Source organism: Larimichthys crocea, chromosome XVI (assembly GCF_000972845.2).
Source record: "Larimichthys crocea isolate SSNF chromosome XVI, L_crocea_2.0, whole genome shotgun sequence".
In the NCBI taxonomy this organism is placed as follows: Eukaryota; Metazoa; Chordata; class Actinopteri; family Sciaenidae; genus Larimichthys; species Larimichthys crocea.
In genome coordinates, this window is record NC_040026.1 from 10344669 (window position 1) to 10629254 (window position 284586).

General features: G+C 41.8%; 21 protein-coding genes and 1 long non-coding RNA gene across 36 annotated transcripts in view; 12 read left to right on the forward strand and 10 right to left on the reverse strand.

The window, feature by feature from the left end:
• The first annotated feature begins 591 nt into the window (after positions 1–591).
• On the forward strand, positions 592–5048 carry LOC113747916 (uncharacterized). The gene is made up of 4 exons (XR_003463991.1): positions 592–789; positions 1530–1582; positions 1748–1858; positions 4071–5048. It is a non-coding gene; the product is annotated as an uncharacterized LOC113747916 (long non-coding RNA).
• Positions 5049–5501: 453 nt separating this feature from the next.
• On the forward strand, positions 5502–16364 carry fam20a (FAM20A golgi associated secretory pathway pseudokinase). The gene is made up of 11 exons (XM_010736304.3): positions 5502–7184; positions 8854–9047; positions 9316–9366; positions 10738–10816; positions 11240–11332; positions 13306–13421; positions 14122–14302; positions 14942–15051; positions 15162–15243; positions 15329–15388; positions 15485–16364. Exons 1-11 carry the CDS (start codon positions 6814–6816, stop codon positions 15753–15755), a joined length of 1608 nt encoding a protein of 535 aa, XP_010734606.3. The 5' UTR covers positions 5502–6813; the 3' UTR covers positions 15756–16364.
• A 1102-nt stretch (positions 16365–17466) lies between these two features.
• prkar1ab (protein kinase, cAMP-dependent, regulatory, type I, alpha (tissue specific extinguisher 1) b) lies at positions 17467–25655 on the reverse strand. The gene is made up of 11 exons (XM_010736305.3): positions 25498–25655; positions 23646–23861; positions 22284–22451; positions 22069–22160; positions 21909–21970; positions 21762–21808; positions 21491–21649; positions 21339–21399; positions 21007–21128; positions 20359–20440; positions 17467–20092 (listed from the first exon to the last, which is right to left on the reverse strand). The coding sequence occupies exons 2-11, from the start codon at positions 23817–23819 to the stop codon at positions 19920–19922; spliced, it is 1140 nt and encodes a 379-aa protein (XP_010734607.2). The 5' UTR covers positions 23820–23861; positions 25498–25655; the 3' UTR covers positions 17467–19919.
• Positions 25656–27351: 1696 nt separating this feature from the next.
• LOC104923262 (WD repeat domain phosphoinositide-interacting protein 1) lies at positions 27352–36148 on the forward strand. Its single transcript, XM_010736306.3, has 12 exons — positions 27352–27787; positions 29052–29134; positions 29687–29856; positions 29963–30059; positions 30721–30818; positions 30986–31078; positions 31156–31226; positions 32056–32163; positions 32535–32699; positions 32797–32904; positions 33351–33490; positions 33987–36148. The coding sequence occupies exons 1-12, from the start codon at positions 27711–27713 to the stop codon at positions 34106–34108; spliced, it is 1332 nt and encodes a 443-aa protein (XP_010734608.1). The 5' UTR covers positions 27352–27710; the 3' UTR covers positions 34109–36148.
• A 100-nt stretch (positions 36149–36248) lies between these two features.
• On the reverse strand, positions 36249–46105 carry arsg (arylsulfatase G). Its single transcript, XM_010736310.3, has 11 exons — positions 46003–46105; positions 43651–43890; positions 43293–43528; positions 41429–41543; positions 40913–41059; positions 38767–38981; positions 38590–38670; positions 38365–38473; positions 37494–37614; positions 37293–37383; positions 36249–36832 (listed from the first exon to the last, which is right to left on the reverse strand). Exons 2-11 carry the CDS (start codon positions 43875–43877, stop codon positions 36552–36554), a joined length of 1623 nt encoding a protein of 540 aa, XP_010734612.3. The 5' UTR covers positions 43878–43890; positions 46003–46105; the 3' UTR covers positions 36249–36551.
• LOC109139247 (monocarboxylate transporter 7) lies at positions 45563–54811 on the forward strand. The gene is given in 7 exon segments (XM_019262023.2): positions 45563–45891; positions 48065–48305; positions 48429–48572; positions 48690–48818; positions 49665–50660; positions 52179–52357; positions 52359–54811. Coding segments are annotated over 6 exon segments (1764 nt in total). The 5' UTR covers positions 45563–45891; positions 48065–48067; the 3' UTR covers positions 52437–54811.
• A 690-nt stretch (positions 54812–55501) lies between these two features.
• Positions 55502–59522, reverse strand: amz2 (archaelysin family metallopeptidase 2). Of its 3 annotated transcripts, none has more exons than XM_027289211.1 (8): positions 59370–59522; positions 57973–58261; positions 57426–57599; positions 57172–57300; positions 56419–56582; positions 56087–56263; positions 55895–56013; positions 55502–55853 (listed from the first exon to the last, which is right to left on the reverse strand). In XM_027289211.1, the coding sequence occupies exons 2-8, from the start codon at positions 58259–58261 to the stop codon at positions 55823–55825; spliced, it is 1083 nt and encodes a 360-aa protein (XP_027145012.1). In that variant the 5' UTR covers positions 59370–59522; the 3' UTR covers positions 55502–55822. The 3 variants fall into 3 exon arrangements, with proteins under 3 accessions (XP_027145012.1, XP_027145014.1, XP_027145013.1); XM_027289213.1 differs by having other exon boundaries at positions 59356–59522; XM_027289212.1 differs by lacking the exon at positions 59370–59522 and adding an exon at positions 58376–58740.
• A 136-nt stretch (positions 59523–59658) lies between these two features.
• On the forward strand, positions 59659–62503 carry si:dkey-21c1.1 (protein FAM104A-like). The gene is made up of 3 exons (XM_010736312.3): positions 59659–60415; positions 60829–60934; positions 61226–62503. Exons 1-3 carry the CDS (start codon positions 60399–60401, stop codon positions 61484–61486), a joined length of 384 nt encoding a protein of 127 aa, XP_010734614.1. The 5' UTR covers positions 59659–60398; the 3' UTR covers positions 61487–62503.
• Positions 61529–68269, reverse strand: tepsin (TEPSIN adaptor related protein complex 4 accessory protein). Of its 2 annotated transcripts, none has more exons than XM_010736325.3 (13): positions 68119–68269; positions 67610–67682; positions 66393–66484; positions 66188–66281; positions 66025–66092; positions 65853–65934; positions 65560–65631; positions 65254–65442; positions 64965–65151; positions 64768–64881; positions 64581–64659; positions 64352–64486; positions 61529–64243 (listed from the first exon to the last, which is right to left on the reverse strand). In XM_010736325.3, exons 1-13 carry the CDS (start codon positions 68155–68157, stop codon positions 63584–63586), a joined length of 1884 nt encoding a protein of 627 aa, XP_010734627.3. In that variant the 5' UTR covers positions 68158–68269; the 3' UTR covers positions 61529–63583. The 2 variants fall into 2 exon arrangements, with proteins under 2 accessions (XP_010734627.3, XP_019117794.2); XM_019262249.2 differs by having other exon boundaries at positions 65254–65445.
• Positions 68270–68420: 151 nt separating this feature from the next.
• Positions 68421–69626, forward strand: ndufaf8 (NADH:ubiquinone oxidoreductase complex assembly factor 8). Its single transcript, XM_019261710.2, has 3 exons — positions 68421–68643; positions 69167–69277; positions 69371–69626. Exons 1-3 carry the CDS (start codon positions 68563–68565, stop codon positions 69389–69391), a joined length of 213 nt encoding a protein of 70 aa, XP_019117255.1. The 5' UTR covers positions 68421–68562; the 3' UTR covers positions 69392–69626.
• A 942-nt stretch (positions 69627–70568) lies between these two features.
• On the reverse strand, positions 70569–88760 carry slc38a10 (solute carrier family 38 member 10). 3 transcript variants are annotated; one of them, XM_027289330.1, is made up of 18 exons: positions 88527–88760; positions 88082–88350; positions 86767–86884; positions 86488–86533; positions 86242–86335; positions 85904–86047; positions 82572–82696; positions 79192–79294; positions 78615–78797; positions 77882–77993; positions 76564–76670; positions 76321–76471; positions 74609–74776; positions 74120–74521; positions 73935–74024; positions 73473–73493; positions 72948–73088; positions 70569–72851 (listed from the first exon to the last, which is right to left on the reverse strand). In XM_027289330.1, exons 2-18 carry the CDS (start codon positions 88169–88171, stop codon positions 71578–71580), a joined length of 3369 nt encoding a protein of 1122 aa, XP_027145131.1. In that variant the 5' UTR covers positions 88172–88350; positions 88527–88760; the 3' UTR covers positions 70569–71577. The 3 variants fall into 3 exon arrangements, with proteins under 3 accessions (XP_027145131.1, XP_027145130.1, XP_027145132.1); XM_027289329.1 differs by lacking the exon at positions 82572–82696 and adding an exon at positions 83519–83643; XM_027289331.1 differs by lacking the exons at positions 73473–73493; positions 82572–82696 and adding an exon at positions 83519–83643 and having other exon boundaries at positions 88527–88758.
• On the forward strand, positions 88093–179968 carry bahcc1b (BAH domain and coiled-coil containing 1b). 7 transcript variants are annotated; one of them, XM_027289325.1, is made up of 29 exons: positions 88093–88203; positions 111116–111624; positions 128121–128452; positions 147808–147966; positions 152351–152458; positions 152790–154826; positions 155340–155451; positions 156008–156201; positions 156463–156603; positions 157728–157915; positions 158496–158880; positions 159783–160736; positions 163695–163861; positions 164766–164902; positions 165182–165286; positions 167688–167766; positions 167913–168099; positions 168185–168352; positions 169616–169786; positions 170227–170474; positions 172414–172588; positions 172821–172938; positions 173507–173582; positions 173701–173809; positions 173905–174021; positions 174108–174245; positions 174828–176263; positions 177080–177316; positions 177880–179968. In XM_027289325.1, the coding sequence occupies exons 3-29, from the start codon at positions 128281–128283 to the stop codon at positions 178087–178089; spliced, it is 8328 nt and encodes a 2775-aa protein (XP_027145126.1). In that variant the 5' UTR covers positions 88093–88203; positions 111116–111624; positions 128121–128280; the 3' UTR covers positions 178090–179968. The 7 variants fall into 7 exon arrangements, with proteins under 7 accessions (XP_027145126.1, XP_027145129.1, XP_027145128.1 ...); XM_027289328.1 differs by lacking the exons at positions 88093–88203; positions 111116–111624 and adding an exon at positions 115867–116362; XM_027289327.1 differs by lacking the exons at positions 88093–88203; positions 111116–111624 and adding an exon at positions 115867–116279.
• Positions 179969–204209: 24241 nt separating this feature from the next.
• Positions 204210–205792, reverse strand: LOC113747913 (uncharacterized). Its single transcript, XM_027289781.1, has 3 exons — positions 205735–205792; positions 205310–205393; positions 204210–205228 (listed from the first exon to the last, which is right to left on the reverse strand). The coding sequence occupies exons 2-3, from the start codon at positions 205371–205373 to the stop codon at positions 204210–204212; spliced, it is 1083 nt and encodes a 360-aa protein (XP_027145582.1). The 5' UTR covers positions 205374–205393; positions 205735–205792.
• Positions 205793–222347: 16555 nt separating this feature from the next.
• On the forward strand, positions 222348–232266 carry fscn2b (fascin actin-bundling protein 2b, retinal). 2 transcript variants are annotated; one of them, XM_010729694.3, is made up of 7 exons: positions 222348–222496; positions 222838–222936; positions 223090–223816; positions 230568–230724; positions 231287–231408; positions 231516–231683; positions 231837–232266. In XM_010729694.3, exons 2-7 carry the CDS (start codon positions 222844–222846, stop codon positions 232040–232042), a joined length of 1473 nt encoding a protein of 490 aa, XP_010727996.1. In that variant the 5' UTR covers positions 222348–222496; positions 222838–222843; the 3' UTR covers positions 232043–232266. The 2 variants fall into 2 exon arrangements, with proteins under 2 accessions (XP_010727996.1, XP_027145019.1); XM_027289218.1 differs by lacking the exon at positions 222348–222496 and having other exon boundaries at positions 222835–222936.
• A 2792-nt stretch (positions 232267–235058) lies between these two features.
• Positions 235059–241013, reverse strand: faap100 (FA core complex associated protein 100). Its single transcript, XM_019272069.2, has 8 exons — positions 240858–241013; positions 240644–240762; positions 239676–240562; positions 238659–238815; positions 237620–238550; positions 237425–237547; positions 237003–237089; positions 235059–236748 (listed from the first exon to the last, which is right to left on the reverse strand). The coding sequence occupies exons 1-8, from the start codon at positions 241011–241013 to the stop codon at positions 236617–236619; spliced, it is 2592 nt and encodes an 863-aa protein (XP_019127614.2). The 3' UTR covers positions 235059–236616.
• Positions 241014–241259: 246 nt separating this feature from the next.
• birc5a (baculoviral IAP repeat containing 5a) lies at positions 241260–245476 on the forward strand. The gene is made up of 4 exons (XM_010729692.3): positions 241260–241667; positions 243638–243747; positions 244857–244974; positions 245192–245476. Exons 1-4 carry the CDS (start codon positions 241560–241562, stop codon positions 245282–245284), a joined length of 429 nt encoding a protein of 142 aa, XP_010727994.3. The 5' UTR covers positions 241260–241559; the 3' UTR covers positions 245285–245476.
• Positions 245477–245989: 513 nt separating this feature from the next.
• tmem235b (transmembrane protein 235b) lies at positions 245990–254148 on the forward strand. Its single transcript, XM_019272075.2, has 5 exons — positions 245990–246247; positions 246327–246505; positions 246590–246670; positions 246771–246908; positions 253369–254148. Exons 1-5 carry the CDS (start codon positions 246225–246227, stop codon positions 253596–253598), a joined length of 651 nt encoding a protein of 216 aa, XP_019127620.1. The 5' UTR covers positions 245990–246224; the 3' UTR covers positions 253599–254148.
• Positions 254149–255178: 1030 nt separating this feature from the next.
• On the reverse strand, positions 255179–265377 carry mosmo (modulator of smoothened). 2 transcript variants are annotated; one of them, XM_019272070.2, is made up of 4 exons: positions 264571–265377; positions 264407–264466; positions 257653–257865; positions 255179–256522 (listed from the first exon to the last, which is right to left on the reverse strand). In XM_019272070.2, the coding sequence occupies exons 1-4, from the start codon at positions 264587–264589 to the stop codon at positions 256338–256340; spliced, it is 477 nt and encodes a 158-aa protein (XP_019127615.1). In that variant the 5' UTR covers positions 264590–265377; the 3' UTR covers positions 255179–256337. The 2 variants fall into 2 exon arrangements, with proteins under 2 accessions (XP_019127615.1, XP_010727993.1); XM_010729691.3 differs by having other exon boundaries at positions 264407–265375.
• An 847-nt stretch (positions 265378–266224) lies between these two features.
• uqcrc2b (ubiquinol-cytochrome c reductase core protein 2b) lies at positions 266225–271250 on the reverse strand. 2 transcript variants are annotated; one of them, XM_010729689.3, is made up of 14 exons: positions 271123–271250; positions 269979–270065; positions 269451–269600; positions 269274–269338; positions 269126–269182; positions 268724–268848; positions 268175–268272; positions 268035–268092; positions 267772–267867; positions 267453–267652; positions 267239–267319; positions 267024–267100; positions 266700–266853; positions 266225–266387 (listed from the first exon to the last, which is right to left on the reverse strand). In XM_010729689.3, the coding sequence occupies exons 1-14, from the start codon at positions 271153–271155 to the stop codon at positions 266304–266306; spliced, it is 1365 nt and encodes a 454-aa protein (XP_010727991.1). In that variant the 5' UTR covers positions 271156–271250; the 3' UTR covers positions 266225–266303. The 2 variants fall into 2 exon arrangements, with proteins under 2 accessions (XP_010727991.1, XP_010727989.2); XM_010729687.3 differs by lacking the exon at positions 269979–270065 and adding an exon at positions 269842–269943 and having other exon boundaries at positions 271123–271230.
• A 1064-nt stretch (positions 271251–272314) lies between these two features.
• On the forward strand, positions 272315–273812 carry LOC104918064 (small nuclear ribonucleoprotein 13). The gene is made up of 3 exons (XM_010729686.3): positions 272315–272539; positions 272711–272831; positions 273370–273812. The coding sequence occupies exons 1-3, from the start codon at positions 272537–272539 to the stop codon at positions 273630–273632; spliced, it is 387 nt and encodes a 128-aa protein (XP_010727988.1). The 5' UTR covers positions 272315–272536; the 3' UTR covers positions 273633–273812.
• A 1208-nt stretch (positions 273813–275020) lies between these two features.
• Positions 275021–279247, forward strand: crym (crystallin, mu). Its single transcript, XM_019272092.2, has 8 exons — positions 275021–275288; positions 275382–275532; positions 275702–275764; positions 275869–275970; positions 277180–277363; positions 277571–277692; positions 277813–277897; positions 278010–279247. The coding sequence occupies exons 1-8, from the start codon at positions 275122–275124 to the stop codon at positions 278111–278113; spliced, it is 978 nt and encodes a 325-aa protein (XP_019127637.1). The 5' UTR covers positions 275021–275121; the 3' UTR covers positions 278114–279247.
• Positions 279248–279628: 381 nt separating this feature from the next.
• The window catches only part of LOC104918062 (Rac family small GTPase 1), a 6118-nt gene continuing 1160 nt past the window's right edge, over positions 279629–284586 (reverse strand). The window contains exons 2-6 of the mRNA XM_010729684.3: positions 283731–283802; positions 283446–283563; positions 282928–282990; positions 282044–282203; positions 279629–281207 (exon numbers count right to left, since the gene is read on the reverse strand). Of these exons, the coding sequence (XP_010727986.1) occupies positions 281077–281207; positions 282044–282203; positions 282928–282990; positions 283446–283563; positions 283731–283802 (544 nt within the window). The 3' untranslated portion in view covers positions 279629–281076. The remainder of the gene's footprint in view (positions 281208–282043; positions 282204–282927; positions 282991–283445; positions 283564–283730; positions 283803–284586) is intronic.

Genomic DNA, 284586 nt, shown 5'->3' on the forward strand with positions numbered 1-284586 from the left:
TCATTGCATTAGCATTAATCTCAAAGTGCTCTCAGTAATACATCCTCATAGATCTGTAGGTGATTTTGTTTTGGCTATTTATTGCCCACTATTTAACCAAGCAGTAAATACTGCATACTATTACATATTTTAATGATGAATAAACATCCCAGATTTCAACACAGAGGCTGCCAAACATGAACTTTTAAGCTCTCTGTAGTCTAATTTTATCACAAATGCATGTCTAATCAGTATAAAATTGTTCTGCGGGCTCTTATTAGCTTGAACATCCATGTAGTTGAGATCTTGCATATGCTGAAATTATAATTAGTCAGTTTTAATTTATATAAAGCAGTCCCACATGCTCACACACACACACACACACACACACACACACACACACAGAAGTAGCACACAGAGTACTCAAGTGCAGGCCAACCGCACCACAGAAATGGAGAGCAGCTACAGTTCTGGTTTAAATCAAATCTAACAACACGCACACACACACAGGATCAGACTCTATGACAAAATATCATCCAATAGATCACTAATCTTAGTCCTATCCGGTTCAGTGACGTGAACAGCATTGGGAAACCTGTCTAATCTAATATAAACAGCGTTGTGTTTGTACAAGTGAATCCCCCTCGGCAAAGATCTTTTCTGACATCCAAAGGAAGACACAAAAGGAGCTGACAGGAGGCCTGGAGGAGAGGACTAAAAGTGACGACATGGAGCTCAGCGGGGTCAAAAGTGAAGTACCTGACCCGACCAATGGGGGTCTAACTTCACAGGAGGAACGTCAGTCTGAAGGTAACCATTCAGTGCAAACAGGTGTTTTGAAGTACTGCACACACAGCCACATACACCCACACACACACACACACACACACACACACGCACACACACACACCCACACACACAGCCTCTCCCTGACCCAGGCCATCTCCAGTCACATTTGGCCGTGCATCGGGAATGTCCCTTTCAGAAATTACCACTTTCATCAGAATCCCACTACACACGTGCATTTGTAAGTGTGTGTGTGTGTGTGTGTGTGTGGCTGTCGCTGCAGATACTCATGAAAAGGAGTATACGTGCAGGTCAGGATGGCCTTCCAAGCTAATTAAACCTGATACTCTGATTAAATCATGGCCAATTTCACTACGTTATGAAGAGAAGAGTCAGAGCATTCTTCACATTCTCCTCCCCTGAAGTCTGGAGCTCAGCTCAGGAACATTTGGGCAATGTTCTGCTCCAGAGACGCAAGCCAGATAAAAAAAAAATTAAAATAAAAAAATTAAAGTGCACAAATGCTCAAGGTTTTTGTGTGTATGCGTGTGTATGTGTGTGTGTGTGTGCATATATCTGCAAGACATTTCCTACACTTTCCTTTCACTCTCTGCCTGCTCAGAACTTGCCAAAATAAGCGATTAGCTGTGCTTTCTCAGCAACCACACCCAGGCAGACACAGTTATGTACACACACACACACACACACACACACACACACACACACATATATTAACTGAAGTTGTCTCTTGTCATCCACTTTAGCTTCGTCTTCCAGCCCACAAGAGAATGACCATGAGCAACCTCAGCAACCCATGGTAAACACAATCAGCAGCTGATGAGTGTAAACACACACACACACACACACACACTTGTCATTCTCATCTCAATTGTTTTCTTTCCTTTCCTCCACAAATCCAACCATGATTTGTGTGTGTGTGTGTGTGTGTGTGTGTGTGTGTGTGTGTGTGTGTGTGTGTCAGTATCTGTGTGAGGACTTTTGCCAGACAGTAGCTTCGTCTGTTTGATGACATCTGCCACAGCAATCACTGCTGATTGGATGATTTCACCCCCATCAGACTCTGGTCCTGCAGGTGAGTTTCTGTACTGACTACTGGATCCTTTCCCCTTATTGCTGGATTGATGAATACCCGCTTTTTGTGATCTGTTGGTACCCGTTTTCCCATAGCACTGCTGTTCTATGAAAGAACATACCAACTAATCAAATTTAAACACACAGTTTGACATTTCGGGAAATGTGCTGATTTGCTATCTCGCCAGCAGGTGAAATAAATATGAAGCTGTAAGCGAGCAGCCTATTAGCTTAGCTTAGCACAAAGACTGGAAACAGATGGAAACAGGTAGCCAGGCTCTGTCCAAAGCTAACAAAATCCACCTACTAGGAACCTCTAAATCTCACTAATCAACATGTAATTTACTATTTGTTTAATCTGTGCAAAAAATCAAGTGTAAAAATGTTTGTGGTTTTACGAGGGGTTATGAGATAGACAAAAGATTTTCTTGGCAAAAACCAGGAGACTTCCCAGAATCTTGTCGTCACTGTGACGTTGTTCTTCTAACAGTGAAAAGACCCGAGTGGATTTTGTTACCATTGGACAGATCCAGGCTATTTGTTTCCAGTTGTTATGATAAACTAAGGGCGTTTTCCAAAACTCCTGCCTTAAAATATATTTTTAGCTACACATGTTTCTCTTGTATTTGTGAAACAGCAGCTTAACATTTCCCTGATTGTTAAAGTTTGGTTTTTATTTATATCAAGCAGTGTGAAATTTCCTGACATTTGAGTCACCTCAAGGCGACTGACCCTGTAGTGTCATCACATGTAAATCGCACAAGTAGTGACTCAGCGCCCTTTGTGTCTTTGTGCTAACCTAACTAAACTCCACCTTCAACATGAATGGACAGATTTGGCAGTGGTTATGACCTTGTTTTCCAAAATGTCAAACTATTCCTTTAGCTATTTGATCTGTAGAGTCGAAATAAAGCAAAAATCGGATCTGTCTACCTGTCACAGGTAGATGGCCTATTTAAAATAACATTTTCTACCAGCATGAAGGATGTCGACTTAAAGGTCCAGTGTGAACAATTTAGGGGGCTCTATTTAAAGAGTACGACAAAAAAGTGAATATAATATGCATAAACCTAGTGCAGAACCACCTGTACAATGAGCCTTTCATATCTACAGACACAGTGGGTCCTCTCTTCCACCATGTCCACCGAGTTGAACTGCCATGTTTGTACTGCAGCCTAGAATAGACAAACTAAACACTGGCTCTAGATAGAGCCTTTCACATTTTAAAAATATTTTGTGGCCACCATAGTCTCATTTAAATGCTGGAATTGAGGGAGTTAGACCCTAGCTGTATTGTTTCAATCTGTAACATCATGTTAGTGCTAATATAGAGCTACATTTTAACATTTTCCATAGTTCCAGCTCTTTGCTGCTGCAATGTCTGATTCTCCCCTGAACGACCAATAAACTTTATTCCATCAGCTGTCCACCTACAGTAGTCATTTTGCCTGGCTGCTGTGCTCTGCCGACTTCTAGACGGTGCCATTTTTATTTTCGATGTGTTATGTAAATACTCTATAGTGTTTGTTGTCGTCTGTGGTAGTCTAGGTTTGTAGACATTCAGTAGTGGCCAGCAGAAAAGTATGGGTCAGCACATGTGACTATAAAAGGCTCGATCAATCCTAGAGGAATGTGAGGGCACAGTTCCACCTCCTTCGTCCCAGAGCTGTGGCTGTAACGCGCCATGGTCAGCCTGAAGAAACGTTAAAAAAAATGTGATTGATGGGAAGGGATAATGAAAGAGGGATGAAAAGTAGAAGAGAGGAATACTTTATTTTAGGAACATCTGATGGGAAAAAAAACTGATTTCTCTCATTTGAGTGTTTGCATGCACGTCTTTCCCACTTTCCTCTTAACTGCTTTAAATCTTTCTCTTCATCTCTTCCTCTGTTGAGCTTCTTCATCCTCTTTCTGTCTTATGCTCCCAGCTGCGTCCTCATCCTTTTATATTGTGAGATGCGCTGCCACACCGCATTTGTGGCCTAGATACGGAAGAGGCTTTTCCTGTAGCTGCCGATTCATGTGGAGTGATTGTTGAGAGGTCAGAAATAAAGTTAAAAAGACCTCCGTGTATACACCTCTCTGTTTTAACTGTTTGTCGAAGGGGGAATGTCAGAAATGCCTCGATTATGTTGCTCTGATATTATTTTATGAACCTGAAGCTGTTCTTCATTTTACTCTTTTTTAAATATATATATATATTCTTTTTCCAGGAGACGTCTCCTTCACTACGGATTTACCCACAGTCCTCTGGGTGCAGAATCAGAGCAAAAAAGTGAGCCACCTACCTGTTCAGTCAGATATACACTAAGATGCAGATGAATGTTTTTCTGCCAAGTCATGTTGAAACTGTAAATTGAATATGTCTCTTTAAATGTCACATGAATGCTGTTACCTTCGGACAGAGCCAAGCTAGTTGTTTCCCCCTGTTTCCAGTATTTATGCTAAGCTAAGGGTTTTAAAATCATTTTTAGCCGTGCATGTTTCCCTTGTGTTTGTGAAACAGCAGCTTCACATTACCTGACTGTTGCAGCCCTGATATTTGAAACATCTGGGTCATACAGACATCTAAGTCATCTTTATTTGAACACAACCCTGTTGTAGCCCTGATATTTGAAACATCTGGGTCATACAGATATCTAAGTCATCTTTATTTGAACACATATCCACCCTGCACTTATCATCGCAGGTCTGCTGAATTGCACAAATTGCTGACACAAGCCTCAATGTCCTATTTTGCCTCGCTTTTTTTTTCCCCCCATATTTGATTTTTGCACTTCGTCACATGTGCTCATCCTTACAAACCGGGTTATTTTAAGCACCCGTCTGGATGTTTTAGCGGGGGAGGAAAGCGAGAGTTTGTGTCTCAGGGATAAATACAAACAGACACAGCTGGGACAAACAGGGTAAGTCATCTAGTCTGCACTTTTGCCCCCTCAGGCATCTAAAGTCAACACAGCATTACTGAATTCCACCAAGTGTGTTGTTATATATCTGCGTTGTCAAGAGTAAGTGATTACATTTTAACCAAAAGTATGTATTTTTTATGCTACGGAATAAAAACTACATGGCATATTTATAGATTTCTCAGTTTGTTGTCTCTGAGAGTCTACAGTGGGATCTTTAATTGTGGGATTTTTTGCAAGAGACTGTGTACAAGCAACAGAAACTTAAAATGGAAACCGAATTCAGTTGAGAAAATCTGCTCACCTAAAAGAAGATATTTTTTACAGCATGCATTTGGGTCAAAAAAACAACAAAAGCGTCTCTTTTTTGTTTTCATAGCTGTGGTCTTTGAAAAAAAATCCTTATAGGACACAGTCATGCCCACTCAGCCTGTGCATGTGTGTGTGTTTGCATGTGTGTTTGTATGTGCACGTGCGTGTGTGTGTGTGTGTGTGTGTGTGTGTAGATACAAAACAGGACCTCTTCTACAATCCAGCAAAGTGTCAGGTTAAAGCCTTTTACTGATTTCCAACATCAGACTGCTTTCAGCCTATTTTCTCTTCATAGTATATAAAACACCCTGGAGAACAACTCCCAGACATTAATGCGTAGTTTCACCAGACTTCCACACACACCAACACACACACACACACACACACACACACCCAAACAGACGACAGATGTTCCAAAATACCACAGTAACAACATTGCAGTTGCAGCCTGGGAAATGCCCTGTGAGATCTTCATCGCTCCGGTATGAATATGCTCAGGGCTTCTAGAGACGAGACAGGCAACAAGCCGCAATCGTAATTTATACGCTGTGTCTTTTCATAGGAATAAGAGAGGGAGAGAGTGAAGAAAAGGTGGCCTGTGAACAAGGGGAGGTGTTATTTTTCCCTGCGTGTTTCCTCATTTGAAGTTGTGCAAGAACTACTTTTTTTTTTTTGGGTGGGGGGGTTTGCCTTTTGTGAACTTATGTCTTTTTGTAGATCAGCATGACAGGGAGAAAGCGAGGGATCCATGTGTGGGAACTGCAGGAGGAAGGAAAGTGCAGCTGGGAATTTTCGCCTGGAGCGAAACAGGCTGGAGGTTTGTGGCGAAATAAGGCAGAGACAGAGAGAAGAAAGGAAAAGAGAAGGAGAGAGAGAGAGGTTGAGAAAGATGACAGAGGAGAAAAGAGGTTTAAAGCAGGGATGACGAAGCGTGGGATGGCAGGAGAAGAGAAGATTTGATGAGATGGAGGAGGCGTAAAAGTGGACTTTACTTAATGAGGTGGAGCGAGGAGGAGACTCGAAGATGACAGAAGTGAATCTTGTCTCCACGCCTTCTTGGGGAAAAAAAAGGATGTCAAGGCGAGTTTCACACACACACACACACACACACACACACACAGACACACACACACGCACACACAAACACCTGTAAATCTACACTCACGATCTTCCTGCCAATCGTCTCCCTTTTGCTTTAACCCTCCGAGAGACTGTCTGTGTGCGTTTTCTCCACCCTCATCTCACTCTCTCTCTCTCTCTCAATCGACCAACCTGTCATTTAATGACTGTGTACATACCTGCACACACACGTACACACCCACAGTGTACACACACACACACACGCACACTGTCCCTCTCCGTCACACACACATTCTCGCGCTCTCGTCCTCAGAGCAGCAGGTCCCTGGAAGCAGCCAAACTGTCAGTGACTGTTGCAAACACATGCTCACTCTCAGCTCGGCTCTCTCTTCAGTTGCTGCCAAGGAAGGAGGAGGAGGAGGAAGAGGAGAAGGAGGAGGAGGAGGAGGAAAAGAAGTGAGGCTGGAAAGAACAGACTGAAACACACAGAGAAAAGAAAGAGAGAGACTTGGACCAGCCTCTCACTGCTTACCTCTCGCCTCTGCCTGGCTGACTGTGTGAGAGACTGGTGGCAGCTGACAAGTGATGCCTTGCACTCTCCGGAGCAGCACATAGACAGGACTTCCTTCAGCTTCAGCGTCTTCCTCTCTCTGTGACAATGATGAGGAGAGACCGTCTCTTCTTGGCCGCGACCCTCACAGCCATCTTCTCCGCTGACCTCTACTTTATCCTGCTGCCAAAGCTGCGGAGCATGGGTCAAGGATCGGGGCACTTTTGCTCATGCGGTCCCAACAATCTCACCCTTCCCAGACATGGTGGTCTCGCCACCCCACAGCTCTCCAACTGGACTTCTCTGCCACCCCTGTATGATACCACATCCGAACCCATAGATGGAGGTTCAAAGCTGGGGAGGCTGTTTGCTCACCCTTTGTACAACATCCAGATCCCTGCACTGGGGCCGGAGGAGAGGCTGCTGCATGCAGAGCAGCTGATGGAGTACTACAGGAGGAAGGTGTCACGCTGGGAAAGGTCAGTTTGTGGTGTCATTTTTTAATTTAGACTTTAAAAATCACATTCATTGCTTAATTTGTCTGCAGTGCAGTTGATTTTGCAATAGCTGAGAAATAACTGAATGTGACTTTTGCCAGTGTTACTCAACTTTATTGTGAAAGAACTTCATTTTGGCTCAAAGATCTCACTGTGAAAGCACATGTCAGGGTTTGACTGTGGTCAAGGGGCAGGGTCACTGACATTGCGGCCAAAACCCACAGCAGATGCACACAAACACACACATTTGTTGATGATAACAGATGTACACCCACATGCACACGTCAGGATGTGTAGACAATTCTGTGCGTCATAAAAACCTAAACGCTGAGTGGGTTGGTGGCAGAAAAACCATCACAAACATGTCATTCTGAGAGCTCGCGTCTGAACCGCTCTCTTTAAGGTAAACAAGGATTTAGAGCCACTAAAGCCCATCTTAATCTGTGGGAGCCGTTGCTGTCTTGGCTCTTGAGGCTGTCTGTCTGTTCCGACACAGTGCACTCCCTCTGAGAGATACAGACTTTGGACTCTTATGGTGGAAAATAAGAAGAAATATGAGCAATGGATCTCCTCTCTCTGCTGCCTTGTAAAGAAAACCCCAAAACAATGGATAGCCCAAAGGCTTGTTTAAGACTTGCAAAATCTTGCAACAGCATCTCAGCACTGCAACAAACACACATAGGAGAGCTTTGAGACTGCGGCTGCTCAAATGAACAGTTATATTTCCTTGATCCTTGATGCTAATTTAGTTCTAGTTATTTTCCTAGTCAACCTTTTTATTTGTCTGTTTTGTGTGTTCTTCCCAGAAAATGTTGTAACAAAATACCTCGAAAACAACGTCCCCTTCCTCTTTGCTATCTCTCATGTGACTCTAAACTCTGTGGTGTGTGTGCTCTGCACTTGTCTAATTTCCTGATTACCCTGATATGTCACTTCAGTTCGCTGGGTGTGTGATGGCTCAGGAAAAAAACTTGTATTTATAGTCCCTTCCTTTATTATCACAGCTCTTTATCCAGACCATGATGGACTGTGTTTGGGCTGGTACCCACTCTGCGTGGTCAGCTCTGGCGATGTGGTGTCCCCTCTCACCACAGACTTATTTGTTCTGGTCTTAGATTATAGGATAGCAGGGAAGAGAGGAGGCGGTGGAAATTCAGAATTTTGTTACAATAAACAACAAAGAACCTATAAGGTAACTGATGAAACGGGGCTACATGGGGGAAATTATTAAATAAAAAAAGGTATGAACAGAATGAAACTTGTGAATTGACTGCAGAACGTCTGAATCCTCATGTAGTTCCTCACTTCCTCTTCTGTTTTAAACACATTCTTGCGAGACCCACTGTGAGGAAAACCTGTTGAATCCACTTTGCCATGGATTTCTGGCACCGTGTACCGCTCCAAATCTGTAGCCTTTCCAAAATAAAATACTGCCTTTACAAAATGTTGTTAGAAGTGATGCCCAAGCAGTAGATCTTTTTTTAAAAGCTTGGCAATCCAGGTTTAGCAACACCACAGCCAGATCCTTGGCCTCTTTCAGTCGGATACTTCATTGTTGTTTATGTAACATGGCGTTCAAATTGTATGAGAACACTTTGCATATCCCAACTGTTTCCTACGGTTAACCTCTATTGGGCCTCTCACTCCTCAGACATATGAAACTCTACAGTGAGGCAGCGGCTGTGTCCAACATCACTGTGACTGAACACAAAGTGACCTTTGACCCAGACGCCAGCTGGCTGAAGTTCCACCTGGGAATTAGTCGCTATGCTCTGTACTCCCGCGATGACCTTGCTGTCCCACAACTCCTCAAGGAGATGCAGAGCATGACGGTCATCGGTGCAGGTGATGGATGGATGAATGGATAGATGGATGGGTGTTAAAACATCTGTATGACAGCATCAGATTAATGGTAATTTCTTGACGTAATTTGGAATAAAAACCTTGTAAGTAAAGTCAAAATTGAAACCAGGCCATACAACAATTATAGAAGCAAATATTCTGGCTACATGGCTACCAAGTCCTTTTGGTTATGAATTATTGATGTTATAATGCCATATTTAACACCTTTAATGTGCCAAATGATGAGCTAACAAGACTTTATCTCTTACAGATTACACTCAAGATGAAAAGGCCCTGAAAGGAGCTTGTGATTGCACCCAAGGTATAGTCTATACACCACTGAATTATGAACTATAAATATCTGTTGGGTTTTGATGTTCTTCATCTCATGTTGTGTCGCTCTATATTTTGTGTACAGTGTGCAGCATGGGGCAGCATGATTGTTTCGATCTCTGACTAGCCCCTTTGTTTCTCTCTTTTTGTTCCCGTCTTTCCCCCCCTGTGCTCAGCGGTACACTGCTGCCTTTGTGATAGCGAGGATTTTGTTTTCATTTGGCGCCAAATTTCAGATTTGCCTGTCTGTATGAGACACTTGCTTTGGGGCAAAAAAAAAAGGCGTTTGTTAGCGTTCAAAGGCAGAGCTCCTAATTAAATGTTTGATGTCAGAATGCTCTGAGGGAAGCCAGTGTTTAAACCTACACAACAGCCTCCACCTACACCATTATTTCTGACTGTACCTCCGAGCAGCACGCAAACTAGAACTGCAAATGCATGGATAAGCATAAGTGAAAATCCTTTTAAAAATACTTTTATTAGATGTTATTGTAGCAAGAAACTAGCAGATATGGTGGATGGAGTAGTGATGCAGCTAACTCTTGGTTAAATGGCTAACAAATGCATGTGTAAAGCCAGTGGTATACCGGCAGAAATATGCACGTGAAAGCTAATTTGGATGGCAAAAACTGCTCTAATTTTTCAGTATTTTCCGACATTTGCTCGTTTTATATTTCACAGCGAACAATGTACACTGCTCTCTCGCTTTCTTTTGTCCTGCCTATGCCTCACCAGCACAGTGAACTGGCTGACCACGCAAACATCATTCACTGCCAAGAAGAAATGCAACAAAACAATCCATCCCTCGAGTTTAAATTTAACCTCTAAAGACTTTCTCATTATTTCAGTAACCAAAGACAGTGTTCATCAGCCACTGGCGGCTGTTTTCCCAGTTTGGTCCCCATTTCATTCATTTCAGAAAGAAATTAGCGTTTGTAAACCTTTAAATGATTGTTAACTATTAATAACCCCAGAGTTTCACAGAGATCAGCAGGCGGGAGGCGTGTGTGTGGTTAGTCTGGCCTACTGCTGTGACATAATATACAGCCAGACAGAGAGAGAGAGGAACGCAAGTGTGCTGAAAGAGCAGAGTGCAAGCTGTGTGACCAACCCCCAATTACTTTATCACAGGGAACAGGCAGATCTAGAAAATGTTACTGTTTGAACGGCCTCTGGGGCTTTAAGTTAGAAAAACACTGACTGAGTTAATGCTTAATATTGACTTTTGTCAAACTGAAAAGTTTAAACAAGGCAAACTAGTCATTTTCTACATTATAGTTTGATAATCAATCTCCATTAGTGTATGTAACATCACCTGACCACCATAATGTGTCTTTGTGTTTCTGTCTCGCCGCTCTAGTTGTAAAACCCAGTGGACATCACCTGAAACTGGCCCTGAAGATGCAAAACTTTGCTAAAGCCATGTTCAAACCAATGAGGTGAGTATTGAAACCACATTCAATGAGTGCCTGGTGCATATCATACATGTCATTTGATGGAAAAACATGTTGTTGTCTATGAAATCTCCATGAAAGGTTAGCTTACATAAAATAATATTACAGGACATTATCTCACAGCATGTTCTGTGTCAATTTATGTCATCTAGTATCTGTTAAAGTGAGAGTATTTGTTGATTATATACTACAAACTATTGTAACTGACAGATTGATCCATGTGTGTGTGCATGCTGTCTAACTGTCTATCTGTGGACTTTGTCATTGTTACACACCACCAACATGGGGCCGAAAAGCCAACAGTGGACATTTTATAGATCCCTTGTTGGATATGCTTTCAGTCATGCTAAAATTATGTCTAAAAACACTCTGGTAATGTGGGCATGTATGTGTGTTTGTGTGCATCAGGCAGCAGAGGGACGAGGAGACTCCAGAAGACTTCTTCTACTTTGTTGATTTCCAGAGACACAACGCAGAGATTGCTGCCTTTCACCTGGACAGGTGCAGCCCTCACTCTTCACTCATAATGCTCTTCATCATTTAATTGTTTTTCCTGTTTTACTGTCATCTCTGTTACACTCTGTTTATTTTAAGTGGTCGCTCAGTGAATTTATGTGGCAGTGCAGCTTGGGGTTATTTTAGTTTTTGTTGCACATCTGTCATTTTATTGCTTCTAGTTATGGTTCTGGTGCACACTGAAGTGCTGCAAATGTTTTTCTTTGGGCCCTTTATTTTAAAGGAACAATCTGTGAAGCAAATATAGAACTATAAACAAGTAAAGAAACAGTACAAATAAATAGTTAATATGGTTCCAGTGTCCAATAATTGTGTTGTATAACATGCTTATATATTAAATTATGACTAGTTGTAGGGATGTAGGGTGTAGTATGGATGGCAATGTTGGTCCACTTTGGTCCAGATTGAAATACCTCAACAACTATTGGATAGACTGCCATGAAATTTTGCAGAAACGTTCATAGTCCTCAGAGGATGAATCCTACTGATGTTGGCTTTTCCTTTTATTTCACTATGAGGTCAATATTTGTGGTTTTGAGTGAAAAAATCTCAACAACTATTGAATGGACTGCCATGAAATTTAGTTCAAACGTCGGATTAATTAACTTTGCCAACTTCTTTTGAAAATCATAATCAAGATCTGCAAAACTAATAACATTCCCATGATCCATTAGCCAATGTTAGCATGCTAATATGCCAAACTTAAATGATAAACATAGTAAATATTGTACCTGCTTTGCGTCAGCATGTTAGTATTGTCATTGTCAGCATGTTAGCAAGCTGATGCTAGCATTAACTCAAAGCACCACTATGCCTACATCAAGTACAGCCTCTAAGTCCCACTAGCCGTAAATCCTTAACCTAGTTGAAATTTATATGTCTTACAGGAGTAATGATGAAATTAGACAGTAATCTTAACGAAGCAGAGGCAACATTCTTGTCGTAGCATACCACTGTTGAACAGACACAAAATGCAATCATTTAAAAAAAATCTCCCAACAAATAGATGTAAATTAAAAATGTCTCTTGGTGCCAAACAAATAAAGCATGCAGCCTACACAAAGATTGCAACATGTTTGTCCTGCCCAGGATTTCAAAACTAGCTGATCAGCATAAACCACAGACTAAAGACAGACAGACACACACACACACACACACACACACACACACACACACACATCTTTGTGTAATTGCACATTAGCTGAGGTGAGGTGATTCACTCTCATCTGAGCTAGACGGTATCATTAGGAAGCCACATAGACACACTGAGAAGTCATCATTTCACCACCCCAAAAAACTGAAAACAACAGGAGTGGCACAGCAACAACTCAATCATTCACTATAATTCCACTCAGTTGTTTATTATCCTGCATCTGCTCAATATGCCAAATATTTATTAGGCTTCAAAATGTAAGAATCATCAAGAACAGTTTCTATCACCAAACACAAAAAAGACTAAGATCATGGCTTTGGGTTTTTTAATTTATGGCAGTGTGTTTCTAATCTGTGGCAGTGTGTTGTCTCTCTCTGTTGTGTCTGCGTTGGCTGCCAGAAGCCCTTATCATTATTGTTAGCAATCAGCAGTTGGGGAATGCCCACAATTTGACATTCAGCTTCACACACTGGTTGTTGTTTGATTACTGTTTGTGAGACATGACTGAAATATGGCCCTCAGTGGAAGCATAAGCTCTTGATAGTGTATATGAACGCACCCAGCTAAATTATGCAGCATGGAGACTGACAATAGGGTTCATTCATTGATACGAATCAGCAAAAAATAAACCGCAGGCTCATGTGAAAAGAGGTGAGGACACAGAGATAAGCGGGATCACATTACATTTACATTGAATTTATACGAGCGTGAACTGCATGAACTGTAAACCTTTCCTTACACATGAAACTGAGAATGATGTTATCTAAAGGGGGTTTCTTCTTAATCTCATCTACCTGTTTGTCAGGATCCTGGACTTCCGGAGGGTCCCGCCGGTGGCTGGAAGGCTGGTGAACGTCACAGGAGAAATCCTCCAAGTTACCCACAATGAAGACCTTCGAGCTGTCTTCTTCACCTCGCCAGGTGAAGAACAAGCAGGCCTCTTTTAAGGCCTTACATTTTCGGGAACACACTATTTTCCTTTTTTTTTTTTAAACAAGCGTTAAAGGCAGGGATAAACCAGGCAGTAAACTCTGTGGTTAGGAAATGCAGAATGCGGAAGAAGCATCTTACATTTTGTACGTTTGTGTATGGATTAAACCAAATATAATATGTTCCTCTTCTTTAGAGATGCTGGTAGACGGAATTTTTGAACCTTCAGACTGAGTCATGATGGCTGTTTCATCCTGTTTCCTGTTTTGATGCTAAAGCTAAGCATCTCCTGGCTGTAACCACTAGCCTCATAATTACGGACTGACATGAAAGTAGTATCGAGCAAGAAAGCTTTCCAAAGAGTTGAACTGTGTGTGTCCTGTAGCGTGTTCTTGCTTCTTTTGGTTTTCTTTTTTGCTCATTGAAGCTGTTCTCACCTCAGCAACAAGGTGACCTGTTTATTTTCTACCTGCCTTCTAGTCACACTTTCATACCTAAAGTATGTCCCTGTATCTTTGCAAACAGCACATATCAGTATGAACCCTATCTGTGAGTTATTTTGGTTCTGGTTTGATGTTTTTCTGGCTGTGACAGAGTTGGCGGGAAAGGCAGAGCTGATCAAAAACCATGTAATTGCATGTGAGCAGGAAACTCATTTTGTATTCCACCATTTTGCTCTGCTTCCCTACAGCAAACAACACATGTTTCTTTGCCAAGTGCCTATATGTGTGTAAGACGGAGTATGCGGTGTGCGGTAACCCCAATTTGCTCGAAGGCTCCCTGTCTGCCTACTTACCCGGCCTCAGCATCGCTCCCCGCATCTCCATCCCCAACCCCTGGATCCGCTCCTACACCTTCACTGGACGAGAAGAGTAAGATCTCAGACCTCTGTACACTATTACAACACTTTTTAAATTGTTGTGTTGTGTGGCTCAGTGGGAAGTTATACTACTGTCATGACTTATTTACCGCCATGTCTTTTACTGACTATAATCCGACTGCGGTCGAGACTGTTGGTGGCCTGCAGTCAGAATCTAGTGTTTTCAAAATGAAATAAAAGACCAGATTTCCCATAAATCCTGCTGATGCTGGATCAAATTGGATGTTTACCTCTTTGATCAAAGGCTTTTGCAATCAAGGATAAAAGAGGGTAAAATTTTACCCTCTCTTTCTTCGCTACACACATCTGCTATTTTTATAATCTATGAAGTCACTTTGCTCCAGACCTCCTGTTTTGTGCCATAGATCTCCTGAACGGGTTTTCTCGTGAAATCCACCTCAGTGACACAGCATGAAATGCAGTATAGAGGCTGAGAGAAGTTCAGCTTTTAAACGATGCTGTTTAAAAGGGTTATATCATTATAAAAACAGTGGTATCTTGAACATTACATTACAGTTTGACAAATATTGCAAGTGTGCCGGTGGTTGTAAGTGAACTGATGGGTGATTTTAGACACTTTGTGTTAATAAGTTCCTGGGTCAGAACTTTTGAATGATGTCTGTTTTTAAAGGTGGGAGGTGAATCCCTTCTTCTGTGACACCATAAAGCAGCTGTATCCCTATAACTCAGGAAACAGGCTCCTCAACATCATAGACATGTCCATCTTCGACTTCCTCATAGGTATTTTATTCCATTACCTACTACTATTATTTACTACTTACACAAGCACTAGAACTTTTACTTCCAGACAGTGTCTATATATTTTATGAGTATTTGGTCCTTTGTTTCAGGCAACATGGACAGGCACCACTACGAGATTTTTACCAAATTTGGGGACGAGGGATTCCTCCTCCACTTGGACAATGCCAGAGGGTGAGATAAAAACACAGAACGTTGAATGTTATTGTTGTGATATTATGCTTTGTGGTTTAATTTCCTTATCACATCTTGTGCTCAGGTTTGGGAAGCACTCTCAAGATGAGATGTCCATCCTGGCTCCACTGTCTCAGTGTTGCATGTAAGTGTAGCGTTATAGAGGGCCGTTTGTGGTTTTATGATGGTGAGCTAGTGTCAGTTTGGGAGGAAAATGACTTTCTCTTCTCACCTTTCTCAGGATAAAGCGCTCCACACTGTTGCGGCTCCAGCTCCTGACCCGACCGGAGTACAGGCTCAGCGACGTGATGAAGGAGTCCCTGGAGGGAGACCCTTTACAGCCAATCCTCACAGAGCCCCATCTCTTAGCACTGGACCGAAGGTTACAGAAGGTCCTCCGGGTGGTCCAGCGGTGTGTCCGGAGGCTGGGCGAGGACGAGGTGATCACCAAGGACTTTATCAAATCCACAGTGAAACCTCAGACTGCCACAGATATGGGAAAGGTCAGGTAACAGGAGGACTTAAAGGGCCGTCGCTCCTCCTCAAAGAAAAGTAGTAAGACTTCATGATGAAGCGCAAACAACGCTCAGATGGTTTCGATTTAAGGAACAAGCCATAAATGGAAGACGCTGTGAAATCTTCAAGAGGGGTTTGTCAACGAAAGAAAGGATTCTTATTTGTGGAGGTTCAGAACATGAATCACTGCAGGCCTCAAATTCCTATCACAGAGGGAGTCTTGCCTTTATTTCTTTTTGTTTCTCTCTTGGTCATAAATTCCCCCAAGGGTGCATTTTATGACCGGGCTTACACCTACACCTTCAGGGTGAATTTGGGGTTAGTACACTTAAATTAAGACCTTTTAAGGAACAATTAAAGATCATTTTGATGTGGAAAATGAATTAGGAGAGTAAAAAAAGGCAGCAACCGTATCAGGGAATATTTCATTGATACATGAAGCCATAATTAATATTCAAAAGGAGAGAGCTGTGATGCACTGGATCAGTTGTTTATCATATTAATGCTGGTGAATATTGTGATTATGGAAAAAAAAAAAAAAGATTTGTGTCCGTGTGATGTCATAATTATAAAATAAAGTGATTTTATGGTGGTGCAAGTTTAAAGGTCATCACCTGCAAGACAGTGTTTAAGTGTGTGTCTGAGTGAGAAAAGTGCTACCTATTAAACAGCCATTTAGTTTACTCCACCCCGTCTTCCAGACTTGTAATCCGTCTGTCTCATGAGAGTGTAACAGCTTTATGATGTGACTGTCAACTAAAAACAGACCGAGACAGAGACATAATTAACCTGAAGCAAGTGAGAAGTATATATCCTATAATAGTACTGTAACATTTCTGAGCTAAGCCATCTTTCATCACTTTAATCTGCGAATGTGTTTTCCTCTCCGAACAAGTCTGAGCTATGGCCTTTTGCTATTTGCTTTGTTCTTACCCAACAAACCTGATACGTTCCAGCTCTTTGTCTGATGTAAAGTGAGACGGATAACCACAAAAATTTTTAAGAGTTTGCGAGCAGTGCCAAATAAAGTCAAGTAACATCAGCCTGACAAAGCAGACGGGGAAGGCTGATAAGCGGCAAAGATCATAAGATGTTTTCTTCACCACAGGTAAATCCCTTCATACCCCAGCATTTAAACAGTTTATATTCATTAAAAGACAGCAACAGGAAAAAACATTTAAAACCACAGTTTGAAATAAAGAGTGACAGATTAGGAAATGAACGAACAAAGTGAACCTTTCCAGCTCCAAAATAACTAACAGCAACAATTTTAAATCACGAATGATGGCTCTTCTCAGAGCCAAGTACTGTTGTTAATAATTAAGTTTAAAACTTTTGCTCATTATTTTAAAAATAACTGCACAGAAAAATGACCTAAGTTGTAATAAGTCATAAATAAATCTCTTAAAAAGGAAAAAAATGTATTATGTATTGTAAAAATCCACAAAAGAGGAATGAGAAAAAGTAAACACTTGATGAGGGTATATATTCAAACATAACAGATATTTCTGTAGGTTTTGGTGCAGGGATGATTATTCTGAGGCTTTTCAGAGCAACAACGTGTCTCCCTCTGGTGGACAGATGTCATGTTACGTCCGACTTCAAAGTACAGAGCACATAATTTAAACTAGTTAAATAAAAAAAAGCAAAGTTACAGTAACAGAAGACTTTACATCATTAACAAAAGGAACCTGAGACAACACTGAATCATTTTTACTTTTTTATTGCTTAAACTGCCATCTGGAACAATCTATACCAAAAGGATAAACATCTTTGCACATACAGGAGGTCAAACTGAATACAGGGTAGAATAGAAAAAGAATGGTCCTCTGATCGCCTGCAGCTCTCTGTGCTGCAGGCCTAACAAACTCACTGAAGGTCGGGCTAGCAGGAGTGACTGACTACTACTGTAAGCCCAGGTTAGGTAAGCTAAGGCAAACCGGGACGATTGCAGTGTGGTTAAAAACATTTTGGACTAAAACCAATGGTGCTGCTATTTACATGAAAACAATATTTCAACAAAGTCAAACCCCTCGCCTCTAATGGAGTCATTTCCTGCAGATGAGGATGAATAGGAGGTGTTGTCGATGGACACAAATCCACATGATCCACGAGGATAACCTCAGGGTTAGGACGGGGGGTGGGACAGATGAAGAACAGATGATCATTTAAAAACAGTAAAGAAAAATACACTCATGTCCATGTAACAAAAACTCTTCTCACTAACCTGACTACCCTGCAACCGGCACCAAAATCAAATCTTTTTTTTTTTTTTGACGTACAGACACACGTCACGATTCGAGGCGGGGTGCTCCGAATGAGACACAAAAGAAACAGACACATGACTGGTTCTATGTCATTTCTGGTAACAGACAGTGAGGCAGGAATGAAGAGTTAAGCCTATAATCCAGAAGTCAACATCGTGTGATTTGGTAAAGATCTTTAAAAAACAGAAGAAAAGAAAAAGAGAAAAATAAAGACAGTAAAGTCGTAACATTTTATGCCATCTAAATAGTCATGAAGCAGTTAAGCTAGGGAGTAACAAACCAAATATTTGACAAAGTTCCTGCTTCTGCACGCAGCTGCAGGGCACACTTTTTAAAACGCGTGCTTCCATTCATACCGGATCACTGGGTGCCTAAAAACATCATGCCAAGTAAGCATAGAGAACAGATCACAAGCTACTCTGATGAAAAGACAGCCACCTTTTCAATAGGCAATAAGCAAATGACACTAGTTTTAAATAAATATCTGCTCACTCTGCTGTCAGCTCACCTGTGATGCTTTGATACATAAATACTTCAGATGTCCTGAAATCCATAAACCACCGGGTTTTCTTTCTTTTTTCTTTTTTTTTCTTTTTTTCTCAAGACTTCACTTCAATAAACCTGTAATTTGATCTATTTTAAAAAAAGGTTGAACCCATGACGTTTTACACAATACAATTACATACTGTTTTGTCAGTTGACAAGAAGAAGCATTTATTTACTTTGTGGCACTGGACACCTAAAATAGAATTTATGGAAAAATAAGTGTTTACAAAAGACAGTTAAACGTATTTTTTTTTTTAAGATCACCATCACTCCAAACCATAAGTTTATCATTTAATCAATAATAATATAACTATGATCATTTTAACTATACTATGATAACATTTTGATTACAAACCATAGCAGAAGAGTGACCAAGTTATTTGGTATATACTAAAAAAATTGAATACTGAAATACACTTAATACTCTTGTTTTTTTTTCCTTTCTTTTTTTTTCCTCAGAGTAGTCAAGGCAGTTCTTGTATGGTCGTTCTACCGATTAAAGAGGACAATAAGGGTAATAACCACTTCCTGTTTGGAGCTCCAAGGGAACAGAACACGCACTGCATTTCCACGGCTATGCATCTTTGCGCTGTGACAATAATCAAACATTTGGCACTAGCCTGGTAGCTGCACAATAAAATAAAAACCTTAAGTTGTACAAGCTCTCTCAAACGAAGCAGAAGAGACCCGTCGTTGTCTCATCATACTGATCAAAAAGGTAACCAAAAACAACAAATGGAGCACAACCATCGTACAGCTGAAACCTAAAAACATCGGAACAATATTCAATGCAGTCGTTTTCTTCCTGCCTTCTACGGTTTCTAGATTCTGCTCTACGCTGTATATCTAATCAGGCTAACTGAGGTCACAAAGGAAGTTCTTTAACGGGGGAAGGAGCAGTCCTCTTTTCACTTCAAACTACAACATAAATCTGTTACAAATTCACCAAAAAGCGCCATGTAAAGGTTGATTGTCCTGTCTTGTCAGTCCCTAATGTCTTTCAAATCTCCCAACAATCCCGCATTGTGTTTAAGTCTAAAAAGAAAGCGTAACCAGCAAATACATAGATAAACATAGGTAACATGTGATGTAACTGTGCCTACAAGGTAGCGTACAGCAGCTGGTACAAGCGCTGGTGAATGGCTGAAAGTCACCTCTGCGTGATGGGCAGTAACAACAAAATGATCTGTGTGTGTGTAAAAACAAAAATGGGAGAAAAGCCAACAGAAAGAAGAAGAAAGTGACAAAAAGCAAATTGCATTGGTGGACCCTGGGTCTAAAAGGAGAAAAAGAGGGGAAAGGGTGAAGAGGAGAGGAAGGAGTGGGGGGGAGGAGAGAGACGCCTCTTCAGACAGACAGCGAGACAAAGCTGTTGTACTGTTGGATGTTACGTTTGAGAATGTCTGAACAGGGACCCAGGACGCGCTCAAAGCGAGGCCGGTCCAGCTTGACGCACTTCAGGGGGCCGCGGGCGACCACAGTGGCAGCGCGGGGACGGTTCATCAGCAGAGCGATCTCACCTAAAAGAACACACACACAGATAAATGCACACACACTTTATAACTATAAAAGACAAAAACAAACATCAACCCTTCACTAACATCGAAACAATAATGCATGCAAAGCAACTTTGGAGATATTCTGAGTACAATTTATTAAAAAAAGGAAATCCAAAATATTTTAAAAAGCATATATATGCGTTTAATGGCACTACAATAGTAGGACAAAATAATATTAATTATTAAATGAGATAAAAGTGCTGCTGTGACGATGCTTTAGTTCTTACCAAAGTAGTCAGATGGTCCTAACCGGCCCACTTCCACAAACTCTTCATTCTCTGAACGACGCTGCAACACAGCTGCAGAACCCTGAGAGACACACACACACACACACACAGACACAGACAGGTCAGGTTTACCTTGTTCATCTCTAGACTTTAGTAACGTTAACACTTGTATCAGAGAAAAATAGACACAGAAAAAATAAACACAGATTTTGAAGTGACTTGTCACACCGACTTAAAAGTCAATTGATAAATTCTTGATAACTTTGTGCATGGGGCGAATACTCCGACTGAGCTAACCGACACCATAATAATATTTTATTTTAAACATAACACTTTGATCAAATTAAGGGTGCATATAATGATTATTTTTAACAAATCAATCAGTTCTGGATCAAATACATGTTTAGGGTGAGACAACATTTTCACATCACCACCAGAGGGCGTGTATGTGTGGGTAACAAGGTGTAATAGCAGAAAGTAAGTCACAGGTGGAACAGCTCCCGGACTGTTTGATGTCACTATTCGATTATAGAACTGATTAAATAACAACTAGTGTAAAACACATGACAAATATTTAAAGTTCAAAAGTTAAAACTCTGGTATTGTGACCCACATAGTGTGCATTTGAGAGAGAGAGTTAGTATTTACCTCTAAGATGATGAAGAACTCATCTCCAGGCTCTCCCTGCACTACAATCTTCTGTCCGTCCTCAAACTGGACGGGCTCCAAGGCATCAGCGACTGTCAGGCGCTCCCATTTGTCAAGAGACTCTGAGGAGGGAGAACACAGAAGAAAAGATTCAGCTGAGCTGACGGACATTTCAGAAAATAAAAATGCTGAACACGTTATTGGTTTTCTTTTTAGAAGAGATATTTTTAAATGCTCCTTCGGGTTATTTTAATCACAACACCAAACACACGCAATGTGCTCGCTCCTCCTCTATTTTTAGGTTTTGATTTATTAAAAAAAAATGAACCCACCTAAAATGGACACTTTCCTGAGGAATTCCTCATACATCTTTCTCTTTCTCAAAGTGCTTCCCTGAAGAGAAAATATTTGTATTAGTCAAACTGAAAACAGAATATACACAAACAAGCAGTAGCCCCACGGATATAGTAATACGTCTCCTCACCATAAGTATTCTCCTGTAGCTGTCTCTGTCGATGCCCCACAGCTTCACATTGGTCTTGGCTCTAACTGTGGCTGCCCTCGGGGTGCCGTATATCAGGGCCAGCTCTCCGAAACTGCCTCCTTCCCCAATGCTGGTCACCCATTCATTGTTCACATACACCTGTCAGATGAGGAGGCGAGAAACCGAGCTGTTAAAAGTCAATCTGCATAGCATTGTGATATTTTTCTTCGTGGTTTAATGTCTTTCTAAATGACAAAGATCGGACACTCACATCCATCTCCCCTTGGTCGATAACATAGAAGTTGTCACCTTCGTCACCTGGGTGCACACAACAATCCTGTTAGCGTCACACAAAGGCGTGCTATGATTTGGATAAATGTGGTTTTTTTAGCTAAACTCTGAAAATATGTAATCCTACCCTGCAGAATGACTGTTTCACCAGCGATGTAGGTGACTGGAAACATTGCATCAAATATGTCACTGAAGAAAAACAGATGCGTGAGTTGATGAGCTGAACACGGTTACACAATGATAAAAAAAAAAAAGATAAAAACAACACAGCGTTTAAAGGCAGGTACCTCCTCTCATTGTCGTCCAGGTGTGAGAAGAGCACGTTCTTTTCAATAGCTTTGGCCAAGGCTGCCATCGTCTTGTAGTCTTTTGGAATGACCTTTAAAAAAAAAAAAACATGTTATGTGTTGAGACTTTTTCACTATCTTGAGTCTGTGAACTTTGATAGCATCAGAATGGTGATGCAGAAGTGTTGCAACACGCTTTGCGGCTGCTCGTCTACCTTTCTGACATATGAGGCTGCGTCCTCCTCTGTGTAGACCTCTGCGCTGAAGGCTCCTCTCCGCCGGCGACCCTTTACCACGGGGTTCATGGGTGGAGACACCTCTTCATCACGTGAGTCTGAACGGGAACTGGCCTTTTGCTGGTTCTGAATTTGCTTGGCCTCCTCCTGAACGGGAGGCAGGGGATGGAGTTAGCCAACAAGGTTTACAACTGCTGTTCAAAGTTACAGAGCTCTCTCTGCAACAAATCACTTATATACATATACAGACACATATAAAACACAACATGCAATAAAAGAAAACCAAGAGATATAAATTTAAAATTCAAACAGCATTCCAGCAAGTGATAAAAGCAGTCCTAAAACTGAAAAGTCTGAAGGTCCTCTTTTAAATTATCCAGGACTTTTTTGCAGCCGACAGGCTACAAATATGTATATAAAAGCGATTGCCAGCCAAAGTTCTCAGTTCTGTAGTTTACTGTCAAATGAAAATACATAAAAGAAATCAGATAAATAAACTAGATAGAACTAATAGAAAATTCAGTCAATTACACTGAATCAAAAAGGTAGCTAGTTATGAGTTTATCTTTCTGGTTCTATAGATTATACAAACAGTAGTAGTAGTTGAGATAAAGGTAGACAGTACGGCACGTTAAACAGTAGATAAACGTTTGCAAATAATTCACAGTAGTAGTAAGATGGAATTTTGTTTACTGCATGTGCAGTTTATGCTTAAATTCAATTCAACAAATTGTTGGAATCAAAGGTCGCTAACTTTGCCTTACTAGTTTTTTATATTTAGTAAATGTAGCATCCGGTTTTGAGCCTGGCTTCTGCAAGCCTGTTCCACAAGTGTTCATAAACACTTGGGAAGTCCTAAAAATATCTACAAAGCATGTGTATAGTGTATACAAAAATCCTGCAATCTAGAGATTTGCGCACCACGCACAGCTGCAGCAAAACAAAGCACAGAAACATCGAGGTCAGCATGACAGTTAGAAAGCTAATTAAATTGCTTTTTAATGTTACAAATATTTTTTAGCTATCTGTCTTTAGACAAACTCAAAAACAATCCAAAAAATAAATAAATAAAAAACTTTCAGAAGCCCAAAACATGAGCATCATAAGGAAACTTATTGAGAATATCAATAGGAATACAGAGCGCTTCAGGCTAAATGGCTGATAAACTGCTCCACCTGACATCCTCTGTGTCAATAATGTGCTGATGTTTTTTGCCTGAGAAACAAATATTAAATAATATAAATGCAAAAATGTATATAAATATAGCTGATGGGAGCTGGTTTATAAGACAGTAACATGCTAGGCTTTAAATAAAGAAAACCGAAACACACACACACAAACCTTCTCCAGCCTCTCGAAGTATTCCCTGAGGAAGGCCATAGGCCTGTCTGGCCTGGAGGTGCACAGCTGGACAATGCAATCCTTCAGCAGCTGTTGAATGTTGTGTTTCTGCACGTACTGCTCACACTCCCTCAGGCTCCGCTCCTCCTCGCTGCTCGTACTTCCCGATGCCATGACGACAACCGCAACCCTGCTCTGTGACCTCTAACCTTTGTACTAGAGTACACAGAGTGGACAAGCAACGGGAGAAAAATAAATAAATAAATAAAGAAAGAAGCATAGTTTCAGATCATCGCTGCACATCATGGATTCACTGGACGGCCAGAGATAAAACACGACAGTCGAGAGGGTGTCTGTGTGTCGTGATGAGGAATGGACGGACAGAAAACGTGAGAATGTGAGAAAAATAGAGGCAGAGTGAGAAGGCACTGAGAGGTGGGGTGTTGTTTTGGCGCTGTGGAGCCTGAGTGCTCCTGAGTGTCAGGAGTGAAAACCGGTCATATGATGTGATCACACATATCTGACCACAGACAACAAACTACGACATGTCTGTCTTGGGTTACTTGGGTCTGCCTTGATACTGAAAACAATCTAAGTTTTTCAGCAGCCTGAATGAATCCCTCTATCAGAGATACACACACACAGGGCCTAATGTTAGAGCGACGAAGGCCTGTGAATCAATCCACTGTGAAAACACACCAAACCATACAAGCAAATGCACTTGCTTAGGGTTTCAACATTTCAGGTCACAATGCTGCCGCCGCCGCCGCCGCCGAGCAAAATAGCCTGACAGATCCCAGATCATGTGATCAGCCTCTGTGATATAAGCTTCTTCAGATAGCTCCGAGCTTCATCTAGCTTGTGTAGCCTAAAACAGGAAGGCCTCTTAAAAAAAAAAAAAAACTGCTGTAACCAACATGTGCATTTCAGATAAGTAGATGGTTTGATCGTGTCTCGTGGAGGCCGATGCATCCTGTCCCCTGCAAGTGTATCATGCATGTGCATCGGTATAATAGGATTCAGATCATTTCTAATCTGACAGGGCCCAGGGGGAGATTACAAGCCATGTTATCAAAGATGAGGCTGGCAACTCATGGTGGAAACTTGGCAGACTTGTTTTTGATCTAAACCACAGAAATAACTAAGTGATAAATGACACTGTTTTCAAGTGCTGAGACTATAAACAACAACAAGGCTCGTCAGCCTTACACTATCAAGTAAATCTTATTTAATCTGAAGTATCTGAGGTAGTGTCAGTATACAATTAACACGTTAATTCCCTAATTCAGTTACTAAGCTGCAGCACCACCTCTGCTGTCTACTAAGAAGCGGGCTGTCAATTAAATTAGAGAAAACACTGCGATGCACATAATGACCTTGCTGAACAAGTGGCAACACAGTATGCATCGGAATAACACATTTAACAGTTAGTTGGTTTTTACAAATCGGGGTGAGTGTTGTCGCCTTTCGAGGCTGTGTGAGGCGAATGCCCTGCCTGTAACACCGTCTAGGTCAGGAAGGCTTCATGAGGAGGCTGACGGCTGCAGCCAAGTAAGTTACAGCGAGCGGGCTAATGCTGTAACACCGCCCGCGTTACATTATAACAACCAGCAGACACCGAATACAAACGAGTAACAGCTGTTTTACACTTCTGTTTGGACGTGTCTGGCCTACGCTGTGTGGCAGAGTGTGTCTGGTTTGATGCCTAGCTGGCTAGCTCCGTGCAAAGGCAAAGCTCTCCTCCAAATGACGCCATCTTGAGTTCTATCATAAACAAACGAGAGACGGAGGAAACAAATTTCACCTATCCAGAGGTCATATGATACACGGGCTAGAAAACGCGAATACTCACAAGAAACTGTAAATTCCTGCCGAGCCCTTCGATAGAGACTCGGGATGGATGATATTTCTCAAAGCGTACCGTTACCAGATCCTCCTCGCTTCGATTTTTTTTCCCCGAGCCCTGGACCGCTGCCCCACCGGATACGGCTGAGAACCAATCAACGGCCGCTACTGACGTCAATTCTCCTCGTTCTGACATGTGAGCCCGTAACCCCTGGCAACCTTAAAGGAGACCGCACGGAAACCGTGACGTCAAGGAAATAGTTTAGAAATGAAAAAAAAAAAAATCGATTTATATCACATTAAAAAATGAGCCTGATAACGGGAATCTCTTTATGTTGTGTCTTTATTTAGATGAAGGGAAAAATTTTGGTTTTTCACTGCAGTGTGCACGGACTTCTTTTGATTTCCAACATTTATTAGTACTCTCGGGGACATTGGGGAATCTTTGAAGAGTCAGATGTGGGCTCCCCGGGTAAATAAACTTTCATAGGAATATTTAGAAGAAGTACAGAGGTCACTGTTTTTTTCTGCAGGAGAATGTGAAGAAACAACTTATATAAGTTACGTAAATAAAAGTAGTAATACCAGAAAGTAAAATTATTAAACTACAAGCACATGTACTCATTAAGCAGAGGCTCCTGTGAGTATTACATTATTATTTATTACATTATAACTGATGTATTAATGTTTAAGTAGCATTTCAATGGTTTAGCTGGTCAAAACACAGCTAATCTACATCCTTTTGTGTAGTATAATCTTTCATAAAGCATCATATTTGAAAAGACGGTCATGTGTAAAACTATAAAAAATCCCTATGAAATGTAGTGGAGTATAAAGTACCATAAAACGGAAATACTAGAAGGTTTAGTGTGTACGAGTTTGTGGCATCTAGTGGTGAGAATGCAAACTGAAAAAAACTGAATATCCCTCACCTCACCCTCTCATCTCAAGTGTGTCAGAGTAACTATGATGGTGGGAAACAATGCAAAGGCCCCTATCTAGAGCCAGTGTTTAGTTCTGGGCAACTGTAAAAACAAGGCAATTCAACATGGCCGACTCTACGTCCTTCTGTAGATTCTAAGGTAATGAAAATGCAACAATTTTCAGGTGATTATGAAATGCTAATTATGAATACTACGGTATATTCTATTTATGCCAATAAATTATCCCGAATCTTACATACTGGACCTGTAAGCAACTACAAGTACCTCACAATATTATTAACTTGTTAATGTAAAAAGTACAAATAAAAGAAAATGTACTTAATATTTATACTGTCAATGTAAAAGAAGACTACTTGAGATCCTAATCTTGACCGGAAAACTGAAAACACTAACTGAAAAAGATACAAAAGTTGTCCCAGGCCTGTTTGTTAATGAATATATTACATTTTTAATGAAAAAATGTTTCCCTATTAAACATCTGCCTCTTTGTTTAAAAATGTAAGCTATGCAAACATGTCAAATAATAAATAATAATAACACATAATAAGTAAAATTACCTACGCTAAAAAACAAACAACACAATATTCCTATGTTAAAATGTGATCAAATGATTCAATGATCATTATGGCTTTCTTTGGTGGGTTGTTGGTGTAAAGCTGTTATACAGTCTATGATCGCTGCACTGACGGGCAGATTAAAAAAAAAAAAGCTTGATGCGTCTTTTATCCAATGAAATCATCAAAACATTTCCTCGTGACGAGACAGAAAGTGTAATTGGCCAATCAACCGTTTTTTCACCTAAATAGGCGGCTCTCATTGGACTGACATCCGTGCTGTCAAGTGAAGTGGAGGCTTTAAGCAGCTCGACCAATAGAAACGCCGGAGCGAAGGATTCGACAATGTTACCGCCAGCCAATCACGATGCACCTCAGAGTGACGCATCCACCCATCAGCTGTTTTTGTTTTGCTGTGTGGCTATTGGAAGTTAATAACATAATAACAACAGTGTCGACTGAGTAAAGTGAAAGAGCTCATTGAGGAGGTGTTATATCGTTGATCTGTTGATCCTGATCAGAGTCGGGATAGTTCCCACGGTGTGTGTGATGTGTGCCATCTGAGCCCAGCCTGCCCGGACATTCTTCTCCCCTGAAGAGTGTGAGCGTGGCGCTTGGAGTCGGGAAGCAAAGGAGGGGAAGCGGGTTCCGACGGGGATTGACCCGAGCCCAAAGGCCTCCGACCTCGGCCAGCGAGAGGAGAGAGGGATTTGGCCGCTCGGATGGAGTCCCAGGACGCGCCGGACGGCCCCGAAGTGCACCGAGGCTTCATATGTGCCTCGTTTAACCAGGACACCACGTAAGCGACCTGCGGGTTGGGCCCAGTATGAACTCAATCTCCTTGATGCACCTGACTGTTGCATAATTGTTTTCAGTCGTAGTTTGCACACTAGTAATAATGACAGCTATCACACAGTTGTGTGTGCGGGCGTCCAAAATGAAACTACAGGCGTCTGTATGCTTCATTAAAACTTCCAGATTAGTCCCTGTCAGCTGAAAGTGAAGTAGGCCACTGTGTTAATCTTCAAGGCCTGTTGCACATTAAACTAGTCAGTTAGTAAGTAACCAAACTTCTGGTCATTGTGTAACAAATGATGTATATTCTCAGATTATAGAAAAGTAATTGTAGCAGATTTACAAACAGACATTCCTGTGTTATTTTTACCTGTCACACATCTGTTGCAAATCTTAGGGATTATTAGAGGGTAAACTACAACATCCAGCAGGACTCACTGACTTTTTCAGTTACAGGTGTGTCGGCTAACATAAACATCTCCTGTGTGTCTGATTGTAAAACCAAGCAGGTGGTCAAACAGTCTTCTTATCTCTTTGTCTTCATGTCTTTTTTTTTAAACTACACCCATGATAAGATAAGATGAGATTCTTTCTGGTAAAATCAATGGATTTCAACGGAAGCTGTGTAATGATGTGTATTGTCCAAACAAGATAAGATAGTCTAAGACATCGTGTCACATAAGGCTACCACTGCCTCCTCATGCTATTATTACAGCTTGGCCAATGAGGGTTCAGTTATCAGTAGTAGTGTAAAGAAGTCATTTATATGATGTAAGTCTATGATTATCACAGTAATTTCCTTGATGGAAACTCATAGAGCCATGTACTGTAGAATCCTTTACACAGATTGTCCTCAGTAGTACTAGCAATTGTACGCGTGTGTGCATGGCTAATCCTGTTCTTTTCAATAGCAAGCTATTCCTTTTAACCAAATCCATTCACTAATCTGCAGCAATAACAAATCAACAACAATAAAACGCTTTTCTGAGATTATTTTACAACAATAGTGGACTTTATCTACTAAAAATGTTGACAGAAAATGTTATAATGATGTGTGTGTGTGTGTGTGTGTGTGTGTGTGTGTGTGTGTGTGAATAGAGCCAATATAATGCATCAGATATGCGGAACTGTTTCAGGATAATCTTTTTGAAATCATTGTTATTTCAATCTGTAATTACATGTTATTAAAGTATTTTAAACTGTAACATGGTGGTGGATGTGGCTGGTACAGTAAGATGTGTGTGTATTTGTGTGTGTTGTTATTAAAGGTCTCTGTCAGTGGGCACCAAGACTGGCTACCGGCTCTTCTCAGTCACTGCTGTGGACAAACTAGACTGTATACATGAGGGAGGTAAGAGGGACTTTGTACTTGTACACTCTCCTCTGCAGTAGAGTTCAAAGGAAGAGGAAGTACATAACGTCTCATGACAGCTCCCCTGTTACAGCCATATCTAAATTTACAAAAATGCAGTCATGCATACGGTAAATGCGCTGAGAAACAGCAGCATCCCCTTCCTGGGGTAATATAAGTGACACAGGTCTACGCAGTGTTATTTGAGTTGTGATCAGGATCAACTTGAACTTACAACAGCTCTGACCAGCCACAACATGTTTGCTTTGGTGCTTACAGAGTAAACACAGGAACGCTCATTTTTCTAATCCTCAAATAGCAGCAGAGAAAGAGAAAGTTTCAAGTTAGTTTGAGGAAGTCTGAGCTCAATCATGTTATCTCTGTCTGGGAGCTGACAGTCTCCCTGATAGCTGTAAGGACATAGTTTTCTTTATCTAGAGTGTGGGAAATTGTAGAAGATACTGTATTTGCTCTTATAAATATAATATACCGCTGATGTGAAGCATTGTACCTTCTGCTTGCTAAAACATGCAATCCAATCTTTTATCCCAGTGGAGTGTCCAGATGTGTATATAGTGGAGCGGCTGTTCTCCAGCAGTCTGGTGGTGGTGGTCAGTCTGTCCATGCCACGGCGAATGAACGTCTACCATTTCAAGAAAGGCACAGAGATTTGTAACTACAGCTACTCCAACAACATCCTCTCCGTCAGGCTCAACAGACAGGTGAGAACAGGAAGCAGATCTTTTCATACCTGTAGTCCTCAAAGTTCTTGCTTCTGGTTTGTGCTATTGGATGTTATGTTACTGAAACTCTGTACTGTTACCTCAGCGGCTGGTGGTGTGTCTGGAGGAGTCAATCTACATCCACAATATCAAAGACATGAAACTACTCAAGACCCTGCTCAACACACCCATCAACCCCTCAGGTATACTCAAGCTAGACCATATAAACAGTGTGTACATCGAGTCTGATGAAAATCCTTTTAAATGACTTCACTTTAAAGTGACAATGTGCAACTTTTGTTGAACACCCATCACAAACTGTAACAGTAATATAAGCAGAGAAGAGTCATGAAGTCAAACAGACTCAGTAATCTCAGTTTAGTTGAACAATAGCTATCTAAAGTTTGCTAAAATTAGACACAGAAACTATTGGTCATACCAGACAAACAGAGGCCGCAGGAGCGAAACCATTGTCTGTACGGGATTGAGCAAGAGTGTGTTTTTTTGCTTATGAACTCAGCTTTCCATTGGAGAATGTATTATTTCTTCTTTCATGTTGTTTTAAGCTATGTACCAGGGTATCACTATCAATATAGTTTTCACTATATCAGTGCATGCTCAAAATGCAAGTACTCAGTACATAGTGCACTACAAATAGTGTGTTTTATATATCATTTTTACTGGTTTCTTATTTACTTTACTTTTAGCAGGTTACATTACAAGTTTCCATTGGTCCAGTAGGATGATACTAGACAAATAATAGACCAAGAAACAAAAAAAACACATATGTAGGTAGAGTGAAAAGAAACAGTCCAGCAAATGTAACAGGAAAAGAAATACAATATACTCTGTGCTATCTTCCAGGTCTCTGCGCTCTCTCTGTCAACCACAGTAACTCCTACCTGGCGTACCCCGGCAGTGCCACCATCGGAGAAATCACCGTCTACGACGCCAACAACCTGGTGAGGCTGCATTAAGCTCTACTCATTATACTGCATTAAACTTACTCTAAATATAGTAACAAAGGACACATTGCTGCTGTTGTCATGTTTCTTAAAAAACCGTCATGGGGACAAGCAGCCCAGTGTTGGTGCTGATGTCATTAGAAAGCACTTGTTTGCCCCTTTAGAGCACTCTGACGCTGATCCAAGCTCATGACAGTCCCCTGGCAGCCCTCACCTTCAATGCCTCTGGCACCAAATTGGCCAGCGCATCAGAGAAGGTGAGTTGAATCATTTTTTTTCCCCATGCTTGTGTTTTATCATCCACCGGCCTGTCTGACCACATTCCCCTTTACAGGGAACCGTTATCAGAGTCTTCAGCATTCCTGAAGGACAGAGACTGTTTGAATTCCGCAGAGGGATGAAGAGGTCAGCACATCGTTTTTTGTTTTTTTTTTAATCAAAAAAGTATTAGCAAGCAAACTGTGAACAGACAGTCGAGGAAATGAGTCATGGTGGTGCTTAGTTTAAACAAAGGGTTCGTGACTAGAAGGTAAGAAGTTCAAATGTTACTCAACAGTTAGTGTTTACATGAGTAAGACACTTGCTACTTAGTAGCCAGTGGTAGTTGGTCGTTGTTGCACTGTGCAGCCTCCAGTGTCAGTGACCGAGAATCTGTGATTAAGACCGCAGTGTGAGCAGCTAAACAAGTGGAAACACTAGACTCAGACAGACTGGACAGGCTGTTTTCATGCACCAGGTTTTAGCATTCACAATGCGACGCTAGACTAAAAAAGTGGCCACATTTGGGCTAATTATTTCTAAAACATCAATTTTTATATATATATATATATATATATATATATATATAATATATTATATAATATATTCTATATATATATATAATATAGCTACTAATTAAATAAACTTACTTCATACTTATTAACTTAATTAACCTATTAAACACACATCCTGACCTGCTAAGAGTACCTCTGCCGGCTTCAAACCGAAGTGTCTAGTGTTTCCTTTGTCCCGTTAAGTTAAAAGTATAGACGTCCATTACGTGCACAAGGTTGTGTGTGACACGCTCCTAGGACGTATGTCAAAATAGCATTGGGGCCAACGTTATTATTCAAAATAGCATTATGGGCTCACGTTAATCTATATATATATATATATATATCAGCTTTTGTTTTCTGTAAAAATGTACACATAATCCTGACTTTTCTGTCTGTCTGTGTGTGTTTATGTATGTCAGATATGTCAGCATCAGCTCATTGTCCTTCAGCGCAGACGCCCAGTTCCTGTGTGCCTCTAGTAACACAGAGACGGTCCATATCTTTAAACTGGAGCAGCACAGCCCCAGGTAAACACACTCGCACACACACAGTTTCTACTTGATTAATTGAACCAGTGGTTTGTTTTCTATAGATCAAATAATTAATGCATTGACTTGCTGGACACAATGTGCTGATCATTATGTATTGCTGATGTAGCACTGTTGGTACTTAAATCCTGATTAAACTAAACCATTATTTTTTGTCAAAAGCCACTTTAAAATGTTTTCCTGTTGAGGATTAACAGTGCATGACATTTATTTTGCATAGGCTTGTTTCTGAAGCAAATCAAGTGACTTTTCTGAACATTGCATGGTTCAAACAATGAGCAGCACCCTCTGCTGGTCCAAATGTCTCTTGTAATGATTTATTAACTTGTTAATAACTTGTTTCCTACCAGTCAAGATGAGGAGTCTCCTACATGGTCAGCATATGTGGGCAAAATGTTCACAGCAGCCAGCACCTACTTGCCCGCGCAGGTGTCCGACATGATGCATCAGGACAGAGCCTTCGCCACTGTACGACTCAACATGTTCGGCCTGAAGAACATCTGCGCCCTCGCTACGTAAGGGAGGGAGACAGGAGAGGGATGTGTTTTTAGGTAGAGGGGCGTATTTATGTTCAGGTTTATTCACATCTTGTGCGTTGTTGTATTTTGTCAGGATTCAGAAGCTCCCTCGCCTGCTGGTGGCGTCCTCAGACGGGTATCTCTACATTTATAATGTGGATCCACAGGATGGAGGCGAGTGCGTCCTGGTCCAAAAACACAGGTGTGTGTGTGTGGGTTTCTTAGTGGGCTGTATCATGCATAAAGATCTGCATGTAAACTTATAAAGATAAATTTAGTTTGGTAGGTGCCCCAAAAACAAATATGTTTGAATTACAAAACTTTTAAAGTGAGTTGGGGAAGAAATTTTGAGATTTTGAAGGAATAATAATACTGGCACTAAAACAAAACCATTGAGCTGAAGATTTAACATTTGAAAAATAAAATACTAAAAGTACAGTAAAAACAAGTATTTTAAAGAGAAATAAAGTTTTCACGGTTTCACTGAGGGGTGGGTCTCATTCAAATTACTTTAAATCATTGTTTAATCTTTAATATTTCACTCTTTCAGGATTGCAGCTTTGAAATGTAACAATGGTCCATGTTTGTTTTATCACAGTGAACTTGGCATTACAATAAGTTAAGTCTTTGTCTGCTCTGTTCGTGCAGGCTGTTTGACTTCAACGAGGAGGTTGAACAGAGTGAAGAGGACAAACCAGCGGAGGATGTCTCTCCCCAACCAGCCAGCCAATCATACGCGGCTACTGTGGCTCTCCCTTCAACCCCTCCCTCCTCCACCACTCTCATGGGTACAGTATTCCTAATCATAAACTGATTAAAAGCTTAACTGGAAAGCTTTTTGACATTATTCTAGCTTGTATAATATATGTATGACATTTCAATCCCTTCTTTCATGGAGCTCTTTTGTTTAAAGTTAAAACATTCATATATTCATATATCATCTTTAAACTTGTCTTATCTCAGAAAGGGTTTCATCAAAATCGTCTGAAATGAATCATATGAGGCAGATGTGATATAAATAGCATCAATGCTTGAATAATTTACTTAAAGTTTCTTTGAAAAAGCATAATATAACGCTATAATTGCTCTGTGTCTTTAAGTAATAGTTAAAAATAGTTACAGGATATCACAAGCATACAGAGTGTATTTAAAAAATGCCTCTGTTCGAGGCAAATTAGGATGAACAAAAACACATTGTAATCATACGTTAAAAAACAAAACAGTTCTCAGTGGATGAGGATTGCCGTCAGCTCTAATGGAGTTCAAAAACTTATTTTTTACCAGGTTACTCTGAGGATGGAGGAGCCCAGAAGGGTGAGGTGATCCCAGAGCACGAGTTTGCAGAGGGCCCAGTCTGCCTGGATGACGAGAACGAGTTCCCTCCAGTCAGCAACCAGAGTAACTGACCAACCTCCCCGCAAATGAAGCAACCAAACCCTGCATAACAATCAGACTTACTTGTTTCAAGCAGGGAAGGTGGACGAAAATATTTCTGTATTCGAGACCTTGTGGCAGCCCCTTCCCCCTTCCACATGTACCCCTGCTGGCCTAGGGTCAAATCTTGCCAGAATGTTACTTCCTGGTGTTTCTGCGTCCCTCTAACGTTTTGTAAGGAATTAAAAAAACAACAACACTAAAACAGAGTGGAAGGCCCACTCTTCATCATCATCAACAACATCTTAAACTCTTTTCTCAGTGGTTCTCAACCTTTAAGTGGTATTCACTTCAAATCGGACATAGCAACAGCTAACGGTTTGTGCGGCAGTGTAGGACCTTATGTTTTATAATACCAAACTTCTTGGTATCACTATTTTGCAGCATAGACAGTGAGCCAGACACAGACATTGAAGCTGGGAACACGAAATAAACCAAATGAGGACACAACTGGAAGAACAACTGAATTCTACATAGATAGCGCCTGATTTCAGTGATACTTCAAGCTGTCTGTAGAACAAACCGGTCAATCACCGGATTGGCAACTGTAGCATGACATCAAGTTGCCTTTCTTCAAATATTGATTGTGTTTAAACTCCTCTGCTGCAGGTCACTGCGATTTTTTTCAGCATACTATGTGGCCCCAACTTCCACAGCTGACTACCTCCGTTCAAATGAATGGGAGGACTGGAAATTTTGCCACATCACATACATGAAACATAATTTCGTCATATTACTGAGGTAACTGGGCCTGTTCGACCCAGAGTATAAAGTCTATAGTATATAGTGTTTAAGAGATGACATCGCTGAGAGCTTTTTCCTGTCTCTCATTCCATGTTGCGTGCCACACTATGTATTATTTCTAATTTGATTTCATTCTTCACTACCATTTGAGAACCTGGAAACTACCCACAGGTTGAGAACCACTGGTCTAAGTGTCCCACTGTTAACTCCCATATTACGCCATTAACAAACAGTGTTAATCATTTTTTAAAATACTGACTGTGCACAGCAAGAAACCCTGACAACACAGTAACATTATTATTGCACAATATTATCATGGTAGCAACGAGAAGAGCAAGAAGACTGAATATACAAATGTGGTAGAGGAGACAACAGGCAGGCCTCGCCTGCAGCTGGGCCAGATTCACAAAAATGCTTCTAAGAGAGATGCTAAGACGTTACCTGACAGGTAATTTTAGCGGCTTCCAAACAAGTCAAGTGCCATCAGACAATGATATCATAAAATTAGTCAAATCTCTTGTGTCTCATGTCCTATTTTCACTTATAAGTCTGAGGAATTAACATCTGAAAACATATAATAAGGGCATTTTTGTCAATCAGGCCTCAAGAATCTGGAGGAGCTTATCAACGGGCATTAAATGTGTCACACCTCAGGAAAGAGGAGCAATAGTTCCCTCAAGGAAAAGTTGTAAGTGTGATACACTATTTAAATCATGATACATGCAGTAAGTATTATATGACTTGCAGATGCAGCTGTCATTACTAATTATGGTAGCGATAGATGAGACTAAAAAACCTGCGGAGTCACAAATGTAACCCGATGATATTTGTGGAGTCGGCTCTGTGGGAGGAGCGGTCAGCAGCTGAATGTGAAATGCTTGGTAGCGAGCTATGATGAAGTTACAGGTCCTTGAATTTCAGTGATATCCTGAAGACATTTTTATTTACTACATGATGCTGAATTCAGTATGTTAACATGGAAGTCAGTCATTTTTACTTTGTTGTATTAAATATTCTTTTTCGCAAAATGTTTTAAGTATTACACATCAAACGCATAGAATTACCATGCGTAAATATATTTGAGGATTTTTACTGTGTGTATGACGTGTATATATAACATTTATATATAGTACTGTTGTAATAAGTAACATGGTAATACTATTTGATTTGCCAAAAGGTGGCACTGTTAGGACACCCTTACACTGCATTGAGCTGTTCGATACTGGACATTTACATCAGAGACTCATTAAAGCTGAGAAGTGATTCAACCTTTGCATGGTGTAGTTTTGATTTCTAAACATTTAAAAGCTGTTAAATCTTTCATATTTTAGAGGTTTGTCCCACAAAACTTCAACTGTTCAGCCAACATTCAAACTTTCACATGTTGAATTACACTTTATTGATTGAGAAATTGTAGTACATCTTCACTAAATTACTGACCTCACAATTCCCACTGGTCAAAGTTCAGCCACCTGCCCCTCTTTGCTCTCTCTGTTTGTTTGCACGTCTCCTGCTGCATCTGGACATTGAACCTCCCAAACAACACGTTCTACAAACAGCTGAGCACATTTTAAAAAAGGAGATATTTGTCTTCACGTCTGTTTGCTTAGATCTCTGTGGTTATCTTTGAGTTTTTTTCTGTGGGTGTTTGTCTGTGTGATTTCCCCACTCTCAGCCTAGCGGGTGGCAGCGGCAAACAGCATGTCTGGGGTCACAGCAGGGCGCTGCTGATTTGTCTGTGGTGTAGTCTGCCGCGGACACAGACTTGTCAGTGGCGATGTCCCATAACAACTCCTCCCTCCAACGGGCAATCTTCTCCTGTACTGCCTGGTATTCAGGTGTCTGGACCTCCAGGGGTGTTTCCTCAGTCTGATCACACTCCAGATCAAATATTAGCGGCGGGTTGTGAAGTTGCTGCCTTCCTGTTGCACCACCACAGGGCTCAGCTCCACCTGCAAAGGAAACAAATACGTGTTGTCCTTTTTACATATTTCTTTTGTTTCACCAATACTGAAATGGTTAAACTTTTATTTTGTAATACTATGAATACTACAGAATAAGAACATTTTCCTTTTTTTGTGAGTTCCTTTATGTGCTAAATGATGTGGACTGTGGTTACTTGTTAAAAAAGGGTTAAACAAATATGAAATCTGTGTGCAAGTAAACAAAGTTACATGGAATAAAATGTAGCCTTTTAAGTTATTCTCAGAAAACACATCTGTACAACAACAGGCCACCAGATTGGTACCACCATGTTGACATAATATCATCCACCATGGGGGCATCATTATCATCACTTGTTAGAGAAGCAAGATTTGTTATTTTGCTGTTAAACAGTTAAAATTACAGTAATAACATTACATTTCTGTATGTAGCGTGAGTGTAGACACATGATCTGTATTTGACCCGTACCCGTGATGTAGAAAGCTTTGTGTTTCCCTGTTCGAACTGTTTCCAGGTCACCAAATGTCCCTGCAGCACCGCTGTTAGGGTGGAACAGGACCTACAAGAAAGAAGAGAAGAAATATGTCTGTAACATGAGCCTAATGCACAATGTCCACTGACAATACAGATGAAGATATTTTAAGTAGGACCACACAAACTAGTTAGTACCTCATGACCACTCCGTTCACCATGTAGGAAGATATTTGTGGCGTCAATGCCATCATAACGTCTGTCTATGGGGGGAGTTACACCTGCCAGGGAGAGAAGTGTAGGGAAGATGTCCATACCACTGCAAGAGGGCAAGAAGAAGAGAAGAGAGGATTGTTTTTCTGCAATATGTTCATTTTTGTTTTGGTGCTTTTTTCAGATTTGATTATGTTAAGATAGTGGTATTTGTGATAGTTTTGCAGGTATTTGATCATAAACCAAAGCATTTGTCCTGAGGGATGGATGATCAAATTTCATGGCAATCAACCCAACAGTTTTTCACAGCTGAATGCCAGCCTCATGGTGGCGCAACAGGAACGGTCAGGGGATCACCATAGTCATTCGATTTTATTGTCTGGGAATCATGAATGTCTGTACAAAATATTGTGGTGAACTGAATAATAGATATTTCATTGGAAAAGTGAAAACCTTGACCTGCTGTTGAAGCTAAATGGAGAGTCAGGAAATCACCAAAGTGATAAGATTCATCCTCTGAGGACCATGAATATCTCTATCAAATGTAACATGAATCTATCCAACAGTTGTCTAGATATTTCAGTTAAATCTAAAAGTATTGCAGTATTTATTAAGATAGTCTACTTTAAGTAGAACATTAACCAATCAACTGACAACATTTCCATCCTTTAAGCATGGCTTAAAATGTCTCTGAATGCCTTGTCCTGCCCAGTTAACTGGGCCTATGCCACATTAAACAGAGCTGGACCAATAATTTCGAGGTATGCTCACATAGTGTCTGTAAAGTAAACACTGGATCTATTTTAGTATTTGAAGGGTTAAAATAAGTCTCTGATTAGTGCTAAAATGGTTGTACCTGAGTAGGGCAGAGCTTGTGGTGTTTGCAGAGATCCTCCCGGGCCAATAAGCCACTGTTGGCACCCTGTGACCTCCCTCCCAGGTTGTTCGCTTAGCCGAGCCTCCACCTAATGCACAGACAAAAGATGACTTTAGGAATATGAAGATTCACAGCAATTAATGTATCACTAACATGTAAATCACTTTCATTAAAGCATCCATGGAAGGTGTTTATTTTTCCTACCTCTGCTGGTCTGCCACTTTCCCTTGAAAGGTCCGACACTTCCTGCATACTGGCACTTCTGCTCCCAAGGACCGTTGTCACCTAAACACACGTACATAGGACTGATTACAGCTCTTCTATGATAACGATTACGCTGATAGTGTGGAAGAAGAGATGTAGCCCATGCAGCTGACTAACCGGTGAACCAGATTAGAGTATTGTCTTTGTCTGTGTCATCAGAAGTGCTCTTTACCACCCCCACCAGGTCGTCCATCTCTCGCAGGCTGGCGGTGTACACTTTGCCGTCATCTGGGCGACTAGTGGTGGCTGAAGTATCTGGAGGGAGTGGAGGAGCCAGGGGAACATGCATATGAGCCAAAGCTATGTAGAGGAGATAGGGCTGTCCTCGCTCCCTGATGAAACAATCAAGACCACTTATACTGACAAATGCTTGTTTGGATCAACAATTGCAGATTTATGCCTATGCAGGAGTCTAGTATCCAATCACATTCTGGTTTCCATGTCCACTTGTGGTCAAGCATAGAAAAAACAAACTATGAAGAGAAAGAAACATGAACGTCTGATAAAGATTTAAACATAATTGTAACTGTATTGTAGGTTTATAGGCTTGCTACCATGCAGTACTGGCAACTATGACTTAATATTTACATTTTTAGGTATAACTACTTTCTGCAGTATTTTTATGGATTTAAGGTTATACACTGCTGAAAAAGTAGCAGTGCATAACTTTAAATCCTTTACACTCATGTCGAAAACAAAGTGTTGCATTCACAGGGTATGACTGCGCACACTGCGGCATGTTTCCTACTTTACAGTCCATGTTGACATTTCCTTTTTGTAGGAATGTGGACTTTCCGACTTTTGTGACGTATATGGCATTAGTCACTTTAAATTACTTCACTGAAAGAAAGCTTGCATACTCTTGTGTTGACAGCACATGACTAACAACCCGCTGTACTCGTTCACATGACCCCGTACGATAGCATGAAGGCATGTTGCTTTTCACAGACAGCTGCAAACAGCAGGGTACCGCCTTCTCCTATCCCTCCAGACAGAGACATTCTGTACTGTACTACCACCAGCATTCTCACCGCCACGGAGGCAAATTTACAAAGCTCCTATGGTCTGTTTGGAATATATACAAACACTGCAGTTACAGTGAATATACCTATTTGTATCTGGATGATACAACCTAGTTAAACACCACAAAATATAGCAGAATTAATAGCTCAGCACAAAAGAGACACAAAAAAAACAAGCCTCATAAAGGTAGTACTTGAAGTGCTATTGTGTTATATTACATTATACTGGGCTGGCAGGTCATCCTGTTAAGCTGACCCAGGATTAGGTCAGTAACTATTTTGCTTTACAGAATCCAGCTGGCATTATGTTATCTTTTTGGTGTCAAGAAATATAAATACAACTCCATTAAGGTCCAAACCCATAAAAACAGATAAAAATGAGACAAAACAGACAAAACTACTGGTTGCAAATGTTTCTGATTTACCTGATCTTCCATCCTCATGTTCTATGGCCCACAGAAACAACAGACCAAACTATAATTTCCTGTTGTGGTGTACAAGGTAATAGAGTATGAACTGAGCATGGAGGATGCTGGCCTTGACTTTTACTTAAAGTATCATAGCCTTCAAAGTAAAGTTGTTTTCTACCATGATTGGGTTACCAAAGTCTGACTTGACTTTGGAGACAAAAGCGCAAAACAGACTTTTTGAGAAATTTCACAGTGTGTTTGAGTGAGTGTTTCATCCTCCTATTGACAAAAACATTGTACTTCATCAGCCGTCACTTTGGGGGGCTCAAGTTTCACCTTACCCTACACACTGTCCGTGAAGAGAGAGACAGAGAGACTTGGCTCAAACACAGTTTGCATACTGTGAGGCTCAATAAAAGCTATGCTATTCATTCACATCATATGTACACTGCAGCAGCATGTCTATATCTAATATCCCATGTTTCTGTCAAAATGATTAACAGCTATATCAAGTATGTTGTTTTTTTAATCTCCTATGAAGACAATGAATCGATGCAACCATGTTATTTTAAATGTTATTATATGTATATTTGTTAGCACTATGATACTGTATATTCTCAGTTATATGATGACATTAGAGCATCACCCTCTTCATTTTTGGACCTCTGGCTATTTTATGCACACACACATATAGACACACACATCCCTATTATATTTCCACTACTACTGTAGTGTAACATATATGAAAATGCTTTGTTGCTTAAGGCACAGAAACAACCTGATATGATATTTTTAATGTACTTTTATTGTACGTTTGCAGCTGTATAGTACCTTGCATTTTGGATGATCCTGGTTGCAGCAGACTTGTATTGTTCCGTTAGTGTCCACAGGTCAAGTGGCTGCTCCACAATGCTGCTGTTTTCAATCAGAGGAAGTCCCACTTTGGAGTAACACTCTCCATGTACACCCCTCTTTAGCCTAGATCATGAGAACAATAGAACATAAGGACATAATAAATGTGATGTGTCTGTGGCAGTCAAATGTTTACAGGGTGAGGAGTAGTTAGGGAGGTGCAGGGATCAGAAAGAAAGTAGTCAATACTTTTTTACCATACCCATTGCTCTAGCTCTCACTAAGCAGGTCAAGTAGCAGAGTCTGTGGTTGAACTGGTTTGATGAGCATCATCCCAGGTTTTACTTCGATAACAAACTTCTGTTTTGAGATTACTTTAAATTTTTTGCATGATCTTGTAAAGTCAAGACATCAGCAACACAAACGTTGTTTGTCATTGTGGGCAGGGAGTGTAATGTTTGTATAAATTTAGTTAGTAGAAACACAGAGCCACACCTGATTACTTGAGGTCCAGATGAGTCACAGGGAGGACACTGTGGCAAATTGTATCCAGGAATGTCAGTACAGCCCATGTCATTACTGTATGGAATACCGAAGTAGTAGTCAAACCCTGTCAAAGACACAATAAACATTGTGCAAATATTCATAAACACAGCTGCCTCTGTACAGCAGACAAAAACGCACAATGTTTTGACTGTGCCATAAACCAAAATAAAGAAAAACACATACATTGTTATGAACAAAAAAAGATTTCTTGACGATTAATATAGAATATTTTATCAATATAACAATACAAAATTGGGCATGGAATCGCTTGGAAAGAGTAGTTGGACAAATGAATAACTTATAAGTAAGAATGAAACAAGACAGTTAAGTAGACTTTAAGACCTTCAACTACACTCAAGTACAGATTATAAATGTCTCAACTGTTCTTCAGCTTGGTTCAAGGTTTGCCAGGCTGATCTCACAAATGTGAAACCATTGATAATGTGGTGTTTATTTTTGGTCTGGTTCAAAATGATTTTATCATAAAAATACCTCTGTGTCGAACAACACTGTAATCTAACTGACACGAGTTTTCACACCAAAGCTCATAAACAAGTTTTTGTGTGCTTGTATTAGTATAAAAGCTAACATGTCCACTTATTAATTAGCAAACTGCCATTGTAAAGCAGCATTTAAGGCAAATATCTTTACTGAGAAGACAGAATGTGTGCAGTGAGCTCTCACAACTATCAGTTATGCCCAACGGCGCAAGCACAGCCACTTGGGAACCCTATCTCTGTGGTAGTGTGCAAGCGCCTTTTTCCTTTCTACCAGTTGTTAATCTCTTTCGCTATATATATATATGAACCGGAAATCCTCTAAACACAAGGCCAAGTACAGCATATTGGTCGAAAGCTTGGCCAAAAGCGTGGATCACCTGTTGGTATCTTGCTGCACAGCTTACAAATGTATTGAAATTCACAGGCTGAGGGTGTTTGAGGTGAGGTGGAGTGGGAAACTTCCAGTGAGGGGGGTAGCTGGTGGGTTAGTGGTAGTCGGGGGTGAGTGTTGAGTCAGCTGCAGGCTAAAAGTCAGGAGCGAGTCTGTCATCTCCCAAGACACAGCTGCAGGAACTTTTGTTGTGTATAGTCTGTTCCCTGCAGCGGCACCAATGGATTCGCTCACACACTCAATAGCGCTGGAATGGCCTAGAAAAACGAACGCCACAACACTGACCTGGGAAGATACAGTGCTGCACAATAGAAAAAGTATGTGTGCTATCTCATATCTCATTGTTTTAAGCAGCATATACAAATATTTTTGCATTTTTCTAAAGTTTGAAACTGCATACATGTTCTTGTGTATTAGTATTTTACTGATAGCACTGCTGCCATTTTGGATAACCTCAAGGCTCAGCTGTACCCTTTAAGTAGTTTTAAATTTTGTTCAGTAGGAGTAGTGTATACATACTTTATACAACCCATATACCTTCTGTTCTTATTTGCATTTTACTCTTCTGTAAATTATCCTATTATAGCTCATGGCTGCAGAAGCTTTATTTCAGATATGTTGGGCATTTTCTGCTTTATTGGACATTGAAAGATGGATAGGAAATCGAGGGAAGAGAGAGAGCATGACATGGCAACACAGGTTGCTGTAATAAGGACTTTAGCCTTGATATATGGGGCACACGCTCTAGAAGGTTATTTTTATTAATAGGATTTCTCAAATGTTCATACCCCAAATCCTCTTTATTGATTCTCAATTTAGGCACTGAAAAGGTGAAGAATGAATTCAACCAGAACTTACACACCTCTTTGGATATTCCTGCCTGATCTGTGGCTGTTTGTTACAAAAACAAGCTCCCACTTACCTCTGTTAGTTGGACTGTATGGTCCATTGTGGCCGAGATGCCATTTCCCAATCATGGCTGTGTAATAACCCGCTTTCTGTAGTAGCTGGGGCAAGGTGACTTCAGACAGAGGCAGACCGGCTACAGAGCCCACAGCAAAGTTATGAGTTACCCCGTTTCTTAGGCCATAGCGACCCGTCAGGATGGCAGCACGGGATGGTGAACAGGTTGAGGCAGGAGAATGGAAGTCTGTCAATCTGGAAAAAGTATTTTAAAGAAAAATTACAGTTTACCATGAAACTCAAACATCATTTTAAATGTTTTAATACCTTAACAGCCATAACAGATCAGGTATCAAATAAATTAATAAATGATCTACCTTAGTCCTTGCTCAGCCATCAGGTTTAGGTAAGGGGTGTTGTTTGCCTTCTTGTCAGGCTGGTTAACATCCAGGTCTCCCCAGCCTATATCATCTGCCAGTATGACTATGAAATTGGGCTTCTTATTGGGCTTATCAACATGGGCTCCATGTTGAGACACCGTGTGGAGAAGTACACCACACAACAGCATCCCAGAGAGAAGGAACAGAGAGAAACCGGGCTCCATTTTGGGTCAAAATCTGTAAAAAGTTCCACACGTTTCATTTAAGCCTTATCTAGCACTATGATTTAAACCATAAGGAACACAACATACTAGCACGTGAACATGTGACAGTGAGTGAAGGAGTGTGAAAAGTGTTTAGCCAAAATGTGAAACAGTAATCTGTAGTCAAACAACATTATTCTAGGAAGGAAATTATAAAGTAAATATCTTATTATTGGACTTGTCTCTTGAGCAACTTTGACCATGTCTACATCGTGATAACTGGATGATCGGGTCATAACATCTCTGAAACTGCAACTCTTGTGGGGTGCTCCGAGTCTGCAGTGGTCAAGTGGTTCAAGGAAGGAAAAGCAGCAAACCAGCAACAAGGTCATGGGTGGCCAAGGCTCATTGATGCACATGGAGAGGGAAGACTGGTCGATCTGACACACTACTGTAGCTCAGATTTCTGAACAAGTTAATGTTGGTTCTGATAGAAATGTGTCTGAATACACAGTGCATCGCAGTTTGTTTAATATGGGCCTGTGTAGCCACAGACCAGTCAGGGTGCCCATGCTAAATCTGCCAACAATGGGCACATAAGCATCAGATCTACACTACAGAGCAATGAAAAAGGTGGCTGATGAATCATGTTTTCTTTCACATCACATAGATGGCCAGGTGCGTGTGGGTTGCACCAGGATACACTATGGGAAGAAGACAAGCCAGCATTCATGTGGATGTTATTTTGACACATATTGGCTACCTGTGAAAGAAATATGGTGTCTGTGATCACAGAGAAATGCATCAATTCATATTCTCCCAATACCATTCTTTCTTGAGGGTAAGTAAACATATCACCTAACAGTGTCCGATTGCATGTTCTCACAAGTCAAACTGCCTCACTAAGTAAACACATTGTCAAAGTAAAAAAATGCGGGTAGGAATCTCTAATGAGGCCCCGTGATTGGTTCTGCCTTTCTTCCCTCATGCCAGTTCATCAAGCTAGACTTGTAGGTCAGCCTGTTGTGTAACAGATAAAAATCTGAGTTGGATATAAAAATAAAGGAGGAGGAGACGTCCTAAATGAAGTAACCTCAGTACAGTCAAAACAGAGAGGCAACTGTGGCAACTTTAAATTTAAAAAAACAGGTTTCCCTACCACTTTGTCAAGTGTAAATATTAAAATAATAGCTGCATTTATAGTTACAGATGAAACATAGCAAGAAGATGGTCACATCAGAGAGACATTCCAAGGAAAAAAAAAATTTAGTTAAAGTTTCAGGTCAGGTTTAACACGTGGTCAACAATACAATATAATGTGTTGGACAAAAGGAACCGGTCAGCTCAGCATTAAGAGCACTAAACTGTGTAACAGCACTATAAAAGAATAAAAATAAGCTAAAGAATAAAATACAAAATATACCAAAATAGAAGGGACACATATGAGAAATATAAAATACACTAAAACAGAACATGAAACCAATATATGTAAGTAAAAGTAAGTAAGTAAGTATGAAAAAAATATATGCAAGTGTTCTAATGAAAAGACAAAACATGAGGTAAGGTCACAAATAAACTATAATGTGGATTGTTTAATGATATGACCACTATCTGACTGAAAGTTTTCAAGCCTTAACAACATTCAAACATACAAACTACTTCTCCCTTTAGCACCACACACACACACACAGAGGTCATGAACTCAGACCTCTGCTAAACAGCTCTGCCCCCCGCAGTCAAAGGCTGGCTGCGGGGGGAACGAAACGTGGGGCAAGAACTGGCTGTAACCAGATCTCTAAAACCGCTCTTATACCCCCCTTTGCTGGAGGGAGGGGTAAATTCATGAATGCGAGCTGAGTGTCAGACGGCGCGCGTGTATGTGTGTGTCAGTGTCTCCACGTGTGAGTGTCTGTGAACATATGCACGTGAGAGTATGTTAAAGATAAGTGTTTAAACCGACGTGCCGCGCGACATTTGGTCGACGGTCGAGCGAAGAAGGACGGACTGTTTCTGCCGGATAAGTACGGACACACAGGTGAGACGGACTGCTTAAATGTAACTCAGTCTATCATATAAACGACGTTTCCTTTGGTGAACGAACTGTAAATAAATGTACGGTTCAAACCGGCGACGTACGAGTACTTACAAAGCGTGTGCTGCTGTTATTAAAGTCACATTGCCCGCAGACAGACGGACCGCATAAGCCGCCGCTCCGCTCACTACGTTGCGTCAGCCGCATGAGGATGGACCATATGGCTCCGGCTACTCAACACTCCCCACCCCCTGTTAATGAGCAAATAAAGATGGGGGAATCATCCTGTTAGAAAACTCTTTAAAAAGTTGCTTATCGTGGCAACACAATCAAACAAAACGACTCCTGTATATGTTTAGTAATGATTATAAACATTTAAAGTGTATGGGGGCAGACCATGTAACAAAGCAGACAGTGATTTGCAACTAAATAGCTGTAACTAATGACATTTAGATAAATAATATTGATGTGAACATGCTAAAGGTATTTCCTTCCATAACACTTTGTTTCTGCTTGTTAACTCACACCAGAGACAAAACGTCTGTGTCAGTAAGTCCTTTAAATTTCTCAATTTTATCAGGTGCAAACTCATCAACATGTTGAGACTAAGCAACGGAGATATGATGGACATTGAATACTGCCAGTACACAATCTGGATTTACTTTCATTTTCTTTGAAGAAAAACAAACAAACATTACATCTACATTTACATATTTCAAGTGGAGCGTGTTCATTCTTGACGTCGGAAGTAGTTTGACATTACAACCTGAACTCAAGGTTTACTAAATAACCTTTTATTTGATAAACTTTATTTTAAATAAATATATATTTTAGGTATGGGTGTTTATTTCATTCATTTATTTTTTACACACACACGTTTGCACACACCTTCTCTTTCTACACACACACATACACGCACACACACAAGCAGCCCTGTGGGTACTAGTCGTATTGGTGCACAAGTGGTGCACTAACCGTAAAAAAAGGCTATTTTCATTCCAGCTCAAGATCTAATACATTGGCTGCCATAGCTGTAATCGGTATATGATAATATTCGTAATATAACAACATATAATATACGGAGTCTGCCTCACAAATACAATATCAGACAGGTTCCTACTAAATACTCATGGATCTGTCCAGGTGCAGCCATTATGTTTGTGTTTGGAATAATATTGGTGAGCATGATGATTATGTATCATTCTTTTAAAATGAATCTAAAATGAAGATATCTCACGTTAATGCTCAGTTTAGCCAAAGTCATGGCCAAAAGACTTTTTCATTAATAATTAATTAGGCCCAACCTTGTGCTAAGAGGGGCTGAGCTTAAAACCACTGCTGCTGTTTCCTCCTTACAATCTTTGGTCACATCTCTTTCAGTGTTTGTATATTAAACCGTAGCCTGGCAGAGATGCCGAGAACCACGTTATTTAACAAGGCAAGCTGCTAAACATAAAGAATACGGAGCATCTTATCTACTAGCCTACCGGTCAGCATTGTTCAGGTCATTTAAATAACTAGCAGGTTTAAGCAGCAGGTTTATCACATCTAACCTCTGATGAGAAGAGGAGCAGCTCAAAGCCTTCACATGCAAAGTAAGTCCGCTGATGCTTAGTATTTATTACTAGCCAATGTTTGAGTTGCAGTGACGCTTATCAACTCGACAAAAGTTGTCGATAATGCGGTTTAAGATGATAAATATCTCTGTATGTTTCTGGTACTCACTGCAGGTAGTTGCACAAGTTAAAGGTCCAGTGTGTAAGAGTTAGGTAGCTCTATTTACACAATATGGCGGAAGTGGAATATAATATTCATAGTTTCAAAGGCACCAGAAAATAATAATTTTTGTTACCTGAGAATGAGCCTTTTATATCTACAGGTGCAGAGTCCTCCATGTTGCACTGCCATGTTTCTATAGTAGACCAGGATCTGCAAACTAAACACTGGCTCGAGATACGGTCTTTTACATTTTTTACTTGTTTTGTGGCAACCTTAGTTTCCTCCTCACACTAGGAGGGAGAGATAAGGTGACGGGGTTCCAACTAAATCACTACCCTTTAATAGATTCATGACTGCTTAATTTTTTTCCTGCCATATTTTTTCATTAAAGTTTTGTTTTTTGATTTATTTTGTAAATTGCTGACTACTGTGCCATTCCCTAAAACCCTTTTTACAGGCCATGGCACTGTGTGGAGTCAAGGGGACACGTTTCTTGGGACCCAATGTGTACCCAGAGGCTCCTGATGGAGGCTGGGGATGGGTGGTGGCTGTTGCCTTCTTTTTGGTGGAGGTTTTCACGTATGGTACCATCAAGAGCTTTGGCATCTTCCTCCAGGACCTAATGAAGGAGTTTGGGGAGACCAACAGTCGTGTCTCCTGGATTGTTTCCATCTGCGTGTTTGTCATGACCTTTAATGGTGGGTACGGTTAATGAAACACTGCAGAACCAAATAAAGTACAGACTATAGATTGAAGTCAGAATGAACTTTATTGTACCACAGTGTACACTAAACAACAGTTTGTTCTTCATGGGTCCTCAGGTCCTCTCTCCTCTGTGTTGACTAACCGCTTTGGGTTCCAACTTGTTGTTATGGTTGGAGGATTACTCATTTCCGTGGGTACCATTGCCACCAGCTTTACCAGCTCCATCAATCAAATATACATCACCTATGGAATAATTGCAGGTTTTGAATTTTTCCCTTATTTACCACTTTGAACATCACATGCTATTATTCTCTGAATTTGTCTTTAAGCGGCTTGTCTAACTGAGCTAGAGTTTAAGGATTTTTTCCGCTATGCAGGTCTTGGCTACTGTCTGACCTTCCTGCCCACTGTGACCATCCTTTCCCATTACTTTAACCGTCGGCGGTCTCTGGTCACCGCTGTGGCTTCCACTGGAGAGTCCCTGTCCATGTTTGCCCTGGCACCAGGTAAGTGTAAGAGCTTCCACTGATGTTTCATGCAAACATTTGGAGAAGACAGTAGGATTTGAGAAGATTTGTGGGGGTATGAAAACCATGTGGTGAATGTATTTTACTGCATTGCATTACTCTTTCTTTGCATTTCTCTTTCTCTTTATTTTTGCAATTTTCTGCTTTGAGCTTCTCAAACGTGAATATTTTCTATATTTTTGGGTTGTGAACAAAACAAGACATTTGAGGGTAACACCTTGAGCTTTAGGAACAGTCATCAATATTCGTATTCCCAATATTCTGACATTTTATGGCCAAAACAATTAGTCGATTCATTGAGAAAGGGAAAGGGAAATAATCATTAGTTGTGTCTCTATTATAACTCTGGGTCCCTGAAATCTTTATGCACTCTCTCATGAGAATGGTTTCAGACTGTACATATTGAAGGATGATAAGACCTTGGATGTCTCAATACCTTGAGATATGCTTGTTTTGCATAACTGGTTCTGGTGTTTAGATAAGATACAAACAATGTGTTGTGTAGAACTAGACTCTTGAAGTCCTCGTCAAGTCCTCGTCAAACAAAAGATTTACTCCTGTTTGTGTAATCTCTGACAAACACAACACTGCCCACCTGTTCTAGTTAATTATTTAGCCTAGACATCTGTTTTTAAATATTCAAGAAAATAGTGGGAACCAATGGGGTTGGGCTTTGTATATTTTCATTGGACTTGACAATAATGTCAACAGATGTCCATGTCCACAGCTCTCTGTATACAAGTCAGGTCTTGAACACCCCACATTTAATACCACATATGCAGTTTTATTAATGAAGACTCACTAAATACCCCTCTTACCCCTCAGCCTTTTCTGCACTGAGGGACCATATTGGCTGGCGACACACCATGGCAGTGATAGGAGCTTTGCAAAGCATCATCATCATCTGTGGTGTTATGCTCCGGCCAATCGTTATCAAACCCAGAGTGACCTATGAGACAGAGACTGACAGACTGTCTCCAAAGGAACTGGAAGCCCTCAGCACACAAGAGAAAGAAGAGGGCACAAACCCAGAGGACTCTCTGGCAGACAATACCTCACACACACAAAATACCTCCCACAGTCTGGACAATGAGCTAACCAGAGGCTCTGTGAGCACTGGAGACTCTGGTGTCCAGTCTCTAAAGGACAGCAGTCCAGAAGAAAATACTTTACTGGATAAAGATGCAAGATTAGAGACAGAACAGGCACATGTGAACAGTATAGCAGAGATGATAGAGTCTGAAACAGACAAGGAAAAGAACAAAGATGTGGAGAAACCAGTGATAAAAGATGAGGAAATTAAATCAAATGCTGAAAACCAATCGACAAAGAACTCCAAACTTTTAGATTTCTCCATCCTCAAAGACTGCAGTTTTATTCTCTATTCAATGTTTGGACTGTTCGCCACGCTCGGCTTCTTCGCCCCTCAACTCTACATTATCGAGCTGAGTGTCAGTCGAGGCGTAAAGCGGGACCGTGCCACCTATATGCTGTCCACCATGGCTGTGGCTGAAATCTTAGGCCGATTCTCCATTGGGTGGATCCTGACACGTAAGCAGTTCATAAAGAGGAAGCTGCTTGTGCTTCTGGCATGTGTGATTACAATGACAGTGGATCTGGTGGGTTTTACTGTGGTTACCGAGTTCTATGGCCTTGCAGTGTGCTGCGCTTTGTATGGGTTCTTTATGGGAACCCTAGCGTGCACCCACATCCCCATGCTGGCTGAGGATGATGTGGTGGGAATAGAGAGGATGTCTTCAGCTGCTGGTGTCTATGTGTTCATACAGAGCTTTGCTGGGCTGGCTGGACCCCCACTTGGAGGTAAGAGTTCTTGCTATGGCTTAACTTTACTACAGCTTTTATCTTCTTAACAGGGATTATTTAAATATGATGTTTGACTATACGCTGGTACAATGTACATACTGTAAAATCTGAAAGAATGGACTGAAATACAGAGAGCTAGACAGGAAGAAATAATTGCAGACCATGACATAGAGCAGGGGTCTTCAACCTTTTTTAGCCCAAGGACCCCTTGGACGAGAGACAGAAACAGAAACAGAACAGGGACCCCCCAGATGTAATTAATTTTTAAAAATGTATCACATTTTAAGCCTGGCCTGTAATAACCTTTTATATTTTCTTTATTCATCTTTTATTTCACCTTATTAACTGTGACAAATTTATCTATTCTGCTTCAAAGAATGAACTGCTATGTTCAGCCTCCAACCTTCCCTTACCTTTTTCTTCTTTTCTCATAGCAGCTGGTCATGTTATGTTAGTATAATTTATCATTTTTGTGATATTTTTTAATTCTCACAAATTATTTGGGTGAAAATTGTCAATTATTTTGACAAAAAAATGGTGGACCCCCTGCAGTAAAGGGAAGTAGACAAAAGTTCTGACATGAAAGTAGAGCAAAGCACTGCTGTGGACAGGGTCATGTATTTCTAAAAGGCCCATCTGAAAAAAATCAATATCTGTAAGCGTACGCTGTAGTAAACATATTCTCAAATCTATGATGTAATACGACCTGCACAATGCAGTTGGGCTTAGGCGTAGCCGAAATGGAAATGACTGACTGATGGCAAGGTAAAGTGGTGAGAATATGCTCACTATAACCTACACTTACAAAGATATTGATTTTGTTTTTTTTAATACGGTCCTTTTAAAAACACATGACAATCCCTTGCCCTACTTACATGCCAGGACTTGTGTCTCTTTACGAGCTGGGAGTGCACTGACCGCTGTATACTTTATGTAACATACTGACTGTGCATAAGTACCCCACTTTCCAAAAAGAAAATTACATAACTGCTGCTTTAAATATGCATCAATAGATTGAATGTACTGTACTGTGTTGTGACATAAAACCCAATGTATAGAATAGTCTGTGAGATTTTAGTAGTAGAAGAAGGCTTTTTAGTGGAATAGCTGTAAGCTTTAAAAGACTACTGAATCTTTTTTTATAGTGCACACTAAAATTGAGATACTAACACAAAGAATGGTCAGATTTAATGCAGCAGATGCGGAAAGATATCCTGACTAGAACCTAGAAATATTGGATCCTACCTTTCCCATAATACAACTTGGCAGCATCTTTCATTAAACCCCTTCGCTTTTGTAAATGTCTTCACACCATCAGTTTGTATGCACATTTTATAGCATAAATGTGAGAGAAAGTCTTCAAAGCTGAGACTGATGATATCACTATGACTTCATCATGGTTATTTTCACAGCCTCTGACAGAGCAGGTAGTGCAGGTATGAAGTGATTTTGTGTTGTTGAAGTGTTGTTCTTGTGTTCCTTTAATGCTTCCTTTTAATCCTGCTCTATCCTCAGGCGTGCTGGTGGACGTGACTGAGAACTACGGATCAGCCTTCTACTCCTGTGCGGTCGGCATGGCACTAAGTGCCCTGTTCCTGGGTTTGGTAAAACCTGCTAAGAGAGGATTACTCTGCAGGAGGAGGAACTCAAAACACCCTGAAGACAAAGATAAAAGAAAAGCAGACTCAGAGGAAACAGAGTGCAGCACCTAAACCGGTCCACGGTGAGGCAGAGGCAGTAGAAGATGTTCGGGAAGTCATACGTTTTGCTTGAGCTTATAACATGAGATAATGGTAATAAAAGGGTCAAGCCATATAAGGGTAAAAGGGTCAAGCCATATGAGGGTAAAAGACTATGTAAACACTACTGCAGGCAAGTACTATATACAGTGCTGTGAAAAAGTATTTGCCCCTTCCCGATTTCTTTGTTTTTTACATATTTGTCACACTCAAATGTTTCAGATCGTCAGACAAATTTTAATATTAGACAGAGATAACCCAAGTAAATAAAAATTACATTTTTAAATGAGGATTTAAATTCTTAAGAGAAAAAGGCTATCCAAACCTACCTGGGCCTATGTGAAAAAGTAATTGCCCCTCATTTTAAAATCATGAATTTACTGTGATTAACCACATTTTTTGGAAAGCCGAGTTCAATTTCACTACCCATACCCAGGCCTGATTACTGCCAGACCTGTTGAATCAAGAAATCACTAAAATAGAATCTGTCTAACAAAGTGAAGTAGGCTAAAATATCTCAGAAAGTAACACATCATGCCACGATGAAGAAACTCAAGAACAGATAAGAAATTGATATTTGTAAGTTTGAAAAGCATTACAAAGCCATTTATAAGGCTTTGGGACTCCAGCGAACTACCCTGAGAGCCATTATCCACAAATGGAGAAAACTTGGAACAGTGGTGAACCTTCCCAGGAGTGGCCACCCTACCAAAATTACTTGTCATGCATCGACACAACAGAACCCAGAACAACATCTAACACAAAGGCTTGTCTCACATTTTCCAAAAAATGTCTTGATGATCTCTGAAGGTTAGGTAGGTTTGGAGCTTTTTTCCCTTAATAAATCATCATTTAAACTGCATTTCTTATTTACTTGGGTTATCTTTGTCTAATATTAAAATTTGTTTGATAATCTGAAACATTTAAGTGTGACAAATATGCAAAAAACTAAGAAATCAGGAAGAGCACAGCACGGTACAACTGTCGTGTATACAATGAGGAGAAAGACCAATGTTTAATGTTTGTGATTCGCCATTGTAAGACTGGGCTATGAGAGCAATCTTGAAAGCATTTAGATCACAGTATGTATGTAGCAATTGTGCCTTACATAATTTATGTACCAAACAGTGTTTTTCTATAAGTCAGTATTGTTACAATTAAAGAGTACACTATAGTGAACTTTTGGTATAGTCTTACTTTAAAGCAGGGGTGTCAAACTCATTTTAACCAATGGGTCACATCATTTGATCTAAAGTAGGCCGGACCAATGCAACCATTGCACGATAACTTAATATAATATAATAATATAATATAATATTACCTCAAATAAAATAAAATCAATTGATTTAAACAATTCAATTGATTTAATTTGATTAATAAATAATACATCCACATTTTTCCCTACATCGTGAAAACATTTACAATTGAGATGTGCAATTACAACAACATCTCTGTGTTTTGGGTCATCAAGAAGTAAAATAGTATCTTGTCAACATCTAGAAATTCTTGTAATTTTCCATACACGTCCACTCGTGTAGTAATCCTGGCACCACAACAACTGAAGTGGAAGCTACTGAGGAAGATTTATCCCCTACCTTATGAACCAAATTAAAAATGTTGGCAGTGTAGGAGTAGGTATAGTAGTAGGATTTCAATACTGTTTTACTGATAGAGATTCTTTTACACTGATGCTGCTGATTGACAACAATTTGCACAACATTTTTAAATATAACTACAATAGTATAGTATAATAAGTATTCATAGTTTGTAGAACTGTAGTCTGGTCATAAAAAACCTCTGAAGCTGCATTTTACAGGAAATAGGCTACGGGCTGTTAAACTTGCTCTAATCCTTAAAACTAGCACCTCTTTGCCTTCACTGGTGCCTCAATATTAAATGTCAGAATGTCACTTAAGTGTTTGTGTGTGAATCTAGAATGCAGTTTTGTTTTTACTGATACTTGATGATTAAAAACAAAAACAAAAGTAAGTAATGCACTTTACACACTTTTTAAAGTCATCAACCCTTTGGTGGGTCAGTCCTGGCCTGCAGGTTGTATGTTTGACACCTTAGCTTTAAAGGATGATGATGTGACATATGGCTAGAAATGAACCATGAGTCAGTTTTAGATATTCCGTCAAAAACATGTGACGCTAATACTTGATGAACTAATTAGCTGCTGGTCAATACCATAATGCTAGCCAGAAAAGATGTGGCTCTAGTTGCATGAACAATAAATTGCACAGATTCTGTAACACTTGTTATAGAAAATACATTAAGCTCAGGAGATAACATATGTGATTGAAAGTGTTTATTTTTAGATGTTGCACTGTTATGTAATATGAGATTCCAAACTATTTTTTAAATGAAAATGTGTTCAATTGCAATAAAGTAACCGTGTGATTTGAACCTCTCAATCAGACATAGTGGGGTTTTTCTGTATAGAATTGTACTCCCACTTTACATTTAAATATATTTTTTATACATACTGCAGCTTTCTTTCAGATTAAAAATCTGAACTAATTTTGCCTGGAAACACAAAGAAACACACAAAGGTCTGAGCTGCTCATATGACATATTAAATCTATACAACTCAACATAAACAACCACTCAAAAATTTGGAATCACCGACTATATTGATGTTTTTCCTTTTAATAATGGCATAGATAAAACAGTATAATTCAGACACCAAATTTAAACTTACAAAGGAGAATACAGTTTTAACCATTTTTCCCAAAAATATCTTTAGATTTTTAGCTTAAAAGTGCCAGCTTAGCTTAAGTGACCCTTGATCATTACTGAACCATAACAGCGCTACTGAGCTCTAAATATTTTGGGCCCTCTGCAGTCTAGTGGTTGGACTGAACAGGATTAAACTGATTAGTCAGTTTACAGTATGTTCAACTCAGATTCTGTGAGCTGTCAGCTCTGACAGTACTAATCCTGAACCAAACTTCTATTTAATGTTTTAAGAAAAGCTTTGCAAAAGCAACACATCTGTTAATAAAAAAAAGTTTGTTACAGGTGTTTTTGTGCACTTTACACTTACACTTAACCTGTTCCTATTTAAATCCACACATATAAGCTTCCATTTTTTTGTTTACCAATGACTGGTGATTATTTAACTGTTGCTCAAAGGGATCTTTATCCCTATCTGTCCTTTAAGTTGTCAGTTTGGTTGAACCATTGTACAGCATTTTGTTCTCCATGTACAAAATTTGTATAATTTGTTTGCAAGCCCTTCACACAAAATAACATCTATTTGTAAAATTACTTTCTAAGAACTAAAAGTTTGAAAAAACGTTCCAAAATATCGAGTAGTAGGCAGAAGAAAGCTAGTTCTGCATGGATTATATGAAAAGATCAGAGCTTATGCGTTTATTTCCCAATCTCAACCTGATTTATGAACAAGTACTATAGTTAATCTTTTCCTCCTAGTATGTTGAGGCACCTGTGGATAGTTAATCTTTTCCTCCTAGTATGTTGAGGCACCTGTGGAGCCATAGTCCGGATGTGTGAAAGGCTTCAGTTGGTTTGGTAAACTGACAAGCAGAGGCCTCTTCTGGTCTGGCTGTTTGACTCTGGTCCTCCTCCATCCAGTGCAGTAAGGCCTGTTGAACAGAGATCAACATTCATTTGAAGGAAAAATATAAATTCTCTCCCCTTTTACCCCAGGCTTCTTACCTTGTATCTTTCGGCTATTTTGAAGCCGATTGCGACCTGTAGCTTGCGAAGACAGATGGGACAGAAATCCAGGGGCCTACGATCAGACTCCTCCAGGTGGTTGGACCCCTGCATGACGCAGTTCAACCACTGGCAATGCTTTATTCCAAACATATGGCCAATCTCATGGGTCATTGTCTGGAAAGAAATATTCCCCATTAGTGTTTTCTGATAAGCAGTACTGTGTGTGTTTTTATCAGCAGTACTGATAAAACTAAAGGAACTTTCACAAAACCACTCAAAGGTTCATAGTACCAAAAGTGAACGAGTGGGAGAGAATGTTTGTTATAAACCTTGCAGGATCGAAGCAGCAGAGTGCTAGTGATGGGGGGTGTGTAATATCCATCAAACACAGAGTAGTCCCCCTGCTTTGGCCGAAGCGATTTCTTCAGCCTCCCAGCATAATTTCTGCTGTAGAAGTTGTCATCATACCTGGCAAAACTGAAAACACCCATTCCTGCAAACACAAATTAATAAACAACTTGAAGGTATGAAAAACAAAAGCACTCCTGGATTGTATCTGAATCAGTTTAGCACCATCTAGTGGCATCTCAACCACATTACATCATCAGACAGCATTATTAGATAGATAGATAGATAGATAGATAGATAGATAGATAGATAGATAGATAGATAGATAGATAGATAGATAGATAGATAGATAGATAGATCAATTACTGTTGCTATATATATTGATTCTCTTTTGTTTGTCCTGCATGTGTTATGTATTTTAACAGCAGATTTATAGTATGTTGAAGCAAAGTGGAGATCATTACATGTGTTGGCATCTATGTTTAATAATTACATAATAAGAAGCAAACTAACCGACTAGGGCATATTAGACCAAAAAAGTAAAATTACTGTTTTGGCTTTGATAGACGTACTTTGAAGGTATGCACACACCACAAAGGATTACAATGCAGCTTGGTTTCATTTCTGCTGTCTTTAGCGCTTTTACTCAGTACTGGACCATTATAGTTGTCCCCATCCCATCACATGTGGGAAAATAGGTTTTTAAAAATACCTATGTTACTCTTAAATCTTACCCATGCTTAGAGAAGCTTGTCCAAAGACAAAGTTCCAGGATTCTTTTGGATAGAGGTCAATCATTGTGATTCCAACAATACAAAAAGCATCTTTTGGTTTCCTGTTTCCCAGGAAACGTAGCAGGTCACCTACATTTTAAGAAAACACAAAAATAACAAAGCAATCACAATCACAGCGCACAGTCCATTGGAGATCAATGCATTTTTTTAACCTCACCTGCAGATAATATACAATGAAGGCCTCAGAATCTTACCAGTGAGGATCTGAAGGTTGTGTGAGTTACTGTTAACCCTGAAAGAGCACCCTGTTTCAGCCACAGTAACTGCTGGCAGAAACTTGACAGAAAGCCCATAGAAGAAGGCCTGGCAGTATTCTCTAAGCCACTCTACATACTGGTCTGTCTGGGCTCCCACCTCCCCAAAGGAACCTACAAGAAACAGAATTAAGGCCAGCCAGGTACATAACATGCAACATTTTGTGTCCAAAAAACACCTTATAACATACTGTACATGCCTTGTCCATATGAATAAAAATGTAACTTAAATGTTGTTTCTTGCATGTCTCATTATTGGTCATTCAGTAACATCACGTTTATTTTAAGAGATCATGGATCATATATTATTATACTGATATTCAGAAATAGCAATTATGCACATTCTTACATGTTCTCTCCTTTAAAAAATGTCCATCTTATCAGGGCTAATGCTGTGAGAACATTTTCACAAATACACCCACACACTTGACAAGGACTGAGGAATATAGAGGCTCTAGCCGCACTACACACACACAAATATAATCACCTATGGTTTGAATATAAATTGTACTGTGGCTCGCATCTGGGGTCTTGCGGAAAGGATCTCTGTAGAAACTCTCAAAGTCTTGAGGCTCCTCAGGATGAGCAGGGATCCAGTCCGAGTCCGAATGTACTGTGATGGGCTGGAAAAGGGAACCTGGTTTCCCTGGCTGGAATCCTTCCTCCAGAAGATTCCTTTCTTCTTTTGTGTACTTGCTGTAAAGTTTAGCCAAGTCCTGACACTTGGAGACTAAAGCTGTTTGCAGCGTCTCCACAGAGTGCTGGATCACCTTCATCTGATGGACAAAAAATATAATATGCTATATTAAATAATACTCTCTATGCTATATATTGGATATAAATGTTTAAAGGACTAGTGTGTAGGATTTAGTTGCATCTCATCTCCTCACCTCACTTTTGCCTTTCTAGCATGAAGGAGAAACAAGGCCCCATATAGCGCTAGTGCTTAGTTTGTCTGTTCTGAACTATTGTAGAAATATTATGTTTAAACATGGCTCCACAGAAGAGGACTCACTCCCACTATAGATATAAAGGGCTCATTTTAAAGTGACAAAACCAAAAGTTTCTTATTTCCAGGTGATTATAATGAAAACATAGTTGTGCATAATATATTCCATGACTGCCATATTTTGAAAAAGCCCCCCCTGCAGCTCAACAAACTGGTCAAGAGGGCCAGCTCTATCCTATCTATCATTAACACCTCCTCTCAGCCCCTGAGGAGACCTTAAACAGCTCCTTCAGCAACAGACTGCTACTCCCACCAAGTAAGAAGGAGCACTACCACAGGTCCTTCATTCCAACAGCCTCTTCAACACCAGCATGACTTCATGACTATTTCTATGTACTTCTTATTTATGAGTAATTTCTAATCCACCTTGTGTATATGAGCTGCTGTGACAAGTGATCATTAGTCTATCTTATCTTAAATCTAACACACTGGACCTTTAAAGTTTTATAACATAATAGACTTCAGCACAGTGAGAGTATGCAAAATAGACCCCTAGAAATTAGATATATTTGTTTGCTAAATTGCAGTTTAAAGACATGTTCAGAGGATGATGCAGGTGCACACATAGTGTGTAAGTAGGGCTAAAATTCAGGATTTATGCATTTCAGTTACATAGAAAACGTCCATCCATTTGAATTACATAGTTTCAATATAAATCAACTAGTAAAGTAATAAGATCGATGTAACAGTAACTAATAAACTCAATCTGCTTCCACTGCACACTAGTGTAGTTGTATATGAATAAAGCCAATCTTATTACTTGCTTCACATTAAGTTTGTTAGTTAATTCGTATTCAAATGGATGGACATTTTCTATGTAACTGAAATGCACAAGTGCACGATATATTTATTTGAGTGTACATTTTGAAACCTGCCTGTAGAGACTCTCTGTCGCTCTTATTTCACATTCAGTCTCAGCATAAACACGCTGCGACGCTTCTGTTAGACGACACTCTATCAAAAACCGTCTTGTACGACAATATTTCTAAACTTGCAATAAAAGTGCGACAATAATAATACTACTAATAATACTAATAATACTACTACTACTACTACTACTACTACTACTACTACTAATAATAATAATAATAATAATAATAATAATAATAATAATAAAATAATTTCGCCTTGTGTTGACAAGCAGTCCACCACGACGTTAACACCGGAAGCCGGTCGTTTCCTGGTGACGTCAGGTAAACAGAGGGGCGGAGCTCTTCACTCGAGGCGACGTTGACGACGAGAGAAGAAGACGAGCTCGTCACCAAACGACCGGAGCGTGTCGGCTATCCTACCTCGGACAACATTAACATTTAATGTATTTCTTTTAAAAACTTTACTAATTTAGTCTCTCACGGTCGGTCTGGACTGCTGTCAAGTACGGACAACAGTTAACCCACAGTTAACGGCAAGTGGACGGAGGACGAAAGCGGAAGAACTTTCCCTTTAGCATTAGTTAGCTGAAGTAGTTAGCCTGACAAGTAGCTCCTGTAGCGGACTAGCTCGCTAAACCTCCTGGCTGTCATGCCCGGCATCACTCGAGATTTCACTGCGTAAACGAGAGTATCTTATCGTTAGCTCTGTTAGCTTTTCAGACAGCACTTTGTACCAGCAGCCGAGGCGGCGTAGGCAGGGCGGACTGCACTTGGAGCAGTGACAGCTGAAGGTTTTGTGCTTTTTCCCTACGGGCGACCTGTCGTCTCATACATCCTCTTTTTATTCCCCCCCCCCGATCAGATGAGATGAGATGAGAGGGAGCTTGTCGTACTGAGTGTCTGCGAAATGATCGTGGAGCTGTAACACAGCCAAAGCTTTTAATATATCTCAATCCGGCTCTTAAGGGAGTGTCAAGCTTTCTCTTTGCCAAAAAAAAAAAAAAAAGAAGGACGTCCGTCAAGACTGCAGACATGCTGACTGACAGCAGGTAAGACACATTTATGTACCCTCGTTACACGCAGGATTGCATTCAGTAAGCGTCTCATATTGCAGCAATCAAAAAAAAAACAAGATGATATGCTGGACTATTCAATCTGACAATGCAGTATCAACTGTTTAATCTGTATGTAGACCTCAGTGAAGGTATGTTAATCAATGTGTTCTCATAACGGGAGTGCCACATGTCTGATCATGTAACTGTTGCTATTTTTGGTTCCTCTTTATGTTTTCTCTTTCTCATACTCTACCTTTCTCCGCCCAATCTCTCTCTCTCTCTCTCTCTCTCTCTCTTCCTGTGCCTGCATCGTTTATGTCACACTATCTCATTTCACTTTTATGTTCACTCTACTGTCTGTTTTATCTTTTTTTTTCTTTCTTTCCCCACATTGCTGTTTTGCACAGGAAACGACACCGTAGCTGTGACAGTGAGGAGGACCAACAGCTGAGTTCTCAGGCCAAGAGGTCAGGAGGGGGTCCCAGCTTGCTTGTATCGGATTTGGACTCGGAGGTGAGGCTGATTTTAATGTTTACGTTCACCACAGAGAGGTTAAATGTGATTGTGGGATTGAAATCTTCTGCTCAAGTTATTTATCCTGTATCTTTGAAATGATTTAAAAGGCTGTCAACATTTATAGACCGAGTAAGCAACCTGGCATCATGCTTATAAATAACGTGACTCTGCATTGCACATGCATTGCACCACTCTCAGGAAAAGCTCCGAATGTTTTATTTAAAGCCCTCTGCATTCATCCATGAAACCACACTTCTGAGTCCATCTCTGTATTCTCTCTATTTGCAGTCTTCCAGCAATGACAGCAGTAACGGGATCAGTAGTCCGGAGAGAGCAATAGTGGTCAGCACCAGGCCGTGCATACACAGCCAGAACAACCACACCACACAGTACTCGCTCAGCCCAAAGCCTGAAGACTCTGCTAGCTCCTTGCAGCATGGTTTCCATGGCGACAGCAGCAGCAGCGTCTCCTATGACTACATCAACAGAGTCCTGAGGGAGGCGCACTTTAGTAGTCTGCAGACCAGAGGGCGTCCTGGCTCAACATGACCATGACCTCTGACCCCTCTCCTGACCTTTTTGTTCCTCGCCCATCAGTGCTGACACCGCTTGGCACGGTGGCTCCTCCTTGAAAGCCTCCAGCGACACACTCGGGTCAGGGGAGGGGAAAGGGGATGACGTGTGGGGAGGTTTACAGATTTTGGGCACAAAGGCTCGTCCCCACCTCACCATATACCATTTGTCAAGACCATAAGCACATCCGCCTTTCCATGGCCCTGCCACTGTGGTTTTCTGTGCAGTATTGATGTGTACATGTGTCTGTGTGTGTGTGTGTATGTGTGTATGCAGCGCGCGCGTGTGTACGTGTACGCACCCTATGCACTTTATAAAGAGTTATCATTCTCTTTACATGCGTGCGTTGATGCGTGGACATTTTTCATTGGTGCTAATCACAAGAAAAGTGTGATGATCCAAAGTGCTTGCAAAACTAAATAAAGCTAAGCACTTTACTCAATAACTCCTCATTTTGTTTACTCTCGAGTGGGGAGGTCAGTCGCATGTTTGCATCCGTGGAGTGGGGAGTTGTAGTGATCCCATTCACAAAGAGGCCAATGGATTTGTTTTCTCTCACCAAAGTTTAGTGTAGTTGCAGTTATTTTACTATCTAAATGAATCCATAATGTTTTGGTGTGGCAGGTCACTGGGTTCAAGGTAATGGAACATGCATTCCTCATGAGCCTCACCACCAAAATCCAACCTCAGATTAGACCCTGGCTAATTATAGAGCTGTGAGAGCACTGGAGTCTGCAGCTCGGGCAGAGGCACACTCACCACAGTGTTTCCAACAGCCTCAAGAAACAGCTCTCAGTTTGTAACCATGCGTTTACTTCTTTAACATTTTACACATCATGTGTGTTGTAAGCCTGTCAGCCATACTTGGTTTTTGTATGGTTTAATATGACCAGCACACTGTGTTGCAAATAAAATGAGAGCTGTGAAAGTGATTCATATTTTATGTAATTTTCCAAATCATTTGACATTGAAATAAAGCGTTGCTGAAAGTCATGTCACTGGTGCCACTTCAACTACTGTGTAAATACAAGACTCGTTTATGTAGTAGTTGGTGCTGTAGCAAAAAGTACAGCATGTTTTATTGTTCTCCAGCATGTGCAACAGCATAGCTTGTGTTCACTGAAACAAAATACATCAGTAGTGTTCATTGTACGCATCGGTAGGCTGGATTACCGTCTGGGCTTGTAGTTTGTGCTACATTCCAAAGTCTTCAACACCACGGTACAGAATGTAATCGAAATAATGGTGAGATAATGAAGGTAATCTGTTTTTTATTTGGTTACACGAGCAACCGTTCGTGAAGTCACAGATATTTGCGTTATGCTGATTGCAGATGTTTTATCACACGTTGATTATACACACAGAATATGACGATTATGAATTCTTCCGTTAGTTCTCCAAACAGTTTTTTTTAATCATAGACATGCACTCTACAAACACTCTCATTGGTCTGTTTTCATCGATACGGAGTAGACTTAATAAATAATTTGTAAACTAACACTCAGATAACATTTACTGTACATTGACATAATAGTTTAGTACCAAAAAATATGGAAGACAACTCTCATTTGTAGGTTTATGAGTCCTTAAGAAAAAAAAAAGCAACAGTAGTGCAAATTACAGATTGAGGGGTTCTTCCCTCGGAGGTGTAGGGCGTGCTGCAGAGGCGTCAGAGTTGTTTCAGTTAGCTAAAAGGGAATCCTGAGAAAGCAACTGTCAATAATCTGTAATTCAAGACAACCATTCTTGGTAAAACACTTCAGAAATTAGGCCAACAAACGGAAAAACAGCTCACAGACCAGCCCTCACGTGGGAGAGTCGAGAGGTTTCACGTACCATCGGTGGATTGCACTCGTCTATGATCTTGGGCTCTTTGCCCAGTCTGCTCATTGAATGCTTCTAAAGGAGGCACCATACACACGAGAACATAAAACCCAAACATGATGTGAATCTTCTGTCTATATAGTGTCTAGTTATAACCTTACAGGTGATATTTGTTTATAAAAATTAAATAGATTTTCTGAAAGGATATACATGATGACATCATTGGTTTAACTCTAACAGTTCCAGCTGTCAAAAGTTGAGAAATGAGAAGGCCGACACTGGTTGGCTGCTGTCAGATGCAACTGATTTGCAAATCGAAGGAGCATCATCACTGGTTTTACTGGTTTGACCAATACTGTTATGCACGGCTGGATTCTCCCTTAGGCCGTCGTCCGTCGTGTCTGTCTCCGTTTGGGACGTGTCTCTTTCACACAGGGGCCTCCCTTTGGTCACCAGCTCCATACCGCTGAACAGGGACAGTCTGCTCAGACAGGGATGGAGCTCAGCTGGCGGAGAAGAGCACCCGTCTGTGTTAACATCCGATTCTTCAGCCACCAATTCAGCCTCGGCGGTCCTGACTGGCTCCACCTGGTTTTGCGGTAACTCCTGCTGAGTGGGAGACGGTTTCTCCTCATCGCTGTCATTCAACAGCTCCCCTGAGGAGTCGCTCTGGGCCAAGGCCTGATCAGAAGTGGATGATGGGTGATTTTGTGGTTGTGTGACGCCTGTGGATGAGATGTCAGGCTGATAATGGTTGAGGCTGGTGTCAGCAGAATGGGTCGGTAGTAACGGGTCTGAGTATGTAGATGTGGGAAGCTGATTAGCTATTGCCTGTTGGCTGCTGTTTACTGAATCCTGCCTGGGAGCTTGTGGAGATCCACCCATCAGAGCCTCAAACTGTCTCAGGATCTGGTGAAGGTAGATAAGAACACAAACATACACCCTCGTTTAGAGGATTATCTAGCTCGGTCCTATCAGGTTTCGCCATGCGTAGCTTTCTCTTTATGTCTCTCTTACCTTGGTGGCTTTGTTGGCCACAGGTCCCGGGGCCCCATCGCTCAGCTGACGAAGCCTTCGTTGTGTAGCTCCAAACATTTGTTCCAGAGAGAGGAGGTCAGAGGTCAGGAGGCATGACACAGCACACAGTGCCCGCTGCAGGATTGGATGAAAACATAGATATGTATGTTAAGGGTTGCACAGTATTATAAAGAAAACGTGGATCTTAGTGAATCATAAACATTGTTACCATCTTAACAGTGTTTGAGGGATCTTGAAGCTTGCTTGAGAGCAACTCCAGCACGACCTCACAGTTGAGAATGGAGCACCTGAGAGATTAAACAAGAAATCAGAAATCAGGCCACAAAAGAATTCACAAATATATTTGATAAAGGGGGAATTCTTCAATACAGCAGTCTGATTTTAGATGTACTGACTCTTTGATGAAGTGCTGACTCTCCTCTCTAGACAGGAAAACTTTAGACCCTTCAGTCAGTCGGCTGATGAGTGCCATCTCCTGGCCACAGTCCCCCAACTGCAAGGCTTCCACCCTGGACACCAAACAGTGTATGAGTGTATGACGTGGAGAAAGTGAGATAAGTGGGGTTCACCTTGTGCTAAAGCAGCCACTCACCGTTCTGATAGGTCCCCACTGCTCTCTCTACTGGCCCCTGATTGGCTCCCGGTACCGGCTGACTTGTTGTCCACAGAGGCCCTGCTGTTAGCCGCGATATCCTGAGAGGAATTGTGAGAGGAGCTGTTGCCACTGTCAGTCTCTTCCCAGCCACCTCCTACCTGCCCTGGGCAGCGCTGGGTCAACGCTGTGATGAAGACCACCAAGTGTCAAAGTGAGCATTGTAACACCGAGCCTTCTATTTTAGAAACATAAGCCCATGTTTCCAATCACACCAGCTATATCTCACCCTTTGGCCTACGAGCAGGCAGGTTATATGCACACGCAGGCACCGCGACCTCTATGGGCGCGGACGGCGCAACTACGGCCCGGTAATGGTTGTCATGGAGACGGATGCCCTGGTGTTCAGTTGGGGGTAGGACAGCACTGGCCACTACCTCTGCAGCTTTCTGGATTTTATCCAGCAGTGAGTCACTGCCTACTGGGAGGCACAGGTAGAGACATAGAATTACAGAAATATACACACAGGATAATCTTAATTGGATTTATGTGCAGTAAATGTGTGTGTGTGTGCGTGTAGTGGTGTGTCACTCACCTGTCCCCTGCTTCCCTGGACTGTATCCAAAGCCCTGCATTCCTGACCTGTGGGAAGTTCCTGAGCCCATACCTGGACAGAAAGACAGCTATTGTGCTCAGTTCACAAAACACAAAAGGACCTTATGTAACCGTAAAATTCATTAAGCTCCTTACAGACACTCACGCTCTCTCTGATATGTCAGATGACAGCAGAGCTCCACATCTATAACCCCAGTGCTATGTGACAGTGTAATTATTGATGCGTGTGGACTATGGTCCTTATCTTTATTAAATGAAGTGCTTGTTACTCACCCATTGTTGGGGGGGCCAGGTTGAGCGGGGAGACGCCTCTTTTGATCAAAATTGTATCTGTGAAAAGCAACCTGGCCACTTCCTGCAAACAGAAGGAGCATTAATTAAGTGTGTTTGCCTAGCGGTTATAGGTTATATGACAAATTATTAAATATATGCAATGGCGTCTCACCTGTGCTGTATTTCTAACTTTCTGGTACAACGCTGTGCCATGGATAGGATCAGGAGGGCCGCTATAAACTTCATAAAACAAAAGAGACCAACAGCAAGTGAATATTCAGGTGACGGAGAGTGGGATGAGAGAGTGAAACGTAGCTAAAAGCACAATGTCTAACCTGATGCTTGCTGGATGAAGGTGGAGTTCCTTCGAAGCTCTGTGAGAAAATGGTTCGAGCCATGGCCGCAAAGATGGACAAAGATCTTCAGTACCTGAAACAGCAGATGCATGAACGGAGCTTTGAGTTAAACTCAAAAGAACATAGCTGATATTTAAAAACATAATCATTTATATAGAAACTTCAATAAAAACACTGTTCCTACCTTGAGTTTGACATTACAGGACTCCACCTGCAGCCTCTCCAGGAGATACTCTAACAAACACTGACCGCAACCTGAAGACTCATGGGAGATTTCTACAGTGTGACGATGGTTAAGGAGAAGATGAGACAAGATAGACTTTATTGATCCCACGCTGGGAAAAATTCACTTGTTACAGCAGCTCAAAATATACAAGGTGGAGAAGAAGAACACTTAATAGGTGCACCCTGGTGGCTCAAATGGTGTATTGGTACAAAAAGCTGAGTCCTTCCTGCAGCAACCCGGTTTCAACTCCGACCTGTGGTCCTTTGCTCTGGGTCATTCCCCGTCTTTCTCCCTGCTTTCTGGTCTGTCTTCAGCTGTCAGCTCTCACAACATGTCTATTAGCAAAGTGTAGCAGACCAAGTAAAAACAATACACATCATTAAAAAAGCTGATCTGTCACTGAGTTTTGCTATGTTACACATCACTGAGCAATACACTGGAACCTTTTGAGACACAATTTCAAAGTAAACCCTTACATCTCCTCTTAATAAGCTTTAAACTGATTATAGATTATTGATGACATTTTGAACCGTACAGCAGCTACAAGCTAAGTCAATTTCTTTGCATGTGTCATGTGAGCCGCAGATCACATGTATATAATCTGTAGTTAAACCTTTGCAAATGGTCCAGAATGCCGCAGCGCGACTGGTTTTCAATCAACCTAAAAGGTCACATGTCACCCCGCTCTTCAGCGACCTGCACTGGCTGCCTGTAGCTGCCAGAATTAAACACAAAGCTCTGACGCTAGCCTACAAAACCACCTCAGGATCTGCCCCTGCCTATCTCAGCGTCTTACTAAAGGCTCACGTCCCGACCAGGGCGTTACGCTCCGCTCATACAAACCGTCTAGTTGTACCCTCGCCTCTCGCAAAGCGAGGTCACTCTAAACTCTTCTCTGTGGTCGTCCCCAAATGGTGGAATGACCTACCAACGGCTACTAGAACAGCAACATCCTTTTCGACCTTTAAAAAACTTGTAAAAACCTTTCTGTTTAGAGAATGCTTCCCTGCCTAACAAAACTAACAAAAACTAACAACTACTCTGTGCTCCTTTACACCTTTCTCAGCTTATGTCCTCCTCTGTAAGTCGCTTTGGATAAAAGCGTCTGCTAAATGTAATGTAATGTAATGTAATGTAGTTAGTTAGTAGTGGAGCTGCTGGCTGTCAAAGGATACTTCCGATCTCTTGGAAAAGGTAGCCAGGACAGGGGTTTTCATCATCTGCTGTAGCCTTCATCAGAGTCGGGACCTTTAGTTGGTGAGAAACACAGTGTTAAAATAAAGCATATTTCTAAATGACAAGGTCAAAGGTGACAGTGAGAGCCCACAAACCATGTGATCATAACCCACCCTGTGTAAACATATGACAGAAACACAAAGCTGGCATGAATCCAGAGTCTTGATACGAGCTTAATACCAACCAAACAGGCAGTTATACAAGTGTTATATATCCATCTGCTGCTTTTAGACTTCTACTAAACAAGCTGTGACGTCAGCTGACACATGCCATGACATGTAATCAGCTACCAGGTGTGTTTCTGTTAGCTAGCAGGCTGCTAGCAGTGGCTAGTGGTGGCACAAGTTAACTGCTTCAAACAGACACGTACACAGTACGCCGTGTCCGCCACGGTCTGCTCAGCTGTCAACAGTTTTCACAACTATTCATGAGTTTAAACATGACTTACTTTCTGAAGAAAAGCCAGTCGTTCCATGAATGTTGCCATGATTTAGCAGTCCTGGCTGCGGGTTACTCATCTTCCTCCTGTGGGTACGAGGGGAAGGCGGGGGCTCGAGGTGACAGCTGGCCAATCACGGAACGAGCAAGCAGCGATCCTGACGTCTTATTGGTGTTCTGGTCGCGCCTGTGGGACGAAAACTAGCCAATCAAATCCAGGGAAGCGAGAGCTGACTTTTTGATTGACAGGGAAGCGAGCGAATCACATTGCTGAATACGCTGCCCTACGTTTCCTTGATGACAGACAGGGTCAGCAATATGGCGTTGTCCACGGGTGACAGAGATGCTTCGTCTGCCGCTTGATGTTTATTTTTATATTTAACACGTTTAACAAAGTGTGACACAGCGTGAGTTATCACCTGAAGGAGCTCTGTTAAACGCCTGCACAGCAGACATGTCTGGGTCAAATGTTTGGAGTCGCAGTCGAGAGAAGATGAGACTTTTCCCTGAACTGTTTGCTCAGTGTTCAGGAGAGGTGAGCACGGATAAAGAAGCATGTAAACATACCATAACAACCTCTGATCGCCATCATTCAGCTGGTAAACATTTATTATGCAGCTCATTAATCCTGCACTCACATTTATTAATGTTATGGTGCTGTGACAAGTGGATTTCCACTGTGAGATCAATAAAGTTGATCTTATTTATATACTTACTATTTATACAGAGTGCAGGTTACAACAACATACCAGTTATGAAATTATGAGGCTCTTGGTTTTATGTATGTATGTTTTAAATTTGATTGAATGTTTATCAGTATATTCAGGCTAGGGTTTAGCTTTTGGTGTCATTATTCAATACAGGATTGTTTGCACATTAAAACACAGTGATATGAATATGATGAAAATAAATAGATTAACAGGATAAAGGTTGTAGAATTAGTAAAAAAAAAAACAACAGCTTGTGATTTACTCAGTCACCCACTATTCTGGATGAATGGTTAAAGATACATATATTAATATTTTCCCTTGTCTAACATCATCTTCTGTGTGGTTCAGGCAGCAGTGTATGGGAAGTGTGTGGCAGCTACCACAACAGGCAGACAGGAGCTGAAGAAGGACCTGTGTGCCAAGGAATTTGAAGCACTGAAGACCTGCTTCATAAATGCAGTAAGTGACAAAGTCAGCAATCCTCCTTCTGGTCTTATCTTGTGGTGATGGATAGTGATCCTTTAAAGGTTGTTTTTTTATTTTTTATTACAGGCCAAGAAAAAAGCCAGATGAATGGAAACCGTCCCGGCTTTGTTGGAGTGGGCCGACCTCAACTGTCAAACTGTTCAGTGCTGTGGGAGAAGACATGAAGTGTTGACTTGTAGCACTGGAAGCTCATTATTTATCTTGATGATAAGTTGGAACTGTAAATGAACTGAATGTCTCGTCTTTTTTTTGTATGTCTTTTTGAAATGGAGCCATGTAGTACTCATACAGATTTCTGTAATATAAAGTGGTGACTAAAACATGCTGATATTATCTGTCCTTATTCTCTGTACATAGACCAACAGTACATAGCAAAATGTACAGAAATACAATGCACATAGAAAAATAGCATCTTGTACAAAGGAAAGATCCAGCGTGTGTCAAAGTGCTAACAGATTCCCCAGCCTGAGCCTGATTCTGGGTAACGACATGAGGCTGCTCAGCGTCAGAGGCTTGCTGAAGGTGAGCTCTTATATGTCAAGAAGTCTCCTCTGTTGCTCTTCCTGCTCCTTGATCACCTGCAGTAGCACGGCATGGTCGAGCTGGACTTCTACATGGCAAAGATGTTGAATTAAAATAGGTCAAGATATAGGTTGTAGCCTTAAACGTAAACGGGAATGGGCAGCTATAGACAAACTATTTTAGGAGGCAAGGTGAGTGGGTTTCTACACTGGCACATAATTTAGTTATATGGTAAAAATGCAAATTAATATACATACTGTACATGTATGTAAATATCTATTAACTGATAAAAGGCTCAGTCCGTAGAACATTATGTGTATACACACCTGCCAGTTGTTTCTGGTGCTTGTGTTGCTCTTCTATGACAGCCAATAGTTTCTCGTGCTGGTCAGGAAGTCTCCTCTGTTGCTCTTGCTGCTCCTTGATCACCTGCAGCAGCACGGCATGGTCGAATTGGACTTCTACATGGCAAAGATGTTGAATTAAAATAGGTCAAGAAGCTTAGTTAGGCTGATGTGGGGCCAGTTATGGAGGTAAGAGATGACCAAGTACTGTCTCACTGATCTATTCAAACACACACCTCAGACACAAACAAACTATTTTAGGGGGCAAGGTGAGTGGGTTTCTACACCGGCACATAATTTAGTTAAGATAAAAACACATTATTATACATACTGTACATTTATTTAAATATCTATTAACTGATAAAAGGTCCAGTGAGTGAACGACAGACCAACACCCATGGACGTCATAGAGATGTTTTTATTTATTCTTATTAGCAAAATGTACAGAAATACAATGCACATAGAAAAATAGTCATAAAAATAGCATCTTGTACAAAGCAAAAGGTCCAGCATGTGTCAAAGTGCTAACGGATTGAGGAATTTTCTGAAAAGTTGGATTACTAAGAAAGACTACAAACATATTTTCCTTCCAATGTCGTTAACGCAATCTATATTTTCTCATAATTACTGTAATGTTTACAGTAAGGGGTCCAGCGGAAAGAAAAAAAGACCACAAACTGAAACTGAGAACAGCCGCATTGTTTTTGTTTTGACAAAATATCACTGCTGCAGCATACGGATTGGAAGGCACTGATAAAACAACGAGGAGATGGAATGATTAGTAACTAGCCATGGATGAAGCCGCTTCACCGTGTGTAGTTTATGAAATAGTTAGGCTACACTCAATACCTCGTAGCTCCGGCGTGAGGTTGTATTCAGGTACTTTCACTTGAAAGTATAGCGAAACACAACACTTACACCAAGGCGCCTGAAACCACATCACATGAAACATTGATCGCACAACAAATATATTTACATCTTAAAATAACACAGAGAAAAACAAATTGACCAGTACTTTTAACACAAAATGAGCACAGGAGGTACGATAAAGCACACATCCCACGGAGAGGCACACTCCACAAAACGGGTGGATGAAATGCAGCTAAGGTGACTCAAATACAAACATATAACAATATATTCACCCTGTCTTAACACTCCATAAAATGGTATTTGCATAGGTTTATATACAGTACATTTCAACAATAACTCTCCTCTTAAAGACAAAAATAAGTTAATATTTACATACACTTTGCTCTTTGATAAAGACTTTTGGTTATAACACAGTATTAGGAAAGAGAAAATGTTCCTCTTTGTCCATAACATTTCTGAAGGCAAGAAAGAATGTAAGGCAACGTTATCACGGTCCACAGTATTAGAAGTCGTCTGCAGGTGTGTGTCTGATGTGTGTTATTTCGCTCTCTCGTCCTCCGAGGCCTGTTTAATCTGCCGTGAGTGCACCATCGCCCCAGCCAGCAGCTGCTCCTCCAGGGCGACATGCAGGTCGGAGCCCCCCAGCTCCAGCAGAGGCTCCAGCCCCGGCACCCTCCTGGGTCCCCCGTTCTCCTCTGGAGGCCCTCCAGCCTCTCCGGGTCCCAGTGCCCTGCGCCTCCGCCTTAGATCCATCTCTCCTTGGTCCCTGACTTTCTCCGGGGAGCCCTGGGGGTGAGCCTCGGCTTTGACGGCCTCGTCTCTCACACCTTCTCTGGGGTCCGCCTGAGCAACAGCTTTCTCTTTGAGGTCTCGTCCTCCATTCTTCAAAGGTTCGAGGTCTTCTCTCTCACCCCCCTGCGCAGCTTTTGCAGCATTTCTGACTTCTCTGTCTCGCTCCAGCTGGGCCAACCTCTCACGAGTCTCCTCCAAATTCTTCTCTTTCCTTGCTCTCTCAACTATTTCATTGTCTGCCTGTTTCTCTTCTGCAGCTTTCTCCTGTGCGAGTCTCTCTTTTTCCAGCTCCTCTTCTCTGGCCAGCTTCTCTCTTCTCTCCCTTTCCAGTCGCTCTTTTTCCACCCTTGCCTGCACTTCTTTCTCTATCCTCTCTCTCTCCAACTTCTCTTGTCTCTCCCTCTCCAGTCGCTCTTTTTCCACCCTTGCCTGCACTTCTTTCTCTATCTTTTCTTTCTCTATCTTTTCTTTCTCTAGTCTTGCTAACTCCTGTTCTCTGGCCACCTTTTCCTTCTTCTCCCTCTCAAGCTCTTCCAGTCTTGCTTGGACCTCTTTCTTTATCTGTTCTTTTTTCTGATTTTCTTTGTCGCTGTCCAGGCCTCTTTCTTCACCATTAGGCTGAGCTACCTGATCATTTTGTGCTGCAACCTGGTGGTCGTCGGGTCTTTTCTTTCCCAGTGGCACTCCCCTCGCCCCCAGCTCACTCTGCCTATGGGATTCTGCTACAGCTGCACCGTGGACATCTTCCTTGTAAGCTGCTTGAACAGCTACTTTAGGAGCCTCGACCTTAGCAATATTATCCCCAGCCTGAGCCTGATTCTGGGCAACGGCATGAGGCTCAGCTACTCCACCCTGTGGAGCTCCAGCTCCAGCTCCAGCCCCAGCCCCAACTCCAACTCCAACCCCAGCTCCAGCTCCGACTCCCTCCTTGGGCTGCTCCTTGGGCTGCTCCTTGGGCTTTGCTGCGCCACCTTCCTGTTCCTGGTTGCTTTTCTCTGGCTCACCTTCTCCAGCAGCCCCTTTCAGTTAGAAACACTTAGTCACATTTCTTTCTCAAGTTGAACATTACCACCAAGTGTCATGTCATGTGTGTAGAACATTATGTGTATACGCACCCGCCGGTTGTTTCTGGTGGATTTCCTTGTGTTGCTCTTCTATGACAGCCAGTAGTTTCTCCTGCTGGTCAAGAAGTCTCTTCTGTTGCTCTTGCTGCTCCTTGATCACCTGCAGCAGCACAGCGTGGTCGAGCTGGCCTTCTACATGGCAAAGATGTTGAATTAAAATAAGTCACAACCTTATCAAGTCAGGAAGCTTAGTTAGGCTGATGTGAGGACAGTTATCTAGGTGAGAGGGGAGGGAAAAGACTAAGTACTGTCTAACTGGTCTATTCAAAACACATATCTCTAAGGTTGTAGCTTTAAACATGAACGGGAATGGGCAGCTGTAGACACAAACAAACTATGTTAGGGGGCAAGGTGAGTGGGTTTCTACACTGGCACATTATTTAGTTATAGGATAAAAACACAAATTAATATACATACTGTACATTTATGTAAATATCTATTAACTTAATCGGCCCAGTGAGTGAACGACAGAGCGACAGACGGAGATAAAGAGAAGAGGCAAGAGGGAATTCATACCTGCAACCAGCTTTTTTATCACTGTGATAGGAGTCCGGAAGAGAAGGAAAGAAAGAAATAAAAGAGGGTAAAAATGGAGGAGAGAGAGAGAGAGAGGGCAAAAAGTGAACAGAACAAGAAAGTCAACAAAAGCCAAAATGACTGCGTAGTGTATCAAGCCAGGTCAAGAAGTAGAAGAAAGGAATGGATTTGAATATCTCTGCTCTATGTCTGTCTTTTACTGTCAAAAAACAGGCACAAAAAGCGAGAACAGAGCACGGAGATTAGGTCACATAAGATAAAACAAGCAAACTGAGATGAAGAAAAACAGCATGCAGCAGACCACTGCGTATTTATTACAACATTTTGTGATTAAGTGTTTTGAATTTAACAGGTGTTCTTTCCTGCAACCTGCCTCCAATTTGTTGCATTTTAGTTCCTCCATTTTTTTTCATACGTCTTTTGGTTTTCTGCTCTACTTACCATCCAATTTCTCGTCTGCTGTGTCTTTGCTGTCTGCAGCTGGAGCCTCCTCTGCAGCAGCAGCATGATGCTCTCCTTCAGGTACTGCCACTGAAGGATCAGAAAATATCACCAGGTCAATGTCGCATCTTCTTTAAAACGGTTTTGCTACCCAGCTGCGTTAAACTACAGCATCAAATACTCACGTTTCCCTGCAGCATCTGGAGCTTTAATCACACTGTCGACTTTTGCCCCGACTGCCTGGTTTTCTAACGCAGCCCCATTCCCAGGAAGAGGATTTTTCACAGGATCGAGCTTCTCAACTTTCTGTAGTGCGGGAACGTCCTGCTTTTTGTCTACGTCCGCAACCGGCTTCTCCACCACCTCATTGGACTGGCCAGCCTCTGCCGGCTTTGGTTTCTCTTCAGCACTGTTGTCTCTTTTGTTCTCGACCTTCACAACGTGCACTTGCTCTTCGTCTTTTTGGGGTTCTTCCACGGGTGGTTTTTTCTCCTCCTTTGGCTCCAAGTTTCTTGTGTCTACCTTGACCTCGTCATGAGGGATGGGCGGTTCGTGGCGATGGGCCTCCCCCTCTGGCACAGCGACGCCTGGGGAAAACAGACGAAACATTGTTCATTAGCCACAATTCATTTACAGAACCAGGTAAGAGTCGAGCATTGGTTCAGTTTGCTTACCAGCATCGGGGCGGTCCAGCTGTGCCTCTTCCTCCTTCTTCTTTCTTTCAGGAACTTCCACTGGTCCTTTAATCTGTGGGGGCTCAGCCCTGTCTACATGTTGTACCACTTCCACAGCAGGAACGTCTGGTTTTTCTATCTCCACTGGCTTCTTGTTTGCAGGATTATCTACACACAAAACAACCTATTACAACACAGAAAACTGCTACTGGATATCACCTCTATGAACATATTCCAAGATCCTTTGTGCTGTCCGTGAAAGTGAAATGACAACATACAATTTATACAACCATAAAAATAAACTTTTAATGCTATGATGTCTTGTTTAGTACTGCTGCTGGTGAGCTTTTTATTTGCCTTTGCAGCCAGTATATACAGTCAGTCTGAAAAATATGAGACACATTACTGCGACTAAATTAAGAAACCATAAAATTGACACCTCATTTATTCCACTTTCCCAGTTTGTGTCCTGTCTGTCTGAGAAACGTAAAACGACTATGTATTCCTGTGCATTACTATTTAACACCGGCCCTGACACGTACTCTTTATTTTCTCGTACAGTTGTGTTTATTACACACATTAACTGCTGGCATTCGAATAAATTAACGCCTCTGCATATCTCACACAAATTGTGTGTGCTGATACACTCCGCAGTTAATTGATTTCAAGCTATTTCTAATGAGTGGATCCACTAGGTGGCAGCAAATACCGGCAAAGGCAGGCGGCAAACACAGCTGGTGTGGCATAATGAATGAGCAGGAGAGCAAAGATAAGAGAGAGAGGGGGGGATGAATTCAAATTCAAAGTGACCAAAAGGAAACAGGTGTGGAGGTCGGGCTACATGGGTTTCACCTGGAGTCAAAAATATGTGGAAAGAATTCAGTAAAACAGAAGAGAAGTTCAGACTAAGAGACAGAAAGACTTCTGGTTAGAAAAAGACGTTGCTGAAGAACCACAGGGTAAAACAGGAAGTGAAACTAAAAGCCCTCCTGTTTAACCCACAAACCGAGAACTCAAAGGGTTCCTCTCAGTCTCATTTCCATTTGTTTCGTCTGCACCCCTCCCCAAACCCATATCGCCCTCTTGCCTTTATGCAGCTAGAGCTTGCAGGCATTTTATAGCTGCCACAGGAGATATGGAAGGGCGGGGGTCGGAGGGGTGCAGACAATGTATTTTGGGGGGAGGGGATGGCAGGAGAAATGAAACAGAGGTAGAGGGGTGGAGAGAAATTACTCGAGTTTGAAGGGCATCACTCTCGCTCCATCAATGTCAACCACTGAGCGCTGCACTCAGATATTATCAAGAGGTTATCTCCTCACTCTGGCTGTCTGTCTGTCTATCAGTCACTCTGTCTGTCTCCATCTTTTCTTCTCACCGAGATGAAAGAGCTCCTTTTTCTGCGGTGGCTTTGTGCCTTTGTTTTAGTCTCACTGGCTCTTTGCCACAGCCTCGTATTCTCTTTACGCCGCTGTTTTAGGGCGCTGCAGATCACAACTTTGAAAATAAAAGAAGTAAACATATTCCCTTGTGCTGCCCGTGCCTTTGGCATGAAATAATTACATGCAGCACTGCTGCCCACTCTCAGACATTGCAGACAAGCCTGGGTCTGGCCCGTTGAGGTAAATGCTTCCATGGATCATTAGTAAACCACTTTAATCTACATTCCATCAAGGAGATAAGTGACTGCCATTAATTCATGCCATGATCTTTACCGTGCAGGTCAGGGAGGTCTGGCAGCAGGTTGTTCTTGTCAGGTGCTGGTGGAGGAGGAGCTTGGACCTTGATGCCAGGACTTCTGGCTGAAATTGAGAGGGTGGTCAAGGTGCTGACCAGCAGAATGCCCAGACCCACCCAAAGCACCAGCTACAGGACGGAGAGAAAAAACAGAAAAGCAGGTCAGAAACTATGAACATTCTCAATAAGCAAATGATCAGGAAAGTAACTGATTCTGTCACCTGAGCGATGATGCCATTCTTCTGGATCTTTCTGTAGATGAGAGCGGGACATATGAAGCAGATGAGGCTGCCCATGGTGGCTCCAGTCAGACCCAGAATGGTTTCCACTAAAGAGAGGAAAGAAAAACACAGAGATTATCTTCTGACTCCCCGACCAGGGACGTAAATCTGCAGTCGTCAGGACGTATATTGTAGTAAATAAAAGACAGTTAAAAGTAATGGATGAATGGTTGAAAGATCCAAGTTCTGCAACTCCAGGTGGTAGTAGTACAAAAGCAAGCGTCACCAAACCGACCTGAACGTACACTATCAAGTGTGTGTGATGTTATTTAACATCCACTTTAAACAAATTGACAGGTGGTGCTGAGCGCATCTGGATGTGGGGCTATGCTGCAAAAATGGTTGGAAACCACTGTAGAGCTCGCTGGGTGAAACCTGGAGCCAAGTTGAGGAGGTCACGTCCGGCTGAGCGCACTGCTCCGTATCTCCTGTGCTAAAAAACTCATATCCCGACTCTTTCTCACTAGCTCCATTCATACCTGCCTCAGCCATTCATAACCAGCCCCAGGCTCACATCCATGACCCCCCTCCCCCTGGCAGCAGCCAGCCCTGGCCCCACCCCTGTCTATCTCTGTGGACCGGGCCGGCTGGGCGCCGGGCCTGGAAACCTATCGTTCATCCAGAGGACGGACACCATATTGTCTCCCTCAGATTTAGTGTCCATTCACCCCGGGGTCCTTACCTCCCTTCTCCTCAGTCTATTAGTCTGATTAGATACACAAAGAGCCAGCCAAACCCGCTTTGTGTGTATGTGTGTGTGTGTGTGTATGTGTGTGTCTGTGTCCACCCAATCAAAAGTTTAACAAACAACCACCATATAAAGGATGAATAAAACATAAACTCATGCTAACCTTTACATCTCCACCATTTTGGAGCCGTTTGTGAGGGGGGACGGACAGACTCAAAGAACCTGACAGAGAGCCAATATTGGTGTGTACATGGGGTTGTGTGTGTGTGTGTGTGTGTGTGTGTGTGTGTGTGTGTGTGAGAGAGTCTGGGAGAATAATAGCCCTATCTTCCCGTCCGCCCGTCTAAAAGGAGATAAAAGTTAGGGCCCTGATTTAAGGACTGTGTTAGAGTGTGACAGTCACTGACTCGTAAAGTCACATTCACACACGTCTTAAAGCTCCCCAGCTACTCCGCCCACATAAAGGAACACATGCACCTTAAAGACCTCCAGTTGGCGAGCTGTACACTTACGCGCACACACATGCAATTTCACTCCATGCCTCATTGTTCACACACTTGCAGGTCGTACCGTTGGGGATGAGAATGCCTCCCAGCATGGTGCCAAACACAATGCAGAGGGTGATCGCCTTGAAGCGGAGAGGAGGCATGTAACCCCCGGCTGCAAACGTCCCATCCTTCTGCTGTGAGACAGAAACGGAGAGCGAGATGAGAGGAAAGACTAAATAAAGAAATGAAATCTCAAATTTATGATTGTATTTTCGTACGATTTGACTTTTGTTTCGTGGGTAGTCTGTGCTCCAGTCATTCAAGTGTTGTGGCCACACCGATCCTTGTACGCAATATTGTTTTATTTCTCATCATCATATTGCCAACAGTCAGTGCTACTGGTCAGGTTTTCATCAAAACCTTTTCTTCCCCTGCAATAGATATTACCTATACTGGAGTTTAAAATCACAAGAAAATGATACAACATCCTCTGAAAAAGGATTTTTACAACCCTGATGTGTTTATATACTTGCAATCTTTGGATAGGATAACAATTCAACTGACATCACAGTTTACATGGAGCAACATGCTTCTGTTGTCATTATTAATCAACTGTGTAACAGGATGGGAGTGCCGATCCCAAATAAAATGTAACTTAACATTTAAATTATTTAATTTAAAAGGACAAGAAATATGCAGAAGTTATGATTTACTGTATGTTTAATCTAGGCAACACCTGCTTGAACTCCACACTTAACTTCTGTTTTTGAATTCCTGTCTATCTTATGGTTTATTGGTGGCAAACTCGAGCTCACCTGCTGCTCAAAAAGCATGGTGTTGATGGCCTGGCGGCAGGGCAGGATCATCATGGGGAACCCGACGGCGACGGACATCATGAAGCCCACGCGGATCATCTCTGTCACCAGGTTGGACGGGAAGTTCATCAGCACGTTGCCTGCGATGTTCTCCGTGAAACTGACGTAGCCGAAGAAACCCACCTTGGTTCAGAGAGAGGTGGAGGGAAGCGGATACAGGGGATGGGAGTAGAGCAAAAAGAGGTGAATATGTAGGTAGGAAGGTTGAAATGAAACACATCTGCTGTGCTGTCTGATGGAAACACCTCGCCTCACTATCACATCTTAAGATTCTTTAAGGCCAGTTTAAAAGGCTACAAGGGCAACTTTACAAATATAAAAATTTACCTTATTTCTAACAAGAAGAAAAAACAGAATTCAATAAATGTTTAGGCATTCATTTAAGGAGATTTGAAGAACAGAACAAGCTGATACTCTGTGATCTCATAATATCACAAGGTTTCCATGTAACAGCACTGACAGTGGCAAATGTAGCCGGTATGTTCGTGGAAGTGTTATTTTTTTTTCCTCCACTCACAGTGATGTAGAAGATGGTGACTACGTTGAGGGCCGAGGTGAAGATGGTGCTCATGCGCTTGACGGACGGCTCGTCCAGGCTGTCGTAGGTCGGCAGCACCTGCCTGTGAGAGACAAGCAGCCCAACGACAACACAACGTCTGCGTGCTGAATGACACCAAGACCACACAATTGATGCTGCTGCTGTGCATTCATGTGCTGTCTGGATTATCAGATAGACAACTTTTATAATGGGAAGTCTAGCAGGAAGAGTCCAGGAAAGAAGACTCCTGCGTTTTTTTTTGTGCAGCCATTTAGGACCCATTTGTTCCAATCAATATTCAAATTAATAAAACGATTCATCTCATTAAAGTTTAAACAAATCAAATTAAGATTTGTCTACTAAGATGTAGTCAATGCATATTTCATGATTGTTATTTATGTCTTCTTACTAATGTAAATTTGCAGATTGATGGCATCGACCTATGGGTGATAAGTTTGGAAAAGATCTATTGAGTCATTAAGTGATGGATTTGCCCCGTGAATTATCAGCTGGTTGATTAATACCTGCAAAAATGGACCCCTAGTCCAACACAGCCAGACATAATTCAGACGCTTGTGATCCAGACATGAAGCACACCAACATACAAGTTGTACAAGCACATGAATGCAACAACATTCTCAGCTTGTAGATTTTTTAATATTGATTAACAATTAACAGGTTTTTTTTTTTTTAATTGCAGTTCAATTTTTCAAATGGCAGTAGATGGAAGTCATGGCAGTGAGGGTGGAGTGCGTGGGAAGTGTTTTGTGTTGAGTGTGCGCTTGTATGTGTGTGACACAGAACGGGCAGTAGTCAAGGCTGTCTGAGACTGAAACCTAAGACTGTCTGGTCTGTCTGTAAACCCACGTATCTGTCTCCCTCTGTCATTTTCTATCCTGCGCCATAAGAGAGTGAGGAGGAGGAGTGGAGGGGACTATCGCCACATTACCCAGTGAATTTACAGGCTTTATATATAACAGCGAGTGCCTGGCGGGTTTTAGAGAATTATAAACTTTCCTGGCAGACTCTTTGTGCTCGCCTCTTCTCTTTCTCTCTCTCTCTCTCTCCCCCATCGTGTATATGTGAAAGGAGGAAACAGAGAGAAGAAACGAGAGAGCGAGAGAAAGAAACCATAACTTTCTCTCGCTCTCTCCTTCTCTCTTTGCCTGTCTCCCTTTCACACACTCTGGTTTTATGAGCAACCACTGTCCCGTGGTGCTTTTTCTTGACGCTTGTTTAATCCGCAAACCAGTAAATCTCGTGGCCAAGGTTAAATAAAACGGCATATTGTAAGTGGGGAGCTAAAGCATCTAATGGTCACTCAATAGTCCTGACTCAGGGGCTAATGTGTTTTTGCTTTAACGCTGCCCCTTAAATGGAGGAAATATGACGGAGAAGGTCTTCAGAGCCAACGTGGGGGGGTGTGTGTGTGTGTGTGTTGGGCTGTAGATAATATCATTAACTTGGAGTTGAGAGCATGCTGACGGTAGCATCACAGAGGGACATTTTCCGCTGCACATGTTTCTCTTATGTCCTCTCCATTATGAGCTAACTGCTCCTCGTCATTCAAAAAAAACGTGCAGCCAAAAAAACAACGGGGCCAGCTCCCATCCCGTCATAATGGTGATGTTAAGTAATGTTTTAACTGAAAGTAAACACATTTCATGAATGTAATAAAAATCCAATGTGCTGAGAGCTGTTTAATCAGCCTGTGAATACATCAGTGTGTGTCTGTAAGATGGCGGCGCTCCAATGTGTTGATTAGTGGTTTGGCTTAAGCTGCCTGCCGCCTAACGGAGCGCTCGCCTCGCTCGGCCTGACCGCAGGCCAAGAAATCACCCTGCCAAATATCACTCAGCACCGCTAGTGGGAACCGGCGCACAAAACACACAACATAAAAACACACACACACACAGGCGCACACTTTCTTTCTTCCTCGAACACGCGCACACCTCACTTGCTAATAAACGCGCCCCCCCCGACATACCATAATGTTATGTTGGCTCTGTGCGATTACATTAATTTAAATCTCGTTTCAGTCTCGAGGCTTGCAGTGGCCCACTCCTGCCACTTACCTCACTCTCTCTCTCACACAAACAAACCCATACAGTACCACCACCCAAACATCTGGCTGTGAATGACCTCACCGTAACACTCCCTGCATCTCTTACCCCCCCCCCGCCCCCAGGCGCTGAATTCAAATCAAAGATAAGACTTTGCGCACACAGATCCCCGCTAGACCTTCACACGTTCGACTAACCGCAAAAACCCAGAGCAAGCAGTAAAAGCGTAGAGGACGGGACAGAGATAGAGAGGCAGTGACAGAGCATGCAGATGGATGAAAATGGAGAAATGAATAATTGCGGTGACGTGGAGAAGCTCTGATTAAGCTGTGAGGAGTGACATGTAGTGTTTTTCTGCAGTCACTTTTGATGGAATGCCAACATTAGCGGGAAAACCTTCTTACCCAGTGGCAGAAAAAAATTATTTTAATGTACACAGACATGCAAGAAGTAAATAGACACCTTCATTAAAATTAAAATTAAAAAGGTGTCTATTTACTTTTTGCATGTCTGTGTATGTGCAGTGTCTGTCCCACAGGCTAGGTCTGCATCTGTGTACATTTTGCTAATTTTAACTTGTAAAATAGGCATAAAAGTTCACCGAAATGTTTTTATTCTTCGAGCCAACACTCGAGAACTTCTGAATCCAATCCATTTTTAACTATTTGACTTAAGTTTGCTTTCCATAATGGCCAAATTGAGTCTTATTTGTGTCGACAAATGCGAAACATCTATCACAATGTTCATTTTCATCGGCCATTCAATGATAAATCATTGTTTTTGTCTGAAATCCACCAGCCACTTTCATATTTTAACCAGTATTTGGCTTGTCACTGGTGCTAATTGCAGTAGCGTGCACAAATAGCAGTTGAAGTCTTCGATTATTTCTAGAGAGGGCAGACCTATCAGTGGAGCAGAAACAGATGAGCCCACTGTGAAAAGCACAGTAGCAAAAATAAGCAGCCTCCCTTTGCAATTTGGCAAACGACCTCACCTCCACCACAAATCTGTCTCTCTCTTTACATGACCAAACTCACTCCAAACCCCCCACTGTGGCTTAAAGGAATGATGCAAGTACACATGCACTGACTGTGATGTTTGACCAGTTTCTACATGCAGCAATGAAAGATTCAATTCAGTGTGCTGCTGCAGACCGTTTGATCATCTTACCCACCACACGATTTCAGGACTAATGTCAGATTTTTCCATATTCTGAATTTTGTTTCGAGTCTTGTTTGACTGTTAGTTTCTTTACGTGGTCCCCGTGCGGGGTGGAGGGGCGGGAGGAGTACTTACGACTGACAGGCGAAGGCCATGCCACAGATGGGGAGACAGCGAAACACACCCTCCCAGCGCACCACATTGACCTGCCCTATCCACCAGCCGCTGAGCAGCCCGTGTTTGAACGAGGACAGCACCATCTGAGGGGGAAGGAGGAAGGGGGAGGGGGGGGAATGGAGGGGAGTTACGGCCCGAACCAAATGAAGACAAGTGGGGGGGGAAGAGCACGAAGAAGAGGGAGGAAGGGAGGAACGGGGTAGGGGGGGGCTGCACCCATGCTGACGGCTCACAGACAGATAATGAAAGTAATGAATGAGGAGAGAACACCAGATAAAATGAAGAAAGGGAAACAACAAAGAGACATGACAAGAAACCTCATACTGAACTAAAAACCTGTCGTTGCTGACAAAATTGAGTCATGGAGGTGATGCGTAATGAAGAAATCATAATTTGGATTTTTTTTAAATAAGTGGAAGGGTAGAGACAAAAACTGCCCCACAGGTTTTCGATCAGCATGCGTTTCCTACGTCTTGCTCCTTTAAATTACCTGATTAAGTCCCAGAGGACAGAAGAACACTCCATAAACCCTCCAGCCACCCGCACCCACACCCAGGCTGTTCATCTTGAGTGTGGGGCGGTGGTGAGAGGGCAGCAGAGATGAAACTTTCGCTTCAGTTATGTTGGACTCCTCTTCCTTACTACTACTGCCACCATAAACCCCCCCTCCCACACACACACAGACACACTCACAGAGCTCAAATGGCTCAGACCAAAACCCGGTGAAAAAAAATGGGGATGATTGCGAGGAGTGGGTGGAAAATTCAGGTAGGCGAGAGGAGGAGCAGGGGAGGTTAAGGAGCGTAAAGTCGCAGGGGGAACATCAGGCTTCCTTCACTCTCCACCCCCCCGCCACTGCCCTTACGGTGGTGTTATTTCGGGGGTGGTTTCCGTGGTTTACTTACGGGTGACAGCAGAAGGTTGTGGCGATAATGGGCAGGCACTGAATGACGCCCTTGAAGCGCCACAGGTGAACCCGCTCCACCCAGGAGCCCGAGATTATGCCGTAGCGCAGAGACGACAACACTATCTACAGCACCGGCAACAGAAACAGCAGTGGGACAGAGGGGGAGTGAACAAAAGGTGCAGAGGAGGAGAGGAGGTAGTGAAGGAGAGCAGAAGGACACAAGGGAAAGAAGTAGAGTAGGTAAAATGAGCAGGAAGGAATAGGATGAAAGGAGGGAGGGAAGGAGGGAAGATACATCACTGTTAGAGGGTTAGGGGTCTGGACTAGGCCGGGCCTGGATCTGAAGCCAGACACACACCACACCAATGCTCCAGGTTATCACCATGCTATGGAACTACAAGTCACATTACACAGAGAGCCTGTAAACAGCAGCGAGGAATCTGTGGAAGCAGCACTACAGGTCAGTAAAACACAACGACACACACTTCACAAACTGTGTGTGTGTATTTAAAGAGCAAATTAATTGGATCGCATGAGGCAGAAAACCGCTGCTGGAACGTCACTGAGGTTAAAGCTTTTAGTAGGTCACATCTCGACCACACTTCAGTCAGCTGTGAGAGGGCCGTGTGTTTTTCAGCGCTGCTTAGCACTGCACCAGTTTCTAATTTAGTGGCATGTACTGTGCTCTGTTAAATGAACTGGGCGAACACTGATACCAAAAGTTGTAATATATGTTCAACAGTAGTCAAAAGGTGTTTCACGTTGTGCTGCGTTTGTACTAGTACTGAAATGATTTATCCATTTATTGATTTGACGATGATTTGCCAAGCAAAAATGTAAAAAAAATTAGCTGGTTTCAACTTTTTCCATGTGCGAACTCTGCTGCTTTTCTCTGTTTTAAAAACATAGTTAAATACATATTTTGGTTTTCAGCTGTTTGTTGGACAAAAACAGCTGTTGGTAGATATCACAAAGGTATCCAGGAAACATTTTTCAGCGTTTTCAGACATTTTTTAGACTAGTTTATTCAATTAATTAATAAAAAAAGAAAAAAAAGTCAAGATATGAATCGATTATGAAAATATTTGTTGGTTGCAGCCTTAGTTTGCACTGTGGATGTACAGTTTTTAACTTTGAAAACAATTTTAAAAAGCCATGGTGGAAAGAAAACGTATCTTTTAGAAAGATCAGAAGAAAAAACAACAACATCATAAACTATTTTATATTAAAGAGTCTCACTGGATGGACTGTTGCCAGAAGTGCAGCATTATTTAAATGTTTCGAAGAAAAGGCGCAACCCCAACATCAGGACTACAGTCAGCATTTAACCTCTAAATACTTACAGCAGCTAAGTGTAGTGGTGTTGCTAATAAACGCTGACTACCTAGGGCAGATATATATCCAAATAGGAATGTCATGCTGACTCAGGATCAGAGAATAAATAATAAGAGTAATCTGTCAAATGAATTTAACATGTACAAACAGCAACAGATAAGTCAAGAGGAAGTCTTAGTAAGTATAGTAAAATACATCTGACGTATTTATATCTGGCAACAAATGAGCAAATATAGAAATATAATTCCCTAAAGCTGCAACCATCTGTGATTTAGTGGAGTCGACTAGCTGACCTCCATTTACTTTGCACTCACAGTGCTTAAATGTCTCTAGTGGCCACTTCCAAGTGTTGCCTCCTTCCCAGGGGAGAGCCTTTGTTTCAGCAGATAGAGAGCAGCGCAGCAATTGTTTTCTGCCCGATGTGATTTAGTGTGAATTTGCTCTTTAAAAAAAACAGTAAGAGGAGAAAGACAATATTGTGTTGGTGAGAAAGACATAGTTTGTACAACGGAGAAAATATGAAAGAATTAACACAGAATATAACAAAATAACATTTATCTTAAATGAGTTTCATGTTAAAGCAGAGAGCGCCGCCAATTAACTATGTTCAAGTTTACAAAGCACTGATGTACAATATGTATTTGTGAACTACAATTAAAAGCTCAGCGGCGAAATGTAATATTTAAAATTCTGTTAGAAAAAACTGTCCTTGTTGCTGTGAAAAAAATTAAAAGGTGATCTTCTAGATTTGTTTGTGAGATGCACATGCACATCTGAGCCTCATTTACAACAAAGTTGTTTTTGATCTAACTGATACTTTGGACTGCTGATTATCTCAGATTATCACTGCACTTTATGATAAACCTTACATGACCTGTTTTGCTGTCTAACTGCACAGCTGACTCAATAAAATCCTTTCATCTTCATCAAAAGCAGTTCTACTTCATGCATTTTGATTTTCAAGCTTTGGGCGCAAAAAACGTCTCTTCGGGTGCATTGCGTAGCTGTGTGTGTGTGTGTGTGTATGTGTGTGTTTTGGCGAGCTCACCGTGAACATGAAGAGGGTGTAGAACATGAGAGCCATAGCTGAGAAGGACTGGATGGAGGACATCATGTTCCTCTGCAGGCTCAGAGGGAGGACGATGAACAGAGACACAGTGATCAGCAGCACCACGCGAAAACTGAAGGTCACCTACAGAGGATCATGCAACATGACGCGATGAGGAACTTGATTTGACCTATTGTTAGTTTGTGCCTCAATCTAATTATTCCAGTTTGTAACCAGTTATTAACTGGTTTGGTTGCTAAATACAAAGTAAAAAGTTAATGGAAATGCAAAAGAGAGCAGTGGGTGTATGAAAAATTTATCAAATAATGATCTCAAACCTGTAAACCCAACAGCTGAGCGAAGAAATTTGAGCCCAGATCAGCTATCACGACGTAGAAGGCAATACAGGTGCCCAACATCAAACCGATCATACTGCAGAGGGAGAGAAAGAGGGGACAGGTGATTATTATAAGTGCCTATGATTTTGGAAATGACTCCATTATGTTTTTTTATTTGTAGAAGATCGACTCATAATACACACATCAAACACAGAATATTGCGTGTAGTAAGTTAACAAGACTCGCCTCGTCTCCACCAGTGTTTTTCCTGCTTTCCCGTACGCATGGAAAGCTGCAGGGGAGAAAGTGACATCAGTGTGAACAACATGTGGACTAACAGATGGCAGCGACTTAAAAATAGTTTCTGTGTTGATAATACCTATCAAACCACTACAACCAACTTCAAATTTTAAGGTCTACAGTCATGATGATCGTCGTAGCAACTTCCTCCATTGAAAAAAAAGAAGAAGAAAAAGCAGCAGTTCCTGTGTGAAAGTCTAAATACGTTAGTGTGTTTAAACTCACCTAATCCTGCGTAAGTCCTTCTTTTGGTGCTGCTCGCCGTGTGCACCAGGAACATACAGGACTTGTGGGTCATCCACGAGCAGAAAAAAAGCAGCAGAGTCCCCAGCACTATCCCACACTGCAAGAGGACAGAGCGAACATTCATTCATCCATAGAGTTGCCTTGAAATCTGGTCACCTTACAAAATAATATCCTTGTATATTAAATTATACAAGCATCTGGTCAACCTGATTAAGTCTTGATGCCCTAGATTGGATTCAACCCTCAAACTATCTTGACTACATTTAGTCTTTAAAACTTATTAGTGCCACACACACACACACAGAATAACAATAAACAGCTTATTCACATAAATTTAATCTCCGACTTCCAATTTTTTAAAGAAGTGCCACCCACGCATCTTATTGCCCAAGTTCGGTCTTTACAGAAAGGCCTGCAAATACTGCAAACATTTTAAGTTTGCAATTGACTTTGGTTAATGACCACACACACACAACAAAAACAGAAATGCAGTCAAGCAAAAAGTAGGACAGCAGTACCACACCTAAAGACCAGTCATGCGTTCATTTGTGTTTGGTGTTCATGCTAAAACCTGCAAGATAACGTGTCCGAATCATTTAAAAGACTCAACACAGGTGGATTATGTTCATGTTCAACCAAACGTCTGTTGATCTCATGAGGAAGTCGCCTGGCTGTAACAGTTACACTTTCACCCATTAAGGAAACGTCACTTCGCAGTTATGTCAAACACACAAGGCCAAACTGAAGCACGGTGTCGTGGAGCTGGAGGTTGATTCAACCATTTGTGGTCAATTTTTTTTGGTAAACAATCAGAGAGGTTTGACTAAATATTACAAAACACCTCTCTGTAAAATGAAACACCACGCTTACGAACAACAATTATTACAATAAACCACAACAAACTGAAGCACTTTGTGCTCGATGCGAGACGACGTGTGTGTTTCTCTTTTACATTTCCCTACACCTGCACAATTTGACTTGTCTTTGCATTTGTGCAAAGTGTACGTGTAATGACGGAAAGTAACTAGTGAGTGAGTGTGTGGCTTTTCAGATTGAGATTTTGCATGCAATTACATGCTAATATATATATATATATATTATTAAAGCTTAAACTACCCAACAATTATATAAAATGAACTGCAACATTAAGGTACAGCTTACACGTGAATTAATATTATATAACAATACTTTAATACAGTTTGAGTTTTATACTAAGCAGATAGTTAATATAGGGTTTGTGTTTGGGGGTCGGGGTCGGAAACATTTCACGGTCGCACCTGGCCAGGTGACCCACCTGTTTGAAGCAGAAGGGCATGGTGAGCACGCTCACTCCCACGATGCTGTTCACCACGTTCATGATGAGACCCCAGTTGGACGCCGTCATTTTGCTTGTTGACAGGCCTCCCCTCCCCTCCGGTAAGAAAATATCCACACAAACACGGAGACACAGCAGCACTTTGACGCTGACGTAAAGGTGCGTGATGTTTGGTCCTACGCCGGGAACAGGGACTCAGTGGCGGGGTGTGTTTTTCCGACTCCTCCGCCGAGCTGTGACGTGGCGCTCTGAGAGAAAACACATAAAGAGTTTGGACACACTTGGACCCCTTTTATAGTTTATTTTTAATAAAACAGCCACTAACTAAACAGAAACATGAATATATAATGTATATTTAAATGAAGCCCGACAGGTTGTAAAGATTACATTTGAGCTAACCCGTTAGTTGTTTTAATGAACCCACCTTTCTTCTGCGACTGCTGCGCCCACCGCCTCGCTGCGCCTCTTTTACGTTATCATCGGTAATTTGGTGACATTAAACAGTCATAGGCAGTGTTTTAAATGAGTCTTTATGAGTGTTTGAGCTTCGGGTTAGCAGCAAAGTAAAGACGATAAAATCTCTGTTTTTCTGAACGCGTATCCAGGAAGCAGGGCTCGTAGTCGAGGAGGACAGCGAAGAGGACACAGCCTGCAGGTTTGAGCGCTGTGCAAATACTCGGGCGCCCACCGGTGGTCACAGAGAGTCATGAACTGGCTGGACATAAATCATTACTCTCTCCTAGTACAAGAGGTCTCAACCTTTTTTAGCTCAAGGACTCCTTGGACAGACATTTTTTAAAAAGTCACATTTTAAGCTTGGCCTTTATATTTACTTTATTCACCTTATTAACCTATTTATATACTGAGTTATTAGCCTATATGTGTTTATGATTGATTACAAAGTTCATGCATAATGGGATAATTTATTTAGTAAATAGTTTTTGTCAAAAAGTAGCTTCTTATTGCATATTAATGCTTGCAGTTTATCATTTTTGTTATGTATTTTTTTAAATTCTCACAAATTATTTTTGTAAAAATTGTCAATTATTAATTGGCGGACCCCCTGCAGTCCCTCTGCGGGGGGCACGGACCCCTGGTTGAAGACCCCTGTTCTAGTATATTAGTCATTTTATCATTTCTTGTTGCGTACTTTACTCTCGTCTTTCTTTTTAATGCTGCTTCGCCTAAAATCCTACTCCACTACATTTCATTGGTAAATACTTTTTACTATATTGAGTGACAGCTATGGCTTGTTGTATTTTGTCCTCGTTGTACTGTGTGTTGTAATGTGTGTGCAATAAAAATCCTGTCTGCCTGCTTTATGTTTTATGTAGCACCGTGGTCCTCGGAAAAACACTGTCTCGTTTAACTATGTATATGGTTAAAACCCACTCCACTTAACTTGCCTTGACTTGGCTGCAGGTTTCAGACAGAAGATTTTAGCTTAGAAAATAGAACAAACTGTTAAAGATTAAGCCAAGCTTCTCAAGCTTTTGACCTCTTAAAAAAACATTGTATACTTAGGACCTTTGTTACAGATGTCTGTGGGCAGCTTATCAGTCCCACCAAAGAGTAATTTCCCCTAAGAAGGTTTTCTTTAGATATAACTCGAGGCTCAAAGTGGTCAGATATTTCACAAAAAAAAGGAGAAAAATTCATATAGATTTATGTATCATTTCTTCTATAATCATGTCATGACTTGTCAGATTAATCTTGTGACCCTTTGTAGGGGGTCTGAACCCCAGGTTGGGGAGTTAAAATGAACTCCACCTAAACCACAACAAGAAAGTGACACACTGACGCATCAGGACGACCTAGTAATGTCATATTTAATTATATATTGGCCATTTATCTGCAGAGTACGTATAGCTTTGACACTTTAAGCATGTTTTACTTGTAATTCCTTATTGCTTTCACATAGTTTTATTCCTTAATTAAAGGCCATGACTAGTTTGTCCGCCACAGATGAGCTCTGTAATCATAACAATACCAACAGACATGCATGAATCCTGTTTTTCTAGATGCCTCAGAGATTCCCTCCAGGAAAGGGAAACAGGCAACAGAGGGATGGAGGGCTAAAGGTGTGAGGGAGGGAGGGAGGGGGGTGGGGGTGAACAAAAAGAAAAAGGCTAAAACAGAACAGGCCAATCGAGCATGACGTCAGAGAAAATCAGCCCGAGCACCTGAAATGTTGCTGGCAGTGACTGGGTTTATTTCTGTCAGCCGAAGCGCCTGCCCGGTGCCCTCTCTGATAGATGACTATTGTGTTGTTTGACCAGGAAAGAGAAGAAGGAGCGAGGGGTAGGGAAGGGAAGGGGAGTAGGGGAGGGAGGGGGGGCGCGGGTTGACCTGGGAGCTTTCCCCCAGCCGGGTGTGCTTTCCCCCGGGGATGAAGGATTTTCAGAAGCAGGGATGTGATGAAGCTTTGAGAGGCAGATGGGGTGGAGCGGGGGGGGATTTTGGATTGTGTAGACGTGTATGTGTGTATGCGTGTGCCTTTGTGGCAAGTCCTGCTCGAAAAAATTATACATTCTTTAATATCATCTCTTAAAACAGATTTTTACGGACTTGAATGTGTAATCATTTTTAATCCTATGTATTCGTTTAGCTTCTAGCATTACTGGATTTTCTTTTTTTACACACTAACTCAGTCTTATTTGTTCTTGCGCCGTCTATTTTTACCTTTCATTGTTTTGTATTCTTGCATTTTTAACCCTCCCATTTTAGCTCTGCCTTTTACGTCAGTGATATAAATAAAGTTTATTGTCATTATGTGTGCATGTGTACGAGCGTGCGCGGCGCATATGTGTGTGATCAGAGAGGTTAAGGCAGGAAAACCCTGGCCATTGTGCACCAGTGACCCCTCAAAATCAATGTGACAGACCGGTTGATTGGCTGGAGGGTCCTGTCTCTCTACACCTAATCCCTCAAGGTACACCCTCAGCCAGGCGCTCGTGTGTGTGTGTGTGTGTGCGTGTTTGTGTGTGTGTATCTGTGCTTGTATGTGTGTCTTTCTGCACCTAATCCCTCAAGATAGACCAAAGGCCATAGGATGGGGTATTAGTGCAGTTACAGGGGGTCAGGCCTGTGTGTGCGAGTGAGAGAGAGCTTGAGTGCAGGCACTGCTTCACACTAGTCCAATTAGACTGCAGTACTTCTATGCATTTCTATGGGACTCAGCCATGTGTGGACGTAGTAGTGGGTTTCAGTACGGAGGGGAGGGGGGGGGCAGATTTTAGGGCAGATTTGGTCAGATAACCCGGTTGGGGCAAAATTAGACGCAGGCATCTGGATTTGACCTCGGGCCCTCGCAGTGACCCCCGGTCACTCAAGGGTCACGGGGCACAAAGCAGAGCACTGACCCTGCACAGGTCAAGCATGCGGGCGGCTGAAAGGACGCCTTTGTGGGGCCTGGCATGCTCACTATTTCCCATGAGCACCAGGGGACTGTGTCTGCCCAGGAAACTGGACCGGAGAGCGGGCCAGACGTAGTGTGTGTGTGTGTGTGTGTGGAAATCATAATTGATTTTTGTTTATATTTCTTAGTGTTTACTTTATGATTATCGCTGACTGAAGGTCATAGTTTACCCTGATTTTTATTTATGGTTCGTTACTTGGTTGGTGTTTGTTTTTGTGCGTCTTGGAGAGACTTCGCTAGGCTACAAACTGTCAGGTAAAAACCTTGCAACTCTAATTCATGTTTAAACTTCACTTGAAGGATTACATACTTCTCGGTTTAAAAAACACCCAGCCACCCTTGGGCTTATTCCCTTTCAAATCTAATCCTGCTTTTCTTAGCCCTTTTAAAAAGTTGACATTTCGGAGATACATGATTTTTTTTACTCCTGTTTGTGTGCGAGTGTCGCGGAGAGAGATACGGCTTAGATTTTTAGGTATGCCTGTGGTCGTTGCTTGTGTACATCTGTTAGCGCCTCCTTAATGAGCGCATGCACGCTGCCTCCAGTCCTGTGTGTGGCCCTCAGAGAGGGAGAGAGAAGCCCTCTGCTCCAGTAATCACATTTAATTACGCACCAGCATTAGACGGCCTATGAATAGGGTTTTTAGGCAGGCCTCTCACACAGAAATTGGCTGCATCCAGCTGAACATTGCCCACCTTTGTCCTGCCGGTCCCACTATATTCTATTAAGACTTTGTCATTTGACCATCAGCAAAGCACTATGGTCTAGCACTAACAACTGCTGGACTAATGCAACACATTAAAAACGGGAAGGTAAAGGGAACAATAGGCATTTGCTTGGCTGAACGGCTTGCGTCTGCCCCGTTAATGAAGCAAATGGACCACACATTAGGCTCCATCCACAATTGCATAGTACCTAGAATCACAGATAAAGGATGTATAGTCTCAAGAAAATCCTCCATGTCTGCTTATCTGAGGTTTAAGGGGGAAAAAAATTGTAGTTGTTTCTTTAGGAGAGAAGAAGTGGAATTTACTTTGTTAATCTCCAGGGGGGCTCTTTGCACTGCGAAATCAATTTGGAGGCAGAGAGTTTTTTAAGATGACGTGGGATTCTGCATCGCAGAAAGAGAGAGAGAGAGAGAGATGTCACGTTGCCATCTGCACCTCTCGGCTCTGTACGTATGCATGTGTAACGTGTGTCTGTGTGTGTGTTAGTGTTAATAATGACATCCATCACCATGTTTACATGCAGGATGAATCCTGTTCTTACTCACATAACCTGTTATTCAACTCAATGTAAACATCACAACTCGGATAGTTTACACACAAAACTAAACACGTGTCTGTGAAACTATGAATACATTTTAGTGCTTTTATTTTGTTAATACTCGTAAAAGCATGCTCCAAAGCATTTTATTCTCTTTTTTTTTTTTGCTGTATTTTCTGAAAGTTCAGCATCTTTATATCAATTTTATGCTGTTTTATTTTTAAATTAGGCACCTGAGGTGGTCAGAATCATTGCAGTGCTTGGTTTATTCCTTTATCTGTCACTTCTTGCACGTAAACTTGCACTATGAGACAACTCAGACATTACATAAATATCTCATAACTTATCTTTCTCAGTGTAGCGTTCTGTATGCGCTATTAACTCTCTCATCACTTCAACTGTTTATGTGTTTAACTCCTCTTTTGACAGCAAACGAGGCTCATTTTCTACATTAGTGTCGGTGTTTAGGGGAGAAAAAAATCTCACACACACACACACACACACACACACACACACACACACACCGTGTCTGAGATAGCGCCCAAACTGACCATAAATCCAGTGTGTTTTTAAAAGGCCAGACTCATAAAGAGAAGAGGTGACAGAGCAGCACTGATGGGTCAATATGGCCCCCATCCTACCACAAACACACACACATGCACACACACTTTCTCTCTCTCACTCCCAGATGCCACAGATACAGTACATAAATATACTCTCATGCTTCCTCATATGTAGCACACACACACACACACACACACACATTTGCATGAGAACACATGCAATCACATTCATATATGCATATTGTATACATACTAACCACACACACGGTGCCGACTGCAGCACATGATGTACAGCGACTCGTATGTGTGTGTATTCACACACACACACACACACACACACACACACACACACACACACACACAGGACCAGTGTGTAGTGAATGGTGTGTTTGACTGGAACAGAATGACTGTGGGGATTCATGCTGGCTTTCCTCTATTAAACTCTGCAATAAGGCTCACTGTGTATGGGAGTGCTGACGTCCCTGCCCACCTCAGTGATCTACAGCCTGTGTGTGTGAGTGTGTGTGTGAGTGTGTGTGTGTGTGTGTGCCGCTAAACTCCCTACCTGTTCCCAATGATCTATAGCTCCAGGGGATTTTATATAGCATATACGAACATTTGTGTGCATTTGTGTGTGTTTAAATCAATGTTTGCGAGTGAGCGTGTCCACATGGGCGTGCAGCTGCATGCTCCACAGCTCCGGTTTGCAATGGTTTTGGGGTTTGGCACACAGAGGGAGGGAATTCCTTAAGATTCGGGCTGAGACAGAGGAGGGTCTCACTGGTGACTCCAAACTGCTGCAAACCTTGGACGGGGGAGTGATAATTTACAGTCTGAGTGGGCTGCAACTGAAGGGGACTCAGTAAAGTGGTGGAAACGGGCCGGCCCGTATATCTCTCAGTAATTGACGGCGCTGGAGACCTGTGCAGAGTTCAGAGCCAGGAGAGATGGTGTTATCCCAGGTTCTACTCAGGCTCCTCCACTGCTTCTTTCTCTCTGGCCGTCTGCGGCTGCTCAGCCAGAAAACAGGCCTTTCATTTGAAACTCTGCTTTATATGGCTCTCTGGTGCCAGCAGCATCATTAGGATTTTAGGAGTGGCACTTATCACATGAACAGCCAGGTCCTTACCCAACGAATATTAGGATTATTCCTGCTTTTATTTATTTTATTGCTTTTCTGATTTATTATGGATAGAGACAGAGTAGACGGCATCCTGTATGCCCTCAACAAATGCTGCAAATAGCCTTCTATGATAGAGCCCAGACTAACAAGCTTTTAGAAAATGTTTATGAAATGCACTTAATGTGAGAGGAATTTTCCCAACCACAAAAGGATTACATAGAAGAGACATGACAAGAAACAGGCAGTGGTTTGACATTAAAGTAGTGAGGTGAAAGAGTCTGGAGGTCTGGGGCGGACATTTTGCTACATTTGTTCTTAGCTCTATTGACCGTTTCCAAATCCTGCCATAACTTTTTTTTTTCTTTTTCCTAAGTGAAATTAAAGTTTTCTCACGGTCTCGTGTGAGTCTTACCACACGGAGGCGCAGGACATTGTACGATCAGCGAAGGAAGTGAACAATGATTTTAACAACAAAACTGAACTTCAGTTACGGCAAATTTTTTATCCATCTGTGCCAAGATGCCATGGATCACATTTGATCCCTGTTTTTACACTTTATGTTATGGTTTGATACAGTTTTATTTAATTACAATGATATCCAGCCATGCCATTGTTTTTTTATCCTCTGGGATTTAAGATACTTAGAATATATATAATACTGATTTCAGTTAGATATACAAATTTAAAGGTGTCTTTCCAGAGGGGCCTTAATGAACAGTATTTTTTAAACTACTTTTTAAACTATTTTTTAACTTTTAAAGTTAAAATTTAAAAACTTTTTTGACTTAAAACAGCCCCTCTAAAAACCTGAAAGGTCTGTACATGACCAAAATAACCAGGACATTTTTCTTGAAATATAAAACATATATTTTTAATGCTGTGAGGACCCCAAACTAAATCCCATTCATCTCTAAATTCATCACGATGGAGGCAAAAATCTCAGAGACAGATATCTCAAACACAGAGTAAATGAAACCCAAACTATCTGCGTGAGATATCAGGAGAGGTAAAGGAGAAAATGTGTTCTTTGTTGCTCTAATTTGGGTGAACTGACAAATTAAATACTCAGGCTAAAAGACGGAGGGGGAAAAAAACTCAAGCAAAGGTCATAGGTCACCTCTAAGCCCACAATTTTGGATACATGTTAACATCACACCTCATAACATCACACCAGGATAGAAAAAAAGTTGACTGATGATATAAATCTCAACATACAGCTGCTGTTTTTCTCCTCCCCTGTCTCTTGCTATTTTCTCATCGCTCTTACTGAATGCGATATCTGTGTGTGTGTGTGTGTGTGTGTGCGCGCGCTGATGCAAACACAGCAGATTCCTCCTAATAAACAGGAAATATCTCTTCAATCCCAGCAAATACGACACAGGCACAGACATTCACTTGTCAGCACAAATTATGGGCCGATGCTCACAGTTATGGATGTTATCTCAGTCCAACACACACATATATGCGAACACACACATACCTCAAACTACACTCGTGAAGATTCATTGTCAGGGATTTTAATTTCAATTTATTTTTGTCTGATTTTAGCATCAAGTCTTGCAGAGCTCACTCACACTCCAGTCCTCTACATACTTTTCTACATTCCTCCCATTTCTCTTTTTTCCCTTGAAGGATATACTATCCTCCTTCCCTCTTTCTCTCTCCCTTTTCACATGCCTTCCCCGCCTCTACTTGTTCTCCCTTCCTCTTCCTTTCTTCTGTTCTCATCGAAATTCAGCTGTGTAATTCCCTCTCCGAGGACACCATTGATCTCTCCCTTCCTGCACGTTTGAGGAACACTGGGCGGGCAAAAGCGAGACAGCGCGACGGAGAAGGACGAAGAGGAGAGGGATGACAGAAGTGAACTGGAGAGAGAGAGAGAGAGAGAGAAACAGGAAGCAGAAAGAGAAAGCTGAAAAGGGGAAAGAAGAGAGAGAGGAGAAAAAAAAGGGGGTGAAGAAGAGGAGGAAGGGGGAGGAGGAGGAGAGCCAGACCCCCGTCTATAGTGGCTGGAGAAGAAAAGACACGGGCTTTCCTCGTGATCGCATCTTCCGCCCCTCTTTTTGAAGCACAGAGAGACAAGAGAGCAGCTATTTACTGGAGCCCACACATAATGGCCACTTTTATTTACTTTCGTCCATTTAGCTTCTGCCAAGGACTCTCTAGTGTGTGGGCCAAAAACAGAAACCCGAGGTGTTTTACAAAGTACCAAAGCCCCCCCTCCCCCTCCTCTATATGTGTGTGTTCTTTAATTATTTGCTGATATGCAACTACCAAACCACCCACAAAACAAAAAAATCCCAAAGCAGAGGCGATATGTATCCCCGGTCTCAACATGTGGGCACATTTATATATGACCTGCCTTCAATCCTCCCCCAGGCCAGGCCACATTCACACACAGACCCCTGCTCTGACATCAGAAAGGTCAGCAGTCCTATCCAGGCTGTGACGGAGCTGACCCTCCATCCTGAGGCAGGCCAGCACCCCCCTCCCCTCTCTCTCTCTCTGCTGCCGCCACCGCCTCCTCCCCCCCCTCCGAGTTCAACGCTGACCTTTTACAGAGAGCTTCATTGCTACCAGACCTCAGACAGACTGCAGCTCATCAGGAAAATCAGACCTCTCTTCTGCTGTTTGTACATCTGACTCCCCTCCTAGATTGATCAAATGCGCTCTCGTTTGTTTATGCTGAGCTTTCTCATTTATTTCCTGATGTTAACTAATCCTAAAAACCACAAAAAGTTATTTGAAGAAGGGTTTTCTGAATTTCACCAATTTAACGGTTTTGATTTGAGAAAATCCAAATTTTTGTTTGCTCTAAATGTATAACAGTTCAAATAAAACTTATAGTAACCTTACAATGCGGAAATCACAACTACTTTGACTAAATAAGTTGCAATTTGAAATATACTATTAGTGTCATAAGTATTTATTTTTCCTTTGCCACTGTCCTTTTTGAGATAATCCAAATGATTTTTTAAGAGCTTTAGTGGCCAGAGAATAATTTCTCAACCCTTGAATCCTTCAGTGTATCTTAAAACACTGCATGCTGACGTTATCAGGACGGTATCCAGGATTTTTTTTAAAAAGGTCACAAGTAAAATCCCCCAGTGCAACCACACACTCCCTATGAAAAATTTGATAAGGAACCAAAAAGAAAGTCTGTAAAATGTTCTTTATTTGTCCATATTTTATTTATTTTTGTTTAGGACTGTTTCCTGGGAAAGTAATCTGGAATGTCTAGATAAAATTGCGATGGAGAAATACTTATTTTAAAAAAAAAAGGTGGACAAAGGGTAGATAAATCTGAACATTAAAAATACTACAATTGGTGTATAAAATAACCACCACGTGTTTGTGTCAATTGCAGAATGTAAACTTGACCCAAGACCCTAAAACGTTGAATTGCTCAGGAAAAAAATACAACAGATGTCAGCTCTGTGTCTGTGCTATATTACTTTTAGAGGCTATATGAACTTCCTTCAGTCTTAATTTTATTTTCCAAAATATTTGAGGAAATGAATACTTTAAGAAATCTTGACACAGCTGCCTTATCTGTTCAAGTAGAACAAGAACAAAATCTGAGCAGGCAAACATTCGCCTCTCCTTCTCTTATCTGTGTAATATAAGAGCATGATCCCGGATCAGATCTTCGCTGTGCAGTTCTCACAGACTCATCGGACTCTTTACCGTGCTTGTTTTCCTCTTTGCAAAACTAAGGAGCTGTTTCTTCTCCAAAACGAAACTCACAAGGGGGCTGATCACAAGATGGGGCAGCTTGTGTGTCACTCGCTCTCTTGTTGCCTTGTTCTGTGTGTGTGCGTGTGTGTGTGTGTGTGTGTGTGTGTGTGTGTGTGTGTGTGTGTTGACAGTACAGTGACGGACGCTCCTCTTGCCCTGTGCTTGATGCCTTTAGTTAGGGGCCTCTGAGACTCGTGCATTTAAAAACAAATAAGCTGCCACATAAAGATCATCCCTCATTTCTTCTCCAGTCACTCATAGCCTCACCCCCTACTGACACACACACACACACACACACACACACACACACACACACAAAGATGCACCATCACTTAACGTACACTGGCCTCCATACCTCACCAATCACTGACATACCAAACCTCCTTTTACAAGTATTAGAATGTAGTATTTCCTAACCATGCACACACCGCACAACAAGCAACACACACACACCTACACACACACACACACACATGCACCAGAGGCTAACATCTGTAAAGGATTTGTACAGTGAGATGATACCCAATAATAAATAATGTGAACATTTGAAACTCATTTCAGTCCCCCTCTGTGTGACCCCAAACAAGGTCAGAGGAAACTGTGTATGTGTGTCTGCTCTTCAAACAAGGTCAGAGGAAACTGTGTATGTGTGTCTGCTCTTTGAGTGTGTGTGTGTGTGTGTGTGTGTGTGTGTGTGTGTTTGTAGCACAGAGGAAGAGGGAACAAGAAAGAGAAAGACCCCGCGTGCACGTTTACACTGCATCAGTGTTATTATTCATGCATGTCTATGATATGACGAATCCCAGAATCCCACAGGTGTTCCCAATTCCCAGTTACCGCGGCGACCTCGCCTCAGTGTCCCCTCACTCACCCTTCACCATTTCCCCCCTTTAAAGAATTAAAACCAAAAAAAAATACACTCTCCATCAAATCTCACCTCCTCTGCTGACTTTTAATCACATGGATCCTTTAATTGGTTTAGTTAATCAGATTCAGATAATTCAGGATCAGACCTTAGCCCCCCTTCAACCCGCCACCCTCGTCTCAGAGCGGCGTGTGGTTTGGTATGTGGCCAGTAGAGGAGGCTGTGGCTCATACTTTGAGACTCTTCCTGTCGCTTCCCATAACACAAAACCAGCTGATCCTGCTGGTCAGAGGTCAGCAGACCAAACCTTGAAGAAAAAAAAAAAAAAGCACCAGGCGATTCAGAATTTAAGAAAAAAGCTGGAGGGGAGGTGCGATGTCGCTACGGTGGCTGAAGTTTATCCTGACAGAGGATGTGACTCCTCATCCGTCCACCTCCTTCAACCTTTGACCTCCTCCTCCTCCTCCTCTTCTTCTCTTCTCTCAGGACGGCCTGTTGCATATTTAGTTGTTGTCATGGCAGCAGCTGTTTGTTTGAGACCATGACGGGATCATCTGTTATGTCACCTGACCTCACTCTGAACCCACACACACACAATTGTAGTGTGATGTCATCTCAAACAAGACACCTTTTACTAACGAGAAGCTCCATCTTCTTCTTTTGTGGTGTGTGTGTGTGTGTGTGTGTGTGTGTGTGTGTGTGTGTTTGTTGCATATATATACGTGTGTGTGTGTGTGTGTGTGTGTGTGTGTCTGTGTGTGTTTAGAGAGTGGATGATTTGTCTGAATTTATGTAGGTGAGGATAGGGGAGAGAAAAGGAGGGAGGTGGAGGTGGCATATGACATGTATGTCAGCTACAAGGGAGGAAGGGGAGGAGGGAGTAACTCTGACCCTATGACACACCTAGCCACGCACACACACACACACACACACATAGGGAAACACACACACCTTCACATCTGGTTTGGTCATCGGTCCCATTCTCAAATTGACGTGCCCCTCCTCCAACACACACACACACACACACACACACACACATTAATTCTCCCTGTAGTGCTGCTCCTCACCCCTGTCTCTATCACTGGCAAAGTAAACCCACCATGTGAGAATGATGAATGGGCTATCCTGCACCGGAAGCACACGTTAGAAACCCCCTGCCACCCCGGCCCTGCTTCACTCTCTTACACACACACACACACACACACACACACACACACACACACACACACACACACACACACACACACACACACAAGCACACACTCCCTCCTTTGCTTTCTCTCAACCCTCTCTCGTCCACTATCCTCTCTCCTGGTGACCTCATAAGCCTCCTTCCTTCCCGGTCCACACATCAACCCTCTCTACACACACACACAAGATCCTGATGTGTGTGCATGTGTGTGACTAATACAGAGAGTGAAGTGTCTTGTTGATGGTGTCCATTGTCGCACACACACACCTGCAGGTCATGCGCTTGTGTTTATTGTGTGCTTTGTGTGTGAGTGGGTGTCTTTAAGTAGACTGTGGGTCTGTGTGTTTGTGTGGCTACAGGATTATGCGTTTCCACAAATAAAAGCTCAAAATTCAAAGATTTCCCTTTTGAAATTCTTTATTTAAATTTTCCTTACAGCTTTTTCATAAAACACAAATAAAAAAAAATGTAGAATTTAAAACATAATCCATGCAACATTACACCAGCTTAGCATTGCAAATGACATATTTCATCCGTCTCCTCTTCAGCTATAGACATCACATGTATAGTTGACCTGAGGGAGTCTGAAATCAGCCAGGGGAAATGTTGAAACTCCAGGTGGTCCACAACCAATTAAATAAAGCATCACTGTGCTTCTTTTTTGAAACACACACACACACTCAAGAGAGAGCAAGCGAGAGAGAAGCCCTCTAGATGCAGAGAGAGAGAGGGTTAATAAAAAGAAAATCCAAAAAAAAAAAAAAATCTGTTTTTTCCGCAATGTTGAGGAAAAAAAAAGGGAGAAAGAAACGAGTTTCATTTGCTGTCAAAACATTTGTAGTGGAATTAAACATATGGATGCCACAGGCAAAGTGAGGGCTGGAATATATTAGAGCTGCACGATGTTACACTAACCCTCCAGTATCTTACACTGCTCCGAGAGATTAATGGAATAAAGAGAGGGAGAGGAGGGAGGAAGGGAGGGAAAGAGGGGAGAAAGAGTGAGTGTGTGTCTGTCTTTCTCAGGCCACTGCAAAATCAATATTTTTCCATGATATACGGCTCTCGCTGTTGGCCATATAGGTACAGATATCCCCCATCAAAACTTAAATATTAGCCGTCCTGAAGTGCAATCTGACGTCTGAGTTAATTAGACAAGTCTGTTTGAAATTGTAGTATTTGATTTGTTTATGAATCTTTTCCTGGGGGTTTCCATTTTTATGATAAGCTGACGTCGCCCCCTCAATAGTTTCTCACTCACACCTGCAAAAGTGCAGATGGGTCGTGATTCATCACTTTACAAATCATATTTTTACACCCAGTTCCAACATGTTTGGTCCCATCATGTCAACATGCTGGTGTCTGCTTTAAAAAAAAAAAATTAAAAAGAAGAGGCCCAAGGAGTGTAATACTGCATCGATTTCTCCGTTCTATTAAATTAGTGTGTTTCAGCACGGTGGGGTAATTGTAGAGAGTAGAGAGCGAGAAGAAGAAGGAGGGGAAAAAAAAGGAATGTGCAGATACGTTCACAAATGAATAGTGGGCTTGTTGTTTTATGCCCTCAGTAAGGAGAGAATTGAACTATGCGTTGAATGTCTCAAAGGGAATAGAGCCTGATGGGAGGGGTAACGCACCAGATGCAGTCTTTGCTTTACAAATCCACAAGTTTCCAAGACTGGACTGACTCCTGAGGTGCAAGATCACTTTAGAAATTACTGTTAATATGAGTCTTATTTTCAAACTTCTGCACAGTTTTCACTTTTCTTTTGGGGCGGGGGGGGAGCCTTACGAGCTCATATAACTGACATCAGTGTGATACCACTTACTGTGATATTTGCCATGAATGTGAGTCATAAAAGAGAGTTTCAGTGGTTTGACCCTCGACATATTTACACGCTCACCAGGCGCCTCCTAAAATCTATAATTTGATATGAATGTAGATAGTTTATAAGCAGCAGTGCCATGTCTTATATAACCTATAATTGTTTATGTTTTTAACATTTAACAATAAATGAATTAATGTTTATCTTTTTCATACGACACCCTCTGGAGGTTTTTTCCTGAAGGGGGCTATGAGTGAAAATTTAGGCTGTATATTTAAAATTATATTTAATGGTCAAAACAGCATGTAGAGTAAGACTGAAGTGATGATTGGCAATAACTGCATATTAGATTTATATAGAAAATAATTATTTTCTTCAGATATGTGGTAAAATACATCAACATCTTCTGCCTCATGTTTAAGAGTTAGAAATAAAAGTACTATATTATGTATAAATCTTTAATTTTACCCAGTACCAAGGGGTTGTTTTGATCCAGATGAACCCCTCCTCTTGGGTACTATATTAACCCAGCATGGGTTCATTTTTTCTCTGATATTTTCTGTATTTTTAATAGCTAAAAAGGCTTCTTTTAAAAAATCTGCTTAACTATAAAATTAGAATAAATGCTCCCTCACATCCTTGTTGTCTATGTAAGTCTATAAAAATCAGTTTAGCCTTATTCCCCACTAAGTAATGAACACTTACCTAAATAACATGAACGTAAACAGGCTCATAAAGCAGCTAAACAAGATGAACTCGGAGAAAATGTCATTATTTTCCTTAACTTTAATTTAATGTTTACATCCTCATGCATCCTGCGATATCTTAATGAACGTGCAACAAACAGAAATCTTCAAAATGGTTTAACGCTCACTGACTTATTTGCGATCTCCACCACACAACTCTGTTTTCAAACATGTGAATGATTGTGAATAATGGAAAAAAATGTTTTGCATGGTTTTGTTCTCCTCCCTGCTCCAGAGGCTGCAGGTAAAGACCCTCCCTTCCTTCCTTCCCTCCCTCTCCTGCTCCCTCTCTCCCCCCTCCTCCCTCTTTCTCTCTTTTTGTAATTATTGTTTACACTGTTTACTGCTTAAACCATCTTTTGCCATGTACTAATTTCACGCTAGACATCCGCAAAATTATTCAGCATTCTCGCAATACGTGAAAGTCATGGATTCATTTTTATTTTGCAGAGGCCGTCATCTCTCACTTGGATAACAATGTGGCAATTTAGCCCGTGTAGCAGTTTGACCTTAAACACACGCTTTTAGAGACAAACCTGGTTATTTGAGCAGGAATTTCCTAACAAAAGGCAACGGACAGACAGTTGCCCCTCCTGGACTAAATTTGGTAAATGTGGGCCCTATGCATATTTTACATAACGATTCTGCCTATTATTGCAATTTCAGAGATCCTACAGTGTGAGAACGACGACCAATTTATCATTCATTGCGGTAAATCGCAGCGGAGACTGCATTTAATTGAGTTTGTATTGTATTTCGTAGCTGGGTGCCTTCTCGCTATAGGGTGGGGGGTAGGGGGGGATTCTCTCTCAGGCCATCCCAGTGCAGCGGGGGCTGAGAAGAGGAGGTGGAAAAGGGGGGGGGAGTCGAGGAGAGGGGGGTCCACCACCACCCCACCTCATCTCACCCCTCCTCCTCTCAGCTCCGCCTCTGTCTTACCAAACAATCAACTGGTAGCGAAAAAAAGGGGGCATCTTTCATGCAAAGCAGAGGCTGCAGATTCACATTCTGTATTCTAGAAAATAACTTAAGTGGTTGGATTTGTGTGTGGCAGCATTTGCTGGTCCGTTTCCAGTGACAGTGATGGGTAAATATATAAAAAAAAAAGGAGACTCGGTAAACAATTGTAACCACCGCTCTGATGTAAGCAAACATCATGAGTGACTGTTAAAAGTGGAGGAAGAGCATCCAAGTCGGTGTAATCAGCCTGATTTTCTGACTTAATTCAGTAATGAAGAGAAGGAGCCAGGTTTACCTGCACGTTATTCTGCTTTATGGAAGCAAAACTTTGTGTTCCTGCCAGCGTGTCCGGGTCTGATCGCTGTTTGAATGATCTGCACTCTGTTATATTCCACTTCCCAGACCCACCACTTTGTTAATTTGCGTCTTAATTGTCTGCGATGCAATTATGGAGATATGGATGGTCTGCATGAGGCCCATCAGTGCTGCAGGAGAACCGTGCAGTGCATGCCGGTAAATCAACTCTTTGACACCCCCCCGTTTGAGGGGGGGGGGGGGGGGGGATAAACTTGTATCGTGGCCTCGACTGGCTGCTAAAATCAAACCTCGGAGCGCCTTTGCAGCTCAGCACGGACGCATCCCAGCATGCCCCGCTGCTGTGGCCCATCACAAACCTTTCTACTCCTCTGACAGTGAAGTTTTTTATTATTATTATTATTTAAATCTATTTGCACTTTAGGCTATAGAAGTTATCAGCTGCAGCCTTCTTTCAGGTTTGCATACATTACACACGTGAACACGCACATATGCACACACGCACACACACCCACACACACACACACACACAAAGCTTGTTTGTCTTGCAAATTTTTAAATAATTCAGGTAGACCTCAGACGCACGTGCACGCACAGGATTCGTTTTATAAGCAAATAAGCTACAACTGAAAAAAAAATGAAATCTTCAGTTGTTTTACTAATTAGGACTTAATTATTTATTAATACAAAGACGCCAACAGGACGGCAAACACACGTAAACGTCTAACATAGTATGTGTGTCATACAGTCAGTAAAAGACTAAAGATACGGGGAAAACTCCAATACGAGCAAAAGTTTCATAAACATACACGCTACAAATAAAAATAAAGTAAATAAATAAATAAAGCCCACAGCTGTCAACTCTCTATTCTGATAAAGTGAATATTTCACATTATTATTTCACATGTTGGTCAATATAGTTTCTTAAACACACCACTAACACTGCGTGAAATGTGCTAAATACACAAATAAACGCAATTAAAATGTATTTATTTGTTCATTTATATTTGATTGCATGTTCAGTTTGAGGCGTTTGTTTTATTTCAAAGCTAAATTATAAGTGTGCTGAAAAATATTTTTTTATTTTCCAATATTCAAAACATTTTGTTTATATTTTTCATATTTCATTTATATATTGTAACATTTTTATATTATATTTTTAAACCATAAATGTATGCCCTTTTTCATTTTAGTAATTGACGCACTGAAGAAAACGCGTGGCAAACTGTCCTATTATCAGTATCACAGCAGTATAATATTAGTATTATTGATTTTATTGTTATCATAATAATTTTTTTTTTTTTTTATTGTTATTAGTGTTGTTGTAGTTTCACGTTAAACCGTCTCAGTGCAGCTTCAAGTATCAAACACACACATGAGTGTGCATCTCTCCGCCTGTTGTATCGTTCATATTCGGCCAGTCTGTGTCTTGTTATTGTTATTATTGCTATTATCGCCTCATCGTGCTGCCACGGAAAAGCTGCAGTCACTTTGAATTAACTTCACTAACATAGAGAAACTCCTCACTGACTCCAGCAGCCCAAAACACACACTCAGTCTCATACACACACTTACACACACACACACACACACACACACATATACTCTCTCTCACACACACTCACACGTACAGTATGGTTTTAATTTTGGCCAAACACACCTAAACACAGCACCTGTTAACAGCTGTTTTCAAATCTGAGTTATTCTTTCCAGCCAGACTTCGACTAATCGACGCGCTGAAGCTGAAACAAACGAGCGGACAGAAGAAAAAGTGAACGCAGCCTTTTGTCAAAAATGTTCAAACCGGAGAACGAAAAGTGCGAATAAGATAATAAGGATAATATGTTTGCGTTTTAATGAGCTGCTGTTGTACATGCTGTGATGATTAGTAGAACTAAAAGCGTGTTCTTCAAAGTGAGCAGACTAGTCCACCGTGTGTAATTATGTAAAGTAGGCCTGCTCCTGCAGCCAGCCTGTAATTTTACACTTTTCTGAAGCCTGTCGACTTTAAAAGGAAGATACAACATCAAATCAGACTACAAGAAACAAGAGGAGAAGTCCCTTAAATTAAATCCTACAGCATGAAAAAAAACAAAAACGATGAAATCACTGTAAAATAACAAAAACAAAACTGCTCAGACTCTGGTGTCAGATTCACTGAGGCTTTCTGTTTAAATCTGTTTTATTTCGTGCAACAAAAATCACTAAAATTTGTTTTAATTAATATATTTTTTATATTTAAAGACTCGATATTTAATTAATAAATAGCCCTGATTATATTTTATGTTTTGGGTTTAAAAAAAAAAAGGTCAGGGTAATAGGATCCCTGGACACACACACACACACACACACACACACACACACACACACACACACACACAAAGGATCTCAACATGGCGATTGTGGCTGGCCCACCCCGCCAATGATCGATTTTTTAGGTTTTATTGGTTTGGATTTGTGCGCCTTGAACGCACCACGGCGTTTCTAACAGATTTTAAATAAGGGGGGGAAAATCCTAAAAAGTTGTAATATTATAAATTAATTACTCCATAATTATATTAAATTATTTTTCAAAATAAAATAAAATAGCCTTCCATGCATTCTATACATTACATTACATTTTTCTGTGTGCTTTTAAACGGATGTGATTTTAGGCTGGCTGTGTTCTTTAATTGCTTTAACTTTGCATAGTTATAGACCTGTTCATAACTGTAATACATTAGTGCAACAACTACTGAGATCTTTTTGTTTATATTTTTTTACTCAAATAAAAATTGTATTTTATGGAAATCAATGACGAACAAGCAAAAACAACAATACCAGAGTCCCTGCTACTAACCCACAGCTGCATGTGCTTTAAATTACCAAAAATATGGAAACATTTCTCACCTTTGCAACAAAAAAAATGATGTTAAAAAAAAGGAAGAATATACGCTGACGTCTCGTCCACTTTTCCTCGTTTCGGTCCATATTTTTCTCGGGTGGATAGATGTGTAACATGAGACGGCAGGACGGCCGCAGCCCTCCTGCAGCAAAATAAATCTCGTATGCAAAGAAGGCTTTTGAAAATGGCGCCCTGCAGCAAACGCCTCCCCGTCAGTGAGGAGGAGGAGGAGGAGGAGGAGGAGGTGAAGGGAGAGAGGGGCAGAAGGGGGGCGTGCCATGAGCGTCGTGTTACGCGCAATGGGGCTGTAGCCTCTGCTCCCGTGTCGGTTGTAGTATCTGGATATAAAACCGTCCCGGTATTCGCCGGTGTAGCCTCACACGTTGAACCCACCCCTCCTCCTCCTCCTCCTCATCCCCCACCTCCACCCCTTCTCGTCTCGTCAACAGCACGTCGGTACAACCACTGGAAAACGCGTCGTGTCATTACGCACCGAATAAAAGCGCACTTCTCAGGCTTCCGTGGCTCTCCAAGCTTCCCCATCCCCCCCTCTAACACTCTCTCATTCTCCCTCTCTCTCTCTCTCTCCCTCTCTCTCTCCCTCTCTCTCTTCAAAAACACGGAGCCGTTTCCCGTTTTTCTTCCGTGACTTTCGCGTGAAAACGAGCCGCGGCGTGCGCGCACACACTCTCTCTTTCCACCCCCGTCTTTCCGTCTCCATCCAGCGCTTCGCTCCGGTGGTCGCTTTGGCGCAGAACGGACCTCGGTCTCCACGTCCACACACACCGCCATTCCGGTGCGCAGGCAAGGCAGGCAGGCAGGCAGGCAGGCAGCCCATGTAACCGCGCAGTCTAGCCAGCAGCTGGGGCTTCCAGGGGAGCGTTGTGAAGAGGGGATCTCTCTCTCTCTCTCTCTCTCTCTCTCTCTCTCTCTCTCTCCTTCCCTCCACGGCGGAGCGGCGGCGAGGGAGAAGAAGAAGAGGAGGAGGCGGAGGAGGAGGGAGAAGGAGGGGGAAGCCCACGCTGATAGCTGGAGGGAGCCCCAGCGCGTTGAGCTTGTGTGTGTGTGTGTGTGTGTGTGTGTGTGTGTGTGTGTGCGTGCGCATTATAATCGTTGCTAGGAAATCCTTTCTGCGGTTGAGAGGATCTACAAGCAGCTGCAAAACGAAATCAACTTTTATCCTCTTTCAAATATAGATTTTGTTTTTTAAAAAGTATAAGTTATAAGATGTGTTGAAGTGTGCAAGTGTAGGTGTGTGTGCGCGCCTCTGTTTTTATGTGCATTGCCTTTGGATGTGAATGTGCAGCTGTGAGTTAATCTACACACACACATGGGAAGTGAAATAGGCTGCTTCATCCATAGTGAAGGAATTGATTCAGAGCTCTTTCTGTGTGTGTGTGTGTGTGTGTGTGTGTGTGTGTGTGTGTGTGTGGTTACTGGTGGTATTTTCAGATAAATCACTCTGGGCTTGCAGAACAGTCAGTCCTCACCTATGTAAACGCACCCCTGAGGGCAACAGATTTATCTGCAAGAGGACGGTTCACCTCCCTCACACACTCACACAAACGTGCACACATCCCTCCCCCTTCCCCTCCCTCCGTTACCCCCTTCCCCTCAGCGTTGAGATGGATGGCCCATGTCCCTTTTGTCTAGATGCAAATGGACTTTAACCCCGAATTAATGGATAACTCCCCAGAAAGGCCTAATAATGCTCTGCTCACATGATGTACACACACACACAGACACACACACACACTTCTACTGGCTGGCAGGCCTCAGATTTGATAACACATTCAGACATGTTGAGTTTGTCTGCGGAGCACTGACACTACAAGGTATGTGCATCATGTTTATCCGAGCAGGAGCACGGCACAGGGAACTTGCTGCAGTTGTACTTTAATGAGCATTAGTTCTTTTAATATAATTTGATATTTGTATGTTCTCTCCTCCTGATGGGAGTTCTTTCTAAATTAAGTCATGCCTTATACGCTGAGATCACACAAACCACACAACCATTCCTTCTACAAGAGTTAACAGAGATCCTCCACTGACTGTTTCCCACCTTCTTTTATAACCTCTATAACGCAGAAATATCACATTGTTGTAATTCTATTTTCATTTTTTATGCGCGGACATTTGAACTTTCAGGGCCTGTTGTATCCCGTGCTGAGCGTACAAGATGATGACAGACGTTGGGGGTTTAACGTGAAGCTGGGTGCAGGAGTAGGGATGTAGATACGATCCCCCATTAGCTGTGGCGCCATGCTGCTCCGCAACATTACCACGGCACTAAAATTTTATTTGAGCAGCCCGCTCACTCAGGTTGATCAAGAGGAGAAAGAAGGGGGGTGGAGAGAAAAGCAGGACGGAAAGCTTCAAATTGAGTGTGTTGTGTATTTAGGCGCAAGTGTGTGTATGTGTGTGTGTGAGTGCTTGTTATATTTTTGTGAACAATAAACCCACTTCCTCCATGTATACCTGTCACCCCTGAGCACAATCAATGAAACACAACCATTTGCTGCGTGTCAGGAGCAGACTGCATTACCACGGATGTAAAAATTCATCTGGGGAAGAGGCCACTTGTTGCTGGAGATGACGATAGCTGGCTGTGGAAGAAGAGAGGGGGAGAGAGAGAGAGAGGGAGAGGGAGAGGGAGGGAGAGGAGGGAGGGTAGGAGAGGTGGAATAATTTCATCCAAGTAAGATGGATGTTTTAATGCATCTGCTTTGTGTAAAGTCCTCCACAACATGCCACATAAACATATCTGTCTTTATGGATGCGGCTGCCGGGATGATATTGGAGGAGCGAGGTGGTGAAGAGTTGTCAGTTTCGCAGGGGGAGGTGTGTGTGTGTGTGTGTGTGTGTGTGTGTGTGTGTGTGTGTGTGTGTGTGTGTGTGTGTGTGCAGGGAGCCAGTGTAAGCAGCATATATCTATACTATATATACAGTATATCTACAGTATATCAGGCAGAGTTTTGGACCTTTCTTACTGCTGTGTACACCTAGAAAACAATCAAAAGAAGTTCTACATGATCTTGTAGATGGATTAGCGCTTGGCTGATGAAGCCAAACAGCAATTAAAGGGTTTTCTTAGAACCACAAAATAAACCCAAACACAGCGCAGTCATGATTACAGTAACTAAGAACCCATAAACTATCCAGTTTTCCTCTCCAAATGTTACCCACTCGTCCCTTTCATCAGCTCAGTGCATCCTCTGAACTTTTCCACTCAGCCCCTGGTATCGCCACATTCACTCAGTCCCATGATGAGCAGAGGGTGTATACACGAGCTATTGTTGTCGGGGGAAGATGGCTGTAGTCAATGAAGGAGCTTTGTCAGTGGACTACAATGCGCCCATACTTCCTGATACTACACCTGCAGCTGCATCAGTTTACACTTGCATTACTGCAGCTCCACCTGTACTGACGTCGATGATACTGATAGTGAGTTAAATGATTGATGTTTTTCTTTCTGTTGCATGAAGCCTGCATTAAAACTTCACACACACGGGTTTAGACTTTCCTCAGTTGATTAGATTTTAATAGTGATCCAGATTGAAAACAAGTGAGTTGATTCCAAGTTTCTTGTGGATCTGTTTACAGGTTGAATTTGGAGATCTGTTCAACTCAAAGTCAAAGTAATAGAAACAAAATCCTGCGTTGTCTGAGTGCCTTAAAGCATCAACAGCTTCATCTTCAAATTTCACATTTACAAGGCATGACACTTCAGCCCTTCCCCCCCCCCACATCCCCACACATGATTCACAAGAGCGAATGGACAGAATTCCTCAAAGTGTCCAGCTCTGGGCCTTGTTGTGGTGAAGCGCCTGATATTCTGGTGATGTTTAGAACCACATCTGTGCATATTTAATCGTAGTCAACATCAGGCTTTGAAGTGAGACATTTGGATCAGACCAGAGGCCAAAAAGCAAAGTAAGTAAAAAAAAAAAAAAAAGGAAGGATAGTGTTAGAAACAGCTGAAAGAGGAGAAGGATGGAGCAAAAGTGAGCGAGACCTTTTGTGGCTTGAACTGATTGGATCAGCGTTGAGTGGACCTCTGACCTCCCAGCTGGGCCAAAAAAACGTGTCCTGACACACACTTCCCTTTTCTTCTCCCAGGCAACAGCCACTACGGAGATCACATGACTATCCGGGCCGGCCATTGCCAGGCCGCGTGATGCTGCTGCAGATGTGGGGAGGAAAAAAGAAGAAGAAGAAGAAGAAGAAGAAGAAAAAAAAAATTATAAAAGGAAGAAAAGAAGTTTTTAGTGAAAGATTGGAAGGGGAACAAGGGCTAGGGGGTGACATGGAGAACAAGCAAACGCGTCAGCAGACAGCGAGGAGGGGATGGGAGAGGGGGGGTCACAAAGCTAGCTTTGTTTCTGTGCTGGCTGCTGCATTAGCAGCTGCAATAAAAAGAAGAAAAAAAAAAAAGAAGCTCGAAGAGGAGAGGATGGAAGGACGATGGCATGGAGGGGTGAATGGCCTGGCATGACGTTTAAGAGATGTCTCTGTTTGTCACTTCAGTACACTGTGGTTTAATGCTGCTTCATAGAATATGCATACATGCCATAACTCACAGAGAGAGATGAAGACCTACATGGCAGACTCGAGATAAAGGCACCACTGTGCGTCCAGTGATGTAACACTCTTTTATGACTGATATGCATTACAATATGAGAGCAAAGATGAAAGAATTTAGTGCTTTGGCAAGAAGTCATATCCCAAGATGCTTTGCTCTCTTAGCTCACCCTTTTGTGGCCGTCTCAGTTATGCAGCTATGCTCACCTATGGGGCCAGTGGGCCTCTATAAACTTGCATTTGTGTGTTTCTGTGCAGGCTTCTGTGTGTGTGTGTGTGTGTGTGTGTGTGTGTGTGTTCAGTGCACTTGCCTCTGGGGCAAACAACGTCCGTTCTCCAAAAATCACATGACCATGTAAACTGCAGAAACCGGCACCATCTTTAGGTGCGGTGGCACCTTGAAGTGTTTTCCATTTGCCAAAGAGGAGCTGGCCTCAAATTGGAACCAGAAACAGGTTTAGCGTCTGATTCTTAACCTATCGCAGCTGTGTGTCACACATACACACACACATACACACAAATATCAAGGGGTCCACATACACACGCATGCAGCGGGCGAGCAGTCTCTGAACAGGGTTAAGAGTGAGCAACTGTATTACACCACAGCAAATGAGAAGCATCACATCTATGAAGCAAATCTCAAACATTTGTCCACGTTTATCAATACTGCCATATGTGTACGACATCATGATGGGCTTAAAAGCTTGTCGGAAACACGCACGCCAAATGTTTTAAGGACAAGTATTGTCTTTTCTGCAGCTGCTGTGTTTTGTAATGAATATTACAGATGTTTCCTGGTTAAATGTGTTTGTTCCATAATGACATTTTTGGTAAACAGCTTAGAAGATGATATTATGTAATGACTGTCACACTCCCAAAAGCAAAGAGTGTGTTCTGCTCTGGAAACAAAGATGTTTTAATCACATCAGACGTTACTTTGTTCCAACAGGTGCTACATATATATAACCCCACACTATGTGAAGGAATCCAGGAGAGAAAACCACCTGACACCCCTGATAGTATCTCACTGAGGTGTATTTACTCAACACAAGCAGAGTGTGAAGCAGAGAGGGGGCCGGGCCAGCCAGAGCTTTAGCTGTAAAACCGGCCTTGTTTGGGATCGTTCTAATGAGGAGGGAAGGGTCGCATTTCAGGCTGCAGGCGAATGTTCGAATGCAGCAGAATTGTCCTTCATCAGAGCTGAAGTAGATTGATGAGTGAGTGTATGGACGGCATCTATTTAACCGTTGGGGTCTAAGGCCGGTTTGTATGCGCAGCTGGAACTTGGGTTGAAAGACGAAGACCAGGGGCATCACGACTATGACAGGAAGTAAACCACAGAATTTCCATGAGGTCTTGCTGAAGAATTTAGACATGACACAAGTTAACGAAGCTGTTCTGTGAGATCGAAGGCAGAAAAGAGCTGTTTTTAAAGTGTTAAAGGTCCAGTCTGTTAAAAATCTATTTACAGAATGTGGCAGAAATGTAATATAATATTTAGAACTCCGTTTTCATTAGTGTATAATAACCTGAAAATAAGAGCCTTAAGTTTTTATTACCTTAGACTGAGCCTTTAATATCTATTGATCTGTCCTCATGGAGTCAGCCATGTTTCTACAGAACACACAAACTAAACACTGACTCTAAATAGAGCCTTTTGCACCTTTTCACATTTGGTTTTAGTTTCTTCTTAACACAAGGAAATGGAATTGGCAACTAGACTACTAGATGCCACTTGACCACACTGGCCCAAAAATGTGTTGTATAAATTAACTACAACGTGATATGTACTCCTCAAAAATTAAGAAATTCCAACCTAAAACTAGAAAAGCAGTGGACTTTCTATTCTATTTTCCCAGGCAAGTTTTAATCATAAGATGGTGCAAAGAGGTTTGGTTTGTTAAAAGACTGATTTTATTGATTATGGTTGAATGGATTTCATACAAACCATACATACAAATATTTTCCTTGAACTGATGGAAATAGGATTCTGAGTTTAAATTCTTCACAAAACGGTTATGTAATTCTGCAGGTGCATGTAAAAGTTCTGATTTTATTTTTTAATTGAAATAAAAATAGGTGGTAATTTTAATAAGAATATTATAAACAATTTGATAAATCTGAATCAGATTTGGTGCAAAAAGATAAAAATATCCTTCACCATTGTGACTTTAATGAAAATGTGAAACTGGGTCTGAACATATAACTGCAAAACCCACAATGCAACAGTAAGTCATTACAGACACAAAAGGTCATGGTCCTGAGTGGGTGGGGTCTCCCTGATCCTCCTACTTCCCTTTCCCATAAATCATTTTAAAAGGCAAAGCCAAAACCATACTGGAAGGATTTATGTTTGTATTGTTGCTTTTGGTCTTGAGAATAGTTTCTATTTTTCAACAGTGCGATGAAGGCAGCAATGGTTTGGAAAAGTCATAATAGAATTACTTAACTTGAGCTTTGGTGCGTTTGTTTAAGTGGATTTGCCTGTTGGGGCTGGTTAAAGCATATTTCTTGTTGTTAGATGGAAACGTCTGATGTCACCATCCACTGACCTCCAGAATATATTACATACCCAGGGAAGAAGTTAGTGCGTTTATTGTGCCATCAGGGTATTTAGATTAGAATGCTGTTTTTGCCCGTATATAGCTGCCACAGGAATAATCACATGCTGTGCTGTGTGTTTGACAAACAATTTTTTGATACTTTAAATATATTGCAAATGAGAGTTTTGATTCTTCTGCTCTGTTGTTTCTGACTTCATTAAGATTTTAAATGGAGTTCATTTGTAGTTTTTCAGGATGTATTGGAGAAAACACCAGAGTAATCCCGCGCAGACTGATTACAGCAGCTTTTCTAATATAAACTGAATTTCCACCGAATTGAAATAAATTGAAAGAAACGTGTTCCTCGTTTTGCCGGAGACCCCCTGGACCCGCCCTTCAGGGCGCCTAGAGGTCCCCGCACCCCAATTTGGGGATCCCCTCCTTCTCCTTCCTCCCTCCCTCCCTGTTCAGAGCCCCACAGGGCTCTCGGCCCTTGCTTCTGTCACCGGACGCGGTGATGCAGGGGTTAACGTGGTGACGTGGTGCTCCTGAAGCGGTGACCCACGGGGGCAGCCAGTGGGGGCTGCAGGCAGGGGGAGACGAGGAGAAACCAAGGCTGAGGTCCCGTTTGGGAAAGAGGGAAGAAGACTCCCACAACCGCCGCGTTTCTTCAATTATTTCCAAGCTGCAGCTCGTATACCCCGCTTCTTCCGCATTCATCTCCAAACCTGCGGCTCATTTGTTTTTACGCATCTTCAGTAAAACGCCTTCCTGGCTGGAAACTGTATGTGTGTATGTGTTTTTTTGTTTTTTTTTTACTACCACGCTTGTTTGCAATCATTTCTTTGTCTCTTTAGTCCAGGGCGACACATCGAAGCAGACTGAGCTCCCTTTTCTGTGGAGCGAGAACGGGGAGATAAATTCACTTTTACGCACAAACTTGTCTGGACCGTTTGGACTTGATCAAAGGCTGCGGGGTAAACGCGCAGAAATACCGTGGACTCTTTTAACGCCTGTGCTAAATGTTTATAGTTCTCGTACAATTAAAGCCGTGTGTGCATGGAAGTGTTTTGCCTGCGCCGGCCGGCCTGCCGGTCATCCTCAGAACAAAATGCCTCTGAAAAACGGGAGGGCAGTTACATATATAACAAGCATTGATGTATAGCTGGTGATTTTTTTTTCTTTTTTTTAAAAGGTGGGTAAACTGTGACCTCCAGGCGATAATTAGGCCTATCATTTGGCAAACAACCGCCACTCTAAACAAATATCAACTGGATTTCCAGAGAAGGGCTGATTACTTCTTTTCATGCCAGACTCGAACTATTCCAAATAAATAAAGACTGAGCAGTTTGGCACAGCTTGCCTTCCTCCACATCACGGTTATAGATTCAACACATGCTGCATAGACAGAGGAATGGTTTCCTGAAACCTCCTTCTTTTTCACTCTGTTAAAACTTTTGGTGAAAAATCTCCTGTTATCAGAAGGATGCACGTGGAAGGAGTGATAGGCCTCCTTTCCTGCTCCTCCGCCTCCGTGTGCATAGATTCGGTTCAGCACAATCACAAATGCAAACACAACAACACTGGGCATTAAAAAAAAAGGTGTGTGTGTGCGTCTTGGTGCGTAAATGTGTGTGAATCTCACTTGTAGTGTGTATCTTTGTTTGTGGGGATGGACGTGGGTGTATTCTTGGTGTGTAACTCACAAACACGCTTGATGATGTCCCTTTGCCCCCTCCCCTGATTAAGAAAAAATGCAAGAAAGCTCCCTTCTACTCTTCTAGACAAGACAAGAGAGTGAGAGAGTGTACACGAGAGAAGCAGAGAGAGAGGGAGAGAGGGAGAGAGGGAGAAAGAAAAGAGTTTCTCCATCAATTTTCTGTTTAATGTCAGCGCTCCAGCTCCATTGTGGGAGAGAGAGGACGCGTCATCCAGACATAAATTTGCTATTATACAGCCTCATGGAGACTCACATCTACAGGATCCGGAGCTTGTAGTCGGGAAAACCCCTCGGTGGATAAATTCAGCAGAGAGCGAACGTGTAAAGGAAGTGGAGCGCTATTTAAGTCCATACATTGAATGCGCACTGGTTTGGATAAAGCGTTTGCAGGAGCAGAGATTTTTTTTTTTTGTTCCGAGTTGTCAAGTTTTGGGAAGAAGTAAGATTCTTTTTGATTGTTTATTTTTCAATTTATATCCATTTATATCCAAGTCGTGCTATATGGAGACGGATGTTTTGTAGGTAGGTGTTGTATTTTGTGTTCTGTTTCATCACTGTCAGTATCATTTATCCAGCAATGAATTATATAATAATAGTTATTATTCGCTGTATTTTTGACAGTTTTTAGTCTCTCACGAAGATTTCGAAACATCCCTGAAGATAGTTCATTGCCAAGCGTTGTTTGGCTCCAAAGTGTGTCCAAGAAAAAAATGTTTATTTATTTATTTGCCTATTTAGGTTGTGCGTTTTTGGACACTTTTTTTGTTTTTTGTTTTTTTGGTAAATCTGCGTCTTTAACATGCGTAAAAGTCTGCGTAATCGCTTTTTTACGCGTCCAACAACTTTTTAAAACGTGTAATCACAGCTGGTATTTTATATCATATACTGTTTATAAAACAAACTGAAGAGGTGGATGTTGTTGTTGTTCTGTTTTTGTTTTTTGAGCGAGAAATCTCGATGTCTCTCTTGAACATTGAGTGTACAGTTCATGTGAGAAGGTTTATCAGTTGGGGCCTCTCGGAAAGGTGGAGTGGTGGGGGGGCATGTGCCAATGTAGTGGCGCGTACACACGCACACACACACGCTGATTCAACCATGTAAAGTGGAGTTCGCTTTAGTTGATCGGCTCCACAGTTGGGTGTTATAGTTTGTCAGGCTTACTGGTGTTATATTAAGTTACACGGTAACACTGTATAAGGATACCGAGTTGCTGTTGATCTCCCTCCCTCTCTCTCTCTTTCACACACGCACACACACACACGTCAAGAGCATTTGGCAACATCGTTGGCCATATCGCCATCCATGCGAGATGACACACGTCTTTTTCAGGTCACATTTCTTTGATTTCTGACTCAGTTTGTGGCAATAAAGACAGAGGAAATGTAGTTGATGGATACTGACTGAAGGAGTCTTTTGCACATTTCCCACCGTAGACCTATAATTCATCACCTCGCTTTGCTTTTTTACACTAACAACTCTTTATTTATTTCATTCTTTGTCGCGTTTGTCTGATTTATGAAGAATTGTGGTTTAACATCCTGGAGTCAAGTCAAATCTAATGTTCACACGACACAAAGTTTTTCCGGATCTGTGCATCTGAACGTACACATTAACACTTTAGCTGCAGAAAGGAAAAATAAACTTCTTCTTAGTGTTATGCCACACGCAGGGAGGTCTACATTAAACACCTGCTTCACTTCTTCATCTCGGCGTTCAAACGCACATTTATTGTGAGTTTGTGTTTATTGTATTTCGGGGGAAAACACGCATTAAGAAACAGCTGAAAAGATACAGCACGGTACACTGGTGCTGTCTGAGCAGGTGGTAATATACACTTACTAAAAAACATTGTTAAATATTATAATTTGATGCCATATTCTAATCTAGTTTGACAGTGCATAGATCGTAGTGATAAAATGTTGTCATTGTGGATCATGCAGTGGTTATTGGACACAAGATTGGTTTATAGTTGAGTCATAATTGTCCTCAGATTTTCTTTTTCTTAGCAGAACTTTGTCTGTTAAGCCCCAAAATGTTTCTGGCTCATCTGCTCACACTCTTGCTTCTGACATGAAGCTTTAAATTTCAATTTTTTTTTTTTTTGTTGTTGGATGGGTTTTTATCTTTGAGACGAGATCCAGAGGCAGTGATGTGCTCAGATTAAACACTTTGTGAGTAAATCTTCACCAACAATCCATGACCAACACAAAGCAGCCAGCAAGAGAACAAGATGACTGAATATTAAAAATGCTTTTAGAATTTTTTCTTGGGATTCATTTGCTGGTGCATCACTAAAACACTTTATGGGTTACCCTTTAAAATATGAGTCATGCACAGATTTATGTTGCAAAATAAGAGTCTTTGTTTTTTTGGTAAAAGATTCAACTGGATCACTTCAAATTTGGAGTGATGAATTGCAGATGGTCAGCTGACCTATTGACCCCCCCCCATAGCCCACACCAGAGAAGCTCCGTATTACATTTTGATTTTCCAATCAAACGATATATGTTTTATTGCTTGGAACAAACATAAAGACAAAACAAAGTCTTAAATCGTCATGAAAGTGTGTGTATGATCATGGTGCGCGTTCAGGCAGAGAAGGGAGTGAATTTCTGGGACAAATACAAACAATGAGGTGGAGCTGGGTTTGTCACACGTCAGGCACACGATACATTCAACCCCATTATTTAACATTCCACTCGCTGTTAAGATTCAATTCTTTCCCATGTCTGAATATAAGCTCCACGTACAGCTCACTGTGCAAACACACGCAAGGACGCACGCCATGGCTGTTTATGTTCAAATGGTAATGATAATTAAAGCCTCCACCTGCATGTTTTGATGGCCTATAAATAGATGCTGGTGCTTTCATCTCATCCATACAGGCCGTGGTGGTGGTTACAGCCGGATATATGGCTCTGTGACAGGTACTAATTTGGTGCCTCCGTCACCATCATCATCGCCATCATCTTCTTCTCCTACTGCACCACCATCCTCTTGATCTAAAGGTGTCTGAAGACATGAGAATGGTAATTCAAGTATTTTATATGAAAGGATGGAGAAGCAGAGCGTTTTATTTATTTATATATTTATTTATTTTCGTCATGACCGAGCTCCTATGCAGACTATCTGTCAGGATGATCAGCATCTGTCCTGCGCACACAGAGAAGAAAAGGTCACGTTGTTGTTTTTGTGTCCAGTCAAGTCCTGACTCCATCATGTCTTCTTCTTCTTCTACTTCTAAGCGGTTATGGATGCCATTGTTGTGTGTTGAGCTTGATATGTGTTGGTCACCAGAAGGGGAGAGGAAAAAGGTACCCACATCACCGCTGTTACGCCTTGTTTTTCATAACATAAAAGCTTGGCAGCGCTACATTTCTACTCTCTAATATGGCTCTATTGTCTCATTGGTTTCCACCACCACCACCTTTGGATAGATTTAGATAGCCGGGGCGTCTCCCCTGATGAACGTCCCTGTTTGGAAATTCGCATCATTAAAGAGCTATCAGAAATATGTGGTGAGAATGGGATGGTTGGCCTGTATGGAAAGCCTCCCGTGGAGACAGCTCTCCATTTGGACCTCATTTAAAAACCAGCCCCGCCAATGTGTTTCCCGTTGACTGTGAATTATGCTTTTTTTTTCATGTGGTCCTATTTAGACGTTCAAAAGTTTATTCAATTAATGTTGGAGGGGGGGGCAGCAGTGGAGGATGTAGCACCCACTTTAAATGTACTTCATCCACTTTTTAATGTGCGGAAAATAGCTTATTCACCTTTTTTTTTTTAAATACGGACGCGTAACTCCTCATGAGGTGAAGTTGCAGTAGAGTTCATATTCACAAAAGCAACGCTGAACTGATGCGTGTCAGGTTCCTCCACAACTGAGTTTGCTCTGCGTAAAGGTGGAAACAAAAAGCGCCCAAAAACCTGAAACGAACCCTTTAAATAATTGTTTGCATGCTTAATTTATTTATTGATTTATTTAATTTTTAGATCCATTCAGTTGTGACGCACTACATCTCCGGAGAGAAGGGGGGGAGTAACTGCTTCAGCTATAGCCGGGCTATGGACGGCCAGGAAAGCGGCCGGGGGATGTGTGGCTCCTCGCCGCGGAGGAAGAGTCTCGCACACCGCTTTAGTGTGAGGAGAAGAAAAGGGGGGAGAGAGGAGGGGAAGAAAAGGGAAGAAGGAAGCGAAGAAGGGAAGGTGGAAAGTGTCAGTCAGGAACGCTTCATTGCTCGAGGACAATCCGCGCGCAGGACCGGTCTGTTTCAAGAGCAATCAGTCAATCCGCATTAATTATCCGCGCGCCCCCCCACCGTATAGGGTAGCTCGCGCTGGCACACGGACCGAAGGAGTCTTGTGTGTGTGTGTGTGTGTGTGTGTGCTTTCTCTCTCTGAAACACTCACACACCCAACCCCCACCTTTTAAGTGAAAAAGAACCAATAAAAATCAAGCTATAAAAGGCTTTTCCTTGTCACTAAATAAATTAAATGCAGATTTCTGTTTTAAGTGCCGGACCCCTTTTGTGAGCTGCGGAACAGGATTCTTTATTGTCCCTCTGTCATTAGTGCTGAGGGCAACACTGTTGGGGGAGAGAAGAGGGAAGTCATTTCAAAATAAATATATACTGTAGACATATATGTTAGACTACTGTATATCGACATATTCTGGCTTTGGTTTTGTGAGATGTTCCAACAGCTGGAATCAGGAAAAGTGACAGCAGGAATATTTTAGAACTTATTGAAATGGGTGATGCAACCCAATCCTGAACATACAATATATTCATTGCTCTATCATTATTTTTGAAGTGTTATCAGCCTTTGATTTGTGATCAGACTTGTTGGTTGGGATAAAGTGATGGTCATATTTGGATCCAAACTGCCTGGTTGTCTCAGCGCAGTCCACACGTGAAAAAGGGGCCCATTTAAAAATAATGTGATGTGTACAGCCTTTACGTTCTGATGGACGTCTAGCAGCAGTTTATGAGTTTCACAGGAACTCCACAGATGTTTATTTTTGTCATCTTCGTGGATTCTGGTGTATTCACGTGTTTGTCTGTCTGACTGAAGAAACGTTTAAACCATTGAAATATTGACTTTGAGCAACTATGGAAGTCTGCAGAATATTGAGTGTGTGTGTGTGTGTGTGCGTGTGCGTGCGTGCGTATGTGTGTGTGTGTGCGGACACGTGGTGGCTGAAGCTCATTGGAGAGCGCAGGGCTTTGGAATGCAGGCTGCTATGTAAATAGGAAAAGAGGGTAACGATTATCTAATTACAGACGTGATAAATCAGCTTCTCTTTGGAGTTATTTGATTTGAATTATATTATGTATCAATTAATTCTACTGTATAGATGAAAGTCTCGTTTTACCTCCGTGCACACACACACACACACACACACACACACACACACACACACACACACACACAGTTTATAAGCTATCTATCGGCTGCACACCAGCTTGAGTCTCCCTTTGTCCAGTGTGTTTTGTTGGAGGGGCTGGACCAAACATAAGAGAGCGAGGCTGTGTTTTAATGTAAAGGGACATCAGCTCCAGCAGTGTTCATATACTTTATGAGGTGCATATTCACTGTTGTCAGCTCTGGACAAGTTCAGCTCAAAGACAGAAAGAAGTCTTTAAAGGTTTCATGCAGCCACGTGAGTGAATGCTTGCTGCGTTGTTGCAAATACAGGAAAAAATACGAGAAGTAAAACGAGAAAAAAAAAACCTTGAAATAACCCAGCTATTATATTTTTTATATAAAAAATATAATATATATTATATATATTTTTTATTTTATATATACATACAAATTGTATAAACAGTATATATAACTATATAAAATGATAATTTACCACTCATATGAACAATATATAAATACAGCATACAGTTTATATATATTGTGTTCAATACTTCAATATATATTTATATATATATTTATTTATATTATTTATTTATTTTTAAATTTTTTCATGTTTATAATAAATGCCGTTTTCTTTTGATTAGAATAATAAAATCTGTTTTAAATAATTAATTATCTCTATAGCACCATCTTCTTCTGATCCCCTTTCCAAAAACAATTAATACCGTAATTTATTATTATAACCGACCTACCGTTTATGCTGCTGCATAAAAAGCGGAAATGTCCACTTAATTATTGAACAGTTGGCAATAAAAAAAAGTTTTAGTCAACATTTTAGGCGGAGCAGCACAATGTGAGCAGAGTCCTGACGGTCAGTGTTTGAACATGTGGGAGAAGATCTGATCATTTAGTCTTTTAACAGATCTGTCGCTCTCTTCTCTCGTTCTCCTTTGTCGACAAAACTTTTCTCTCTTCGTGTTTGTAAGAAGCAGGAAAAAAAGGAGCTCCCTCGAAGCAGCGAAGCAATAGCTGTTTTCCGGTTCTCCCTGCCGTCCTTTCCTCCATTTTCTAAACACAAAGTTGTTATTGCACCATTCCGCGAATCTAGCCTCTGCATTTAATACAACGTGTAATTTCCCCCCTTTTACCGTATTCCCTTTGATTTTAGTCACTCTTGACTCTCCTTTTGCTCTGGGGCCAACGGGGTTCGCCGTGGGGGGCGCCTTGAAACCGCCCCTCCTTATCTCCTTTCATCGTTCAGCGCGGGGCCGCCTTGAAACCGCAGGGGCAGTAATTGCTTTTTTCAGGCAGCCCAGTGCGGACTGGCCAGCAGCCAATCAGAGCCTTGTTTACACTCGGTGATTGACAGCAATCTGGCACCGTGCCAGCCAATCAGGAGCCTCGCAGGGACGAAGCCCCGAGTTTTAACCCTTTGCCTCCACGTATAAACAAACCTGGACGCGGGAATATTAGCCTATAGCAGCTCATATATTTCGACATGGAAACACACAAGCCCGTATCCTTCCACTTTTAATTGGCTAAATTAGTGAACCGTGCGCTAGGCTAACCCCGGGGACAGTAATGCTTTCAAATTACGCAGTGATTCAATTTGCCCGTGTGTGTGTGTGTGTATGTATGAATGTGTGTGTGTGTGAGACAGACACAGCACACAGGTAAACAGACATACAGCCATAAAAATAGAAAATACTGAATCTCCTGCAGCCTATGTTGTTTAAATTTACGTGTACCTTCTAAACCTTCCCCCAAATGCACATAAACATAAAGCAACTTTATTAACCCTTTCTCCATAATAGGCCACCTGCGTCAAGTGTCGTTTCTAATGTTATGAAGTGACAGGTTTTATATATATATAGATAGATATATATATAGGATATAATATAATATATAGATATATATAATATATATATATATATAATAGATATATAGTATAGATAAATAATTATGTAGGCGATATTGGTGGATTTAAGTGAGCTGCTACAGAAGGAATGCATGTTCATGTTCAGAGCGGAACACGCACTATCAGAGCAGGCTTTGGCTTTGTGGAGAATTAGATTTGATCAAATCCTCCTTTTCAGATTTACTCCCAGCATCCCAGTGGACACATTTTATATATCAAACTTACACTTTTTTTTTTACTCTTTTTGTTTTTTTTCCCTTCCTCAAATAGGAACAGAGAGCGTCGTTGTATAAATAAAAACGGACTGAACTTAACTTTATCCTATTAATTACACTCTCAAACCGTCTCTTATCTTTATGTGGTCGCACATATGCGCGTTCGTTGCATTTGCAAACACACACACACACACACACACACACACACACACACACACACTGTCCAATAAATCACACGCAGATAACTGCAAATAAGGATTTATTTAGCAAAAACACATGCAGTGGTACGGAGTGAGAAAGAGAAGCGGATCTCCCTAAAGGAGCATCAATAAAACTATCACATCATCGCTGTCACAGAGCAAAATAACGAAACACTCAGAGAGCACATGCAGCATTTGAACCGAGCTTGCAGTGGGATCACACAGAATAGGCTAGATGCTGTTTGCTCTCCACCAGTGATCAGAAAGTGCAGGCAAGCGCTGCACGACTCCCCGGCTCCTCTCCTCTCCGCACACTGAACAGCGTCCCGAGCTGTGCCGCCTGTCTCCTCGCATTTGCTTGTGCACGCAGTGCGCCGAGGGCTGCAAATCAAACGCCCGCCGTTTCGCTCCGCGGCTCCTGCGGCTTCCTCATTGGCTCGGAGCGGCAGCCAATGGCAGCGTGTGTTTACCGTCGAAGCAGGGGAGGGGAGGGGAGGAGGGGGGGTTTAGGGTGGTATGTGTGTGTGTGTGTGTGTGTGTGTGTGTGTGTGTGTGTGTGTGTGTGTGTGTGTGTGTGGAGGAGGTGGGGGTGTGTGTAAGAAAAGGGTAGGGTGGGGCGGCGGCGGCGGTGGAGGGGGGGCGCCTCACGGGCACGCTTTCACATTGTCGTTCTCAAACCAATAGGCCTGCGCGTTCACCCCTCCCCGCGCACACACACGCACACACCCCTCCATCCTCCTTCTCCACCTCCTCCTCCTCCTCCTCCTCCCGGCGTGTCTGAGTCTCAGGCTGCATGAACGAGCCTCGATTCACTACAAGCCCGAACTTCCACGATGCGTCTCTCCCATACCTCAACTGACTGCACAGCACAGTCTGCAGCAGCATAGTATGTAATCAATCCCACATGTTTCACCTCTGCGACTCGGGGATTTTCACTTTGAAATATTTTTGTACTTTTTCTTTCATTATACCCTACTCGCCATGCAATGGATATAACTTACGAGTAAGTAGAAAATGAATTTAGAGCTGTGTTTTCTGATCTTTAGTGGCTGTGGCTGGATGTCGGTTTTAGCTTCATGTGCTGCACGCAGGAGAGGATGATCAAAATTGAGCGTTTTATTTAAATGAAGATGCGTCTATTTTTTTTTTTAAATAAATACTTCGCTGTTATTCACTGTCACACCTTTTTAGAGAAGTAAAATGCAAACTGATGTGACTCTGCAACCGCTTCCAGAACAATGTCTCTCATTCTGTAATTATAATATTGGCATTAAAGCAAACCATACCTCCTGTCCTGACAGTATTTTGAAGGATTTGTTGCGGATATCTTATTGTTTTCTCTCCTGTCCAGTGTGGAGAGCTGAGCTGAGCTGAGGTCGGTGTGTGTGCGTGTGTGTGTGTGCGTGTGTGTGTGTGTCACTTTTTGATCTGACCTCTCTTCACAGCCAAATTACTTGTGTGTTTCTAATTCATTCAGAGGACTATTCAAAACCACTCGCTTTTCAGCGCGCTTCCTCACGCCTGTAGTTTTATAGTCGCCAAATTGTAGATTATTCTTTGTTAGTTTCCTATTGTGTGTGTGTTCGTGTGTGTGTGTGTGTGTGTGTTTTGAGAGGGAAGGAGACAGGGCAGTTTATTGCAAACTGCAGTGCTCCCTGCATCCCCCCCTTCGGTATGAAGGCTGTGCAGACGCCGGACTGTCTTCGGCTCCGCTGGGCTTGTCTCCCTTATTTAGCTGGGCTCTGAATATCCGGGTTTAGTGTCCCCGGTTATGTTTTGTGACTTTACTTTATTGCAAAATTGTCGAGGTTAATGAGCTGGCCTCTGAACGAGACAAAAGTAGATGCCTTTTTAAATTCCTTTTTTATCTTTTGTCTAAAGGTCCACACATATATGTATTTAATAGATTTGTGTTCAAAACGTGATTATATTTTTCTGAAAATCACAATTATATGGGGATTTGCTGGCTTTTGTGCTAAGTTCAAAGAATGTCGTTTTGACCAGTGTTGGCTACTTTTGTAGGGGGGATTTTCGTCTGGCGATAGTTTGACCCTTTGCAGGGCAGTGATGGTGGAGGTGTGTGCGCGTTTGGAGAGGTGTGTGTGTGTGTGTGTTTGGGATTGTGTATGGCATTTGGGAGAGTCTGGGTGAAGTGGAAGGAAGTCTGAACGCCTTCCACGTACACACACACACACACACACACACACACACACACACACACACGGACACACTACAGCAGATCCAAATGATCATTTTCTCCCAAAAACTGTTACGCGCGATCTGCTCACGTCGTTCTGTTTGCGTGGCGTGCGATAACATGGGATTTAGATTCAGGTTGTTAAATGTAGCCTGAGTGGCTCTCTGTTGACGCGGAATGTAAACATGTAGGACGTGTGTTTACGGCCTGAAAATTTAAAAATGTATAGACAAATGTCAGACGAGAGTGGTTTATGATTGATGTCCCGTAGAGAAGGGCCATTGTTTCTCACAGCCTAGGGGACAGAAGAGAGTCCATTTTGCCTTCCCAGTGCGCTTGCAGTAGCCTGCATTTCTCTCCTTTTTTTACCTTCATATTTTTTCCTCATGCTGTCGACTGGATGTACTAGTCAAAATGATAACATGGTACTCACAAACAAAAGGGTTACTAAATTATTTAAATATATTCGCACTATATTGCAAAATATCCGCATGGGAAACATTTGGATATTTGCATGCATTGGATATTTTTATGTTTGGACGCGCAACACACACATTTATTTTCAGGCTCTGTCAAAGCTGCTGAACTTTGGAGATCCCCCCCACCTCTCTCTCTGTCTGTCTCTCTCTCTCTCTTCTCAAAACACAATTCCTGAAAGTTGGGAGTCCTTGAGCAGCTTGTGTGTGAGAAAGTGTGTGTGCGTAAAAAGGGAGACTTGAATATCCGAGCTCATGCAGCCTATATTCTTATGCACTTCATAAGCCCCTGGTTCACCAGAGCATTTGATATTTTCTTTGTTCCTTTATCGTTGATTCCTGGGAGGTGCTATCAGCATCTACAGAGCGCTAGATGGACGTGCCATGCATTGAAAGGCCTAATAGATGGACTACTGAGGTGTGTTTGGCGAACGCAGGCACCCAGCTCTCCCTATCTGAACGTCACATGGAGCCCTATTTAAGTAAATGACCTAGGCTATAAGGCATACATATAAAGTCGATGATTTCCTAGTCTATTTCACTGTTTATTGCCCCGCTCTTTCGCACTGGAGCATAAAGGTGATTTGATTTGTGTTTGTGATTACAGTGTAGCCTACATATACTGTATATGTAGCAGAGATGCATGGTGTTTGCCATTGCCAGAAGGCGAGGGGCCATTGCTGCTGCTGCTGACTCCGTAGGAGTTGATAGAAATAGCTGTTTTATCGCCGGTTTCATTAATAAGCAACACCACAAACAAGAATCCTGGTTACAACAGTGCTAACTATAAAAAAAAAAAGGCCAAAGATTAAAAGGTGAAACAAGTTAGATAAATGCGTAAAAAACAGCCATCAGTCAAGTCAGATTTAATTTATAAAAGCTATACATCAAACACTATTGATCCAAAGCAGAAATATGTGTGTGTGTGTGGTTACTGGATCCTATATCAGCACCATGTTTCACTGCCTTTCTTTCTTTTCTTTTTTTCTTTTTTTTTGAAAATTGAAATTAAAGAATATCTTCTAAAGTGTCACAACCACGTGTTAAATGTGAGCACCGTGGATCAGATTTTATGACAGCAGAGCGATGAAAGAAATCAAACTTTATTTACATAAACAACAATCATTTCAGTTTGAGGCACTGTGGGGACTCCAAGGTTGTTGTTTTTTTTGGGTGGGGGGGGGGCTTTAGTCGTCATAATTTAGGGTAAAAACAACTGCTTTTGTGCGTTCTTGCTCAGAAGTGTTGTGCAAATGGGTTTCTTCATATTTTAGTGCAAGAGCCCCCGAGGTCCAGCTTGTTTATGACCAGTCCTTGTTCAGTCTAAAGACTTAACAGCTCGTCCTTCATCGAGAAAGGCTCTTTACCGCTGTGAACTCTTGTACTGTATATGCACCATTTGTTTGTACCTGAGCCAAATCTCTCCCCCTTTCCTTTCCATTCTTTTCGCTGATAAAGAAAGCTCCCGTGTGCGTTATTTGCATCGTGTTTGGTCACAGGATGAAGCGGGGGGGGAGAGCAGGAGAGAGGGGAGGGTAAAGAGAAGGGGGAGGCAAAGACTCTCCACTGTTGGGGCCAACGATGTAGTGCAGGGTAAATCCACATAAACTCAGTTCAGCCACCTTTTTATCTGCAGGACAGACTTTACTCACCTTCACCGTGCTGGCATAAATCGCCCTTAAATGAAACGCAGAGACAAAGCAGTGAGGATAATATGTAAATGTGGTCTTTTCAAACGTTTTTTTTTTTTTTTTTTGTCAAATTTGAATTGCTTTTGTAAATGCTGGTTGTTTGTCTAAACACGAACAGCGACTGTCTCTCAGTTCAGCCTTTTCTTCAGCACTTACATCCCTGGTTGGCTCATTATTGTCAGCGCTTTGACGTGTCTCCTGCTCTCTCTTTTGTAGGACATGACGGGGACTCAGTTTCTACCTTGCAAAGCCAAAACTCCGCTCAATGCGAGGGGAGCCCGAAGTTCATAAAAGGGATTATTTGCATCTGGGTGCCTGAGACCTTCGGTGCCTCCGGATTTTACTTTGGATTTGGGATTTATCGGTTCTCACCGGGATGGAAAGCCGAGATTTCGCTCCTCCGCACCACCTCCTGACGGAGCGGAGCGCGTTGGTTCACAGCGCCGCGTCTCGGATGGCGCCAGGCGGCCACGGCTCCGTGCAGCACCCCGCTCACTTCCAGCCGGGGAAATACTACTCATCCCACCTCTCCATGGGTCCGCACTCAGGTCAGTTTTGAAAGCAGCTCTTTTCATGTGTATAAATGACAAGTATGGATATAGAAAAAAGTCAGTTCCTCTCTTTTGTCTGAAGCATATGTTCTCCATATTACAAACTTGGGAAGCTCTGTGGGACGAACTAGAATTTACTGTGGAAGGAAATTGCTCAGATTTTGTGAGGCATTTAGAAATTAGCAAAAAAAATGCGCGGGCATGTTAAAGACTTTTATGCTTTTACTTAATTTAATGACCTGTTTATGACATAGCTGCTTTCTGCGTGTAATATATGGAAATAAATATCTGTCAGGTTAGTGTTTCAGCCTCGCGTAAAATCAGAATATACAAACATGGGTGGGAAATTTCCGCTTTAAAGAGAAGAAAACTTCTCTGGCAAATTAGATTAACTAAATTTACGGCACACCTCCTTTTTTGTTTTGTTTTAAACCTCTCATGATTTTAGACATATTCCAGGATTATTCGACTTCATCACACAGGGATTATTAGACGTTTCCAGTAGCATAATCTTGTCATAGATTTATATGCTTTCATCAATTAGTAAAGTACTAATCATTGTCATTTGATGTAATTAATTAGAATTGGGTAATTCCACTGCTTATATTTCCCATTAAACAATAAATTAAAGCTATTAGCTGAGCACGTCCCTTGTTTCTGCTGTTGTGTGTGTGTGTGTGTGTGTGTGTGTGGCTCCAAGGTGCATGGTGGTTTGGTGCTGGTTGGGTTCTATACGCACATGCTGGTTTGTACTGGTCACAAACTGGGGGTCGAAGTTGTGGTGGTGGTGGTGGTGGGGGACTAGATGGGGAGCTCTGGCTAATAGAAGTGCGGGTAATACCAGAAAATCCGGTTTCTATATTGAGCGGGGACGTGACGGGGTGCGAATGGGTTGACAGTGCATGCATTAGATTTAACAAGTAGCTTTGGTATCCTGTCTCAATAGGAGGGGGGTGGAGGGGGTGGGAAGGTGTGTGTGTGTGTGTGCGTGTAGAGAGAGAGAGAGAGAGAGAGAGAGAGGCTTGAAATCATACAGTGTCCATACACTGGACTAGCTGGATGAATGTAAACGTGCCCGATGAGAAATCTCATTAATTATCATTTGCAAATGCAGCGGGTTCTTTAAACAGACGCTGAGATTCGGGCCTATGAATGATATCGTCTGTTGTGTGTAGGATCCACACATCCCCTGTCCCCACTTATCTGCATATTCATTAGTTTTACAACACAACAGCAAAACCGACGCAGACATTCAGTCCGGTGCTTTAACTCTTAAAAAAAAAAAAAATTAAGAACAAAATAGTTTCCACATTTCATGTGAACACATGAAACTGGACGCAGTGTTTGCAGAAAGAGCTGGATCAGTTTCACTGATTTGGTGTTGCTCATAGGTGAGGTTCTGGTTCTGATCTGGAAATAAAATGATGTTTTATTTATTAGTTTGTCTTCAGAAATGTTTTCACCTGCTTCAAAACTCTAAAGAGAACAAAGCTGCCAATTTATTAATACGTACAGAATATGTTTTTATTTCCTGTAATCAATTTACAGTATATTCAGTGTATGTAATATTTATTTCCTGTAATCAATTTACAGTATATTCAGTGTATGTAATACGACAAGATTTATATTTATTATTTCCTATAATTCATAATTTTAAAAAAAATCTAAAATGTATTATGTATCTATTCTAAATAATATTTACCGCCTATGTCTAAGAAATGTGTTAATGTCTACAGCATGTATTGTATTATGTATTATTCTACAATACAAGTAAGCATCATGGTATGATACATATTAAATAATTAACATAATTATAGTTCTACATGCTGATATATTTAAATATATTATCCAATAACTCAAACAGTATAATTTATTCTGTATTGATAAAATATTTAATATATTTCATGAGACATTTAGCTGCACGTCTGCTTTAAATTGGACTAAAATGATTTTTGTCATTTTTAACATTTTTCAAGCTATAACTGAGGCTGCGTTAACAAACATCCAACGCGTGCAACAATTTAAACAGATTTATCCTCAACTTTGACTGGTGCTGCTCCTCGCTGACATGTATTATGGTCTAATTTAAAAATGATTCTGTGATGTTAAAAAGGAGGAGAGAAAAAAAAAAGTGTAGTAATGCAGGGTGATAATGCTATTGAAATATATTCAAGAGGGCCTCTCACTGGGTCTCAAGGTGCATGACACTGTATTGAGATTCCAGATATCCAGACTCTCCATGCATGTCCCTGATGGGGTTTTGACTGACATGATGGGCATAGAGGATTGTTGTTTTGGGATGGGGGTTGGGGTACGTGTGTGTGTGTGTGTGTGTGTGTGTGTGTGTTTGCTGGGAGGTTAGGATGGGGGTTACCTTTGTGCTTGCCCCCCTTAGAGATTCAGAAAGCTGTATGCCTGGCCTTAGGCCTCGGCACAGGGGGTAGATATGATGTGGGGCTGGTCATACCAGGGCAGGAGGGGGGGGGGGTTATGATGGAGGGGATTGTTTCAGATCTTTGGAAAGAGAGAGAGACACACACACAGACACACACACATTTTTTTTTTTACCTTCTCACAAGACCAAACTGGGTGTATCACTTGCAGAAATTCAAAGTAAAAAAAAAAAACCTCCTCTCATTCCCTGTGTTCCTTCATTCCCGGAAAACCTGCAATCCATCAATTTGCCGAAGCCTCTTATTTAGATCAGCATGGTGTCTGCTTGAATATGGTCGCGCTTGACAAGGTGATGGAATGACAGCCGCATACCAACGCCATAAGACGCAGCCTCCATTTGATAAAACCCCACAATGATATTACACAGGCGTTTAGATTACTGATAGGAGCAGTGGGAAAGCCTTTGTCTCTCTCTCTGTCTGTCTGTTTCTCTTTCCCCTCCCTGTTTCACTGCTTTGCTTTTATTACAGTCTCTCCCTCTCTTTCTTCCCTTTTTTCTGTGATGTTAGCCCCCTGGGCAGTGCTTGTGTAAGTGTGTGTGTGTGTGTGTGTGTGTGTGTGTGTGTGTGTGTGTGTGTGTGTGTGTGATTAAGGTTAGGTTTAGCCTGCAGTAGCACAGGTGTGCAGTATTATGGAGGGCGTGGCAGAGCTTGTCATTGAACAGGTGTGTTACTTCCCAGACAGCAGACGGTTTTTGTTTACATGGCTGTGTATGTGTGAGAGAGTGTGTGCGTGTGTGTGACCTAATAATACAGACAGAAAGAGCTTACATTCATGTTACATGTGTGCACACTTGCACAGCTGTGCACACACACACACACACACACACACACACACAGTCCTTAAAGGGTTTCTCTCTTAAGCTGCGTGTGTTTCGTGCTTTGAAAAAGTAATAAACCATAATCAGAATGTTTTGGTTAGACTAGATAACCTCTCTGCCTTGTCTCTTTCTTTTCTCTCAATCTTTCCTCTTTGGCCTTCTCCCACTGACCTTTTTCTTCTTCTTCTTCTTCTCCTCTCGCTATCATTTCCTCTCCTTTCTTTCCGTTCACTGTTGTTAGTGAAGCACAAGACTCTGCTCTTAATGTTTGTAGCAGCATGTGTGTGTGTGTGTGTGTGTGCGTGCGTGTGTTGCATACAGCCGCCCTGTCCATTCATCACGATGCTGTCAGTAATGTCGCTCCTCTCTTGGAAGTTTCTCAGCTTTAGCTTTGATCGTCATGGCAGCACAGACGAGGCACGCCCCTTCACCTTCTTACCTGCACACACACACACACCTTCACATGCAAACAACTTGCATGACGTGTAGAGAAAAAGATGTGTGTGTGAGAGTTTGGAAGTTTCTGTGTGTGCACATGCTTGTGCAATTAGAGACACAGAGCTCTGTAGTGAGTATGGATATCCATTTGTGTGCGAGTGTGTGTAGGGTACTGGTTATGTTAAGACAATAGTGAAGGAAGGAAGGAAGGAAGGACCTATATATGAAGAGGGTGAAAAGAGAATGTAAATGATAGATGGATAGAGAAGAGAAAGGAAAGGAGGAGTAGAGGCAGTAGAGAGGCTGAGTGTTTCCACCTGGTTGGTAATCCAGTCAGATTACCACCGCCTGACGGCACCCACTGGCCGCCATCCCCGACTCCTCAGCCTGCCGTCTCCGCTGCCTCTCAAGAGTGAAAGCGAGAGAGAGAGGAGACGCTTGCCTCTGTGTGTGTGTGTGTGTGTCTGTGTGCAAGATGAGTCAGCAGTGGATGAGCCTCAGACAGGCCCAACCCCCACCTCACCTCACCAACGCTACCCAGGGTACAAGGGGCACATCCTGGGTGCAGCGTGCAAGACGACCCCCTGTGTGGAAGAGACAGCTGGTGGAGGCTGCAGCCAGCCGAGTTGCGATTGGATGCAAGGAAGGAAGGAACAGAGTGTAAAATATCCATCCAGTTTGAGAAAGAAATATACTAAATATCAAAATGGACTCAGATGGGGCGGTCGGTAGTGTAGTGGGTTAAGCGGCCGCCCCGTGTGTGGAGGCTATAGTCCTTTAGATTTACCTCATACCCATGAGTAGAAAAAACACCCAAAATTACTGTTGGGTTATTTACCCAAACTAAAATATGGCACAGTTGTGACCTTTTCAAAATTTACATGTCACTAATATCTATCCTTTGCAGTTTTACACGTCATGTGCACCTTTGTGGTAGTTCAAAATTATTGTATTTTAGTTAACACTTAAATAGAGATCGAGCAGTGATTTTTAGTATTAGGGTTAATTTTCATCTAAAGACATTCGTTAAGTACTCACACACCCCGTGCACATTTTTTATTTTTATTTTTTTAGAAAAATCACATTTTGCATAAACACTATTTTGTTTGTCAACCTCTTAATATTATAAACACGGTTTTACACCCACATCAGAACTTTATTACTCTAAAGTTAAAATAAAATATGCAGCAAGGGCAAAGAAATCAGTTAAATGAGTCTGACTGTTTGAAATTTGTTGATGCATTAACAGCATTAAGTCATTAAGTCATTAAGTAAAGTCATTAAAGTCATTTCCATTACAAATGAGACTCCTGTGTATGCCTTGATATTTCAAGCAAACTATGGCACATCTTTTAAATATATTCCTGAATGTTTCACTGCATCTAATCAAATTGACCTCAGAGTGACTGTGACCGAGATTTGAGTAAAAGGTCACATCAAATGGAAAGATAAAAAAAAATTTGAATATATTAACTGAAGCTCTTTTTGATGTTGGAGTTTTGAGTGAAGCGAGCGTTTGTTCTGGAGCACATTTGCTGCGCTGACAGAAGACTTTTGTCTCATCTCCAACTCTCATCCAACATGTGAACAGCTGCTTATTGTCGGTAGCAGTGATTTGAAGGGAGTGGGGTGCGTTTGGTTGCGACATCTCCGGGGTGTGAACACACACCACCATCTGATGACTTGGCATGTGAACGGAGAGCGCCAGACTTCCTGTGTCCATGTGCTCTTTCTTCTCTCAATCTCTCCTCTACCCCTTTTTCTTTTTCTTCTTCTTCTTCTTCTTCTTCTTCTTCTTCTCCTTCTTCTTCTTCTGTCCCTCGCTGGCCAGACCTCCCCTCTGCCCGTCTTCCTCACTTCTCCTTAACCACATGCTCCCCCTCCCTCTTCCTCCTCTCCTTCTGCTTTCCTCTTTCACTTCCCCTTCACTCTGCGTTCGTTCCTCTCGGCTTTTTCAAGTGGTCCTCCAGCACTCCTCCCTCCTCCTCCTCCTCCTCCTCCTCTTCCTTCTCACAGCCATGTGTGCCTCCCCACTCCTCTCTCTCGCTCTCCCATCTATCCTCTCTTCTCAATCGATCCCCCCACCTCTTATATCCAGCTCCCATCTCTAACTCCCCACACACCCATCGCCTCCTCGCGTTGTTAGCAGACCAGCTTCTCTCAGCACTCCTCCTATTTCTGTCTCAATTTCAGCCTGCTTCCTCTCCTTTTCCACATTGCCTCATTTGTTTCCCCCCCACCCATACCCTCCTCTCTTCTTGCCTCCCCCCACCATTCGGCCGGTTGTTAACGGGCCCGTCCCGGTGCTACTCGGCCCATGGCCAACTCACTAAATCAGAAACGATTGGAGGATTTGGCAAGAGGGAGTGAGAGCTCAGCGCGCCGCCTTTGAAGTCAGAGAAACGAGAGAAAAATGACATTTTAAACAGCCCGCAAAACACAAGGCTAAAACAGCTTCTTACTCTGTACAGGAGGAGGGGGTGCCAGGTGTGTGTGTGTATTCATTTAAGAATACAATATAAGATGTTTTATGTGAATATGTGGCTCCTGTGGCTAGTATTCATGATACAAATGCATGTCACAAGATATGTGAAAAGAAAGAGTGTGCACAAATGTGTGTGTGTGTCTGCGTGTGTGCGTCTGCAGACACTATAATTCCCTGCTATTTTATGGCTTTCCACTTCTTCAGAGAGGTCAAGGCAATCCCCTGTTTACGCCATGTGACAGAGAGGTGACATCACTTAGCGAAAGGAGGGGGGCAGACATGATGTCAGAGTCTCGCCAGATCCACAGGTCTGCACCCCCTGAAAACAGCGACGGTGCAACCACAGCAACCCTTATCGCGGCAGCAACCGACACCTGAGACTGACCGGCTTTTATTCGTCTCAGGGTCACATATATGCCTGACTCATCGTCACTCGAGCTGACTTGTTTGACTCAGCCGGGGCCCTTTCCTCGGCTGTTGTGTTTTGGTCCTCTATTCGATTCATTTCAGCTCTGTTTGGCTCATTCATATTGTAATGGCCTCCATTCAGGCGGGTCTATGTCCAGTTTGTTTTGCTGTCAGGGGCTCAGATGGATGGAGGGGGCCGTAGGTTCATCTGGAGGTGAGGTTAAAGAAGGCAGAGTGGTTGGACTGCCCCCTGAATCCCAGACCCTTCATGGTTTTTCAGAGTCATGCTGCTGCTGTCATACAGATTGAACAGATTGAGTATTTGGTGTGAAAGACAGCTAATGTGCTCTTAAATAGGAAAGAGGTTCATATCTGTGTGTGTGTGTGTGTGTTTGTGTGTGTGTGTGTGTGTGTGTGTGTGTGTGCGCATGTATGTGTGTGTGTGCATGTATATGTGTGCATGAATGTGTGTGTGTGCGTGTACGTGTGTGTGCGGGGGTGTGTGTGTGTGTGTGTGTGTGTGTGTGCGTGTGTGTGTGTGAGAATCCCCTCCCATGCTCTTGCCGGAGCTGAGAGTAGTGAGAAAGAAAACAAGGAAAGAGAGCACGAGAAAGAGAGGGGGGAAAAAAAACAAAAAAAAACAACAACAAAGATCCGTCATCAGTCATTCATGGCTAATCAGTCTCGTGGGACGTGCACACACACACACACACACCGCACCACACTACACACACACACAAACACACTCAGTCACACAGTGCTGAGGTCCTAATCCTACTGGGACTGCTTGTGCCTCTGTGTGTGCCTGTCTAAATTTTGGATCCAGGCTGATTAGAAGCAAACTCCCTTTTTCTACCCCTCTCTCTCTCTCTCTCTCTCGCTCTCTCCTTCTCCGTCTCTCTCTCTCTCTCTCTCTCTCTCTCTGTCTTCCCCTCTTCCTCTTTGATTGCTGGTAAAGTGTCTCTTCTCCATCTCTCTATTTTTCTCTTTTGTCTCTTTAATAACCGCCTACTGTCTTTTCCGGTCGTTTTGATGTGTGTTTTTGTAATGTTTGGAAGCATGCAAAACATAGGCACGTCTTTGTGTGTGTGTGTGTGTGTGTGTGTGTGTGTGTGTGTGTGGTGCGCACTTAAATCTGCTTTTGCATGTGTGTGTGAGAGAGTGTGCGTTTGTTTCATCAGAACCTCTCAGTGTTGTCTGTGTTTTATCATCTCTTCCATTTGTTTCAGCGTTGTCTGTCTGTAGATGTGGATGTTGTTAAAGTTTAATTACATATTATCATAATAATAAATAATCACAAAAGACAAATATCTTGAAAAGCATCATCATGGACATATAACATGCAAACGAGAGCGGTTTTTGGCTGATCAATCCTAAAATATCACGGAGCACTTTGTGTAAAAATGGTCCTCTTAAGTCTGTATATATGTGTTACATCCAGTCATGAAGTGAAGCTCTATCTCTACTGCGCACAGTTTGTCTTTTCTTGGTCGCCAGTGCTCATTATCATAATATTAATATGGATATTTTCTGATCTTAACATAAATCACGATACAAAATTACATTTATTGCTCAGACTGCGCCTACCTGTCTCCATGGCCTGGCTGTGTGTGCGTGCATCCTCATGGTTTTTAACAGCTTGTTCTTTTTGGATGTATTATTAAGGTGTGGTTTATTACCAGATAACTGTGTGTGTGTGTGTGTGTGTGTGTGTGTTTTGGCAATTTCTTTGGAATAGGTCAGGACATGGCCATGGATTAAAGTTAACCGTCGCCACGACGGATTTATTTGTGCAGATTGTCACACTCTGTAGCCAATGGTATTGTTTACAGCGTGTGCGCGCCTGACCAATGACGGTACGATGAAAGTTGAGCGCTGCGTCACAGAGCCGTGACGTCATTCTGCAAAGTTTAGTCAGCGTGTGAGAACTCGTCTGACGCAGAGAGTCTCCTGTTGTGTGCTACATGTGTGAAATAACAACCATAGTGTGGACTTTGTCTGCAGTTTGTCTGTGTGAACAGCTTCATCCAGCATCTCTGCCTCCTCCTCTGGCACCGTGAGTTACCATAGTTACGGGAACGCCCTGAAACTTTAGGATGATAATAATCAATAAGAAGTTTTTAATTAGTCTGACGGTACAAAATAATGAATGAAACCTGATAACAAACCATCAGACTGAAACTTGTCACAAGGCTGCAAAAGTTGCTCTCGTTGTTATTGAATCCTAGTGCTGTTAAGAGGCTCACTGGAAACAATATTATTATTATTATTAACAAATAATGATGAGAAGAAGAAGTAAAGGTTGTACTGTAGATGGTTGATTATTTGAAAGAGTAAAAGTTGAGACACACTTGAGTATAAAAAGAGTATCGCTTTGGTTTAATAGATTAAAAATTACATTGAAAAGACAATGAAAAAAAGTGTGAATAGAACAGCTCTTTAAAGCGTCAACCTGTGAAACACTGTTGGTCAAGTATTTAAACTCGATGTCTGCATTAGAGAACGTGGTTATGAGTGGAGCGGGGCTGTAAATCTTATCTTATTTTTTTTAGCACGTGTCAAGTAACGTTACCTGTAACATCTTTCAGAAATTGCAAATGGGGAATATGATTTGCCTGCAGCTCGGCTTTTTTTTGTTTGTTTGTTTGTTTGTTTGTTTTTGCTTTAATCCATGCATGGGTGGAATTTTTTTATGTGCCAATTTGCATTTTATTTCAGTTAGTCAATCAGCAGAAAATGTAATTCCAATATTGAGCAATTGTAAAGGGCAAAAATGCCAAATATTTGCTATTTTTTCCTCCTTCTTTTTAATATCCTTATCAAGGGAATATCTTTGGTTTTGGAGTGTGAGACATTGCATGGGGAATTTCTGATGGACATGTTTCACCATTTTCTGATAGACTAAATGATTAACTGAATAATCGAGAAAATAATTGGCAGACTGATAGACAATGAGAATAATTGTTAGTTGCAGCTCCCCCCTAAAATGATTTTTTTTCTTGCACTCCATCAGCTTCCTTTTCTTCATTCTTTCTTTTATTTATTTCCCCTTTCTCCCCCCTTCCCATCCTCTTTATTTCATCTCTGTGGATCTCTCCAATAATCTTTTATTCCTGTGTAAATATGACAGCAATGAGGGAATATAAAGAATGGAAAAGCCATGCTGAAATAAGGTCAGACTAGGTTATTCTCACCTGCTTTCTCTCTGTCTCTCTCTCTCGCTTCGTCACCAGGTTCCATCCTCTCTCTGTCTCTCTCTCACTCGCCCTATCCCTCCCTCCCTCCCTTCCCTCCCTCCCTCCCCCCTCCGCTCGCTCCCTTGTTGCCTCTCTCTCGTGTTCGCTGTCTGCTGATCCCGCTCTTCTCTCTTGTTCTTCCCCCTCACACACACTGGCACACACTGACTGTCTGACGCCCACACACGCGCACACATACAGTACACATGCAGACACACACACACACACAGGCAGACAGACAGACAGACAGACAGACAGACATACACACACACACTCTCACACTGACACCTGCATGTCGAGCCGTTGAGGGTCTAATTTAAGTAAAGTGCTTCTCTAGGAACCACAACCCCTCAGCTCACGATGATGGAGGGTGATACGGTGCGGCGTGGTTGAACACACACACACAGTTATACATAGACGCACACACACACATCCTGCTCCAGTGATATGGAGATATGACTCTCCGTTGTGTGGGATTGAAGGAAGCACTGTAGATGTCTTGTAAGTAGCATACTGTAATAATAATGTGATATTTGATCCCCGTTGGGAAATTCACCTTTTCTCGGCTGCTGGCAGATCAGACTGCAGGGTCAGTTACAGTGGTGGCAGAGCTGGGAGGGATTCAGTGTCTTGCTCAAGGACACTTCAGCAGGTTGGCTGCTGGCTGACATGGATATGCATGAATCTGGGTCTGCTGGTTAAAGGATGTTGTCCTCTTTGCTGCAAACGCCCTGCTGCTTCGCTTCTGCTGCGTAGGTGTGTTTGTTTCCACTGGAGTTTGGAGCTAACTTTAGCTGAAGCTGCACCGCTGTTGCAAATCTGAGGCCGCATTTACAAACCTTCATGGAAAAAATAGCAGGAAGTGTTTTGGTTTTGGTAAGTGTAGTCCACGATAAAAGTTAAGTCAGGACTGACCAAAATACATTTCAATTACTGTATGGCTTATCCTACATTTCTAAAGTTACAAAAAGAAACTCTTGAAAGCAAAGCGTAATCTAAATGTCCCTTTTTCCTAAAAATATTGGAGTACAAATGTATAAAAATACTCTTAATACATTTTGAACTATAAATTAAGTAGACCATAATTTTGTTTGCTGTAACTAGAGTACTTTGTGGATTTGTTGAACATCTTTAAGCATTTAGGGAGTCACATTTGAAGTCATATTTGAGTCCACATGAGCAATGTCTTTTAGCTCTATTTTTGGTCTCCACCAAGCAACTACTGAAATGTTTGTCTCTTTAGCTGCTAAATGCTCCACAATGTTCACCAGTTGATCATTATATCTGTCTACTGCAGCTGGAAATGGTGCTATGAAAGTAGTGAGCCTCAAATGAAACTGTTATGTTAGGGGGTAGAAAACCAAAACAATGAGCTGGATGATGCTAAAGTGCTCTGTAGAACCGAGGGGGACTCATATATAAAAATATTGATTACATCTGCTTTAGGGGATCGGTGGTTGGATTTAAATTGACAAACCAACAAAAGTGTTATTGCTGTGACCTGCATACAGCACAGTACTGCTTTTGAATTATAAATAATTAAAAAAATGAAACTGCAGAACATAAAATTCTACTTAAAAGTCAAATTTTTCTTGCCTACTTTGCATGGCTCTGTTTTATGTTAGCTTGTCTCACTGGAGGAAGATCACAGAATTAAACAATGTCTCAGCCAAGAAAAAATATTACTTTTTAAAAATTTCCACTGCGTAGCAGGTGAGTTAATTTAACTTAAACTTGTTTTGTGGAAACTGGCCTTGTGTCCTATAATTTTCTCCTGGCTCTCTTTTACTATTTCACTATTGAGGCCAAATATTGAACCATTGCACCACCCTGTCTCAACGCCACCCTGTCTATGGTTTTGAACCATAATTATAATCAGTAATAGTCAGTTAATAAGTAACAGAGTCACATACTGCAGCTCTAAAGAACATGTGTTTAATAGGGATTGTGTGCTAATGTACCATAGATTGTAATATGTAACCATAAAGTAGTAAAATGTTGATAAGTGGCGAACTTGCATTGTGTTTGAACTTGAGTAGATCATATTTATGATTCATGAAGAAACACATGTGGACCCGTTCATCTTTCCGTCTCCACTTTGCTCTCGGCTCACGGTGACGTGTTTTCTGTTAGACTCACTTTGTGCTCTTCCTGGTGTCTTGACCCCCGGTGTATTTCATGCAGCAGCAGGCACATGCATCTACAAATCACTAGAGTCTGTGTGTGTGTGTGTGTGTGTGTGTGTGTGTGTGTGTGTGTGTATGTGTATGTGTGTGTGTGTTTGCTGTGGCTGCACAGTGAATGGACCACAGGGGCGTGGCACAGGCATGTTGGACTACCAGAACTCCCAGAACAGGCTTCCTCACTTTTAACCAGAGTGGCAATGCAACTGTGGGAGTGATGGTGAGGGGGTTGCCAACACACACACACACACACACACACACACACACACGTTAGACGGAATTTCATTATTGAGTCTCACCGCAGGCTTTCCTGAAATATCAGCAACCTTATGCTTTTAATTAGTGTGTGTGTGTGTGTGTGCGCGCGCCTGCACGTACCATTTGTGTCTCATTCTGACCCAAGCAGCAGAACCAGTCTCGTATGACCCCTATTCCCCAAATTCCCCTGTTTTCTTTTGGTAAAACATGGAAAAACTTAGTCTGACAGCCCCCCCCCCCCCCCTTCCTGCTTCCTAAGAATCTCTCATGTGTTGTGAGTTCCTGCTTTCCACAACCATATATGGTCCTTCCTCTTGTCGTGGGTGGGTAGGTGGGTGTGTAGTGTCCAAAAAAGTCTGTGGTCAAAAGAAAAGCAGGAACATTTTCCTTCTCACTCACAGTTTACTGGTGCATTTTGTTGGGCCACGTTCGGCGATGGAAAACAACAGCGGAGCACTTTTTTTTGTGGCTTTTCAGGCTGGGTTGAAACAAGGTGCAATGTTGCACGTTTTCTTCGCTGTTCTTTTAATGTCCTCCTGATTTAATTTCCTGTAATTTAGACACAGTCGTGGCGCCAGGTAGATGATGTGCCTTTTAGCATCCTTTACTGGCTTTTGATGGCACACATGTAGGTGCAGTGAGATTGGGATGTAACTACAGTAGTCTCATGCATGCAGAGAGATGGTAGTAGAGACTATGTGTGTTTGTGTGTGTGTGCGTGTGTGAGTGTGTGGATGGCGAGGCTCTGGTCCGCAGCCTGGGAGTCAGGCTTTGAGCTGTGCTGTTCATAGTCTGCTGATTTATGCGCCTCACAGGGAAATCTCTCATTTGTAGCTCTTTCATCTCATTTTTCCCCTCCACTCTTTCTCTCTCCCTTTCTCTTTCACTGTCCTCTCTCTTCTTTCCCGCCGTAATGTGATTCAGTACAGCCGCTCATCCCAGGCGACATGCCATGCTTTGCTTGCACACCCTGCTCTCTCTAACATGAATGAGTCAATTGATGAATAATAAGATAGAGCAGAAGGAAAATGCTATCTGGATCTAGTCGAGCAAAAGAACTCCTTTTTTCCCCTGAACGTTTTCTTTGTAAGCACCGCTCGGGCGCTTACTCACACATTGAATGTGTTTGTGTCCCCAGTGCCATAATGCTTTTATGGACCTTTGTGTGTGTGTGTGTGTGTCTGTTTGTGTGTGCGTGTGTCTAAGCGCCTTCTACAACCGCCTTGTTTGAGTAGCCCTGTCACTTGTGCAATTCCGTGGTGTCAAAACAGATCAGAAAGGTCTGGCTTGACTCCTGCCCTCACACACACACACACACACACACACACACACACATACACTGGCATGCACACACACTCTCCTTCTTTCTCACACACACACACACACACACACACACACACAGATTGAAGGCTCAGTGCCAGGGCCCTTGGTGGTTGGAGGCTTATGAAAGGGTCGGACTGACGAGAGGTTGCCAAGTGTACGGCAATAAGCGTAACAGCCAAGCTAACGAGAGTCAGAACCTCTGACACACACACACACACACACACACACACACACACACATACTGAGACCGTACTGTCAGACTCTCGAGCTCTCTCAGTCATCACCACCAGTGGCAAACAGAAAGTGTGTGTGTAAGAGTGTTCAGTATATCAGTGTGTGGACAGAAGCTTTTGTTAATTGGCAAATGTGACAATGGAACACGAGAGGATATTGATCTTCAATCGGATGCTGATCGATTTAACTTGTCATCCTTCCAGGTGTGTGTGTGTGTGTGTGTGTATGTGAATATATGTGTGTGTGCGTGTATTGATCAGCAGCCGTCCATTCAGAGAGCTACAGCGAAGAATATCACTCCCTGGCTTTATCTGTGTTTGCTTGTGACATTCGTTACAAGCAAACCTCCCTTCCCTTTGGTGTCTTCCTTTTCCCCTCTACTGTTTGCTTCCTCCTCTTCCTCTTCCTCCTCTTCCTCCTCCTTTTCTCTCTTTAGAATAGTGAGAAACCTTGGGACAGTCTGGCCTGTTATCGGTTGTCTCACTGTTTTGTTTCTGTAGATATCATCAAGCACTCTTCAGTGGCTTCTGAGACGAACACACAAAAGAGGGTGCAGGGTTATTTTTTTTCTCGCTTATTTTTTTCTTCCACTTTGGATCGTGTACTGCATGTACTATATAGCAGTTGATTTCATAAATGCAAAAACAAACTGTTATAATCTAAAAATGAGAAAATAACCTTGATAGTTTTTTTAGGTGCTTTTCATCAACAGACACTTTAGATTTTGCATGAAAGCATTTTTATTAACATTACTGTTTCCAAACACGAGTGCCAAGCGTTCTGAGCCGACCTGATTGATCCATCCTTAATTAAAACTGTCACTGTGTGCCTTAAAGGTGTGAAAGCGTAAGTGCGCTCGTAAAAAATGCAGCATTTCTTGCATAATTGAAGCCAACTTTTTTTTTTTAAGCAACTTTTATCTATTGGGGTTAAATAAAAATTCCATCCTAAAATAGTCCCACGCTACCACAGGTGTTATTTCAATCAACCTTGCATACCAGTAATAGTGTGACAGATTCCACAGTTAAAAAGCTACTTTCTATGGAGGATTTAGTATTTTTTTGTCTTTTGCAGATAGATTTCTCCCTGTATGACTGTTAAACATCAGTGTAAAATGGCGCCTCTGAAGCTCCGGCTGCTAAATTCTGAAGCACTGACACCAAATCCTGACGTTTATACTGTTGAATCTCCAGATTTGCTGCTATCAAACTCCATTGTGGGCTGCACTGGAAATATAACAACATCCCAAAATTTATGTTTGGCCCCATTATCCATGAGAATACCAAAAATATGCCAAGCAGCGAAACCTGCCCAGAAAAGCAAGGCACATCTCCAGTTCTTGTTTTTTATAAAACAGTGTTTAAGTGTTTTTGAGTGGATTTTCCCCTCAGCAAATCACATTACAGTCAATCATAAATAAACTAAAGCAGATTTTGCTCACTGTAAGTACAGCTGACTGTATTAGTATGAATAGAAACTTGGATTTTTATTACCTTGGATTGTCAACATTGGAGGATTCGCTGCCTGTGTGTTGACACACTTTTCCAAGTCATGATGCCAACTGGGAAAAATGGGAAGCATACAAACACATTTTCTACTTTAATTACCACTACAGAGACTGAATGGAGCTGTTTTCTCAGTCAGCAGCTTGTATTTATGGTAAATAACATGTGCACATATAGTAATCAGCTGCGCATAATCATAATGTCACTTGGGTCAGAGTTGAATTTTTGACATCTGATCAGAAGCTCAAACCCACTGATGGGTCGTGTTTTATCTCACTCACGTTTTCTCTGATATATATCAGCCCTGGGTAATTCGGCGTGTTTGCAGTCATCATTTGGCGTTTGCGCTCAGAGTTACGGGAAACTACGAGAGGATGCAGCGGTGACAGATGGAAAGGGAATGTGCGGATCAGGATAAAACAAAGGCGGAAACAGAGGGCAGGAAGAGAAGAAGGGGAGGAGAGGGGAAAAAAAAAAACAGGGACAGAAATAAGGTTTACGTTAGTGGCTGGCCTCTGAGATGATTTTCCATATCAGCAGGCCAGAGGGAGCGGGCAAATATGATTTTCTCCCCAACTCGCCAACAGAAAACAGACAGAGAGGGGAGGGGAGGGAGGTGACAGGAAAGAGAGGGGATGGGGGAGAAAAAGAGGAGAAAAGGAAAGGAATGAGTAAATGGAAAAAGATGGGGAAACGGGGGGGAAGGGTGGAGATCTGAGAGGGTGAGAGATTAAAGAGTGGGAAGAAAGTCAACAAGGAATGCCAAATATTTACAGCAGCGAACATACTAATCAATATCACTACTGTTTGAAATCAGTGTAACACATTTTTTAAATGTCTTCTTTAATACAAGTTAACTTTTATGGCCACTGGAGACACTTCAAGATGCCTCGTGTAATTTCAAAAATGCATGGCTGCTCAGCTGAAAACCGGCTTTCTTTTCTATTGTCTGTTGTAGATGTGGTACAGTGAGCAGTGTGTGTGTGTGTGTGTGTGTGTGTGTGTGTGTGTGTGTGTGTGTGTCAGTCTCTATTTGACGTGTGTGTGTGTGTGTGTGTGTGTGTGTGTGTGTGAGAGAGAGAGAGAGAGAGAGAGAGAGAGAGAGAGTGCAGTGCCAGGGGGCCTTGTGAAACCAGCCTGAGTCTTATATGAGCTGTGTTTTATTATGACTGGCTGAAAGGCCACTGATCTACAGTTGTACACGAGAAGAGGATTTGGAGGAGAAGAGAGAGAGAGAAAAAAAGAAAAAAAATATACTGTGAAAATATCCTGTCTGAGAGAGAGAACGAAAGAGAGACAGAGAGAGAGAAAATACATGTCTAGAAGGGGAAAGTTTTGGACGAGCCTTTTTTTCTCCGTCCTCCAAATTTATTATGACAGCAGAGAATGAAAATATCAGCAAAAGATGGAGGGATTTCTGCTTTGAATACTGTGTGTGTGTGTGTATGTGTGTGTGTGTGTGTTAATGTTGATGCCTCAGATCCAGCTGTATAAATAGACACACACACCTCTTTCTGATTTGTCTCTTAATACACACCGCTGCTCCATCTCCCTCTTGATTCATCCCATGCACTCTTTCTAGTGTGTGTGTGTGTGTGTGTGTGTGTGTGTGTGTGTGTGTGTGAGAGAGAGACAGATTGGCAGACAGTTGAAGGCACTTGTGGTTGTGGTTGTTAGGGCGTCGGGTCGTGGTTGAGGTGAGGGTACTGTACATATGTGTGTGTGTTTGTGTGTGTGTGTGACTCAAATGCGGACTGTTGTGGTTGTGGTAATTGTCTCTGATGTGAGGCAGCATTTATGGGTAACGGCCCAACCCACTACCTCCCTCGTTCTCTCTCTCTCTCTTTTTCTCTCCCTCTCTCTCTCTCTCGCTCTCTCTCTTGCGCTTCATCCATCCAGTCACTAATTACCTGATTCCCCGTGGATTTGTTTCCTCCTTCCCCCTACAACTGTTCGGGTTGTTCCACTAAATGAGAGCATGCTGATAAGTGGAGATGCATTTGAACGCAGCCAAACTGAACCGAGTCTGTTCACTCAGTCTGCTGAAACTGTAACAGGATGACTTTCAACGCCTTTACTAGTTTCAAACGCGTCAGTTTCAAGTTTCTACTGTATTTCCTCTATTTCCATTGTTGTGTCTAATTGCCATTGGCACTGATCTAAGTCTATAGAAAACCTGGATGTGGCATCTGTTGTGGAGCTCGGTGTTGGATTTCCAGATCTTTGTCAGTAACGTTCAAACCAGAAAGTCTGAATTTGGGTCATGTGCTGCGAGGGGTTGCGGTGGGACAAGTAAAAATGGAATTTTGCTTCCTTCTGCTTCACGTAGTCGAATCACTGAGCTATGTTTGTGCGGCTGTTTCCTTTAAAATCATACAACATGACGTTTATGCCTTCATTTTGAACTTTAGAGTTAAATCAGCCAATCATCTTGCTCGATCCACAGGTCGACATTTGGCTCCTCTGCAATTTGTCAAACGTCTACCTATAACACCCTTATTTGTGTAGATTTGCACAGACATGTATTTTCTGGAGTGGCATAAATGATGGCCCTGTGCTAAAACACCACCAGGTGCTGCAGTCCAGTTAGAGCAATAGATTTGAGAGTTTAAAGGCTTTTCAAATGCCGAAGGCATGATTTACAAAGTTATCATGGCGGCAATCATTTTATCTTTCATCGTAACAATTGTGAGATAAACCGTAAAAATATGGCGTGCACGTTACAAAGTAATCTACCAGGAATGTGTGCTTGAACCTACTTGATTGGCCGCTGCAGCGCTTTGACAGATGATATCAAGTTGCAGTCAGACAAAAGTTGAGCCTGGATCAACATTTTTGTCAGACAACCGTGCTTTTTTCTTTTTCTTTTCTTTTTTTTTTTGCCAGAGCCTCCCTCTGCAATGGATTGCCTTCTTTCAAATGAATGAGTGTGCTACTTTCTCATTCAAGGCTAAAGTTGATTTGAACATGGCTAGAAGGACTTGACAATTCCAGCAAACACAGCGCAGTACCTATTACACTCTGAAATATTCTGGATTTCAAAGTAATTTTCTAAATTTCCACCAAAACGGGATTTTAAAGTCAAATTATTGAGACCCTCATGTGAAGTTTTGTAACCTTCAGTTTTTCTCCAGCACATCAGAGCCATGTGAAGAGTTACATCTTAAATCCTCCCTCCCATGGCCTTTGACATTCATGCGACTGTGATTACCAGGTGATGCTAATGCTGACTAAGACAACATTGGAACATTAAAATACAGAGTTGTGGTTCAGTTGGACAACTCGGGCCACCGTTTATACAAATTCAGATCCGATTTGAGAGAAAAAGTCTTGATCATAATCTTAAGAGAAAGAAAAAAACAGGTATGTGTCACATGCAGGCACGTTTATGTCACTTGAAGGGATTACTTTCCCTACATGGCAGGTCACAAAATTAATAGTAATAATAACACCAGTCAGATCTGCTGTATTTTACCTTCTAACAGCAGAAAAGTCCAGACTCAAACACCCTCTGGGTTCTGAAAATGTTATATTTAAGTGATATTCAAACACCGCCTCTTGTCATAACGCTGTAGGAAAATGTGTTTCACCACTGCTTTGTGTTGTGTTTTGAAGATGAAGATTACCAGATGTCCAAATGTCCAGTGCCACGTTTTATTTCTCAATGTTTGCGAGCAACAAGTGACACATGCATCTGAGCACACGTGGAAAAAAACCACAAGCAGACTTATGTTTTCAAATAAGTGTGAGACCCGAGGCGTGTAGAAGTGTACAAAGCATGAAACACTTGTCATTTGCACATTTTCCTTTTTTAACTTCTGAGGAAGTTTGACTGCACATCTGCTCTTTCTCAGTTTAACAGCCAAAGCTTCTCAGTACTTCTTTTGTGCGGCTGCTTGCTCATTGGCACCTCAGTAGCCTTCCCCCCGCCTCTGTCCTCCCACCAGCCCTGAGCCAAAATTTTTATCAGCGAGCACCTCTCTAACCTCCAGTCTCTGTGTCTCTCAGGTGCTTCCTTCATGGGTTCCTTCCTGGCCAGCAGTCTGGGGTCCCCGCCCTCCCACCCCCCTCACCCCTCGGGACCTGCTGCCTCCCCTTCCTCCCCCTCCTACAGGGCTGGACCCCATTCGAGGGCTTCCCCTATCTGGTTCCCCCATTCACATGAAGGTAAGACGCACACAAAAAACACACACATGCCGGAGGCAGCCTGGAGTGCTTGGGTCTCTGGTTAATCCAGGATCTTGGTTTGGGATTAGATAGAGATGGAGCCATTAAGTGGTTTAACCAACACTGAGCTGAGGCCAAACACACGCAGCAGTGACGCCTCAGATGATGCTACTTATAGGAACACACACACATACACACACACAAGTCAGCAAGCATGCGGCTTTGTGTTTGTGGCTGTTTTCTAGTTCAGAGCTCGAGCACCGTGACAGTTTCAAAACTGGTGCACAACCAAAAACCTTCCTCTTCCTCCTGTCCTAACCCATAAACACACAAACAAACACACACACACACACACACACACACACACACACACACACACACACACACACACACACACACACACACACACACACACACTAATTCAGCTTCAGGCTTCTTACATTTTCTCCCCTCCTTTCACTCAATCATCTCTCAGCCCCCTGCTCTCTTTTAGGGGTGAGTTTTAAGTTTCATGACCTACACACACACACACACACATGCACACACACACAGACTGAAACTTACCCCCATTTCCAGCATCCTCTCCCTCTTCACAGCCCCCTCCCCCTCCGACCGCAGCCCCACCCTCGGGGCCCCTTCTGTGCTAACCGACCTCCAACGGCCCCCTTCCTGATCAGACACACACACACACACGAAAATGTGCGCATCCACACGCATCATGTCCTCTTTCGACTGTTAACCGTTTGTGGTCAAAGAGTGAACTCGACTTAGTTATCTGTCCCTTTCAGGTATATGTCTGTGTATGTGTGCTTGTGTTTCTGTGTGTGTGTGTAAGAGGATTTCTCTTTTGACAGCAAGATGGATCTAAAGAGATAACTTCCAAAAAAGACTGTCAGTAAGACTGCTTCCGCAAAAGGCTGTATTTCTCAACTAACTGAAAACGGTCAGAATCAAATTTTCACGTTTCACCAGTTTATCGCAGAAATGTGACGATAACACCCAGTTGTGTCGCTTTGGGAAGGTATTTGACATAAAAAATATTGTCTGAGGAATTAAATGGAAACCAGTCAGCTTCCAGTCCAAACACTGTATTTGATATCAGATATTTAACCACTGTACTTACAGGCTGATTTCAGCTCATGTCAGAGCAGGAAAAGCATAGGTTTTAATCAATCACATCAATAACGACTGCACCCCAGCCTGTTGCAGCATCCTGGTATTGTTCATTAAAGTCATTAGTTACACCTGTGTTTTTCCTGCTATGATGCATCAAAAAGTGTGCTGTGAAAGAAATGGGCTTTTCTGTTTGTATATATGAGCAATAGCAAGTCACTTTGTGAGTTGTCACAGTTTGAATTTTAATGCATCAATCTTTAAAGTTGATGTAAAGTAAGAATAAATGTGTGTTTGGAGTTTTTCACACCAAAGAAGAAGGAGGTGTTATTAACCACCCTGCCAAATTTGAATGATTAAAAATATCAACAAGTTTATGAAATTAGGTGTCAAAATCAGTAAAAATGAGCAGTGCTCTCAGCTCCAGGACTGTGGGGGCGTGTCCGCTGAATGTACTGAAGCCACGCCCACTCATGGGAGCTGTCAAGCAGCCATTTCAAAGTGACTGAAATGTGTCAGATGAGTTCAGAAAATGACATGACTAACTTTGAAACACTCTGAGTGAGATGAATGAATCTCTATCTTTCTGCTAAGGGTGCAGGGGTATGCTCAGGGTGGCCTCAGCGTGTCATCGAGCCACCTTTTAGGAAAATCCTGGACTGAAAACTGGTGAAAACCGTTTTAACCTCTAACTCCACATTTCAGTAATATATCGTTCAAAATCTTTCCACATGTTTCCAGCATTTATTTTCCAATATATTTAATGTATTTTAAAAGAAATCTTGGTATTGCCTTTACATGGACTTTAATTGCGCTGCACCAGAAGAGCAAGAACTTTCTCTGGAAGAAGCTGCTGTTTAGGAGCAGTTTTTATTTCCCCACCTCTAAGTTTTAATCTGTCACATCCTGTTGGTGAAGAAGTGTACACACCAGAATTTAATTTGGGCAAATAAGTCGAACACGCTTGCCTCTCACTCGAGGAGACAGGACACTTGTCCACTTTGACCCAAATTTGTGATCCAGGCTCATAACACGAACTCATAAGAGGTGTGCTTTTACGCAGAAATCCTGATGCGGCGTTAAAGCTTGAGAGGAGACAAGAGTTTTGTTTGTACAACTGCCTCATTTTCAGCTCATCGAGCGATAAATAGCAACAGTTAAGCCCCTGAAAATGAGTGCTAATGTCGCCCGGAGTGACTGCCTTAAATCAGATTCATAGAAAGAGTCGGAGGCAGGACTCATACGTGAACGCAAGAGAGAGCAGCGCTGGGGAAAAGAGAGCAAGAATGTGTGTGTGTGGAGGGAGAGTGTGTGCGCGTGTGTGTGTGCCTATCAGACAGATTTTGTGTCTGTGTGGCTCGGCTTTGATGTCTGAACGCACACACACTCACACACATGCACGGACATGCGCACATACACTACAAATGATTGTTTTTAAGAATTCAAGCCAGGGAGCTCCGGTAGGCGGTCTGCCAGTTGGCCACGGTCCAGAGAGTGGAGCGTAGCCAGCACAGAGAGAAGAAACCTGGCCGATACGCACACACACACACACACACACACACACACACACACACACACACACACACACACACACACACATTGTCACAGATGAGACATATTCACGAAGAAATGCACCATGGTTTAAAAAACAGCACATATTCCGTCACACACACCCACAAGTATTTCTTTCACTTCTCCATCACACACACTCACACGCTCACACACACTTGTCCTCGCCCACTCGCTCTCCCCCTTCCACACCTGTCCTTGTTTTTTGTCCCCTCTCTCATGTGCTCTCACTCCTCTCCTTACCTCCCTTTTTTCTCTTTCCTCTCATCTCATCCATCTCAAAGCTCTCCACTTCCCTTTCACTTCCTCCTTCATCTTCCATCCCCCCTCACACACACACACATACACTCGCTCGCTCACACACACACACACACACACACACACACTCCCTTCTCCGTACGGCTCACAGCAGCACCAGATTGGGAGCTTCATTCACTGACAGCCCCCTTCTTCTGGTGTCTCCTTTACTTTTACCGTCTTTACATCACTAACCTCCTCTCTCCCTTCTTCTCTTTCCTCCCCCCTTCACCCCTTTTTTCTCACCATGTCCCTCTGCTGTCTTTGTTCTCCTCTTCTGCTTTCTCATCTCCCCTCCCTCGCTCCCTCCCTCCTGAGTTTTATCACTCATCATTACCCAGGGGATTGGCTTTAGATGGCTGATAGAGCCTTTTGGCTAATTGTCGCCATTTAGATTCACTGGTTGTTAACCAGTCAGAGTAATCACACACACTCACTCAGACACACAAACACATACACACACACACACACACACATGCATTTACATTGCAGCATGAACACGCAGACACACCGAGTCCCACACACACATGCTGGGAGCAGTGAGGGGGTGTTGGTGGTTTTGCAGTGCGACTGTGGAATGCGTAGGATGAGTTTTTATGGAGTGCTGTTTACTTTGGCCACCACCGTTAAACTTTTAACGGCTGCCAATTAACGGGCCGGCAAGGACACTCTGTGGGGCATGAAACCAGCTGCTGGAGAACACACACACACACAAACACATACACATACACATACACACAATCCAAGCCTTTTGGCCCCATATTGTGGAGTTGTATGCCTCATGTGCATATTTGTGTACTTGTATATTAGCTTATGTGTGTGTGTGTGTGCCCCCCTCTAGCCACCACATGACCCAACACACATACACACCCACACCAACCCTTAGCCATCCACCCCAATCAACAGAACCAAGACCTCCTTTATCCTATGATGCAGTTCAGTGTCCTTGAAGACAAGGAACAGAGTGGAACGACCATTCACCTCTCAGTGACCTCCTGGAAAGGACTGTGTTTGTGTGTGTGTGTGTGTGTTTTTAAGAGGGGGGGAGAGGGGTTTGCGATGCTTCATACTATTTGTCTTGGGTTTGGGAAAAATGTGTTTTGTAGAAGAGCAAATTCCATCCAGTTAAATGCTGCAAACACTTGGCAGTAGCTGTCGGCTGTGGTTTTTGTCACCACTCTGTCCACTGTAAATAATGTCAACTCATGTGGCGTGTTTGTGCAAAAGTGCATTTATGGTGAAAGTAGCACTAACTGGCCATATTTTTTTTTTTTCCTTCTGTGTTTTCCAAAATGGCCCCATTTCATGATAGATTGTAGAGATAAACTGTTTGTTTAGAGGGCTGCTGAATGTCAACGCTTGTGGAGAAACATCAATTCTTTCTTGCTCTCCCTCCCTCTGACAGGGTACCCCAGCTATTCAGGAAGTCTTGCTTCTTTTCTCCCCATGAGTCCCCTGGATCACCATAGCAACGGTCTCTATGGACAGCACCGCTTCTATGAAACTCAGAAAGGTAGGTGTGTGTGTGTGTGTGTGTGTGTGTGTGTGTGTGTGTGTGAATGCAGTGAAAAAATCGCTTTATTTATATATATATATACTTGCTCAAACTGCTTAATCAGCACTCACCACAGCAGCAAGAACAGCTGGTAACTCGGGGTCTAGCTTTGCACTTTGGTGATGTCTTGTTTTTTTCACATATCATAGAAGCACATTGTAATATAATATTGTAGTTTTAATAAAATTTTAATAAATATAAGTTTAAAAGTAATGCTTTTAACAGATTCTTTGCTTCTGGATCTTTAGAAACCTTTAACTTAAACAATCCATTGTCTTTCTCGTCCCAGATCACTTCTACCTGAGAGGACTTCCTCCCCAGCCCCCTCTGCTCTCCACCACTCACAGCCTTCCTCCCCTGTCCAGAACCGCACCGGGCCACCCACTTGGCTCTTGCAGCCGAGAGACGGACAATGGGGGAGGAGGCGGGAAGAGCACCAAGGACGCGGGTGAGAAAGGGGTTTCATCTGTGTCAAAAATGAAGGAGCGATCAAGCAGCAAAGAGCGGCACCAGGAGAGCAAAGACAAACATCAGCTTCATCATCACCATCCTCATCAAACGAACTCTGCCACCACTCCATCGGGCCTCCACCACCAAGCTTACCCCCACCATGCCCTCCTTCCTCACCTCACACCGCAGGGCAGGGAGGAGGACCACAGACACTCTCTGGAGAGACACAAGGAGTACAGAGACAGTGACTCAGGCAGTCAGGAGACAAAACATATGAGTGCCTGTAAACTGTCCAGCGGTTCGGTAGCAGCAGAGACTGGTTCAGGAGGAAAGGGGGCAGCACTAAGCAGCTGCAGTGGCGGTGGAGTGAGTAGACCTCCATCTGGAGGTGGCAGGCGGTGCTCCAAGGACGGACCCATAAATGGGGAGATGAGGATCAGCGAATCCTCAGCCTCTTCCAATGAATGTATGAGAAGAGGTGCGGCTGCAGTGACAGCCATTTTGGCACCTCCAACCCCCCACTCTGTGGCCTCTTACTCCATGCCTCCTCCTCCTCCACCTCCACCGCCTCCTCATGCCATGCACATGGGCTCCACAGTGGCAGGAGGGTGGCTACACCATGCACATCACCATCCTCATCCTGAGTTTTACTGTCCCCCAGCTCCTCTTACACTGACGCCCTCCAAAGATCCTGCATCTACCCCTGGAGGTTCTAGCAGGGAGGCGAAAGTCATTGGCCCAACTTATGTGCCCTCAGTTGTGCCACTGGGAGACCTGGCAGCCTCAGACTACCGTGGAGCAGGAGGAGGTGGGAGAAAGGGAGAGGACAAGAGTGGAGAAGGACCTTATGAAAGTCCCTCTCATCACCTTAGCCGACTTAGTAGTTGCCAGAAGAAGGACAAATCCCAGCCACACCAGCAGCAGCTGGGATATGGTAAGGCTGACAAACCTCCTGACTGGAGCCACCAGACTCAACATTTCCACAAACCCGGTTCCAACGTGAGCTCTCAGCCTGAGCTGCGGTCCTGCAGCCTGGAAACATCTTCATCCTTCAGAGATGTGGAGGTTGTGGATGATGTTTATCGTCCCTCCCTACCACCAGATGCCCAGGCGGCACACCCTGGTACTGGACAGGTCGCACCCAAGAATGGCCCAGACACCAGCACTCTTCCCTTCAGAGACTGTTCCCACTCAAATCCTGATGGGAGGGTGGGGTCAGGGGCTCACAGGGAGGGACAAAAAGTTGCAAGGATACGGCATCAGCAGCACAGCAGCCATGGAGCAAATACAGAAGAGAGGGGCAGAGATGGAGGTCAAACGGCAACTTCCTGGGGGGCTCGAGGGGCCTACCAAGAGGACCAGAGAAAAGGCTCCCATCATGCATCAGTTGCTAATGGTGAAGTAAGAGGGCTCAGCAACAGAGCTCCAAGCAGTGAACACAACCAGCCCCATTCTCAACCACCTCCTCCTCTATCCCGCTCCACATCGCACCCCACTGAGGGTGAAGGCAGTGCCATGAAGAATCTAATGAACTACAGCTCCCAGCAACCTTTGCTGCTGCCACAGCGGGGCCCCTTTGGAGGTCTGGGTTGCCTCAAGCAGGGTGGAGAAAGATCAGAGAAGGGGGACAGAGGAGGAGCTAAAAGCAACACCTCCCCGCAAGACCCTCCCAAACAGTCGCTCCCTCCTCGCCGAGGCTCCACTAACGAGGGAGAGAGGGGTGACAGAGGTGGGAAGGAGGCGGGGGAGGCAGGTGAGGGGGAGGTGCGACAGCCTCCGGTTGGTATTGCGGTTGCTGTAGCCAGGCCCCCCCATCGTTCCCCAGAAAACACCCCCGGACACAGCAGACAGGGCAGGGTGCTGCCCAGTATGAAAGGTCAGACATCATTTATGCTCCTTGCGCTGAAAGTCAATTAATGCTATTTCTGTGCTCTAGACTGCAGGTGAAAAGCCCACCGCCAAACATTCAAGACTATTGATGTGTAGAATCTTACATTTGTTGGCCCTTTTAGACATTTATTGGAGTCTTATTTCTGTGGACCAGCCAAACAAAGACAACTTTGCACTTCACTGAGATACAGATTTCTGTAGCTGCGTTTATCAAAGGCCCTCTAAGAAACATGGAGAATGTAGACATGTAGAGAATGGAGATCATTTTTTGTCACTGAAATATATGAGACATTTTTTCTTATGTGTGCAAGAAAGGTATGATTCCTAGCATGCAAAGAACATCACTATATGACATGATGCATGTCAGTATCTGTATGTAGACTTTAAAGGAACAGAGAAACATTTGAAGATGTGAATATTTCTAGAAGTACGGGTGTTTGGCATCCAATGTTATGTTTGATTGGTGTCTGTAAGCATGTTACTGTGGTTTACAATCCAGGGGTGTCGCGCTCTGTGTATCCTCTTGGTCGGGAGGCAGAAGAGAGGAAGAGGCTGACAGAGGAACAGATCAGCCTTCATCACCTGGACAGAGACAGAGAAATGATCATCAGGTACACTTAAATCCGCAAACATCAACACATATGAACAAACTCTCACACACATACATGCACACGAGGTAGCATCTTTTCATTTTTCCTCTCATCTGATAAGCTGCACTTCTTTTATTCTCTCGGCTTCTCTCTCCCAGTCTGAGGCTCTGCTTCTCTTTTCTCTCATCCCCTCACTCCATTTACTCTTCTCACCCTTTGATGTGGTATTTCTGTCCCCCCTCACTCTCTCTCCTCCCCTCTCTTTCTTTCTCTCTAAGATGAGACGTGGTGCATTAATGTTATGGGGACTAATACGGATGTCTCTGAAGTATCAGGCTCTTATTATGTAGTCATATTAAGGGAAGAAAACATATAATGAGAACTCATACACCAGGCTCAAGATGATGGCTGTTCCTGTTGCCGTCATATTTCCTTTTCTTGATGATTATAATGGTAGTAGTGGTAATGAAGATGACAAGGATGAAGATAATGATCATAATGGTGGTGATGATGATGATGACAATACGAGGGATAATCAAGATAATGACAAAGTTCACCCCGCCTACTACCACAACAGGGAAAACAAGGATCGCGTGGAGTTCGCCAGGATCCACCCTTCTAGTAGTTGCCATGGTGACCTGACCTCTCACCTCTTGGTTTCCGGAGGGGCCAGTCAGTTAGGGGCGGACGCTGCTGCACACGCTCACCCGGCTCACCACCACTGGATGCAAAGGACAGGAAGTCCCTCCCTCTGGATGGGGCATTCATACAGTGAGTGGAGTGGAAGGGCAGCACATGACAGTTTTATGGCCAGTGAACACAGTTTAACAGATTAATCTGTTTTTTTGTTTTGTTTTGTTGACATCTAGTGTCAGTCAGTGTGGGTGGTATGTAGGCTGTTGGATATGATTTCATATTGATGAATGTTTTTATTCCTTTCTGCGGTTCAACCATGGTGCCATTGTTAATAATGCTGAATAACTGAATACACATTTCTTGGAAACAACAAAATTATTTAACTCTTTATTCCAGGTCTAGGCCATGTGGGAATGAGCCCCGGCTTCCCACCAAGTCTGCCCAGCCCTCTACAGCCTGTCTTAGGGTCGCTCACCCAAGACCCTAACTCCCCGCTGGTGGTCCTTCCTACAGAACCCGGGCCTCATCATCACCTCGGTACGCTAAGCATCCTTTTACAATAACACCACACACACACACAAACCAGCAGTTCTCATATTCACTGCTGTCTACCCATACTTACTGCCCCCTCCCTCTCTCCATTTGTACCATCAGAGCCGCTGCCATTTCTCTCCCAGAGTTTTAGTATCATTGGCTAATCATAATATAATGCTCAACTAAGTCCCTCTGTCAGTGGGACCGTGTTTTATAGCTTCGTTAATGGGAGCAGCTATTCCATCGCCCCCCCCCCTCTGCATGTGCCCGGCGTTATGCAAACCATTTTAACTGGCGTTCATCTCTTTTGGCGACTGGTGTGATAGACTTTGTGTGTAGGTGTGTGCGTGTATGCGGGCGTCTCAAGTTAGCTGTGTTCATGTCTGGAACAACGTAAGACATTTCTCAGTGTTAAGGGTTGTGTTGTACATCTCTGCCATTGCTAGAAAGAGAAGAGCGTGTGTGTGTGTGTGTGTGTGTGTGTGTGTGTGTGTGTGTGTGTGTGTGTGTGTGTGAACGCTGCTTTGCAAACAGGCTGTGAAATTTAATTATCTCCCGCCTCCCTTGCCTCGCTCCGTGGGAGTTCCTGCAGAGAGGGGAAGTGCATCCACTGAACCCTTCCCCTGGGAAACATTAGCCCACTCAGGCTAATCTTACAGAACAAAGGTTCCCAGCGACAAGGCAGCCAAGGAGGGATGTGTGTGTGTGTGTGTGTGTGTGTGTGTGTGTGTGTGTGTACCTGAATTAATATGTGGCTAGGGTGGGGCTGTGAAGAAAATGTGCATTTTCTTACATAGAAAATAAATAAATGATAGAAAATAGAAAGAGTCAGAGAAGTTGGAGACTAGAGCTCAAACAGGTCTCAGTTGATGTGGCTCAGTTCTTTTGCAATCGCATATATTCAAAAGGGCGGTTCAAGAGTCCATTGACACAGTTTTTTTTTCATGACCTTCCTGGGCAGCCATGAAAGTATTTCTGTACTGACTGTTTTGCTGCTAACTTATTCAAAAGCCTTTATTGTGTGAGTTTGCCAATAGGGATGTCTTACCTTTTTTGTATTTTTATGTGATTCAAATGAAACAAAATGTAAAACTAAACTTTTTCCGTGTCTTTGTTTCTGACTCTAGACGTTCTGGAGCAGTCAGGTCTGTGGCCCCCTGTGTACGGAGGCAGAGGACCTCCTTCTCACTTGCAGCATCACCCCGTCTACTCTCGCTCCTCATTCCTACGGCAACAGGACCTGTACGCCCTGCAGCATCAGCATCAGCAGCAGCAGCGAGCCATGGAGCACATGCAGCGCCACTCCTTAGGACAGGTAGAACTAATATTAATATAACCTACACATTTGGAAAGAGGTTGCCTTTCACTGGAAATATTGTTAACTCATGCAAAACATCTTCCTCCTTTGAGTAGTGAGAACTGAAATACAGCAGCAGTAGTATTTGTTTGAATATCTCTCAGCTCAGATATCCTGATTTCTCAACACTAAAAGAAAAACATATGCAAAATCACACTCCGCAATACTGAATCGAGTCAGTGACTTCCTCTTTTTGTTGACGAAAGGTTTCATTGAGGCGTTGGTGTGGCGCTTTTGCACTCTCAGATCATTTGGCAATCAAACAATGTGGCTGACACTGATTCCTCTTTTTGTGTGTGTTGTGTTTAACTACCCCCAGTCCTTTTTATTTAATAGAAACTAATACATTTCCTGCTTGAGATATACTAGATCAGGAAAGATAAAGTGTTTATATCATTTTTAAATTTAAAAAAATGGTTGAATCGCTACATCAGTAAAATGTGGCAACGTTGAAATGTATTACTTTACATGAAATATGTATTTATGCAAAATGTTTGATCATTACTCAGTAAGATAATATTTTCTTCTTTTTTCACAGAGAAAACACGAGGAGCATGCGATCACTATAGAGGACTCGCCTCATGAATCTTCCGCACCCAGAACTCCCTCCTCTTCTTCTTCCTCTTCATCCACCACCTCCTCTCATGTGGCCAAACCCTTCTCTCACACGCCTCCTCCACCCAAGACCCCCACGCCATCTCCGGGGATGTGTCCGACCAGCCGTCAGTCGCCCTGTTACCACTCCCCGTCCAGGCGGTCGCACCCACCAAACCCTCTGACCCCTGCGCCGAGCCCGGCTGCAGCGGCGCCCCGCTCCCCGGCACTTAGCCCTGCTCCTTCGCACCTCTCTAAGGGACTGGAAAGGGGCAGTGACAGAGGAGAGGGACAGCCACCTCAGGACTACCCGCAATCCTTAGAGCCAGGTGAGCGTGGAGAAATAATACAATGTCTGAATTCAGAGATTTCCAGTAGGTTGAGCAGTCAGATAATAAAAATATGGACAGCAAACACGGCACAGAGTAAGAGACAAAGCAAAGACACAGAGATAGACAGACACAGAGTGAGAGAAAAAAAGATGGAGGCTGCTGCCGCCGAAATGTAGTGCTGGTCTTTGAAGCGTGGTATTCTTTTGATTTTGCAGAAATTGTTTGAAGCATGGCTGATCCCTCGCTCTGTGCGCCCTTGAGTGTGTGTGTGTGCCATTTTTTTTTCTGTGCAAGCTAAAGAGGGACAGCGGGCAGGTCAGCCATTAAGGTCAGAGAAAGCATATGGGCACTCAGTGTGTGTATGTGTGACCTGCCAGCGTGCATGTGTGTGTGTCTGAGCTCTCATGTGTGTCACAAGAGGAAGGTCAGTGAAATCCTCAGACCCTCCTTATCCTTCAGGGGTCCTTGAGAAGTACAAGCGGAAGGATACACATTCATCTGGCTGTGTTTGTCAGGAGGGCGGAGGGATACCATCAATAATAAGAGCGTAGGGGTGACAGGGCCGGTGCTGCAATCACAGGAAAACGGCAGGGTGTCATCAATATCCCACATAGATCTATACACTCACTCATACTCCTATACACACACACGTATACAGTATATACACACTACTGTACCGTTACACACATGTGCACACACACTCCCTGTGTTTTCTGCACCCTGCTGTCAGTATATTATGTCAACTGTAATCATGTGCTTCATCCTGTCTGCCTGAACAGAATGGCAATGAATTTAAAAGGGGACGAGCCTGACTGATATTTTATATTTTCTGTACAGTCGGTCAGATCGTTTTCATTTGAGAAACTTATCAAACCTTTATTTTCTCTTCTTTCCTCCAGACCTGCCACCTGTTTACACCTACCCTCCGATCACCATGGGTTACAAGGCCGGGCCCTCGCCTCCCGAAGCTCGATTGGCTGAACAAGCCTCGGTGGAGGCGGAGCCAGCACAGCCTGATTCCAAGTCCCTCCCACATCCGTGCCACATCCAGTCTCTTACCGAAGAAGAAGAGAGGAGGAAGAAAGAGGATGGGAGAGACTGTGAAGTGGTGGCATCCCAGAGTGGAGTTGCAGAGGAAGAGAAGGAAGAGAGGAGGTTGGAAGTGGAAGGATGCTCCATCTCCAAGCCAGAGAGCAAGATTTCTGGATCATCGCCATGCCCTTCCCCAGCCTTGGTACCAGATTCAGCCTTCCCGGCCACAGCCACAGGCAAGGCCCTAAAAGTAGAGCTCTCTCTGGGTTGTCTGGGCCAGAAGGCCAGCCTGGAGGAGCCCCAACTATCCAAAGAGCAGGAGGATGATGGGGAACATGGAAAAGAGGACATGGAGGAGGATGAGGGGGAGAAAATGGGGCCTGAACCAACAGAATGTACTGTGTCTGTGCCTGTAGAGGCCAGAGTGGAGGAGAAGGAGGAGGTGGAGGAAGAGGACGTGGACAAAGATGGAGAGAATGTAGAGGTGGTTGAGGATGATGAGGCAATGGACGAGAGCAGGATGAGTCCAGGACAGAACCTGGTGGAAATAACGTGTAACTCTCCTGCTCCTTCTCCATCCTCTGACCCTGCCCTCCCTCCCACAGCGAGCACAGCCGCTCAGCTTCAAGGGGCCTACATGTGGAGCCTGGAGCTTCTGATCGCCGCGGCTCTGTGCGCCACCAGAGATGCCTTGTACCCACCTGTACCTGCTGTCCAGGCCCCAAGCCCTTCACCCCACCACGGCATGGAGATACTGGGAGAACTTGCCGACCTGGAGATCCAGCAGAGGAGCAGGGAGAGCAAAGAGAAAGACCCTGACGGTGAGTCAATTTGCTCTGTTTTTCTTCTGCTGTGGCTTTCCAACCTTACTTAGTCTTTTTTGGCCCCTTTAAAAACCTTATAAACCTTCAAAAACCTGTGGAATAAAACCAAAACTGCAGAAATGTCCCCCATAATTATGTATTTAATACACTCTGTGTACAACTTACATCATCTTGTCACAGTAAAAAGGACCTAAATGCCCCTGAAAAATCAGATCAAGGAAAAAGAAAAAAAATGCCCTACTTCCTTCTTGTCTACACAAACACACACACTTACAGTGAACCAAAAAAAGGGTCTGGGACACGTGTGCAACCCAGATGTGGAGACTATCAGCTCACACACTAACCACACACGCACAAATTTCCCACTAACTGTCCTGCTTCCTTCCTCAGCTTGGACTTCTTGCCCATAGACCATATTTATCCCTCTGGGAAAGGTGTGTGTGTGTGTGCGTGTGCGTGTGTGTGTGTGTGTGTGTGTGTGTGTGTGTGTGTGTATGTGTGTGTGTGGGGACACAGAGATGGACAAACAAGTTGAGCTTCAGACACAAGCCAGGACACACACACACACACACACACTGCCCAGTATGTCCCCCAGGCTCTGGCGTCTTGCTTTGCTAATTAGACCCTTTCCTTTAAAACACTTCTCCTGTAAGCGCTCCTATTTTCCTCTCGTCCCTCTGAGAGAAAGTGTTTTTATTTATGCCAGCATCTGTGTGTGTGTGTTTGCCTGTATTTGTGTGCGCACATGCATGCTGGTGAGTGTGAGTGCGTGTGTGTGTGTGTGTGTGTGTGTGTGTAAGCTGTTAAGTAATCCCAGATGAATCCCTGCTCCCCTCCATCAGAGTCTATGTGTCTCTCCACAAGGCTGCCTGCTCCCCTGCCTGCGCCTCCTCCCGCCCTCTCCTCCTCCTCCTCCTCCTCCTTACCTCTTTGTTATTTTTTCCCCTCACCTGCTTCTTCTCCTTCTCCTCCTTCTTCTTCTTCTCCTTCTTCTTTTTTTTTTACTAAACCAATGTAATCTTGTGTGTAAATCCTGCCTCTGCAAGCCTTGTTGACGGAATTAATAAGTGTAAAAATCATAAGTCGCTCTGCAGCTGTCTGTGTGTGTGTGTATGTGTGTGTGAGAGAGATACAGAGAGTGTGTGAGTGTGCATTTGTTTACATGTGCATGCACGTGGTTAGCATGCGTAATAGGTGTGAAATCAATAAGTCCTGTCTTGGCGTGGAAAACGTTCTCCAAATTGCAACACATTTATTTAAAACCCACTCTGGCCTCGCTGCGTGGAATGTTATTAATACCGCTGATGGCATTTTTGTCATCCTGAATGTGTTTGGGAGATGAAACCGATCCCAGACAGATGCATTTATGCTGCTCCTTGACGCAGAAGGATATCTCAGCCGTTCCCTGGAGATTGCAATTACAGATTAAGGAATCAAGAGAGACTTTCCCCTCCAGTATAAATTAGCACCATTACTTCTATTTACACATAGACAGAGGAGCTGTTTGTGTCATAGTTGGCCCTTTATCCCTTCACATTTCCTTTATATTGAAATTTCAGCTCAATAAACTTCCTTAATGGCCTCTAATGATGACTAGGCCCATATCAACTCTAATGGTTTTTAATTTTCCTCCACTGTTTTTGTTTTTCCCCTTGAAATCCCCTCTGCCGCCTCTTATTACACCCTGCACTCCCCTTTAGGGACACAGTATGGTGTTATTACTGTGCAAAGATGCGCGTGTGTGGTATACGGTGGGCGGAAGGTATCTATTGATTGTGGCCATCCTCCAGGATACTAAACTATGCGTGGTGATGTCAGCGGTGATGTCATCCTGTCAGGGTAATCGGAGCGTGCCATTGGCTCGGAGGTCTGACAGATGAGATGGCATTGACCTCTGTGAGGCCGGGACAGGACAAAGCCGCATCTTTCAGCTCCTTCACTCTGCCTCTTTCTCTGTCTGTGAGCAGTTACCTGTCGTTCTCACATCCGTTTGTTCTTCAGCCCCCCCCCCCCACCTGTGTTTTTTTTCTTCTTTTTATCACGCTTCACAGATGAAAACTCCATCCTTCCTGCCCTCTTCTTTCTCCTCTGTTTACCGCATTTCTGTCTCCATCTCCCACTCACACACACAGGTTTTAATAATGTCAGATGTCAGTGAATAGGCCTTGCAGCTCCAGTGCACAGACTGTGAGTGATCCAGTAAAACCTCTCCTCTCCTCTCTTCTCCTTTCCTCCCCTCTCTTCCCCTCTCCTTTCCTTTCCTCTCCTCTCCTGGAAGGGGAAATTGGATTCTGTCCATGTCCATAATGAGGAGATGTAGGAGAATAAATAGATAGCTCAATAAACACTTTGCCTCTTATTGCTTCTCCTCCCCTTTACTCCCCATCCCCTCCCTCCCTTCTTCTCACCACGTTGCACTCCTCCTCCTCCTCTCCCTCCTGCTTCTCCTTCTCTCCAGCTCTATCCGACACACTCATGCAGTTTGCCCATGCCTGCGCAGCTCAGCGAAAATGCTGTAGGTGCATGTGTGTATTCAGAATGAGTGTGTTTTATTTGCATAGGTTTTGTGTGTGTGTGTATGTGTGTGTGTGTGTGTGTGTGTGTGTGTGTGTGTGTGTGTGTGTTTACTTGTGTGTGGACGGCCTCATGAATATTCTGTTTCATCTGCTGGTGCTGTGACAATGACAGAGCTAATGACAGTGACAGATGTAGAGATCGTTCTCCACCGCTCCCCCTCACGTGTGTGTGCCTGTGTCGTTTACGTGTACGACTAAGCAGGAACACCAGTATACATCAAATAAACTACACAGCTAATATCATAAATATCACCACTTTTCAAGGCATGGTATTATCGTTCCAGAAATAAATCCGTTCAGCGCACAACATGTTTTATAACACCGCGTCAGCCGCTGTGTGATATACCAATCTAAACCGAAACAATCCGTCTCCGTGCAGGTGAAGACATGCTGACCTTTGACCTGCACAGTCTGGCGACGCTGGCGGCCGCCCGTGCCCTGGAGATGGGGGGAGGGGTTGTGGATGCGGGGGCGGGCCAGCAGTGTCCAATCAGAAAGAGGCTCAACCTGCGCAGGAAGTGCAGCTGGACGCCTCGCCACGAGCCGGTGAGGCTTTACTGGATGCGTATTTATGCAAACATAAATCATTCATGTGTTGGGATGTCGGGATGAGTTGAACAATGGACACACTCCTCATTTATTTTCTTTTTCTTACTTAGCTTTAAGAAACTGTTCACTTTTAGGATTTAATCTGATTATTTCAACTATTGCTCATCCTGATGCAAATATGGACATAAAAATCACTGTAGTGTATTCCTTAAATATCTTTACCTCTGTGGTAATGAAATGGCCATTTTAGCTTTTGTCAAACGAATGAAATCTTATTTTTCATGTCACTGAATTTTGCAGTTTTGTGCAGAAATTAAAAGGTGAATTTTCACAAAAAGTGAATTTTAACTAGCAGGGATTTAATTTCAAATTGAGGTGACGGTGCGGTTGATTTATAGCATTTTCTCTTTCTCTAAATAGCCACCGAAATAAAACTGGCTACATCAAATATAAAATTTAAATTTGATGTGATTTAATTTCTAAAATTTCCAGTTTAATAAGAGCATTTTAATCTCAATGAATCTACAATAAATAACTATTTCTATAACCTTTTGATCACTTAAAGGTTAAGTATTTGTACCTTTATTATATACAGTTATATATTTTACATATTATATATTTACATGCAGCTCCAGGTCGATCATCCAGAAGCCTTCAGCCTGCAGCTGGTCAACAGTCATGAGTTGCTGCAGTGACCAAACTTGAAACCTTTTGATTACAAGAAAGTCCTTCTAATCATCAAGCTGCCCAAACACAAGCTTCACTTCACATATCCAATGACTGTTGAACTCAGTTTGCGTGCAGCATTGAAATACCCCTGCTTTGTGTGTGTGTGTGTGTGTGTGTGTGTGTGTGTGTGTGTGTGTGTGTGTGTGTGTGTGTGTGTGTGTGTGTGTGTCAGGTGTGCCCAGTGAAGGGCTCCATGGAGACGATGGGAGGGGAGGAGCTGGCCATGCGTGTCCAGCTGGCTGAGCTACAGCGCCGCTACAAAGAGAAACAGAGGGAACTGGCCAAGCTACAGAGGAAACACGACCACCAGTGAGCAGAGACAACACACACACACATATGTGCGCACACACACACACACCTTTTTGTCTAGATTGAGTCGTGCATTCCAACATTCACAATTCTGCTGTCATGCTGCATCCCCCTGATTTATCAGGACTTTCTGCCTGCTCATACCTAATGCAGTTTGACCTGTTAGCCGATACAAGTTTCCTCCTGATTTCTCCTGCTGTCCTGACGGCATCTTTGATCTCCCTCTCTCCCTATCTGTCTTGCTCCTCCTCCTCCTCCTCCTTGTCTTCCTCTCTGCAGAAAAGAGGAGACATCTCGTAGCCCTGCCCGCCGTGGGCCTGGCCGCCCCCGCAAGCGCAGGTCCACCCCCGGCCCAACTGCTGCAGAGAGCTCCAAAAGACTCAGGTCAGTCCTCTGATATTGCGTCAGAATAATCAGTGTGATTGGCAAGCCCAGCTCATTCATCCTGATTTCTGTTTGTGTTTTTAGTGAAAGGCACGGTTGATTTTCAAGAAGTTCTTCTTCAGCTGAATTGATTCAAATGCTCTATAGCTGATGATTTGCTTGATTGGGCACTGGAAGGAGCTGCTCGCACACACACACGCACACACACGTACACACAATGGGTTATGCGATGGGAGCTGTAAGCTGGGTGTGATTTTTAAATGAGAGAAGCTAATGGAGATGAGGCCTTCATTAATCATCATTTATCACTTTTAATCATATTTATCACTTGCATTGATTATGTCCTGATTCCTTGCGAACCTCAAGCATATATTAATACAGCTGGACAAAGTCCTGATGTACAGTTATTATAGTGATAAACGACTCGGCACCACCCCCACCACCCGCTGCAAACACACAACCACACATTATCTAACACCTCAGACATGCACACTTTCATGCTGACACACATTCCTACACACACACACACACACACAAAGCCTGCATTCAACACTCATAATGATAAATGTGTTTTCTCATGCTGCCCTGCCCATGCACCTCTGTTAGTATGTGCACCCCTCGCCTTGATAAAATGATTAGAGAAACTTGAGGTTTGTCACGGTTACCATGATTAGAAAGCGCTAATGAAAATGACAATGAAAGGCTTTAGTCATACATGCTAGTGCACCACTCTCACACACACACACACACACACACACACACACACACACAGAACTTGTTTAATTAGTAGCACTGGTTGCTACGTGCCTAAGCAGCATTTCTGTCGTTATTAATAAGCAGTGTATCATTTGTTTACGCTTTCATCTTCTCGTGAGAGTTGGGGGTTGAAATGAAATGCCAGAGAATGAGAGGTACAGATAGTGAGCACACACAACAGATTCCTCTTGATAGACACGTGCACCTTTATGTGCTTACAGGCCTTAAAATACTGCTATAACAACCTTTGGCAAGCTCGTCCCAATAATCTGACTACAGCGAGTTTTAATAAGATCGGATAACTGCTGTTAAGGCCAGGGTGTGCAAACTAGTTTGTACGATATGTCACCAATCCACACCTCAAGGCTGTTATAGCTGTTTCGAAGAGTCACGCTTGAAGCCTTGTTTTCTCTCCTCTGCTCAGTCACTGGCCAGTCACTGTGCAAAGTACACGTGACTGTCGGATTGTTGGTGCCAGAAAGTTGCAGAAATTGTTGAATGCGGCCTTCGCAGTTCCAGTATCTGATAGGTGTGGAGGTGATGTGGTTGCTCAAGGTTCTGGATGGCACTTTAAAGCATTTTTAGCATACCGCTGCCTTAAGGCCTGACAGTTGGCATACCAGTTCATCATCAATGTTTATAATTAGCCTTTTATGTACCTGGCTTTGTGATACTGAAACAGGGACCTTCCCAAAACTGTTGCCAGACCAAAAATATGCAAGTATACACATACACATACTTTTTGCCCCTACCCGGGTGTGCAGAAGTTGTACAGTCACAGTACTGTGGATGAAAACGTGACATGAGTTCACGTAGTTTGAGGCTGAGAAACTCAGAGGGGTAAGAGGTGAAGAGGGGGGATTGCAACAGACAGATGTGGTCTGGGTGGATGGACAGTTCAGATTTTTTTCCTCTCCTCTCCTCTCTCTCCTCTCTCTCCTCTCCTCTCCTCTCCCGGGAGCGGAGATGCTGAGAGCCAAACCTTCCCTCTGTGGGAATATAGGATTCACCTGCTTCATACACCAGCTGCTATCAGAGTGTGTGTGTGCAGTGTGTGTGTGTGTGCTGGCTGCCTGTGGTGTGAGAGAGCATGCATACAATGAAGGAATGACAGAGAGAGAGAGAGAGAGAGAGAGAGAGGAGGAGAGAGAGAGGAGTAGTGTTCAATAGAGGTTAGTGTTTATCGATCGAGCCCTGAAGCTCCGGTCAACGGACAGACTCCCCCGAGACTGCTTCATCTCTCCCTCTGTCTCTTTCCCTTCCCCCTCAACTATTCTCCTCCCCCTCCCCGTCTCTCTCTCTGTCTCTTCTCCACTCTCTTTCACACCAGATAATTCTTATCCTTTCATGTGGTGAGTTTCATATTCGCACGGCCGCTGAATATTTCTGTGTTTGTCGTCAAACTGCGCAGACGGTCGGCAGATCCCGTCTCTTACCTCATCAAAGTTATGAGACAGAGAAGAAGAGTGGGAAGAGAGTGAGATAATAAATGATCCTGAAGGAGAGGGAGGTGAAAGTAGAAAGAGGAGAAGAGCGTTACAGAGAAAATCTTCCTTGAAAGGAATGAATTGTGTGATCAGATTGATTCCGTGTTCTGTGTTTTATACATGATAAATTCTCATTCATGTGTTTTTATGTTTTCCAGGGCTGGGCTAAATTTACTGGAGGAAAAAGCCAGGAAGAAAATGTCCAATCACAGCTTCAACAGCCTCAGCACTGCACAGGTCAGTCCCTCTGCGGTCTCTCCTGGTTCATCCACACACAACCACTTCCTGCTGCTAATGTTTTTTTGTTTTTTTTTCATTCCTGGATATTTCAATTAGCAGGAATGAATTAGTCAATAATTAGCTGTTCCGCTTCCCATCTACAGATGAAAGCTCGCTGTAAGCACCGAGGCCGGCCCAGTGCCCTGAGCTCCAGGCTGGCCAGGCGGGTGACCCACCTGAAGCAGAAGGCTGCAGCCCAGCGTGGTGCACCATCCGCAGGCATGCTGCACTGCAGAGAGAACCCTGGTGAGGAGAATACCTCCAAGAGTCACTGCAGACAAGGAAGAAAAGGTGAGTACAGAGATAGAGTATGCACCCATAGATTTGTTGTCTATTTAGTGGCACCCTAAAACTAATCCTGCTGTTGATCCTTCAGACCTGCAGCAGGACTGGACAGCTGGTCAGACTGTAAAGAGGAAGAGGGGTCGAAAGCCCAAAGTGCTGATGGGCGCCAACCCTAACAGACCTCATCACAAGGACGTCCGGGCCTCTGAGAAACAGGAAGTTAGGGAAGAGAAGAGCGACAGCGAGAGTTCAGAGCATGGTGAGTGACAGTAAGGGTCAGGCACAAGGATTTTCACAGTATGTAGTCTGCTGCATCCTCGAGCCAACCAGCCAAACAAGCATCCTGCAGAATGAAAATGTAAAATGCCATCAAAGCATTTCTATTTTATTTAATCATATCAGTGATCAAATGGACCATCGGTGCTGGTGAGAGATTTGTAACACAGCTTCAAAGCCCCTATGTGATTTGCACACGAGAGTTCATTGGCTCTTACACATATGAGTCAAGCTGATTTGGCCGATGGCTCAAAGAACATCAACCAGACATTGTGAGATTTCGCTATGAGAGTACGTCTGTGTGTGTGCGTGTGTGTTTGTGTTTGTGTGTGTGTGCACATGAAGAGTCTGAGAGTGAGATGTCTGCCGTCATCAGGAGGCCTTCTCTCACTTCCCAGCTCGTCTGTCAAACCATTAAAACCGTTAACGACTTGCCACAGGCATGCAACACAGCCACCCCTGCCCTCAACACCATACGGTAACGTGAGCCCACTCTGGCCCCGTTCAGAATGTCACACCCAAGTCCTCCAGTCTCTTCTTCACCCGCGCCCCCCCCCCAACCCCAAAGCCTCGTGAAAGTGCCCTCTTTGGAGGTTTCAGTGGAGGAGAAGCTCCTCCTGACTTTTAAATGCCTCAGAGGGGACGACAGTCTGATATGAAACTAAGAAAACTTCAAGAAAAATGTGAGAATCTGTCCGACCTTTGTGGCCTTTATGGCAAGTGGAAAAGTGGTCGAGTGAAGCGCATGCGTGTGTCTGTGTGTGCGTGCCAGTGTTTGTGTGTGACTGAGGCAAAGTGTTGACGAGAACGCCGTGTAAGTGACAAGTGTGTCAGAGATGTGTCGACATCCGACACGACCCCCCGCAGTCAGCGACACGCAGCTGCCAATAACAATCTGTGTGTGTGTGTGTGTGTATATGTGTGTGTGTGCATGTAGTGCTGCAAACGTGCATGTGTGTCAACAGTTGTTTCCCATCACTGCAGTTAAAGAACAAGCTGTGCATTATTGTACCGACATTAAGAAAAGTTTGATCAAACATGGCGACGTTTCACTGTTCTTTTGCATTCACGATAATGTAAATTTAGCCACGTGCTAACTGAACTCTAGGTGTTAGAGGAATATTGAATATTGAAAGGTTGTTGTCAATACATCCAATCAAGTGAGTCCCCGGCTTTAGTTAACAGTGTTTACTTTTAGCTCACTTCAAGCTTCCTGACTGATCGTATCGATGTTGTGATTCCACAGAGGAGGAGGAGGACGGCAGCTACGACAGTGAAGATGGAGCTGGTGACATCAAGATTAGCTCATCCTCTAAAGAAGCTCCTGCAAACCCTGTTGGGATTGTGCCTTTTTCATCGCAGTCCTCCAAGCTCCAAGCACACCAGAAAGCCAGGAGTAAGAGACCAGGGCCTCCCGGTGAGATCTTTATACATGTCATTATATATATACTCCTACTGCCATACAAAACGATTTTACATCTTTGAAGGGAAACATGATGTGCTTGGGGTTTGGAGAAAAGTTCTCTAAAAGGATAAACTTTCAGTCCAGTATCAATTTTTTCGGGGGATAATATCGATTGTTTGCATATAACTAGTAGTGTCTTGCCGAGTGATGAATTCCCTAAGAAAAAAAATGACATGTTAGTGATGTTGTTATGATAGCCAAGCTGTTTTATATCATCTAGATCAATCTAAAAGTGTGTCATGTGGCCTCCAGGACCAGAAGAAGAAAAAATATCGACATTCTTACCTCATATTAAACAAAATCTCTTACCACATCTAAGCTTCTATCAAATATTGACATTTCTACGATGTGTCTGCCAGCTCTAATTTCCCTGATGTTCCCTTCACCCTCAGGCATGGGAAGCATGTCGGGTACAGATCAGAGGAGAGCACCCAGGAGACAGAGCCACTCCAACACAGAAAGGGGACGTCCAGACTACCAGGGGTCTAAAAAAGTATATCTGCCCAGCTGGGGTGTGTCGTCGGTGGGCTGCAGCTTTGGGGACGGCCGTGGGAACCAAGGAGCTCTGACAGAAGCAAACAGAGCCAGCAAGGAAGGAGCCATACGGAGGAACTTAGCTGGACAGGGCATACTGGGAAAGGTGAGACATCAGTGTCCGGTGAAGACCAGGGTTGAATGGTGACTTAAAAGCTTACACTGATGGAGCAATATTTTACTTTGGCAACTGACAATTATTCATCCAAGTAAATGCTTGTCTGACAGCAGTGATTAATTACTCTATCATGGATATGTTACACCTTCAAAAGTGGCATTTGCATTTCCCTCCTCAGCTGCTTCACCTGTGCACCTCTGTGTAAATGATCAGGGGAACCAGACAGCATTGAAATAGTGTTTCTGTCCCCCTTGACGCCTTCTTGAATTTTTTAAAACTTTGTACGACTTACTGGGGATGATACCTGTTGATCATGTTTCTGCCGTGCTCTGGGTGAATTCCAGTTTTAGTTTCTAAAAACATGCACAACACATAACCTGCCAATTAGAGCTAAAGTTATAAAAAAAAAAAGTCAAAGGCAATATTTAGATTTAACATCATGGGCTGGATGTATGCACAGCTCTAAAGCTGAACATTTAAGGAGGACGGAATCTGCGTGCTCTGCAGCTGTTTTGTTTTTCTCTGCTCATTCACGCAGGAGTGCATGAGAAAGGGAATCGAGAAGGGAAAGGTGAGATGCGGTTGCCAACTTTAGAGGCATGACGGAAATCACATCACAATAAATTACTGCTGTCACAGAGTCGTACGGAATGTAATTGACATTAGCTAATGAGCAAAAGGGGACATGCTGTTTTTTGATGCAGCGAACCGAACGGCGGTCAGGACGGGGTTAGATTCAGGCAGCGGCTGATGGGGGAATGTGAGTAAAAGAGGAAAGGTGACTCAGAGACGGTCACTCCCTTTGGCCTTCTGCTGCGTGCACATAAAGGCAGAGAAGGCGAGGAGGATTTGGAAAAGCCCTCGCCTCCAGTTCACTCCTTCCTTGTTGAAGTGAGCCGCACCCTGCAGGAAGTTTGAAAATCCTGCAGATTATGACTGACGCTACCTTCCAGTAACTTTCACTCCCTTACAGGTAGTCACTTCGCATAAGTTGCAAAGCAGTCACATTGTCAGTATACCATTTGCTCTTGTTTTTGGTATGTGTTTGCATGTCTGCCTGCTGTGCTAAAACACCACTGTATTAACACAGGCAGCCGTTGGTGTGACACACACGTTCGTTTTAATGAGAAGTGCCCCGAGGTTGCTTTAGTCTTTGAGTCATTGTGAGGGAATGTCCAAAAACACATAACTCCAAACCAAACGGAGGAGTATAAAGATAATCATTGGCCATAACCCTACACACACCCATGCACTCCTGCGCACACACACCATACACCATAAACACTAAAGAGAAATAATCACCCATGCCCTCTGGTGACGAAACTTCTGTCACTAAAATATATGGTCTTCTGATGTGGAAAACTCCAAGAGACAGCACACACACACACACACATCATCTCTCATGCATTAAATGTTATGGTCTTTTCTTTGGAAAGCCTAAATACAAGCAGAAACCTGTTGGGTGAGCTGACTTTCTATCATCAATCATCAGTCATCTTTGGAAAGACTAGCCTAATCCGGTTTGGAGATGGATCGTATCTTGTGTGTGTGTGTGTCTGTCTGAAGGTGAGCATGTAAATTAAGGTTCAAGCCTCTATATTATCAGGCGTCTGCCCCCGTTGAAGTGTCCTTGGGCAATGCACTGAACTACCTGTTCAAGAGCTGCAGTTATCACTGACTGTGACCTCTGATCTTTGAGTGAACGGCGGCAAGTGAGAAAGAAAAGCCTGCAGGCTTAATTGCAGTATCACATTGCAAGAGGCGTTTGCTTTTCACTGATGGATTCACATCAGTCACATGCATCTGGGAAATGACATGATTCAGTCACCTGAAGATCCGGGTTATTGTTGATTAATTTGGACAAATAATGACGTGATGGCAAATCCTGCTTTCTGCCCACTGATGTCATATCCTGTTTCTCGTCCAGAACAAGGGTCACGCAGTGAGCCGGCTCCTGCAGAGCTTTGCAGCTGATGACGGCTTTCGGTTGGATGAGGAAAGCAGCTTCTCGGAAGGCGAGGAGGAGGAGGAAGAAGAAGAAGAGGAAGCGAAGGAGAAAATGTTGATCCACCTCCCTCCCAACATGCCTTGCAGAATACCTGGTAGGCATAAGCTGTAACACATCATTTATAATTACACACACACACACACACACATGCAGGTTTTAAAAGCATGTTGAATCTTTTTCACACATGCACGCACACCTCTCTCTCTGCCCTTTTGTCCCTCCTTTTCTCTTCACATAGCAATTATTCAACACACTCACAAATTATGTATATCTCCCCCTTTATCTTCTCCATCCATCCATCTTTCTTCCACGCCCTCCTGCCGCAGCCCTGCCAAACTGTGTGTTGAGTAAAGAGATGTTGGTGGACGGGTTGAAGATTCTGATCTCCAAGGAGGATGAGCTGCTGTACGCTGCTTGTGTCCAAACTCTGGACCTGCCTGACATGTAAGGACCTGCTGTCTCACCACAGATACAAACCCATAACATAAGAGTTTCTCACTGTGTTTTATAGCAGGGTTCGGCTAAAAACAGAATACTCTGTTACGAAATAAACTATTAACCTTCCTGGGAAAAGAGCAGAGTAACTCTTTCACACAGCAACTGCCATATGATCATTGTTTAGCTCGTCATCTATTGATCCCAGGACGGGAAGCATCAAAATCTGGGTTGATAACCACCTTGGCTAAACACCTTCCTGGGGGAAACCCTGGAGTTAAGCACTAAAAAGACATATGGCAACAAGAGTCTTGTCTGATTTACAAAAGAGGAGATGGAGATTTAGCTTAGCGCTAGTTAAATGCCTGGCGGGTGTGAGAATCTTGACAAACAAGAAGTCAAAACGACCACAAAGCCAAGACACACAGCAGTGGCAGCCAACACAACTGCCAGTGGAAAAAAAATGAGCACTTGTCTTTTTTCAAAACAGTGAAAACTGTGCTAAAATTATAACTTACAAGTAAAAAAAACAGTCGATTTTTTTTTCATTCATTTCTCTTTTCTTTTTTTGTCTTAGATTCAGAGTTGTCATCGAAGGGGAACGAGGGAATCGCCCCCGGATCTACTCGCTGGAACAACTACTACAGGAAGCTGTGAGTTTAAGTCTTGAGGCTACATAGCATTTATTACATTTTGCTGTTTTGTGGGTAATTGTGCTGTGCTTGGTAGCTTTAACTGAAACTCTTTGTGAATTTGTAATGTTTTTTTCAGGTGTTAGACGTGCGGCCCCAGACCGAGGCCATCCTGACTGCAGGGACACGAGTGTGTGCCTACTGGAGCGAGCGCTCTCGCTGCCTTTACCCTGGATACGTCCATCGAGGTGAGTGAGCAAGACGCGCCAACAACCCCACTCTGCACACATACACTGGTACATTCCAGCAACTTATGCCCTCCATCATGTGTGTAATGCTTTAGGAGGTCCAGGTGAGGAGGAGAAGGAGGGCAGTGTGATGGTGGAGTTTGATGATGGAGACAGAGGAAGGATCTCCCTCGCAAACATCAGGCTCCTTCCCCCAGGATACCAAATCCACTGTGAGTACGGCTTTAAAAGGGAAAAGAAAGAAACAAAAGAGGAGAAGAAAGAGAGAAATTCAAACTTAACATCTCTTCTCTGTCAGGTGCCGAACCCTCTCCAGCACTTCTGATCTCACCTAGTCGCCGCGACAGACGAAGCTCCACCCAGGAGAAGAAAGACACACCCACAGAGAAACCAGCCAATGAGGACTCAGCAGGGAGGCCGCAAGAGAAAAGACCAGGTGAGGCGTACTCCCTATTTTTTTTATTTAAATAAGACTGTACATCACTCAGAAAATGAGACTTTGCTGAGAAATACAGGTCTAACTAGTAAATGCTTTCACACGGACACACAGTCCTTCAAGCCGTACTAAAATCCCCCCAACGAGGCCTTCTTTACAGTTCCAACTGTCAACCAGTTATCAGATGCCTCCGGGTCACAGGAGAGCACCGAATGGAGGTGCATAAATGGAAAGACTCGTAAAACTTAAATTCCTTGTTTGCCGCCTATTATTTACGTGCTACATGATCACATTAATCATGGCTTTATGAAGTGTCATGAGCTTTGTGTAGTTATACAACATGTGCCCGTATGTGTAACTCATCACCAACTCGGGATGACAATAAAGGAGAGACAGGTTTACCAGGGTTGTTGTAGTTTGATTAATGAACGTGTTGAAACTTACCTGGCTAGGTGAAGATTATACAGATAAAGATATTCAGTTTCTCCAAAGCTTTTAGTTTCATAATTAATCTCAGTCTGCGCTTAAAACCTGTCACTTCATATTGATTATAACTCCTCCTGTTGCCGTCTTCTTTTTCAGTTGGCAGGCCGAAGAAAATCCACTCAGTGCCTAAGACTGCCAGCACACCGACATCAGTAACAGACACTGTAACCAAAGGCAATGCTTCCTTGTTGAACTGGTCCGCGCCCAGGAAGAGACCGCCAGTTGACTTCTTCCTTTTCAATGGGACGTCCCGTAAGACCCAGAGGAGGATACGAGAGCGAGACTTGGGATTCTTTCATCGGCCCGCCTCCCACCCTTTTGCACCCCCAATGCCTTTCAAAGGCATCTTTGGCTCCCCTTTTGAAGGTGACTCATTTAGTAGCATTGCCAACGGCTACTCTACCTTCGGAGGTTCTGCTGCTGGCCGACCGATTAATGCAGTAGCTTCAATGTCGCTTCGGGACTCCTCGTCCTCTGCTTGCTCCTCAGCTGTCACCACAGCGATGACAGCTGTAAGCAGGAAGCCAGTGAGCGAACGTGACAGGAAACAGTTCCTGGTGAAGCTTGACCATGAAGGGGTGACCTCTCCTAAAACAAAGAACGGCAAGGCTCTGCTTCGACTCGGGGGAAGTGGAGGGAGAGTAGGAAAGAGTCTGGCCTCTGCAGGAGCACCGCTGCGATACATCCACCCTGCCCTGCTGGTGAAGGATGGCAAAAAGGGAGGAGGGGAACGAGACAGTACTGGGGCACGATCTGAGGCTATTCTAAAGGGTGCTCCACCTCTGAGAAAGGATTTACTGTCAGCAGGTCTTGGAGTCCAAGGTGGAGAATACAATTTGGACTACCCCAGTGACTGCCCGAGCTCTTATTCTGAGCTAGATGAGGATGATGAAGATGATGGTCAGGATGCAGAAGCACGCAGAGGAAGTGCAGCAGTCCCGCCCCACCGTGGTGGTCGTTTTCTCTCTCGTCTCTCCGTCTGCTTCTCCTCATCTTCCTCCTCTTCTTCCTCCTCTGGCTCCATCTCCTCCTCATCCCTCTGCTCCTCAGACAACGATTCTTCTTACTCCTCCGATGAAGAGTCCTCATCGGTGCTGCTGCGCCGCGCACTGCTCCAGCAGGACAAGCACAAGCACAGGCAGAACATGACCTCTGACCTCCTGAGCCCTGACCCCACCACCTCCAACTCCTCTCCCTCTGCCACAGTCCCGGCTCATGGCTTTGTGGCTAAAGCCAGCATGGCCGTCTCCGGGACAAAAGTGAGAGCTGACAGAGCAGAAGACAGGAAGGAGTTCGTGTCAAAAGGAAGTATGGTGGCTAACAGTAGCACAGCTAAGACCCAGCTGAAGAGGAAAGAAGGAATCAGCCACCATCAGAGCCAAAGCAGTCCTGTGAGCCAGCAGACAAAACCTGCCTCCAAAGACCCAGCAACAGCTAAGAGGCAGAGGATGTCGTCACCTGAGCCTCTGCCTAACATGGCTCCCCTTTTGCCTGGACGCCAGCTCTGGAAATGGTCTGGAAACCCCACACAGGTAACACACTTCCATTTAAATATCTTTATGTTTGCTTTGCGTCACTGTACTGCAGAAGTTTTTCCATAATCAAACTTTATTATCTTGGTTTCATGGTTCCCAAATTGTTGTCTTGGGTATCGGTAACCTGCTTAAGTAGATAACTGAGTGTTACTGCAGTTTCGGCTGTGTCAAACTTTGATTACGTAATGTGATGATCAAATATGATCTCTCCTGGCATTGCTTATACTGCTTCAGACTTTGTACACATCGCTAACGCTATGAGGCTTACTCGGTGTGGCTAATCTCCGAATTTGTTACCCTGATTATTAAATCATGATCCTGAGATAACGGAACAAAACAGCTTGAGCAACTGCTGCCACTCCATTCTGCCATGTTGTTTGCTTGGTAAACATGACTGCATCTGTCGACTGAGATGTGCGGCTTAAAACCAAGCTGACCCTTTTGGTGTGTGCATGCCCCGACAAACCAAAACATGGAGCAGAGATATAGGTGTTACCCAGGTTATGGTTACTGTGGTCAGAATTTCTGCACGAGTTTCATTAGCATTGCATTTGTCAGATTAGGAGTGAATTATTTGTGTGCCAGAAAATGTACTCCTACTCCAGCAGGATCAAGTGTTACGATTGGTATTAGGCACTGAACCCTCCCACACCTTTTTATAAACCATATTAAATCATCTTTCATTTCAGTATCTTTCTTTCATACTTTGGTAGACAGGGCTTAGCAAAACAAAACAAAAATCCTAATTCATTTCTGAAATGAGGTTGGTGGTGAAATAAACCCACTGCTATTTTTATTCTCTTTACCCGACAGAGGAGAGGTCTGAAGGGTAAAGCCCGCAAGCTTTTCTACAAGGCCATCGTGCGGGGCAAGGAGACGGTGCGTGTCGGGGACTGTGCTGTGTTTCTGTCACCTGGCCGGCCTCAGCTGCCCTACGTGGGCAGAGTGGAGAGCCTCTGGGAGTCGTGGAGCTCCAGCATGGTTGTCAGGGTCAAGTGGTTCTACCACCCGGAGGAGACTCGCCTGGGGAAGCGACACCGCGATGGCAAGGTAAAGACCAGGCATTGCAAGTAGAATTTCTAAAACAGAGATGGTCAAAGTAACAGTCCGTGACATTTTCATATAAATATATTACCACTTTGCTTCTTTATATTCCCTATTCCCATCTTATATGAATGGTTGAACCTCCACTTAGTTCATAAAACTGTTAGCATTTGCAGTTCTGAATACTCATTGCACGATGGGACTTTCCCTGAAAAATCTCTGCTGCACAGGAAGTTATGTATTTTGCATTTCTGGCAGCAGCAATAGTGGTTTGTTTGGAATAAATAGAAATAGAGCTGGGTAGTTAGAATGAGCAGCAGCATTAACCATGGCTGAGCAAACATGAAAGATCACCACTTGCAGAAACTCAAACTCCATTTTGAGAAAACCCACAGTAAAAGACATGACAAAAGATGGTACGTTTCGGAAGTGCAGAGTAAAAACGGCGCTACATATTGCCAACAAAAACATGACAATCTTACCGCATTTTTCTTGTGAAAGCAATTGTGTGACATTTTGATTGTCAGTTATCTTGATGATTTATCAACCGTTCTTCCCGTCTCTCCTAGAATGCCTTGTATCAGTCGAGCCACGAGGATGAGAATGATGTGCAGACCATCTCCCATCGCTGCCAGGTGGTCAGCAAGGCCGAATATGATCACCTGATGCGTGAACGTAAGTCCGGCAACCTAATAAACGACCTCTTCTACCTGGCCGGAACCTATGAACCAACCACGGGCCAGCTGATCAGCGTGGACGGCATGGCCATTGTGTCCTAGCACCACCAGCTAGAGAGAAATCCAAATATTGACCTGAAGTCTGGAGTTGACTGCTTCTAGGATGGTCCTACAGAACAGAGCAGGGGACAGAGGGAAAGCAAGACAAAGAGTTCTGGCTCTGCGTATTGATCTGTCCCTTGTAAAAGAAGGAGCTAGCCCATTGGATAAAGTCCGACAGAAATGGTACATAGAGGAGTCTGATTTGTTCTGATCCAGGTCAGATTTAACCTCTTTGTCAGATGTGGACTTAGGCTCCTTGTCGCAGCGAGAGTCTACAGCCTTCCCTGTGGCTGAAACAACAGAGTATCTCGTCACTGCGACAAGATTTCTGCAACAAAAGAACAGGAACCAAGGACATGAGCACTTTGGAGTACAGTAGCTTGGATATGCTATGGAGGAAGGGTGGCAGACTTTGCTTTCTGAAACAAAGACTAACTCTGAGAGCAGGAGAGACTGTATGGGAAGGAGAGACTTACTGTAAACCACACTGGTTTGGAGGATTTTAATGGTCTTATACTGGTAGTTTGACAATGACAACGTGATTGGGAGATCCCCAACAGGACCAAAAAACACTGTAGTTCGGACTTTGTGTGTAAATGCGTGAATGTGTGTGTGTGTGTGTGTGTGTGTGTGTGTTTGCAGAGTGGCTGCGATGACCCTGTTTGGCATTTAATGAGCTCTAAGTAAATAGCGCTTTAGCGTGCATATGTGTTTGTACTGTATGTGTGGTCATGCACGCGTACACCTGTGCTCATCAAGCAAAGATACCGTCATGACACGCCATCGGTATGTCTCTAACACTCTGAGTATTAATCTGTTCAGTACTTAATGTGCAGAATCATGAAACGATTTCTTCTCCTGTCAAGCCATACACGTCAATACCTCTCTCTCGTATCCTCCTATTCAGGTGCGAAGACACATGTACAGGTTGTTGGATTGTTTATTTGAACGGTGCGTGCATGTTGGCGTGTGTGAGTGTGTGTGCGCTTTGTACAGCATTATGTATAATATAACATGTTGTAAATAGTATACATATATATTTGTTCTTGTTTTTTTTTTGTTTTCTTTTGCAGAGAAGATTATTTTATTTAGATTTTTTTAGGGTGTGTGCGGGTGGGTTCGGGAGGGTCTGACAGAGGGAGGAGGTTGGGTTAGTTTCCTACTCTCTCAATGCACTGAACAGGATCAGAGGTTTGGATTTTGGGTCAAACTGTACAACTGATGTGACTTTGTGGTTGTAAGCCCTGCTTTAGGCCAAGGGTGAATAATGTTGAAAGGGTATTTGGGAAATGTTTTTATAAGGAAATCAGAAAAAGGCTCTTTTTAAACGTGTCCAAATTTTTTCTTTTTATTTTACTCTGTTGGGTTTTGAATGTGTATTTCCTGTTGGGAGTTTTTTTTTTTTTTCTTTTTTTTACAAATACTGGAAAGGAAACCGAGTTTCTGCTGTTGTCTGATCCTAAAAGAATCTAGTTCTTCTTTATTTTAGCTTGTATTCCTATATAAAATGTAGATATTTATCTGGCATCAAAAAGAAACATACCAAAGCACCTGTGAGTTTAAGCTTCACTGCATTAGACGAAAACAATTTTATGAGTAAAAAAAAGACAAAAAAACAAAAAACAAAAAGGTTCAATCAAATCTGAATCCGGGATCCCTGCAATCACCGAGGTATTTTAAGTAGAGTTCCTCTCGTTGTCTGCTCGTGTTCATCCAGCGTTGCTATGACAGCCTCTGAGAAACGTTGCAGCAACATTGTCTGCACACTGCCCAGCTGATGCACTTGAGGTCTCTATGGCAACCAGAATGGCATCACATGACTGTGAAGGACAATCAGAGCCAATCAATGGGACAATGTTGAGAGACAAAAAAAAAAAAACAACAACAACAAGATAAGGATCAAATCACAAATTATGCTTCTTGTCACTTTTATTCCTGCTTTGCCAAAAAAAAATGTCTGTGTGTCTTTTATGTTTGCTTGTTTCCTCGTTTACCATTGTCTTACTGTTTATGCAAGCCTGTGATGACTGTTGGTTGTCAGTGTATAGGATGTACAGGGGGGAAGAACATGAATGCCTTTTTCTTTTTTAGGACATTGACTGACTTTTAACAACAATGTTGCTGTTACACTGCAAAGCAAAAGCTTTAAAAGGAAACTAATGTGAAACTCAATTTTAAAATATTACTTTTATGGGTCTTTAATTGAATTTTTTTTTTTTTTTTAAAGCTGTATTTTCTTTAAGAAACACTGGATTCAGTTCTAACCATCACGTTTTTGACAGAAGCGACATCATTGTGTTTTTTTTTTTGTGTTTTTTTTAGACCCACTGGAACCTGCTTTGTACGGTTGAGATAGCCTACTAAAATATATTATGTAATGTCAGTCATTCTTTGGAAATATGACTTAAATATTTCCTCATGTACAAAAGGAAAAAATTATTTATCTTAATTTTATTGCCTTTTTGTGTTTCATTAAAAAAGATTCTTACAAAAAAACAACAACATTTGATTGTTTTCTTTTCCCTCTTTTTTTTCTGCTGGGTGTGAGTTCCTCTGAATACCGCCTTGTGTTCATCAATGCCGATCATTTGTCTGCTGTAGGAAAATGGACCACAGAAGAAAGCGTAGAAGAATGAGAAAGAGAGAGGAAAAAAAAAACACGAGAGGAGGAAGCAATTTGAAACTGTAGCTGCAGCTGATAGAAGGGGAAGAATGGGGAGAGAAAGGGAAACTGTATCTAGCGGTGTTTCATGGGAGACGACGGGCGGGATAAAGTCTCCTCTGGCTGTACAGGTGGGTCAGGTATTCAGAATAATAAAAACGGAACAGGACCATTAAGAGAACAAAGCGAGGATATCAGATTCCAGCCTGCAAAGATTTCAAATCCTGACTTTTCCACATGTGTGTGTGAGTAAAAAATGCAGCCCACATGGTCCTGTTCACACACCAATATAAATCCATGCACTCCCGTACTTTCACTGGTTTTCTGCTCACTTCTGTGTGTGTGTATGTGTAACACGAGAGCTGGGAAGAACTGTTGAGATTGTCCCCCTGCAGGGTGTGGAGTTTCTGGGACAAAGTGCGCAAAATTTACTGCATTTTATTTGAGACTTCCTGTGATATATTCACACCTTTTTATCGCACTGTAACCGGAGCCTTTGTGACGCGGCTTATTGCAACATTAAAGTCTGGATGGAGGATTTACCTTTGACCTCAAATTACGGTGTGGTTGCCTCGTGTCAGCCCTGCGAAGAAGAAGAAGGTTCGAGCACAGCCTTGCCTCGGACGTCGACCGTAAACTTTATTTTACTCCGGAGCTGTGTCTTTAATGTCAGCCCCACCTTGGATGTTCTTCTTGGCCAACATATCGCTCCCTGCTTTACTTGTCAATACAGGAAAAGTTGACTCACCTTTTTTGCTGAATATCTTTGCTAATGGTCCTTGGCCATAGTCTGAAATCACACACATTCATGCTCTTTGTCCAGTGGTATGTGTGAGAATGTGTGTTTGCTTTGCTTTTGTATTCTGCGTTTAGCTGTTTCAGCTGTTTAACAATATATAAAACAGTACACCTGCCAGTGTGACCACACACACACACACACACACACACACATAATATGCACCCTTTTTGCTCACTGTTGGTCTTTTACGTCCTCCTCATTGGCTCCTCAATCAACCAACGCCTTCAAAACACACAGACATTAAGTGCAGTCTTTGACTGCTTATCAGCGGGTTTGCATTGGGCTTATCTCGTTGACATTGTTAAACTACTTTACCCAGAATGCTGTGGGAGATAGGGGCACAATGGGAGGCTGGGGGTGCCCTCTGGGTTAATGAGAGTGGGCTTTCACGTTGGAAGAGCAAACATGGCGCAAGTTGATTTGTGTGTGTGTGTGAAGGGTCAAGGTGTCACAGCAAGGTGTGGTAGTTTTTTTATTGTGTTTTTTTTTTTTTTTTGTAGTTTTCAGGTTGTTGGCTGATGGATGGGGGCAACAGTGAACACCACATCTGAAGCGTATCACCAGTCTTGAGGAATCCGACATTGTGAGCTGTTCAATCAATGCGTATGCAGGACATGCAGGTGTGTATCTGTGTAAAGGGGCAGGGTGTGTGTGTGTGTGTGTGTGTGTGTGTGTGTGTGTGTGTGTTTAGGGTTGGGAGCGGGTGAGGTAGTGGTGGTGGTGGTGGGCGTACCAATCCAGAGAAAGCCCTCTATTTAGATATAGCCTGAGCCTGTCATTGTAGTGAATGAATGGCTGTCAGCTGCAGCGGGATGCAGCGTGTGTGTATGTAGATAGTTTGTATGTGTGTGTTTGTGTACAGATTTGTGTGAGACTGTGCATGTGTGTGTGTGTGTGTGTGTGTGTACTAGGGTATATTCAGGTCACAGAGGGAGTAAGGAGATCAGCAGTCTTCTCTCTCACCTCATCCATCGTTCATATGAGCCTCTGTGAGCTCGCCACCGGTATCCATCTTACTCCTACTAGCCAATCGGACCCGTTGGTAGTTGTGCAACGTATTCTGTGGTAACAGATGGTAGGCTTACATAAATCATGGATTCTTGGCAGTGTTGAAGTCATGTCCATGTTCTCCTACATTACAACACCAACAAACCTCCAGTGTTCTTTCTATTCCCCCCAATTTTATGACTTGTTTCACTTTCTGGTCCATTTCACAGACAAATATGTATGTAGTCCTCATATAACTGGCCATATGTAAAGGAAGTCTTTTCAGGTTTCTTTTTACACTCACTGTTTTACATTAAAAAGGTTCAATGATCATCTCTTGTGTCTTAAAAGTTTAGACTTTTGGCACTGAATCAGTTATCAGACTTGTTACTTTTACTTGTTACTTTTTATTGAGATGCACCATCAGGAGATTATGGCGCCAAACAGACACATCTTAAGACATACATTGTCTTTGTAACTCCACAACAACATTAAATTAATTATCATGTTATTATTCTAGAGTTTTGTATTATTTACAGTAGATTGATATTCAGTCATTTATTTATTTTATGTTTTTCAATGGGTTTTATTTGCCACCGTGTTTTTTATTTATTTCATTAATTTATGTTAAACTAATTATCAGAATTAGTTTTAACCAGATATAGAATATTTGTAGATAATTATTCAAAAGGAAAATCTGTTTTGTAAAGACTTTGCAAATGACCACATATTTTATTTTTTCATGAGAATGAAACAGGTCAATGACTTAATAACTTATAACATTTTTTTTTTTTTACTTAAATCAAAAATGTGTTTATTTGAGAAAATTAATTTAAAAAATGTACGTCAAAATAAAGATTTTTGTGGTTCCAAACATGAGGACAAATGTTTGAAAAGGCAGATTGAAAAGAAAATATTTTTTTCCATTTATTCATGTTGTGATTTAGCTCAAGTCAAACAGCAAAAAGTAAAAAGAGAAGAAGGAAACGAGAAGTTAAACAGCGAAGAGGAGAACGGGATGAAGAGGAGCGGGGGCACAGAGGAGGAACAGGACAGGATGAGTGTTTTATAGCTGGTATGCTGGCTCTGGACCATCTTAGGTAAAAAAATCTCCCCATAACCTCATAATTTTAACACGAAACAGAAAAAAACTTGGTGATTTCCCCTCTATAAAGCGGGCAACACACACACACACACACACACACACACACACACACACACACACACCAGACTGTACATTACTTAGAGCAATTCTGGTGGTTATCGCTGATGCTGGTATTTGATATTTGGAATAGTGGAGGAGTCTTGGCCAGCTCACGGCTGCCTGCTCCGACAGTCAGAATAGGTCAAACATCCTGTAAAGTCTTAGTGGACACAGCAACCGGATCCATAGTCACCAGATAGCAGCTCTGTGGGAATGTGTGTGATATTTATGATATGATCTAGATGCAGGGTGGAATTTATATGTGTATGGGTGTGTGTGTGAGAGACACTTGATTGCTATGCTTGCCAACTCTACCCCAGCGACAGCAGGAGAAAAGATATGTGCAGTATATTTATATAAAACAACCGGTGCAAACCCACGTACACACACATACACACACACATACCTCGAGCAGCCCTGTATGTTCTTTCCTCTTGATATGTTGTCAGCTGCACTGCGGGGGTCATCAACATACTTGTAACCGTACACCTGTCTGGATGTAATTTGTACAGTAAATTAACGTGATACCTGAACAGTGTGACAGCGCTTGAGGATTTATCTCCTCACATGCCTCGATCACCACTTTAAATGTGAATTGACGCAACATTCGTGATGTTAACAGGCAGACAAATCAGGTGGCATTTCGTTACATTTCATCAGATTTTCTCAAACATATTCCACAATAAATGAATATCGAGCCACAACCTCACCGTAAGCGTTTTACACTCAAAGGGCCATAACAAAAGGGCCAATTGTAAATATGCATTTCTGAAAAGATGCAAAGTTCCCGTATTCTAAGGGAAATGCTTTGATGTTTAAAGGAATAGTTCCACATTTTGGGAATTACAAATTTGCTTTTTTGACAGATTCAGATTAGATCTATCCCTGTCTGTTAAATATTGAGAGTACAAAGACTACTATCAGGAGAGCTTTAGCTAGAAGCAGGGGGGAAACAGCTAACGTGTAACGGTAACAAAATCCAGCAACAAGTATCTCTGAAGCTTTCTAATTAAACCTTTTTTTTTTTTTTCCAAATCAAAATGTTTATGCGGCTTTGTGTGCCAGACTCTTTCCTAGCCAGGAGCAGGGACTTCCTGGATGGATTAAACAAAAGGCATTTAATGTGGTAATTAGTGAGGTTTAAAGGCGCAAGAATGTTGTCTTACTCTTTGGACAGACTCAGGCAAGCTCTTTCCGCCTGAGGAGACTCTTGACAGACCACTACAACCTGCAAGGCAAGTGTCACATGACTGATAGCTGAGCTTGCGATCTTATCTGCGAGTATGTTTACTGCTGACTGACCACATTTGCCGTGCCAGCTTTTACAATGTTATTTAAAAGTCTACCCTAAATTACTTTGATTAAAAAAAGACTTGTCCCGACTCGTCTTTAGCTGGGCAGCAGATGTATTCATGATGGATGGTATGATCTCCCATTTTGGAAGGTGGATGGCTTGCTACAAGTCAAGTACGTTTCATGATCTTTCTTTCAGTTCCCATTTCAGATTAAACGAATGAAACTAATTGGAGGTAGAAGAATAAAGAAACGCAGCAGGTCTTTTCTCCTTTTCTGTTTTGACTTTTATTAGTTTTCCAAGAACAGCTATGTAATGCAATTTCTCACCATTTACCTTCTTCTACAGCACAAGCAAAGCTACCAAAACTCTTAAAAATGGGCCTACTGTCACCTTCGATCTCACCTCCACCCTGCTAGTTGTAGCAGTCCATTCAAAACCACCCATCCTCATTGTAAACTAAACTAAGCTAATCTCCCCAGCTGTAGCTACTTACACTCAGCTATAAATAACACTATACTTAGCATAGTGCAGACATGAGCGAGGTATTTTTATTCACATTTTTCTTCTATTTTTGTGTTTCCTGTACAAACACAGACACAAGGGATACATCTCTAATATTACTGATTTACAGCAAGATTTTCTGACCCAAATGGCTCTCCATGCCGAGTAGTTGGATGAGCTTTTCTGCATTTTCAAACAAAATTCAATCCAAAGCTCTCAATCACATTTAACCAACGCAGTCTGGGCAATTCTTTGTCCAAACGAGACAGAAAAACGCTTGTGTAGAAAAAATCCTCTTTATTTTTTTATTCTAATTACTGAGATGTGGAACTAATATTACCTGGTGACCTATATGGTAAAACATGAAAGGTAATTTGCAATGATTTTTTTTTTTTCTTTACACTTTACACACAGCAATTAAGAAAACAGACAACCTCTGCAATTATTACAAATCACAAGAGGAGCGCAGGTAATACTAGTCCCATTTGTACTGGGCTAATGTCAAGACATAGTTACCATGGTAATAAATGGCAGAAAATTAATTAACAATTTAGAGAATAATTGGTAAACATAGCAATCTCTGGACTGAAGGTAGCCTCACTGGACCTGTTTCTCATCTTGAAAGCTCAGACTGGTAATATAAGACCATGTAAGACACACAAAGACTAAATGCCGATATATACTACAAAGACCACAGCCTTCATACAATGTCTATTTTACGTTTTGTGTCTAAACTTTCTCTGCTTATAGTCCCTGAAGCTGAAAGCTGCTCCGCTCTGTCTGTATGACTGACGATTCATCAACTGACAGCGATCCTGAGAGATTAGGACGCCACGCTGAGTGAGCAGAGCTGAACCAACCCACCAGGAATGTACAGTACAAAATCAATGGAACAGTTAAGCTTCCTATATATCACACAACAGATATCAAGACAGGCGGGGGAAATCCTGGTTATATTTTGGTCTTTTGTTATCCGAATTGACTCAGCAGAATGTGTGTGTAGGTGTGTGTGTGTGTGTTTGTGTGTGTGTTTGCATGAGAAAGGGAGACAGAGGAAGAGGTGGAGGATTATGTGTGGATTATGTGTGTGTGTGAAAGAGGGAGAGGACGCCGTGTGGAGAATTTGTGGCAACGTTCTTGTGGTAGAGAAAGCGCAAGATAGGTGTGTGTGCGTGAGTGGGGTTGCAGGTTTTGGATTAGGGATTGTGGGTGTGTGTGAGTGTGTGTGTGTGTGTGTGTGCACACCCCTGGCAGCTGTTTGCCCTACCCAGAGTGGTCTTGGCAGTGTTTCTTTACTGTAACTGCACCCACATGTTGGCACAGCCTGCCACAGCAAGAGCACTCTCCTCAGGTGCCAGGGGTGTGTGTGTGTGTGTGTGTGTGTGTGTGTGTGTGTGTGTGTTAGAGAGAGAGAAAGCCTGTTTCCATGTCTGTGTTTGCGTTAATGAGTGAACCTGACCACAGACAAATTATTCTCCTCTCCAGAGGAAATTGCAGTAAAAAGTCCAGTAAAATAGCATCTATCTATCTATCTATCTATCTATCTATCTATCTATCTATGGTAGTACAGATCTCTCTGTGCTATTCATATCATGTTTCTGTTGCTCAAAGAAAACTTTTAATTTATAATCGTCCCTTCATCTTCCTCAGAGGTGTGTGTGTTTTTGCGTAATGCATCTTGTTCAAGAATGCATGCATGTGTGTGTTGCTTCCACACGTACATCAGAGGCCTTAGTCATGAGCTTCTTCTGTCAGTGTGTGTGTGTGTGTGTGTGTCGGCGTTTGCGTGCTGATGGCTCTTCAGTCTTTCATCTCATCAAGCGTTCATCACTTCATCCTTCATCAATCACACCATCCAGCAGATCACTCATCAACCGAGGGTCCTGCTTTTAAATGATAAGATCTCTCGGTCCACAGAGTCGCTCTGTCTGTAACACACACACACACACACAAACACACACTCACAGAAACACACACATATGACGTGGAATGTGATCATAGTGAGTTTTGAAGGTATTCTTGCTAACACAGTGGAAGGCCTCCCGCGTAGCACCTACACATTATTCCCCCCTACTCATAACATACACACACACACACATCCTCCAGCTCACTGTTGGCCACCAGTGCACACACACACACATACACACAGTTTCCATGGTGACGGATAGGCAGCCATGCAGAATGAGTGCATAGTCCCTTGGGACATCTCCTTTGTCCATCTTTCCATCGCTCTCCTTTAGTGATGACAAGATGTCTCCTCTCTGTCTCTCCTTCCCTTCGGCCTCTGCTCATTATGCATAATGCATGTGTTTCAATTCATAAGCTGAATTTCATCTGGCCCATCCAGTGTGTTGCAGCACAGGCAGTCTTTGTTCGCAAACTCTTTCCTCCAGATTTGCTCACTGTATTGCTCTAAACTCTGTTTCAACAAATGCAACTGAGACTTTAATCCCAGTTGAGCTGGCTCGTCCTGTAACATCACCGGTGTTGCAATAAGTGCAGCTTGAAGCAGTTTGACTGGCAGCTCCTCGTTATGACAGAGTAAGTGTGGTATGGATGGAGGGGAGGGGAGGGAGTGAACAGATTGGTTGTTCTGTCAAAGATTGTGAAAAGAGGCCTCGTCACACCATGGTTGTGATTAACGCTGAAGACGATCCCTCCACTTCCTGTGAGTCACCGCCAGTCGGCATGTTGGGGCTTTGCTAGGTGGAAGGACTGTCCTCACAACAACACTACCCTGGACAACAACCACAGTCCTCAGTGTCCCCTAGTGTGCATGGATATGGACAGTTGTTCAAGAGGATCTGGGACAGTATGGTGGGAACCATCCACCAGATGCCATTTTGGGGCCTCAAATCAATCATGTGACCTCCGCTCCAAGAATGGAAGTCACATGACCTCAACCAACCACTGTATGAAAAAGAGGAAACCAGATATTTAGTAAATACTAGACGATGCCGCAAAACTATGACCAATGGCAACATTTAAAACACATCTTTTGTGGTTACGGTTAATAAAAAAGGAATCATCCGTTGCATTAAAGTCAGTCTATCCTCAGCTCGATCATCACTGCCCTACATTCAACTTCACTACATAAAGGGCACACTGCTTCATTTATGTTGAATATCCTAGTGTAGGTATTTCCCACAGTGTTTAGAAGGCTGACAAGTCTTGTTAATGTTTGGCCTTTGGGAAGTCTGCTTCATTTGGTGCAGATATCATGTTAACGTAAGCTTCCTAATTGTGCCCTAAACGGAGTCCAGTGTGCAGATAGGTTTTTAAAATAAATGCACAAAATAAATCACCACATTATATAGTATGTACTGGGGGCCTGTAACACCTGGAGCTTGATCTCTGATCGCTGTTTTTATGCCGTCTGTCCATCCCATTCTTGTGAACACGATACCGTAGGAATGGCTGAAGGGAAATTCATTAGATTTGGCACAAACATCTAATAAAATAAAATGATTAAGTGATTTAATAACCAAAAGGTCAACTTCCCTGTGGCATCATATTGTTCTGCAAAAACTGACCGTTATTCAACACTCCATAACGGAAGATTGTGACTGTTTTTCAAATTTTGTCAGATACCTAGTTGGTGACACTAATCTTCGGTGTCCAAGATCTTCTGTGCTGCCGGGTTGATGATGTTTGTGAAATATTGAATTTGTAGCTTCAAGTGTTGTACTCAAAATCTGTCTTGTTAAAAAACCTTGGTCTTGTCTTGGTATCGACCACATTTTTACACTGATCTCAAAGAGGACTCTGCATTTTAGTTCAAGACCGGTCAAGACCACAACGGTGGGGATATCACTCAACTGCCTGTGCATTTTCTGATTCATTTGTTGACTGTCTGGGAGGAGGCATCAGCAAAATCTTCTGGAATAAAATTTGGTTTTCTAAGGCACAAAGAGTACATCTGCAAAACAGCGTCCAAAAGAACTCTCAGCGGTTCTTACATATTTCAAGGCAATGCTTAATGAGGTGACTCAATGTAGCAACCACACTTCACCCATAGAGTTTCATGAATATTGCCTACCAAGTATGTTATTTACTGCCTGGTCTTGGTCTTGACACAGCCTTGCAATACATTGGTATTGGCCTTGATTTGCTCTCAACCCCTTACAGTCTTGATCAAGACTACAGGTGGTCTTCACTACAACACTAGTAGCTTATTTTGCAGCAACATACTTGAAGGATCATTTACCTTCATGGCTTCAGCTTTGCTTTATGGGTCAAGCATACAAAGATTTTGACTGAATTTTCCTAATTGATCGGTTAGTTATAATAAAATGTTGATCCCAAGACATTTCTGTAGGATTTTAACCGTCTGCATATTTATAAACTGACTTGATCTAGTGTTGTTGTTTGGACTCAGCTAAGCTGATCTATAGTCCTACCAAAGAGACTAATATCCTCAAAAATAGTCAGAGACACAATGTTAAAACGGTGCAAAAAACACACTTATCAGTGAAAAACACAGTTAGTTAAAACGGTGCAAAAAACACACTTATCAGTGAAAAACACAGTTATTTTAGTGCTCAGGCAGAAGGAGCAACATCATTACATGTGCAAATGAATCAGTGTTGTTGTGGGGATAAATGAGTCTCTGCTTCTTTTATTCTGAGCTTGGATAGGCACCACATTCTTATAACACATTTGAGTAAGTTGAGCCTGAGTCACACCAGGGTGATTCTGTAACTCTGGGACATTTCATATCCATGGGATGTATCTCACATATATTTTTAACTTTAGTTTTCACACCTGAACAAGTCTGAGAACACGCCGCCATATGATTGTATCAACTGGATAAGACATGACATGTAAATGGTAGATGCTATAAAAGCTATTAGAAAATCATGTTCTTCAGTGTGAAATGAATCTTTTCATCATCGATCGTCGATCATCTATAACCATAAAACCATCTGTTACTAATACTTATTACATCATTCATTTAATCAATATTTCATCACACATTAGTCTAGAAAAAATATATTTGTTGAATGATATGAAAGATATGACCACGCAGAGTAGAAAACAACATGCACACCATGCTCTTGGTCTTTTGGTCTCTGAGGTCCTCGTCCACTGAGCACGGCTCTGTGATGTCGCACCCACGATGCCGTTTTAGTCTGTTCTCCGCGCAGCTTCATACCCCACCAGGAGCATTTCAGAAGCGTTTTTCATGTTGGCCAGTTTGTTAACTGGCTCAGATTTTATAATTTTTTCCCGGTTTACATTATGAGTAATTAGGCTATGTAGTGAATTAGTTTCACTTCTGTCCACTACAGTCAAAATGTAGAATTTTATTGACCATATAAAATAATGTTTGTTACATCAAGTATGTAGGACAGATAGAAGGAGAACAGATTTGGATAAATAACATTTTGAGTTTTTATTCAAGGGCAGATGACAAACTCAGTGATCTCTCTGAACCGAGTCAGACTGATACTCACACGTCAGTATCAGAGGGCCATTAACCTGGATTAATTCTGATTTCAATCTAACAAAAAGTGAATTAACTTTGATCAGACCAACGTGCTATGTGGAAACATGTCGGACAGCTTTGCTGTCAGACAGTGATGATTTGCAACTGGCTCTTTCCATCATCATTCACGCAGCCAAATGCACGAAATGTTGTAACACTTTAAGACTGTCATGTTGAGATTGGAACAGGAACGAGGACACTGAGAAGTATGGTGAAGTGAGACAGAAACCTTGCGCAATGTTGCCCGTAAAACAGCAGGATGAAGTCACCTCGAGTGTGGTTTGTTGAACTTAACTGCGAGAGAAGGGCGAGGAGATGAAACAAACGTGATGTGGAAGGTGAAAGGTAAGAGGAGGAAAGGGGAGTAGGTGAGTCACTGAAGACGACACGAACATTCCCATGAGTGTGATGAAGAAGCAGAAGAGTATAAAGTGCCCTCATGTGGGAATTTCATCATCAAGTGCTGTCTGCTATTGTGCAAATGATCCCTTTCACTCATTCTGCTGTGTCATCAGTTGTGGACAATTGCAATACAGTTTGAACTGTTTTTGATCTTATTAGTTGCGCGGAAAGTTTCGGCAAAAGCCAGTTGAGGCTATGTGGTCGCCAGCGTGAGGAATAAAACTCTAGGGGGGAAATGTCGAAAACCTGATTTCTGATGGGCGATGTTTGATGTAATCAGAGGAAATGTTAAGAAAACATCATCTGGTTTTATCCTGAGCTGCCCTACCACCCAGTGACTGTTCACCCACACCGCAGGATCCCTAATAAATGAGACTACAACTCTACACTTCACTTTTATTGTGCGTGTGTGTGTGTGTGTGTGTGTGTGTGTGTGTGCGTGTGTGTGCGTGTGTGTGCACGTATGTGTGTGTGTGACCTTCCCCCTGTCCTTTGGCACGTGGAACATTTTGCTCTGCTGTTTTTACAAGCCGGGCGTTAAGCTGTCCATCAAATGCCAGGAAAATACCCTGGATCCTTTTCCCCCTATCGCACGCACACACACCCGTACAGATACACACACACATTGATTCCCCAGAAACCACAGTCGCAGTAGCGGTAGCCTCGCGTCTGCCAAGCTCTTAAACACGCTGAAACCAACCTCTCCGCTCTAAGGCCTCCCTTATACATGAGCCCTCTCCTTTTACATCTCTCCCTCTCTCATCCGTCCTCCCTTCCACCCATCATTCATCTTCCTCTACGCCGCTCCCTAAATATCCTTTCTGCTTAGATACAGGCCATGTTATAAGGCCAGCAACTGCTGACTAGATGGACCGTGATACAGCCAACCTCATCTGGCCTCGCCACCTTAGATTGGCTCGTTGGGAGATATGCTTGTAAATGTAAAATACAACTTGACATGGTGCACGGCTCTCTATTACTGCTGCTCTTTACAGTCAAAAGAGAGAGTGCAAAGGTTGTGTGTGCATTCAAGTGTGTGTGTGGGTTTTATTACAGGTAAGCCAATATATCAAGGTGAAATGATCTTTATTAAATATTGAATATTGAAGATAGCATGAAGGTTATAACTGAATTACACCTGTTCTGTTAAAAATAAAAGTAAATTAGTTCTTATGCAAGGACAGTGTTAGGTCTCAGATTAACTATTGCAAAGCCATTTTGGTCATGCTGTTGTAAAGAAGTTTCGTCTCTTTGGGTGTGAGGGTCCCATGATGACCTAGTGTGAATAATGTTTTAAAGGTTTTACCACCCTGAAAAGAAAAAAAGTGCACAGTAAAGAGAAAGACAGGGAATGTGAATGACATGTAGTGAAGGACCTTGGTTTGATTTGGATCAGTTTAAAGTCCATGTTAAGGCAATTCAGAGATTTCTTTCAAAATACAATAAATATGTTGGACAGTAGTTGCTAAAAACATGTGAAAAGTGATGATATATTACTGAAATGTGGAGTTAGAGGTTAAAACTGTTTTCAGTTTCAGGATTTTGTGGCCGCTCCTAAAGGGTGGCACACTGAGGCCATACTCCTGCACCCCTAGCAGAGAGATAGAGTTTAATTCATCTTGCTCAGAGTGTTTCAAAGTTAGTCATGTCATTTTCTGATACAAGTTTCAGTCACTTTAAAATTGCTGCTTGGCTGCTCCCATGAGTGGGCGTAGCTTCAGCGCATTCAGTGAACACGACCCCACAGTCCTGGAGCTGAGAATACTGCTTATTTTTACCTGATTTTGATGCCTAATTTCATAAACTTGTCAATGTTTTTAGTCATTCAAATTTGGCTGGGTGGTAATAACACTTTCTTCTTTGGTCTGACAGAACACATATTTATTCTTACTTTACACAGACTTAAAGTTGTCTAAACCATACAGCAACCTGAATGCAATGTCTGGAGTTGTGTCATCCATGTAAAAGTTGCCATTGTCCTTGGACACCGTAGGGAACACTGTGGACAAATCTGCAGCAGCACAAGGGAAGACCATTCTGGACGGGAGAAGACAAAGCTGAACATGACAGTTCCTTGTTAAAATCTTTGTGACTATATGATGCTTTCTACTTGCACTTTTGTATCTTCTTTATAAATAAGTTGGTTATCTGGGCATGTTAAGTATGGAGGCAGAAATGGAAAAGGCTGGATCAGGGGTCCCACCAAACAACAAACCAACAAGCTGCAGGCTGCAATGTTTTAAATTCCATGAGTATGTAATCATGGGGGTTTTCAGGTGTTTATGGAGCCTGGAGCAATCATTTCTAGACAGCTCTGACACTCCAACTTCTCATGTTTTTGACCAGTGTTTTGGAGAGACTGTGCACAGTAGATCAATTTTCAGTGAATGATACATTGTTTACCTATTCTGTCAAACAAAACTGTCACAGATTGTCTAAGAAACATGCTGCAGTGAATACTTGTCTATACTTGCTACCATGCACAATATGTACTATACTGCTGATTTGATTTCCATAAAAATGTAAGATTTTCCAGAGTAGCCAAATCCTGAACCTAAACCAGCATTTATCTAAGTTACCAAACAGTCTTACCTTTATCGAACATTCTTCCATGTATGGAGCCAGATCCAGAACATCCAGACATTACAGTGCTCAGGTGGCTTTTCATTTCTCGATTTTCCATGTCCTAATCACATGTGATGTGAGTGAGTGTCAGAGACAAAATCAGTTAACTTGCATTGTTCTATATTTGAGTGTCCTAACTGGCTGCGAGCAACGCAGTGTGATGCATCATTTTGGACTGAACTTTTGTCGGACGGCTTGTTTTAATTTATTCACTCGCTTTAGAAGCATTGCGTATGGGTGAGGAATGGTTCATTAATGAGGTTAAAATGAGGAGTTATATATACAAAACCACCTCATTTAAATACAAAAACCTAACTAACATAGCTGCTGGCTGAAGGGAGATCGCCATGGAGCGGAATTTATGGTAAGAAAACGCACAATTGCAAATAACAACATACTTGCTCTTGGCTATATTTTATGGAAGTACTCACCAATCTTTTATTTGATTAGCACTGGTTATGTCTTCAGTCGGATCTAGAGCATACAGCTGATAGCTACGTGGTTTCTTTACATAACAGAAGTGCAAATGTAATAGATTCAGCATGGCCATAAAGGGTCCGCATTAACAGGATGCAACGTGACAGTTGGACACTCGCATTCAGTTAGGACATGCCAAAAGTCAAAAGAACAACGATAGCATCACACAAGTCATTGCTTGCCATCGTGCAGTCCTGCCTTTGGCTAATCCAAAATTGGGCAAAGATGTGGAGTGTGGGTGGAGCTGAGATAGGCTGAAGCCTGGTTGTTCAAACAGACCATCTGTAACAGTACCCACCTGTTAATCAAAGCCATACTGTTAATTATGCATAGCTTTAAATATTAATATAATTTGAATGGGTGAGTTATATATCAATTCACCTTCAGTACAGTAACGGGAAAATTAGCAACAGAGACCGAAACGGTTTCTTGTACCAGGCTGTAAACGTGTTTATTTCTGCTGTGAAGTTGTACTTAACACTGGGGCTTATGGAGACTGACGTTCATTTTGTAGCCAGCCTCAAGTGGACGTTTAAGGAACTGCGGTTTTTAGCACTTCCACGCTGGCTTCACTTCACAACCACGGAGGTTGCTGCTGGATTCAGACAGATCAAATATGAATTTGAATAAACCGTAACACTCTGTTCAGCCGTTTTCAAAATCTCTTATTGGTTCGAATGTCAGTGAACAAATAGAATAAAACATGTTTTCCTCTAACACTAGCACAATGGATTTTTCATAGCTGATGACATTTTCATAGATATTGTCTATTGACAGCAGTTTGAGAACAAAACTCAGTATTGGTCTTAACCTTCAAAAACTCTGTGAAACCCTATCTATACATCTGTGTGCATGGGGGAGAGTATACCTGGGGAGAAAACACTACAGAGAACCTTTGACAAATAAAAGGTGGAAGACAAAGGGGAGAACTAAAAAGAGGAAAAGCATCACGGGGGCCATGATGGAGAGAAAAAAAAACATCAATACTGTGTGCATTTAGAGGAAGTGAGTGAGAAAGAGAGAGAAAGACAGCCATGGGAGAGAGGCAGGGAGCTCCGCTGAGAGAGAGAAGGAGGCTTGAGAATCAAGAGGGGGAGTCTAAATGAGATTATCTGAAAGAAGTCGAAGACAATGAGAGAAGCATTCAGAGAAACAGACAAAGGGACGAGTGTAAGGCTTTCTACGAACCGAGCGGGAGAGAAAAATAAAGCCTCGTCAGTTCCGGTTTTGCTTTCAGTGTGGTCATAAAGACTTCTAGTCTCCATTAAGGTGTAAACATATAGTAATTAACATCATCATTTACTTGCATATGTCCATAAAGGATAAAGTATCCATGGTAATAGAAAAAACAGAGAATGACTGAAGTACAACGCTCCTGTTTCTATATTTCCTTCGTTTCCACAAAACAAATCAATGTCATTTCTCAATACTTTCCAACTTCCTTACTTTGTTGTTGTGCTTTTAATTATTTTTGGGTGTCAATGGAAGCGTATGGCACTGAAGAATAAACTCTATCAGACTTTTTGGTCGTTTGGGTCGGTGTGTTGATTCCCATGCTTAGTCCTCCAGGTGTGTAGGAGAAACATGAAAAGTCCCATCTAGATTTAGTGTTTGGTTTGTCTGTTCTGGGCTTCTGTAGCGATGCAACATGGTGGACATATAAGAGGACCCGTTCTCCGTAGATATTAAAAGGTTCATTCAAAGGTAACACAATAATTCTTATTTTTACGTGATTATACACTAATTAAAACATACTCATTAAATTTCTGCCAATAAATGCTCCGAAATGTCACACACTGGACTATAATGATTAAAATGTGGTGTACAGGAAGCATGTAACTTAAAAAGTCTCCACTCAACATAAAAAACAGCAGCAGAAAAAAAAACCTCAAATCTGTGTGAATGATAAGAAAACTAAGGTTCTTCAAATGAATGTAAGTCACACATAAATGGGATATTTCTGTCGTGATTGTGTGGTTTGACTGATGCTCATTTCATTTTGTCTTCTAGTTGTGCCGTCTTTTCGTTTAATGGCATTTGAATGGAAATTCAGCACCAGCAGCTGTTTATCTCTGCGAACCAACTCACAGCGTATGAAGTGCATAGTGTATAATTGCAGTAGATGGAAACACACAATTTGCTTCTTTTTTTTTCAGATTTTCTCAAAATTCTGATAAAATTTGTGACACATTTGGATGAAAGTTTATTTTGTGATTTACACAGAAATTAAAAACTGTAAGGATAAATTTTATTCTTTCTGCTAATGTACCCCCAGAGAAAGCTCATGGAGGAGTTCATGTAGGGCGATCCTACATAACTGATCCAACTTCCTGTTGGAAGATTGTTTGAAACAAAGCACTGGAAGCTTCATGCACAACAGATTTAGCATTTCCATAACATTGTTGGACTAAAAAGATAAGACACAAATCACTAAACATAATTTTTGTCATCAGTTATGAGTTCAGCTAGCATCGACATATTCAACCATGCAAAACTGTGACTCTGAAGGGCTTGCCATAAATGTGTGTGTATGTGTGTGTTGTATGTGTGCAGAGGGTTTGGTGGGGTCACATCAACAGACAGTCAGTGATATAATTGCACCTCATTAGTTGTACAGATTGGCGCCTTCCACTCCCTCTCCATTTTCTTCGCTCCGGACGACCCCATAGGACAACTGCCACTCAGAAGAAAGTCATTAACCAATCACAGCATGGTGTTTGTCACTAAGGGAAAAATAATGATAATCGTAATCCTTAGGATCTCCCAGATAACTAATTTATTTCATTTAAAAGCCAAATTACAGTGCTCAAATGCAGCGGCGGCCACAGTGGCACTCAAAGCAGAGCGTCAGAGAGGGCTGAGCGGCGTGTCGTGTCTTCATTAACTGTGCGAGAGGGAACCAAAGACTGCACGCAATTAATGCAACATCACAGCGCTAACGTTTGTCACTCGCCCCCATAGACGCACACACACACACACACACGCACACACACACACACACACACACACACATAAAATATGTACTGAGTGACATAGACACAACAGCGCACTGCTCATTACTCCTGTGCAGGTCTGGTCTCCATGGTCTAGGTGATGTGATGGGGGCTGTGGGAGCAGTTGTCTGACACACACACATGCACACACACACACACACACACACACACACACACACACACACACACCTAGCTTCACCTGCTATAGGAAATCAGGATGAGGGAAACCTCTGATTCACCGCCTTTTATCTCGGGCCCATACAGACACACAGAAACACACTCGCTCTCTCTATCTCTCTCTCTCTTTTTCTCTATTGCACACACACACACACACACACACACAGTGGAGTCACATCTTGATTAAGCGGCTTAGGTGGTCCTGGGGAAATACACTCATCTCTGTCTGTCTCTTTGCCTCCCCCTCTCTGGCATGTTGTTATCTCCAGGGTCCAAATGTTTGGAGATATCTTCACACACACCTGATGGCAAACAACCTCAGTTGTCTCCCCGGCCTGTCCTTCTTCTAACTGGCTCCAGCAGCCTTGACCGGACCCACAGCCTGTTTACAAAGGGTCAGCCACAACACGCTATTTAGGCATGTTTGTCAAAGGGCCGAAACAGAAAGGTGTAAAAAAAAAAAAAAAAAAAAAAAGGCAGTGAGCTTTACACAAAATCCTTCTCTGGAAAATTGGATTCCTGACCAACTCTGAGGAACTTGCATTTTGCATTTGCATTTTGTTAAAAAAAAATATTCTACTGAAGAGCATCCCAATCTTTGTCATGCTAGTGCAGTATGAAAATCATTTAAAGCAATAGTTCAGTTTGAGGTGAATTTTTCCATCTTTCTCATGGAGGCCTGTTTTAATTTATTGAGGATTTGGTCAAATTCATGTGGCTGTATTTACAGAATATAATAAAAATCTTTATGTTTTTCACTACCATGGGCTGAACCACCAGTTTCTCCTTGACACTAGGAAAGAAAAGATGAAGCACTAAATCCTACACTCTGGTCCTTTAACTGGTGAAATTAGACTTTCTTAACTTACCCATATGCTAATGAGATATACAACCCTGCTTGTGTATAAAAGGTTCTTTTGTGGATATCTAGGAATAGAGCTGAACTACAACAGGGCTGTAGGTTCAACTCAAATTTAAATTGCACATAATTTATCTGACTAGGTGGGTAGGAAAAATCTGACCCACCAGTTTAAAGTGACAATATGCAGCTGTTTAATACAGTTGTAGGTACATCATTTTTAATTTGGTTGTAAATTTACATCTCTGTGGGTGGAGAAGAGCGCTGACAAATAGTGAATATAAAAGCCTACTCATGATGAAATCATGACGATTTTTGTGCAAGCACTTTGTGTTGTTTCTTGTCCTTTTTTATTACAAATCAGTCAGCAGAATATAGCAGGTCGGTTATACTGAGTTTAGTTTATCTTTAAGGTGAGGTATAGGTGTTAAAAAAATAACAGGTGCAGGTCACATGCATCGTAAATCTGTCAGAGAAGCAGCATTGCCTTTCTTTGTATGTCATCGCAGGCCTTCTTACCGTACGCGATGTGCTTGGATAAATAAACAGGAAAAAGGAGTTCCTCGTCAGTTATGCAGATAGTAAAATAAGTAATCTGTTCATCTACACGGCATGCAAAACACAAAGAACTGGTTCATTGGGCAACTGACATTTGTGTTACAGATAAGAGTGTTTGTGAAAGGAGACATCGTTGCAAGATTAAAGATATGTCTCATCATCCATCCAGAGGTAAATTCAACTTAGTTGTCCTTTCCTCTTTACCAGTATCCTGTCAAACTTTAACTCAAATGAAAATAAGTCTAAGTCTAAGATAAGTCTTCTTTGCTCTGTAGTTTTAAACATTTTAAACAAAACGTTTAGTTTTAAACATAATAACATTTTTGTGGAGGGGCCTGTACAGTTTGCTACTCCTTGAAGCTCATAGAAAAACTGATTTAAATTAGTATATAATGTATATTGTTATTCATGACTAAATAGGCAACAAAGGAAAGTCTTAGAAATGTATTATTTATTAAGCCTTTAACATTCAAAGATGTCAACGCAAGCAAACAATCCACCAACTATGATGTTAAAGCCTCACTGGTGAAAGTATGTGACATGACCTTTTTCCAGTAGAGTCCCGCCAGTGAGAAGAGCAAAGAGATAAAACACAAAAACTTTAATCACTCATGTGAAAGAACTGACTCACCTTCGCATTAATAGAAGCATCATCGTTTTATTTATTTGGTTCTATGATTAGAACTAAATGATCAATTTATTTATCTTGAGTTGAGTTGACACAGTCGTTGCTGTGGTGATTCACCCCAGAGGTATGCGGTACGGTGTGCAGCGTTTCCTTTAATTAATGAAGTCAAATGTTTCGTAGGTGGTGCTCTTACCTTTGTCTGTCTAACAACAGCTGCTATCATTGCTCATGATAACAACTTATTTCCTCTACAAATGCGTCACATTGCAGAGGCTCCTTTAAAGACCAAAATCAGATCCTTAAAATGTGGCGAGACACATCCAGTGTATTTTGTACAGGCCTAAGTATTAATAACTTCTGTTTGTGTTTGTGCCGTCTGCGACAAAGTACCCTGCAATGGACAAAGAGTTCCATTGCAGGTCGTTAATATAAGCTGGGTTTGTTCCTGTCGGTTGTCTGAACATGCTGTCCATCATTACATATGTTGTTTCTATCATCTACATCATATACTGACAGAGAGGTGCATGTTGTGTGGATATATGTGCCATTAACCTGGTACATTATATGCGAGCTGTCCATCATGCGTGGACGTGAAAACATCACAACACCTACTGTATATGGCCGTTGCCTATACCTACTGTTTTAATCACATCCTTTAATAATTACAGAACACAATAATACACAAGAATATGTTGTTTTCACCTCCTCGCATCAGGTCTGCATGGGAGTCAGTGCGCACAGCTTGTAATTTCACAGGACACAGGGAATTAACCTTGAATATCCAGTGATAATCCTCACTGTACATAGGTACACACGCAACTTTGTGTGACGGTGAGTAAACTATGCTGAAGAAATTCCTGCAATGGACCAACAGCAAAGAGACAGAGGGATGATTGACATGAGTACATACAAACACATACACACAAATATATATATATATATCTCTTACACACACACCTCTGATCTGGTTGAGTGGGCTCTGCTCAGCACGTAATGACTGTGCTATGTGGTTTTTATTTTTCTTACTCCCATACAGTTGGCTCATGCTCCGCTGCTTAGTAGCTGGGTGTGTGTGTGTGTGTGTGTGTGTGTGTCGAAACGCTAACAGAGTTCACTCTTCTCACATTCACAATAACTGATGATGTGGTGTGATCGGTGACTGTAGCCAAAACTATTGCAGACAGGTTTCAAAATGAGCTAGAGGAGGAGCTGTTCAATTTTTCAACTGACTGGCCGTTGAAAGCCTGAGCTCTATAAATACACAAAAGGCGCTCACATGTATGTGCAGGCTCATATATACAGATTCACATACACACACACAGGCTTGTAGCAAAATAAGTAACTGATAACAAGGCGGCGTGAGGAATAATTCACGCTACTTCGTCCTCAATCTTTGTTTTTCTGGTTTGGTTCACACACGCAAACAATGCCGTGAAAACGCACACGGATACGCACACAGGGACAGGTATATCATGAATTCTGGGCCTACGGTGCCAAGGCGTTCAGTAATTGAAAACAGGACTGAATAATCTGAGAGAATGACAGCCCTGAAAGATTATGTGAACTCAAACATTAACACAATTAAGTGTGTGAGCACTGGAGTATGTCGCAGCATTAGACACTGTCTTAATAGTCCCCCAGCACAAAGACAGAGGAATGTGTGTGTGTGTGTGTGTGTGTGTGTGTGTGTGTGTGTGTGTTAGAGAGAGAGTGCATGCATGACAACCCATATCACCATGGTGTGATGAAGAAAGACCAGGAGCAAAGCATGGGCTGTATTTAAAGCACAAAATGTTGCAAAACAAAGAAAATATACTGCCGTTTTTCTGTAATATCAGTTTGATTACAAAACCAGAAATTCAGCCAGACTCCCGAAGCATGTCAGGGGGAAAACACAGTGATAACAAATAGTGTTTTTTTTTTGTTTTTTTTAAAGCAGCGATCCGGTTGTTAAAGACAGACGCTTTATCAGACAGTGAGCAAATGATTCAATTGTCTCCTGGTGATTCCACGCCTTAGCAACAGCCACCAGGTCGGCGTGGCGACGGCCCAGTTCTGATTTATCTAGCGGGCTACACTCAGGTGCTGTTTTGTTAACAGGATTGCAGCCATTTATAACTGTGTTTCATTACTGTACTAAGAGCCGATAAGATGATCATTCACGCACACATGCACACACACACATTCGCACACGCAGAGACGCTAATTCAATCCGCTGACAGGGAAACACGGCAAACAACATCCATTATGGCCTCAGAGCTAATTGGTAACGGGGGGGCTGAGGAAAACGGGGGGAGAAAGGGGAGGCGGAGGTGGAGGTGGAGGGCTGGGTAAAGGGAACAGGAGGAAGCCTGTGTTCGGTGGGGGATTTCTACAATGAGAATATTTCCTCTATTTTTCACCACCTATTGTTTGCAATTACTCATCACATCTATCTCTCCCACTTTTGTCAGAACAAGGCCCCCTTTTTCTGAGAAACACGGCACTTCTTCCTGCTTCCTACTTAGAAGAAAGCCGTCGCCAGGAGGTGAAGTCAAAATGAGAATACCTGCCAATGAATCAAATACCCCCATCTGACCAGCAGCAAACAGTAAGCCCAAAACAAAGATGGCATCTTGGCCCCAGGTGGCATCAGACTACTGGTGACAGTTAATAATTCCCTCTCTCCCACGAACCCTCACCCCCTTCCTCCCCAATCATCTGACTCACTATTACAATTAGAGATAAATCTCCTATACGGGTAGTGATGAATTACCATCATTCATGCAAAGACAAGATCTTTTAGGATTCCTGGCTTTGGCTCTGTTTATTTACTTCATCCATCGCACCACATCAGCAACAGAGTGATGGTGGATGAATGGCTGAAAAGGCAGGCAGACCGTCAGACAGATGGAGTTGCAGGGAGATATAAATAATGCCAGTGGAGGTGTTTGAGAGGAGGAGAAGGAAAAAGAAATTACAATAAAGAGAGAGAGAAGGAGGGAGGAAAGAAAAGCATAGCGGGGAAGGATTTGAATGCCCAGAGAAGAGAAACAGATAAACAGATAGAGGCGAGTAGAGACAGAAGAGGCAGGGAGCGATGGATGAACAGATTTAGAGGGCAGGAGATAAGAGAAGAGATAAAAGCATGCAGGACCAGAAGGAGAGAAGGAGGGGAGAAGGAGGGAAGGAGGGAGGGAAGGAGGGAGGCTGCTGCAGCGTACAATGTTTACATGCACCGATACGTTGTTGAACATGTCTGCTTACTTATGTCATTAGCTGGAACTACTGAGCACGCACACACAGGAGATAATGACACATGCAGGTACACACACACACACACACACACACACACACACACTCACATAGGGAAAGAGAGTGATGACACGTTGGTAAAACGTTTTCGTGGTTAGATACACCCTTTTCATGTTGGCAGATCCTTATCGTGTTCAAAGGTTGGTGTGTGTGTGTGTGTGTCCCTACCTAATAACAATGCAAAAAAAAAGGGATAAAACAAAACCAAATGCTCAAAATATATGACATTTACAGGTTTGTGTTTTTTTTTCTCAGCAGCAAAGTCTCACAGAGCTTCATGAAGTTAATGTAGAATTTATGTAACCAGTTGAACAAATAATTATACAGTATTTGTTACATGAAGTTGGCTAAAACATACTTTTAGGGAAAGTTAAACCACTTTTGTAAGTAAGGCATTGCTCATTTTTAAACCATGCTACAGCAGCACGGCATTATCACACTGTTAGTTGAGCGGTCAGCTCTCATTTTTTGGTCCAGGCTGAAACATTTGAATAACTATTGGAGTGTTGAATTTTTCTCTAGTGCCACTATCAGTTTGATATTTGTGGCATTGAGTCAAAAGACCTGACAGCTATTTGAATGATTGCAGTTAAATTTGGCGAGTACACGTTCATGCCCACCTGAGGATTAATTGTTATCTCTTTGGTGATTCATATATATATATATATAAAGCTTTATTTTACAAGATGTGAGGCACCAATGTGACATATACATAATGTAAATAGCAAAGAAAGGAAGAAACAAAAGAAAAGAGTAAATGACCACAACAAGCTCAATTAAATAAAAAATATAATATAAGTAAAATAAATTAAAAGGTTATAAAGATCATGTTTAATATTGTGTCAAAAATAATAAAAGATACAAACATAGATATACACACCTTTATATACCAAATAATAAAAGATACAAACATAGATATACACACCTTTATATACCCTCATGTTCCTTGTGATGAATTGCTTCTTTTTATATACTGTAATGCCATCATCACATCCAACAATATGACCAAATATATGCAAAACTAACAACGTTCCTATTAGCCTTAGCTGAATTTGTGTTTTGTGCCAACATGCTAAACTAAGATGGTAAACAGTGAGAACATTTGATGAACATTACAACTACTGTCTAAAAATCTAAAAATGTGTGTAAAAAACAGTATAAAATAAAAGTTATAAATGCATATGCAAAAGACTTCCGTTCTCATAAATAGTGCCAGCTGAGTCGCGTCTCTCTAGGTCCAGTATGTTATATTCAGAAGACATGGAGTTGATATCCAGAGTCATGTAGGAGTCATTGTTGGGGTTGGGTAGCCGGGGGACTGAACCAGCACATCTTCCGCTCTTCTTCTTATTTACTTTCAAGACTAGCATTGCCGCTAAAATTGAAAAAAACAATCCTGCACAAAAACTGACTACAAGTATTATGAAGAACGTAAATATGGGTGTCGGGTTGAGTTGGTCTGTGCAGTTCTGTCCATCACACAGAGTTGGTACCTTTTTTGGGCCATCAGGTGGATCATTATTATCTTCAGTTGATGTCACAGTGTTTCTGGGTCCTTGGACGAGCTTAACAGCAGACGAAGGGAGGTTTTTGAAGCCATTCATGACACAGAAGTAAATGCCTGCATCCTCATTACTGAATGAGTCCAAAGACAATAAGGACGAGTTCCATCTGCTGACATTTAATTGCAGATGGTTCTTGTACCAGATGTAGCCTGGGTTGGACTTCAGATTTGCAGTGCAGGTGGGGGCACAAGTCAGCAGTATACTCTGACCCACCGCCACTTTCCAATCTGCAATAGGCTCATACTGTCCCAGAACAAGCTTCTTCACCAGGATGTTGACAGGAGACTTAAAAATGTTGAGTCTCACACCAGGGACGCCTAAACATTTTTTCTGATATCTTCCATTTCTAAAACTGTATGTAAAATAGTAAATGGATGCATCACTCTTTTTTAAGTCATTGAGTATCATAGTGCAATCATTTTGTCTATGTTTAACTGCAGTCATTCGAACCAAATAAGATGGCTTATTTTTCAAGATTTGAGGTTTATTGTCATGACTGAATTTTCTGGACCATCCTGGTGTTGACGTCACCTGCAAATGTTTGGGGTAGGAGCAGGAAAAGTTCACAGATGAGCCCACTACGCCACAAATTTCTCTGTGTTTGTAGGTCACACATAGTTGAACTGAAATAAAACACAAAGTGCACAGTTATATAACTTCATTAACACTTTTGGAACAATGAAACAATGTGAAGTGATCTGTACCTGCCACAGGAAACAGCACCAGAAAAGATACCCAAAATACACTTCCTGCTGCCTTCACCCCCATTAGTGCTTCCTTCAAATGCTCTGTACCAAAATGACAAAAACCAAAGGAATATGAAGGGAATGATATACACAAGTGAAAAGTCAAAACAGCTTATATTTCAGTATTTGGAGGTAAATCCCATTAAACAAATTAGAAATATGCATAATAAACACAACAAGTAGTGACACAACATTTTCTAAAACACAAAAAACTATATATATGCATATATCATGGTTAGTTATTACACTACAAAGATAATACATGGTTTAATTCAGATTCAAAGAGACCGAGCAGGATTGTTAAATCCTTTACAGATTCATGTCTTAAATAAGAAAAATCATGTTACAAACTCTACAACTGTTAATAAATAAATCATACTTACAGCTTTAAAAGATGTGTAGTCCGATCAGTGATCACGAGAACGACAGACCAGGTTTGTTGTTGTACTTGTTTAATATAACTACCAGAGGATGTGAATGCTAAACCCCCTCCGATTCACACTCCCCACCTCCAGCTCTGATGCTTTGATCACTATTACTCAGCTGATTTTTTACACTGAGGTCATTGACAGTACATATATGGTTACCTTCCGAAAATGCATTCTTTGTTTTTTATAGTATATAGTCTACTCAGCATGATGTTGACAGAAATCTACACACTATAGATCATTACTAGCCTTGTATGGTACAAATGTTGTCCAGCCTTTTATAACTAGGACTGGGTATTGATACCAACCAAAACATCTCTGCAAAGATTGTCAGTCACCAAAAACTGACGATTTAATTTTTAGTCACATGCATTTTTGTCCAGCTGCATGTGATTAGACAAAATTTAATAAATGAGAAGTTAGCCTTCTGTAGTTAAATGAAACCTAGAAAATTATGTTTCCATTTCTCAAAGCACAGTATTAAAAAGTCAAATTTTGGTATCTGAAACTAGGTACTGTATGACATTTTTAAAACAGCACCAACCCTTTTAGAATGTAAATATGATTTCGGAAAAGTTGCAATTGGTTTCTAGATACAAAACTGAGTTATTCTGAGACAGACTGTACAAATCCTTATCTCAGTACTTAAGACCCTGTACATACATAGCTGTCAGCAGCAGTACCCAGAAACCCTCAAATAATTTCTATTCAATGTGCCAGTGATGAGCCAAGTCAGCTGCCAGCAGTCCAGTGGGTTATGAGCTTAGCACACAAGTTTTCAGGCTCAACCAAATCAACAGCTTAACTTTGAAAGTATGCAGCCACCTCAGAGAGTTATAAAAAATAACAGGTTCTTATTTATCCACACTGGGATATTACAGCAGTGACAATATCCGTTGCTAACTTAAACATTACATAGACTGTCAGTGTCTTGCCAGTCTGTTTCTGTTGTTTGTTCTTGCCATTTTATTTAGTCTCTAATGTTCATGTAGGTTAGGCAGCTTGGATACAAACTTCATCCACATCTCTGATTTGTTCAGTGATTCAGATAGCAATCCTTAAAGCACCAGAGTGTCAGATTTAGTGACGTCTAGTGGTGTAGTTATGCATTGCAACCCCTCCACTCGCACATCTGTACAAAGCAAGCACATACCAAGACAACCTATCAAATGCTGAAACTAAGAAATTTGATTGTTTTTTGGAAAACTATATTCCCATTTTGAATTTGATGCAAGCAACACATTCAAAAATGTTGAGACAGTGGCAACAAAGCACTGGGAAGTTGAGAAACGCAAAAAGAAAACACCTGGTGGAATATCCTGAGAGTCTGACTCTTTCAGAAGTAAAGATGGGAAAGTGTTCACCACTCTGCAAACGTCATTGTTTGTGAACATTGTTTGTCGCTGCATCTGCAAATGCACATTTAAAGTCTACCATGGAACCAGGAAACCAGATATAAACCAGATCTATAATAGTCACCTCCGTCTGTGGGTCCAAGCTCATTTAAGTTGGACTGAGGAAAATCCCATTTTGGTGTACGTGAGCATTGTGAGCTTGTAGATGAGCCTGAAATAAACTTTTAAACACAACAGGAATTAATGATACATCCTGCATCAGTGGTCACACTAAATAATCATGAGTCATGCCACATACGCATTATTTAAATGTGTCATCAAAGTAACTTCATCTCCTGCTGATGCAACTCTGGCAGCATACCAGATTTAGACCACAATTGTGACCGGTCATTACAACTTCCTGGTTAACATTAAAAAAAAAAAAGGTTTTATTTAGATATTGTGTGAAAATGCCTAAAACTGACAAGGTGGGGGCTTAAAAAGATTCCACTGCTGTGCAAAACCATTAGGTGATTATCATCTGAACACCTGAATTCAACTACTTAGTGTACTTACTTAGCTGTGAAAAATATTTAATTAGTTACACTCATGTGGCGGAAATTCTCAGATGCCTCCTTACCCACAACATACTGCACATTGCCTGCATGCCTGGGCAGAATCTCCATCACGAGCCAGAACGTGAATATCTTCTGCCAGACCAGTGAGATCTGAGTGAGTCGTGAGAAGTGTGCAATATGTCGCATATTTTAATGAATATGCCAGTTTGGTTAAGTTGTGTTTGACCAATGCATATGTACCAATGTTACATGATTTTAATCCGAGTGTTACACTCATACAGACAGTATTTAACAACCACTATGTTGAATTGATGCAGTGTGGACAAAAAATACACAGTGTTGCATGCTGATGCAACATCCTGATACTTCCTACGTCATGTCGGAATAAAAAAAATCTGGTTACTTCTTCCTGTAATGAAACACAGGACACACTTTAATGTCTTTTAGCGATAGATAGTGCAGTGTATTTTACACCAAAGACATATGTTTAAATGAACTAATTTGACATTATTTTTCTATATTTTGATTTAATGATGATGGAAAATTGAATGATTAAAAAAAAAAATTTTTTAAAGCCAGTTGAACCGAGGGGGAAAAGTTGGAACTCAATTTAGATAGATAATAAGATAAACAAAAAAAATTAATTACACTTTTAGAACCAAAGTAGAGAGAAATGCTTTTGATTGAAAGATACAATCTGAGACAAGAAATCTTTACTTTTAATTGTCTAATATAATTTTTGTTCAAAATCCAACTACATGGTGTTCAGGATTTGCATGACTGCAGCTGGAAAATAACTAAAGCTAAGTGGCTCTCCATCTTATTGCCTATACTGGATATTCGATTTGTATAATTATAACAAGACCTGAGCAGTGTTTGTTTTGATATTTGGGGATTTTTTGCATGATCTTTTTTTTTTCTGCACTGAAGGGAAAGCGTTAAACTAATAGAAGGTGTTTGACTTCATCCTGGAGCTAATGAAACCACTCTTCAATTTCTCTAGCAGTGTGCATTCAGACATCATCATCTTGGAATATGGGGGAATGATGCACCTAAATGGCCTCATATTCCTTGGCTGTTATAACGCCATACAAAGGAAGCATTGGACCCAATAGACTCTTATGGCACCTTTAAGAGAACCATGAAGACAGCTCATTAGATAACCTTACTCCTGTCCATTTCTCAGGGCTCTAGGTTTTGTGGTCCTTACACCAACTGCATCTTTGTGTGCTGGCCTTGGTAATCAGCAGTATGTGAATGACAGCCCTGAATACCAGCTTTGCAACGCTCACACTGTACAGTGTTGGCTGACACTGTGGCACGGACCAGTTGAGGGGTTGATTAAAATCTGTGGTCAATTTTGACACTGTATTTCTACAGATTTTGGCAGCTTTCCTGTTACAGTAAATGTTTGTCTATCTCTGCCGCTGAGCTTTGACTTGAAACCACTTTAACTCTTGGTCCTTTCATCCATTAAATTAATGCATGAAAGAATTTTGTAGCTCTTGTGGGTGTTGCACGTGTAGTCTGAACTCATGCTGTCCATAAAAAAAAAAAAATCCCATACTTTTATTATCAAAATGTCAACTTTTCAGAAAATCTTTGAAGTTTTTGACAGCTTATTTTTAAAACTAACAAATAGGTTCACAGGCTTATTTTTAGAAATTCATCCGGCACTTTACTGAAAGCAAAAACATGAAAATCAATCAAATCAATCACAGGATCACAACAGCAGCAATGTAACAGCTGTTTTATCATGTAAGGACACTAACACACGTATACACAGGTATATTCTCACCCTCTAGATGAATTCAGACAAAACAGTCTTGACAATTTGCATGATTTTACATGTCGTGTTCAGATTCCAAATCGTATACATATGGGCATTTATTCTTGATTCGGCCTGTGATCTAGCCTGCCAGAGCTTCCTATAATTAGTGTGAAAGTCCAAACCATCCAAAAACTTTCACAGTAGAAACCAGCTTGTCCAAGGTTCAGCTTGATCCGGAACCTTTATGTTGGACCAAGGTTCAGCTGTTTGGTTCGGATAGTCCAAAAGTCTGGAACACGGAAGGGCTATTACAGGCTTGTTCCAGAGTCCTCCTGGTTGAAGACTTTGGACCCCTGCGTTAATGCTGAAAGCTCCAGATAACGCTTGCAAATGGACCTTGAGTTTGGAAAAGGTTTTTGTGGCTCATGCTATTGCAAAATAGTTTTCTATCACTAAATGCTATATTTTCATCATGTTTTCTTCACTGTTTTTCAGCGTTTGAGGTTTGACTAGAAGGCATTTAGTTACGTCACCATATGACAGCCACTTCTCCCGAAATGGTTTAACGGCACCTGATTGAGGGATCAACACTAGCAGCTGTTTATCTCGATAGAACCTACTCCTAATAATCCTATAAAAGCCATAGACGGAAATGCAGTTAAAATTTGCGCTTACATTTGGAAGGACAGCTACTGTGGCGTTTGTTCACTTTTCCTTCAAGCTACTGATGACAATGATGATTCAGTATAATCAGTTCAGTTTGAACACTTATAGTAGTAGTATGTGGACACATCGGTTTTGGATACCTCCGTCTTGAACTATTGGATTCAAGCATGCGCTCAGTGTACTTTGGGTTAATTCACACTTTAGTACCTGTGAGCCAATCACACATTTTAGCTCTGGCAGTGTTTTGCACAGTTATGTACTGTAGAGGTGCAGGGCAGGCTAATGACAACGATAGCTTCCTGCCTTTAACATGGCCTATCTCCAGACAGATTTCAATTAATTATCGTCTTACTGTCACACATTAGCCCACTGGCCAGAAAACAAATGTTCCTCTGCAAACAATCAAAACCAAGAATAAACCAATGAATTAATTTATTCTTGAGGCGATGGCAGAGTCAAGCCCGTGAAAATGGAACCAAACACCAACCATTATTCAGAGCAGAAGCAATGCCATCTGGTTTGAGTTTATATCTCTATGTGCATGTAATTTGTGCTGTAGTTGATCCGAGTACAGTGTAAACACATTTTAATACACTGGGGGGAAAGAGAGAGAAGAACATCAGGGCAGAGACGAGTGACGCGCTAGCACTCACTTGTTTCTCTTTCTCCTCCCTCTGCCACTCCACGTCTCTCCACTCTCTCCTTCTTCTCTCTCAGATACTTTTTGGTATGTTGATGGATGCAGCGCAGTCAGCAATATTTCAAGGTATGATGGAGGTGCAAAAAAAAACCTTTCATGGCAAAACAAACAGGCTTCGAGCTGCTTAGGCTTGTGTTGACAAATGGGGAGGGAGCATTAAGTACAGTCAGAAAAGGCAACGTGAATCCCCTGAAGAATAGGAAGAAAAAATCTGACTACTTGGTAAGACCATAACCATAACCATAAGGCTGGGTACACACACACACACACACACACACCCCTACACACACAGTCCTTTGATGAGCCTGGGGCCTAGAGGGAATAATGGTTAGCAACCTGAAAAATGCCCTCATCACAAAAGGCCTCCGACAGTAATAAATGAAATAGTTGAGGCAAACACATTAATCCATGCCGTTGCTTCTGTGTGTGTGTGTGTGTGTGTGTGCGTGTGTGTGTGTGAGTGAGTGTGTGCATGTTTCTGTGTAACTGTTTGTGTGCGTTTGTGTTTTTCTCTGCATATTGCGGCTGGTATGAGTATTTTTTGTGCGTCTATACACACAAGCATGAATACAAGCTGTGTGTGTGTGTGTGCGAGTGTGTGTATGTGTGTGTGTGACCCAGAGACCATAAGAGAGACAGCTGCTTTCGCGTAAGAAAGTGAGAGGTAGTAACACACTGTCAAAGCAAATACTCTAGCTGTCACTCTCCTTAGGCTAAAGTTAATGTGGAAAACACTGTTTACATGTGAAAATAATGTGCGTCTAAACTAGTGTTTTCAGCTCGTGGAGACTTCAATTAAATTTGGTGGTTATTATAAAGTCGTCCAACAACATACAACGTAAAAACGGATTACTGACAAAACCTGTATCGAGACCATTCTTACAAGATTTGTTGAACTGATGAGAACATCGTCTTAGAGCGGAGGTAAGGGTGTACGATTGGGTCAACAAAGTGTGTGACTTTGACACACTTCGTTTTTTTGAAACAACTGATCTGGTTACTACTGTTCATTTCCTGTTTCCTACCAACAGTGAACAGCTTGTAACCGTGACCATGATCTTCCTTTTTCCTTTTCTGACATTTTGGGTAATATGTTTATCCGGTGTAGAGTTAGATGAGACAATAGATAAATACCACTCTCATAATTGGCCAGAGCCAGCAGTCCGTTAATTTAGCTTAGATTAGCACTAAGACTGGATGGTGGAAACGGGCTCTGTTGAAACAAAATCCACCTGGCTTCTCCAACGAACATACACACCAGTTTACTCATCGTAGGTACTATTCAGCAAGAGTTCACTAAAGTGTGACGTTGGTTTGGACTACAGATATTTAGTTCTAATGGCAAACACTTTCAAGTTGCATTTTAGGAATTGTAGGATTCAACATTTCTGGAGCTTGGTCCAGCGATTAAAAGTCAAACCATCACATCCATTTTGACCATTTCTTGTCCTGTACACACTACGATTTATGTTTTCAGATTCATAAAACCTGAAGAATATTTTTGAAAATCTTAATTTTTTCAGGTGTCAATGGTGAGAAAATTGAGTTGATGTGTTGATGTACTCCCTCATTCTCCATCACTACATCTCTTGTACAATTCTGCATGTTTGGCTTGCCACTCCTTCTTTCAGTCTTACTTTTTTCATCTCTATCACTTTCTAAACTGTATACATTTTCTCTCCCTCTTTGTGTCTAAACTGTGTATTTTTAGTCACCATTTGGCCTCACCTTGTTCTTCCCCTCATTCTCTTTACCTTCGCTCTTTCTCTCTCTCTCTCCAAACTGTGTATATTTGGGTCTGTCTGTGGGGAGTCAGGGGTCATTATTAATCTTGCTAGCTCTCCTAGCTTCAGGCATAACAGCAGGGCAGCATCTGTGTGTGTGCGCGTGTGTGTGTGTGTGTGTGTGTGTAAGTGAGAGGGAAAGTAGTGGTTGCGAATGAGTCAGTTATGCTGTTCGAGTAAAGGTGTGGGAGAACATGTTTTTGTGAGTGCACCGTCTGTATGCTGTTTAGGTGTGTGAGCCTGTGTTTCTGCATGTGTGTGTGTTTCTGTATGTGTGTGTGTGTGTGAAGGAGAGGGAAAGTGCATTTTGCCATGATGGATCATGAGAGACCCACATTCTTAATGCACACTCGCACAAGACAGACACCCATGAGAAATGAAGGGGAGAGAGAGAGGGAGGGAGTGAGTGAGAGAGGGAGAGGTGATGAGGAAACAGGAGAAAGGAGAGAGAGAGAGAGCAGGGAGAGTCCCTGTTCCTCCTGAACTCATTAACCGTTGTCCTCTCCGCCCTCCCTCCCGCACTCCCACAATGCCGAGCAGCGGCGTGCATCAATAATGCCGGTGACAGCACGAGGGGGACGGGTCAGACAAGCAACCGCCATCTCCCTGGCAACCACCACTACGGCCACCATTGCCACGACAACAATTGCCGAGCGCACACAGGGGGTATCCCCCTTCCCCGCTGGCCCAGCTCCCCTCCTGCAGCCATCGCACAGCGAGGGCCGCCGTGCCTGCTGCTGCTGGATCAGAAGCAAGCTAAATCCGCAGCATGGCTCCGGCATAGGATGAGGCGAGAAAAAGCTGACTGATCTCAATTCTGAGGTGAACTGAATGGACAGGAGATTCAATCTGAGCCGAGTTTAGCGGCATTATTCAACAATTCAAGAGGAGGAGGAATGGTTAGGGGATGATCTGGAGGTAGGAATCCCCAAAAAGTGTCACTGTAGCTGGTGTTTGAGGCTCCAAAGTATCGCTAGCTTCATGGAAGATGCAACAGAACAGTGGCCGTCCATTGTCGAAAAGGCCAAAATGTATAGATGGGCATACAGAATAACTCAGGTTCATAGTGCAGCAAGAAAAGTGAATTAAATATCATTTATCTGCCTCTCAAATCATTTAGTTTATAGGACACAGTATGAAATGACTTTATGTAAACGTAAAAAATGCTGAAATCATGGCCTGATGGCACCACGGCCAACAAGCTAAACAACCAAATATTCTTCTCAGGAGTTGATGGAGAAAGACCAACTAAAAAAGCTAAAGTCAAGGTTGGACTTCACCAAATGGCCAGAAACTTGATGTCTACGGGACGTATCAGTAAACAATTGTGATTGTAGCAGAGTACCTGTCGGGCTGTTTTGTTTTTTCTGCCCCCTAATGGACAAAAAGATGATGCTGTTTTAGTTGTCCTGTCCCACTGCTTCATTTCCACTGGACCCATGGAGGTTAACTTAACGAAAATGAACTTAAATGAACAAACACGCTGCACGTTCCTGGGATTGAAAATTTGTAATTCAACAGGTTCTTGTGGGTTTCTTATACGGCCTATAGTTGCTTTATTTTTATAATCACTTTATTTTTTAAAGACATATGTCCTGATTGCACCAAATTGAACATGTACAGACAGACTTTCATATTTAGTCTATTGGTAGAAAAAAGTAAATCATATCTAGAAAGGTTTCTAGAATAACATCTATTAATCATGGCAATGGATAAATCTGGGATAAAAACAAGTGTAACTGCAATGGATGTTTCCTTATAGCAAACCTCATTAAATACTGTCACTGTACTGCTGCTGTTACTATGTATAAAAATTTGTTTGCTAAAAATAAAATAAAATTCGTAGCCAACACTAAAATATCTCAAACAGTGTTTATGCATGTCTACTGCATATCCTGCTTACTCACTTGTGTCCATTAAATCATGGTTTCTTCATGAGAAGACAGATGACCCTTTAACCTATTTAGCCAGGAAGGAATAAAAACAAATAAAGCCTTGTGTCAAAGAATTGTCTGCTGACAAGATTTGAAAATTAATACATGTCATACTAATGCGCTTAATAAAAGATGTATCTCTTACAGTAGCCTACGTACAGTTACTTTTCACAGTTGTAACAGCACTTCTTTTTTATTTCTTTTTTTTTAAAGACTGCAATGACTGTGTTTGTTACAGGCGTTCATCTCCGTGTTATAAAGGCTTAAATGGAGCATTTTGTTTTTCTGCAACTTAATATTTTGTGTTTCTTAATAACCAGTTTAACCATTTAAATGAAGTCCTTTCATAAGACAGTGGTACATGTGAACTTATAGGAAGCAAAGTTAGACTTAATCTACAAATAAGATAACCACTAGATAGAGAGACAGAGATAGACAGACATATAGATAGATAGATAGATAGATAGATAGATAGATAGATAGATAGATAGATAGATAGATAGATAGATAGATGGGGGCCAGAGGCTACACTCTCACATACCAAATATGATTAAGCTCCCTTGCCTGTTAATCTTTAGCAATATAATTAATTCATTAAAGGTTAATGGTGCGAAACTGCACATATAACGTGTGTGTGTGTGTGTGTGTGTGTGTGTGTGTGTGTGTCCAGTACAGCGGCAGAGCGGAGCGGCTTCACGAAGACAAAATGAAGAAACAAGAGAGAGACGAAAACAGAACGAAACAACGTGAAGCTCCTCGCTCCTACACGTCGGCGCAGAGTTAAGCATCAGATCCAGTGGTCGTGTATTTTCGTACATGTTCGGCCGGTTCAGAGGATCGCTGCGAAATGTCAGCTCGGAGTTCGCGCGCCTCCTGATACATGTGAAGCGGCGGCGGCGGCGCGGCTTGCCCGCGCGAGCCCATGGAGCTCGCGAGAGGGATATTTCCTTTCCTCTCGGACGGAAAAACAAGAAGGGGAGGGGCGGAGGGGGGTCGCAGCAGCTTGGCCAATAGCACAGCGAGCTCACTAACGGGCGGGTCTTGAGTGTGGGGTCACAGCCAATGAGAGTTCGAGGAAAGGTTCGCGCCCCCACGTGGGTTCTGAGTTCCAAACAACTACGACCGGGCTTTAGGCCAATCACGGCAGCGCAAGGTGTTAATCTTGACGCGGATTGGCTCGCTGTTTTTCACAGAGTCCCCTCACTCATCACGTTTAGCCTGTTGTTATTAACTCTTTCCTACCACACAGGAAGGAGCTGCTCTGCCCATAAAACACAAACCCGCACTGTAATAGCCAAATGTGAATTAATGAATGATTCAGAGGCGGTTTGTTTTTAGAAACGCGATACATCAGTTAATCCGGACTGTTTCAAAGCCTCGTTTCAGACACATTTAAAGAAAAGTGAGGGTAATATAGTGTACTATCCTGGAGCACATGGGGCGACCAGCAGCGCTGCAGCTTTTTTTTTTTTTTTTTTTTTGTGCGCGTTGCCCTGATCATAATCAAATCAGCCTGCAAGAAAACCAATGAGATTAAAAGCACATGAGAAATGCATGCTTTGCAGTGAGGTATAAACCACATTCACACATCCAGCCTCTAAAAACTGTGGGTCAAACCTGCTCCTGTTATGTGCCATGTACAGCCTGTGCACTACATGGCACAGAGAAACAGACTCAGGTACGATGACTGGAAATGATTGAAACTAGGAGGAGAGGGAGAAGACTCCCCTCCCGCCCCTCTCCTCGTTTTAATTGCACCGATGTTTTACAGTTGATAACGCTTCACGTGTTGTTGACGCCTTTCAGTTTCTGCAAAGTCCCCGCACCAAAAAGGAGACATTAAAAGCAGCCATTTTAAATAGCACTAAAGTCCTTCCCTCCTACGCTATGCAGTCACACAGGCACCAACACTGACACACCAAGCATCAATCTTCTTTCTCTCTTTTTTTAAACCTCCAAAAAATATATGGGCAAGCCTCTCATAAAGGAGCCAGAGCAGAAGGCTGACACCGCCTCCCAGTGGCGGCTTTGCGGCTTACAATTTGCGAGTGAGCCAGGTGTGCGTGAGGATGCAACTGTTTGAGCATGCATACAAACTATTAAAAAAGGTTTTAAAACGTTTGTTTTCTTACTGCAGCTCCTACATGAATAGTTGCATTTAGTTCACTTTAGGTGGAAGGCATTAATATAAATGTTTGCAGGCTTTCGGAGGTGTGAAAAAGTGAATGTGATTCTGTGCACACCATGACATCTGATATGTTCTGCATGGCAGGAATTTGTCACTGCTTTTATAGCACAATTGTTTTTGGGGGGTCAAGTTTTTTTCTTTTTTAAAAAGTCTGACATCTCCAAAGTGTCATAGCCTTTTTTTTTTTTGCATGTGCATTTAAAAGTATTGGAGGTGGTCTGGTAGGGGGCAACTTTCGTTCATTCTGTCCATCTTAAAAGAAGCAGCAGTGTGAAGGACGCATAGACAGGGGTTGAGGAAAGAAGTGGAGGAGAAAGAAGAAGGGCAGGTTTCACGTATAAAAACCTCATGAAACTTTTACATTGGAAACAGACTGGAAAGTCTGTCCTCCTTTTTTGTTTTGTAATTACAGTTAGTCGCTGAAGCTCTTGTGGGTAACCCTCAGACTTATTTTCACCTGTTCTCACCCACATTCATGTCAAAAATAACACGAAACGTTGCAAAGGTTGTGTATTTATATATTTCTTGGAAAAAATGCAGATGTTCTCGATCCATTTTTCACCCCAACGCAGACACCTTTACACCTCAAGTTTAACAAAGCAGTCTGAAAGTACTCTAAAACTCTAAAGTCTGAGTTTTCCCCTTTTCTATTTGCTTGCTGACATAGTCGTCATAGTTTTTTCTAGCATACCCCAGCCCTTAGGTAGTCATGTTTAATTGGGTTAAAATGGTTGCCATGTAATGCATACTCCCAGTGTCCCAAGTACAAATTTGGGCCCTGGCATGAGTTGATTTCCACTGGAACAGATTCATAATGTGTCAGGGTGGAGAGGAAGGAAACAGACAAAGAAGTGAACAAAGCAAGACAACAGCAAAAAAAGAAAAAGAAAACCTCTTACAGCTTGTTTTGGCGTGCTTTTGCAAGAGCAACAACAAGGACAACCTGTGGACTCAAAGATTGATTCAACTGATCTCTCTTTCATTCAGTTCACAACCTCTGGAATTGAACTGAAGACAAGAAAGAAGGAGGAGGAGGAGGAGGAGGAGATGGGCAGAAAGACTTAAAGGGAAAAAAGGGGGGAAATAGGGTGACTGGAGGAGGAAATTGAGGAAGAGTGTGGAAGGGAGAGTGCATGTATTTGTGGATGTGTGAGTGTAAGAGGGGGTGTCTGTAAGAGTAGGAGGACACTGTGGGGTATGAGGCAGCACCCCGCAGTCCCAAGTAATGGCAGAATAGAACTTAATAGGGTAGAAAAAGGCTGGAGGCGGTTAACTCAGAAACGGTCATTTTGAATTCCCCATTCTCTCCCCCAGTCACTCCCTTCCCTCTCATCCCTTCTTCCATGCACCCTCTATATCTTTAACTTGGTTTCCCATCCCTGTCTGGCTGTGTAATTTGCCGATACACCCTTAACCCATCTCCCACCGTTCACCTTTCACATTTCCACTTCTCCTCTCTTTCACCTGCTCCCCCACTGCCTCTTTCCCTCTCCTCCCAGCCTTCATCCATGCCTCCTCCCATCCATCCATCCTTCCCTGCCTCATCTCTCTCTTCCCTTCTCACCCCCCCTCCTCCCTCTGTGCCTCCTTGGAGGAGGTGTAATGATAGCTATTTGAGTGTCATCAGAGGACTGCTGTAATGGCTTCTAAAGCACCATCCCACGGTTGCCACGGTGAACCTGACACAGCCTCCGTCCCAGAATAAGGGGTGAAAAAAAAAAAAAACATCTGGTTGGCTATCGACAGGCGTCACCGCGCCGTCGGCAGCAGGAGTGTCGGCACATCAGCAGACGATGACGCAGCCCCCGGGGGCCACAGAGAGCAGGCTAATGATGCGTGGGATAGGATACATATGATGAGGAAGTACAGTAATAGTGATAATAGTGATAGTAATGAAAATAATAGCACTGATAACAATAACAGTGTATGACTTTTTTGATTTGTGAGCACTGTGTCTGTTGTCTCCTGCTCCCCGCCTCTCTCTGCAGTGTGTTTTCCTTGTGTGTGTAAGTATGCATGCATGTTTGTGTGTGTGTGTATTTATGGTTTAATGTAAGAAAGAGACAGAGAGAGAGATAGCAGATGTTTCTCAGGCGATGATGTCAGTTATGTAAATGTGAGGATCTGATTTCCAATTCATTTGTGTTATTTTAAAGATAAGGAGTGTTGACTTCTCAGAACGAATTACACATACAGTACACGCACGTGCACGGTGCAGCTCCTCTTACCAACAGGAGATCAGATGGCTTGTCCAAGTGGAGAAGCAGAGCGAATGTTTGTAGTAAAGTGATTTACCCACATCATTAAGTGGGTTTATGAACAGACAGGTAGACTGGAGAGTTTTTGTATTTGTCCTGATGGACTTCATAAAGGAGGTCTGAAACTGCAAACTTATTGGACTCAAATTCTCCTTTAATGTTTCAGTCCTTAATGGCACGTGTCAAGTCAACTGATACATGTTGGAAGAAAGACGAAAAGTCAAATCTTGAAGGTGACTTTTCAGAGTTCCCATTAACCTGTGCTGGACCTCGTGTCTGCAGAGCTGGAAGTTAAGAAATAGAGCCTAATGTTAGACGGTAAAGAACTTGTACATTTCACGATGTCAGTTTTATTAATCTCACAGCAATAGTCAATAAAAATAATACATTTGTCCTCACCTTATAGTGAACAATAACAACTATTGGTTTTTATTTTGTTTAAGTGACATTGAATATTATCACTTCGATATCAACAGCTAATATGAATCTCTTCAACACTGATAATCAGCAGTTTAATTAACACTTTCCATTATCATTTAAAAAATATGACACACATAAGCGAGGTAGCATTAACTAAGAATCATCTTATGTTTTAAACGTTTGAAATTCTTTAGAAAAGAAAACATTTTGTAATGAAAAACATAATTTAAAATGGTTCTAATTAAAATAAGAGACCAAATTACCCAGTGACAAGTAATACTAGAATTACTATTTATATAACTAAACAGTGACAAAGCACTGACAGAAATAACCAAAGCCACAGGTTTGGATTCACGTCTGATCTTTGTGTTGCTTCTAGGACACTTGGAAGCAGGTATAAGGTTCCTATTTAAATACTGCAAGAGGCAAAGTGATCATTTTGATCACACTGCAACACTTGGAGAGATCATTTTAAATTATGTTTTCCTCTGTAGACTCAGTGGTCTGTTCCCGCCTTCTTATTGTCTCAGTGTTGTTACATAATACTACATATTTGAATCTATCCTTAATAAAGCAAAGCATCTTAAGTCAGTATCTCAGAAATAGTGCATGTCTGCCTGTTTAGTGTGAACACACTCATTTACGGCGCTTGTGCCCTTCACTTATCTGTGTTTGTGTGTGTGAGAGCGTTTGTGTGTATGTGATGCTCATTGTTTATCACATTTTACGTAAAGCGCAGCAGTTCAAGTCTGGGTCAGGAGGAGTAAATCTTTGGGCCAGGCAGTGTTTGCTATGAACCCTGGGACCCTCCTCTGACCTCTGTGTGCGTGTGTGTAGGTGTGTGTGTGTGACATGTATGTTCCTGTGGGTCAGTGAGTCTATGTGTATGTTTATAGCTATTGACGAGCAGAGGGGGAAGTGTGTGTGTGTGTGTTTGTGGTGTGTGTGTGTGTGTGTGTGTGGTGTGTGTGTGTGTGTGTTGTGTGTGTGTGTGTGAATGTTGTGTGCGTGTTTAGGAGAGAGGGGAGGGTATGTGCTGATTAGATTACCAGTTGGGCGGATAGATCTCTGTGGGGATTGATATATATGATATTATGATATGATGATATATGATTGTTATTGTTATGATGTATGATGATTATGATCTGAGGGATGATATGTCTGTGAAAATATGTGATTATATGATGATTGATTATGTGATGAAGGCATTATATTTGGCATCTGAGTGATTGATGATGATATGTGATAATAATATATGACTAGGGATTGATGATATGTGATGATTTGTTTAATGATTATGATTGGGATGATGATGATTGTATTGATGATGAGGCATATAATGTTATGATCTGATATTGAATATGAGATATGATATAGATATATAATGATTGATGATGATATATATTATGATGGATCATATATGAGGAAGTGGATTTAATTAAATGTATGTAGGTTATTATATGCCCTATGGATGAATCTATGAATTGATGTATTTTATTGGCATAATGGATATCTATGATTGTGATTGTAATATATTTTTATGATAGATTGACATTATTGTATGCATTGATCGCATATATGTTGATTGATCTGATTTGAGTTTGAATATATTGTATGGAATGATTATATTGTGTATGCTTATGATTGTAATGATGATTTGTATGATAATTATGTAAGCATTGATTTTGAGCTTGATTGTCTTTAAATGATATATGGAATGATTGATGTATCATGTTGTTGTTGCATTGATGTGTATGATGTATTATGATCTGGGTCGAGGATTAGATGGATTCAGGAACAGACACGTCTGTTTACCCTGCAAAGAAGACTTATAATAGGCTGATTGGCAATGTTGATTACTCACACACACATACACGTGCAGGCACACTTGCTGCGCACACACATTCATTCAGAAGCCCATATGTTGATTAGCTTATTATTGTTGTCGTCAACTCCTTTCCCTTCTCTTTTGCTTGTCTCCCAAATTCAGATGTAAAGTCCGACTCCCCCGGCCTCTTGGACACATTCCCATTAAAACTGACTCGGAGAGCTTGCAATCAGAGAAGGTGTGTAACCGAACCCTCAGCATAGGCAAGTAAGTGGAGCTGCACTCAGGCAACTACCCCAAAGGCATGGGGAGTGCTCTGGTTACCCACCGCTGTGTGTGTGTATGTGTGTGCATTGTTTCTACTTACCTGTCTTTATGTGTCACAGAAAGAGGCGAAGTGCAGGAGCTCAGAATAAAGCGCAGACGCAGAGAAAGGCAGGATTATACACATGGCAGGTTAGAGAAAGGCAGAGAGAGAGAAGGAGAGGATGGGAGGAAAAAGCGACAGAGAGAGGCTTAAGATTACAGAGGCAAGCACCCTTTGTTGCTGAGTTCAGTTGTGATGGACGGCTTATGTTTAGGGAAAGAGTGAAGGAGTCCTTCAATGTACCATAAAATTTGCAGGACCGCTGAGGATGTTCTTCTTCACTGATCAAACTTTTGTCTGACAAACGAGGAACCTGGACTTCAAGGAAGGTGAAGAAGAGTGTCAGAGAATTGGATGTGATCCAAAGATAGTAGGCAAAGGAGTCAAAGGAGGGGCAAAAACAAAACAAAAAAAACCCAGGGAGGGCTAGTCAGGGGGCGACCAGGTGATTGAGCCTTCAGGGTGAATAACAAGTCAAGCAAGAACAGTGAGGTTGGATGAGAGAGCAGTGTTCAATGAGAGAGACAGGAAGAGAGTCGACTGGAGAAGTAGAGATAAGCAGTCAAGATTAAAATTAGTCTGCAGAAAAGAAAAAGAGAGGTTGACGCCAGACTCCGGACTAAAAAGAGATCAAGGTTGACTCAAGTCTTTGCTTCCTCTAACCTGATTAGGCGGGGGAGAGGTAGTGGTGGTAGTGGTGGTGGTGGTGGAGGTGGTGGTGGTGGTGGAGTGGAGCCGGGAGACCCCATCAACAAAAACGTGAGAGGCAGCACGAGAAGGAGAGGAGAGAGAAAGAATTACAAGAGGACGCTTGGTGAAAGAAGCCTCTTAAATCTGGGAGCTGGAATTAGAGCCGCAGAAACTGCAGAGGGGAAGCCACAAAACCACAGTAAGTAAATTAGGAGGCTGTAGCTGGAAAAATGTATAATGAAGCCATGGGCGGGGGAAGGAATTTGTGGTCTTGGGAGTGCTTTATATACTGTACTTTAATGAATTGATTTCCTGTCTTTAAGACTTTCTCATTTCATCATTCTCCATGACTTCATCTCCTTCCTTATTCCTCACCTCTTTAAAAAAAAACCTCCCCTCTTCTTATGCACACCCCTCACTCCTACATCTCATGTTAGGTCTAATTACCCCTCTCTTTCTCCTCTTCCCACTCTATCCCCCCATGCTTAACTTGTCTCACCCCTTGCTCTCCTTCTGTCTCTGACATTTCTGAATCCACAGGTGAAGATGCCTGCTAATGGAAACCGTCCCTTGAAGTTGCAGTTTGGTCTAATCAACCATGAGGGTCGCTACCTCACTGCTGAGTCCTTTGGATTCAAGGTACAAACGTGCCACTCAGTGATTGTTGGTGTCATAGAGCTGCACAGTGCTTTACTGTTTTAGGCAGATACTGCAGAGAAGTGCCATGCTTGTTGCAGATAAGACTATGGAAAGCCTTCATGCTGTTTGTTGGAACATTTCCATGTCTTTCAGCTGAATGCGTCAGCACCCAGTCTGAAGAAGAAGCAGATATGGACTCTAGAGCAGGACTCTCAGGACACCCAGGTGGTGTACTTGCGCAGCCACCTGGGACGCTACCTGGCCTCTGACAAGGATGGCAAAGTCACCTGTGAGGCTGACGGGCACAACTCCGACTGCCGCTTCCTCATCGTGGCTCAGTCAGATGGTCGCTGGGCTCTGCAGTCTGAGCAGCACCTCCGCTTCTTCGGTGGTTCTCGGGACTACCTGTCCTGCTTTGCTCAGTTCATCACAGATGCAGAACTGTGGGCGGTGCACTTGGCTCTACATCCGCAGGCCAACCTGTTTTCCGTGGCCCGCAAGCGTTATGCCCACCTCTCTAAGGAGGATGGGGAAATCGCTGTGGATGTGAACATTCCCTGGGGTGTGGCATCGCTCCTGACCCTTGTCTACTTGGATGGAAAGTACTGCATTAAGACCTGCGACAGCCGATTCCTCAGCAATGATGGGAAACTCTTGACAGAGAGTGGGAGGGCCACGGCGTACACGCTAGAGTTGAAGTTGGGGAAGCTGGCCTTTAAAGACTGTGAGGGGAAGTATTTGTCTCCCATGGGGCCTACAGGCACCCTGAGGTCTGGACGATGCTCCAAACCAGGCAAAGATGAACTGTTTGACCTAGAGGAGAGCAACCCACAGGTGGTTCTGATGGCAGGCAATGGGCGATATGTCTCCATAAGACAAGGTAGGAAAACACTGAAACATCAGGAGGGGATGATGTTGTCTCAGATTTGATTTTGCCCCGAAGCCTTGCATGCATGCACACGCTGCAGCTCTTGCATCTTCCTAGATTTCCTAAAGTCTTACCCAGAATCCCAAATGTCTGATTAGGTAGGGGAAAGCTGACCTTATGTGCCACTGAGGGTGATCACACGAGCCTTAAGCTGATTCACACTGACCTACACACATACATAATGAAGCAGGGGGGCAACAAATACTACTACTACTACAGTTACTACGACTACTCTATATACAGCACATATGGTGCACTGATACGTGCCCAGAAAACTGAGCTCGTAATTTACAGGAAGTACATTAACTTGTGGACTGGTTGAATATGCATGGCTTAGGAAATAGGCCACTCTCTCGTGACTGACAACTGATAAGAGATGCTTGGTAATTATGGTTAATGTAGTCAGCACATCAACAGGCATTGTTATCACACTGGATAGTACCATCTTTCCAGGAAAACAAGATAGATGAGGCTGATATGGGAGACTATCAGCCTCAACGAAGAGACCTGAGACGAATATGTCATGTTTTAGGGTTATCCCACTGTTGGGATTAAGTTTTTCAACAACAATGTTCAATGAGTTTCGGAAAAGAATTAGTTTTAATGTTGCCGGAGAAGGTTTTGTAGTCCTGAAATGGTGGCTACCCCATCATAAAATACAGCAGATGTAATAGAAAAGGTTTAACCAAATAATATATCATAAATGGTGATCTCTTTGAAAATCCCCTTTCATTCCCTCTCAAATGTACCTCATGGCTTTGTTGGGTAATAGTGTTAACACTCTACACGTTTGCCCCCAGGGCTTACTGAAACAGCTGCTTGTAACCTATATGCTGTGCAGTAATGCTCTGTTGATACTGTATTATGTATTTACTCTTCGGTCTTTTGACAGGGCTGTTGGAGTTATTTGATCAGCCTACAGCCACGACATACACACTACTATACTGATGGATTACACCTGCTCCACATTGGCTTTAGAGCAGTTTTTTTCCTCAAAAACAAGGTTGAATTTCTTTGATCAGGGTAAAAACTAGAAAAATTGTAATTGTGACGATCATGTTTCATGAGGGACGTGCCAGTGTTCAGTTGCTGATGGCCGAAATGGTTTGCTGGTCTGATTTGAAACTGGATTTGGGGTGGATTAGCATACACCAACATTGCTTGTCAGCATACTTGGCCATGACACCCATCCACAGGCTGCAGATTCTTGTCTGCAGGGTCGAGTTACTTCAGCCCTGGGTGCTGTAACTGTATATCTCCCCGCTCATTGTTCCTGGTTAGCAGTGTGAGTTTCAGTCGGAAACCAAACGACTGGAAGCACTGTAAACGGATTGGTTGAATGGAAGAAAAGATACGGCGCAGGATAAAACATGCATACAGTATATAGAGTAGCCTCATGTACGAATGTATGCACAGACAGAAATACTTGCAGCGCGCTCACATTCGTCCTACACTTGTTCTGCACAAACAAAAGCTTTATCTTTCTCCGACACACTCGCCCACACACAACCATACCGTCCTGCTGCGGCAAGTGGTGAGGTGGTGTTTTGAATTATTGATGAAGTTGGCCCCTGTTCCTGGAAGGCGAGGGGGGAGTCTGCTTTCAGAAACCCAAGCTGCCTCTCACCTGGGGCCAAAGCTTCTGCCCCTCCGAGGTCCCGCTCTATCCCACTAATCTAACCCGCTAACCCCGACTTCAGTCATGCTGATGTGCTGCTAAAAATCAAGGAAATAAACTTCTAAAGAGAACATCAATATGCTGTATTTAGAAACATATGAAATGCAAAATCATCATATATGTTTTGCTGCTACGACATTTCATGTTTGAATGACTCAAATCAACTTCTCGCCCTGCAAACATTGAATCTTGTACACACACCATAGCCTGACTATTGACGTTATGATGCTTGCAATGTGAACACTGGGTAACAAAGTTAAATGAATATGAGAGAATGGATAATGGCTCTGCAACAGACAGAAAAAAAATCTAGATTAGGTCAAAGGTTCAATTCTTAAAATAGGCGAAAAGTAGGACAAACGAATAAAATGCTAGTAGCTCTAAATTCTTTAGTACTTGTGTAAATAAACCTTGTTACCTTCTACATCTGGGTTCGACATGATGATTAAAGAAGGGGGAAATGGAAAGGAGAGAAGGGAGGATACAACTCTCAAAGGACTTTAGGACAATAGGAGTATGTGTGTGGACAGGTGGGCTCTTCATCCTCCCCAATGTTTCCTGCTTTTACACATAAATTAGCACCTTTGTTTCTGCTCCATTTAGTGCAGAGGAGTCATGTTGGCTATCTGTTTTAAGTGAGTGCAAATGCAGTAAATGGGTTAGTAATAAAAGAGGGTCAGCTGTTATGAGGTAGAGCATGAATTTAGATATAAAAGTGTTAAAGAGAGGTTTTGTAGGCAGTGGTATTTTCTGTCTGCTCTGAGTCTTTCTTTATGGCTGCTGTAAGTGTGTGCGTGAGTGTGTGTGTGTGTGTGTGTGTGTGTGTGTGTGTCTCTTAGGATGTCATGTAGATCTGTCATCATGTCTCTCATCACCTCCCTGTGTTCCTCGCGTCTGAGTGGTCCACTCTGACCTGAAAGTGAAAAAGAGATGATAGTGCAAAGACACAAACTTTCCATTAACACACCTGAGCACATGAACACAAATACATTTGTGTACACATGATGCATGCACGCACACACACACACACACACACACACACACACACACACACACACACACACACACAGCCCAACAACAGATAAGTGAGGTGGGGGAGTGAATGGACTGAAATAAAAAAAACAGAAAGTGCAGTTGTGAAGGATGAAGGATCGGGAGAAAGAGAAAAATAAGGAACAGGGGGATAGCGGCATCAGCTTACCATTAATAATAGATGTCAGAGCCATCTATCGCTGATGGATTAGTTAGGCTTGCTCCACTTGCAGGCTGCAGGTAGGACAACACCAGAAAGTGGAGCTGGATCTGGGGTCTGATCCAAAATGTGGCACTGCTGATGTTACCTATGTGTTTTTGTGAGTGTGTCTGTTGAAGAGTGTACTGTGCCACACTGCATAGTTTATCTGTCTTATTTCGTATGCTTGACCAACTGGTGTGTCAAAGATGGTCATCAACACAGCTATTGATATCCACAGATTGCTGGCTTGGATTTCAGCATATCTAATTCTGAGCCCACTGTTCTCTGTTTCTTTCTCTTCCTTCATCCTTCTCTCCTTCCTCTGTCTCCTCGCCTCTCATCTATCAGAAAGCGTCCGTGAGGTCCCAGCTGAGCCCTGTTGGAGGATCATTTCTGGGTTGAATTAGTGTGAAATGGACACATGGAATAGGTAGACAAAGCATGACATTGAGTCAGGATGAGAGAGAATGAGAGTGATGGGCCCCCAGGCATAGGAGCAGAGTAGAGGGGCAGAAATTTATGCTTCAAATGCACTTAAGATCAATGACAATTTCATCAGTTGTAAGACCTCATGATACCTAGTTTATCGGGTGTGTATAAGATGTGATTAAAGTGTCCCTGTAGCTCAGTAACCATGACATCTTTGTTGCATGTCATCGCCTTTCTTCCTCCCCCCAGTCTATATCTACGGTTAGATATCAAATTAAAACTAAATGCCCCAAAAGAATCATACAATATACAATATATATGCAATTTACACTGTCATGAACCACGAGATAGAGCTGCACAACTGGTATAAAAATATTCATTTGAAATTGTTGTGGCCATCCAAACTGGTACGTGTATGTGCATCTGTGTTGGATTATGCAGATGTAATTTATGTGCATGGATCCCTCCCTTAAACCACTTGATGCAGCGTATCATATGTGTCTGTGTGATGCCCTAACAACACATCACCATAAAATGTAGAAGAAACCTCACTTAGGACATACAGACAATATCTTCTATTGGTTTTATTTATGTTAGCTGGTTAACAAATATTGGCTGGATTGTCATGAAATCAATGTTCAATATATGTTTAATTTGTCCAATGGTTGTTTTTTTAACAAAAACCCAATTATTTAATACATTATATTACATTCACGTGAACATAATAAACATTATATGTGCTAAAAATCGAAATGTTACAGCTGTCATTTTGAGCATAAGCGCGGACATCATGAATCGTTTTGTTCAGTTCAGTTCAAAGACTTGTGGTCAGTATGTTGTTTGTTCACTTTTTTTTAAAGCTAAGCTATTTTATCATGGCTGAAAGGCAAAATAAAAAAAACAAAGTACAATAGAAAGTGAACGCACCACGTTCATAGTGCTGCACTGTCCGACATTGATTCTGACTGTTTCCTGATCAGTTCAGTCTGTTGTTTGTTCAAGCTGTCACATTCATTTCAGTACAATACAAGCGCTGTTTATGAGGTTAATAGCTCAGCAGCCAACTATTTGCAACAGATTAATCCCATCATGGTTTCTTCTGTAGTTTTTGTGGTCTTTTAACCCTTAAGTGCATACCTCTGGTCTCTAGTGACCGTGACTAAATTACATGCTGTCAAATTCATTATTTCATTCAATTAAGCACTCAACTCACTGGTATTCCTCAAACTTTTATTTTTTTTTAACATAGTTTTGGTGTCAAAATGTCAATTTTTTTCCTCTCTAAAAAGTACATCAGGTCACTGGAGACCCAAAGTATGCAGGATTGTTTGAAAAAAACACTCCAGCATTTAAAGGTCAATATGCTTTTAACGAGGAAGTAATGTACGATGATGATGGCTCATTCACTGGTAGGCACAGCTCCAATGCTATAAGTGACTGATTTGTTCAGTGATAGCATTGGAGAATTTTGTGTCAAAGATTTATTAGCACATGATACGAAAAACCTGCGTTATTCTTGTATATTCTCGTTTAGCGTTGTTCTTTGTAACCCTTCGATGATAGCTTCTTTGAAAATGATTGCGTAGGATTTTCGTGACATCTTGCAGTGTTGTCACTGATTGCAAACCCCTCGCCTCATCCCTCTCTTCCCAAGCGTGAAGGAGAAACTACACTGGGCGCAAAACTAGGGGAAAATGCAAAAGGCCCTATCTAGTGTCAGTGTTTAGTTTGTCCGTTCTACTGTGCTCAGTCCAGGGTAACGGAAACATTATGATTATTTTCAGGTGATTATACACTAATAAAAACATAGTTAGGAATATTATATTCAATTTCTGCAGATGGTTTTTGTATTGGTTCACATTTGTTAAATAAAAGTATCCATCTATACATGAGTGTACTCATGTATAGCTGCGCAATAGATTTACATTTCTAGCATGTTTTCCATATGTTTGATCCTTCGCACTTCTCTTAGCTTGAGGGTTGAGAGGGGTTAGTAATTATCTGTACATCCTGCTAAGTGTGGACCATAAAATCCTCTGGTCTTTTCCTGTGTCCTTTATTCTTTTATTGAGGGGATTGAGGGACTGGACGGGTAGCACTTGAAAGCTGATTATATCAGAGCCCCACTGTGAAGAGGGCAGATAGGCAAGGCCGGAGGTGGGGTGATGGTGGGATGTGGGGGATTGAGGGGGTCAGGGGTAAAGGAGGGAGAGATGGGGGAAGGGAGGAAGGTAGGAAGGTAGAGAAGGGTGATCAGAGAAGAGAGCAGAGAGAGATACAAGGGGGGTGAGGCGCACAGATCTGCGTTGTTAAAGGATTACGAATGAGGATATTATAGGATGCATCTAATTTGGGATTTAGCTCTTTGCAATCTGTCACTCGGTGGTGACAAACAATTGCTGCCTTCCCTGCTAGCATTTAGGATAATGTTAACAGTTGAAAATATTAATCACAAAGGGATAAAGAAGAGGTTAATAGAAAAGTAAAGCTGTTTGTTTGCTTCTGAACCTGGAAGCCAAACCACCTGTCAAAGCAGAGAGGGGTGTGTCACTGTGTTTGTGTTTGACTGTGTTAGTATGTTATTCCCACATGTTTAACACAAAGCTGCGCATTGTGTTAATAATGTAAATGCTAAAATAATTGGTTGTCAAAATGAAATCAAATGTGTCTGTGTTATTGTTCGGCAGTCTTGTATAATTAGTGCAGCGCTTCATGGTGAGAGTGTAATCTACACATGGATACATGTAACACATTATTGTGAGAAACATTCGTTGTGTGTGTTTTCTCGTCTCTGTAAGATTTTCCTGCACTGGCACATTTGGGGTTTTTATTGTATTTAAAGTATATTCTGTCCATAAATGCATCCAGAACCACAATCAGTGAAAATGTATTTACCCTTAGGATGCTACATGCTTGGCACATCAGATCAGTCTGAGACAGAACCACTTGAAAACGACATCCCAGGACGGATCAGTTGATTACCAACTCTTTCATGCTGGGCCAAGCTAAACATAACAATACAACCTGATTAGCGAGATGCTATGTTGCTGTCTTCCCAAACTACTTTGTTTTTGGACTTGCCACTAAGAATCCAGAGAGGAAAATAAAATAGGTTTGCAGTGGAAGATGTTTACTTCATGCTCAAATCACTTGAGTTACACCTATTCAGCACAATCAAGTGTGTTTTGTGAACAAACATTTTGATGAAGCCTCAAGTTCATTGTCTTAAATGATGAAGTAACCGCACATATGTACACTGTTTGACTAAAAAGGAAAGTGAACATTGATTAAAAGCCGTAAGCAGCGGTGAGTGGACACTAAATGTTATTAATAACAGTCCCTGTTTGCTATGCCCCTACCAGGAGTGAGCCTTGCAGCCAATCAGGAAGACGAGACAGACATGGAGACGTTTCAGATGGAGATTGACAAGGAAACCAGGAAGTGTACGTTCCGCACCAGCCAAGGGAACTACTGGGCTCTGGTGGCCCACGGAGGCATCCAGAGTACCGCTAAAGAAGTGTGAGTGGATGCTCTCATGTCAACTGTGCAGAGTGAAAATGAACATCATCATCATTTGTGTGTGTCAGTTACAGATATGAGTTTTTTTTTAAAAAAAAGGTCTGTTCTGCAACATTACGGCATGAGTGACCCGTTTTCTTTGCCTCATTATCGAAACATAAATGTCCTCCTTTAATGACATGCAGTCTTCCACCACTCCACATAAGCTCTCACCTCTGAGTTTATAAGATATAAATGCAAATATGAATGCTTTATGAGAAATAAAGTAAATTTCATGACACAGAGGCTAATATTTTAGGAATACATACATCTATTGATTGACAACTATATCTAAAAAGATGAAAAATAATAGGGATAGTTGCTTCAATGCATATGATGGAAAATAATAGCATATAGCGATAAATCACTGGTTTGAGTACATCTCATTTCAAATGTCTCGGCCAATCTGATTTACGCGAAACTTCGGCCCCTCTAAGTTGACCTGTTTTACTTTTTTAGTCTTGCATGTGCCACTTAAAGGCAAGGAAGGTCTTATTTTCTCTCCTGTGATGCCCAATTCCAGGTCAGCAAACACCATGTTTTCAGTGGAGTGGCTTGGCCAGAAGGTGGCACTAAAAGCTAACAATGGAAAATATGTTTGCATCAAGAAGAACGGCCAGCTACTAGCAGTCAGTGATACCACAGGTAAGAGACAATGGAGACAAGTTCTCCTCCACTAATGTGTCTCCGCTCTCAAACCCTGTCTCTGACCGGTGATGTGACTTTGTGATTGTTCTGTCGCCTTTTGTCAGGTGAGGATGAACAGCTCACTTTGAAACTGATCAACCGACCCATGCTGATCCTGAGAGGAGAGAACGGATTCATCTGCCACCACAAGAACTCCAACATACTGGACGCCAGCAGATCAGTCTATGACATTTTCACTCTGGAATTCAGTAATGGGGCCTACCACATTAAAGGTCAGGGTGTACCCTCTCAAACAAGATTGATTGAATCCCTCATTCTTCTTTCTTCTTTATGCTCCCATGTGTTTCAGCACTGAAAAACATCAAGTGCAGCACATTACTTGGCTGATTTCTGCTCTGTCTGAGTTTGTGTATCTTACCCTGCAGGTGTGGATGGACGGTTCTGGTACGTGAACAGTTCTGGGCTGGTGTACTCAGACGGTGAGGTCCCAGAGGATTTCTCTCTGGAGCTCCTGGAGCATGGTCGCCTCGCCATCCGTGGCAAGAATGGCAAATACCTGCGCGGAGACCAGGGAGGCACGTTGAAGGGAGATGGACACTGCCTGAGCAGCTCAGCTCTGTGGGAGTATTAAGATGATCCAACATTGGTCCTAAGCCGAGACTCCGACTTAACTCATCGTTAAACTCTGTGGAATTTTGAGGTGGAAGACAGTTCCTGCTCAGCGAAGAGTTACAGCTTGTGCTGATTTCATCCCACGTTTTTTTTCTTCTTCTTCTTGCTTTTTCATAGAGGTTGCAACAGAGAGCTCACAGAGATAACTGACTCATACATGGGGGATGAAGTGCAAGAAGAAGAGCTGACCGTGCATATTCAGTCAAGAAATGTCTTGATAAAGTGAACAACGTTTGGAGTCAGTGCTTGACCTCAGCAAACTGCAAAATTAGACCATTTTAGAGTTTTGTGTTGCTCTTTTAGATTTCTTTTCCAGTGAGCATTTGCTTCCTTATTTAATTATTGTCTGGTGCTTAATTACAAAATATGAAACCCTCCTTTCGATAAGGACATGTAGATGTATGCTGTAAAAGAACAAACAAGCATTAGCGTGGCATCCTCATCTGCTCATTATCTTCCCAGCCTTTTTATCACTCCTTGTAGGTATTATGTTATTGACAGCAAGGCAACAAAATGGTAAAACAAGCGTGTAGTGGCACTCACTCTGTCTAAGGACAATGAGTCAGGGTGTCATTTGAGAAAGACATTGTCACTGTTACAAGTGAGGTCACCATTTAGTGGAGTTCAAGTCATTACTGCTGTCAGACAAGGATGATTGATTTGCTAGTAGTTACCTGTAGAAACAGAAGACTGTAACCAAGACTCATGTACAAGGTATCAGAACTAATAGGATCATTCCAACTCTTGTCGTACTTTTCTTCTTTCTTTCATCAACATAAAGATACAAAACACACTTGTATGTCTTCTTATGGTTTATTTTGGTAATATTTATTTCTACCAGAGTCAGACTTAACTAAGGGTGCTTTCACATTTTCACACAACTGGTTTGGTTCATACGCTTTCTCTTTGACTACAGGTATAACTCAACAGGAAGCTTAGCATACATATGTACTTCACATGCTGTAAGTATACTAAACATTGGGATTAGAGCAAAACTGACACATCATTATGATTAAGAAGAAAGCATACACTAAAGCAAAATTTGGTAACACCTTATGTGAATAGGCTGCCTACAGAAAGGTCATAACAGCTAACAGCTTGTTAGTTAGTTAGTTAAGATTCAACTGTTTCACACATAAAACTGTTTTCTGATATTACACTACTGTAAGGTTCGGTTTGGTTTAGATAATCTGTTAAACATCCGCAGACAAAGCAAAACAATTGAAATGTTACAAATACTAAACTAGATGTAGACAGGCTATACAAATAAAGTGTTGCCCACAATCTGTTTTTGCCCGCATTTTTACTGATTTTTCTGTTTTGAAATAGGTTCACCTTTGTGTGGGCCATAAAATTCAATCAAATTACAACATCAGGAAAAATCACTCTTTGGTTTAACCTAAACCGATTATGTCCATGCTAAGGCTGGCTTAAATTTCTAGGTTGTCATAAGTAAAGAACATTTTAAAAAAAAAGGTAATAGTGCTTTACAGTCACATTGTCCGATGTTGTATTTATAATAATAACAGTAAAAGCACATAAAAAACAAAAAAGCAGAATATACCCAAGTTCAAAAGTAAAAGTACTTATTCGATAGCAGTGTGATGTTAGAAATTGGATATTATTGCTAATGCAGTACTGTGTAAGCAGCATTGTAATGGTCAGATTGAAGCTAACTAAAGCTGTCAAAAATATGAAATAGAATATTTCCCTAGTAATGTAGGTAAGGTAAAAGAATATAGCATTAAGATAAAATAATTTAAAAAACATTAGAAATTGTTCATAAAATGAAATAATTGGTAAATGGTTTGAAATGAAATTCTAACAAAAAAATAAATTCTAGAGATAATAAGATATATTTGTTTTTTAGTGGAATATTAATCAGACTTACTGATTAATGAGTCTCATACCTGTGGTGGGATCCTTGAAGAGGTAGAATTTATATTTGGAGCCGAGAAGTTTCTTCTTCTTCGGCTCTTGGAGGAGACATTGCAGGTGTTCCCAGCAGGACTTCAAGGACTCTCCTCAAGTCATTTGCAGAGGTTTCCAGGTTCAGGTGTGACATCGTTAATGTTGTTGTTGTTGTTGAGGACTGTGAAAATAAATTAACTACTGTCGGAGAAGAGGAATCTTCACCACCTGCTAATGCTGATTCATTGATGCTGAGGTTTTGAGGGTCTACTGTTATTTGTCAGCGTACATCTTAGATGTTGATCCCAGCAGGTGTTGTTGTTACTGCTTTGTTTTATGGTTAGTTACGTGTGGAGTCTCTCTGCAGACTGCCCACTGCTTTTGAGCTGCTGTTCTTGCTGTAGGGTTAGGGTTACAGCAGCAGCTTTCCATGTTTTTGCCATGGCCTGGACAGGAGCAGCCACTGTGGCAAGACACACGCCACACTGTGGTCAAACTGGTTACTGCTTGATGTATTGAATGTCTTTTTTATAGTCCCTGGAATAACAGCTGTCATCCTCTCCTTTTTCATGTGATTAAGAGAATAACACCACTGATGTGCATATGGACTGGCCAAACATCAAGCAAAACAAGCAAAACAAAGCAGTCAGCTAATATTACTCAATAGTCCAACAGCAAGAAGTCCAGTTCGACGTCTGTCTTTCAGTGTTTGATTTCACTCTTGCCGGTGACTTAAAGTCAGTCCCAGATTTGCTCTTATCTGTTGTCTTCTTGCTCGCTCATTGTCCCCTTTTCTGTTCTTAGTTTCCTCCGTCAATATCCTCTTTAGTCTTTTCACCTCTGTCATTATGTCCACTGAGCCTGGTTATACTGCATGCTTGCCCAGCTCCAGTTCTGGCATGACACGGCTCCACTCCCTGTGATCCAAACACCTGTAGTACAAACACTAAAACTCAGAAGCTATAGTTCACAGTAGTTTACTTTACAGTCCATCACAAAACTGTCACTAAGACTTGAGGTGCAGCAGCAGAAAACATTTTCTCCATAAAATATAATCCATCTTCATCAGTGAAATTATTGTTGGTGTGGAAATTATTCAATAGCAACAAAATATCTGAATGTAAATTAAGTTTGTGGTGATTTAATGAATGAAAAATGTGGTTAATACTGTATGCAGCAATAAAGCACATCATAAATGTAGATAATAAAGGCCCTTTAGGCCACAGCAGCATCAGTATCTTCATCTGTGGCAGCACAGTTTTATCAGCAAGTGAAGTGCAGTAACAAAACATACAATCTAACGATCATTCAGACTAATCTACAGTCCAGAATAATTCATAAAAAAGACTTTCTGAATGTTGAGATAGGCCTCAAGTGTGTTTCCTTTCTAAAACTTCAAGTGAGCATGAAGAGAATTTGATTAAATCAGATTCAGTTGCACAGCAAAACATCATTCATTCATTTAAGAGACCGTGTGATTGTTAATCTGTAATAAAGTAACAGAATAGAGTTGAATAAAAAAAGTATTGACTCAGGATTTTTAAAGTTTTTGAAAAATTAGTAGACAGCTCTTTTTTTTTAAAGATTTACATACATTTCTTTCTGATATAGTCAGACCAGCCTTTCATTGTGACAAAAGGCATGACTGTGCGTTTTTGGATTTGAGTTTCTTTTATTATGCTGAGTCAGCTGGTAATGCTTGAAAACTAGAGTTATGACATATTCTAATTTATGAATCAATAAAAACTCAAAGATATTTCAAAAATAAAACGTTGCATTTGTTTTGGCTATATACTATATTTTAAATATTACATTTTGAAGGCATCATTCTTTGCAGGTATCTTAATCTAGTTTTAATCCCTCCAAAAGTATTTGGTCCTGTGTTAAGGAACATGTAGAATTTCGTTCCTTAGATAACCTTCTACTCATGAAAAACACCCAAATATACATATATTTGGCTGCATTTTAACCACAGCACACATAATTCATCTTAAGGATCATATATGGATCTATCTTCTTAGTCGAGTCCAGAATCAAGACTAAAAGAGAACTGAGCTTTCCTTCCAGTTGCTGTAAACTTGAATAACTTCTTAGGATGATTAGCTTTATTTAAATTAATTTCTTACTTTTTTTTATTTGTTGGTCGTTATAATAATGAAACACCTGTAATCTACCTGTCATCTGTGAATGTGTGCCCTTGTCTCGTGCCATGTACATCAGGTCCTGTTACACCAGCATGTCTGGCACATCAAGAGACTGTGAACCAGGTGACCTTTACCCAGCTGTACGAGGGTTTTTCCATTTAGATTTCAATTGTACATATTTTTACGCCACCTGAGCTCTGCGGTCACCTTGTGCTGAATGTAATGGTTTGTATCGAGAAGTTGAGCTGAAGGACACGACGAACAGAATACAATGATGAGGGTAAGTGTTATTATTATTAGATCTGGACAATAACTAAGTAATAATGAAATGGAGTATCATGAGGGTAACCCTGAATGGTAACAATCATTAACAGTGATACAAAAGTACATTTACAATAGATTGTGGACATTATTTTTTAATTGGCTGCAAAGACAGGTTGCATAATAACAAACTAGACCGAGGGCAGCTGTGTAGACTTTAAATTATAAGAAGAGGGTTTTCTCTGAGTTCACGGTAAACTCTGAGAAGAGACCGGGTCATCTTCCCCGTGGACGCGCCCACGCCAAAAGCCCCTGAGACTCGACTTTGCTGGATCTGCTGTGACAGGTGCTGACATGAGAGGAAGAGGAAAGAGTTTTAAACCAAATAACAAGATACTTTCGATATAATCACAGTGACAATAACAAGAAGCTATTGGGTGCGTCTTTGTTGTCTTATTAAAGTATTGGGCTGAAAGGTTTGATTGATTTACGGGAAATTTACTATATTTATGAAAAACACGTTAACTGTTCATTGATTTACTAAAAAAAAGCCAGATGATAATAAATAAATAAATAATACAAATATGAAGAATTGTTCCTTACCTCAGCCCGCTGCAGTGCCTGTCTTAAACCTAAACTCTGGACTGTTTTCGTGGAAGCGGGCCTCTCAGGAGCCCTCTGCAGCAGAGTCTATGTGACGGATAGGTTAGGTTTATTGAGTATGTAGGGAATGATTCAAGTCTCTATCACACGATTCAAAATGGCTAACACATCATTTATTCTTTTCATAATCCTGTAGTATGCACTTGGTAAAGACTGAGATTGCAACAGAAGGAGAAAGAAGATAAACCATGATTTTTTTTCTCTCAATCTGTTCCTAGCACAGTTTCTGTTTCTTGTCTCGACTTTTTTTTTTTTTTTACACACACACAAAGGGCTCACAGGCATGCAAATGTTGTGAGTGAGATGGTGGATCCAAAAACATCGGTAGGTTTGTCTGAAAAGGCTGGAAAGGTCGTATGTACCTGTACCCGGTGCAGCACAGCATGATGAAGTCCACAAACTGCCGTTATCGATGAGCTCTCAATGTGAACTTCTACTGTAGTCAGTGACTCCTCCTTCCCCAGGCTCTCCTCCCTTACATTTACCTGCAGAACAATGGAACACTCATTGTTTTATTCAAATAAATAAACTTTTATATTTATATTATAGTTTTTTACCTCTTTTGCAGACAGTTTGACTGTGTGGCCATTTGGACATTGACCATGAATCACTGAGCTGCTGATCTTGTCTCCTTGGTGCTCTGTCCTCACTTCTCCTGGACCTTCACACAACAGCCATTCCAGTAGAGAAAGGCATACATTTTGAGGGGCTAACATTGGTCCCTGAGGGTCCAAACCTGAGCTTTTCAACACCAGCGTATCCCTCAGTAACTCTGACGACACCCGCATACTTGCTGAAAACTGCTCTTGCTCAGGCTTTGAAGAGCTCTCTCCTCCTCCATCCTTTCTTCCACTGTGCCTAATCCGCCGTGAGCTTAAAAAAGCCTGGATGGTATCCATTGCTGTTTCGCTACATTGAGATGTGGCCTTTTTATGATTGGCTATGGGTCTGTTCACCTGCAGGGCGTGCAGCCAATCCACAGTCAGCGTGTTCAGGGGCAAACTGAAGCAGCTACTCTGCAAACTGGGAACGTTTGCTGCCTCCTCACCCAGGAGACTTGAGAGCGAGAAGACGAGCGAGCAGCTGAGCGTCATTGGGAACGCTGAGTCGCCTGCAGCTGCTAGAGGCAGTGATACTTCTAACGTTTCCCCTGGATGGAGGTTGTGGAATGGGAATGAAAAATTTGTGGAGGGGCTTTCTCCTCCTGTGCTGGGAGAATAGGACAAAGGGAAAACAGTGATGCTCAGCGTCCAGCCTTGTTCCAAAACATAAGGACTTGAATTATCCAGGACACATGTGAGGTTCAGAGAGTCTTTCTGAAGCAACCTGCTCCACTTTGTCACAGCATGACATCTGATTGGCCTTTCCTGGAGAAGATGCTCTTCACTATTTGTACTGGTTATCAGCAGGAAGCTGATGTTAAGCACCTGATTCAGGTGTGTCAGGATCTGGTTTTTGGATTTAATGGCAGTTTTCAGTGTTGTTGCTCTAAAGCAAAAAACAAAACAAAACAAAGAAAAACACATTAATATTAACTGAAAGCTAATATTTTAACTACAATACTTCACAATCAGAAAGAAATCACGTTAAGCATACCTCTCACAAACATCCCCGATAGCAGACAAGAGGTCCCTGACATTGCGGCCCACCTGTGAGGAGGCCACCTTGGACAAACTTGCATCCTCTCTCCTCATAGGTAAGGTAATCCTCTGGAGTTGCCCCCTGACAGACAGCCCCAGCAGCTGAACTTCACCTGATATACAAGGAGACAAGACAGAGGTGGTTAAGAGACTAAACTAAGACATGACTGTATAACATCATTGCCGCTGAACTCAAAGAGCATCTTAGAGACAAAATGCAGAGCACAGTCAGCTCAGTAAACACTTTTATCACACCTTTGTTATCAATTTATAAATTAATGTCTGCAACAGCAGACAGTTGTTGTGGTTGATTGTGCACTGGAGGAAAAGATTTAAAAAAAAGAAAAATTCTTTGCTGATGAAGTAACAGCCATCCCAGAGCAGAGAAGAAACAAGTTTTCTGGATTACTGCCTGCTGCTGACCTGATGCAGAATTTAACAGCATTGGGAGGTTTTCTGCTTAGGGTTGCAAAATTTCCAGAACATTTCCATGGTAAGTTAAGCTGGGGAATTTGGGAAATATTCCAAATTGAAAACTTTTTACTGTTTACTGTTACTTTTAAGTTAAATGTTAAGGACCAACCTTCAATTTTGAAAATTCACATTTTATTCACATTTATTCCCATACATTCCCATTAATGGAAAGTTTCCAACTTTGCAAATTCCTGGAATTTTGAAACCCTAATTCTGTTGGCTTCAGAAAGCCGTTGGTTCCTATTACTTTCACTACTTGATGACGCCTGACTAGCTTGCAGACACTTGTGTGAGCAAATCAACTTATTTTGCAGTTTATTTGTTGTCAGTCACACCAGCCTCTGTTAAAGGGGTCATGTGTTTTTTTTCTTCTGCATTTAAAAAAAGAGAAGAAGACAAACCGGATCATGTCTATTATCTAACTCTCACAGTTTTTAAGTTGACTGCAAGTTCATTTTATACAGAGATTGTGCTAGAAAATGTTCTATTGTTGGCTTACCTGCAGTGTTGCATGTGGGCTCAGCCACGGCGATGACTCTACACACATTTAAACTGGCTGGGCTTTGGAGGGCAGCGCCTGTCTTACTTGATATCTCTTCATCCCTTTCTTCACCTCCCTGTGATAGATCCAGTGTCAGCAGGTCTGACCCGGTGCTGTAGTAAAGACACTTTTCATCCACACAGCCACACATCACAGGCCCCGGTACACACCTCTCAATAAAACCTGCTATGCTGCCCCCTCTCTCTGGCCCTCCCTTGTCCGTTTTAATCAGCACCACTCTCCCTAGTTCGCCCATCGCCACTAGACACTGTGCATGTCCTGGACCCGTTTCCATGACAACACATGCTCCAACAAATACGACCGGCTGCTCCAGACTATGCAGGACTCGGAGCCGTGATCCTGGCAGACGCAGAGGGAGGAAACACAGGCACCCGTCTGGCAGGCCACAAAGGATAACAGGCGATTTGGCGAGGGCAGCGTCGATACCGAAGAGAAGTTTGAAAAGAACCGGCTCAAGGCAGAACTGGCCATCGGTTGAAGTTGCCTCTGATGAGGAAGGTGGTGGTGTTGTTGTATCACTAGAATGGACGCAAATCAGCACAGGCCTCCTTCTCATTCCTGTCCTTCCCTCAGTGTCATTGCGTACAACACCTGAGGCCTGCGGTAGACTGTAAGAAGCAAGCATCTCACAGCTGCTGGACGCTGACTGATTCGGGGAATTGTACACGGTAAACACCCAGGAGGTGTCTCTCTGGGAGAGAGTCAGGAGTACGGAGCCGACAGGGAGCAGCGATAACACTCCTTCTTCTGGAACAACCAGACACTCGTGGGATATTTTCAGCTCCACCGGACTGGAGGATGCATCAGCAGGGGAGCTATGAGCTCTGCAGAGGTGAAAGGTCACATAAGTTAGAGAGCACTGACAGGATTTAACAACTTGGGGAGGTGAAGGAAGGTGTGAATACCTGGATAGCAGAAATTGCAAGCTGACACAATAAACTCCGTTCCTACAGGCCACATAGAGGTGCTGCTTGTCAGCACTCTCAACCAGGTCGCTCACAGGAGCAGGAAACAGGAGAACAGTCTGCAACATAACACAGAAAAAAAGGTGGATACAGAGTTATTTTAGCTCCAAAGTGTAGTTATGATGCTTGTTCAGTGTAGCAGAACAGTACTTGCCGTGAGTTTCCTCTCCTCAGCACTGAAGACATACACCTCGTCACTCCCAGTGCAGATAAACACACCTGCCCCAGCTCCAAACCTGACCGTCGGTGTGCACGACGCTCCTGAGAAGCCAAACTCTGCCCAGGTCTCAACAGCACACCGTCCGTCCATGGCAACAACACACGTCACGTTAGGCACACTCTTTAACACTGTTAGCTGAGCGGCGGGTGGTTAAAGTAAAAGGTTTGTGGGTCAAACTGAACGAGGTAACCCTGCAGCCGGTTGTTGACAGAGGATGGGAAGCACGCATGAAGTTCCGCGCGTCCTGTTCGGACCAATTACCGCCAAGAACTACATTACCCATGATAGGTAAACGGAAGTCCAACGACAGACGGCGGGTTTAGTGTTCATAATTATGTCTGGCACCACAGAAGAGGGTATAAGTCGAGGGGAATGTGTTCTAAACAATCTATTTTTGTTTATTTAAGGTTTTAGCGGCGGTAGTAGTCTGTACATCAGCGAACACCGGGTGGCGCAGCCGTACACTTTTTCATATTGTCAGTACACGAAGAAGAAGAAGAAAAACTACACTAACACACGTGATCTTCATCGGCCAATCAAAACACTGGAAGCGAAATTTGAAAACAGCCTCGGAGGTTTCAGGTGCTCGCTGACACACTAAGCTGAAGTTATTGACATTTATTTTTTTTAGCCACAATGGAGCCGTGTAACGAAGATGACACCAAGATGTACTTTTACGAGAACAGACTGAAAACTTTCGCGGGGTGGCCTTTCGACGCAGACTGCTCGTGCACCCCGGAGAACGTGAGTGTAACGGTTGACTTGTGCTAAATGCTAACTGTGACGTCACAGATGAATGAACTGCAGGTTTATTTCTCTGTGTATTGTTTTAGGGTAGCTCAACGAGGTTATATTAACGTCTCACAGTGAAAGGCTTGACAGTTTGAGACTCATTTCATGGGTAACAAAAGCGTTGTTGCTAATCACTCTTTATGTATTATTGCTGCTAATATAATACAGGTTGCTCCATGGGTAGATGTTGTTATTGTTACTAGCCTTGCTCAAGGGCACCTCGGCAGTGTCCAGGAGGTGAACCGGCACCCCTCCAGTCCACCTCTCATACTTTGGTCCATACTGGACTTGAACCAGCCACCTTCCGGTTCCCAAGCCAAGTCTCTATGGTTTGAGCCAAAGACTGAGCTACATCCGCCCAGCAGAATAAAGTGTTTCCATTATGGATTTGTTAGTTTTCAAGTAATTCACCATCTAGCCTGAAAATGGTTGTCAGATCTCAGAAAATGGTGTGAAATGTCCATACACAATTCCCAATGGTCCATTGTGATGTCTTCAAATTGTTTGTCTGAATCTAATCTAAAGACATTTCCATTCATCCAACTATTTTCAACCGCTCATCATTATGAGGTGGGATACACCCTGGACGAGTCATCTTTGCATTTAAAAGGCTAACTCCTACTGAAACTAACTACTACTACTGTTTGCTTTCTGTGAATCTGCTGATTTAATAATCTGCTTATTTTTCAGTTGTGGGCATTTTTGCTTGGTAATAAAAGAGTCATAGAATAAAGTAATTAAAGGGGCAATTTATATATTTCCTGGCAAAATGCACCAAGAAATAGAATCAGAAATACGATATAATATAATACGATATCCTATTTTAACACTATATACACATGTATAAATAAGAGTTAAATAAAACCAGTAACAGTAAAATAAAAACAGTGAACTATACAATATGTAAATCTAAAACCTTCTAAAGAATTTAGTCTTTGAGAGACTGTACAGAGAATACACTCATTGTTTAAAGTGCAGTATGCATGTGTGGAAGATTTCACTTCTGTATTGCACAAGCCAGTTCGATGGCTTGACTTGTCTGATATTTTGAGGGAGGAGTTGTAGAGACTGATGCTCAGGTTGTTTACAGTTAGATTAAGCTTAATAAAACTTGCAGTGTCTTCAAAAATGTATACGCCATACAAACTTTAGTCGCAGTAATGCTAAGTGGTTACAACATTATTGCGGGATAATTTGTGTTTATTCATGTTCACTCACAAAGGTAAAAGTGATATGAACCCAACATAAAGAGCTTTTGTTGTGTTTTGATTATGTTGTTTTGTGGAGGAAAAAAAAGAAAAGAATATTGTCCGCAATGTGACAAGCAGACAACTTTTTAAATGATTGTTTTTCAACAGGAACACACTATTTCCAGCACTTTGCTTCTGTATAAATATGAAGTAGTCTCATATCTCAAATCCACTTTTTTAATCCCCAAAAAATGCTACAGTGACTGTCAAGGCACAGGTGGTATTATAAAGTAGAGGCTGCAGCTCAGTGGTAGTCATTACACACAGCAAGAAGGTTCCTCGCAGCAAGGCTCCAGCCGGCGTGGTCCTTTCTGGGGCTGAGGCATTAAAACTGGTGACTCTAAATTTGCCATAGATGTGAGCATGAATGACTGCTTGTGCCATGTCCAGGTTGTACCTTGCTTCATGCCCAATGTCAGCTGGGATTGGTTTCAGCCCCTGCAACCCTGATGAGGATAAGCAGTCGTGGAAAATGTTTGAATGCATAATTTCAGTAGATATCTCTGCAACACAATACACAATTTTTACCATTTTTTAACCATCTTGAACTATAATTCTGGCCCAGTCCTACATATATTGACCCTTAACTTTCTGTCTAGTAAATTAATTGACTAATCGTTTCAACATTAAATGCAGTATTTTTTAAAAATGCCTCTTGATTTGCTTCTCCAGATGGCCAAAGCTGGTTTTATTCACACCCCTTCGGATAACAGTCCAGACACCGCCATGTGTTTCTTCTGCCTTAAAGAGCTGGAGGGCTGGGAGCCGGAGGATGACCCAGAGTAAGATAACCACATTACTCGCCTCATGGATCAGAAACACACGCAAAAAAACAGAATTGTGCAGATTCATTACGTCAATTTCAATTTGAGTTAATCTTGTTTTTTTTTAAATTAACATAACTCTTTAGAAAAAATAGTTTGGTCTCGACAAATGGGATATAATTCAACAGGGTGAAAAGACGAGTAGCTCACCACAAGCAATAACACAACTGAATTATACTAGCAAATAATCAAGTAAATCATCAGACAGACAGAAGACACATACAACTGTTTTTGTGGGCAGACGCCACATGACTAATAAACTGAATAATAATAATAAACTTTTTAATATGTCAAATCAATGGAGTGCCTTTTAAAAAATGCTGAACCTGACCTGAGTATGTATGTATGTGTGTATGTGCGTCTGTATGTATGTATGTATGTGTATTTTTATATATATACATGTGACAACAAAATGATTCAGATAAACACAATTTGTGGCTGCTTTTTTTGACCCGAGGACTCGTGATAAAATCTTCTTCTGTGGGAAATCTGGTGATGCAACCAGTGGACATAAATACTCCACAATTACATAAAATAGCCGGAAGCCTTAACTAAGAGCTGTTGATTCCCAGCATTCATTTTTGAGGCCGTAGTTTAAAATGTTTGAGAGCACATGTTCGTTTTTTGTGAGAGTTTGCTTGTGACCACACTATTCCATTTCCAGTAAAACTTTCCACTTATGTTGTTATAATTCACAAGACTGTTCTGCTCACAGACATAATTTTGCAGTGTTTGTGACCGATGTACCAGTACTTTCGCGTTGACCTTGCTGCAAATATCTGCACCATGTTCATGGTTATTGAAATGACACAGCTTGAGTCACAGTGGAGTTGTCATTGTTGAACACAAGACGTGTATAATTTTGTGTTTGCTGGCTGTTTTTTTCACAGCAAGCAGGCTTGTGTTCGAAACCAGACTGTTCCCTCCTTACAGAAGCCTTAAGAAAATCATTCTATGTAGAAAAAGTAGAACAGTGCAGTCCATCTCAATTTCAGGTCCTTTCTTATGTGTGTCCTTTGAAATTAAATAAATGTCGTCCCCTCATCACTCTCTTGTTTGTTTGCCAGAAAGGAGCATAAATCCCATTCAGCATCCTGCCACTTCATCAACCTGAAGAAAAAAGTAGAAGAGCTGACGGTGGAGGAATTCTTCAAACTACAGAAGGAGAAGCACAAGTCCATCATTGTACGTTCACCAGAGGACTTTCAAATTGCTGGCTTACATAAATGCATGATGTAATCAATTTTCCGTTTAACTCAGATGAAACTGGCAACATATTTATTCCAGTCTGATCTCTTATTATCATCTCTTAAGACTAATAACACATTTGTCGGTAAGTTCCTGTGAGAACAAGAGACCACGGCAGCAGTTCTGATCCAGATTTCATTTCCTCCCCTCACAGAACAAATCCTGTAACGAGGCCATCGGCAAGTTTGAAGAGGCAGCCAAATTGAGACGAGCAGATATCATCAAGACAGCCATGGGCGAAGAGTGACACAAGAATAGATGCTGATGAATGAGATGGGCGGCGTGTGAGATTTAATTGTAGCTGGAAAGCAACTGACTGGTTTCTCTCTGTGCTGATTTCTATGTTCCCTTCATGTCTTCTTTTAACACTGTGCATCTGTCATCTTTAATGTCTTCATGTGATCTGTTTTTATTCATTAAATTTGTTCTTATCAGTTTCCCCAATTATTTTATTTAATCAGGGGGTTTCTCGTGGGGATTTTACTAATGTGTTTCTTTATTTAGAGCCCCTTTACTTTATTATAACTACTCTTCCTGTGGACTCAATACATGACCCAACACCAAGCCTGTCTAATACACATGGTAGCTCTATATAATGATTTAATTTAGCATATAATTGAGGAAACAAGTTATTTTCCTACTCCTCTACTACATCACAGTGGGATGGATAATTCTACATCCTTATTATAACTTAAACAACAGCAAAAAAAAAAACATGTTAAAACATGTTACATTACTTTCTTTAATCAAATAAACTGGCAATAAAGTCCAGCCATCATTGCTCAATAATGCATATAACAAGCAGAAGCTCAAAAGGTTTTATGTCATCTTGACATGAAAATAATTTGCTGATGAAAAATTCGTGCACTGCTCTTCCAGCCTCAGATAATTTAAGTGATTATATATGTCTTTATTCCATCTCTTCCTTTCCTTGAGGCGCAGCTTACTCTAGAGTCTCCCCTTATTATAATATCCTCTCTCTCCATGTCGTGCGTAAACGTGTGCGCCACCCGATTCAATTTAAGTCCCACCCAAACAGACAGAAGCTGCTGCTGTTTTAGTCAGCCTGGTCATCCTCGTGTAGTTTTGTGATTCACTCAAGGATAAGTTAATCTTCTCCATTCTGTAGATTCTGGATAACCTCCGCACCATATCTGTGTTTTCCCTTTTCTTTTACGCACCCCGTAATGAGCGCATCCACGTTTAAAAGGTAAGAAAAGAAAAATCCGCGCCACGCATGAGTTAAAGCCATCACCGTTTACGCGCCACTTCAACCCTCACCTGCACAGGATGAAGGTAACCTTTGGCTGTCTGGTGATCGCAGCCGGCATCTGCGGTATCCTGAGCTTCGCGTTTTTGGCGACTTCCCTCGGAACAGAGTACTGGTACATCATAGAGATGAATCCTATGAACATCAGCGACTTTGAGGACATGAGCTCTCACTCTGGACTGTGGAGCATCCACGAAGGTGAGCTTCTTATCCACGTTTGCGCATAATTACTGAGAATTAACGCACTCAATGAATCTGTTTTAATATAACTTGGACTTTTAGGTGGGAAGATGCACGCAGACTCCATCGACTCTTTCACAACTGACTACTCCAGGTACTCTGAGACTGAGCTGCACATGCTGAGTGAGTCTCTTTGATTCAGTCATAACACATAATGAGGTTTTAATTCATAACACCACAGATGTTCTATAATCTGTTTTTGTGTGTGTCTGTTTCTATGCAGGCATGCACAGTGCAATCGTGGTCGTGCTTCCCTTCAGCCTGGTCCTGTTGCTGTTTGGTGGCATCTGTGGACTAGTCAGCTCCCTGGCTCGGAGCCCTGTCCTCCTCACTGGCACAGCCTTGTACTTCTTCATCTGCAGTAAGTTGAGGTTCAGTTCCTTTGTTCAGGTGTGCTCTCACCTCAGCTCTTTATTGTACCCACTACGTTATTTTGGCAGCCATTCAAGACCGATCCATTAAAAGAAAAGCCAAAACCTACATCGACACTCATGCACCAAGATGAATCAGTGCTACCAGTGTATCTACTACTAGTAATATTTAGAAGAACATAAAAAAAATCAGAATATGGAATTCCTATCGACACAGTATGAGTTGTGCCGTCTCATAACTACTGTGCTTTCTATCTAGAAGGCAAAGCTTTTATCACATTTAAGATTTAATAGTGGTTGAAACACTGAAATTAGAGATTATTGCCACTAAGTTCTAAGAGGAGAGATGGTGTTCATAGGAATGACTCAATATACTGCAATGAGTGCAACAAAGAGGCACACATCAGTGCAATTCTGCTTTGGATCATTTACCTCGAGGTTAAAGCAACATAGTGCAACTGTTTAACTATAAAACAACACATTTAAGATCACGTTGATGATGCATCCATGTGTAATCGGCTAAATGATGTCTCTGTCATTCACACTTCACGCCCTGTATGTCTGTTCTTGCATTACTTTGTGCTCCGGGTATGATCACTCATGAGAAAAGCTTAATGGCCCTAAGTCACAGACCATCAACTCTTTCAGTAATTTTGATGAAACTGAAAATTTTGTTTGCCCTCTTATGTCCTCCATCTGCTCTGCCTCAGTTCTCTTTTTTTGAGTCTCCTGGTTCTAGTTTTTTGATGGATGGTTAACAAAACTGCTGAGAACTCTAGCTGCTGTTAGCTCAGTTTGTTAGCTGGGCTGCCTGGACTGTGAGCTCAGAGCACAGTGTTAGTGTTTGTACCAGAGGTGTTTTGGACCACAAGGAAGAGGCCCGGGGTGCGCTCTGGAGCAGAGCAGGTGTCGTGCCAGAACTGGAGCTGGGCAAGCAGACGACATAACAGGGCTCAGCAACAATTTTCCATATTTACAGTAACAGTAACAGTAATATTGCACTTGAAACTGGAGGCGCTAAATCACGAAGATAGCAATTTCTATGCATCCATTAGGCGGTGGTTTAAAGAAGAGAACAGTCGTTTGTCCCGACATTCGCTGTTAAAGATCATTTCACTAAAATAGTTGGGTCGGCAAAGTGTGTGCACTCCATCTTACCATTTTCATCAGTTATGTTTAGTGGAAAATGAATCTCACTGCTTTAAAATGTTAAACATATAAGAAACTCTTACTCTTATGCAAGAAATTATAGCATTTGCTATTTTAGTTTTTCTGGTGGAAACAAGGGTGGAAAGAAGTTGAATAATCCAAATCAGGATTTAAAGAGCAGAACAGATACAGATAAGATTTCTTTGTTGTTTTATTTGTTTAGATTAAATTTCAGTGTCTCCATTCATGCAAAATTGAATGAACAATTCTACTGCAGAATAAAATGGAAAACACTTGAAAGCTGTGGAGGGTTTGGTGGCATATACCCAGCTGGAGTGTAGCAGTAGAGCATGGCCATGTGGTTAATCTGTGCAGATGGCAGCACTTTATATTCAGGGCTGAAACTGAGTTAAAGTTACTGACTATGGCCAAATGGACAACTTGCTTCTGTTACATCAGATGTGCTTCATCTTGGACTTTTATTTTTATTGGTCTGTGAGGTGTCACGACAGTGAAGTAAAATTGTCTTGGAAACAACTGCACCCCAAATTTATGTCTCCAACGTTATGTGATTTATTTAATAACATCTTTAATTTCACTTTGTTTTTGCGGAACAGTTGAGGATGACACTGTAGGTCATAAAAAGACTTTGTATACAGTACAACTAAAGAAACAAGGGATATGGTGTGTGTGTCTACGAGAAGCTGTGTGTAAATCATTCAAATCAATATCACAATTTATTTTATTGATACATGTCATCATGTGATAAAATTACACATTAAATAATAAAAATCTTGTTCTGATTAAAATTAGTTTAGAATCAATACTTTTCTGCAATATGTTTTTAAAACATTGACACAATATGTGCATAATGTAACGATACTCTGAATTATTAAAGTTAACTAACCTTAATATTAAGATTAGGACGATACTCTAAATATTGCAACACCTTAACCTGATTTTCTAAACTTAAAGAATAACTTGATTAGTCTTCTTTAGTCGTCTTGCTAAACTTGTTATTCCCCCACCAGTCTTTCTTTTAGTGTGTCTTAAATCTGTGCAACACAGGTAACATAATAAACTAGATGAAAAGCTCTCTGTTTAAACAAACAACAACCACGTAACACGTACCAGCCAGTAACAGACCTGATTTAAACAATAAAATGTAATCAAATAAAAATAATGCCACAACTAAAACTACATGCATCTGCTTGTCTTGAGAGGTTGTATAGATGTATCTTTTTTTCCTATGATATTCCTGTGAGCTACTGACACCTTGATAATTATTTCACTCTCAAGCAAATTGTATAAATTTGGGTTATTGGCAGAGTTAGATTACTGTAAACCATGTTATGTTAATCCGGGTATTTACAGTAATCAAGTTATTCATGTGCACATAAACAATAGTGCCTGAGTATCTGGCAAAGTTCTTCTCCACTCTGGATCTGCTGCCAACGCCTTATGACCTCCATAAAGAGGACCTTGTGATGGATAAACACTTACTTAAAAAGACTCTTTATAGTCTCCGTTTAATATGCAGCACATGGCAATGTGTGGTGTGGAATAAAAGCTTGAATTAGATTGGAGCTGTCTTGTGAACTTGTTGACAGCAAATTCTGGCCAAGCCAGACATTTTCCTTTCACAATGTTTGTCGTTCAGCCTTCGGCTGCTCTTGAAATTATATTTGTTTGACTTAGTTAGATATTTATATTTGCCAATTTACCTTTAAATACCTGAGCAATGAATGAATGCATCCTTAGTCGTTCTAATATTGTGTTAATGAAAGACCAACATAAATGGGAGTAAAGAGTTATTTAATTAAACATATTTCCAATGCAGCTATTCACATGGAATTTATATGAGACATTGATGTTAACTCAATAAGACTACACAGATAAAGAAAGAGTAACATTCCATTCTACTCCACTATAGAAAATAATATGTGTAATAAAGTGGAATGAGACAGGAGAAAAGCTTTGCCAAGGCCTTTGCAAACACAATTGCTGAGCTGCATAGCAATGGCACTGATTACTGACAGACCAAACTCCTAAATGCTCCAATAACCACCACTGGGGGCACATCCACAAGTGAAAAGAACATCAGTCCCTCATCAACCAAGCTTCTCTCAAGATTCCCAACAGGGCAGTCAGACAGTTAGTCAGAAGAGTAACCCGACAGCCAAGGATCTCTCAAAAAGAGCTCCCGAAAGAAGCGGCACGTATAGTCGTTACAGAGAAACAAAAGGCAATCTACTCGACCGTGGTCTCCATGCACACCTCCATCCTCCCAGAAGACTTCATTATTGAAGACACAACATTTAGAAAAGCTTGTAAATTATTGGGAAAATCAGGTTTTTCGGCCACAATATGTCACAGCATGGCTCTGTGACCCTAAAATACCATACCTACAGTGAAGTTTGGAGGTGGAAGCATCATCGCATGAGGCTGTTATTCTTCTCCTGGTACAGGGGGAATCCGAATTATCAAAGGAGGATGAATGGGGCCATGTACTATGTGATAAGAATCTTTTGCTATCTACCAGGGCGATGAGGATGAGATGCAGGTGGATCTTCCAGAGGTGGAAAATAAATGCACAGTCAATCACCAGACTTAAACCCAGGGGAACATTTGTGGACATACCTTCAAGATTTCAAGATCAAGACGCAGAAGACTTTCCCTTGAACACTAAGAGGAGTAGTTTCTTCATACAAGAAGCATCTTCTTGAAGGTCTCATTGCAAACAAAAACAAAGGCTACTGCACCAACTATTAAATACATTTCAGTAAGGGTGTTCAGTACTTTTTTTCCCAGAGTCATTCCACTTTATTGCACAAACATGGAGTGGAATGTTCTGATTTCTTTAGTTTCATTGAAATTTAAAAACCAGACATCAGTATGTTTGGTTTAAATTTGTGAATAGCAGCACTGAAAATATGTTAATTGTAGGAAAATGCTGACATGTTGAAAAGTTCTTCTCCCCATTGTATAGTGTGTATATATATATAAAATAATTAGAATGTTGTGTTAATTGCTTTGTTCTGTTTTCGCTCTACTGCTACAACTACTTTCCTCAGCAACCATTAAACAGCCTAATGAGTATTTGTACGGGCTCCCTGCAGCAATAGTTTCAACACTTCCCATGCACTTAACTTTTAATTTCAGGTTTACTCTGAAATGAGAACATTTACAGAGTGCGTCCATGTTGAACCCCAATCCAGACTCCCAACAAAAAGCAGGATTACCTGATGTGATGTCATTAATATTGAGTAACTGACCATATTCATTATTGCTTTTACTGCTGTTGTTGTCTGCATTGCAGTGCTTAAAATGTGGAAATTTATTGTAATTAATTTCAGTAATAGTACCAGGAGAATGCGTGGTATAAAAAAAAACTGTCTGTTAGGTAAAAGCATCACTTGCTGTAAAAGTAGTTTTGGAATTAGCATTAAGTTATTAATTTTTTTGGTCTATAACCTTGATAGTCAAACTATGGTATATGTACCACTGGTTGTACACAAACTTTCTAATGGTACTTGTAGAAATATCTGAATTTTTTATTTTTTTTAATGAAATAAATTAATTTATAATATTTTCTGAGGTGGTACATGGTGTAAAAAGTTCAACACTTCTATGGAATTTAGAACTAAGGGGCGGTCGGTAGTGTGGCGGGTTAAGCGGCCGCCCCGTGTGTGGAGGCTACAGTCCTCGCTACGGCTGGCCCCATTTCGAATCCCGCGTCGGACGGCTAATTTTCTGCGTGTCACTCCCCCTCTCTCTGCCCCCTGCTTCCTGTCTATCTTCAGCTGTACTATCAATAAAGGCATAAAAGGCCAAAAAAAAAATCTTAAAAAAAAAAAAAATAGAACTAAGAACACTCTTAGTCACTAAAAATAGTGACTAAGAGTGAAGATATGAGCTAAATGCGCTAATGTTAGCATGCTAATGTTGTCATGCTTAGCAGGTGATGTTTACCAATTACTTTATACATTTTGCACGATAACATTTGCTAATTAGCGCTAAATACAAATATCATTCGTTTGCAGGGGTTGATCATAACCAAAGAGTAGGACAAATGGAAAGTTTGACTCGATGGTGACACTAGATGGAAAGTCCCTGTGTGTCACATGGGGAACGTGAACACATTTCATGGCAATCCCATCAAATAGTTGTAAAGACATTTCATTCAAGACCACGTCAACGTAATGTTGGTACCAAAAGAAAAGTCAGAAGATTACCAACATCACTAGGATTCATCCTCTGGGGAATATGAATCTCTGTACAAAACAACATGGAAATCCATCCAGTAGAAAATAGTGTACTGAACAACTGATTCATACATCATCTACATTCCTAGCTCATAACTTCCCAGAGCACAACATCTGGCCCAGATGCTTGCAAATATACACATACAAGCTGCTATATTTGCTCAAAAAATAGCTTAAAAGATCAGTTGTCAAGATCCTTGCCGATAGCTTTATGTCTATCCATCAATTATTTGTTCCAGCTCTGGTAGTAGTAGTGGTAATTGTTCTGTCTGCATGTACAGTATTTGAGGCAGTTTCCAGTTTGTATCTGCATCTCTGCTTTTCACAGCAATTGCATGACAATCAGATGCTGATTCTTCATCGTTCTGTGAGCTCATAGCACCTCGGGGTCTAATCGTAATAAAAGGATTATTAGTGCCTCCCTGGGTAGCCTCTGCGTTCCACTTGCATCCCCTTAAAACCAGTAGCAAGCCATCAAATTTAAAAGGGTTTCCAATAGCAACATTGTGAAACTTGCGGGCACGGTGTCGGTTTGTGTGTGTCTCAGTGTAGTCTCTGGTGACCAGGATGGTGTGTAAGCAGACAACACATGCGTCAGTATATTTCCTGCCTCTCACAATATGAGATTTTTCTGGTGGCTAATGGCTTGATGTTATTGTTTGGTTTTATTGATGAGTTCTCAGCATGGAGCTCTGGTTGCTGCGTACTTCCGCTTCATAATAACCTCTGCATTGTCTTCGGAAGCATTAAGTGTAAGTCATAAATATATATTAGAGGTTTTTCTTGAATAAATAGCCTTGATAGTACTCAGCTCCTACATTTTACACTGTGAGGAACCCATGTGGATGAAGATTTTCAATGTATAAAGCACCGATTTAAAAATAAAGGCTATGAAAGATATTTCTGATCCAACAAAATCATAACTAAACAAAACGCTACCGTGATGTCTAGCCATTGTCCAGCTGAGTTCAGAAACCCAGCACTGATTTACTACTTTTATTATGTATGTATGATACATCCTTCTGCATCCTTCCAGGTCTGCTGACCCTGTGTGGTGTGACCCTCTACATCATCTACTCATACCAGGCCCTGGCTGAGACGGAGAGGCTGGTGGGGCCGGAGGGTCTGGCCTCCATTCACACCTCCTTCGGCTGGTCTCTGGGTCTGGCCTGGCTCTCTTACGGTCTGGAGCTTCTCAGTGGCATACTGCTGCTCGTAGCTGCTCGAATGGCTAAGCTGCAGCACAGCAGTCCCATCATGGCCTGACACAAACCTCCACCAGGATTGAGAATGAACTGTGCTGAACTGTACGTTTATTGGCAGCCATGTGGCTCTGCCCTGCTTTAGAGCAAGGTGACAAACAATAGCTGCATGGTACTAATGCTTTGAAGGTTTTTAAAGAGTGTTTTATGAGACTGAATGTCCCCAGATTAGACATTCTGGTGAATTACAGTAAGAGAAGTGGTGGACTACTCTGAGTTAAATCTGACCAATTACGTCCTCTTGTGGTGAGAACAGGTCATGCACAGTCAGTGGTGATTGTCAAACTGTAGTCTGTGCCAAACTAAACTGACAAGCTTACAATTTAAGATCATTTCATATTACTTTAAATCTATAGATAGATGCATATCACAACATTTCACATACACACTGCCCCCCATTTTTCATGCAGATTAATGTCATGTAAACTGTAACTGTTGTTTTTGAACGTTTACTGTCAGAACGTGCATATTTTTTTTTATTGAAAATGTGTTTGTTCCATATGACTGCTGCTTATAAAACACTACACTACGGCACTGACTTACTGCTTGTGTTTTGAGCTTGATCTGGAGAACTGAGTGGTTAATTTTGAGCTGTTTGGTGAGAAGGCTAATTAAAACGGCAGTTTATGAACTATAATCTTGTTTCTAATGTGTGCATCCATGTCCTCCTACTGTGAAGTGTAATTAGACCACAAATTCTCTCATAAATCTTAAAAAGTTTTACATAAATCCTGTCTTATGCTTGATACTATGAAAGTGTCAATTGTCAAAGAGATTTCTTTTCTGTCGTTGTTGCTAGTTTAAACTTGGGCAGAGAGAAGCTGCTCATTGTGGCACCAGAACTTAAGTCTCTTTCTCCTCTTACGTTGTCTGTTTCCTTGAAGACAGCAAAGTGTTCCAAGAAAAAAGGGGACAAAGTAGATATACTTAAAAATAGCAGGACTTGTGACAGGGAGTTTTGGCTTGAAGGTCAAAGGCAGTTGGTATAACTTGACTTTTAGCAGCAGAGGTGGGATGTGACTGAAGCTTTGCTGCGGTCACCAACAGCTGACTTGATCTCGTCATAAAAACACAACACACACATCGCTAAATACTTTTCTAAGATGTTTCTATGGCAACCCTAACATCCCGTGCATCCACACAGATGAGATTGTGCTCTAAACAAGCCCTGCCTTTCTACTGATAAACATTAAATACAAAAGCAGGATACAGTTTGGCCAATGAACTTTACAAACAAGTGAGCCAGACTTCTTCTTTTTTTTTTGCTCCGACCTTGAGATTGAGACTAAATGAGATGTGAAAATGTTTCATGAAGCCAAGAAGTCAAAGAACACAGAAAACATCTAGTCCTCTTTACAGAACAGCAGTTATATGTCGGTTTTCAAATATACTGTCATTTAAAATGAAGAAAAAACACTTTTTGTTTGATGAACGCAGCCTGAGTAGCTGCTGCTAACTTGTCTGCATCTTTGCGCCTGGCCTCCTCTCCCTGTGAAGTGTTTCAGATTGTCAGGAGCTACAGTAATATGATCATCAAAAACAAATTGTCAAAACAAATTGCTGAGACAATTAGTCTTTCAGTGAGTCATTTTTAATGAGATGAGATCCTCCGTGCTCATTTAAGAACATCATAGTGCTTCTAGAAGATGACACAGACTGGCCGTCTGTTCATTTGTACAGAAATTAAGTACGCATCCTCGACCCAAAGGTATAAAACAGACTCGCCAGATTCATTCATTTCTTGATACAGTGTTTAAACATTGGGAAATGGTTAAAAAGGGTGAGTAATACATTCACTACATCGTTAAAAATAACAAAAGCTGTAACAGAGAGACCAGAACAGGCTTGACATGTCGATGTGGGTCTTACTCTGGTGATCCACCAGAGTGTTCAACAGCGTCATCGAGACCAGCTCATCATCCTTAAACAGCATCAATCGATACTTTATATTTCTCACCCTATAATGACAGAAGAGAGCTTGACTTGCATGTTTTTTAATGTTGATCAATACCAATCATTTTGGACAGATGTTAGAGTTATTTTAAGGTTAACAGTTCTTTAAGGCAAAGTGATCCAACACATATATTAAAAGGAGGAAACTCTGGGATACATTTAATAAAAAAACATCTTTACCAAAAAAAAAAAAAAAGAACTGAACTATTAAACAAATAAATAAAATGTTCCAAGAAAGTGAAACTTCATTGTTTATATTACAAGTGATTCCATGTAGCGGTGGTCAACGAAGAACCTCCATCATGTTAAAGATGACTGATATTTGGTTCTCTGGCCATCATCAGGCCTGACAGTCTAATCTCAGTATGTGCATCCTGGGTTCTTCATCAGAAGCACAAGGTTATTAAAATCTAATGATGACGGATAATATCGCAAAGGCTCCAAAGTTCTGATGTTTTTATCCATCATCCATCATGTTTTATTTTTAACATTCCCCTCCTCTGTTTAGCACTTCATCATTCAGCACGGACAATGATGAGAGCTATTTCAGAGCTCTCCGCGCCGGCTCAGTCTCTGAACGAACAGATGGACAGATGGATCTCAATGATTTCCACTCTCGTTACGAGCATCGTGACAATTCATCCAAAAGGAAAAACACACAAACAGATGCTCTGTTCTACTCCGACGATACCTCCAACACTGCCATGGATGGGTCAAGTCTAAAACCATTTCCCCCCAATGGTGGTGTTTCTCCAAAACAGAAGAGGAGGAGGACGAGGAGGAGGATATGTCAACCAGGTAAGCACACCTTCCCAGCAAACAACAGTCCCACTATGGTGAAGAATATGGAAAGAACAAAGAGTACATAGGAGGAGCCCACGACTGTGTTGTTGGGAAGCTTATATGGCTGTCCTCCAACCTCGTTGATGTAGAAGCCGATTGGGAATATGAGGGCAGCCATGCAGAACAGGACCACTGTGACAGATGACAAACAGAAGCAGAGAAAGAAGAGCATTAACATCCCATCTAGACCAAGCATTCAATTATTCAATCAATCAAATTTAGTCTGTGCTAAGTAATTAAACATGTCCAGAGAAAACTGACATGTGCAAAGAAATCTAATAAAATCTATCATATTTTATTTATTTATATTTTATTTTCTATTTCAAGTATATATTTTTTTTCTCTATATTTCTTAGAGTATTTTCTTATCCATCTTGTGTATTGTGAGCTGCTGTAACGAATGAATTTCCGCAGTGTGGGATCATCAAGTCTATCTTATCAATAGTTCAAATTGTTACGTACACTAAGAGTAATAAATGGATAAAATAGCTAAAGGAATGGATGAACAGTTAAAGGGTAAAATCTAGTATTGGATAAATGGATAGCTAAAAGTTATAAATGGTGAAATAGCTCAAAGTAATGTGCAAAATGGAACAGGTTGAAGTAATGATTGTTTACATTTTGCTAAAAGTAATGGAAAATTGGTTAAACTGATAGGTTGTGCAATGGCTAATCTATTTAAATAGTAAAAAGTAAAAGTAATGAATAAATGGTGGTGTTAATGAAGGGGTAGTTCATCTGCCATGGCTTTGAAGATCTGTCTGAATACAGGGAACTTTGTCTTTCAGGAACTAAATGTGCACTGAAAAGTTGTTCTTGGAACTAAAGTGCCCCAGTATTGAGTCTACTTATGAGAACCAGCTTCATATTTTCTATATTTAGAGCCGAGTGAAGCGCAGCTCCCGCTCTGGTCCTCTCAAACAGACAAACTCTTTTCTGTAAAAATAGAAACCGGCACATCAATCACAGCTCCTCTTGAGTCACTTTGTCAAGATGTTCATGATTACCAGCCTAAAAGCTTTCCTGAAACAAAACGCAGAAGTCTGATGTTGAGGTAGGCTCCATCGAGTTCACAGGAGATTCTCAAGTACCATCTCTTATTTTCACAGGCCTTATATAAAGATTTACCTAAGGTTGGAGTTCATTTATGACCCTGGTGTTGTAATTTACTGCTACGAAGTATAAAAAATTATATTAAAGCAAATTTAATATCCATAATATTGATGAATGGAAGAGAATGAGAGGTGGAAGTGAACACCTACTTCCTGTGAAGGCGATCCATCGGGCGTAATGGGCAGCATCGCGATGCCAGCGTGACATGAACAGTAGACCGCAGGTGACAGTGAGGGAGATGATTCCCAGAATGATGAAAAAGAGCGTTGTGATCCACTCAGGGGGCAGCTGTGGAGGGATGCAGATCCGATCCCGGCCGTGGATGGTCTGACACTGCCGGACCAGACCCACAGTCAGAGAGCCTGGATGGAGACGGATGGAGAAAAGACGTGTCAGTTCAATCAATCAATTAACAGTGAAATCAGTGAAAAGATTACAGAGTCAGCTGTCTAAAAGCATTTAATTAATGCAAATATGCTTTCTTTCTCTTCAGCCAGACACACAGCAGCCTGTCAAAAACATTTTCTGAAAGATCACAACCCAAAATACAGAATATGTTGATTAACCAGTACTACATAAGTGAAACAACACCAGCACTATACCTCTAACTGCACCTTAACAATAACCCAGATGTCTACCAAGCTCATACTGACAAAGTCCCCCTGGCTGATAGGACATGGTCAAAGGAGGCAATATGAACACTATGACAACAAACTTTACACTCAGGGTCTACTTATAGTTGAACAGGTCTTAGTTAGAACAGTTTTAGTTAATTCAGTTGTAACATCCCCGGCAATGAAATCGGGCACGCTATGGCAGGAGTTTTGTCCCCTCTCAGTCGGTAACTGTCATGTGTAGATGCTATGAGTATGAGACTGGTGTATAATGTATTCATGTATTTATGTTATGTTATTATGCAACAGATTTCCTTGAAAGGACAATAAGAATCTGTTTACTTCAGGCCACTGTCAATCAAATATCACCACACCACACCCACACTGTTGTGACGAACATGACTGCTTTTTGACTGTTTATTTAGTCACTAGTCTTTAAACCTGCTATAACATTTTTTGGTCACCTGGGGGCAGCAGAAACAGGGTGTGAACACTGACACATAAGTTGATATAACAAACGTGTTAGCTTGTTTATTTATTTGGAGACATTATCTGGCCACCTGGAGAACACAGGTAGAATATAAACTCTTCTCTGAACTAATTTTTGGTCTCTACCAACCCCCTGAGTGAAATATCTTGCACTTAAATGACAGTTGCTAACTGTCTGGTGCTGACAGCTTAACAACTTGAAAGCTGAATGGAGCTGAAGACGTCCATCACTACTAATGACCCCTTTCACATTGTCATTTGATACCCTATTATAAAAATATCTGTTACAGCCACTTCAATGTTACAGCAGAACCCATAATATGGTAGCTTTAAACCCCATTCGTATGGGATGAATTGTTCAAGGATTGTATTAGCCCTGCTCCACAGTAACATTCATTCCAGATGGTATTTTAGCCCATACAAAATTGCAGCAAGTGGCTCATAATAATAATACTCCACAGACCACTGCACATTAAATCCATCATATAAAAAGCAGCTTACAGCATGCTAGTACCACCCTGTTTGATGAGTTTTCTCCTTTACATAACATTTACACATAAATGAACAGCAATATATATGACATTATTTGTTCAAATGTGGCTGTAAGACCTGATGACCTCCCAAGAGTTCCTCTTATTTTCCACAATGCCCAGAGGCTGAGGAACCTGTTGGTATGGAAACAGTCTGATGAGTGGAGTGCCAGGGGCAGCAGTGACCCCCAGTGACTCATATATGACGTCAAACAAGGTCAGGTTTCTGGCACAGACCACCAAAGTACAACAGAGAAAGAGAGAGAAACCATAAGATGAACACCCGAGACAGAAATGAAAATATCAATGACCCTACATCAGATGGCAAAACATCTGACAGCTTCCTGTCTCACAAAGCCTGCTGGGTGCTGTGATGTCAGCTACGAGGGCTTGTGCATATAACACACACAAACACGCACACATTTGGAGCCCAACAGAGACTGGATCAGCTCAACTCTACATCCAGTCAAACTACACAGGAGCCTCCACACAACACAGAGCACATTAATGCAAAATTAAATCCTCCCACCTTCATTTATTCTTTTGTCTTCCTCCTTTTTTCTTACTTATTGTTATCTTCAGCAAGCCTGCCAAGCAGACACAGATGAAAGCTTTATACATTTCATTGGTTTATGGATTTATTCGGGGAACTATAAACCCAGTGAATGTATAATTGACATAATTGTCATGATGGACAAACTTACAAGTAACCAAAATCACAAAGACTGCAGGGAAAACGCAGGAAAGCACTGAAACATCTTGTAATTAGGAGGAAAACTCAATAAAATAAGCTACTTTTGTACAAACACTGGTACTTACACACACCATGACCCCTCAATTTACATTTAACTGTTTACTATATTTAAAATACATAATGTTTAAGAGACGTACAAGTAACATGATGAATCTTACAGAACAACCAAGGGATGACAGATCTTCTTCATAATGCTCCTATATCCATTATACCATTAAAATGAAATCATCCCTTTAAATATTTATCACTGGCTTGAAATGGCTCCAGTTCCTGGATGGAGTGCTGGGTGATGATACCAGGATCAGGCTGAATGGAATATCAGGCTCGAACCACATCCTCCTGCAGGCTGACCTATTCCCCCTATACACAGGACATCCTGTTCCCTTTCAACACATCCTTTCATAGCGCAGGGTGGGGGACAATGTAAATAGCGCATTCACTTCCCCGCATGCCTGACTCGGTACCAAAAAACCAAAAAAACAAGTCGCAAATCCACTTTGAACTGTGTTTGTATGATTGAGAGAACAACTTAAACAATAAAAAACAAATGACTATGAAGTAGAGTAGATTAATATAGAATAATTTTATGTTTGAGAAACTACAACAACTGCACATATTATGGCTACATCAGGCATTACTCCTGTATTATATAAAGGAATAACCGCAAAATAAGTGATTGTTAAGACCTGCTGACAGTTTTATGTGACGTTATGGACTAAGTTATGGAAAGGAGTCACTCACAGAGCAATTTAAGAGACTGGGCATGACTGTAACATTAAAAATAAGCTTTAGATCAAAGATCAGTAATATTATAGTGTTTATAAAAGGACCTGACCCAACTCCCAAATCCATATTTTAACACTACATATAGATTTTCATCTTTATTCATCTAGAGTAAGTTCACTGAGCACATGTACAACATGAACAGCTCCTCTGGACCAGTTGGAGGTTCAGTGCCTTGAGTGCTGATCTGTCACTTCCCCGCCCCGCCTCAGATTTATCCTGATGGTCCAGAGATTCAAAGGCAACATTTTAGTTACAACCTACTCTTCTACTCTAGCCTTGTTATGGCCAGTGACACACTGCAGTAAATATGAGGCAGAGACAAACCGCTCCAGAAAGTTGATTATTTCAGAAATTACACTTAAAACTATGAAAAGCAAAGCTCTGCTTGTTAACTATTTTTTAATTTTTGATACTAAATATCATTGAAAGCTATGCATTGTCCCACAGAAATGACTAAATAAACATAATTTTGAGATGATTTATTAACTCTGAACACTATACACATTAAATCTGACACAAAGGCATATCTGGTGCTGAGTGGGGATTCCCGTCTTGAATACCTCATGCCGTTGATTATTACCCTGAGAGCCTGCCAGCACTGACATCAGATGTTTGCCATAGCCATGGTCTGTGTGTGAGTCTGTGTGTTTTAAAAGTGGCCAACCTTAGCCTGCACTTAGAGAACACTAGCCTGTGCTTCTTAATGTCAAGAGTAAAGTTTTTTTTTGTGTTTAAAACAATCTACAGCTAATAAATAAGACGTGGAATAAGCGCAGAAAAATCCTAAAGTCATGTGACACAGTCTATGTTTATGCTAAGCGCTCATAACCAAAAACAAAACACATCATGGGCCTTCAATTCTCCAGATGGAAAGCATTACTGTCTCAGGGGGCCTAATTAAAAGTCACACATCTTCATTCCCAAACAGCACTTCCTGCCTTCAGCTCATTTCTATTCGCTTAATTAAACATGAAGGAAATGCTTTTAGTACAGTGAGTACAGTCATTTCACACCATCGTTTGCTATGAGGAATGGGAGGATGAAAATATTTTGTACTGTGACGATTGAGACAAAAGGTTTCGGTGTGTGCTTACTCGTTTTATTATGCAACCAAAAACTGCTTGTTATGTACTCAACCTGCGGCGGCAGTCAGTATTTTTGACACAAAATCAAGTCCTGTAACAACCACTCAGCACGCCTGTTATGTGCTTATCTCATCTCCACTGTAGCATTAGGATGGAGGCTGACAAGAACCTCGGGCGGCTGCGCGTATGCTATGGTTTGTTTGTCTGTTGCATCAGTTTTAGTCAATGTTTAGCTTTTGGACTTTGCATCTGAATAATCCTGTGCAACAACTGTATGTAGAAGCAGGGGCACCATATAGGGAGGAAAAGTTAGGACAATTCCAAGGGCCCATGACTGACAGGAGCCCCAAAAAATATTGTTGACATATGTGCAGCTAAGTTCAAATATCTGCTGTTTTTATTGTTTTGAGAGGATGATGTTAATTTATAAGGATTGAAAATTTAATATATCTTTAAGTTCGTTCATTTTTCTTTTTTTAAATCGTTCATTAATGTTAATTAATGTACAATAAAAATACATTGATACTGTAAAAAATGGCCTTTAGCACATTTTATGGTGGTTTTTAATCTTGCATCAACTAGTGAACTGCACTGCATACTGTATGCAGACTTGCATGCATGTACAAATCACCAGCAGTAAATATTGTGCTAGTACTAGTATTGAACTACAAGATGCAAAACAGTTGCAAGCCTTTAATTAGAGTTATGTAAAGCTTTTGATGGGATAGTTAGGTCCTAGAGATGTGGTGACAACAGCTGCACAGAGGGGGCCCAATTCGATTTTTTTGTCGTGGGGCCCAAAATTTCTGGCGACGCCCCTGCGTAGAAGCATATACAAATTATTATTACTGGCTGTATTTGTGGTAACTAAATGTTTATTTTAATCCAGAATAACTGGTGTTGACACTGATGTGAGATGCCAACTTATTCATAAAACAATACATGTACTGAAAGGCCACAAAAACATGACTGCAAAGCGTAAGTGTTCTCTTTGACATTAAATATCCATGACTATATGAAACAATCAAAGTTAAAGTTCATGAAATCATCCTCAGATATGATTTGTTAAAAGCTAAAAGGTGACATCCTCTGATTTTACATATGAAGAAGTTGGAAGTTGGAAGTACTACTCCATATGAGATAAAAAGTTATTTTAGTTGTTTCAGAGGGAGCTGTGTGAAAATGTCCTCAAGTGATCATCGGTTGGTGCCGAAGACTACAAGTTTCTGAATTAAAAAGATCTGTCGGTGTGACGTTAGAAAGAAGTGAGCTGTGTAAATGTCGTATCGGTCACGTCACCCACAGGTTTCTGAAGATGACTTCTGTTGTGAAGTTCAGAGTGTGGTGGCTCTGGCTGCTGCCATCTTGGCAGTCGTGCATCCGTCAGCTCCCAACTAATCTAAAAATGGGCAAAGACGTGGAGCGTGGGTGGAGCTGAGGTGAGCTCATTGAAGCCCGGTTGCTCAAACAAGCCACCTGTAGTGACACCCACCTGTCAGTTTATCCATGCGGTCAATTATGCATAACTTTAAGCCTTAATATAATTCAAAATATAAAAGTGCAGATTTTGGCACTTCTTCACTGGCTTCACTTCACAGCTGCAGAGGTTGTCGCTTGGCGTTGACAAGGAAGCATAATATGTAAGATAAAAAAGTATTAATATTTCTCCTCTCCTAAAAGTGCAATGCAGCATACTTTTTATGAAACACTTAAAAACATAGCTGGTCTGCTTCATGAGGACTGTGTTGGTGTGGGTTGATGGGATTTGATTGACTGTGGTTCAGCAGCTTAGGCAAACAACCCAACAACTGTGATCACATTTTGCTTCAAATATTACAACATCATGAATGGTTAATGTACATACCATCACCTTTTTTACAGCCACTTCCAACCAGCAGAAATACAAACATGAAATATCTCATATAAAATAAAACATTTTTTATGTAGCACTTACTGTAAAATGCTGCCTTGAAAAAATGCACTGCAATACAATGACAGCATGTGTTTACAATATGAGTGACCCCTGGAGAGAGACCAAAGTGATGAGCCACGCAGAGGGCCGGATGACGATGATGTTGGAAGAACATCGACAATAAAATGTCACGGAGCAGACTGGCATCATGGTTCCTTGCTACTTTTTTAGTATCTAAACTTTGTGACTTTGGTTACATTTGCTTGACCTATGAATTCAGGAGACAGATTTCTACATGTCCACTCATTTCTATCCAATCATATGTGGGAACACTGGGATTGGGATTTTCCAAGTGATATACTAATGTTTTTGTGTGTTTTTTTTTTTTTTTACTTTTCTCAAATTTTTCTGGTGAAACACTGAATATTTTCACCAGTTTAGGCAAATCTGAGGAAAACTCAACAACCCTTGATTACCACAAAAAACATATTGGTTCATTCTAAAGGGATCACAAGCCACTCTGTCACACACGTTTGTATCATATAGCTTTGTTTATGTGCGCAATTATATATTTTAACACCAACTATCCAAGAAATCTGAACACACTTCTAAATGATGGTACGTGTTTTCTAACTTCTGATCATTTTCCATGCCATTTTCTGTCGTCAAAGCCTCATAAACACAGTGATACGTAGTGAAACTTCCAACAACAAAGTGCCAACAACAAGCTTACCAGCTGAGTCTAAGGTGCTGATCCAGTCCGGGTTGGCGATGCTTGCGATGGCGAAGATATCTGCAGTGAGGAAGAGACATCCTGATATGACGGTGAGTTTATCCATGTCGGTGGACACAGGTGGAGGTCAGACTGTTTTTTTTGTGTGTGTGCCTCTGTCTCACCTAAAAGGAGGCGGGACATTCAGGAGTCAGAAACCTATAAACATCGTCGTGTCCCATCATCATCATCATCATCATCCCAACTCTCGATGATCGTGCACGATTTGTCCGCACATAGTGTTTGATCTCTGGCGGTGAGATATGCAGACTCTTCCCTTTCATTAGTCCTCCAACAGCCGAGCCTGGCCCGGACTGCTGGCTGTACTCCAGCCCGGGAGGAGAGGATCACAGCCCGGGCTCATTGATTATTTATCCCCGGATACATCCCGGTGATATTTGCAGAAATCAAGTGGATAAATTACAGATATAGTTTGCTTTAATCTGATTAAATCTCCAGAGGTGGAGACGGATTCATGCATGCAGTCCACTTATTTCCTGAGTCTGCATGGTCTGCCCCCCCACACACACACTCTCCATATGGGAGCTTTTTCTTTCTTCTGGACGCACACCCAGGAGGAAAACACCGCCCATGATCACATCTGAGTTTTTTCTTTTCTTCCTGAAGCTCAAAGAGCTTCACACTCACATGCAGAATATCGCCGTTTAAACCCCTTTAAAAAATAAATAAATAAAAAAGCTGATCGCACAGAAAGTGTGTGTCCTGCAGGGCGATGCTGTCCTCTCCCAGCAGTGGGCAGGTCGTGTCTCTCCATAGTGGACAACTCTCGCGAGAAAAATCTGCAAATAGCCCCACGATTCCAGTGTTTGACCATGAGTTATTGCAAAGAATAATTATTTTAAATGAGTTGGATGAAGTTAAAATTTCAACTCATGGTCTACTTTATGATTTCTCTGCAGCTTTTTTCCTCTGAATCAGGTTGCTTTGTTGCCATGGTGATACTGTAGATGTGATGACCTTCACTCTTATGTTGACCTGAAGGTTCATTTTTTTTTAGTCTGATGCGTTTAAAAGCACAACCACTGCAGAACAAGTGAGTAGACCTTGAGTTAAAACGTACACGCTTTATCGTGCTCACTCTGGCTTAGGAGCAAGTTGATGCCAAAAGTGAAGTTGTTCCAAGTATCTCAGCTTCTTGTTCACGAGGGAAAATGGAGCGTGAAATGGATCAACAGGTTGGAGTCACTGTACCCGACAGCTGAAGGTACAGCTCTCCATTTTCCAGTCCATCTACGTTCCAACCCATGCCTATGGTCATGAGCTTTGGGTAGAGACTGAAAGAACGATATTGAGGATGCAAGCGGCCAAAATAAGTTTCCTCCATAGGCTGGCTCAGCCTTAGAGACCAGATTAGAAGCTCGGATGTCTGAGTCCAGCTGCTGAAGTGCCTTCCTTTGGAGGAGACCCCCAGTCAGACCCAGAACCCGCTAGAGGGACTACATAGCCCATCTGGTTTGAGAACACCTTGGGATCCCCCATAGCTGCAATGCTGGGGAGAGAGATGTCTGAAAATGTCCTGCTGCCACTGTGACCACACCCCAGATAAGTAGATAGAAATTAATGGACAACACAAAACAGTTAAAACTGTGTAAGGTAGATAGAATTTATTTATTTTACATCAGCTATACAGTTAATGTGGACAGATGAATAACAGAGTACCATCAGCTGAAAAATACTGTTAAAACACCCAGAAATACCCAGTGGTGTTATGACATTATATCTCCCAGAACCAAAAAGTGATGACTGTTTTTTTTTTTGTGTGTGTGTGAAAATGTAGAGGAAACAAATTCTGCTTTGTCGTCAGAGTTAGGGACAGTACGAGGTGACGAGAAGGGCTTTAGACCTCGTCAACGAAGGGTGTTTTCACAAGGTTGCCGCTGGATGCCATTGTTTTCTTCCCGGTCACAAATTTCTTGGCAGCCTGGGAAAGAAAAGCCAGCAAGTTATTATTATCAATTAAAAAAACAACAACATTTTCACACAATAAATGAAAGATTTAGCAAATATTTCAATGATCTAGTCTGTCTGAACAGGATCTAACTTTAGCACTTATGGGCTACTCGTATTTACAGCAGCTAAAACAAACATTTTTTTCTCTTCCTCCAGAGAGGCAGCTCAGTCAAAGAGGTCAAATGGGCTGTTTGTGCACGTCCCTGTGTCCATAATATGCATCTACGTCGCTTCTTTAACATTCTCACAATAACCAAGCCCTGACAAGAACCAAATGTCTTACGTTGGCGATGTCGGTCAAGGAGACGTTGTCGATTTTTTTGGAAACTTCCTCAGGGGAGCAGTAGGATCCGTCGGCAAGAGCCTGAGTCCCCATGTTCTCCAGCAGACCCTCTGAAGTCTCCAGAGACATCAGGAAGTGCCCCTTCAGCTGGGCCCTGCAAAGAACAGGGACAAGCAATCTTGTATTGCAATCTGGGTGGGAAACTTGGGTGAGATGTCTAGTTTTGAGCAAGTAACCAATTCAGTTAATTCAATTTGGCTCATTTTTTAACATTTGTAAACTAAAATGTGAATGTAACACTTCATTTCTCAGTGTTTATCTTACTTGGCCCGAGTGAGGTCAGCAGCTGTGACTCCACCATCAGCAACATCCTTCACCTGGGCAACAGCAGCCTTAATCACCTGGAGAGACAGAGGACAGATAACGTCACATCACATTTTATTATTTCCAGTTTTATTTTGATATCGAATCGCAGCTACTTTGTTGAACAGTTTGTGTCGATGAGCAGAGTTGTGTAATGATGACTATGGGATACTCACGTCACTAGCAGCTGCAGCCTGGGAAATTGTGTAAATCCCAAACAGACCAGAGTCAGAGTAGCTTGCATTGAAAGCACTGACCTGTTGAGAAAAAAAAAGTTGAAATTATGAGATTTAAATAGTTTACAGTGTAAAGATGAACAAAACACTGCCATAGTCCCATTCTGAGCCAGTCAAAGCTTGGTTTATGAGTTTATAACTGACAATCACTCACGTCAAAGGGGTCAGCGGTTGCTTTGGTAGCACCTTGGACCAGTTTACTGGAAACACCTGAACCCCTCTTGACGTGCAGACCAGCTCCCAGTACATGCTGCAGGACACTGAAGGCCAGAGCCTCACTGGTGCCCGCTGCTGCCGACTGGCTCACCACAGCAGAGTGGACGAAGCTGCTGGTGCTGGGAATGCGAATCTCACCTGGAGAGAGGCAGGAGGAGACAAGACAGAGAGGCATACAGGGTGTTACATTGTCTTGGGGTGGAAGTATCAAAACTGTAGTAAAACTCCAAGTGGAGTGCAACCAACATTCAGCTCACCTCCACGATACTGAGCCTTGGCCCCTGTGCTGCCAGCCCCACTGCGGACGTTGAGGAATTGCTCCCCGACTTGCTTCAGCACTGTGTGGTCGACACCTGCAGGAAAGATGAACATTAGAAACTTTAACGGTCTTCTAGGATAACACCAGGTGTTTTACTTTAAGATAAGATTCCACTAAACAGCATCATTGAAACACATCAAGTTAAAAACAGTGCCCATATCATCATAGAGTTATTATGTTAAATTGGAAAGTAACCCTTACCAAGTCCAACAAGAGCCATTCTTGCGCTTGTGAAATTATTCTGGACAAACTGGTGCAGCTAAAGAAAAAATACGAACATTAGAAAGAAGGTTTAACTTGATGTATTAACACCAGAAGTCCTAAAGAATAAAAATACTTACGTGTTCGGACTGGATGTTGCCAACCATGTGGTTAGGACAATACAGGGAGTTGCAGAGAGCATTCTTGTAGGCAGCATCATGCAGACCTTCAAGCACACCTGGAAAACACAGAAAGAGGAAAGTTCATAAACTGGAATGTTCTGATATTAAAGCAAAGATTTGTTAAACGTACTTACTTGTCTAATGCAGTCTAATTTAATATCAGACTTTTGGTTACGTTTTGTAACAAACAAGTAGATAGAACTACTTCATAAACTAAATGCTGTGTGCTGTAGTTTATAGTCAAGAATTGCAGCTTTAATTGTAACAGGACTTGTCTTGTAAAACAGTGTTTTCTGATCTGGGATATGCTGCTTTGATTCAGCCGTGAAGGGAATTTCTGACTATGTGCTATAGCATGTAGGTGGTAATAAAAAAATAAAGTAGTTCTTATGATCAATCAATCTATGTGTAGATAAATATAGATCTAAAAATATGTTTGGTATGAGGTCCAAAGTCAGACAAATAAACATCATTTCTGTGTGCATTGTAAGGAAAATAAAGACCCACCTATCTGAGCACTCTGTGCAGCCTGGGCCTTGTCCATCTTCACCCTGGGCGTGAGGTCTGACACCTCCCATGGCCGGAACTCTGGGGCTGTTGTTACATTGATCAAATACTCCATCACTGTGTCACTGCAGACGAATGAGGGAGAAAAACATGTTAGTGATATAAAGAGCTGAAACTGTGCCATCACCCCACTCCTACAGAATGATATGCCTCTCCAGTGAATATTCCTACTACACAGTCACGCTACCCTCATGTAAGTGACATTAATTCAAGCTGACCTCATCCACAGGTGTTTGTGTAGAAGAAGAGTGCTTTACAGCTACCTGTCTAGTCTAAAAGGAGTATGCTACTTGTACTGCAAAGACGGGAGTTTTTTAACACTGATGTTATTCAAAAACTCACATGTCATCTCTCAGACAGTCAACGGTGTAGATCATGTTCTCTCTGCTTGAAGTCACACTGCAGAGAAACACAAACATGCAGATATCCAAATAAGAACACAGATCAAGGAAGAAGGTTTTATTTGTGATCTTTCTTGGAGGTTACCGACCTCAGGTTGCCTCCCACTGCCTCAATACCACGGCATATCTTGAAAGCTGAAGCTCCTTTGGTTGTCTGGAAAAGTACAAATGCCAAGTCAACAAACTGTGTCAGAAAATGTTAATGCTTGCAATTATACACTGGGTGCATTCACATAATCTTAACAAAAGCATGTGCATTATCATACCAGGCTGGAGGCCAGCCGGAGGAGGTGGGTGACCCCCTGGTTTTCAGGGGTCTCATAACGACAGCCAGCCTTGATGAACACTCCGATCTTGGAAGCCGGGGAATAGTTCTCCAAGGAGGCAATCACCAGACCACTGGGCAGTCTGGTCACCTAGACAGAAGGACACACATAGAGATGTCCTCATCACTGCCACCAAGTTGGACATGTAGTTAAAGCATGCAGGCCTCAGTTTACACTTCAAAATCTAAGATCATTTGAACATTTTGTTGAATTCTAACATGTCTAACATCTAACATATACTCATAACATAATTAGAAGAGGCAAATGGCTAAAGCATAAACATGTATCTATCTAGCCAAACCAACTAATCTCTTCATGTCCCGCGACATACATGGACGTCCTGGAGGAAGTGTGCAGCCCCTGGAGAGAGCTTGACGCCAGCCAGGGGCTTGGCAAGGGACTGGCCTGTTCTGGCAGCCGCATGAAAGCGTCTCTGTGGAGAAGAAAGACAAGTCAACAACCACTGACCTGCACATCCTGTGGCTGAAACTTAACGTGTTCAGCGGTCCCAGTAAAGTCCACCTTACGGGCAGCCTGGGCCGCGTAAAGCCTGGTCTGGAAAAACAGAGAAGATGGGAAAGCGGGACATTACAACTAACGCGTTGCTGACTAATGCAAGGGGAGTTTGAGGAGGGAGGAAAACAGAGGCATGACTTGATTGTGAAATGAGAGGTTCAGTGATGTTAAATGTTTTTGACATGATTTCTGTCGATGTATGGATGCTGTGAAAATATTGTATGTTTCCTAATTTTTCATTTTGTTGTAATTGTGTTATTGTTACAGTAAACCATACATCTAACCGATGTTTTTAGTTTAAGTAAGTAAGTCTATTTGGTGTCACTTCAGGAGCGTCGGCAGAAGAAATTAAAACATTCAAACATCTATAATTGTACGACCACTGCTGATGAAGATCATGTGATATAACTGAAAACTCAACAGCTACTCAATGACAGCTGACAGATAATAAACCTGTTGTGTGATCTCCAAGCTACACGATTTCACAGCAAATCAAACAAATCAGTTCAGATTTATATTAATATTTCAATCAGCACATGAACAGACTTGTGTTCTTATTTCAATACACATAAAATCCAACTCACCATGAGTTTTAAATGTAGTTACTGAGCAGGAATATGTTTTTTCCCCCCACTTAGTTTTGTTACAAAAGAAAGTACTGTTGCTCTTTTGGTTAATGATGATGCACAATGCAAAACACATCTGTCAGCTGTTCATACATTGAAATATCAGGGTTTAATACACTTTGAATGAAAAGATAAGTGAAGCTGACGTCAACATTAGACGTGGAAGAAGCTCTCAGTGTTGACTAGTTAACAGCTTATAGAGCTTGTCTTCAGTGTGGTGGCTTTAACAGTAGTTTACATGTATATTGAGCAGATATGTGAAGTGTTTATTGACGTTATCGGTTTAGAAATGTGGTTTAGACAGAGAGAGTCATGACGGCTGCTTCCTCCTCTGCTCTTCATCACACCTTGTCCTCACAGGACTCTGGTTTTACACGGTCCGTCAATCATATAAAGATTATAATGGATCGATAATGAGTGTGCACTTATCCCGACACACAAATATACACGTTAGGTTAGTTATTCCTCACCGACAGCTGGCTGAGTCCCCGGATCCCCTTCATCGCCTCTCTCCTTCAGACAGGACGCTGGAGCAAATATGGCCGGCCTGAAAGTGCCCTACCCAGAAAGCACCGCGCCGTCCTTGCTGACAAAAGTACCGCTGAGCCAATGAGAGCGCGCCCTCTGTTGCCACGGAGACGAACACCGTGACAAGCTGCACAGTAAAAAATAAACAATATCTCTAAATTAATATTATATTATTAGATTGTTATATTTGACTTTAAGAGGTTTCTTCTCTTCGTCTCAGCCTACACGTTTTCTCAGTTATATCAAGTGGTGAAAGGTTTGACTGTTTGACTGTCTCACAGAAATGTTATGTTATACACACATTTTATCTTGTAACACACATTCGCAAAATAAATAAATAAATAAATCAATCAATGATAAACAATTATCAATTTAACAAAAAATATAAAATATAATAACATAACATGTAACAGTTAGTTGTCCCCTGGTGTTTCGATGTCTAACTGTTGTTTTATCGTTCAAATATCATATAATGGGGCTCTGCTATTCAGTTATGAATAATGATTGTTTGTATAATGTACATTGATTTTCTCTCTCAGTGAATGAATACCACTGCCCACTTTCAAATATGGACTCTGTCTGGACATTGTTGGAATGCCAAAATCCATGGACTACCTTACACCTGTGCTGTATCTTTGAATGTGTGAATGTATATGACTGCACGTTATAAAGGGAAATAAAAAGAAGAAGAATAAAAAAATAAATAATTAAAAATTGTATAAGCAATATAAATACTGCACACTGCGCAAATATAAACATATACCGACTATTAAAGTAGGTATTAGTTTTTCGATTTTGTAAAAAAGTTTTTAATAATATAATATAACTTTAAAAAGAAATATAAAAAGTTTATATAGTATATATATATATATATACTTTTAAAAAAAAGAATATAAAAAATATATGTATATATAAAAAGTTATATATATATACTTTTAAAAAAAGAATATATAAAAATATATGTATATACTTTTTTCTATTTTTCTGTTTATTAAAATGGTTTCCAAAAAGTAGAATTTGTTTATATTGATATTTCATATATATATGTGTGTGTGTATATATATTACATAAAAGTTGATCAAGCTTTTAATCACACGCGCTAAAGAATGAAAAAAAGCATTTCCGGTCGTGTTTAAGCGGCGTTGCCAGTGCGCATGCGCTTTACCACACACGTGCGGTGAACGTTTGGACCTGCTGCATGTTACAGAGCCACGAGACTTCTTAACGCTAAAAAACACTTTCACCTACAGCAAACAAACATTTCGTCTTGTTGCCTTTTCGACACCAGGGGAAATTAAATAGTCCTCCGTGAAGCATTTCGCCGAGAGGGCCGGAACAGCAGAAAAACGAGTCGCCATGGTGAGTGTTGTTCTGAATGAACCCACAGGCTAACAGGGAAGCTAACTGTTAGCGAGCTAGAAAGCTCGCAGAGCTAAACTAACTTTGAACTAATAACACACTCGTGTTTGTTTGGTGTTTGGCTTTGCTGTGTTTAATCTGGTTTTATTGTGTTTTATGTGCCGTGACCAGACTGAAGCTCAAGTGAACCCAAAGGCCTACCCACTGGCCGACGCCACGCTGACCAAAACCATCCTGGACCTGGTGCAGCAGGCTTCAAACTACAAGCAGCTGAGAAAGGGAGCTAATGAAGGTGAGGAAATATGAACATTAGAACGACACTGTAACCTCTGTGGGTTCACAAGCTGGCAATCCGATCGTCTGTGAAACGTGGTGTCTTATCCGGTAGAAACACAGCTGAGTCTCACCATGTGTGCACTGACCACGTCCTGACCCTGAAAAGTGACGTCACTGTATGTCTACAGCAAATCACCTTCAGTTAGTGGATCAAGAGATAACTGATTGTTAATCAATAAAAGCCATAATCACAAATACTTGTCAAATGCAGCTTCTCAGATATTATGATTTCCTATTTTTTGGTTCATAGCTGCTAATGAATAATATGATTACATCACAATAATTTGTTCATGATGCAAAGTTATATTGTCTCTACGCTTTGCGTGACTGTGTACAATCAGACACCAAGATACAGTGTGGTCGTGTTGTATCTCAGAACTGGTTCTTAAACTCATGTTACCGGTGTAAACCTGCCAAAAGTTTTATCAGATCTGTTTATCATAGTACGGGATGTAAAAATGCATTGTACTTACTGTGATCTACTTCTTCCCCAGCTACCAAAACCCTGAACAGAGGCATCGCTGAGTTTATCGTGATGGCCGCTGATGCTGAACCACTGGAGATCATTCTCCACCTGCCACTGCTCTGTGAGGACAAGAACGTCCCGTACGTGTTTGTCCGCTCCAAGCAGGCCCTGGGTAGGGCCTGTGGGGTGTCGCGCCCCGTCATCGCTACCTCAGTCACCATAAAGGAGGGGTCTCAGCTCAAGCCGCAGATTCAGTCTGTGCAAATGGCTATTGAGAGACTGCTCGTGTGATTTTTGTCTCCCTGAAAAATGGAGATGAATTCCAGATTGAAAATCTTGTTTTCTGTTTGATAAAAAACAGTTATACATTTATATTTTCTTTTTTTTTTACTTTTTAGAAGTGTGTCCACTTCATGTATCAGTTTGCCATGGCATCCTGTGATTCATATTAAATTTTGTATTTAAACCTTGTGTTTTGTTCCTCTTAATTAATAGTTATAATTTCTATGAGGATAAGTGGTTATAGAAAATGAATGGATGGTATTACCATCATGTTTCTCAGGCCCTCATTTGAAACAGTCCAGTTTGTTAAAATGCTTTATACCCTGACTAAGCACAACATTAAACTGCTGCATAATGAATGATGCTAAAGTGATAAGTACATTAATGGTGGAAGAAGGGCTCAGATCCTTCAGTAAAAGTAAAACTACTTTATTGCAAGTTCCAAATCCTACTTAAGCAAAAGTACAGACGCAAGTATTAACAGCAAAATAAAGTATGAACAGTAAAAGCATTTATTCTGTAGAAAAATATTATTTGAATGATTTATTATTTATTTCGGACACATTTAAGGATAAAAGGTCCATAGCACATTAGATAAAAAAGAAACAAGCACATTAAGTACACAGCAGCACATATGCAGCTGAAAAGACGGAAGGAGAGAATTCAACTGCCTGAATCCAGTACAAACTTCAGTGATTTCCCAATCTGAATGAAAACCTGACTGCTCAGCTCAGGACTGGTTCATGCTATAATAATTCCGTTTTGTGATACAGAAAACCTGCATAGAGATTTCGTAATACTGCAGAGCAGGTTGGCACTTAAACATTAACAAACATTTGGATGGCACTGCACCAGATTGAGATTGTCAATACTGATGTACTTTCAACTTAGGTTTTTTTTAGTTAGGTAGTTCCTCCACCAAACCCTTACAAATACATCTGTGGGATAATTATGGAGGTGAAAACAGGATAGCTTTACACATGTTTGTAAACGTTTTTACAGTCATTTAAATAAAAGATCTCTCTTTGTTGGAGCTGCTAATAACTTGATAATTTTAGAGGAGACAAAAAGGCCTCAGGTAAAGTGGAAAGTATAATATTTGTCTCTGAAATGTAAAGGACTTCTTTAAAGTGTCTTAAAATGGAAATACTCAAATAAAAGACGTCAAATGTGTGTTTAAACCACTGCTTTAAATCTACATATTTCTATTACTACATAAAACCAGCACTGGTCTGTGAAACACTGATAGAAGCAATTCTGCAAAATGACTTTTAATTCTTGTACCTTTTTTTTTTCTTGGAATAATTCTGCCCTTTTACTTATCAGCAAATATCAAGCAAAATAATTTATTAACTTCTTGCTGGTGTTTGTGCCACTCCTCCCATCTCCGCGTTTAAAGAGCCCGTCTGCGGCTCTTGAATGCAGCTCGCATACAGGGTCAACGAGTCGAAGTTCGGACCAAACTTGACGCCTCCACATTTTATCTGCAGCAGCCACGATGGCCGGACCTCCTATCATCATATGGAAAGATGAAGTCGAGCGCCTGTTGCGTTACAGAGATCTGGTCCCACGTCTGGAGGAAGCTTTGGGGAAGTTCTCCAGACGGGACAGCGCAGAGGTGATCCAGCCTGTGCGCAGTACAGTGCCCCTGCAGAAACACCGCGGGTAGGCATGCATGCGTGCATCAAGTGCAGATGGAACAAATGAAACATTAACCATGTGTTGTTACTGCTGACTGACGCTCGTTTACTTTTACAGCTTCATGGGATCGATGCCGACATACATGGAGAATGACGGAGTCCTGAGCACAAAGTTAGTGTGTTTTTACGACAGGAAGAAAGGTTCATCTCTGCCAGCCACGCAAGCCACAGTGGTGCTGCTGGATCCAGAATATGGGAATGTAAAGGCTGTGAGTAAAACTAATGCATGCACAGATTACTCTGACACTACTGCAACGAGGATGGCTTGTTTCCAACATTCCAACCTATCTTTAAACTTGTGTATTAGGGGAACACTATGTCCTGTACATATGGCAGCATTGATAAATAAAATTGACCTGACTTGATTTGAACCTGCAGGTCATGGATGGAGAAGTCATCACCAGGATGAGGACAGCTGCAGCCTCAGCCATCTCTGCTAAGGTACTTTTTTTTTTCCAACATGTGTTCACACTCCCTGTTCTCTGACTTTGCACTGCTGTTCTATCTTTGACACTCTTCTGCCCTGCTGTATATTTGACACACAGCTGCTGATGCGTCCTGATGCAGAAGTGCTGGCAATCTTGGGGAGTGGCCACCAGGCCCTGAGCCATTACAATGTGTTCACTGAAATGTTCTCATTTAAAGAGGTACAGTTAAAACATTTCTTGTAGATGTGACAGTAAGCGAGTCTGAACAGAAGCTTATCAGAATATGTAATCAAAGATGTGGATTCTCATGTGTCTGAAAAAGCATGCACATGAAGAAACCGGCAGAATGCTCATACACCACTGGCTGATTGTTGAATGTTTAGGCTTGTTGATTTACCCCACCCTCTCTGAAGATTCATCACTGCCATGTGAATTTGGTGTATAGAAAACATTGGATCACACACAAGTGTCTTGAAGGCAACATGATTGAAAAAGGTTGTCAGCCTTCCTTGGTATGCTGTCGTTCTTGATTCCACACACTTTCAGTTCATTTCCCGCCCACGCCAGATCAGTGCCAAAAATCTAAAAGCAGAAGAAAAAAAAAAAATCAAACTGGCAAAAATAAAATTGTAAAACATAAAATATGCAACTGAAAAAACTAAAAGAATCTAAGTATAAAAAAATATATGAATGTGAAAAATCTTATTTATTTTTAATCTTAAACATTCTTGTATTTTTAATAAGTTTAAGATAAAAACTTTGTTTCATTTTTCAATTTTATTTTTTTCAAATGATCAAACATTTGGTCCTAAATCGGCTCCATATAACAAATAGGTCAAATATGTGAGCTTCAGTGTAGATGAGTTCCTGCCTGGTAGCAGACCAAGAAAATGATTATGACTTTGAAGTCCTCTTATTCTACCTCATCAGTGATCCTAATGTTATCTGTTATATTACATTAATGTTTGTGTCTTAACTGTTCCCTGGCCTCTAGTCATTTTCCAAAAGCAAGTTTAGCATCCCTTATCCAGGCTGTTAGCCCATTATATGTACAGAATATTATTTTTGTTCAATGCATATTGTAATATTAAATATGGTGTCCCACTTTATTTACAACGTGGAACAATGAGAAAAGATTGTCCATCAAATTCACACACACACACACAAAAAAACATTTCCTGTATGAAGTCCTACTTGCTTAATTTACCTTAAAGGTATCAGTTTAACCATTTGATTACCACTTAAAACAAGGGGAAACTGCTAGCCTGGTCACAAATTAACATGTTAATTTAACAAACAAGATATCAAGTGCGTTATGCTCACAGTCCTTCTAAGTTTGGGGGTTGCTGACTTGTCATGATTATTGTTTTAAATTAGTTTTATATACAAATCATGTTTGTTCATACTTCACCTGGATCTTCTCTACAGGTGCGTGTCTGGAGCCGCACAAGAAAGTGGGTGGAGAAGTTTTCTCAGTCTGTGAGTGGTCCGGTGAAGATCTGTGACTCAGTGGAGGAAGCAGTGAGGGGAGCGGATGCCATAGTGACAGTAACCAGATGTACAGAGCCAGTGCTCTTTGGTCAGTGGGTGAAACCAGGAGCCCACGTGGCAGGTAAGAAGAAATAATTAAAGAGGAAGCTGGTGGGATTTTTAGATCTGCATCTCGTAAATAAGTCAGTATTTAGGGGGCACACAGTTTAAAACTCCTTTGAAGTGTTTTGGGTAAAGCAATATGGATGCAGTAAAAAAAAAAAAAAAATACTGTGAATTGTGTCCCTCTTCATATTTTCCACTGTCTGTCTTTTCTGTTGCTGAGCAGCAGTGGGAGCTTGCAGGCCAAACTGGCGGGAGTTGGACGACGTGATGATGAAGGAGGCGGTGGTGTACACTGACAGCAGAGAGGGAGCAATGGCCGAGTCCGGTGACATCATCCTCTCTGGGGTCAGTCCGCTGATGTAGTTCCTAACCGTCTCACTAAATATAATAACTTAGGTGTGTGTTACTGGCTCCCTTTACTGAATATGTGTAGAAAAAGTACGACTGTAGATCCTCTGTTGTCAGGCTGAGGTGTTTGCAGAGCTTGGAGAGGTTATAAATGGGACAAAACCTGCCCACCGAGACAAGACGACTGTGTTCAAATCCCTTGGTAAGCCCTACTTAATGTAGACTTAGTCATGGCCATGTGAAAGTACATTATTTTTCCAATTTAGTAAATTAAGAATCCAGTTTTCATCTTTTTGTTTTATGCTTTACAACAGGAATGGGAGTTGAAGATGCAGTATCTGCTGAGCTGGTATTTCAAGCTTCAAGGTTCAAGGAATCTTCCCCGAGGGGAAATTTGTTGTCCAGCAGCAAGATGTAACATAAATAACACATATACAAACAAACAACAGCAATCAGTGAAAGACAAAATAAATACATACTACATAAAAGTTCCACATCTCACATTGAGTTATTAAAAAAAAGCCTAGAGCAGCAGGAACAGAATAGTTTTAGTGTCTGTTTGTTCTGCATTTAATCAGGCAGAATCTGCGGCCAAAATAAACCAACCCCCCCTAAAAAAATAGGTCCATGTTCACGGTCGTTGTACGTCAGCAGCGACACTAGTGCCAAAATGTGCTCAGCATGTTCTCTACTTTGTCCTTATAATTCAAATTTGCAAGCTTAAGTTCCTTTTTAGCTTGTTTTTGAAGTACTCTGTATTGAGTCATGTCACTTTGGTTGGTTAATTAGTGTGAAAAGGATAAAACAACCCGTCAAACTGAGGTGAGTCATTGCTATGACCGTCACACGCAGATCACTTAAAGTCCAGGTCAGTAGGGACAATAAAAACAGGTTAAACGTTAAAAGACAACACTCTCACTCTGCACACTGCTGCTGCTGCCTGTCGCCATTACAGCGCCAGTCCTTAACCAAGCCAAGCAACCATGAAGAGGCCATGTGTTTAAATCTTGACCTCTCTGTTTGCCCTCTGTAGGACTCAAGCTGATTATCAAGAAAGAGGACAGCAAATAATCTAGATTTTACTTTGGTGCATTCACCCTAAATAAAAAAAAAAGAAAGCCACTGCTATATAACCTGATGAAAGTATCTAATACTGAGGCGGCTAGTTGATTAATCATTGTCAAAAAGAGAGAGAGTGCAGTACTTCTGAAAATCTGTTTAAAGAATTTATCGAGCAATTTAAAGAGACTGTAGCAATGCTAGTTAGGCACAGTGGTGTTTTGAGCTAAATACTAACATTTGACATTTATCACGTGTAATGTTCACCATGCCAATATTAGCAAATGAGCAAAGCAGGAGGACTGTCTTTAGCTTTTATAGTAATTTGTGTTAACACTGCCGTCCTGTGAGTGATGTCACTACCATGGTTAAAAATGTCAATCATTAGGCTGGTTCCTGCTTCTCAAATGTGATTTTTTGTTGTTGTTGTAAGACAATTTTCTTTGTGTTTTAGCTTGTTGGTTAGCAAATGAATACAAACACTTTGAAGACATATTACTGGGTTTAAAGGTCCAGTGTGTTTGGATTTTGTGCGTGGCCTCTCTCCCCTTTTCTTAGCCATATCTAGAACAGAGTTTGGTTTGTCTGTTCTGGGCTACTGTAGATAAATGGCCATTAAATATGGCGGACTCTGTGGAAGAGGACCCGCTCTCACTGTAGATATAAAGGGCTCGTTTTAAGGCAACAAAAACACAATGATTCTTATTTTCAGGTGATTATACACTAATGAAAACATACTTATGAATAGTGTGTTCCATTCCTACTAATAGATACTCCTAAATCTTTCACACTGGATCTTTAAGAAAGAAATTGACACTCTTGTCTTACATTTCATAGACTGATCAATGTTTGCACAGAATAAAAAGAATACAACTGAGCATTTTCAATGAGTTTATTTGCTTTTTTTAAAAATAAAAAAAAAGGAAAAAAAATCTGCATATTACTATGTGAAAATGAAACCACATGTAGCAAGAAAGTAAATCTAAGAGTGCACTTCCACTGCGCCATTAAAACACTGATTAAATGAGTCCAGAGTCCATGCAACTTGATCATTGCTCCTTTCAAAATAAAATGCGTTGCGCTGAATAGTTACTTCTCATGGTCACGTTGTACAATAAAAGATATTAAAATCAACCTTCGAGTGCTAATACACTGGCTCATAGACTTCATAGTAATAGATGGGGGTCGATGCGGTTAAACACCATCGTGATAGCAATATGGACATACTGAGAAAAAAGCCTGAATATCAAAAGCACTTTCTGAGCACTGACTTGAAAATGATAAAACCTTTACAGAAAGATCAAGAATGAACCAGCACAACAACATTGGCTGCACTGCACCTTCACATGCCCGACGGTCAGTCATAAAATACTGTGTTCACTTAACACATAGTGAGAAGAGAGCAATGGATTCATCTAGAAAGCTTTAAGGACCAAAATAAGATAATTACCTGTTAAATACTTAGCAGAGACTGTTTTTAATGCTCATTAATTGTAGACAGTAATTATTTCTTATCTTAGCAGCTGCTACGCTTAAGTCTTTTAAGGGTTAAACCATTTTTTTTTTTTAAAACATGACTGCATGATCTCGTACAGATTAAAACAAAATTATAAAGAGAGTGAAACAACATTTTAGTGTCGACTACAAAGCGATGACCGTTGACTGAGTTTTGGCAACACTTCAGCCTAGTCAGATGACACATGTAAACAAAACGGTCCGTCAACCACAGCCGACAAAAGACTGACGATGACAAAAAGGAGAAATTAGCTCCTTAAAAGAACTTTTTTTTTAATTAAAGTAAAATTTCTTCAAGGCAGCAGGAATCTCTTAGTGTGTTGGGGAAAGAGTGCAGTGCAGGACCTCCTTCTCTTATGGAGTTAAATCTACGGTACTTTCATGATTTAAAAAAAGAAAAAAAAAAATCACGTTCAAGTAGTGTTTCTTCACAATGTCAGAGAAAAATAACATGAATGTTTGTTTGTATAATCCTCCCTCTTTCTCCTTAATCAACCCCAGATCCTAAAATCAACCCAACCTCCCACCCTCCCATCCCCCAAAGCCTTAGCAAAGTCACTTCATTCCCGTCGATCTGAAAGGACTAAACAGATGTAAGCAACCAGACGTCAAATCTGACAGGAAACCTTCAACGCTGCTTAAATCTGTCAAGTTCTTCCAGATGGAAGTCTGATCTACCAGAGCTTCTATGTAAGCAAGGACACAGGGTGTGAATAGATATTTGGGGAACCCAGTCATCATCATCTTCCCTCTGAATAAGTGAGTTCTGACTGCAATCATACTTTCTACTCCCTGGGATTCATTCTTTTACAGTATTCTGCACTTCCTCTTCCTCTTCTTGATGGGTGGGGGGCACAGGACCGCCCTGATGGCTTCGTCGAACACTGTCTTAAGGCCGCGCTGCGTCAAAGCTGAGCACTCCAGGTACTTCACTGAGCCTGGCGAGCAGGGGAGAGGGAGAGAGAGAGATAGGGAGAGAAAGCAAAGTCAGCAAGACTGCTTGTTTTTGTTTGAATAGCATAATAATACAGCCCCAAAAAATATTTTAAGGCTTGAGTAAGACGGGAAAGACTGATCCCAAACAAAAACCTTCCACACTTTAGGCTAAACAGGGTTCAAAACACACATTGCTTTTTAATACCCTATAACATGGTAGCTGGAAATAGATTTTAAATGAACCATAATGACTAAATAATACTTTCATAACCTCCTTTTCCAGTGAAGTGCCCCTACGCTATGGAAAGATTATGATGACTGTGTCCAGCATCTTTGAGTTCCAGAGAATATGATGCAAACGTGTCAAATACAACAAGTGAAACTAAAAAAACTCATTACTGGTCTCGCTCACAGGTTCTAGTGAAATTACAATATTCATGACATTTGCCTTCAAGGATGTTAAGTGGAAATGTCACCATCTAATTTTACAGTGCGTCAGAATAAAACCTCCAATAATAACGGTAAACAAATCCAGTCTTATGTTGCTATAGTTAAGATATTTTAATAATTCCAAGCCCTTAAATTGAACTCTTTTTCTAATTATCTAAGGATTAAGCACTGCTGCACATTCTCTGCAATAAAATGAGCACCATCATACGTGTATGAACCCAATAAAATTTGCACTATGTTGTAATTAGAAAATGTGACATTTCTCTTTTTAGCAAAACTTAATAGCATCTTTACAAAAGACTCCATAAAAAAAAAAAGATTAAAAACATTAATAGAAATTCATATTAGTTAGATATTGCATTTGTGTATGTGTAGTGTTAAAACTGACTTATTTCCTTAGCCATGGCCAAGCCCTGAGGGTAAATAATGGGGGAGAGCTTCTTCTCCTTGAGTTTTTCGATAGTGTCCTTGTCGTCTCTCAGGTCCAGCTTGGTGCCCACCAGGATGATGGGTGTGTTGGGGCAATGATGTCTCACCTCAGGGTACCACTGGGGAGCGTGGAAGACACAGTCAGAGGTTGCAGGATGCAGATGGACAGCATGGCAGACAGTGTGGAAAGTATGTGGGTTGTTAAAAGAATAGATTTCTCTCTGCGGTACTCATTCAAATTCAACAAGATGTGACCTTTGAGGAATTCAGGGGCAACAAGACGACACAAACGTTCACCAACGCTGAATAATTCTCAGTCCTGCTGGTACAGTGAATGACATTTATTCCTGCTACTGTACCAACTGACCTCTAAATAATCTCCTTCAATTTAACTGATACAGCTGAGGTAGCATTAAAACGACAAAGAAAAAAAACATACATTTCTATAAAACAATACAAAGCCCCATATGCTGAGAGACAATTTATGGTAAACAAAGATTTTCTTGCTGGTGACCAACATTAACAGTTTTTGCCTGAAATTTTGCATTTCTGCCTCCTGTTATATTTATATATTTCAGGACCACACGTTTATGACTAGAGCAAATAATAAAGTACTGTGAGTAATGGGTGATTAAGGGATTTTTTTTGTTTAGTTTAGATGTTTTAAACCGCAATAATCCTTTAGGATTTCAAATCAAGTTTATATATCTGTTAGTTGAAGAGTTTAATGTCAAAAATGTCAATTCCTTCATCCACTGATCAGATCAAAACATTTCATGGAAAACGCTTATTAAAAAATGACCGTCACTGACAGATGTAGCAAACCTCAGATGTTTTTCTCACCTTGGCACGGACGTTTTCAAAGGAGGCTGGACTGACTAGTGAAAAGCAAATCAGGAACACATCCTGAGGAGGAAAAATTACAAAATGTAATTATAAAACATAAAAAAAAAAAAACATTTACAATATTGACTTAATAGACTCTAAATGGTCAGACATGAGGGTTCACACAGCTAGACAAATCTGGACTATGTAGGTTAAATACAAACAGCCCCTCTCCCCTTCAGCTCCCTGTGAGTCTTGGCACAGAGGCCAGTTTGTTGTAAGGACAAAAAGTGCAAACAAGGGCTCCCTTTCACTTCCTCCAGCCGTCCTCCAGACAGTGTATAGGTACTGTGGATACAAGGCTCTACTCTGCAGAGTGCACAGACTCTGTCTAAAGCATTACAAGCCAGTGAATAACTCCGAATCAGTGCTGGCAAAGTGAAAACAGTGTCCATGCTAACATTGTGTGGCTGATACTAGTCTGTATATTGCAGCAGATGTTAGTACTGCGTATGAATGCATAGTTATATACATACTGTCTGTGGGTAGGACAGAGGCCTGAGCCTGTCATAGTCCTCCTGTCCTGCTGTATCCCACAGGCCCAGGTTCACTGGTTTCCCGTCAACCATCACATTGGCAGAGTAGTTGTCAAATCTGTAGGGAGGGAGGCGGAGATCAAATTAAGCATAAGACAACATTTTACAATGGTACAAAAATGCTGATAAAAGTATCAATGCTATCTTCCTATCGCACCGAACCTCGCCACATCTCCATCTCCGTGTCACAGCTATTCGCGTGAGGTGCCTGTGTGTGTTACTTACACTGTGGGGATGTACTCTCCAGGGAAGGCATTGGTAGTGTAGCTGATGAGCAGGCATGTTTTACCCACAGCCCTGAGATTAGAAAGGAGAAGAGAGGAGGGAAGATTTGACAGAGAAAAAACAATAATCAGAGTGCTGCTTGATTTATTCTTACAGCGGTGTTAATTACAGTGTATTCTTCGGTGAATCACAGCAACAACAACAACATTTTATAGTATGTAATAGCACAAATTTCATCCATTAATACGGTCAAAACGACTACATGGAAGTGACGGCTTGTCCAACCAGAAATCAAATATCAGTCTGTATTAAGATGTTTAAATTAAGATTTGAGGTCAACCAAATACAGAAACTAACTGATCTCTATTCATTTCATTTTATTCTTCATTTTAGTTTTAAGCAAACATTTCTTATAACATTTACATTTTGTGCTACAAATTGAAAATATATAAACAATAAATAAATATGTAAAGCTCTGCTCAAACACAGCTTTATCTGAGTCATGCCTGTGCTCCGTTTGTTTTTATTCAGAGTTTATTTTTAAGAAATGTATCGTGTAAAAAAATACCAAACATTTGCTGGCGATGCATAAAGATTTTTGCCCTGTTTTATATCATCCCCAAAACGGATTGGATCATTTGGGTTATGGAGTATATAGATCAGCCCAAGTCATCACCTACTTTAAAATAAATAAATAAATCTCAGGGTTATATTGGGAAGATTTGACAGAGAAAATACAGTAGGAGTGCTGCTTGATTTATTCTCACCTTTGTGTTAATTACAACACATTCTTCAGTACAATTTATAGCACGTTTAATGCAACTTTCAAACATTAATACAATAAAGTGTTAAAACT

Excerpts from the sequence above, each read along its gene's own strand:
- fam20a (XM_010736304.3), top strand. The coding sequence starts at position 6,814 with ATGATGAGGAGAGACCGTCTCTTCTTGGCCGCGACCCTCACAGCCATC. Across the intron at positions 11,333-13,305 it reads GCTGCCTTTCACCTGGACAG|GATCCTGGACTTCCGGAGGG; the intron begins GTGCAGCCCTCA and ends CCTGTTTGTCAG. Across the intron at positions 15,244-15,328 it reads CACTTGGACAATGCCAGAGG|GTTTGGGAAGCACTCTCAAG; the intron begins GTGAGATAAAAA and ends TCTTGTGCTCAG.
- prkar1ab (XM_010736305.3), bottom strand. The coding sequence starts at position 23,819 with ATGGCATCGGGAAGTACGAGCAGCGAGGAGGAGCGGAGCCTGAGGGAG. Across the intron at positions 21,400-21,490 it reads GCTACAGGAGAATACTTATG|GGAAGCACTTTGAGAAAGAG; the intron begins GTGAGGAGACGT and ends TTTTCTCTTCAG. Across the intron at positions 20,093-20,358 it reads AGGACCATCTGACTACTTTG|GTGAGATCGCTCTGCTGATG; the intron begins GTAAGAACTAAA and ends GTGTTCTTTTAG.
- LOC104923262 (XM_010736306.3), top strand. The coding sequence starts at position 27,711 with ATGGAGTCCCAGGACGCGCCGGACGGCCCCGAAGTGCACCGAGGCTTC. Across the intron at positions 29,857-29,962 it reads CCGTCAGGCTCAACAGACAG|CGGCTGGTGGTGTGTCTGGA; the intron begins GTGAGAACAGGA and ends CTGTTACCTCAG. Across the intron at positions 32,905-33,350 it reads GTCCTGGTCCAAAAACACAG|GCTGTTTGACTTCAACGAGG; the intron begins GTGTGTGTGTGT and ends CTGTTCGTGCAG.
- arsg (XM_010736310.3), bottom strand. The coding sequence starts at position 43,877 with ATGGAGCCCGGTTTCTCTCTGTTCCTTCTCTCTGGGATGCTGTTGTGT. Across the intron at positions 38,474-38,589 it reads AAAGTGGCAGACCAGCAGAG|GTGGAGGCTCGGCTAAGCGA; the intron begins GTAGGAAAAATA and ends TCTGTGCATTAG. Across the intron at positions 37,384-37,493 it reads GTGAACGGAGTGGTCATGAG|GTCCTGTTCCACCCTAACAG; the intron begins GTACTAACTAGT and ends TCTTTCTTGTAG.
- amz2 (XM_027289211.1), bottom strand. The coding sequence starts at position 58,261 with ATGAAGGTGATCCAGCACTCTGTGGAGACGCTGCAAACAGCTTTAGTC. Across the intron at positions 56,583-57,171 it reads ACAAGCTTCTCTAAGCATGG|GAATGGGTGTTTTCAGTTTT; the intron begins GTAAGATTTAAG and ends TTGTGTTTGCAG. Across the intron at positions 56,014-56,086 it reads AAATAGCCGAAAGATACAAG|GCCTTACTGCACTGGATGGA; the intron begins GTAAGAAGCCTG and ends TCTGTTCAACAG.
- si:dkey-21c1.1 (XM_010736312.3), top strand. Across the intron at positions 60,935-61,225 it reads TATCGGATTTGGACTCGGAG|TCTTCCAGCAATGACAGCAG; the intron begins GTGAGGCTGATT and ends CTCTATTTGCAG.
- tepsin (XM_019262249.2), bottom strand. The coding sequence starts at position 68,157 with ATGGCAACATTCATGGAACGACTGGCTTTTCTTCAGAAA. Across the intron at positions 65,935-66,024 it reads AAGTTAGAAATACAGCACAG|GAAGTGGCCAGGTTGCTTTT; the intron begins GTGAGACGCCAT and ends TTCTGTTTGCAG. Across the intron at positions 65,446-65,559 it reads TCCAGGGAAGCAGGGGACAG|TAGGCAGTGACTCACTGCTG; the intron begins GTGAGTGACACA and ends TGTGCCTCCCAG.
- ndufaf8 (XM_019261710.2), top strand. The coding sequence starts at position 68,563 with ATGTCTGGGTCAAATGTTTGGAGTCGCAGTCGAGAGAAGATGAGACTT. Across the intron at positions 68,644-69,166 it reads TTGCTCAGTGTTCAGGAGAG|GCAGCAGTGTATGGGAAGTG; the intron begins GTGAGCACGGAT and ends TGTGTGGTTCAG. Across the intron at positions 69,278-69,370 it reads AGACCTGCTTCATAAATGCA|GCCAAGAAAAAAGCCAGATG; the intron begins GTAAGTGACAAA and ends TTTTTATTACAG.
- slc38a10 (XM_027289330.1), bottom strand. The coding sequence starts at position 88,171 with ATGACGGCGTCCAACTGGGGTCTCATCATGAACGTGGTGAACAGCATC. Across the intron at positions 82,697-85,903 it reads ACACCCTCTTCATGTTCACG|ATGGTGCTGTCCTCGTTCAA; the intron begins GTGAGCTCGCCA and ends CTTCCCCCTCAG. Across the intron at positions 76,671-77,881 it reads AGGCATTCTCATCCCCAACG|TGGAAACCATTCTGGGTCTG; the intron begins GTACGACCTGCA and ends TCCTCTCTTTAG.
- bahcc1b (XM_027289325.1), top strand. The coding sequence starts at position 128,281 with ATGGAAAGCCGAGATTTCGCTCCTCCGCACCACCTCCTGACGGAGCGG. Across the intron at positions 128,453-147,807 it reads CTCCATGGGTCCGCACTCAG|GTGCTTCCTTCATGGGTTCC; the intron begins GTCAGTTTTGAA and ends TGTGTCTCTCAG. Across the intron at positions 168,353-169,615 it reads CAGCGAGAGTTCAGAGCATG|AGGAGGAGGAGGACGGCAGC; the intron begins GTGAGTGACAGT and ends GTGATTCCACAG.
- LOC113747913 (XM_027289781.1), bottom strand. The coding sequence starts at position 205,373 with ATGGGGGTGAAGGCAGCAGGAAGTGTATTTTGGGTATCTTTTCTGGTG. Across the intron at positions 205,229-205,309 it reads GGTGCTGTTTCCTGTGGCAG|TTCAACTATGTGTGACCTAC; the intron begins GTACAGATCACT and ends GTTTTATTTCAG.
- fscn2b (XM_010729694.3), top strand. The coding sequence starts at position 222,844 with ATGCCTGCTAATGGAAACCGTCCCTTGAAGTTGCAGTTTGGTCTAATC. Across the intron at positions 222,937-223,089 it reads CTGAGTCCTTTGGATTCAAG|CTGAATGCGTCAGCACCCAG; the intron begins GTACAAACGTGC and ends CATGTCTTTCAG. Across the intron at positions 231,409-231,515 it reads AGCAGTCAGTGATACCACAG|GTGAGGATGAACAGCTCACT; the intron begins GTAAGAGACAAT and ends GCCTTTTGTCAG.
- faap100 (XM_019272069.2), bottom strand. The coding sequence starts at position 241,013 with ATGGACGGACGGTGTGCTGTTGAGACCTGGGCAGAGTTTGGCTTCTCA. Across the intron at positions 240,563-240,643 it reads TTGCAATTTCTGCTATCCAG|AGCTCATAGCTCCCCTGCTG; the intron begins GTATTCACACCT and ends TCACCTCTGCAG. Across the intron at positions 238,551-238,658 it reads ATCGGGGATGTTTGTGAGAG|AGCAACAACACTGAAAACTG; the intron begins GTATGCTTAACG and ends TTTTTGCTTTAG.
- birc5a (XM_010729692.3), top strand. The coding sequence starts at position 241,560 with ATGGAGCCGTGTAACGAAGATGACACCAAGATGTACTTTTACGAGAAC. Across the intron at positions 241,668-243,637 it reads GCTCGTGCACCCCGGAGAAC|ATGGCCAAAGCTGGTTTTAT; the intron begins GTGAGTGTAACG and ends TTGCTTCTCCAG. Across the intron at positions 244,975-245,191 it reads AGAAGCACAAGTCCATCATT|AACAAATCCTGTAACGAGGC; the intron begins GTACGTTCACCA and ends CTCCCCTCACAG.
- tmem235b (XM_019272075.2), top strand. The coding sequence starts at position 246,225 with ATGAGCGCATCCACGTTTAAAAG. Across the intron at positions 246,248-246,326 it reads AGCGCATCCACGTTTAAAAG|GATGAAGGTAACCTTTGGCT; the intron begins GTAAGAAAAGAA and ends TCACCTGCACAG. Across the intron at positions 246,506-246,589 it reads ACTGTGGAGCATCCACGAAG|GTGGGAAGATGCACGCAGAC; the intron begins GTGAGCTTCTTA and ends TTGGACTTTTAG.
- mosmo (XM_010729691.3), bottom strand. The coding sequence starts at position 264,512 with ATGGATAAACTCACCGTCATATCAGGATGTCTCTTCCTCACTGCAGAT. Across the intron at positions 257,866-264,406 it reads CAGCACCTTAGACTCAGCTG|GCTCTCTGACTGTGGGTCTG; the intron begins GTAAGCTTGTTG and ends GTCTCCATCCAG. Across the intron at positions 256,523-257,652 it reads ATGGATCGCCTTCACAGGAA|TGGTCCTGTTCTGCATGGCT; the intron begins GTAGGTGTTCAC and ends CATCTGTCACAG.
- uqcrc2b (XM_010729687.3), bottom strand. The coding sequence starts at position 271,155 with ATGAAGGGGATCCGGGGACTCAGCCAGCTGTCG. Across the intron at positions 267,868-268,034 it reads AATGGCTCTTGTTGGACTTG|GTGTCGACCACACAGTGCTG; the intron begins GTAAGGGTTACT and ends TCTTTCCTGCAG. Across the intron at positions 266,854-267,023 it reads GCTGACCTCACTCGGGCCAA|GGCCCAGCTGAAGGGGCACT; the intron begins GTAAGATAAACA and ends TGTTCTTTGCAG.
- LOC104918064 (XM_010729686.3), top strand. Across the intron at positions 272,832-273,369 it reads GAGAAAGGGAGCTAATGAAG|CTACCAAAACCCTGAACAGA; the intron begins GTGAGGAAATAT and ends CTTCTTCCCCAG.
- crym (XM_019272092.2), top strand. The coding sequence starts at position 275,122 with ATGGCCGGACCTCCTATCATCATATGGAAAGATGAAGTCGAGCGCCTG. Across the intron at positions 275,971-277,179 it reads AAATGTTCTCATTTAAAGAG|GTGCGTGTCTGGAGCCGCAC; the intron begins GTACAGTTAAAA and ends TCTTCTCTACAG. Across the intron at positions 277,693-277,812 it reads GTGACATCATCCTCTCTGGG|GCTGAGGTGTTTGCAGAGCT; the intron begins GTCAGTCCGCTG and ends CTCTGTTGTCAG.